The sequence below is a fragment of the Tamandua tetradactyla genome, chromosome Y (assembly GCF_023851605.1).
Source record: "Tamandua tetradactyla isolate mTamTet1 chromosome Y, mTamTet1.pri, whole genome shotgun sequence".
Taxonomy (NCBI): Eukaryota; Metazoa; Chordata; class Mammalia; order Pilosa; family Myrmecophagidae; genus Tamandua; species Tamandua tetradactyla.
In genome coordinates, this window is record NC_135354.1 from 14,277,856 (window position 1) to 14,566,213 (window position 288,358).

A 288,358-nucleotide genomic window follows, 5' to 3' on the forward strand; every position below is an offset into this window, starting at 1 on the left:
GGCCTTAGTCTCTCTAAGCTCAACTCTGCAAATGAAATCATTGCCCTCCACCCAACATGGGACATGACATCCAAGGGTGAAATTGGCGACATGCAAGATGACTTCCAGGGATAACTCCAGACCTGGCATCATGGGGTCAACAATTACACCCTGACCAAAGAGGGAAAAGAAGTGTAATTAATAATGTATCAGTGGAAGACAGAGTTAAAAAAGAGCTGAGAGTCTACTCTGGAGGTTGCTCTTATGCAAGCTTCAGGTAGACTTTGCTACCTGTCATAACCTGCCAACCCCCAACCAGGACCCCTTCAGCCAATCCTAAAGAACACCTAGGGCAATTTATAAGATTTCACAAGGGTTCTACAGCAACTTGCCAGAAACCAACAACCTCCAGATGGGTCCCTGGTCTAGATAAGTCCTTAAACATAGCCCAGCCTCTCTAGAACATCAGATATTTCCATCTCCCTACCCCATATTAGTGACAGACCCTTCCAATATCAAAAATTTAGAATTGTTACAGCCCAAACAACCCTGAAGAGAGGTATGGAAAGATCAAAGATAATGGTGGAATTATACATAGAAGATAGGACTCAACAAATGAATATGAATGCTGAATCATTATATTGATATGTCTTTTAGTCTTCAGTATTTTACAGCAGCTAGAAGGAAAAACCTAAAATTGTAAATCATGTGAAAGTCTGAAATGTTCTTCAATTAATTGTAGTGCTATTCTTTGAAGTTTATAGCTTTTCTTTATATATGTTATTGTTCACCAAAAAAGGGAAAAAGTCAAAAAAAAAAACTTAAGGAAATACAAGCACATACAAATATAGAAAAAGTACAAATAGCAGCCACAGAGCTGTGAGCAGATACACTTTTTTGCGTTAACATACTGCTTGAAACCAGGACAAAATTTCAGCCAAGGTTCTCTTTCATAAGAATAAAAAAAAATTAAAGCTATATTTTTATTTATCTTCTCAAACAGTAATGGGAGATTACTGAGGTTAATCTATAAAGCAACTAACATTTCAAATTAATTACCATCTACAAAAGTACACTTTGAATAGATATAAAATATACGCATACATGCACTTACTTATCTTAACTGTAGTAATATTATTTTACTTATAGTTCTTTATTGCTACCTTTTGCTTTTCATTCTTTGGATATATTTAAAAATACTTTGTTTTCTTTTAAAACCTAATTTTACTTCATGATTAGTTATCAGATAATTAACAAATATGCCAAATAAAATTATACACAATTATGTCAATTGTGATTGTGAAAATGTTTTGAATATCATGTTCAAATCATGATAAACAGATACTATTCACATAAAATACACATTTAAGACAAATTTTTTAATCTGAACTGAAATACTGAAACTGTATGAGGGAGAAAATTACTTTTATTTCATGAACCGAAGAGACATACAGATGCAGAAAGATCTATTTACTTATTTCTGCAAAATCACATTATGTAAAGTAATCCACCCATATTTTACTTTAACTGGATTAATTTCATCAAGAGGGAATGTTACACATAATTGCTAGGAGACCAGAGTCACCTTGTGATGTCACTGCTGTGTAAATTGAGAAGTATTGTGATGGCACAGAATTAGATCTGTGCAGCCTTAACAAAAGCAGCATTTGAAGCTGCAGTGTTCAAAACCATGCAAGTGAGAAGAGCAGCTGAGGAAAAAACTATTTAAGATGGAACATGTTTCTGCAGAAACTCAAGATATTTCTTCTGAAGATGGACCAACTGGTTCAGAGGCCTCCATTAGATCTCCTTTGAGTGATCACACTTGTACGCGAGACTCAGACTTGAGGTCTATGATCGAAGAAAGTGCTTTTCAGGCTTTGTTGGAAGTTTCCTTAATAAAAAGACCACGTTACACCTTTTGTGTTTCCAAATCAGATGAAGACAATGATTTCCTTTCTTTGACCTTCCCCAGAAAACTCTGGAAAATAGTTGAAAGTGACCAGTTTAAGTCAATTTGGTGGGATGAAAATGGAACTTCTATAGTAATTAATGAAGAACTCTTTAAGAAAGAAGTTTTGGGAAGACAGGTGCCTTTCAGAATATTTGAAACTGACAGTATGAAAAGCTTAATTCGACAGCTTAATCTCTATGGATTTAGCAAAATGCGGCAGAATTTTCAGAGATCTGCTTCTCTAGCTGACTTTCTGGCAGAAGAAAAAGAAGTCTCTGTTTTAAGCAAGGTATTCAAACATTGTCACTTACTGCCTCATTAAGGAATAAATGAGATTTTATTTCATACATCAGTTAAGTATATAATAGATGTGAACTAAAACTAGATTTAAACAATTATGTGAAATAAGGTTAAAACTGATTAAAATGTTTTGCAAGAAATGAGGAAGGCTGTGTAAATGCACATAGGATATGAGAAAATTTATTAATAACTGAATTTTATTGAATTATAAATGAACCCACAACCTATTTACAGAAGTGGCATTCATTATTATTATAAACAAACAACATATTTTCACTTAGAGACTGTATTTAAATATTTAATTCCCAAAAAGTAAATTCTGAAAACTTGTCCACAAGGTACATACATTATCTGACAACTTTAAGTGATACAAAGGAAATCTAAGTTTTATAAGTAAGGTGTGTTATTCTATCATAACACTTGGCTTAAAATATGACTAATTTTCCCTCTGGTTTCAGTTACAGCTCTACCATAATCCAAATTTTAAACGTGGCTGTCCCCAACTTTTAGTAAGATTGAAAAGAAGAGTCGGGATTAAAAATGCTTCTCCAGTGTCTGCTTCATTACCTCAACATCTCAACAAGAAGCACATTAAAGCAGAGGGTGATAATAATGCAGAGAGTCAGATTTCTGATTTAGTGGCTGAAACTAGCAGAGAAAGTTTATTTTCAACCTCTACAAATTCAAATGTATCTTTAACAAGGAAGCCTTTAATCAGCCAGACAGTTGCTAATACAACTGTCCCAATTAGAAATGAATTTTGTCCTCCATCATCAACTTCAATTAGCCAATCAGAACAAACCAAACCAGATCAACAAGCTGTTTTAAACCAGATGACCACCTATCATATGCATTCACATAGCAGCTACACTGAAGCAAACGGTAACATTGTAAATTATGTCACAACTACAAGGTCTACTTCTCAATACATCGTATCTCCTATACAGAACAGTTATTTTGGACTGTTGGAACCTTCTACTTTTCCACTTGGGAATCCTGATGTATCAGCCAATGAGGCTACTTTTTCTAACTTGCTACAATCAGGCAACCCATGGTTTCCAATGCCTATGACATCTGATGCATCTGCCACCTCTCTTTCAAGGTCAGTTCAGGAATTGTCTTCACCATACCAGCACCATCCTAATGATAACTGACCTTCTACCAAAGGAGTAGATTACACAGATTGTGCAGGTCAATGAAGATTTAAATTTTATATTGACAAATATCAACAAAATATTTGCAATTCTCTCATTTGAACAATAAACTTACATGTTTACTTCAATGTTTCCTCTCTTATTTTAAAAAATGGTTGATGTTAATGGCATTTTATTTCAATGGAGGGCTGTTGTACCATTGAAAAAAATATATACTTGGTCATTTGACAGGACTGTTTGTTATCCTTCCTTGTAAGTAATGATTTTTCAATTAAGATATAATGAGTTTTCAACTGAGATATAATCACCTAAAGTGTACAGTAAGTAATTCAGTTAACATCATCAAGCAGAGCAATTCATCATTACAACTGATTTTTGCATATTTTCCTTTGTCAAAAGAATCATTAAAATGAGAATAAAAATAAAAAGTTAAAAACAATATCCAAAACATCACATAACCTCCATATCCCCCTATTATTTATTTTGCCTTTCTTTTTCTTACTCATCTATAGTGCAATAGATAAAGGGAGTGTCAAGTCACATGGTTTTCACAAACATGTTTATACCTTAAAAGCTCTAATTGTTCAATTATCAAGAATTAAGTCTGATGGATTATAGTTTAATAGTTTCAGATATCTATTCTAGCTACTCCCATCCATCGAAATCTGAAAAGGGATGTTACATAAAAAGAATAACCTCCAGAAAGGCCTCTCAACTCTATCTGAAATCTCTCAGCCCTGAAACTATTTTGTTTGATTTCTCTTCTTCCTTTTGGTCTAGAAGTCTTCCTCAATCACAAGATGCCAGGCCTAGGTTCATCCCCAAAAGTCATGTCCCATGTTGCCAGGTAGACTTATACCCTTGGGAATCATGTCCCACACAAGATGGAGGGCAGTGAGCTCACAGGCAGAGTTGGCTTAGGACGTGAGATCGCATCTGATCAGCAAATGAGATTCTCTAGGGATTACTCTCAGGCATAATCTTAAGTAGGCTTAGCTTCTCCTTTGCAAGCTTAGCTTCTCCTTTATCAAGATCTAGGGTCCATTAAATTGGCAGTCCCAATGACTGCAAGAATATCAGGTCTTCCCAAGGTGCAGAAGTTTAATATTTCCACTTTTTTCCCTTGTCCTTCGTGGGTGACTTTGCAAATACTTTTTAATCTTCTGCCCCGATTACTCTGGGATATACTGGGACATCATACCTGTAAAAGCCAAAAACCTCTCATTCCATTTTCGTGGTGAGGAAGCTATGTCTAATTGATTGTCTGAGAAAGAATAATGGGAGTGATTGGAAAAAGAAATTAGATTAAGGGGAAACCAAGAACTGATTTCTGAAAATCTAAGATAAACTGAATAGGGGCCTAAATAAGCATAGCTGGAGGAGGTAAATAAAAACCTAGAAAAGGCAAATACACAATGCTTTAGCATTTCATCAATTAAATTGATTAGCACAATTTTCAGGTCAGAAACTTGGATTTTATTTGGTAAAGAAGACTACATTTCATATGTGAAAGTACAGTGTTCTAGTTTGCTAGCTGCTAGAACGCAATATACCAGAATCCAAATGGCTTTTAAAAAGGGGAATTTAATGAGTTGCTAGTTTACAGTTCTAAGGCCAAGAAATTATCCCAGTCAACACAACTCTATAGAAATGTCCAATCAAAGGTATCCAGGGAAAGATATTTTGGTTCAAGAAGGCTGATGAAGTTCAGGGTTTCTCTCTTGGCTGAGAGGGCACATGGCAAGCAAGGCGTCATCTGCTAACTTTCTCTCCTGGATTCCGGTTTCATAAGGCTCCCCAAGAGGCATTTTATCTCTTCATCTCCAAAGATCATTGGCTTGTGGGCTCTTGATCCTCATGGCTATGCTATTCCTCTCTGCTCTCTCTGAATCACTTGTTCTCCAAAATGTTTCCTCTTTTATAGGACTTCAGAAACTAATCAAGACCCACCAAATGGGTGGAGACATGCCATCACTTAATCCAATTTAATAACCATTTTGATCACATCACATCTCCAGGGAGATGATCTAATTACGGTTTCAAACATACAATGCTGAATAGGGATTAGAAGAAATGGCTGCCTTTGCAAAATGGGATTAGGATTAAAACTTGGTTTTTCTTTATTTTTTACATGGGCAGGTGCCGGGAACAAAACCCAGGTCTCCAGTATGGCAGGCGAGAACTCTGCCTGATGAGCCACTGTGGTCTGTTTGGCTACCGCTTATAATTTTTACTGTGTTAGAGACCAACATCTCATAATCCAGAGATAGCAGGTAAAAAACCAGATTTCCAGTTTCTTTTGTAAATGTAGAAGATCTGGCACTTGATCTACAGTTCTACATGGCAAAAATAGCATCTGATTCATTTTCACATAGAGAAGGTATTCTGCTTGTCACTTTATCCAGTGCTGTCTCTACAATATGAAGACCAAGTGGCATCACCATTTATTTTTGTGCTTGCACCACTGCTGCTTCCTATACCTAGAAATTTGGCATTACCTGCTTGGCCTTCGTAGATATTTGAAGTTGCCTCCTCTCATGGAGACCAAAGGATGTCTCCATTTTCTGCCTGTTCGAACTTTATTACCCTTTTGTATTCTGTAGCTGTTGGAGTTGGTCATAATAGAAGGGATTGGGAGCTACTGAAACAGTAACATTTTTTGTTTAAAGCCCTAAAATGCCATCTTAAAGGCTATCAAGAAGTACTGTGCATGCATTTTTAAACAAAGAATATACATACTCCTATAACATGCTTTGCCAAAACATATTTCCCCATTCCTCAAATGGGAATTTTAAAAATGCAAGCAAAAGTGTTTAATATTTTATTTTCTGCCTTGGAGAGTCTGAAATATTTTCTGGGAGTGAACAGCTATAGTCTTGACATCTTCAGTGGTTGAAGATAAATGTGAACCATCTGACCTATAAGAGATCTGTCATCTATGAATGTATCCATAAACTTGAACCTGTTTATGTTTTTAGTCCCAACTGTCTCTTAAAAGATTTCCTTGTATTCATCTTAGAACTTCAGGTGGGTTGGGGGTAGCTTTCTTTAAGAAGGATTTAATAAACAAATTTTGTTCTCATGCTAAAAAAAAAAAAAAAGGATTTTCTAGAGGGCATACATCCTTTGAAACCAGCACATACAGTGTACTTTCTCAGCCCTGTAAATGTGTCTCCATTATAAATACATCACAAAATAATTATATAATTATAAAATAATGTCAATCATTCACTGACAAACCACATGATGTTGTTCTAGATTGCATCACCCTCAGGATATGAAAGAATTTTACAATCCTTCCTTTCTGTAGGGGCTGTTTTGCTCTATTATCAAATAATTACAGTTGGTTTGTGCCTTTAATTATTCCCCTGAGAAGTCCAGTATTTATATATATATTTTTTTTAATTTATTTTTTTTAAAGGAAGGAAAGACAGAGAAGGAAGGAAGGATGGAAGGAAGGAAAGGAGGAAGAAAGGGAAACATTTTTAAACATTTTCTTGTTTTATTATATTTTGTTTGTTTGTTTGTTTTTTACATGGGCTGGGGCCGGGAATCGAACCGGGGTCCTCCGGCACGGCAGGCAAGCACTCTTGCCCGCTGAGCCACCGCGGCCCGCCCCAGTATTTATATTTTTAATGCACACAAATATCATGTTCATTTCCTGCTTCATCCGAAGACAAACCTATTACCTATTGCTACTACCCTACCAAAAAGACATCTTTTGAAAATGCATCTAAATAGGATGAATTAAGAATTACCTATACATAGAGAAGCCTGTGCGTCCATGATAGAATACAATGGCCACTCTATTTTTGCCTACATACCACTTACCATATTAGTATTTTTGGCCCCATAAGTCTATCTGCAAAGTAAAGGCTCAATAAACAAAGACAGATATTGCGTAAGAACAAATGAAGTGAAATAAACCAGACACACGGATAGATAACACATGATTTTGCTTTATGACCTCTGAAAAGAACAGCTCAGAGCTTATAATATGGAATACAGGGGACTCAGAGATTTATGGAAGCTAGAGATGTCTGAACAGTCACCTAATGAGGCTGAATTTAAATGTAAGGGAATGGAAGGAGGAAAGGCAATTCATTAGTGGGTCTATAAGTAATATCGCCATATTGAGGGTGAAAAAGATTGAAAAGAGCTGAATACAGCCAAGCATCCTACCAATTAATACTACAAATAAAAATAAGATCTTACATGAACTACTTAAAAGGTATGAATCTTGTACAGTGTTTATATTATTGAGATATAGGGACAAAATGACTATTGCATCCTAAGGGTTATGTTTAACATCAAGACATCAATACCCACACCAGTACCAGGGGTAAAAACTGGGGGAGAAGGACAAAAGTGAAGGGAAGATTTGGAATTTCTATTTGGTGAGGTGCATTTATTTACCAATTATTCTTCTCTTGAGGGCAATGAAAATACTTTAAAATTAAGAGTGCTAACAATTATACCATTAAAAAGGATGTGATACATGGACTGTTAACTCTGGACATTATACATGATAATACATGACACTTCATTTATCTAATGCATGGACAAATGAATAATAAAAAAAGACAAAATCTATATAAATAATGTGGGGTGAGATATTTTTCTTCTCTCTTTTTCAGTTTTTGTTTTTATTTTTATGGGTATAGTCACAACTACCTGAAAGCCATCTAATCAAAAGTTGCCTCCACAGTTGGGTGGGTCACATCTCCATAGCAACAATCAAAAAGCTCCTAGCCAGCACTACTGAATGAGAATTAGAGGACATTTTCTGGAGTACACCACAGATTAAAACCAGCACAACTATCAATGCGAAAATTATTTTTAAACACAACATCTAGCAGAGAGCCATCAGTTTTTCATTTGGTTGTTACTGTTTGCCCATCACCAGGGAATGGGATAAGGATCAGAAATGGGGAGTTAAGGGTTAAAGTGCACAACATTCCTATTTGGAATAGGAACAACAGGGCAAAGACAATTACTATCATGGAAATATACATATGAATGTGATAAGAAAGGGGAATTTTAGATTGTATATATAATAACATTTTTAAAGATATATGAAACTACACAGTGAACCCTAATTTAAATCATGGACTATTGTTAATAACACAATTATAAATGCGGTACTATCGATTGTAACAGGTGTTCTGCATATGCAAGGTTTTAATTATAGGTTGGATAATAATAGGTTGGTCTCTGGGAATCCTGTATTATATTTGTGATTGTTCTCTCAACCCACAACTTCTCTAATAAAGATAAAAATAGTAAATGTTAGTTAACAAGTAAAAATATTAAGGGTAAACAAGGAAAGTACTCATCTGTTCATAAGATAGTACCTTTGTATGTTTGTTAATCTTACTAATTTGTTTCACAAAAATTGATCTATTAAATCCAATGGACCAATGTATAAACTCAATATATGCTAATATTTTAAGTCTTCCTGTTGACATGCAGTTGTTCTCCTACACTGCTATCACTTTTACTAGTATTTTATTTAGTTATTTTTGGGTCTCTTGTCATGGAGGGATATTTTGTTTAGCTTTGGTATTTGGTAATGCTTTCCAAAGGTATCCAGTTTTAAATTTCAAACTAGAAAAGTTCAAATTATTGAAACTGAATTATGCTACTTAAATAAAACCTACTAAAGTTAAAAAAAATCATCCATCAAATATGGATAACCCCTATTACATTCCAAAAATCTGGACAAAAAAAAGGGGTGGGATACCAAGTAAAATGTACTATGAAGGGCACAGAACACCTTGTTGATGAAGGAATAAATGTTTCATTTAGAATAAGCATACTTTAAGAAAAACAGCTTTCCAAATTGTTTCCAATAAACACTAAAACCACCAAACAATTAAAAATCTTTGTTAAGAGATGTCACAAAGTAAGAGAATAAAAGCAAGCCATAAATTAAGACAATTACACTAAAACACTCTCAGCAGTAGATGAATGCAGTTAAGACAGAAGGAATAAGTACATAAAAATCCTGCTTAGAAGCAAAAGACAGGGTTTGATCGACTTAATAACCATAATCTCTCTCCCCTTTGCCTTTATTTAAAGACAACTGAAACTTCAAAATTTCCAATCTGGATTAGGTGAATAAATGTCAATTCAAGTTGGTTCTCAGCTCCTTGTAGAAAAGATTTGAATGCACTGCAGGTATTGATTTTCTTTAGCTGCACAAGAAAGAAGAACACGTCATAGTGCCTATGGCTAATTAAAAGATGTAAAGAAGCAGTGTGCTTCCTTTACAGAAATGTTTACATGGAACTTCATGGACTTCAGAATTAGTAGAAAGAAGCAGAATTAAACCACGCAAAAGTAAATTCAAACTTATGAGAGGTCCTGAACTTCATTAAACTATACTACTTGTAGGAGGCACTGTAAGTTACAAGAATTACTGCTTTCATAATTCAAGTAAGAAAGCCCAGTTCTTATGCTCGACTATAAAACACTTCTCAGGAAAACAAAAGGTATTTTCAGTGCTCTCCGTGGTGACAAGAAATCCACCACAGGGCTTTCCCCTCAACAAGACCTAACAGGGCACTGTTAGAAGTCAACCCTGTAAATGCTGATCTGCAAAAGGGCTTTGCTAAATGAATCAGATATCTTTTTGGACCATTTACATCCCACTAACCAGAAAATCCTTTCTCTTAGACCAAACATAGTAAAAACAAAACAGATCACCCATTCAGCAACAGAATATAAGCAGAGCCAATACAAAGTTAAACATTTCCCAGCCTCCAAATTCCAGTAATAGTGGGAGAAAGTGAATTCTGCTTTTAAAAAGAACCACAGGGCTGTGTGACGGTAGTTCAGTGGCAGAATTTTCACCTGCCATGCCAGAGACCCAGGTTCGATTTCTGGTGCCTGCCCATGCAAAAAACAAACAAACAAGGAACAAACTAAAAACAACGATAAGCACTGCCTAAGAATATTTCTTGAAAATCTCAAGGGATCTAGGAATAAGACAGCAAGGGATTTCCAGACCCGAAACAAGGGGAAAACACAAGAGTATGGAAATTAATTTTGCCTTTTGTCCTGAGAGCACCTGATTTCCTTCTGAAGGTCTTTCAGAGACAACAGAGTAGAAACGATTCACTCTCAGGAAGGCAGATTAATATGAGACTCTTAACCATAGTTAGCTGCACCTCAAAGACAGGCACTCTCCGGAGATGTAAGGTATGAATAATCCTATCTTCCTGTTAACTTACCACCTGAAATTCACATTGCTTCAGAAGCTTTAGAAAATTTCTAAGCCTTGAACTATGATCAAGGTAATACCAGGCTGATAGCCCAGAAACCAGTCAGATGAAAATGTACATTATCTGGGAAAGGCAGAATCTTCTTAGACCTCCTATTTTACTTATTATTATTATTTCATATGCAGAGTACAGCATAGAGGGAACTAAGAAACCACGAAAAAGAAACACCACCCATAACAAAGCTTGCTCAAACAGACTTAAGAATTTATAGCCTGAAGGGCTACAGATCTGTAGGGATAAGAAAGCTTTGCAAAGTAAACAGGTAGATTTGAAAAAAACATTAGATCTCTTATGAACAAAAAAATAGAATAACTGGGGTGGGCCATGGTGGCTCAGCAGCTCAGCAGCTCACCTGCCATGCCAGACACCCGGGTTCGATTTCCAGTGTCAGTCCATGCCAAAAAAATAAAAAATAAAAAAAAAAATACAGTAACTGAAATTAAGACTAAAGGTAACATGTACAATAACCATATTTACACTTAAAAAGGAAATTAGAAAAACTGGAGGGTGCTAAAAAAGAAATTATTCACTCCAACTTGCTGTCTAAATGTATTCTATCACCCAATCATCTTGTGCAATTCTTGGGTGTTCTGAACCATCTTGTTAATCCTTTTCTGTTGCTTTTAAAATGCTTACAGTTAATGCTGCTTCTACAATGCTTATCAACTCCAAAGAGACCAGGAGATACTACTGGAGATACACATGTCCAGCAAGATACTACTCGTGTGCACTCAGGTAGACTGTCTCTACACACTGTGATCCTATCTACTGCTCTCTACTTTTCCAACACATACACCTTCAGGATGTACTCTCTCAGTTGAGGCAAGAACAATTTAGTTAACACGACTGCTAAAAGTCACAAAGGGATAGAAAGCAAAAAACCAAATAATCAGTGAAATTTCCTTCAAACAAAACTTCTTTGGGTTACGTCACTGTCTGAATCAATCCCTTTTGGACTGAGCTCCATTTACCTTGAAAATATATCAGCAGGGGAATTCTGGCCATCCTGATGGCAGAGTAACCTTCTCCCGAGCTCTGTCATCCAAAGAAGCTGTCACCCACAGAAGAGCTGATGGAACCATCTTTCTTAAAACACCAAAAAATAGTTTTGAAGGATGGTAGTCAAAGGGCAAATCATAAAAAGGCAATAGCAGGTAAACCTAACAGTGCCATGGCTGGCTCCTCCCATTCACTCACCCACTCAGTACAAACTTGTACTGTAAAGGGCCAGTCCCTGGTTCCATTTCTGGAGGTGAATAACCCTTGTGCAAATACTGGGAGCATGTATGTCTGTGCCAGGGAAGCTCAAAGGAATGAGCCCAGATATTCAGCTTAGACTTGTGGTCTAGGCTTGCCCTGAATATAGAGGGATGCTTGCAGATTTCTCTTTCAGAATGCTGTAGAACAGTCAAATCTCAGCTCCCTGGGGCAAAGGTTCCTCATTCTCAGGCAAACATGCAGTACTCAGAGCACTGAGAAAACATGATTTCTTATGGCAAAGGAGGTGTTCTCTTATGTGCAAACAGGGAAATTCCTAAGACCACATACTAATGCCCAGAACAAAGACAAATGCACAGAAAAGACAGGGGAAAACCCTATACTTTCGTTTCAGGCTAGAAATTTATTGTCAAGATACCTTAGTTGTGAAACAGAATACTCTCACAAAACAATCTATATAACCGAAAGTGCTTTGTTTGTTTTTTCTTATTTGTTAGCTTCTAGCATTCAAGGAAATCTGTTTCTAAGATTTACTAAAACAAACTGCAGTGTCTAAATTTCTGAGAAAATATGTATAAATTAAAGAATGTCCAGGATGTAAAAGACTGCAAAACATACAAAGTAACTGGAAACAACAGCAAAGGATCAGAAACCATCCAAGCAGATCATAAAAAGACTTTTTAAAAATGGTCCTAAGTATAAGAGCTAAAAGAAAGCATGGACAAGGAACATCAAGACAATGACAGACACACAGAGAATGTCAAAAAAAAAAAAAAAGAGACAGAAATCTCGGAACGAAACAAATGGAAACTGAGGATCACAGCATTAAAAATTAAAACTGAAGAAAGAATCAGTAAATACAATGTAAAACAATTAAAATGTTTTCCTCTCATACAAAGAAAAAACAATCACTCTGAGGAGCAAAAAGATTAAGAAAATTAGATGAAAGACTTGTGAGATACCACCAAGTATAACATGTGCGCATTATGAAAGACCCAGGAGAAGAGAAATGGAAGAGGAGGGATACTTAAAATATTTAAAGTTCCAAACTTTAACAAAAGACATGAACATGCACATCCATGAATCTCAACAAATTCCAAACAGGACAAACTCAAGAAAACTGTTGAATGTCAAAGATAAACAGAGAATTCTGAAAACAACAAGGGATGCAACAAACTACAATGACAAATTTCTCATCATTAACCAGAGGCAAGAAAGCAGCGGGATGACATATTTAAAGCACCAAAAGCAAAAATAGCCAGTCAAAACTGTCTTTCAAAAATAATCGAAAAATTAAGACATTCCCAGATAAAGAAATGCTGAGGGAGTTTATCACCATTAAAATGGCCCTATAAAAAACGCTAAAGTGTGTGCTTCTTATGAAGGTCCTCAACAAACTCCAGGAGAGGCTAGCTAGGCAACCGTGGGAACGTAAGGGTTCAAGGTCTACAGGGCAGGCCATAAGCTGGGAATTCCAATGAAGAGTCTGGACGAACTCTACAGAAGAGGCTCGCTGCTGAAGCAGGAAGAGTGTCTCTTCTGAATCTTCCTTAAAAGCCTTTGGAGATTAGATTAAGTGTCTCTCATTGCAGAAGACATTCAGCTGATTATAAATGCAATCAGCTGTGGATTCAGCCAACAGAATGATGATTTAAGTCCAAGAAATGTCCTTAAAGCAACAGACAGGCCAGTGCTTGCCCAACCAGACAACCAGGCACCACCAATTGGCCAGCTGACGCATGAACCTGATCAGGACAACATTTTACCACAAATAGGTAACAATGGATATTAACAGTGTAAATGTGATTTTGCCTGGAGCATCTGGGAGTCCAACACCTCTTAAGGCTCCACAACCCTGATAAACATCCAGCTTTCCAGAAAACATGAGGCTAAAAAGCTGCTGAACTGCACTCGATTTGTCACTATGGAAAGAAAGGGTGGACAAAACACAATGGTAGAATTCTTCACACCCTCAACAGTTCACTTTCTTCCAAGACTGGGTGACACTCCCTCAGCTTGTGGGGACTGGTCAGTGGCTAAGGTGCCAGTAAAAGAAAAACAGAGGTAGTCAACTTGAAGTCTTGAGGTCCATTACTTACCCAGATTTGGCAGGTCATTTGACTTCGTGCAGCAGAAGTTGAACCTGAACTCAACTTGTAGGGAAGAAGAATACAATCAATTTAGAGGGGCCTGTTTTGTTTGGAAGGTCCAGAACCATCAGCTCTGGAAATGCTGGCATTCCCCCTTCCCCAGCCAATTCCATCACACAACACACCTCTCCATTTTACGCTGTTCCAAGGACCACTGCCTTGCCAAGACCTTGCCAGTCTCTTCCTTGAGTACGCACCTTGGTGTGGCTTATGCTACATTCATAGCTTTCTGCAGTATCCTAGTACTCCTTACCATTCCAGTCCTCAAAGTCTTCATACAAGCCCCAACATCTTCAGTGGAACTTTGCTGGAGCCCCCCAACCCACCATACTTCACACTTCTTCCTTTCTTACCCACTTGCCACAAGGTATGGTCAGTTCACACTGCCAACTAATCCCATTCTATTATGATCTCTGAGAAAAACAGCCCTTTGGGGTGCCTGCTTCCCCAAATCCTCCGCTATGCAAGGCATGGGACTGAACTGTCACAAACTCCAAGAAAACTAAGGCATGGTCATGGGAGGAGGGGTTTCTGAAACCTGTTCTTAAGCTTCTTTTACATATTCCTTCTTTAGCTTTTTCTTTATTCTGCTTTGAAGAACTCATGTCATCAACCATACTTTTCTAAATCCTCATGGGGAAAGGCAATGAAGTCCCTGTGACTGCTGAATGTACTAGCACAAAGAAGTTTGATTCCTCGTTCTTACTTAGTAAATTAAAATAAATTTTAATTTATTGTTAAAAAGCCTCCCTCTTCAGCCTTTAACCACTGAGGAAAGGAGTACCAATTATCCAAGAAGTGCCACCAAGCACCAAATAACCCACCCAGGTAACCACCAACTGCCTGTCATGTAGGCTCTCTAGGCTGAAAAACTCTTACAATACCTCACACTTAGTCCTGCTTATAGTCCCTGGCATTTTAAACACCTGAGTTCTCACAAAGTTTCTTCCTCTTTACACTGGCTCCCTCATGGTCTCTCCCAGAAAATCAGGCCTTTCTTAGCCTCACTACACCACAAATGCTGAACCATACCAGGAAGGCATCGCCAGTCTTTTTCTTGTTAGATTCCTGCCACTCAGGAAACTTCCAGCCCAAAACTTTGGCGGGATTCCTGCAGAATGATGCCTCTAGGCAGATTGTTCTCATCTTCAAATCCTTCCTCAGCTTCAAGGTTCAGTTCCAGTGCTTGACTCCTACCTCTGAGATTCCTCCCCTAAAACTCATCTGTTTTTTTGGACACTCATAGCCTTCCATATTAAACCAGTAACTCGGGTTCAGAGAGCATGGCAGTTACGTAATACCTCTAAAATAGTTAATTTAAGATAACTGTTTAACCACAGAAGGTCTGATACATGTTACAGCATGGGTGGACCTTGAAAACCTTCTGCTAGGTGAAATAAGTGAGACACAAAGGACCGGTATCGTACGATTCCACCTTATGAAATATCTAGCACAAGCAACATTTACAGAGAAAGAGAGTGAGTAGAAGTTACCAAGGGCTAGGGGAAGGGCACAGCTTAAGAGATAAAGACTTTCTGCTTGAGGTGATGAAAATTTTTAGTAGTGAAAGTAGTGATGGCAGCACAACACTGAAAAAACAACCTAGGCCACAGAATTGTGTACAGAAAAGTGGTTAAAATGGCAAATGTGTCATATGTTACCACAAAGAAAAAAGTAACATTAAATGGTTTAATTTCTCTTCTTTTTCAATGCAAAAACTTGCCACACTGGATAACACCCCTTGACCTACCAAAAGACACATGTAAGCCCACCCCAAAGTGAGGTTTACAAAAGCAAAGGAGACCCTTCTCAGCATCCTCTGAGCCTGCACAGGATGCGGCGTGCCAGGCTTCTTTCATCAGTGACTTCTTCCTGCATCTAAACAACTTATGCCAAACACAAGGAACAGAGCTCATGAGCCATCCAAGAGAAGGATTTATGATACAACTCCCTGAATTCCCTGATCTCCCTGATTCCAGCAGCTGAACAGATCCTTTGGAAACACCGACCAGCCCTGAATGTCTACAATCGTTTCTTCCCTTTGCCCTTTTCTCTTCTTCGTTCACATATTAACTTCTCAAGAGGTCTGCCAGCTTCACCTTCTTTAAAACTGCAATCCATACCTCCTAATTCCATTCCTCTGCTCTCTTTCTGCCACAGCATTTGGTTACCATCTGTGGCTGAACCATATAACCTTCCCTTGTCTCTTGTGCTAAGGATGTAGTATCAACTAGACAGGGGTATTTTGTGGTAGTGTTTCAGGAAGGCAGTTTGTAGCTTGGACGTATCCGAGGGCCTACAACAAGGCCCGGCAGCCTTCCGGCCTAGGCAGTTACTAAATGAGGCTGAGCAGCGTTTCTCAGTGACATTATGGACCACATATCCATCTTCAAAGCTGAATGATCCCAGAGCAGTTCTATGGCACATAGTATCTCAACAAAACAGCAGGACTTTTTTTCTTCGTTTTTTAAGGTAGTGCTTGAAACACAGTACAAGCTCAGTGCAAATCTTTATCTATCTACTGAGCACCGTGCCTCCTGGTACTGGGCTGCGCTCACATTGTTTTCAGAGTTTAAGGAATTTAGTACGAAACAGTAGGTAGCAGCATTCACTTAAGAGCACAGAACAAAAAAAATCATACTCACAAAAACACCTGTTAGTTTGTCGAGCATCCAGTGCTTCAGTGCTGCAACGTGCTCCAAGTCCCTCTTAGGGCCCGAGCCTGGAAAAGACAGCAAAGACTTTCACGTGAATTTTACTCCACTGACACTAGGAACCACTGTACCCGACAGCTGGTACGAACTGCAAGAGTTAATGCCTGATTCTGAGGAGAAAGAATTCTTCAATGTGTTTCCTCTCGAGCCCATTTTGGGAAAATATTAACTCCTGCCGGACCCAGCAGAAGGGAGACCCCGCAGAAGTCACAAATCCCTCTAAACCTCTGCGACTCCTCAGCGTCCTCGGTAACTGTCCTAGCCACCTAAATTCCTTAAACCGTTCGAAAACAACTAATACGAGTGCAGGCCGGTACCAGGAGGCGAGGTGCTCAGCAGGCTCCTGCGCCAAGGGCAGCGCGTTATACAGGGAAAAACCCGCGCCAGCTCTAACCCGGCCGCACTGTTCCCAGACCTCGGCTCTCCACATCCGGTTTCTCTGAGCTGCACAAGAAGCATTCCCTCCATCCCGCACGGACGCCAGAAAACTCAAGGAGCAGGAAGGAGGTGCGCGGCTGCTCGAAGGATGGAGGAGGTGAGACCCGGAGCTGGAAAATAGGCCCCTTACCATCGTGGGACGGTGGGAAGGAAGAGAATCTCTCTCTTTCGGGTGCTACGGGCTCTCGTGTGCGGCAGCAGACGGCAAGCGAGCGACGCTTTCGGTTGCGTGCTTTGAATTTGTGGGAGGTGAAAGTTCCTTTTTCTTCGTTGCTGGAGATCGAAGCACCGAGCTACAATTGTCACCTTTACCGGTATTTCCCTGTTAATTCACAAGTGGCAGTTATGCCGCCCGGCTTTGTTTTTAATTCTCCCTTCGGATCTACAGACCTCACTGAACGCCGTCTACTCATTCAGCCCCGTCTTTCCCCAATACTCGACATACTCAGTGAAGGTCTTAAAAAAATCAGACTATGACCTTTATTTCGCACAGTCGACTGGGCGAAATGGCCGAATATGGCCCGTCGTAAGGGTGCTCTGCAATGACGGCAAAACCACGCTTTAGTGTAAAAACAAATCATTCCTTGGGAATTATAGTGGTGATGCTACTCTTAAAAATGGTGGATTTTATGGTTATCTGAATTATGTCTCAGCTTTTTAGAACCATTCCTTTTGCAGGATTACTGCTGACGGTTCACAGCTGTGTGAGGGAACTAAAATCCGAAGCTTCAAAGGCTGAATTATTCTATGTAAAGTGTGTCTCCGTTTTAAAAAGACCATTTGTGCCTCTAGTTACGTTCTGGTGACGCATCTACAACTTTATTCTAAAGCCCACTTTAAAAACGTGACCTGCACATAACGAATTCATATCTCAGTTGAAAAAAGAAAGAAAGAAAGAAAATCGCCCGTTTCCTGCCGGTATAGGACCACAGGCAGTGTGCCAGCAGGTTGGAATAAAATGTAGACCCTGCAATTCATGCTGTTGACACTGTAGGAGTACTACGTTCTCCTACCCGTGGCCGGTAGGGGCTTTTCTAGGCCTCCCTCCCCCATTTCTCAGGCTCTTTGCTGATTTCAGGTCTATAGTCCAGAAACAACTCTCAGACAGCTGCTGACACCTAGTAATTTGTGTTCGTTCCTCAACCCTGCCCTCATCTCCCACATTCACTTTTCTCATGTTTTGTTTGTTTATTTGCTTTTTAATGATCATTGATTTTCTTTGCTTCCCCGAAGAAATGTGCATCCACTCCTGATCCCCAGAATGGAGCAGTACAGAATACTGTTTTCTGACTGAAAATTCTTCCCCAGCTGGATCGTGTGCATAACACTGTTTGGTCAAACCCATACATGGACAGGAGGAAATCTGAAAAGTCAGAAAGCTAAGCTGCAAGGTGAAGGACAAAACTAAACTTGAAAATGTATTTTCACTTCTTCTCTCACTGGATGTAAATCACACTCTGTTGTGATAAGGTGTTTGTTCACAGATTTCTCAATGGAAAAGTTTTCCAATGGGCACTTTTCCAACCATTTCCCAGAGCTTGTGAGCAAAGGAAAATTTAGAAATAAGTTGGGTGGATATCTTTAAAAAAAAAAAAAACAACACGCTTTTTATTGTTAAATATAACATATATCCAAGGAAAACAAAGAAAAAGGAATGATTTTCAGAGTACACCTCAACAGGTAGATACAGAACAGATTTCAGGGTTTGTTATGGATTACCATTCCACTATTTCAGATTTTTTCCTCTCTGTCCTCCAGAACACTGCTGGATAGAAGAAATATATTTTTTTCTCTTTTTTTTTGTGTGTGTGTGTGTGAAAAATAACACACAAAAAAGCAGTAAATTTCAAAGCACATCCCAACAATTAGTTGTAGAACAGATTGCAGAGTTGATTTGGGTCACAATTCACCATTTCAGGTTTTTTACCTCTAGCGCCTCTAGGGCACGAAAGAAAAGAAACAACACTATAATGATTCAGCACTCATATTCATTTGTTAAAACAGACCTTCTTTGTATAAATTCACCATCACCTTTGATCTTTCTCCCACTCTTTCGGGATATCTAGGATATGCCCGATCTAAGTTTTTCATGTTGGAAAGCACTGTCAATAATATGGGATAGTGGGATGGAACAAGTTGATGTTCTGGAGAGGCTGGACCCTGGACATATCTGGTCCAGGGACCCATCTGGAGGTTGTAACTTTCAGAAAAGTTATCCTAGTGTATGGAACCTTTGTAGAATCATATATAACACCCTCGGTGTTCTTTCGGATTGGCTGAAATGGTTTTGGTTGGGATTTGGCGAGTTATGATGAGCAGCAATGCTTAACTGAAACTTGCATGACAGTAACCTCCAGAGTTGCTTCTCAACTCTATTTGAACTCTCTCGGCTACTGATATTTTATTTGTTATACTTCTTTTCATGTTTTGGTCAGGAAGGCATCGTTGATCCCATAGTGCTAGGGCTGAACTCATCCCTGGGAGTCATCTCCCACCCTGCCAGGGAGACTTTCACCCCTGGATGTCATGCCCCACATAGGGGGAGAGTAATGATTTCACTTGCATAGTTGGGCTTAGAGAGAGAGAAACCACATCTGAGCAACAAGAGAGGTCCCCTGGGGATTACTCTTAGGCATATCTGTAAGTAGGCTAAGCTTCTGTGCTACATACGTAAGTTTCACATTAGCAAGGCTCAAGATCAAGGGCCTGGCATATGGATTTAGGTGTCCCTGATGTTTGACACAGTATCACAGGATTCCCTGACTGTAAAGTCTAATAGTTCCATATTTTCTCTCCCATCCCTCAATGGACATTGCCAATACTTTTTGGTTATCTGCATAATATATTCTATGATGTATCCACGCGTTACATTAAGCTACACAGGATTTAAGGCATGCATTTTTTTTTCTGGACTCCCTGTGTTTCAGTTGTTCAAATGAACTATCCAGACAGGTTGAGTTGGATTATATGCTACAGAAATTTCGGTTCCAGACAAAATAAATCTTTCTTCCCAGACAAAATAAATCTTTCTTCCTTTGGTCTCAAAGAGTAGATGCAGATCTAAAATAGAGACAACGTCTTCCTAACCCCTGTATTCTGAATTACCTTAATCCCAACCTGACCAGCTTAATTATTACCTCTAAATACCAGCTTATAGATATATAATACAGCCTGTCAAATTCCAGGAATAATAATTATCATTTTGGATTAAATCAACCTGTCAAAATCCAGAAATAATAATTATCATTCTGGACTAAATGTGTCTGCTATAAAAGCTTACAATCTAGGCCCCTGTTTTCTTATAAACATTTTGTGAAGGAGACCATATAATAATTATTCTTTCATTTCTGGCTTATTTTGCTTACCAAATGTCCCACAGGTTCATTCACATTGTTGCATGCCTCATAACTTCATTTCTTTTTGTAGCAGCACAATATTTGATCATATATGTAAACCAGCATTTGACAATCTATTTCTCTGTCAGTGCCTCATTCAGCCACCTGCATTCATTAGGCATCATGTAAAATGCGCAAAGTTCACAGTCATCACACTCTCAATCTTACATAATTTCATTGTTCCCAAGAGAAAGATAGCCAATAAACACACCCTCACCAAATAGGAAATCTAAACCTCTCTTAACTGTTGTCCCTCCCTCCATTATTTAATTCTGCTGTTGCTGTGGTTTTCTTGTTAAACTTAGCCCACAGCATGCAATAGCACCTTCTATATCCCAAACTTCTACACTCTTTGTACAAGATTCATACCTTTGAAGTAGTTCTTGCAAGGACTAATTTATATTCCTAATGTTAATCAGTGAGATACATAGGTCTATACAACCCCTTTCAATCTTACTCATTTTCAGTATAATATAAATGATAGACTCACTATCGAACACCTTAACTTCTGACTATTCCCTTACAATGTAGTTCAACCACATTAGCTAACTGCACACCCATTTCTAACTTCTATGTACCACTAAGTCCCCTATATTTTATAAGCCTCTGATTTTACCTTTACCATGGTCATAAAAGTGGAGTCATACATTCTCTTTCCTTTTGTGTCTGACTTATTTCACTCAGCATTATGTCCTCAAGGCTTATCCATCTTGTTGTGTGCTTCAGGGTATCATTTTGCCTTACTGCTGCATAATATTCCATTTTGTGTGTGTGTGTGTGTGTGTGTGTGTGTGTGTGTGTGTATATATATATATACACATACAAATATATACACACACATAGATATGTATATATATATACACACACGTTTATATGATATATATATATACACTATGTTTTGTTAATCCACTCATCTGTTGATGGGCACTGGTTCCCAATTTTTGGCAGTTATGAATAATGCTATGAATGTTGGTGTGCAATGGTCTGTGTGTGTCACTGCTTTCAACACTTCTGAGTATATAACAAGTAGTGGTATTGCTAGGTCATTGGGCAACTCGATATTTAGTTTCCTATGGAACTGCCAAACTATCTTCCATAGTGGCTGCACCATTATACATTCCCACGAGCGGCGCATAAGTGTCCCAATTTCTCCATCTCTTCTCCATCATTTGTAGTTTCCTGTTATTTAATAGCAGCCATTCTTATAGGTGTGGGGTGACATCTCATTGTAGTCTTCATCTGCATTTTCCTTATAGCTAATGCGAATGAGCATCTCTTTATGTGCTTCGTAGCCATCTGTATTTGCTCTTCAGAAAAATGCCTATTCATATCTTTAGCTCACTTTATAATTGGGTTGTTTGTTCTTTTGTCATTGAGTTGTTTGATTTCTTTATGCACCCAGAATATCAAACCTTTATCTGATGTGTAGTTTCCGAATATTTTCTTTTTTTGAGTTTTTTGAGGTGAAAAAGCATTTAATTTTGAGGAGTTACCATTTATCTATCTTTTCTTTTTTGCTTGTGCTTTGGATATAAAGTTTAGAAAGCTATTCCCTATTACTAGGTCTTGAAGATGTTTCCCTACATTTTCTTCTAGGAGGTTTGTGGTACTGGTCCTGATATTTAGGTATTTGACTACTTTGAGTTAATTTTTTTTTGCTTGGGCAGGCACCAGGAACTGAAGTCAGGTCCCCGGCATGGCAGGCAATAACTCTGCCTGCTAAGCCACTGTGGCCCACCCTCAGTTAATTTGTGTATAGGATATAATGTAAGGGTCATTGTTCATTCTTTTGCCTATTGACATCCAGTTTTCCCATGCCCATTTATTGAAAAATGGTTTTGTTCCAGTTCAGTGGATTTGGAGGTCTTGTTGAAGATCAGTTGACAATTGATTCAGTGATCTCTATCTGCACTCTTGATTCAATTGCATTAGTCAATACTTCTAAATTTGTGACAGTGCTATGCTGGGTTTGTTTGTTTGTTTGTTTGTTTGCATGGGCAGACACCAGAATTCGAACCCAGGTCTCATGCGTGGCAGACGAGAAATCTGCCACTGAGCCACTGTGGCACCATCCAGTACCATGCTGATTTGAGCACTGTGGTTTTATAAGTGTCAGTAAGTGTTTATCCTCCCACTTCATTCTTCTTTTTAGGATGTGTTTTGGTATTCAAGATCTCTTTCCCTTCCGTATGAATTTGATAACTAACTTTTCCAAGTCTTCAAAGTAGGTTGTGAAAATTTTGATTGTTACTGAGTTGAATCTGTAGAAAAATTTGGGCAGAATTGACATCTTAACTATATTTAACATTCAATTCTGTTGGTCAGTAATTTTATCTTTGGACCAGTACCATGTTGTTTTGATCACTGGGGCTTTATAAGGAGTTTTAAAATCAAGAAGTATTAATCCTTACACTTCATTCTTCTATTTTAGTATGCATTTAGCTGTTCAGGGTCTGTTTCCCTTCTAGATGAATTTGGTAACTAGCTTTTCCAAGTCTTCAAAGTAAATTGTTGGAATTTTGATTGCTACTACATTGAATATGTAAATCAATATGGGTAGAATTGACATCTTAACTATATTTAACCTAACTATTCATGTGCAGAGAATGCCTTCCCACCTATTTCAATCTTCTTTTAGCATGCTATGTAGTTGTTTGTGTACAAGTCCTTTACATCCCTAGATAAGTTCATTCCTTGCTATTTGATTATTTTAGTTGCTGTTTTGAATGGAATTTTTTCCTTAGTCAACTCTTCATTGCTTGTGTATGGAAATGTTACTTATTTTTGCACTTTAATTTTATATCCTGCCACATTGCTGAATTTGTTTATTAGCTCAAATAATTTTGTTGTAGATTCCCCACGATTTTCCTAGTATCATGTCCTCTGCAAATAGTGAAAGTTTTACTTCTTCCTTTCCATTTAGGATGGCTTTTATTTCTTTTTCCAGGCTGATTGCTCTAGCTAGAACTTCTAGAATAATGTTGAATAATAATGGTGACAGAGGGTATCCTTGTCTCGTTCCTGATCTTTTGGGGAAAGATTTCAGTCTCCCTCCATTGAATCTGATGCTGGCTGTGGGTGTTTATAAATGTCGTTTATCACACTGAGCAAGCTACCTTTGATTTCTATCTTTTGAAGTGTTTTTATCAAAAAAGAATGTTGAATTTTATGGAATGCTTTTTCAGCATCAGCTGAGATGGTCATGTGATTTCTTTCCCTTTTGTTTTGTTAATATGCTGTATTACATCCTTGATTTTCTTGTGATGGACCATCCTTGCATTCCTGCTATAAGCCCCACTTGTGTTGTATAATTCTTATAATGTGTTGTTGGATTCAATTGCAAGTATTTTGTTGAGAATTTTTGCATCTATATTCATTAAGGAGGCTGGCCTGTAGTTTTGCTTTCTTACAGCATCTTTACCCATGTTTGTTATTAAAGTGATGTTAGCATCATAAAATGAGTTAGATAATGTTCTTTCTTCCTCAATGTCTTGGAAGCTTGAGCAGGATTCGTGTTAGTTGCTTTTTCTTTCTTTTTTTTTTTTTTTGGCATGTTTGATAAAATTCCTCTGTGAAGCTATCTGACGCGGGGCTTTTCTTTGTTAGAAAAATTTTGAAGTCTGATTGAATCTCTTTACTTGTGATTGGCTTGTTGAGATCTATTTCTTCTTGACTCAGTGTAGTTAGTTCCTGTGTTCTCCAGGAATTTATACATTTCATGTAAGTTGTCTAGTTTGTCAGGGTATAGTTGTTCATTTCATCCTTTTATGACTTATTTTTTGTTTCTTCAGTGTCCATGTATGACCCTCTTCTCATTTTTATTTTGTTTATTTGCATCCTTTCTCTCTCTCTCTTTTGTCTGACTTGCTAGTGTCCCATTGACTTAATTGATTTTCTCAATGGACCAAATTTTGGTTTTATTGATTCTCTCTATTGCTCTTTTAAATTCCCATTCATTTAACTCTGCTTAGTCTTTTTTATTCACCTTCTACTGTTTGCTTTGGAGTTAGTTTGCTATTCTTTCCTGGCTTCCTACAGGTAAGTAGTTAAGTCCTTGATTATTCAGTCTTTCCTCTTTTTTAATATGGGCATTTAGGGCAATAAATTTCCCCTCGGCACATCCTTTGCTGCCTCCCAGAAGTTCTGATATGAAGTCTCATTTTCATTCATCTCCAGATACCTACCAGTTCTTCTAGCAATTTCTTTTTTGACTGATTGGTTGTTCAATAGTGTTTTATTTAATATCCACATATCTGTGAAAGTTTATTTTTTTTGGCGGTTATTGATTTCTAGCTTTATTCCTCTGTGAGCAGAGAAAATGCTTTGAGTAATTTCCGTGTTTTTAAATTTACAAAGACCGGTTTTTTTGTCTCAGCATATGATCTACCCTGGAGAATGTTCCCTGAAAACTAGAGAAGAATGTGTGTCCTAGTGTTTTTGGAGTGAAACGACCTAAATACATCTATTGGATGTAATTCATTTATCAATTACTGAAGTTTTCTGTTTTCTTGCTTATCTCTGTCTGCCCCTTCTACCTGTAAAGGAGAGTGGTATATGGATGTCTCCTAGTATTGGGACATCACACTAACCTGGACAAACCAGCGAAATCCATGTACTATTCAAGGTTCTGTGTACTTACAGTGTTTAATTAAACTGAACATAGAAGTTAAATTATGAAATGCATGAGTCAAAATATAAATTTTGCATCAAATGAATATTTCTCCCTTGAGTCTTAGGCAGAAATTGAAGTTTTAAAATATGAATGAGGGATCAGGCCAAGATCGGGCTTAGTGTGATGTAGAATTTAGTTCCTCCTCCAGAGCAGCTAGTAAATAGCCAGGACAAGTACAGAACAACTGCTGGGGCCACATCAGTGACCAGACACATAGCATACTCCAGTCAGGGCCAGCTGGAATGGCTGCAAGCCCATGCAGAACTGGGAGTTCCCCAAACCATGGGGGCTGGCACCCCTCCCCCCAGGCTGCTTCCCAGAGGGGAAAGGAAAGACTTTACCAGGAACAGGGGCTGAGCACAATCTAGCTCCAGTTGTGTAATTAATTAGCAAATTCTGACTGCTAAAAATAAGTCCTCAGCTCAGCTGAACCTTGAGCCAAAGCGGAGGTTGCTGGTTTCTTACCGGCGCAGAGGGGTCAGAGTTGATGGAAAAAGAAAAAAGAAATAAAGAAGCAGAGATTTTTTGGAATGGATAGCACAAAATCCTTGAAAGGGTCTGGACCCTAAAGGAAAGGAGGGGGGGCACATAGGACCTGAAGATACACAAAACAGCTTACCAACTTAAGTTCGTAGGCAAACCCAAGGAATTGGGGTCCTGCTCTGAAACGGATTTTTCTTTTTCTTTTTTGTGGCTGTGCTTCTACAGCTTATCTACTCTTTAGATACAGCTGCAAGTCTCCTCAGGCTCCAGATGCCCCAAGCATAGGCAGAATTAAGCTTGTTTGAGTGTTTGTCTGGAGACTGTGCCTTCCATGGGAGAGGGGTGGGGCCCAGCACATGTGGATCCTCTCCCTCAAGGAATTCATACACCAGGGTCTGGAAAAGTAAAGTGATTGAAGCCAGCCTACAACCTCTCCTCTATCTCAACCACGCCCCCAGCAGGGAGAGTCTGCTGAAGATAAAGATATCACATCACCTTATACTGGTAGGGCCCACAGGCAGAAAAGTGCCACATAATGGGCAGAATAGGAAAAACACAGAGACTAGAGGCTTCACGGGAAAGTCTTCCAATCTGCTGGGTCTCACCCTCCGGTAAAACTGATGCAGGTGAATCTTTCCTTCTGACAGGAGGCCAGTTTGGACTGGGAAAATCTGACTGGGTCCATACTATCTAAGTAGACACTCCTAAGGGTGGTGGGGAGGGGTAGGCATTGTACAGGCAAAGCAAGAACAAGAAAACACGGACTTAAAATTTCTGATCTGTCAAATAAAACCTAAGCTAGAGGTCCAGAATAAGTTGAACTGAGTATCAAAGAACAGATACACAACAAAGTCAACCAGCAAGAAAGTCTTACTTAAAAAAAAAAAAATGAAAACAATCTCCAGAATAAACTAATTAAGGTAACTAAATGCCTAGATGCCAGCAAAAAATAACAAATCATACTAGGAAAATTGAAGATATGGACCAAAGGAACAAACCAACCACTCAAGTGAGATACAGGGGATGAAACGATTAATTCAGAATGTTTGAATTGGCATGGAAAATCACATCAAAAACCAAATCAACGAATTGAGGGAAGATATAAAGAAAGCAAGGAATGAAAAGAAGAAGAAATTGAAAGTCTGAAAAAACAAATCACATAACTTATGGGAATGACAGAAAAAGTGGAAGAGATGGAAAAAACAATGGAAGTCTAAATGTCAGACTTCAAGAGGCAGAAGATAGGGTTAGTGAACTGGAGGATGGGACATCTGAAATCTGACAAGCAAAAGAAAATATTGGGAAAAGAATGGAAAAATATGTGCAGGGACTCAGGGAATTGAATGAGCACATGATTATACATATTGTGTGTGTGCCAGGAGGAGAAGAGATGGGAAAAGGAGGAGAAAATGAATGGAGGAAATTATCATTGAAATTTTCCCAACTCTTATGAAAAGTTTAAAATTACAGACCTAAGAAGTGTAGCATACCCCAAACAGAATAGATCCAAATTGATGTACTCCAAGACACTTACTAATCAGAATGTCAGATGTTGAGCAGAGAGGGAGTCTTGAAAGCAGCAAGAGAAATGCAACCCATCATATATAAGGGAATCCCAATAACACTATACGTAGATTTCTTAGCAGAAAACCTAAGTGGAAGCAAGAAGATAGTTACGAAAAAAGAAAAACTGCCAACCCAGAGTTCTGTATCCCACAAAATTGGCCTTCAAAAATAAGGGAGAAATTAAAATATTTTCAAATGAAAAATGACTGAGAATTTGTGCCCAAGAGACTGGCTCTGCAAGAAATACTAAAGGGAGCATGAAAGACAGGTAGGAAGAGACAGGAGAGAGAGGTGTGGAGAAGAGTGTAGAAATGATATCAGTAAAGGTAAAAAGAAGAAAATTAGATATAACGTATGAAAACCAAAAGGCAAAATGGTAGAAGAAAGCACTGCCTATACAGTAATAACACTAAATGTTGATGGAAAAACTGCCCAATCAAAAGACATAGAATGGCAGAATGGATTAAAAAAATAGGTCCCATCTATATCCTGCCTATAGGAAATGCATCTTGGACCCAAGGATAAATATAGGTTAAAAGTGACAGGTTGGAAAAAGATATTTCATTCAGAAAATGATCAAAAAAGAACAGAAGTAGCTACGCTAATACCCAACAAATTAGACTTCAAATGTAAAACACTTAAAAGAGACAAAGAAGGACACTGCGTGTTAATAAACAAAGCAATTTGTATTGGTTTGAAATCATGGATGTACCCTAAAAAAGCCATGTTATAATCCTAATCCCATTTTGCAGGGTAGTCATTTCTTCTAATCCCTACGCAGTACTGTATGTTTAAATCTGAATCAGATCATCTCCCTGGAGATGTGACTCAATCAAGAGTGGTTGTTAAACTGGATTATGGGGAGATGTGGGTGGGTCTTGATTAGTTTATTACAATCCTATAAAAGAGAAAATATTTTGGAGAAAGTGGGAGATTCAGAGAGAGCAGAGAATGCTGCAGCACCATGAAGCAGAAAGTCCACCAGCCAGCGCTCTGGAGATGATGAAGGAAAACACCTCTCAGGTAGTTCAATATAAAAGGAAGCCAGGAGAGAAAGCTACCAGATGATGTCGTGCTCACCACATCCCTTTCCAGAGGAGAGAGAAACCCTGACTGTGTTCACATGTGCCTTCTCACTTGAGAGAGAAACCCTGAACTTCATTGGCCTTCTTGAATTAAGCTATCTTTCCATGGATGCCTTAGATTGGACATTTTAATAGATTTGCTTTAACTGGAACATTTTCTTGGCCTTAGAACTGTAAACTTGCAACTTATTAAGTTCCCCTTTTAAAAAAGTCATTCTGTTTCTCATCTATCGCATTCCATCACTAGCAAAGTAGAATGCAATTCAACAAGAAGACATAACAATCATAAATATTTATGCACCAAACCAGAATACCCCAAAATACATGAGGCAAACACTGAAAAGAGAAATAGACACATCTACCATAATAGTTGGAGACTTCAAGTCCCACTCTCATCAATGAACAGGATATCTAGACAGAGGATCAAGAAAGAGACTCAGAATTGGAATAATACAATAAATGAGCAAGACTTAACAGACATTTATAGAACATTATACCCCACAGCAGCAGGATACACATTTTTCTCAAGTGCTCATGGATCATTCTCAAAGATAGACCATATACTGGGTCACAAAAAAGTCTCAATAAATTTAAAAAGATTGAAATCATACAAAACGCTTTCTCACATCTTAAAGGAACAAAGTTGAGTCAATAATAGGCTGAGTGCCAGAAAATTCATAACTATATGGAGGCTCAATGACACACTCTAAACAACCAGTGGGTCAAGGAAGAAGTTACAAGAGAAACCAGTAAATATCTCAAGGCAAATGAAAATGAAAACACAACATATCAAAATTTATGGGATGCAGCAAAGACAGTGCTAAAAGGGAAATTTATTGCCCTAGATGCTTACATGAAAACAGAAGAAAGAGAAAATTCGGGGAATTAACAGTCCACTTGGAAGAACAAGAGGAAGAACAGCAAACTAATCCCAAAGCAAGCAAAAGGAAAGAAATAATGAAGATTAGAGCAGAAATAAATGAAATTGAGAACATGTGAACAATTGAGAAAATCGACACAACCAGAAGTTGGTTCTGTGAGAAAATCAATAAGATTGATGGACCCTGAGCAAGATTGACAAAAAGAAGAGAGAGGATGCAGATAAATAAAATCAGAAGTGGAAGAGGAGACATAACCACCGACATCACAGAAATAAAAGCGATGAGAGGATATCATAAACAACTTTATGCTAGTAAACTCCATAATGTAGATGAAATGGACAACTTGCTAGAAAGGCATGAACAGCCAACATTGACTCGAGAAGAAATACAAGACCTCAACAAACCAATCAAAAGTAAAGAAATTAAATCACTCAGTGAGAAGCTCCCCCCCACCCCCCACCCCCCCAAAAAAAGTCCAGGACCAGATAGCTTTACATGTGAATTCCACCAAACATTCAAGAAAAAATTAGCACCAATCCTGAGCAAATACTCCAAAAAAATTGAAAAGGAGGGTCACCTACCTAACTCATTCAGTGAAGCCAACCTGACCCTCATACCAAAATCAAAAAAAAAGAAAACTACTGGCCAATCTCTCTAATGAATATAGATGCAAAAATCCTCAACAAAATTCTTGCAAATCGAATCCAACAGCACATTAAAAGAATTATACACCATGACCAATAGGATTCATCCCAGGTATGCAAGGATGTTTCAACAAAAGAAAATCAATCAATATAATACACTGTCATGGTTAGGGACAGGTGTCAACTTGGCCAAGTTGTGGTACCTGTTCATCTGATTGGGCAAGCGCTGGCCTGTCTGTTGCAATGAGGACATTTCATAGGATTAGGTCATGATCACGTCAGCTACATCCACAGCTGATTCCATTTGTAATCAGCCAAAGGGGAGTGTCTTCTGCAATTAGTGATGCTAAATCCAATCATGGGAAGCCTTTTAAGGAGGACTCAGAGGAGACAGGTTGCATTCCTGCTTTGGCTGGTGAGCCTCTCCTGTGGAGTTCGTCCCGGCCATCCATTGGAGTCATCGGCTTCGCAGCCTGCCCTGTGGATTTTGGACTCTGCGTTCCTACGGTCACGTGAGACACTTTCATAAATTTTATATTTGCAAGTGTTCCCTGTTGGTTCTGTTTCTCTAGAGAACCCTAACTAATACATACACCGTATCAACAAATCAAGCAGAAAAACCACATGATCATCTTGATTGATGCAGAAAGGGCATTTGACAAAATTCAACATCCTTTCTTGTTGAAAACACTTCAAAGCACAAGAATAGAAGGGAACTTCCTCAACATGATAAAGGGAATATATGAAAACCCCCCATCTAACATCATTCTCAATGGGAAAAAACTGAAAACTTTCCTCCTAAGTTCAGGAGCAAGACAAAAATGTCCACTATCACCATTGTTATTCAACATTGTGTTGGAAGATCTAGCCAGAGCAATTAGACAAGAGAAAGAAATACAAGACATCAAAATTGGAAAGGAGGAAGGGAAACTCTCACTGTTTGAAGATGATATGATACTGTATTTTGAAAACCCCAATACATCCACAACAAAACTACTAGAGCTAATAAATAAGTATAGCAAAGTGGCAGGTTACAAGATCAATACTCAAAAATCTGTAGTGTTTCCATACATTATTAATAAACAATCTGATGGGGAGATCAAGAAAAAATTCCATTTACAATTGCAACCAAAAGACTTAAATATTTAGGAATAAATTTAACTAAAGAGATGAAAGACCTATACAATGAAAACTACAAGAATTTGTTAAAAGTAATCACTGAAGACCTAATAAATGGAAGGGCATGCGGTGTTCATGGCTTTGACTAATTATACCTAAGATGTCAATTCTACCTAAATGATTCACAGATTCAATGCAATACCAGTTCTAATCCCAAAACCTTACTTTAGAAATAAAAAAAAAAAAACATTAAAATTTATCTGGGGCGGGCCATGGTGGTTCAGCAGGCAGGGTTCTCACCTGCCATGCCATAGACCCAGGTTTGATTCCTGGTGCCTGCCCATGCAAAAAAAAAAAAAATTGTCTAGAAGGGAAGTGTGCCCTAAATAGCTAAATGTGTTTTGGGAAAGAAAAATGAAGTTAGAGGTCTCATGCTACCTGGTTTTAAGGCATATTACTAAGCTACAGTGGTCAAAACAGCATGGTACTGACATAAAGATAGATGTATTGACCAATGAAATCAGATAGAGTGTTCAGATGTAGGCCCTCTCATCTATGGACAGTTGATCTTTGATAAGGCAGTCAAGCCAGCTCTACTTGGACAGAACAGTCTCTTCAATAAATGATGCCCAGAGAACTAGATATCCACATACAAAAGAATGAGACAGGATCCATATCTCACACCCTATACAAAAATTAACTCAAAATGGATCAAAGACCTAAACATTAGATCTAAAACTGTTAGAAGAAAATGTAAGGAAATATCTTATAAATTTTATAATGGGAGGCAGTTTCCTAGTCCTTGCACCCAAAGCACGAGCATTGAGGAAAGAAGGAAATACATGGGAACTCCTTAAAATCAAGCCCTTTTGTGCATCAGAGAACTTTTGTCAAGAAAGAAAGAAAAAAAAAAACAGCCTACGTGATGGGAGACAATACTTGGAAATGATATTTTAGATAAAGGTTTAGTACCCAGAATATATAAAGAGATTGTTCAACTCAACAATGAAAAGACAGACAGCCCAATTACAAAATGGACAAAAGACTTGAATTGTGACTTCTCAGAAGAGGAAATACAAATGGCCGAAAGGCACATGAAAAGATGCTCAACTTCTCTAGCTATTAGGGAAATGCAAATCAAAACCACAATGAGTTATCATCTCACACCCACCAGAATGGCCAATATCACTAGAACAGAAAATGACATGTGCTGGAAAGGAAGTCGAGAAAGAGGCACAATTATTCACAGCTGGTGGGAATGTCAAATGGTACAACTGCTGTGGAAGGCAGTTTGGCGATTCCTTAGGAAGCTGACCCGGCAATACCATTGCTAGGTATCTACTCAGAGGACATGGGGGCAAGGACACAAACAGACATTTGCACACCAGTGTTTACAGCAGCATTATTTACAATTGCCAAGAGACTAAAACAGCCTAAATATCCATCAACAGACAAGTGGCTAAACAAACTGTGATATATACATATGATGGAGTGTTTTGCAGTGTAAAACAGAATAAAGTTAAGAAGTATATAACAACATGGATGGACCTTAAGGACATTATACTGAGTGAGATTAGCCAGAAACAAGAGGACAAGTACTGTATGGTCTCACTGATATGAATTAACATTAGTGAATGAACTTGGAAAACTTCAATTGGTAACAGAGACTATCAGGAGATAGAAATAAGGTAGATACTGGGGAATTGGAGCTAAAGAGATGCAGATTGTGCCACATGTCTGATTGTAAAATTCAGAAATGGATAGCACAATACTACCTAACTGTAATACAATAATGTTAGAACATTGAATGAAGCTGAGATGGAGGAGGTGAGAATGATAGAGGGAGGAGGCCTGGGGGGCACAAATGTAATCAGAAGGGAAGATAGATGATAAAAAGTGAGATGGTATAATCTAGGAGAGCCTAGAATGTGTAATGTTAGTGACTAAATGTACAAATTTAAAAATGTTTTTGCATGAGGAAGAACAAAGGAATGTCAATACTGCCGGGTGTTGAAAACAGAAGGTAAGTAATATATTAAAACTTTAACTTATGTGTGAGAATAAAGCAAAAAAGGTTTATTTGGTACAAAATTTATATTTTAACTAGTGCATTTCCTAATATAAGTCATGTGGACAGCTTAATTGAACATCATAGTACATGGAACTTTGTGTAGGGCAGGAGTTGTTTTTAGGTTTGTCCAGATGCCCTGATAAATCCCACAGTAATTTGAACAGCAAATAAAAAAGTATTTGCAAAGTCCCCTTTGGGGAATGGTGAGAAAGGGGGAGAATTCAACTGCCCCATGTGGAGAATTCTTGATATTCTCACAAGCAGTGTGAACAACAAAGCAATAGACTGAGCCCCCAATCTTGAGATTTGTTCATAGGAAACTTAACCACACAAAGGACAGGCTAAGCCTACCTAAAAATTAGGCCTAAACGTCACCCCCAAGAGAACCTCTTTTTTTGCTCTCCCTCTCGGCCAGCACAACAAGCAAACTCACTGCCATGCCCCTCTCTAAATGGGACATGACTCCCAGACCTGTGGACCTTCCTGGAAAAATGTAACAAAACCCTAGGATGATCTGGGACTCAGCATCAAGAGATTGAGAAAGCCTTCTCAACCAAAATGGGGAAGAGCAAAATGTGACAAAATAAAGTGTCAATGGCTGAAAGATTCCAAACAGAGTCAAGAGGTTATCCTGGAGATTATTCTTATGCATAATGTAGATATCACCTTTTTAATTAAGGTGTAATGGAGAGGCTGGAGGGAACTGCCTGGAAATGTAGACCTGTGTCCCAGTAGCCGTGTTTCTTGAGGATGATTGTATACTGATATAGCTTTTGCAATGTGACTGTGTGATTGTGAAAACCTATGTCTGATGCTGCTTTTATGTATGGTACAGACAGATGAGTAAAACATATGGATTAAAAAGAAATAATTAATAGGGGGAACAAATGTTAAAATAAATTTAGTAGATTGAAATGTTGGTGATCAATGAAAGGGAGGGGTAAGGGGTATGGTATGTATGAATTTTTTTCTGTTTTCTTTTTATTTCATTTTCTGAATTGAGGCAAATGTTCTAAGAAATGATCATGATAATAATATGCAACTATGTGATGATATTGTGAATTGCGGATTATATATGTAGAATTGAATGATCGTATGGTAAGAATGTTCATGTTTGTATGGTGGTGTGTTTGAAAAATAAAATAAAAGCAAATAAGAAAATAAACAATAAAAATATGAATGACCATCTATTTTCAACACCCTGATACCAACTTCTTTTGTTCTTCCTCATGCAAAAACATTTTTTAATTTGTATATTTATTCACTATCATTGTACACACCAGGCATTCCTAGATCATACCATCTCAGTCTTTATCGTCTACCTTTCTTTCTGCTTTCATATGTGCCCCCAGCCCTCTGCCCTCTATCGTTCTCACATACAGCTTCATTAAGTGTAACTATATTATTGTGCTACAATCAGGTAGTATTGTGCAATTCAATTCTGAATTTTTACAATCATTCCTACTACATAATCTGTATCCCATTAAATGAAAGCTTATTATGGTTTTGATTTGCATTTCCTTGAATCCACAATCTTTACCCTGTTTCTATTTCCTGATAATCTGTGTTCTTAAATGAAGTTCCCTAAGTTCATTCATTAATGTTAGCTCACAGCAGTGAGACGATACAGTATTTGTCCTTTTGTTTCTGGCTAATTTCACTCAGCATAAGGTCTTCAAAATCCACCTATGTTTCTACATGCCTCTTGACTTTATTCTACCTTATAGCTGCATAATATTCCATTATATGTATATATCACAGCTTTTTTAGCCAATCCTCTGTTGATGGGCATTTTGGCTGTTTCCAGCTTTTGGCAATTGTAAATAATGCTGCTATAAGCATTGGTGTACAAATGTCCATTTGTGCCCCTACCTGCATGTCCTCTGAATAGATAACTAACAATGGGATTGCTGGATCATGTGGCAATTCTATACTTAGGTTCCTGAAGAACCACCAAGTTGCTTTTCACAGTGGTTGCACCATTTTACATTCCCACCAACAATGGAAAAGTGTGCCTCTTTCTACACATCCTCTCCAACACTTATCATTTTCTGTTTTTTTTGATAATGGCCTTTCTGGTGGGTGTGAGATGAAATCTTATTATGGTTTTGATTTCCATTTCCTTCAATCCACCATCTTATCCTTTGTATTTTATTTGTCAGATCAATATATTCCTTTCCCTCTTTCTCTTTTTATCCTTTCAGTTACCCTTACTTGTGCTCATCAATTTTGTACCTTCCTCCCAACTTCCTTCTCCTGTCTTTTTTTTTCCCAACTGACAGAACTCCCTTTAGTATTTCTTGTAGGGCTGGCCTCTTGTTGATACATTCTTTCAGGATTTGTTTGTCTGTGAAAATTTAATCTCTCCCTCAGTTTTGAAGGCCAATTTGGCTGCATACAGTATTCTTGGCTATAAATCTTTCTCTTTCAGAATTTTAAGTATATCACACCACTGCCTTCTCATCTGCATAGTGTCATTTGAGTAGTCGGACCTCAGTCTTATGTGGTTTACTTTATATGTAGTAAATTGTTTTTCTCTTGCAGCTTTCAGGATTTTCTCCTTCTCTTTAACATTTGACAGGCTCATTAGTATATGTCTTGGGGAAGGCCTATTTGGATTTATTGTATCTGAGGTTCACTGGGATTCTTTAATTTGCATACTTATGTCCTTTGTGAGGGTTGGGAAGTCTTCATCCATTATATCCTCAATTAAACTTCCTAGCCCTTCACTCTTCTTTTCTTCTTCTGGGAAACCAATGATTCTTATAATTGTGCACTTTGTTTTGTCCATCATTCCCCTGAGATACAATTCAATGTTTTCCAACATTTTTGCCATTTTCTCTTTTCTGTGTTCAAAATCAGTTGTCCTGTCTTCTAGTTCTCTTTTTCTTTATTCTGCCTCTTCAAATCTGCTGTTGTGTGTTTCTAGCATATTTTTTATTTGATCTACAGCATCTCTAATCTCTGTGATATATGCTATTTTCTATTTGTTCTTTCAAACTCTTCTTCATGAGTTTCTTTAGTAAACTTAATTGAATATTTTGATTAGTTGTCCCAAAGTCTGTATCTCCCCTGGTATTTCAATTTGGTCATTAGGCTGGGCTCTATCTGTCTGCATCTCAGTTTTGAGATGTGCTTAGTGGTCTTCTATTGTCTTCAAGGCATGTAATGTCTTGATAGAGTCACCTTGGAAATTTATTTCCTTCAGTAATCTAAAGCGTTGTATTTGTAGGATAGATGTGAGGAGGGTGAGGGGCATAGCAGTGCAGTGACAGGTTGCAACGTGGGTTTAGGAATGGGTTGGAGATACTGAGCTAGTGCCTGTGAGCCAGGAGTGCAGGACGTGAGTTTGTGGAAGTGCAATTGAGGCCTGAGTGGCAGGTTGCAGCTTGGGCCAGACTTGGAGCATGAGCAGGGTGCAGTGTGGTGAAAACAGAGGTAGAGCATGGCAGGAGGCAGATGGGGGTGCTGAGCAGATGCACAGGGACTGGTGTGCAGGTAGGATGTGATTGGGCACATAGGACATGGGGGTCATGGTCATCAGTATGTTGGGTAGGTAGCACAGAGGTTGAGGTACAGAGAAGGCAATGTGTTTGTGTCTGTGTCCTTGTGCAAGGGTGTGAGTGCACAGGTCCTGGGATATGAATGTGTGCATGTGTAGGGATGGGGCACAAATTGTGGGTGTTGCAGGATGAGGGTCAGAGACAGGTAATGTTGGGTACACAGGTGCAGGGGATAATTGGGGCAAGCATCCATATGTGTGCAGGATTGGGGCTGTGTAGCACAGATGCACATGTGGGCATCTGCCAGGTGTTGAAGCAAGGCACTATTGCCAGAGGATGTGCACATGTGCAAGGTAGTGTGTTGGGGTGCAGGGATCAAGAGGTCAGTGAATGGATCTGTGGGAACCTGACAAGGAAGGTGTGATGGTTATCATGCATGGGTGTGTGAGCTGGTGCTTGGTGTGTGTGGATCAGTTGGCAGGGTCTTGATGTGCACCAGTCTGGAGTGCAGAATCCTACAGTGTGTGGGTCTTGGGTCGGGGTCCTGTGTGCATGATTCTAGAGGGTGTGGAGCCCTGGCATGCATGGGCCTGGGCTAAAAGCCCTGGTGTGCATGGTTCGGGGGGCAGAGCCCCGGTATGTGCATCTCATGGGGGGCTCTGGTGTGTGAGTGCGCAGAGCTCAGGGTCAGTGGGCTGGGGTTAGGTGTGGCCTGGGTGCACAAGTCAGCATTTTCCCAAAGCTGAGTGATTGGTGGGGTGTGCATGACCACATGCATGGACCTGGGAGGTCCTTACACTGATTTACACTTGTGCAGAGCTGAGGGAGCAGGGCAGTACTGCGTGACTGTATGAACTGGGGGCAGTTGTGTCCTAGGTATGAAAGTGAGTTCCAGCAGCCTGGATGCCCTGGAACCCTCCTGAAGATGGGTAGGGAGGAGGGGGAGTTGAGGGGCTGGGTGCAGGTATGTGAGTCTAGGGAGGGGTGGGGCAAGACTGTGCTCATGTAGGAGAGGTGGGTCAGGCTGGGGCAGTCATTTGCATGCATGTAGAGTAGGGTGTGAGGCAGGGGCATGCAGGGTGGGGTCTGGAAGGAGCACTTTGAGCACAGTAGGAGGGCAGTAGGAGGGACAGGGTTCATATGCATGGGATGTGGGAGGAGTCCCAGGTCGTGGAGCAGGAGCACTGTGCATCAGCAAAGCACATTCAAAGACTGTGACTTGGCTTTCTTCCTACTCCCTATCTCCTTGTCTGTGCACTCCTGAAGTCTCTGGGCCTCCATTTGGATAGGGGTACACTAGGCTGTTTGCATTAGTTGGACAGTGTCTGGTTCTCTGCATCTAAATTCTTCAGCTTTTGCAACTAGGTTCCCCTTGTGGTGTAGAAGACCCTCCCAGGTCACTTTCACCATGGAATTACCATCACAGTCACCCTTCATCCCTTCTCTAGCTGGTTGTGGAACAGGGGTGAACTTCACCTAACCTATTCCATCATCTTCCTGGTACTCTGTCTCAGATATTTCTTCAAAAGAAAAAAGAAAAAAATGCCAACCCTTTTTATTGTAAAATATAATGTATATTCAAAACAAAGACTGAAAAAGCCATAATTTTCAACGCATACTGCAGTAAATAGTTACCAAAAAAGTTCCATGGTCTGTCATGGGCTACCATTTCATCATCGCAAATTTTTCCTTCTAACTCTTCCTAGACATCGGAGGTTAGAAGGGATATTAATGTGGTGATTCAGCAGCCATACTGCCTTGTTAAATCCCATTTTCTCTGTTCTAACTCCTTTCTCCCCTGATCATTCTCCCAATCTATAGGGATCTTTGGGCAGTGCCTGTTCTGACTTCTTCATGTTGACAAGGTGTGCCCACACTAAAGGATATGGCAAAGAAAATAATTGACAATCTTGGAGAGACTGGTCTATCTGAGCTTCAGGATCTATCTGATCTATGAATTTTACAGGAATTATAAGTTGCAGAAAGGAAAACCTAGTGTTTGATGGTTAATAATTCATTTCAAGCCCTATGTGTTCTTTTTTTTGTGGTTGCTGAGATATTTCTGCACAAGTAAAGTCCATCCAAAGTACAAATTCTGTGGCTCACAATATCATCACATAGCTGTGTACCTTATCACCATGATCAGTTTCAGAGCATTTGCATCAGTCCAGAAAAAGAAATGAAAAAAAGAAAAAACTCATGACACCCATACTCAATATCCATCCCTCTCCTTGACCACCAGCATTTCATTTGCTCCATTTTTTTTTACTTTCTCCTCCACTATTTATTCATTTACTGTTCTTGATTTTTTACTATCTGTCCATATCCTGGATAAAAGGAACACCAGCACAAAGTTTTCACGATCACATGGTCACATTGTAAAAGCTATATAGTTTCACAACTCTCTTCAAATCACGGCTATTGGAATACAGTTGAACAGTTTCAGGTACTTCCCTCCAGTCACTTCATTACACCATAAACTAGAAAGGGATATCTATGTAATGCATAAGAATAACCTCCTGGCTCTGCTTGCAATCTCTCAACTACTGAAACTTTATTTTGTCTCACTTATCTCTTCTCCTTTTGGTCGATACAGCTTTCTCAATCCCTTGATTCTGGGTCCTGGTGAATCCTGGGAATTCTGTCCCATGTCCCCACTGCTTGTGAGAATATCACAATTCCCCAGATGAGAGAGTTTAAATATATTCCTCCTTTCTTCCCAGCCCCTCAAGGGGACTTTTCAAATACTTTTTTTTTTTTTTTTTTTTTTTTTTTTTTTTAAAGGAAAGACAGAGAAAAGGAAGGAAGGATAGAAGGAAGGAAGGAAGGAAGAAAGGGAAACATTTTTAAACATTTTCTTGTTTTATTGTATTCTGTTTCTCCGTTTTTTGTTACATGGGCTGGGGCCGGGAATCGAACCGAGGTCCTCCGGCATAGCAGGCAAGCACTTTGCCCGCTGAGCCACCGCGGCCCGCCCTCAAATACTTTTTTTATTCTCTGCCCAAATTACTCTGGGATTTATTGTGGCATCACCCTAACCTGGACATATCATCAAGATCTCACACCTTATTCAAGAGTACATGCAATTATGGTCAAATAAATTGACCATCAAGTTAATTAGATAACGCTCTACCCAAAGTATATATTTAGCACCAAATAAACACCTCTTCCTTTGGTGTCACATGGAAGTTAACATTTTAAAGCATGATCCATATCATCCTTTATTTTGATTTCTGATTTACCTTAGTCCTATCCAGATTGGCCTCATTCACATCTCTAGTCAAAGATTGATCACTTTTTCAAACTTTTGAACAGTTGCTGTATGGGTACTGCTGACTTCATAGTTTCAGAGCTATAATTCTGAATCACAGATGTCACATAAATCTGAAGTGTGACATTTGAAGTTTCAGGGAAAGCTCAGCTACAGCACCTCAGTATCACAGAATTTAGAAATAACAGTTACGACCCCTGAATTTATATGACTGCTGTAAGTGCTTACAGTCTTACAACCTGTACAATAGACCTCAACTTAATAACATATGCTCTCAATTTCAATTCTCTGAGTTTGAATATTATAGCTAGTCCTTATGAGTGAGGCATGATATTTGTCTTTTTGTTTCTGACATTTCATTCAACATAAAGTCCTTGAAGTTGATTCACCTAGTTGCACGCCTCATAACATCATTCCTCCTTGCAGCCACTCAGTAATTCATATGTAAACACCACAGTTCCCCCATCCATTCCTCATTTGTTATACCCTTAGGTTACCTCCATCCATTGTGAATCATGAACACTGCCACCATGAACAACAGTGTGCAAATGTCCATTTGTGTTTATATGGACATTTAAGCACAATATACTGAGCAATGGGCTTTCAGGATTGTCTGGCAATGCCACACCTAACCTCCTGTGTAACTACCAAACTGTCCTCCAAGTGGTTACACTTCTCAGTAATGAGTTAGTAGGTACGGAAGTGAAATGAGTAAGTAGGTACATCACTTTCTCCACATTTTCTCTAGCACTTGTTTCTCTCTCTGTTCATTTTGAACAATATTATTTGCACATCATACTGTCCAACCTAATTAAAAGGCACTGGTTCCTGGTATAATCTAATAGCCATGCCTTTGTGAACACATACTGTGAACACACAATATGGAGACAATTCCTCTTCTTCTGAAAAGAATCCATGCCCTTCTCCCATATCCCCCTTCTTGATGTTTAGTTTTGGCATAATGCCTTTTTTACATCCAGTGGGGGCATATTACAGTTACTGATGACTTTCTATGCCTGCACTTCTTCATATATGCCATCTCATTTTCAATCCTTGAAATGCTGATATTCATTTGTTCTCCCCCATGCAAAAACTATTTTATGTTTGTACATTTTATCACCATCATTGTTCACTCTAGGCATTTCTGAATTATACCATCTCATTCACTATCAACTCTATCTTTCTTTTTTCTCATATGAGCCCTGAACCCTTCTCCCTTAACCATACTCACATTCAGGTTCATTCTGTGTACTTATATTATCATGTAACAATCAGGGAGTATCATGCTACCCATTTCTGAATGTTTGCACTCAGTCCTATTGTACAATCTGTATTCCTTCAAAACCTGTTTCTATCTACTCTGTTTCTATCTCCTGATAACATGTGATCTTAACTTCAACTCTCAAAGTTTGTGCATTATGCTATTTCATTTTGGTGCGACCGTACACTATTTGCCCTTTTGTTTTTGGCTAATTTTACTCAGCATAATATCCTCAAGATTCATATACATTGATACAGACTTCATGACTTTATTCTGTCTTATGGCTGCATAATATTTCATTGTACATTTATACCACTGCTTCTGTAGCCATTCATCTGTTGAGGATATTTGAGCTGTTTCCATCTCTGGCAATCTTGAATAATGCTGGTATAAACATCAGTGTGATAATGTCTACTTTGTTCTTGCCTTCAGTAATAGGATTGCCAGATCGTGTTGTAATTCTATGCTTAGCTTCTTGTGGAGCCACCAAACTTTCTTCCAGAACAGTTGCAGCATTTTATATTCCCACCAGCAATGGTTCAGTATGCCTCTTTCTCCACATCCTCTCGAGATATGTGGATTTCTTTTCAATAATGGCCATGCTAGTGTGTGTGAGATGATATGTCATTTTGGTTTTGATTTCAACTTCCCTAACAGCCAGTGAAGTTGAGCATTTTTCCATGTGCCTTAAGCCATTTGTGTTTCATCTTCTGAAAATGTCTGTTCTTGACTTTTGCTTGTTTTTTTTTTTAATGGTTTGTCTTTTTGTTGCTAGGTATAGAATCTCTTTATATAACCTGGATATTAAACCCACATGTATGTGGTTTACTAATATTGTTTCCCATTGAATAGGCCACTTTTTGCTTCCCTAACAATATACTTTGTCAAGAGATCCCATTTATTTAATTTTCAGGAGATCCCATTTATCTATTTCTTTTTTCATTGCTCATGCTTTGGCTTAAAGTCTAGGAAACCATCCCATTTCATAAGATGTTTAAGATACTTCCCTACATTTTCTTCTAAAAGTTTATGGTGTTAACACCAATGTTAAGTCTTTGATCCACTCTGAGTTCATTTTTATATAGTTTGTGAGACATGGATCCTCTTTCATTCTTTTGCATCTGGATATTCAGCTCTCCAAACACCAGTTATTGAAGAGGCTGCTCTGTCCTAGTTGGGGTTGGCTTGACTGCCTTATTAAAGGTCAATTGTCCCTAGATGAGAGGGTCAGTTTCTGAACACTCAATTCAATTCTGTTTGTTCTGATATCTATTTTTATGCCACTACCGTGCTATTTTGACCGCTGGAGCTTTGTAATGTGCTTTATAGTCAAATTGTGTGTGACCTCCTACTACCTTTTTCTTTCTCAAGATATTTATAGCTGTTCAGGGCATGCTGCCCTTCCAAATAAATTTGCTTATTAGCTTTTCGAATGCTCCTAAGTAAGTTTTTGGGATGTAATTGTTATTGGATTGAGTGTGTAAATCAATTTGGATAGAATTGACATCTTAACCATATCTAGTCTTCCAATCCATGAATATGGAATGCCCTTCCATTTATTTAGGTCTTCCTTGGTTTCTTTTAGCAATTTCTCATAATTTTCTGTGTATAGGTATTTTGTAGGCTTAGAATTATTCCTAAATATCTGATTCTTTTGGTTGATATTGTAAATAGATTTTTTTCTTTATTCCCTCCCCAAATTATTCATTCCTAGTGTTTAGAAACACTACTGATTTTTGGATGTTGGTTTGCATGCTGCCACTTTCCTATACTTGTTTGTTAGCTCTAGTAGCTTTGCTGTAGTTTTTTCAGGATTTTTGACATACAGTATCATATCATCTGCAAACACAGAGTTTTACTTTTTCCTTCCAATTTGGATGCCCTTTTTTTCCTTTTTTTTTTTTTGTCTAGTTTTCTGGCAAGCTTTTTCTGCAGAATGATGAATAACAATGCTGAAAGTGAAGATCCTTGTCTTACTCCTGACCTTAGAGGAAAAGCTTTCAGTCTTTCCCCATTGGGAATGATGATAGCTGTGGGTTTTTCAAATATTTCCCTTATCATGTTGAGGAAGTTTTCCTCTATTCTTCACTTTAGCAATGTTTTCATCAAGAAAGCAGGTTGAAATTTATCAAATGCCTTTTGGTATTAGTCAAAATGATCCTATGTTTTTCCCGTTTTAACTTATGATATGGTGTATTACATTAATTTTCTTGTGTTGAATGAATCTTGCATACCTGAAATAAATCCCACTTGGCCATGTTGTACAATTCTTTTAATGTGCTGCTGGATTCGATTTGTGAACGTTTTGTTGAAGATTTCATTTTAGTGAATCTATATTCGTTAAAGAGATTGGTCTGTAGTTTTCTTTCCTTTTAACATATTTGTCTGGCTTTGATATTAGGGGAATTTTGGCTTCATAGAATGAGTTAGGTAGCTTTTCCTCCTCATCAGATTTTTTGAAGAGTTTAAGCAGATTGGTACTAATTATTTCTTGAATGCATGGTAGAATTTACATGTGAAGCCATCTTCTGGACTTTTATTTTGGGGGAGCTTCTTGATGACTGATTTAGTTTTTTTCTTGTGCTTAGTTTGTGGAGGTAATTCTTCCTAGGTCAATTCTGTTTGTTCATGCCTTTCTAGGAACTTGTCCATTTTCATCTACATTACCTATTTATTAGCATATAGTTGCTTACAGTATCCACTCAGTATCTCCTTTGTTTCTGCAGGGTCAGCAGTTGTGTCCTATCTTCCATTTCTAATTTTATTTATTTGCATCCTCTCTCCCTCTGTCTCTCTCTCTGTCTCTGATTCTCTGTCTCTCCCTCTCTCGCTTTGCCAGCCTAGCTAAAGGTCTTTAGATTTTATCGATTCTCTCAAAGAACCAACTTTTTGCATTGTTGATTTACTTTTTTGTTTAAATTTCTTATTTTCATTTATTTCTAATCTTTGTTATTTCTTTCCTTTCTGTTTGCTTTGGAGTTAATTTGTTGTTTTTTTCTCTAGTTCATCCAGGTGAACAGTTAATTCCTCATTGTTTGCTCTTTCTTCTTTTCTAATATAGGCATTTAAGGCAATGCATTTCCCTTTCAGCACCACCTTTGCTGCCTCTGATAAATTTTTATATGTCATGTTTTTATTTTATTTGCCTTGAAATACTTACTGATTTCTCTTGTAATTTCATCGTTGATCGACTGGTTGTTTAAGAGACTGCTGTTTAGCCTTCATATATTTGTAAATTTTCCGGCCCTCTGCCTGTATTGATTTCCAACTTCATTCCTTTATGACCCAATAAAGTGATTTGTGTAATTTCAATCTTTTTAAATTTGAGACTTGCTTTGTGACCCAGAATATGGTATCCTTGGCAATGAGCCATAAACACTGGAGAAAAATGTGTATCCTACTGTTGTGATGTGTAATGTTCTGTAAATGTTTTTAAGTCTAGTTCATTTATATATTATTCAAAACCTCTGTTTCCTTTCTGAACCCCTGTCTAGATATTCTATCCATTGATGAGAGTGGTTGTCATGGTCAGGTTCATGTGTCAACTTGGCCAAGTGGTGGTTGGGCAAGTGCTGGCTTGTCTGTTGCGATGAGGACATTTCATAGAATTAAATCATGATCATGTCAGCTGCATCCACAGCTGATTCCATTTGTAATCAGCCAAAGTGGCGTGTCTTCTGCAATGAGTAATGCTTAATCTAATCACTGAAATCCTTATAAGGAGGATTCAGAAGAGACTGGCTCTTCCTGTTTCGTCTGATGAGCCCCTCCTGTGGAGTTCGTCCAGGCCCTCCATCAGAATCATAGATGTCACAGCCTACTCTGCAGATTTTGGACTCTGCATTCCCGCGGTCACATGAGACACTTTTATAAATTTTATATTTGCGAGTGTTCCCTGTTGATTCTCTTTCTCTAGAGAACCCTAACTAACACATCTTGGTACCAGGAAGTGGCATTTAAGAAACAGAATCTAAAAATGGGTTTTTATGAATGGTTTTCTACTCTGAGTGGACTCAAAGACACTAAGGACTCTGATTCCCATAATCAGAATGACACTCCCAATCCATGGAGTGAGTTGGTAAAAGAGATAGTCAAAATATCACCATTCAATTCTCCTAATGCTTTGCTTGTAAGAAGCCAGACTCTGGGGGATAATGTTTTTGACACCTTTGCCAAGTTTTGTAGAAATAAGAGTTATAGAGATGTTAGTTATTTGTTCTTAGATACACTGGCTACATTAAGGGGTGAAAGGAATGGGCTTAAGCCTTTAAATGAGAAGCTTAAGTACTGTCTGACAGACGTAGATCTTTCTATGAGTATTCTGAATGAAAATCTTATTTCCTATAGCTGTAGACTTGGGATCTCTGAAAATCAGATTCAGAATCTTGTTGTTAGGGTAGCAACTTCGTAACATAAACTGAAATCTCAATCTTGCATGGTGTCTGCTGTTAAAGTGAGGTTATTGATTGGAAAGGAGTGGGACCCTGAAAAATGGGATGGTGACATATGAATTGATAATGATGTTGGGGGTGAAGTTGAAAACATAGATCATGCTGAGTCTTCTCTAGATAACCTTGTAATAGTTTGTCCTGAAGACATAACTGCCCCACCTCCAGCCTGCCTTTAGGAATTGGCCACACATCCTCCTCCTGAAAGGATTATACCTAGAGTGATTCATCCTGTTTCACCAGATGAAACTGCAAAAGAAGGCCCTGAAGCAAATGGCTTGGAAGATATTTCTAATTCTTTTCATGACCTACCCCCACCACCCATCATTTCTTCCAGTCTATAACTAGACTAAAGCCCCAACAAGCCCCTAAAGGTGAGGTACAAAGTATCACACGTGAGGAGGCAGTTTATACTGCAAAAGAAATGTGTGAGTTTTCCAATTAATATAGACAGAAATCAGGTGAACATGGGTGGTAATGGATTTTAAGGGTGTGGGATAATGGTGGGAGAAATATAAGGCTGGATCAGGTTGAATTTATTAATATGGGCCCACTAAGCAGAGATTCTGCGTTCAATGTAATAGCTCAAGCAGTTAGAAAAGGTTTTAACAGTTTGTTTGGATGGTTGGTTGAAACATGGATCAAAGGTGGCTGATGTTACCTGAGGTTGAAATGCCAGAACTGCCCTGGTATAATGTAGATGAGGGGATCCAGAGGAATAGAGAGATTGGAATCTTACAGTGAATTTATCATGCAAAGCCTGCTGCTACACTTCAGAAATGTCCAGAGGATGCACTTTTATCAGAACAGCAAGAAACAAATTTGTGAGACTAGCACCATCATCCCTAAACAGCTTGGTGGTTGCACTTCTCTGTAAGTCGGATATTACTGTAGGAACTGCTGTTACTGAGCTGGAATCCTTAAACACAATGGGGATGACAGGATCCCAAGTTGGCAGAATCCAGGTGGCAGCACTTAATCTACCAAAGGCAGGGTAGACTTGGCTATTATAATTGACTGCAAACTCAAAGCAGGCATCAAAATCATATCACACAGGACTTCCAGGTCAAGATGGTGGCTTAACAATGTGAGCATTTTAGTTTGACCTCCAGAACAACTACTAAATAACCAGAAACAGTACAGAACAGCTCCTGGGGCCATGTCAGTGAATGGACACACAGCATACTCCAGTCTGGACCAGCTGTGAGCACCCCCCAGAACCGTGAGTTCCCAAAGCTGCAGTGGCCAGTGCCCCTCCCCCACAAGCCACTTCCCAGAGGGGAAAGAAAAGGACTTTACAAGCATCAGGGACTGGGCACAATCAAATTCCAATTGTGGAAATAATTTAAAAATTCTGACTACTAAAAATATGCCCCCAGCTTAGGTGAATCTGATCAAAGTGGAGGTTGCTCATTTTTGCCCCAGTGCCAAGGGGGCAGGACTGACAGAAAAAGGGGGAAAAAAAGAAGGAAACAAAGGTTTTGGTGGCTGCATATCTACAGAGGCTTGACTGCCTTTGGATACAGTGGCAGGACTTTTCAGGCTGCAGCTGCACCAGGCATAGGCAGAAGTGAGTTCTCTTGGGAGTTTATCTGGAGCCTGTGCAATCCCCAGGGGAGAGGTGAAGCCCCACCCAGGTAGAATCCCTCCATCAAGGAATTCAGACACCAGGGCTTGGTAATTTGAAGCCATTAAAACCAGCCTACAAACCCTCCTCTGTCTCCACCCCACCCCCCACCCCCAGCTGGTAGAGTCTGCCAAAGTTGAGGTACCACATCATCTTATGCTGGTGGGACCTGCAGTCAGACAAGCAGCACATACTTGGCAGGATAAGAAAAACAGAGTCCAGAGACTTCACAGGAAAGCCTTTCAATCTGTTGGGTCTCACCCTCTAGGAAATCTGACACAGGTGACTCTTTCCTCCTGATAGGAGGCCAGTCTGGTCTGGGGAAATCTGGCTGGGGTCTATAATATGTAAGCAGACCCTCCTAAGTGTGTGTGGGAAAGGCACCAAACAAGCAGGGCAAGAAACAAGAAAACAAGAACTGAAAAATTCTCCTCTGTCAAACAAAACTTGAGCTAAAGGTCCAGATAAAGCTGAACGGAATGTCAAAGAACAGATAGACAACAAATTCATCCAGCAAGAAAACCCTAGGTAAAAGAAGTGAAAGCAATCTCCAGAATAAACTAATTAAGGTAATTAAATGCCTAGATGCCAGCAAAAAATAACAAATCACACTAGGAAAATTGAAGATATGGCCCAGACAAAGAAGCAAACCAACAATTCAAATGACATACAGGAGCTGAAACAATTAATTCAGAATGTACGAACAGACATGGAAAACCTCATCAAACACCAAATCAATGAATTGAGGGAGGGTATAAATAAGGCAAGGAAAGAACAAAAAGAAGAAACTGAAAGTCTGAGAAAACAAATCACAGAACTTATGGGAATGAAAGACGCAGTAGAAGAGATGAAAAAAACAATGGAAACCTACAATGGTAGATTTCGAGAGTCAGAACATAGGATTTCTGAACTGGAGGATGGAACATCTGAAATCTGACAAAAAACAAACTTTAGGGAAAAAATAGAAAAATATGAGCAGGTACTCAGGGAACTGAAAGACAATATGAAGCACATGAATATACATGTTGTGGGTGTCCCAGAAAGAGAACAGAAGGGAAAAGGAGGAGAAAAACTAATAGAGGAAATTATCACAGAAAATTTCCCATCTCTTATGAAAGACTTAAAATTACAGATCCAAGAAGTGCAGCATACTCCAAAGAGAATAGATCTAAATAGACATACTCCAGGACATTTAATAATCAGAATGTCAGAGGTCAAAGAGAAAGAGAGGATCTTGAAAGCAGCAAGAGAAAAGCAATCCATCACATACAAGGGAAGCCCAATAAGACTATGTGCAGATCTCTCAGCAGAAACCATGGAGGCAAGAAGAGAGTGGGATAATATATTTAAATTATTAAAAGAGAAAAACTGCCAACCAAGAATTCTATATGCAGCAAAGTTGTCCTTCAAAAATGAGGGAGAAATTAAAACATTTTCAGACAAAAAATCACTGAGAGAATTTGTGACCAAGAGACCAGCTCTGCAAGAAATACTAAAGGGAGCACTAGAGACAGATACGAAGACAGAAGAGAGAGGTGTGGAGAAGAGTGTAGAAAGGAAGACTATGAGTAAACGTAAAAAGAAGGAAATTTAGATATGACATATAAAACCCAGAAGGCAAAATAGTAGAAGAAAGTACTACCCATGCAGTAATAATACTGAATGTTAATGGATTAACTCTCCAATCAAAAGACATAGTCTGGCAGAATGGATTAAAAAACAGGACCCATCTATATGCTGTCTCTACTCAAAGGAAACGAGGCCAAGGACACAAATGGACATTTACACACCAATGTTTATAGCAGCATTATTAACAATTACCAAGAGATGGAAACAGCCAAAATGTCCATCAACAGACAGTTGGCTAAACAAACTGTGACATTTAAATAACATGGAATATTATGCAGCTGTAAGACAGAATAAAGTTATGAAGTATATAACAACATGAATGGATCTTAAGGACATTATGCTGAGTGTGATTAGCCAGAAACAAAAGGACAAATACTGTATGGTCTCAATGATATGAACTGACATTAGTGAATAAACTTGGAATATTAACTTGGTAACAGAGCCCATCAGGAGATAGAAGTAGGGTAAGATATTGGGTAATTGAAACTGAAGGGATACAGATTGTGCAACAGGACTGAATATAAAAACTCAAAACTGGACATCACAATATTACCTAACTGTAATACTAACTGTTATGTTAAAACACTGAACGAAGCTGCATATGAGAATGATAGAGAGAGGAGGGCTGGGGCATAAATGAAATCACAAAGAAAGATAGACAATAAAGATTGAGATGGTGTAATCTAGGAATGCCTGGAGTGTATAGGGATAGTGACTAAATGTACAAATTTAAAAAACGTTTTTGCATGAGGGAGAACAAAAGAATGTCATTACTGCAGTGTTCTGAAAATAGATGGTAATTAATAGTTTAAAATTTCAACTAATGTGTGAGACTAAAGCGAAAAGTGTTTATTTGGTACAAATCTATACTTTGACTAGTGCATCTCCTAATATAGTTTATGTAGATAGTTGATTGAACACCTTAAGAACATGGAACTTTGTATAGGACATGAGATTTTGTTGGTTTGTCTAGGTGATGCCCTGATGAATACCAATGTGATTTGATCAGTGAGTGGAAAAGTATTTGCAAAGTCCCCTTTGGGGAATGGTGAGAACAGGGGAAAACTCAACTTCCCCAAGTTGAATTCTTGATATTCTCATAAGCAGTGTGGACAACCAAAGCTATAGTCTGAGCCACCAGTCTTGGGGTTTGTTCATAAGAAACTTAACCCCACAGGGGATAGGTCAAGCCTACTTAAAATTAAGCCTAAGGGTCATCCCCAAGAGAACCTCTTTTGTTGCTCAGATGTGGCCTCTCTCTCCAGCCAACACAGCAAGCAAACTCACCAACCTCCCCCTGTCTACATGGGACATGACTACCAGGGGTGTGGATCTTCCTGACAGTGTGGGACAGAAATCCCAGAATGAGCTGAGATTCAGTATCAAGGGATTGAGAAAAACTCTAGAATGAGCTGAGACCCAGCATCAAGGGATTGAGAAAACCTTCTTGACCAAAAGGGGGAAGAGTGAAATGAGACAAAGTGTCAATGGCTGAGAGATTCCAAACAGAGTTGAGAGATTATCCTGGAGGTTATTCTTATGCATTAAGTAGATATCACCTTGTTGTCCAAGATGTAATGGAGAGGATGGAGGGAACTTCCTGAAAATGTAGCGCTGTGTTCCAGTAGCAATGTTTCTTGATGATGATTGTATAATGACATAGCTTTCACAATGTGACTGTGTGATTGTGAAAACCTTGTGTCTGATGCTCCTTTTATCTACCTTGTCAACAGATGAGAGGAACATGTGGAATAAAAATGAATAATAGGGGGAGCAAATGTTAAAATAGATTTAGTTTGAAATGCTAGTGATCAATGAAAGGGATCAGTAAGGGGTGCGTCATGTAAACATTTTTTTTCCTGTTTGTTATATTTTTCTGTTGTATTTTTATTTCTTTTTCTGAATTGAGGCTAATGTTCTGGGAAATGATCTTGATGATGAATATGCAACTATGTGGTGATATTGTGAACTGCTGAGTGTATGTGTTGGGAATGTTTGTGTTTCTTGTAATTTTTTTTAATCACTAAAAAATTTTTTAAAAGATTCAGGTAGGAAAATAATTTAATTCAAATTGAAAACAGAAATCAATTGGGGAAAAAATCATATGACATGCAGAGATTTGTGGCATTGGCTAGTAAATCATGTGGTGCCTAGAAATACAATAGAAGGGCAGTCTATGAAATTATTGTTTGAGCTGTATAAACAAAAGAGTTCTAGGTCAAGTGAACAGAAGTCTAACCTGAATTACAAAAGCACAGAGTCATGGCCCCATAATAAATTTACAGACTTGAAATAGTTTACAGACTCAGAGCCCCTTGAATGAAGGGGAGGCCAGGTCCCTTTGGGGGAGAACCCTGTTACACTGCCACAAATTTATACTGTTAATCTTCCTCCAAGTTTTCCCCAAGGAGATTGATGGCCTTTTACCAGGGTAACTGTGCACTGGGGAAAAGAAAAGATAATATATTTGGGGGATTATTAGACACTGGTTCAGAATTGACATTAATTCCAGGGGACCCAACGTGTCATTCTGGACCACCAGTCAGAGTGGGGGCTTATGGAAGCCAGGTGATCAATGGAGTTTTAGCTCAGGTCCATCTCACAGTGGGTCCAGTGTGCCCCCGGACCCATTCTGCAGTTATTTCCCCAGTTCTGGAATGTGTAATTGGTATTGACATACTGAGTACCTGGAAGAATCCCCACTTTTGCTCTATAACTTGGGCAGAGAGGACTATTTTGGTGGGAAGGGCCAAGTGGAAGCCACTAGAACCTCCCCTACTGAGCAAAATAGTAAATCAGAAGCAATACAGGATTCCTGGAGGGAGTGCAGAGATTACTGCCACTCTCAAGGACTTGAAGGATGCAAGTGTGTTGATTCCCACCACATCATCATTCAACTCTCCTATTTGGCCTGTGCAAAAAACAGATGGGTCTTGAGGATGACAGTGGATTATAGTAAACTCAACCAGGTGGTAATTCCAATTGCAGCTACTGTTCCAGATGTGGTGTCACTGCTTGAGGAAATCAATAGATTCCCTATTACTTGGTATGCAGCTGTTGATCTGGTAAATGCTTTTTTCTCAATAGCTATTAGTAAGGACCACCAGAAACAGTTTGCTTTTAGCTGGCAAGGTCAGCAATATACTTTCACTATCCTACATCAGGGGCATATAAAATCTCCAGCCCCACGTCATGATCTTGTCTGCAGGGTGCTTGATCATTTCTTCCTCCCATGAGGCATCACACTGGTCCATTCTATTGATGATATCATGTTGATTGGACCTAGTGTGCAAGAAGTAGCAACTAGTCTAGATTTACTGGTAAGGCATTTGCATGTCAGAGGATGGGAGATAAATCCAACAAAAATACAGGGGACTTCCACCTCAGTGAAATTTCTAGGTGTCCAGTGGAGTGGGGCATGTTGAGATATAACTTCTAAGGTGAAGGATAAGTTGCTGCATCTGGCCCCTCCTATGACCAAAAAAGAGGCACAACCCTTAGTTGGCCTTTTTGGGTTTGGGCAACAATATATTCCTCATTTGGGTGTGCTACTCCAGCCCATTTATTGAGTGATCAGTAAAGCTGCTAATTTTGAGTGGGAACCTGAACAAAAGGAGGCTCTGCAACAGGTTCGGGCTGTTGTACAAGCTGCTCTGCCACTCGAGCCGTATGATCCAGCAGATCAAATGGTTCTGGAAATGTCATTGGCAAATAGAGAGGCTATCTGGAGCCTTTGGCAGGCCTCTATAGGAGAATCACAACGCAGACCCTTAGGATTTTGGAGCAAAGCCTTACCATGTGCTGCAAATAAGTGCTGTCCTTTCGAGAAACAGCTTTTAGCCTGTTAGTGGGCCTTAGTAGAGATTGAATGCTTAACCATGGGCCACCAAGTTACCAAGAGACCTGAGTTGCCTCTCATGAACTGGATGTTATCTGACCCACCAGGCCATAAAGTTGGGCTTGCACAGCAGCACTCTATTGTAAAATGGAAATGGTATATACAAGATAGAATGAGAGCAGGTCCTGATGGTACAAGTAAGTTACATGAAGATATGGCCCAAAAGCCCATGGTTTCCACTCCTGCCACATTCCCTTATCATTCCCAGACTGGAACTATGGCCTCTTGGGGAGTTCCTTACATTGAATTGACTGAGGAAAAGAAAACTCATGCCTGGTTTACAGATGGTTCAGCACGATATGCAGGTTCCACCCGAAAGTGGACAGCCTTACAACCCCTTTCTGGGGTGTCCTTGAAGGACAGTGGTGAGAGGAAATCCTCCCAGTGGGAAGAGCTTTGAGCAGTACACCTGGTTGTTCATTTTTCTTGGAAGGAAAACTGGCCAGAGGTGGATTTATATACTGGCTCATGGGCTGTTCCTAATAGTTTGACTGGATGGTCAGGGACTTGGAAAAACCATAATCAGAAAATTGGTGACAGAGAGGTCTGGGGAAGAATTATGTGGATAGACCTTTCTGAGTGGGCTAAAAACATGAAGATATTTGTGTGCCATGTGAATGTGCACCAGAGGGTGACTTCAGCAGAGGAAGATTTTAATAATCAAGTGGATAAGATGACGCGTTCTGTGGATACCACTCAGTCTCTTTCCCCAGCAACTCCTGTCATTGCCCAACGGGCTCATGAACAAAGTGGTCATGGTGGTAGGGATGGAGGTTATGCATGGGCTCAGCAACATGGACTTCCACTTACTAAGTCTGACTTGGCCACAGCCACTGCTGAGTGCCCCATCTGCCAGCAGCAGAGACCCAGACTCAGCCCCTGATATGACACCATTCCCTGAGATGACCAGCCAGCTACGTGGTGGCAGGTTGATTACATTGGACCACTCCCTTCATGGAAGGGGCAGAGATTTGTTCTAACTGGAATAGACACATACTCTGGATATGGGTTTGCTTTCCCTGCACACAATTCTTCTGCCAAAACTACCATCCATGGCAGAATGCCTTATCCATCATCAAGGTATTCCACATAGCATTGCTTCTGATCAAGGAACACCCTTCACAGCAAACAAAGTGCAGGAATGGGCACATGCACTTGGATTCCTCTGGTCATACCATGTTCCTGATCATCCATAAGCAGCTGGATTGATAGAATGGTGGAGTGGCCTTTTGAAAACTCAATTATGGTGACAATACCTTGAAAAGCTGGGGTAATGTTTCCAGGAAGCTGTATGTGCTCTGAATCAGCATTTGCTGTATGGTGCTGTTTTCTCCCATAGCCAGGTTCAATGGGTCCAGGAACCAAAGGGTGGAAATGGGAGTGGCACCACTCACTATTACCCTTAGTGATCCACTAAGAAAATTTTTCTTCCTGTCCCTGAGACCCTGATCTCTGCTGGTCTACAGGTTTTAGTTCCAAAAATGGGAGTGCTTCCTCCAGGAGAAACAACAAAGTTTCCACTGAACTGGAAGTTAAGACTGCCACCTGGTCACTTTGGGCTACCTGTGCCACTGGATCAACAAGCTTTTCTCGTTTGCTAGCTGCTGGAATGCAATATACCAAAAACAGAACGGCTTTTAACAAGGGGAATTTAATGAGTTGCTAGTTTACAGTTCTAAGGCCAAGAAAATGTCCCAGTTAAAACAAGTCTATAGAAATGTCCAATCAAAGGCATCCAGGGAAAGATACCTTGGTTCAAGAAGGCCGATGAAGTTCAGGGTTTCTCTCTGAAGTGAGAAGGCACATGACGGTCACAGTCAGGGCTTCTCTCTTGGCTGGAAGGGCACATGGCAAATATGGCAGCATCTGCTAGCTTCCTCTCCTGGCTTCCTATTTCATGAAGCTCCCCGGGAGGCATTTTCCTTCATCTCCAAAGGTCACTGACTGGTGGACTCTCTGCTTCATAGTGCTGCAACATTCTCTGCTCTGAGTCTCTTTCTCCAAAATGTTTCCTCTTTTATAGGACTCCAGTAAACCAATCAAAACCCACTCAAATGGGTGGAGACATGTCATCCCCTAATCCATTTTAACAACCATTCTTGACTAAATCACATCAACCAGGGAGGTGATCTCATTAGTTTCAAATATACAGTACTGAATAAGGATTATTCTGCCTTTAAAAAATGAGATTTATATCAAAACATGGCTTTTCTTAGGGGGCATACTGCCTTTCAAAGCAGCACACAAGCCAAGAAGGGGATTACATTATTGTCTGGAGTAATTGACCCTGACTATCAGGAGGAAGTAGGACTGCAACTACACAATGGAGGTAAAGAAGAGTTTTCTTGGAATATAGAAGATCCCCTAGGGCGTCGTTTAGTACTACTATGCCCTGTGATTAAAATCAATGGAAAACTGCAACAACGTGATCCAGGCAGGACTATCAATGATACTTAAACATCAAGAAGTAAGGTTTGGGTCACCCCACCAGGCAAAGAACCGTAGCCAGCTGACATGCTTGCTGAGGGTAAAGGGAACATGGAATGGGTAGTGGAAGAAGTGATAAATATGAACTTCAACCACGTGATCAGTTACAGAAACGAGGAATATAATGCTGTTTTCTTCATGTTATACTATTTATGTTGCAATATATCAAGTTTAAGAATGAATATTACCCAAGGATTTGCATCCTATTCTGGAGAGATTTAATGTGTTTCGAGTTATATGTGGGACAGTTGAGTATTGTTAGGTGCAAGGAAAAAACGTGTGTTTTATTGTTTTTTATTTGGAAATTACGTATGGTTTAAGGTGGTATGTATAGTTGCCAAGTTGACAAGGTTTGGGCTGTCATGGTCAGGTTCAGGTGTCAACTTGGCCAAGTGGTGGTTATGCAAGTGCTACTTGGCTTGTCTGTTGTGATGAGTAAATTTCATAGAATTAAATCTTGATCATGCCAGCTTCATCCATAACTGATTCTAGTTGTAATCAGCCAAAGGGGTGTGTTTTCTGGAATGAGTGATCCTTAATCTAATCACTGAAAGCCTTATAAGGAGCATTCAGAACAGACAGCCTCTTCCTGTTTTGGCTGGTGAGCCTCTCCTCTGGAGTTCATCCAGACCCTCCATCAGAATTGTCAGCTTCACAGCCTACTCAGCAGATTTTGGACTCTGCATTCCCACGGTCACATGAGACACTTTAAAAATTTTATATTTGTGAGTGTTCCCTGTTGATTCTGTTTCTCTAGAGAACCCTAACTAATACAGTGGGGAGTTGAAGTGTCCAACTATTATGGTAGAAGTTTCTACTTCTCCCTTCAGTGTTGCCAGTGTTTACCTCCTATATTTTGGAGCACTTTTGGTGCATAAATATTTATGATTGCTATTTTTTCTTGTTGAATTGTTCCTTTTATAATACAGAGTGTCCTTCTATTGCTGATATCAATCTCTTTCATTATTTTACATTTGAAATCTAGTTTGTCAGATATTAGCATAGCTTCCCTTGTCCTTTTCATTTCCATGGAATATCTTTTCAAACTCTTCACTTTTGTTCTTGTATCTAAAGTGAGTCTCCTGAAGACAGCATATAGATAGATTCTGTTTTATAATCCTTTCTGCCAGTTTGGGTTTTGATTGGGATGCTTAATCCATTAACATTTAACATTATTATTGGAAAAGCAGTATTTTCTTCCACTTCTCTTATCTTTTGGATATTATATGTCATGTCTATTTTTTTCTCTTTTGAAATTTACTGATAGTCTTCATTTCTACACTCTTCTCCTGACTTCTCTATCCTGTGTTTTCCTGTCTACCTATAGTATATCTTGTAAAGCTGGTCCTTTAGTCACAAATCCTCAGTGTCTTTTTTTCTGTAAATATTTTGATCTCCTCCTCATTTTTGATGGACAGTTTTGCTGGGTATAGAATTCTTGGGTGCAGTTTGTCTCTTTCAATATCTTAAATGTATTATACCACTGCCTTCCCACCTTCATGGTTACTGCTGTGAAATCTACACATAATCTTATTGAACTTACCTTGTATGTGATAGATTCCTTTTCTCTTGCTGCTTTCAAATATCTCTCATTGACATCTGACAGTCTGATTAGTAAGTGTTTTGGGGAAGGTCTATTTGGATCTATTCTGCTTTGGCTACACTGTGCTTCTTGGATCTGCAATTTCACGTCTATAATAAGAGATGGGAAATTTTCCCTGAATATTTTCTCCTTCAATTTTCTGCTTCTTTCCCATTGTCTTCTTCTTGTGGGACACCCACAACATGTATATTCATGCACATGATGTTTTCATTCAGTTCACTGAAACCCTGCTCATATTTTCCCATTCTGTTTCCTATATTTCCTTTTGCATGTTGTATTTCATGTGTGCTTTCCTGTAGCTTACCAATCCTTTCTTCGCCCTCTTCAGATCTGTTTTTATAGATCTCCACAGTTTTTTTCATCCCTTCTGTTGTGACTTTCATTCCCATAAGTTTTACCATCTGTGTTTTCAGACTTTTTCATTCTTTTATGTGCTCAGCCAACATCTTCTGTATATGCCCCTTCAACTCATTGATTTGATTTTTGATGAAATTTGACATGTGTTCACATATTCTGAATTAGTTGTTTCAACTCCTGTATCTCATTTGAAATGTTCATTTTTTCCTTTGAGTGAGCTATATCTTCAATTTTCCTGGTATGACATGATTTTTTGCAGACATCTAGGCATTTGACTTCCTTAATTAGTTTATTTTGGAGGTTTTCTTTTGTCTATGGTTTTCTTGGATTATTTTGCCCCATATCTGTTCTTTGGTATTCAGTTCAACTTATTGCAGACCTCTAGCATAGGTTCTGTTGAACCCATCAGAAATTTTTAGTTCTTCTTTTTCTGCTTCTTGCCCTACCTATATGGACCCTCTTTAGATAACATTGCTTCTTCAGATAATATTGACTCCAGTCAGATTTTCCGAGGCCAGACAGGCCCATATCTCAGGAGGAGAGAGTAGGCAGTGTCATAAAATTTTCAGACTTTCCTATGAAACCTCCAGATTTTGGGCTTTTCCTAGACTTCCCAACATATGCTGCTTGTGTGCTGCACTTCTTAGCAGTGTAAGTGATGTGATACCTTTACATTTAGCAGCTTTCCCTACCAATTGTGTGTTTGAAACAGTAGAGAGTTGGCTTAGGTTGCTTTTATTTTTTTCAGCTCCCAGGGCCTCAATTCACAAAAGAAGGGCCTCTAATTGTGCCAACCCCCATTCCCCCTTTCCCTTTAGGGAACTTGTCCCCATCCACATATTTGCTTTCTCTTTCAGACATGCCTTAATTCTGCCCTTGTTTGAAGAAGTGTTGATACCTGAGAGTGTTGGTAGTTCTGTCTAATGAACTCTTAAGAAAAAAAGAGAAAGGCCTACAGAGTCTATGTTAGTCAGGGTTCCTCAGAGGAATAATATGAACAGATGAGAACTGTAAATGTGAGATTTATAAAGGTGTCTCAACCAACCGTGGTAATGGAGGATTCCAGAATCCATAGACCAGGCTGTGAAGCTAGCAGCTCTGATGAAGGTTCTGGATGAACTCTCCAAGACAGGCTCTCTGGCTCAAGAAGGACTGAAAGACTGTCTCTTTCTTAAAATTATTCAACTGATTGGTTATCTCATTTTAAGAGACAAGCCTTTGTTGATTGCAGATGTAATTAGCTGCAGATGCAGTCAACTGACTGATAATTAAATATACCAGCCTTCCAGTTTATTGACCAGCCATGAAGTATCCTAATAGTGTTGGTCAGGCCAGTACTGGCCTGATAAGATAACTGGGCATAATCACTTGGCCAACTTGACACCAGAACCTAAACATCACAGTCCATTCCTTGTCAACATGGAAGCTTTATACATAACCTTGAAACACTCTTAATTCCCAAATAGAACACAATAATGATATATGTTTTGCCTAACAATACTCAACCATCCTGTGTACAACCAGAAATGGATGACATCACTCTTAAACTTCATATCCAATGACTTATATGCCATAGAATATATATAACTTACATATATATAACTTAAATATAACATGAACAACACAATTTATGTCCTATGATAAGAGGAAAACAAGATATTTGCTTATGTACAAAAACAAACATACTCATAACAAAACAGGGAGATATATTAATACAATTACACTCCTTATTTTTGTAAATGGTCATAGGGTAGTCATTCATATTTATCATTACCTTCTTCTACCCATCTCCTCTTTCCCTCAGTGTTAGCAAGCTCTTCAGTGGTCATTGTTGTTTCCCAGGTGCAGTGACCCAGACCTTCATTCTTGAAGTTTCTGGACCATTAGTGTTCCTGCCTAGAAAGGGTTGTTACAGTTTTCCTTCGACTTTAATACAAGGTTAAAACCAATACAAAATCTCAAATTTAATTGCAAGCATCGTCTGCTCTAAGGCAAAATTATCCTCTGGCTTTGGACCTTTGAAAACTCATAACAAGTTATTTGTTGCCAAACTACAAAGGAGGAACAGTCATGGGATACACACACACACTTCCTTAGAGAATAGGGAACACAGGAGTCACTGGACCCATGCAGTTTCAAAAACCTGCAGGGCAAAGACCATTAGATTTCAAAGTACGAGAGTCATTTGTCCTTGGGGCTTTTGAAAGTGGCTGTCCCACCCTTTCCAAGAGCCTATGCAGAGGCCTGCCTCTCTCTGAATGCAACCTTGGGGGACACTGGGGAGACCACCTTTTTCTCAGCTCCACCCTCTTGAAGCATTGGTGCTGTACCCAGAATCTCTGCCATCTCTGGTGTCCACACTTAACCCCTTCATGTGGTGGCAGCCAGGCTCTCCCCAAACCCCAAGGAATGTACTTCACCCTCACCAAGGCCTGAGATGTCATGATCCTTCCACTGCAAAGAGGTGGAAGGCCCATCCTCTGCCTTCGGAGTAAACTCATCCTCTCCATGGGCTTGGGTGGGTCTGCTCTTCTGGCCTGAGGCTTCTTGACTCCAGACCTCAGCCTCCATGACTTTGCCTCTGAAGTTATTTTTCCTCCAATGTATTCCTTCTCTGTTCATCTCAATCCCAACTGGCAGTGGTTCTTTTTAAGCAGATCCCATAACACTCTCATTGGCTTTCTATGCAGTTGGCTTGGATCATGTCCATCAAACATAAGGAGCTTCCACAAATCCTTTCAGGATAACTCCATAACCAAGCCTGGTTTTCTCTGAAATGGCTGGCTGTTTCCACTCTTGGCTAATTCCTCACATGAGGTACTTTTCTCTGGATCTTCCTTTTTGGAAGCCCAGAATTTTCCAGAACTTCAGTTTCTGGTTTCTTTGTACCCAAGAATTCGGTTTTCAGCCTATCTCTTTCCTGTCACATTTCACTATAAGCTCTGAGGAGGAACCTGGCTGCATTTTCCACATTTAATTTGGAGATCTCTTCTGCTAAATACCCAAGTTCATGGCTTTTGAAATCTCCCTGCAGCTACAGCCACTAGCCAACTTTGCCAGATTATCTGCAATTTTAAAACAAGTCCTGCTTTCCTTCCAATCTATAATAACATGTACCTCATTTCTGCCAAAGGCCTAGGCCTTGTCAGAAATGTCCTTAGAGTCCACCTTTCTACCAAGAGTCTCTTCAAAGCATTCTAGGCCTTCTCTATCAAGCTTCTCACAACTCTTCCAGAATCTTCCCCATATCCACTTAAAAAGCCATTCCAACATGTTTGGTATTTGCAAACCACAGCAGTTCCCAACTCTCCAGTACCAAAATCTGTTCTAGTTTGATAGCTGCCAGAATGCAATATACCAGAAATGGAACGGCTTTTAAAAGGGAAAGTTTAATGAATTGCTAGTTTATAGTTCTAAGACCAAGAAAATGTCCCAATAAAACAATTGAACATCTTTTAGTAATATCATGTCTTGTGTGCTGGTTTGACATTTCATAATCTATAGAAATGCCCAACCAGAGACATCCAGGGAAAGATACCTTGGTTCAAGAAGGCTGATGAAGTTCACGGTTTCTCTCTGAAGTGGAAGGGCACATGGTAAACACAGCCAGAGTTTCTCTCTCATCTGGAAAGGCACACGATGAACATGGTCAGGGTTTCTCTCTCATCTGCAAGGGCACATGGCATCATCTGCTAGCTTTCTCTCCTGGCTTCCTGTTTCATGCAGCTCCCCAGTAGGCATTTTCTTCCTTCATCTCCAAGGGTCGCTGGCTGGTGGATTCTGTTTTGGGGTGCTATAGCATTCTCTGCTCTCTCTGAATCTTCCATTCTCCAAAATGTTTCCCCTTTTATAGGACTTCAGAAACCAACCAAGACCCACCCAAATGGGTGGTGACAATGCCTCTACCTAATCCAGTTTAACAACCTCTCTTGATTAAATCACTTCTCCAGGGAGATGATCTAATTACAGTTTCAAGCTTACAGTGCTGAATAGGGATTAGAAGAAGTGGCTACCTTTACAAAATGGGGTTAGGATTAAAACATGCCTTTTCTAGGGTACATACATCATGTCAAACCAGCATACATGACATGATATTACTAAAAGATGCCCTAGGGGGTCTATGTATTCCAGAAAAAACTCTTCTTTACCTCCATTGTTTGTTACATTCCTATTTCCCCTTGATAGTCAGGATCAATCAGCACAGACAGAACAATAATCCTCTTTCAGGCCTGTTGGTTCACTGTCAAGAGAAGATCAAAATGGCCAGTAAAAATAGTCATAATTTCCAGTTGAATGGAATCATTGTTGGGTAGTGGCACTCTTCCTTTTGAAACTAACACATGTAAAGCAGCAAAGCTTAAGGTTTCAGGGACAGGAAGCAGAAATTTCCCTAGTGGGTCCGTAGTGGGAGGGAAGTGTTGCTACTCCTTGATTCTTGGACCCGTGAATCCTGGCTATGAGAGAAACAGCATCATACAGTGGATACTGATTTGGACCACACAGAGCTTCCTGGAGACCACTGTCCCAGCCCTGCAAAGTATTTCCATATAGTTGGCACCACAATTGGGTCTTCAAAAGGCCATTTCAGTGTTCTATCAACTCAGCTGTCTCTGGAAGATAGAGAACACAGTAAGACCAGATAATTTCATGAGCATGTGACCATTCACACACTTCATTTGTTGTGAAGTGGGTTCCTTCATGAAAAGCAGTGCTGTATGGAATACCATGACATGTAAGTTAATGTATGGTAGTTTCTGTGGAAGCATTGCATGCCCAAAATGCAAACCCATATCCAGAATGTGTGTTTATTCCAGTTAGTAGAAATTACTGCCCCTTCCATGATGGAAGTGGTCACATGCAATCAACCTGCAGGCTGAGCACCTCAGGGAATCATACCACTTCAGGAACTGAGTGTGGGTCTTTGCTGCTGGCAGATTGGGCTCTCAGTGGTGGCTGTAGCCAGATGGGCCTTGGTGAGGGGAAGTCCATGTTTCTGAGTCTGTGCATAACCTCCAACCCTACCACCGTTCCCACTTTGTTCACGAGTGCATTGGGCAATGAGAGGAATGGCTGAAGTAAGTCTATGACTCATATCTACAGGATTTGTATCATATGCAGATGTTTAATAAAGCCTTCCTCTGCTGAAGTCACCGTCTGGTGAGCATTCACATGGGACACAGGTATCTTCAAGTTCTTTGCCTATTCAGAAATGTCTATCCACATACCTCCTTCCTCCAGATCCTTAAGGTCTGCATTCTGGTTCTCCTACAGGAACCTGCCAAAGGCTCTAGAAAGCATCCCTACTTGCCACTGACACTTCCAGCACAATTAAATCTGCTGGTTCATACGGCCCAAGTGGCAGAGCAGCTTGCACAGCTTGGACCTGTTGCATAGCCTCCTCTTGTCCTCGTGCCCACGGAAAACTACCAACTCTTCTGGTCCCTCAGTAAATGAGCCAGAATAGAGCACCCAAGTGAGGAATATGTTGTCTCCATAATCCTAGGGGGCTAACTGTGTATCATACCTGTTTTTTGATTGTAGGAGAGACATGATACAACAGCTTATCATTCACCTTAGAAGGGATTTCTTGACATGCCCCACACCACTAGACACCTAGAAATTTCACTGAGGTGGAAATCCCCTGAATTTTTTGTTGGATTTACATCCCATCCTCTAACCTGCAAATGCTTACCAATAAGTCTAGAATGGTTGCTACTTCTTGCTTACCTAGTCCAGTAAGTATGATGTCATCAAGGTAATAGGTCAATGTGATGTGTTGGGGAATGGAGAAATGAACAAGGTCCCTGCAGACAAGATTGTGTCTTAGGGATGGAGAAATGATATACCATGAGGCACGGCAGTGAAAATACACTTCTGGCCTTGCCAGCTGAATGCAACTGTGTCTTGTGGTCCTTACTAACAGCTATTGAGAAAAATACACATTTGTCATATCAATGGCTACATGTCAGTTTCCAGGCACAGTGTTGATTTGCTCAAGCAATGATACCACATCTGGAACAGCAGCTGCAGTTGGAGTTATACTCCAAGTTCCATCTGTTTTCTGATAGGCCAAATAGGAGAGTTGAATTGCAATGTTGTGGGAATCACCACCCCTGCATCATTCTGGTCCCTTAAGAGTGGCATTAATCTCTGCAATCCTTCCAGGATTATAGCATTGGCTCTGATTTACTATCTTGTCAGGTAGCTCTGCTGCCTTCGATTTGACCTCTCCTACCATAATAGTCCTCACTCCACAAGTCAGAGAACCAATGTGAAGACTCTATCAGTTGTTGAGTGTGTCAATTCCAACTATTATAATTGGAATTATGTGGTGATTGGGGAAATCACCACAGAATGGGTCCAGGAACCCAGTGGACCCACTATGAGATGGACCCATGCTAAAAACCCCATTGATCACATGACCTCCATAAGATGCTACACTGACTGGTGGATCAGACAGATATTTTAGGCCTCCTCGAATTAGTTTCACTTTTTTCACTATTTATTTATTTAATGTATTTTTACTTGTTTTAATATTTTTATTGGTAAAACAACTTGCAACGTAAACATTCTTGACAAACAAACATCCCATACATGGTCTACAATCAATGGCTCACAATATTATCACATAGTTTTGTACTCATCACAGTGATAATTTTCTAGAACATTTACATCACTCCAGCAAAAGAAATAAAAAGAAAATAAAATTCATACATACCATATCCCTTATCCTCTCTCTCATTGGACACCAGTATTTCCATCTACCCAATTTATTTTACCTCTGTTCCCTCTATTTGTTTATTTTTATCCATTTAGTTTACTCGTCTGTTCATATCCTAGAAAAAGGGAGCATCAGATACAAGGTTTTCACAATCACACAGTCACATAGTAAAAACTATATTATTATGCAATCATCTTCAAGAAACAAGGCTACTGGAACACAGTGCCACAGTTTCAAGTACTTCCCTTTAGCCACCCACATACACCATAAACTGAAAAGGGATATCTATGTAATGCCTAAGAATAACATTCATGATAACCTCTTGACTGTTGAAATCCCTCAGCCACTGACACTTTAGTTTGCCTCATTTCTCTCTTCCCCTTTTTGATCAAGAAGCTTTCCTCAATCCCTTGATGCCTGGTCCCTGCTCATCCTGGGATTTCTGATACATTTTTTTCAAGGAGTTTTAACCCCCAGGGAGTCATGTCTCCTGTAGCGGGGGAGGGCAGTGAGTTCACTTGCCATATCAGCTTAAACAGAGAGGTCCCATCCGAGCAATTAAAGAGGTTCTCTGGGGATGACTCTTAGGCCTAATTTTAAGTAGGCTTAGCTTAACCTTTCCAGAAAAAAGTTTCATATGGGTGAACACCAAGGTTGAGGGCTCAGCCTATTGATTTGGTTGTTTCCACTGCTTGCAAGAGTATCAGAAATTCTCTAAATGGGGAAGTTGATTCTTTACCCCTTCTCCCCATTCTGGTGAGGGAACTTTGCAAGTACTTCTTTATTCACTGTCCAAATCACTCTGGGATGTTGGGGCATCACAGTAACATGGGAAAACCAACAAAATGGCATGCCCTATTCAAGACTTCTTGCATTATAGTATTCCACTAAACAGACCATACAACTTAAATTAACAAGTGCACTACGCCAAATGTAAATTTTGCACCAAAAAAACCCCTCTCCCTTCAGTCTCACACTGAATTTGGAGTTTTAAGATATGGGCAATATTTGATATGCCTTTGTCATATCCAGATCAGCTTCATTCATATCTCTACTCAATGTCTGATCACTTTTACAAATTTTTAAACAGTTTCTACATGGGGTAACACTGATCTTCATAGCTTCAGATCTCTGACTTTGAATCTCAGGTGTCGCATAAATATCTAGTTTCTAGAAAAGACCTCATTACATATAAACGACTCTGTATCTCAGAATTGAGAATTAACTGTTACATCTCCTAAATATATGCAACTTCTGTAAGAGCTTACAGTCTAGGACCCTTTACACTAAATGCCAATCTGACAACCCATGCTTTCAACCTTAGTTCACCAAATTTTTATATTGTGGATAGACCATGTAATTGAGGTGTGATAATAGTTGTCTTTTTGTTTCTGGAATTTCATTCAGCACACCTCCTTAAGCTTTATTCACCTAGTTCCATGCCTCCCAACTTCATTCCTTCTTGTGGCCACTCAGTAGTCCATTGTTTGTATACACCATAGTTCTCCCTGTCTTTCCTCAGTCATTGTACCCTTAAGCCACCTCCATTCATTGTGGGTCACAAACACTGACACCCAACACCAGTTTGCAAATGTCCATTCATGTACCCTATGCTCAATTCCTCCAGGCACCACAGAGCAATGGGTTCCAGGATCATTTGACAAGCCTATGACAAGCATCTTGTGGAATCACCACACTGCCTTCCATGCAGATACACCTTTCATTTATCTACAGATATTCAATCATTCAATAAATAAATCTCTTTCTCTGCATTTTCTTCAGAACTTGTTTCTCTCTGGTCATTTTTAAATAGTTTTATTTCACATATCATACAATCCAACCTAAGTATATAGACAACGCCTTACCTTGAAACCCCATCTGAAGATATTTCCTTTTCTTCCACAAAGGGTCCATACTAATTTCCCAGTCCCTCTCTCTGCTGACGTTTAGTTTTGGCATAATGATTTTGTTGTATTCAGTGAAACATATTACAGTGTTACTATTGACTACAGACCCTGACTTACATTGATTGTACTTTTTCCCATATGCCATCTACTTTCAACACCCTGCAATAATTATATTCATTTGTTCTTCCTTCTGCAAAACCATCTTTTAATTTGTATATTTAATCATCATCTGCTTCATTAAGAAATGTGGATGAGGCCTCAATCTGAACAAGGTCAGATTTGTGAGTAACACACCTCTCTCAAATTCCAGCAAATTTTTTTTATTACTCTAAGAAAGACATGGAAATAAAGTAAGTTACATCACCATGCAGAGGATTCATCAACACTCAAAGACATATGCTGGAGATTTCTGGGGACAGCATTTTTGTGGCCCAACTGAGAAAGTCCTGAGCAGAGCATCCTCCTTACAAATGAGACTCCAAAGTCTACCTGTACTGTGGGCAGTTTATGTGATGCTATTTTATACAATAGTGGCCAAATTCTAATTAGCTTACATGACCTGGATCAAGTGTTTCTCATGAGAGTGACTAGGTACCATGATGAACTTTCTTGAGCATGAACAACTTTATGAAAGCCTATTTCCTTCTGGAAGCGTAGCCCATCCTCCTAATTGGATTGCATATATTTGTGGTTAGTATAAATAGTTACAGAACAGTCAGTGTGTTCCTGGGCAGGGGTGCAGATCCTTACACCTAATTGTCAGAGTCACACTTCATTCCTCATGCCCAGCAGTCACAGTAACATTGATTCAGCCCTAGGATCTGACCTTGCTCCAGATATACACTATCATTTTTCTTAGAAATTGTGTAAAGAATATATTTATTCATGCATTAATAATCAGTGGATTAGACAAAGTAGCTAGAGTGATATCTACATGGTGTGTGGATAAGTGAGAAACATCACCCAACCAGTGTTAACTTTTCTACATGGTATGGGATAAATGAGGAGCATCACTCAACCAGTACAGTCTTCCTGGATACTGCAGTTGTCCAGAAATGGGCTCAATTGATTAAGCAGTGTATTTGGGACTCAGTGTAGTGGCCCACACTTTGTAGTTTCCCATCTAATGTTTGCCAAAGGGTGCAGCAACAGGAGAGCAAGCAACAGAGTATAATTAAAGAAGCTATTATAACAATGAATGCTATTAACACCAAATGTGAGGTACCAGTGAGACAGGTCCACTATGACTGTAAAGTATCTTGGGAAAATGTGTATATGGTTCTTACTTCCTCTTTATTTCTTGGAAAGCATTTTCCACAGAAACTTGATAATCAGGAATATATACTCAATATTCTACTTGCATATTAGCACAAGTCCCTCCTTAAGAAGCTGTTATAGTATCTAAAGCCATTCTGTTTTGTAGAACCACTTTTCTTATTTGAGTAATTTCATACATTATTAAGGTTAAGTCTTGTCTAGTGTAAGGGCATGAGCAATATGATCAGCTAGGGTTTCAACATCTAATTCTAATTTAATAGTCCCAGCTTCTGGAAGGAAGATAGCTTCAGCATAAAACCACCAAGCAACCCATTTTTCATGGTGACAGTAGTGGTAGAGAATATTCTAATTATGTGGAACCTCTAACAAGGAAATGAGGATTCTCCCTTCCATATATGGTCATCCCCATGTACACTGACCAGTTCAATTGGTGGGCAAATAAGGATATCCATGTCACCAACTGTCCTTTTTGCAAGCTGTTGAAAGGAAATTTTATTCCAGAAATGGAATGGCTTTTTAAAAGGGGAATTTAATATATTGCTAGTTCATAGTTCTAAGACTGAGAAAATGTCCCAATTAAAACAAGTCTATAGAAATGTCCAATCTAAGGCAACCAGGGAAAAGATACTTTGGCTCAATAAGGCTGATGAGTTTCAGGGTTTTTCTCTCTCTAGTGGAAAGTCACATGGCAAACATATTCAGGGTTTCACCTCATCTAGAAAGGCACCTGGTGAACACAGCGTCATCTGCTAGCTTCCTCTCCAGAATTCTTGCTTCTTGAATGCCCCCAAGGGCACTCTTCTTCATCTCCAAAGGTCACTGGCTGGTGGCCTCTGCTTCAGGGGTCTTTCATTCTGTTATCCTTCTCTGCTCTCTCAGAATCTTCAAACATCACTGGCTGGTGGACTCTGGTTTTCTCAGCCTTGTGGCTCTGCTTGGCTTTCCTGTGGCATTCTGAAACTTTCTCTAAAAAAACTCTGTCGCGGGATTCCAGTAAACTAATCAAGACCCACATAGAATGGGTGGAGATACATCTCCATCTAATTAAGTTGAATACCCACAATTGATTGAGTTGCATCTTTGTGGAGTTTTAAACTAATCAAGTTTCCAACCTATGTTTCTGAAAAGGGATTAGAAGAAACCATTGCCCTCACAAGATTGATTAGGATTAAAACATGGCCTTTCTAGGGCACATCAGTCCTCTCAAACCAGCACACCCACATATCCCCATATACCCTTGGGGAAGTCAGTCAGCAGGGTTTGTTCCCAAATATTTATGACCACATCACCATTTCTCAGGGGCAGCATATAATATAGTTGTGTAACAAGAAGATTTAGGAGTCTACCCTGCCACCTGTTAGGGATATCCCCAATATTATTCAATATACCATGGGGCTTTTTCTCTTAAATTTACATATTCAGCCATTAGTCATCCCCATCCATTGAATAGCACATACAAAAAGAGGGGGTGTATTATTCATGTCATGGTGAGACAAAGCTTCAGTGACTCACTGTAATTCTTCCCAGGCTGGGGAACTGCAACTGGTATGTTACAACCAAATCCAGTTCTGTTCAGCAGTGGGTGCTATCTCCCATGGAAGTCCTTCAGCTGTGTTGGTTGAGAGTCCAGTACACATCCAGCACTGGGAGATGTTATGAACTCAAAAGTGTGGGCCCACAGTGCCAGACTATTAGTCATTCCTCTGACAATCATCCAATTGATGATGATGGATACTGTACCGTACTTATTCAAGAAGAAAAAGTTGATTAGTAGGTAACATTTCTAATTCATTCTTTCCAGCATAGATCACTACTATTGTATTATTCTTTCCCTTTGCTATTAGTTCAGCATTCCTTGGTATGTCTTGTGTGTGTTTCTTTACCCAGGCTTTAGATTTAACTTTGATATCAGTGGGGCCAAATCTCCCACATAGGAGCATGATTTAGCTTTTCCCATCTATCCTGTTTATAAGGAAAAACTACAAATTGAGCTATATGATCACTTGGCATCAGATGCACTGGTTGTGAAGAGATATTATACAGTATTACTTTAATTCCCCCCACATAGTCAGAGTCTATGACCCTAGCCATGATCTGAATTCCTTTTACAGCTAAACTAGATCAGGTAAGAATATGTACAAAATACCCAGTAGGTATTTGAATTCCAATTCTAGTTGAAATGGTGTGTATTTGATTTGGGACTATCCATGCTTCTGTTAAAGTATATAAGGTATTTCCTGCAGACCCTAATGTTCCTAAATAAGGAGCTTGGGCATTTGGGTGAAGTGCCATCATTTTAACAGTGGATACTTGTTTCTTATCTGTAAGTTAGGAGTCATCATTTGGGCAAAGGTCTATTGTTAATCTGTTGTAATGCTATAAATCTTTCCAATTTTTATAGGTGTTATGACACATTTCCTTAACTTCTCTTTTAAGAGTCCATTCATTCATTCTATTAGTCCAGCAGCTTGTGGATAATAAGGTATATGATATATCCAAGGATGTTATGCTGGTGACAATATGATTCCATTCCTTTGCCTTAAAATGGAAACAACTGTCATTTTGGATTTGGGAGGGGGCTCCATAACATAAAAAGTTATAATATCTGATATCCTGAAACTATTTTTCTGGGTAGCACATTGTTATGCACAGACCCTAAGACTCCTGAATAAGTAACAACACATGTGCATATAAATTGACACCCATGACTGATTGGAAGCAATCCCACATAATCAATGTGCCAAATATGAGCAGGAAGAATTCCCTTAACTAGTTCTTCTGTAAAAATTCCCATGGGACATCTCATTGTTCCTTTGACATGTGTCACATTCATCTTTTATCCGTTTTGAAATGGACAGAAGTAGAATAATACATTTAGCCAATGCCCACCTGTGCAGAACCTGTGCTCCCAGACGTCCTAATTGTTGATCTACCCGTTTTGCTAATGAATTCTCTTCCTGGGTATGGGTAATAAGAGAAATCGTTGCTGCCACATCCATGATGGAGTTGCAATCCTGTTCCACTGACTTTATAGCAGTATGAGCATCTGTACGAAAATAGAAACATTAGTCTTTTGTACAATTTCCAAAATCCCCTTCTGCAATATTTTCCCACCTAATTCTTGACCAACAAGTTATTTTATTGCCAAATATGCATCCAGGTAGTTAGTCCATTAGCTCCTGCCCATGAGTCAGTGAATATGTGACATTCTTCTCCTCTTACATTATAAAGTAAGAGGAGAAGCACTTATAAAGTGCTTGCAATTCAGCTAATTCACTACTTTCTTGTTTTCCAGCAGTCTTTTACCTAGTTTTTTCTAAGGTAAGTTTTGTTTTGGCATTATAAGAAATTGCTTTCCAATGTTGGTCTTGCCCTATATATTTTGCTGCACCATCAGTAAACCAAGTGTGCATTTTCTGAATATCTGTTAGACAATTACTTTCCTTTATTCCATTGTATTGGAGACATTGGCTTTAATGTGAGTAATACAGTTTGACATGGGGAGTAACTTTCTTGTGCTATTTTTTAAATGTAAATTAGCTGTCCCATTTTCCCCTGGCTTGGTGTGATTCTGTTTAAACTAGACTTTTGTCCATGCCCTATTTTATGAGAGTCAAACATACTAATTATCAAATTCATAATGAGAATTTCAGGTCTCAAAAAACCATCATGACTGATGTTCATTTGTTCAGTTTCTACCAATGCCCAATAGGCAACTAACAGTTGTCGTTCAAAGGGAATATATGATATTCCAGATGAGGGTAGTTTATGAGACTAAAACCACAAAGGAATAAGAAACCCTTTTTGCTGTGTTCTAATAATTGCAAGCTTGATCACCCAGAATAAAATTTTGACACTGCAACAAAGAAAGTTTTCCCTGCAACTCAGCCAATTCTTTTTCTAATAATGACTTATTCTGTGACAGAAGAAGTAACTCCTTTCTCATATGCATTTTTTGATATGCTGTCAAAATTATCCATCCCTCCAATTCTTTTTCCCTTTTCACAGGAGATGCTGGCAAGCATTCTACTAGTTGAGGAGTGTTAGTAGTTTGATTTTTACCCCCATTCTTCATATGGTCCTGGGCTGATACTCTTGAGTGATTTGTGAAAATGGGACTCCTCCAACCCAGGAATATCACAAACTTTATGCATTTAATTTCTGATTTTCTTAAAAAGAAAGCTAGGTTAAACCCCTCAATCCTGCTAACTACACCACTTTGTTTCATTAAGAAATGTGTGAGGTCTCAACCTGAGCATTGTCAGATCTGTGAGTAACACACCTCTCTGAGATTCAAGCTAATAGTTATTTATTGACTAATATAAGAGAGGCAGAGCAATAAAGTAAGTGTGATCATTGGGCAGGAATTCACCAATATCCAAAGAATCCCAGAGACAGCTATTTCAGGGTCCATCTGGGAAAGTCCTGAGTGGGGCATCCTCTTCTCAGATGAGATTCCAAAATCTAGCTGTGCTGTGGGCAGTTTGTAAAATGATTTTTTAAATACGATAATGGTCAAATTCCTATTAGCTTATGTGATCTGGCTCAATTGTTTCTCATGAGATTGGCTAGCTCTCAGGAAGAACTTTTTTGAGTGTGAACAACTTTATGAGAGTACATTTCCTTTTGGGGGAGTAGCCAGTTCTCCCAGTTGGGTTGCACATATTTGTGGTTAGTATAGTGTGTTCCTGCGCAGAGTGCAGATCCTTACACCTACTTGCATTGGTCATACTTTATTCCTCTTGCCAAACAGTCACAGTCACAGTCACATTTCATCATCATTGTATACTCCAAGCATTCCTAAATTATACCATCTCAGCAATTATCCTCTATCTTACCTTCTGATTTCTTATGTGCCCCAGACCTTCTCCCTCAACCTTACTCACATTCAGCTTCATTCAATGTACTTACATTACTGTGCTACAATCAGGGAGTATTCTGCTACCCATATCTGAATCTTTATAATCAGACCAAGATTGTATAATACCCATCTGTATTCCTTCAGTACCAATTGCCCAGTCTCTGCCCTATTTCTCTTTCCTGATAACCTGTGTTCTTAACTGAAATTCTCCAAGTTCACTCATTAATGTTAGTTCATACATGTGAGACCATACTGTATTTGTCCTTTTGTTTCTAGATAATTTCACTTAGTGTAATATCTTCATGGTCCATTCATGTTGTTACATGCCTCATGAGTCTGTTCTGTCTTACAGCTGCATAATATCCCACTGTATGTATGTAACACAGCTTGTTTAGCCACTCCTCCATTGATGGGCATTTGAATATTTTCTATCTCTTGGCAATTGCAAATAATGCTGCTATAAACATTGGTGTGCAAATGTCCATTTGTGTCCTTACTCTCATGTCCTCTGAACAGATACCTAGCAATGGGATTGCTGGATCATATGGCAACTCTATACTTAGCTTTCTGAGGAAGCCCCAAACCCTCTTCCATAATGGTTTCACAACTTTACATTCCTACAGGAATGGATAAGTATGCCTCTTTCTCCACATCCTCTCCAGCACTTATCATATTCTGGTTTTTTGATAATGGCCTTTCTGGTGGGTGTGAGATGATATTTCACTGTGGTTTTGATGTGCATTTCACTGATGGCCAGTAAAGTGGAACATCTTTTCATGTGCTTTTCAACCATTTGTATTTCCTCTTCTGAGAAGTGTCTGTTCATGTCTTTGGACTTTCTTTAAAATTGGGTTGTTTGTCTTTGCATTGTTAAGTTGAAGCATCTCTTTATATATTCTGGATACTAAACCCTTATCTGATATGTGCTTTCCAAGTATCATCTCCTAATGTGTTGTCTGCCTTTTTACTTTCTTGACAAAGTTCTTTGATGCCAAAAAGTGTTTAATTTTAAGAAGTTCCCACTTATCTATTTCTATCTTCAATACTTGTGCTTTGGGTGTTAGGTTTAGGAAACCACCTCCTATTACAAGTTTTAGAAGATATTTCCCTTCATTTCTTCTAAAAGTTTTATGGTCTTAGCTCTAATGCTTAGGTCTTTGAAACATTTTCAGTTAGCTAGTGTATGAAATAGGTGTCCTCCTTCATTATTTTGCATATGGATATCCAATTCTTCAAGCACCACTTATTGAAGAGGTTGCTCTGTCCCAGGTGAGTTGGCTTGACTACCTTGTCAAAGGTTAATTGTCCATAGATGTGAAAATCTACATCTGAACACTATTCAATTCCATTGGCCAGCATGCCTGTCTTTGTGCCAGTACCATGATGTTTTGACCACTGTAGCTTCAAAACATGTACTAAAATCAGGCAGTGTGAAACCTCCCATTTCATTTTTCTTTCTCAAGATATTTTTAGCTCTTTGGGGCACATTCTCCTTCCAAATAAATTTATTTATTGGTTTTTATATTTCTGCAATGTACATTTTGGGATTTTAACTGGTAACAATTAAATCTATAAATCAATTTGGGTAGTATTGATATCTTAGCCATATTTAGCCTCCCATCCATGAACATGGCCTTCCATATATTTAGGTCTTCCCTGATTTTTTTTTTATAGCAATTTTTTGTACTTTTCTGTGTATAGGTCTTTTGTATCCCTTATATATATATATATATATATATATATAGGCTCCAGAAATCAAACCTGGTTCTTTGACATGGTAAGCAAGAATTTTGTCACTGAGTCACCATTACACCACCTTTCCTAAGTACTTTATTCTTTTTGTTGCTATTGTAAATGAATTTATTACTTTCTCCTCAGATTACTCTTTACTATGGTATAGAAACACTACTGATTTTGGGGTGTTGATCTTGTAGCCTGCCACTTTGTGGTACTCATTTATTTGCTGTAGTAGCTTTGCTATGGATTTGGGGGGATTTTTCACGTATCATCCTTTCTAATTTGGTTGCCTTTTATTTCTTTTACTTGTCTAATTACTCTGATTTAAACTTACAGCACAGTGTTGGATAACTGGTAACAGTGGACATTCTTGTCTTCTTCCTGATCTTAGGGAGATAGTTTTCAGTCTTTTCCCATTAAAAGTGATGTTCTTCATATATTCCCTTTATCATGTTGAGGAAGCTCCCTTCTATTCCTATCCTTTGCAGTGCTTTCATCAAGAAAGGATGTTGAATTTTGTCAAATGCCCTTTCTGCATCAATTAAGATGATCATGTGTTTTCCCGGCCTTGATTTGTTGATATGGTGTACTACATTAATTGATTTCTTATGTTGAACCATCCTTGAATATCTGGGATGAATCCCTCTTGGTAATGGTGTCTAATTCTTTTAATGTGTTGCTAAATTCAGTTTGCACAAATTTTGTTGAAGAGTTTTGCATGTATATTCATTTGAGGGATTGGTCTTTAATTTCCTTTTTTGTAGTAACTTTGTGTGGCTTTGGTATGGGGGTGATGTTGGCTCTCGGAATGAATTAGGTAGCCTTCCCTCCTGTGGTAGTTAGGTTCAGGTGTCAACATGGCTAGGTGAAGGTGCCTAGTTCTGTTACCGTGGACAAGAGCCAATGGCATGTGAACCTCATCTGTTGCTGATTACAGTTGTAGTCAGCTAGGAGGCATGCCTGCTGCAAGGAATGATGTTTGATTCAATTGGCTGGTGCTTTAATGAGAGAGCTCAATGTAGCACAGCCAAAGCAGCTCAGCATACCTCATCTCAGTACTTGCAGTTCAGCCCAGACCTTTGGAGATGCAGAAAAGAATCACTCTGGGGAAAGCTGTTGGAACCCAGAGGCCTGAAGAGAAGGCCAGCAGAGATCACCCTGTGCCGTCCTGTGTAAGAAAGAACCTCAGTTGAAAGTTGCCTTTCCTCTGAAGAATTATTCATTTCTAACTAAATAAATCCCCTTTTATTAAAAGCTAATCCATCTCTGGTGTGTTGCATTCTGGCAGCTTTGGCAGACTGAAACATCTCCTCTTCAATTTTTTGAAACATTTGAGTAGGATCGGTATTAATTGTTTCTTGGATTTTTTGTGAAGTTCGCATGTAAAGCCATCTGCACCAGAACTTTCCTTTTTGGGGAGCTTCTTGATGCTAATTCAATCTATTTACTTATGATGGGTTTGGTGAGGTTATCTGTTTCTCCTCCAGTCAATGTTGGTTGTTTATACCTTTCTACAGAGTTGTCCATTTCACCTACATTGTCTAGTTTATTACAATATAGTTGTTCATAGTATCCTCTCATTACCTCCTCTAGTTCTGCAGTGTCAATGGTTTTGTCTCCTTTTCCATTTATGATTGTATTTGTTTGCATCCTCTCTCTTTTTCTCCTTGTTAACCTAGCTAAGGGTCTATCAATTTTCTTGTTTTTTCAAAGAACCAATTTCTGGTTTGGTTGATTTTCTTGATTGTTTTCATGTTCTCAATTTCATTTATTTCTGTTCCATTCTTCATCATTTGTTTCTTTTGCTTGCTTTTGGATTAGTTTCTGTTCCTTCCTTAGTTCTTCCAAGTGAACAGTTAATTCCTCAATGTTTGCTCTTTTTTGTTTTTAGTATAGGCATTTAAGGCCATAAATTTCCCACTTAGCACTGCCTTTGCTGCATCCCATAAATTTTGATATGTTGTGTTTTCATTTGCCTTGAGATATTTACTAATTTCTCTTGTAATTTCTTCCATCACCCACATTGTTTGAGAGTGTGTTGTTTAACCTCCATATATTTGTGAATTTTCTGGCAATCTGCCTGTTATTGATCTCTAACATCATTCCTTTGTGGTCTGAGAAAGCATTTATATGATTTCAATGCTTTTAAATTTGTTGAAACTTGCTTTGTGACTCTGCATTTGGCCTATCCTTGAGAAAGATCCATGAACATTTGAGAAAAAGGTATATTCTGCTGTTGTGGTGTGTAATGTTGTGTAAGTATCCATTAAGTCTAATTTATTTATTGTACCACTCAAATTTTCTTTCTCTTTATTGATCCTCTGTCTAGATGTTCTATCCACTGATGAGAGCAGGGAAGTGAAGTCTCCAACTTTTGTGGTAGTCTCCAACTTCTTTCAGTGTTTGCCTCATGTATTTTGGAGCACTCTGGCTTGGTGCACAAACATTTATCATTGTTATGTCTTCATGTGGAATTGTTCCTTTCATTAATGCATAGTGTCTTTGTCTCTTTTAATTCTTTAACATTTGAAGTCTAATTTGTTGGATATTAGTATAGCTACTCTGGCTGTTTTCTGATTGTTTTGCATAATATATCTTTTGCCAACCTTTCACTTTCAATCTTTTCTTTGTCCTTGAGTCTAAAATGAGTCAGTTATAGGCAGCATATACATGGGTCCTGTTTTTAATACATTCTGCCAGTCTATGTATTTTGATTAGGGAGTTTAATCCATTAATTTTTAGCATTACTATTGTAAAGGCAGTACTTTCTTCTACCATTTTGCCTTTTAGATTTTATGTCATATCTAGTTTTTTTCACTTTTTACCTTTACTAATCATCTTCATTTCTGCACTCTTCTCCACATTTCTCTCTCCTGTATTTTCCTATCTTCATCTAGTGCTCCCTTAGTATTTCTTGCAGAGCTGGTCTCTTGGTTACAAGCTCTCTTGGTGATTATTTGAAAATGTTTTAGTTTCCCCCTCATTTTTGAAGGACAATTTTTCTGGGTATAGAATCCTTGTTTGGTAGTTTTTTTCTCTTTTATAATTTTAAATTTATCATACTACTGCCTTCTTCCCTCCAAGGTTTCTGCTGAGAAATACATACATAGTCTTATGACTTCCCTTGTATGTGATGGATTACTTTTCTCTTGCTGTTCTCAAAATTATCTTTTTCTCTTTGACATCTGACAGTCTGATTAGTAAATGTTTTGGAGTGTGTCTATTAGGATCTATTCTCCTGGGGGCTCACTGCATTTCTTGGATCTTTAATTGTGTTTTTCAGAAGAGGTGGGAAATTCTATTTGGAAATATTTCTCCATTGATCTTTCACCTCTTTTTCCCTTGTCTTTTCCTCTGAGGACACTCACAACATGTATATTTGTGTGCATGATGCTGTCATTCAGTTCCTTGAGACGCTGCTCATATTTTTCCATTCATTTCCCTATATTTTCTTCCATGTGTTGGATTTCAGATGTCCAGTCCTCTAGTTCACTACCTTTCTTCTGCTTCTTCAAATCTATCATTGTAGGTTTCATAGTTTTTTTTTTTATTTCTTCTACTGTGCTCTCATTCTCATAAGTCCTGTAATTTATTTTTCTGAACTTTCATTTTCTTCTTTCTGTTTGCCCAATGCCTCCTTTATACCCTTCCTCAATTTGTTGATTTTATTTTTGATGAGATTTTCCATGTCTGCTTGGCCATTCTGAATCACTTGTTTGACTCCTGTATCTCAGCTGAATTTGTGGTTCATTCCTTTGACTGGGCCATATCTTTGATTTTTCTAGTATGACTCAAGTAGGCATTTGATTTCCTTAATAAATTTATTCTCAAAGCTGTTTTCACCCTTTTACCTAGGACTGTCTTGCTGAATGGCTTTGTTCTCTGTCTGTTCTTTTACATTCAGTTCCACTTATTCTAGACCTCTTGCATAGTGTCTGATTAACTGATCATAAGTTTTCAGTTCTTCTTTTGCTGTTCCTTGCTCTGCCTATATGGAATCTTTTTGGTTTGGATGGTTTCCTCAGACATTAGGGACCCCAGTCAGAGTTTCCCAGATTGTTCTGGCCTCATCTTAGAAGGCAGGAGTAGCCTGCATCAGTTGTCCCTCAGAGTGAGGCCCAGCCAGTTGACAGACTTTCCTGTGAAGACTCTGTGTTTATTTCTGTCATGCCCAATATGTGGTGCTTGTCGGCCCATGGCTTCCCACCAGGGTAATACGCTATGATGCCTATGACTTCAGCAGACTTTTCCTGCTGGAACGTGGTTGGGACAGAGGTGAGGTTGGAGGTTGATACTAGTTGCTTCAGTTTTCCAGTCCTTGGGGCCTGAATTCCTTCAGGGAAGGTTTCCTCTTGAGCTGTGTCCCATCTTTCTACTGGGGAAGGTACAGCCTTAAAAGATTTAACTTCTTTCACCTGATTAGTTATTTTGTCTCTCAGACAAGCTTAATTCCACACTGACCTGTGGTGTGCTGGAGAATGAGAAACCTTGCCATTCTATCTAGTAAGTTGTTAACTAGGAGAGACAAAGCAAGAAATAATAAAAGATCCTTTTCAGAGCAGAACTCCTGCTCCTTGGGTTTTGTCAATCAAGAGCACATGACTCTATCTCCAGAAGCTTTGTGCCCCCCCCTTTTCTAAGGTGCTGCCCTTTTCAAGTATTTTGTGCTGTCTGACTCAAAAGCATCTGCTTATTTTTTTTCCCCATCAGCCCCACCCCCACTCAGCCAGGGCAAAAACTCCTAGTAACTTTGTCTCTTATTCCATGATTATCTGAACTGGGGCCTATTGTCAGTAATCAGGATTTACCAATTAATTCTACAATTGAAGTTTGGTTGAGCTAAACCCTTGCTGCTAATACAGTCTGTTTCCTTTCCCCTGGAGGAACTGGCCTGCCAAGACTGTGGGGGAGGGGCACTGGCCTCTGTGGCTTGGGTCTTACAGTTCTGTGGTGGGTTCTCAGTCACCCCAGCTTGTTTAGATTGGTGTACACTCTGTGTCCAGACACTGATGTCACCCCAGCAGTTGTTCTGTTATATTCCAGCTATTTACAAAGCTGCTCTGGATGATGAACTAAATTTCACCCCTCAGTAAGCTGCCATCTTGCCCCACATCCAGTGTCACTTCTGTGCCAGTGTCTAATAATCCCCTAAACAGCTGATCATTTCCTTCCCCCCAATGCATAGTTCCCCTTGTAAAAGAGCATAGGACTCCTTGGGGAAGGCTGGGAAGAAGGTTAACAGTATAAATTTGGGGCAATGTAAAAGGGCCCCTGCTGGGCCTTGCCTCTTTCTAAGGGCTCTGAGTCTGAAAACTGTCTCAAGTCTGGGAATTAAGGGGCCTTGACTCTCTGTTTTTTTGCAATTCGAGTTAGACTTCTGTTCCCTTGACCTAGTGCTGTGACAAGTGTGGCTCAGTGTGAGGACAAAAGGGAGGGATGGGGAATTGAGAAAGAAACACAAGAGAAAAAGATATAGTTTAGAACTGGGGCCAGGTGGGACTCTGAGCTTGGATGGAGACTCAAAGACCCCAAGAGGTTCAGTACTATTTATTTTATAGGACTGTGAGATTAAAAAAAAAAAAGTAAAGAATGTTACTGAAAAATGGGGAAGGAGGAAGCACTCTTTGCTCTTTATCTTAGTCTGTGTTTTTCATTGTAATCCGAGAGCTGAACCATCTGCTTCTTTGTGGCTGGATGAGTCATAAGTTACATATGTTTCCCAAGGCCTCCTTCTATCCCAGACTCAAGCAGCTTTTTAGTGTTTCAGGACATTAGGTGCCTATTCCCACTGAGACCACTTTGCTATATCTCTTCAGCAACCGTATGACCTCTGTCTCATCCATGTTTGACATCTAATATTCTGTTTATACAGCTCAAACTTTAATTTAGTAGACTGCCCATCTATTTTACTTTTAGGTGTCCCCATGATTTACTAGCCTGCCCATCTATTTTACTTTTAGGTGCCCCCATGATTTACTAGCCAACAACACAAGTCTTTGTGAGTTCAGTTATTTTGACTGCTGCATTGAGTCTTCTGTCTATTATGGTGGCCATGTCCACTTTTCTGTGGTGATTAATTTTCACCACATGGCTTCTAGAAGCCAATGCAGGATCCAATTATCATCATTGTGTTTATGGAGTCCAGCTCAGAAACAGCAGTTTCTGCAGTAATGTCTGACTTTAAAAGAAGGGCAATTACAGAGGTTTTCAAGGATGATGGAGCTAGTCTCATTAATTTATTTCTCAAGCTTCTTCTGAAAGATGTATCCTCTAGACATTCCTGGGGTGTGTGAGTATGTCTTCCATGATAAATCCACTTTAACATTCCCATCTCTCTAAGCCTCTGGATCCTCTCACCAAATTATACAAGATCAGTTCCCGCATTTCAACTTCAGATAATGTAAGCCACCTTTTGATCCATGGTTTAGCTAACCATTCAAACTAACTGTTAATGCCCTTCCTAAAAAATTCTTCAAACTAAAATATTGAATGAGAAACTCTGCTTAGTGGGCCCATATCAATAACTTCAACTTGCTCCAACTCTACATTCCTGCCACCATTAACCCAAACCCTTAATATCCATTCCCACACATACTACCCTGATTTTCTACCCTGATATAGGTGGGAAAACTCATTCAGTTTTTTTGAGTATAGCATAACTCCTCATGGGTCACAATTTGCACTTCACCTTTTGGGGCCTATTAGAATTTTAGTCTAGTTTTAGGTCTTGACAAAAAAGAGGGGTGGCAGGGAGAAGTTATGCATTGTTAGGCTGTTAGCTCTCCTACTAAAGGTATAGTAATAAACTCTTTCTCTCTTTGAAGCCCTGGTGTCTCAGGAATTGGTCGCTGAGTACATTGGATAGAAGAATTCATGGCCTTTGTCTGGTAACCATTTGATGATCCAGATGGGATGAATGCCCAATCTCTGGAACCCAAGCAGAGTAGGTGAGCCAGATAGCCAAGTCCTTTGTGGCCACTGGACTGAATTTAGCCTAGAAGCTTGGCCACCTGGGTTTCTCTATTCTGTTGGCATTCCAGAAACTTTTGGCACTTTAAGAAAGCTCCAAAGAGAGAAACCATTCTCAGTTCTAGGTCAGGAAATCTGACTGGGTGAATGGGTCATCAGGATAAAAGTGGATCAGTGAGTAAGTAGGGGGTTGAGGTCCCATTGACCTGGCATGGGTCATGCTTCCAGAATGATCCCCTTTGCTCTGACCTCTATACATTCTGATTTTGGGTACTGTACTGTACAGGATTTGAAGCCCTAACCTAATCCAATAATTAACTGATGTTTAATGAAATTATGTAGGCCTGTTTATGTGTTAGCCAGTCTGTTACTTTGGTATTTGTTAATTGCTAAATTGTTGGGATGTTTTGTGTCTAATTGTTAACTGATGTATTTGGTGTGTGTTCCATACAGCGTTTGAGGCCCTGGCCTAAATTTGTCTGTTGATTATCTCCTAAAAATGAGTAGTCCCACAATTAATTGGCATTTAATGAAGTTAAGTAAACCTGTTTAAATGATAACCACTGTGCTATCTGGGTATAATAAAAGTTGATGCTTGCTAATTTGTTAATGCTGCTTGGTTAGCTGGTGTGTTCAGTATAGTTATTAATTGGTGTATTCCTGCATTTGCATTGGATTGGTCAAATGTTCATAAAAGTTACTGATTAGAGAAGTCCTTTTAAAAAGGAAGCATCTGGGCTGTATTGAAAATTGAAAAGATTTTGGTTATGAGTTTATAAAAGGTTTTATTTCTGTAATATGAGCGGACCTCAATATGATTTAAAATGAAAATACTAACATTATAGTTAAAGTTAAAGATATTAGTTAAAAGTGTTCCAAAAAATGTTAGAAATGGAATGAGATAATATATTCAATCCTTTATTTGTCCCTCTCAAAAGTAGTTCTATTTCATTTTTTTAAATTTTTATTTGTCTGTATACATTTTCCATAAATTATTCCAGAGGGTTATAGCCAATTAATAAGAAAGTTCTCCAAGACCTCTATTTGAACTGCTTAGAAATAATTGTGTCTGATAAAAATATATAAATTGGCTCTTCTGAAGCAAAAGAGAAAAAACTCTGAACAGCAAAGTTCAAAAATCTTAGTTTTGTAATTACTGTAAACAAATTGGGACATTGAAAGAAACTGACCCTGAAATTTCCTTAAGGTAGTAGAAAACTGCCAAAGGTCTACCTCTGGAAAAAACAAAAAACTTTTTGATGGTCCTGGTCACAGCATTTAATAAAATGAATCTAATATTTGGGAACAGTTAAAAGAAGAACATAGGAACTCTCAAAATCCCATGGCCCTCATCTAAAACTTTCAAACACAGAAGTCTAATATCTTTCTGTCTGTTTAACCTTATCCTACCCAAAAGCCATCACCTAAAGGAGTTATGGGTTAGGGTTAGGCACAGAAAGAAATGACCATGTGTAGTTTAGAATTTCAAATTTTTTTCAGTAGGCCTGGAGATCAGAAATGCTAAGCATAAGGAATGTTACAGAATAGGCTATGATTATTAATATTATTTTTTCCAATAATAGCTTTGCAATGGTAACTGGAATAATCAAGATATCATTAAAATATAAATAGCCTAGGGATAGACCTAACTGAATAAAATCTAGTTATCAAATTTCAGTAAATAAAATGGAAGATCTTTGAGAGTTGTGGAGAAGCATTCTTAGATTTAGACTTGGGACAAATTGAATGATTTCAGTATATTTTCCAGAACTTGATAGACAATGTACTTTTAAAGCAGTTTGTAATTTTAGGATATTATGAACACAATAGAAGGAATCAAATGATGAATTTTTGAATTGAACAAATGCAATTTTATTCTGCTTAGGTATGTTCTCCTTAAATGTATATAAGATTACTAACCAAAAAACCCTAGTATTTTAATACATTCTCAAAATTACTCATAAAGTAGCCTAACTGACAGGTTGCCTAAGCTGGGCAATGTACCTGATGATATTGGCACTTATATAAAATATAATAGAAATAAGGATATAATAATGTCACAAATATGTCTTATTTAAGAAATCAGGTAAGTTTAATAAGAAATATAAATTGATTTTTTAGTAACGTTGGTTACCTGGATTTCAAGGAATCTTGTTTTTTACTTGGCTATTTGTCATCTCAATAGGTATAAAAAAATTAAATTTATAGTTACTGTGTTAATGGAAGTCTGTCATGAATTAAAAAATGAGCCTATATGCTATTTAGAATATATATGCACTAAGGCATAGTATAAGACAGTGGCAACCAAGGAATAAAAGTACTGGAATAATTTTTAAAAACAGACAAATAAAAAAATAACCTGAAGTGTCCTCATAGAAGAGATGATGTGTAAGACCTTTAAATAGGAAATAGCATTTAAAGAAATAAAATTCTGAACAAGTTTTTAGAAACAATATGTTAATTTTATGAGCTAACACATTCCTGCCATTAGTTAGGAGTTGGGAATAATGTTAAGAAAATTTGAAGTTATTTTTCTGGATATATATCCCCTAAATATAACTGATTTTATTTCAAACTTGGGGCTTGTCTGACTTCTGAAGGTAGTGTTAAAATTTGAACTGAAAGATTTAAGGTATATTATAAAGTAATAATTTGTGTGTCCTGAGTATAACGTATATAGAGACCTAGCTATGTTCCAAACCCAAGCATATATTTCTTCCTTTCTCCCATTATTTTTCAGGGTCTCTGCCTCTTTCCCCTTTCATAAATTCTGCTATTGGAAGGAAGTATGCAGGTCCAAAAGCCTATGTTTTTAAGAAACATATATCATGTTTCTTAAAAAAGGAAATATTTTTGTGTTAAGCTGAGCATTCATACAAAACTGAAGTTTAGTTGTCTCCTTGCTAAAATAATATGAACATCAGAATAATATCCTTCCTAATGCTTATGTTGTTATTATCCTTTATTTCAGAAGAAAGTCTTCTCACTATTAAGAGAAAACTGTTTATAAATAATTTGTTCTTTCACCTTGTATAAGTAAGGTGTTGAAAGTGCTTAACCTATTGCATAGGAGTTGTTTGGGAAGCATTGCGGTGGTTAAAGGGATTTTCTATTCTGTTTCTGGTTAAATTTGTATGGTAAAATATTATTCATGTATTTAGAGATTGTATAAATTCCTAATACTTTAATAATGTTTTCACTGCCCATGTCATATCCTGATACTCTTCTGTATGATGTTCAGCAATGGTATGGTGTTCTTAGTCATGGTTTTAATTATTGCAAAAAGGCTACAGATCATAGAAACAACCAAATTTTCAGTTGCACTGCCTTTCTCTAATACTTATCTAAAGGTATAAGTGCTCAGCTTTATTTTTTTCCACTAAGAGTGATGTTACAAGGATGAATTAGATGTGGTCCTAAAAAAGCTGGTATTCATAAGTGCATGGTGTGTGGCTGCTGCGGCTAGGAAAATCCTCTGTTCAATCAGCTATGCATGCATCTGCTATGTTAAGAAAGATGTGCTGGGATTTAGATTGATTGGATCTAAATTTAGATTGATTTAATCTTTAATAAAGACTGAAGCTCAGATTATAAGCATTAACTATTATCATTAAACTCTGAGGTGCTTGACTCTTTATCTAGCCCAATAGTTTCCTGGAGCTTTAAGTATCTGTGTGACACCTGAAACTCAAATTTGTTTCTCCAGCTCCAAAGATTAGCATACATCCATGCAGCAATAGTTAAAAAAAAAAAAACACTGAAAGATATCAAACAACCTAATTCAGTTTACTTGTTATGAAACCTGGAATAAAAGTTCTGTACAAGTTAATGTTATGCAGTGATGCATTTCACAGTATTTTTGGCAGAAAATGAAAAATTGTTTGCAAAGGCCCTTGAGGAACAGAGAAAGCTAGAACTGTTAAGCTTCTCCATCTAGGGAATTCCTAACATTTTTCTTAAGCAAGAGAGGCTCCCAATTTAATAAGCCAAAGCCTCAAGTTTGAGGATTGCCCTTGTAAAGTTATTTCTGTAATACTAAACTGAATCTATTTAGAATAAGTTCCCAAGAGACATTTCCAGAAAATCTCTGCTGTTGCTCAAATGTGGTCTTTCTCTAAGCCAAACTATTAACATGCCCTCAATGTGGGCCATAATTTCAGGGGTGCAAGCCTGACACTGAAATTGTGGAACATAACTGGCCCTGGCACTGTGAGATATAAGTCCCAAGAATGTTCCTGGCCCTGATATTATGGCTGAGCTGACCAAAAGGGGGGAAAGTAATAGAGTTTCAATGGCTAAGAGTTTTCAAATCAAGACAAGACGTCAATCTAGAGGTTTCTTTAGATTAAGCCAGATATTGCAAACTGCCCACAATACAGCAAACCCCAACCAACAGTGTTCCTGGAAATCCTAAAAGATAATCTGTGCTCTATAAAATTTTACTTGTTTTTTTTTTCAGAGACCTGAAACTTCCAGATTGTTCCAATGCCAAAAATCTCTGAAATGCAAAGATGCTAGATTCTCTGAGAATGACATTTATCTCCTTGCCCCTTAATAACAATGCCTGTTTTCATCCTTGAAACAGTTAGAAGAGTTATCACCCAGATATTCCTCAAGATTGAGAGATAATTAACAAATAAGGGAGAGGAATTGTAACCAAGAAATCAGGACTTAAAGGATGATTTTAATTTCTGAATCATTATATAAATGTTCCTTTTGCTTTGGGAGATATTGGAGCAGACAAGGGAGAGTATCTGGAAGCCCTGAAGTATAATTAAGCTGTTTGGACATCTAGAAGGATTATGTTACAAGCCCTTATCTCATATCTGGTGAGTGTGTGATAGTAAGAGCTACTATACCCTTTGTCTGGTTATTTTATTTATTAGGTCCTTTATCTGCTTATTTTATTTTAGGTTCTAATGCTAGAAGGATTATGTTACAAGCCCCTATCTTGTATCGGGTGAGTGTGTGATTGTAAGAGCTATTATACCCCTTGTCTGGTTATTTTATTTATTATGTCCTTCATCTAGTTATTTTATTTTAGGCTCTAATGCTAAGAAAGATAGTCATTGACTAGTTTCAGTTGCTTACATTTGTAAATCATTTCTGCTAGGCTCTGCTACTGAATGACAGATAGCTCTGCTTCCCCTCCTTTCAACTTATGTTAACAGTGTTTCCTTTTCTGCTTTGAACTTATTTTAGCACTGTTTTCTTATCTGCTTTGAATTTACTTTTCAAAATGACTTCATCTCCCCTTGCTACAATCCTTAAAAACCTCAAATCCCCTAAGCTTGGAGAGATGATTTTGACTTGTTAGGCTGTCTGGCCTCCTACTACAAGTGAAGTAATGAACTCTTTCTCTCTTTGAAGCCCTGATGTCTCAGAAATTGGTTATTGGGTTCATTAAGCAGAAGAATCCATGACCTTTGTCCAATAACAATTCAATTCTTTTCCAATTGAAGCCCTTATTTTAACAGCAGATACCCTGCAAGATTGAAATTTTAGTTTATGTTGCAAATTTGATACTCACACAATGAAAGTTTGTGTTTAGTTTTCAGATATCTCAAGTCTGTTACCACAGGAAATATTTTATTTCTGGGAAGAAATGGAAACTCTTACAACATTCATATGGCACTTAAGTGCAAATTTGAAGTCTTCAGCTTATCCCTCTCCTCATCAGTGTATCCAGCATATCTAACAACAACCAGCCAACATCATTATACCTCTTAATTCCATAAAACTCCATGCAGGTGTCACAAACATTATCACCAGAGCTTTTCCTGTTTAAGTGTACAATTAGCCAGATCTAATATTAACATTTTGAGTATTTCATTTGTCACCTCTCCAGATGGACTGTCAGCACCATCTTGACTATTGGAAACAGAGTCATTAGGGCATCTGAATTATGTAAAAGTAGAAAACCAATTGAAAAAATCCATTTTCAAGTTGTCTGTTCTCAGGAACCACTCCTGCTACTAATCTGTGTTAGTCAGGGTTCTCTTAAAGAAACAGAACAGGAAATATTCATAAATATGAGATTTATATAGTGTCCACCCAATCAGGTGAATGGAAGTGTACAAAATCCTTAGGGTAGACCATGAAGTTAGCGGCTTCAATGAAGGGGCTGGATGAATTCCATAGGAGAAACTTTTTGGTTGAAGAAGCTTTGGAAGAGTCTCCTCCCTTAACCACCTCAACTTGATTGGATTATCTCACTGTGGGGGACATGTCTTAGTTGGTTGCAGATGTAATCAGCCACAGATGTAATTAACTAACTAATGATTTAATAAACCATCCTTCTAGTTATCAACCAGCCACAAAATATTCTTGCATCAATGGTCATCCCGTGCTTGCCTGACCAGGCCAAGTTGACACCAGAACCTGAACACCACAGAGACAAATCCCTCCTCCCCTGGTGTGCAAATTAAAAGTACAATCAGGAGTTGATATATGGCTCTTTGCATCCTCAGGGTCTGTATACTCCCTTTGCTTGTGGTCTGGCCATTTTCCAGTGTTTTGTGCTGTCCAACTCAAAGAGCCTCTGGGTTATTGGTTTTGTTTTTTTTTTTTTTCCTTCAGGCCAAACCCCTCTCTGCTGGGGCGAAAACTGTTTCCTTTAATGCTTGATCCAGGTGTATCAGTGCTTGGATCTTCTTTTCAGCACCCCAGATTTGTTCATTAATTCCACAATTGGAGCTTGAGTGAGCTAAGTGTTTGATGCTAGTAAAGCCTGGTTTTTTTCCCCTCAGCAATTCCACCCCATTCAAAACTGATGTACTATGTGTGTCCAGTCACTGATATCTCCACAGCAGTTGTTCCATAAAGTTCCTGCCTATTTACTAGCTGTGCTAGTTTGAAAGGAAGTATTCCCCTAGTAAAGCCATAGTTTTAATCAAAATCCCATTTTATAAAGGTAGAATAATCCCTATTCCATACTGTATATGTTTGAAATTGTAATTGGATCATCTCCCTGGAGATATGATTTAATTAAGGGCATCTGCTAAACTGGATTAGCTGGAGGCATGCCTCCACTAATTCAGGTGGGTCTTGATTAGTTTCTGAAGTCCTATAAAAGTGGAAACATTTTGGGGAATGAGGAGATTCAGAGAGAGATTTCTGAGAGAGCTGAACAACATAGTTATGAGACGCAGAGAGCTTACTAGCCAGCAACCTTTGGAAACAAAGAAGTAAAATGCCTCCTGGGGAGTTTCATGAAAGGAATCAAGAGAGAAAACTTGCAGATGATGCTGTATTTGCCACATGCATTTCCAGATGAGTGAGAAACCCTGACCCTGTTCACCATGTGCCTTCTCACTTGAGAGAGAGATCCTAACTTCAGTGGCCTTCTTGAACCAAGGTATTTTCCATGGATGCCTTTGATTGGACATTTTATAGACTTGCTTTAATTGGGACATTTTCTCAGCCTTAGAACTGTAAACTAACAACTTACTAAATTCCCCTTTTTAAAATCCATTCCATTTCTGGTATACTGCATTCCAGCCATTACCAAACTAGAACAGTAGCTGACCTGGAGGATGAACTAAATTTCACACCTCGCAATGCCACCATTTTGCCTTGCTTCCTTGAGATTTGAATTTATATAAAATGCAGGCTCTGGAAATCCTCCAGCTGAGGAATCAATGTAAAAATTTGTTGTAATCCAGGGACTATCCTGGGTCCTTTGAAAGATATACTATAAATCCCTAGTTGTTCTTAAGAGTCAACATGAGAGATGTTGGTTAGAGTTTACCAAATGGTGGCAATCAGCACAATCTAACTGAAGACTGCATAAGAGTAGCCTCCAGAATAGCCTCTTGACTTTATTTGATCTCTTTTAGCCACTGGTACCTTATTTTTTTACATATATTTTCTCCCTTTTGGTCCAGAAGGCATTGTTGATCCTACAGCCAGGAGTAGAATCATCCCAGGGAGTCACGCCTCATATTGTCAGGGAGAATTTCACCCCTGAATATTATGTACCATGTAGGGGGGAGGGTAATAATTTTCCTTGCAGAGTTGAACTTAGAGAACAGACCAGATCTGAGCTTCTTAGAAGTAAATCTTGTGCCTCATAATAAGTAGTTTTACTTTCTCCACTAGAAAAATAAGTTTCTGTTCTAGTTTGCTAGCTGCCAGAATGCAATATACCAGAAATGGAATGGCTTTTAAACAGGGAAATTTAATAAGTTGCTAGTTTATAGTTCTAAGGCCAAGAAAATGTCCCAATTAAAACAAATCTATAGAAATGTCCAATTTAAGGCATCTGGGGAAAGATACGTTTGTTCAAAGACCTATGGAGTTCAACGTTTCTCTCTCAGCTTCAAGGGCCCATGGTGAACATGGCGGCATCTGCTGGCTTTTTCGGGGCTCTACCAAAAGGGAATCTCTCCAAAATGTTTTCTCTTTTAAAGGATTCCAGTAAGCAACTCCACCTTCAGTGGGTGGAGACACACCTCCATGGAAATCATCTAATCAAATGTTACTACCCACAATTGGGTGGGTTACATCTTCATGTAAAGAATAAAAATGTTCCCACCCAGCAATATTGAATGAGGGTTAAAGGGCATGGTTTTTCTGAGGTCCATCACAGATTCAAACCAGCACAGTTCCATAAGGGCAAGTCTCAAAACCCCAGGGCTTTTTGTATATGTTTTTGCAGTTCCAGTGGTTGAGAGGGACCTAGGATTTCCTAGATGGGAAACTTTAGTAGGATTTTCTTTGGATTCTTAAGAGCTCTATAAAGACTATTTGATTATCAAACCACCATTACCTGGGATATATCTAAGTATTACATTAAACTACAGAATTCCAAGGCTTCATTCCTGTTCTAGGCTCCAGGAGTTTGGGTTGTTTAACTGAGCCATCCAGACAGGTTGATTTAGATTGTCTGTTAAAGAAAACTTAGATTCTATACATAATAAATCTCTGCCTTTGGCTTATACAGTAGGTGAAGGTCAAAAGTAAGGACACTCATCTTTTACCCTGTATTCTGATTTACCTTAATCCCAGCCAGATTGGCTTCATTTTAGCTCTAATAAAAGGACTGGTCTCTTTTTAGTTACTTTTGCTGATTATTGCATATAGCTATAATAAGTGTTTCAGGGCCTCAGCACTCCGTTTCTGGGTCTGAGGTGTCACAGAGATACTAAAATTTCCAGATACATACCAGCTGATACACATACACCTCTGTTTCCAAATCTAGAAATACATTTACAATTTCAGACTAAATGTAACCTGTTATAAGGACTCCCTTTTTCTTACAAGTATTTTCTCAGATGCACTGTATTTGTAGCCACAACGTATTTCATGTTAATGTACCACCACTCACCGTTGTGCTACTTAGTCATTGTATCCTCCAGCTCCATCCATCTTTTGGGCATCATAAATAATGCCAAACATAAACAATGATATATAGTATCCTTATTTGATTATACAATCACATCACTCTCAATTTTAGACTATTTTATTAGTCCTTAATAACAATGATGGCAACAATGTCACCAACCATCAAATCAAAACCATCTTGTATCACATGGTTGATTAGTGTGCCCTTAGTGCTTTGGTACTGTTGATGTCTTCCTTTTAATTATTGGGCATAGCATGCATTTTTACTCTAAACCCTATAGCCCTCTGCTATTATCTTTGTCCATTATTAAACCCTTGAAATTGGTCATGCATTACTTATTTATAATTGTAGATTTACTCAGTGTGATACATGGTACTACACATCAACTTTGAATCATATTCACCTTCAATATGGCAATGTTGCTCATAATCTGCCATTTAGTTACCATCACTTCTATTTGTTACATTTAGCGTCAATCTCTTTTGATAGCCTGCCCTTCATCTTGAGCTTTGTGTCCTTGTTGGTCTGCTATATCCTACTGTATAACCACTGAGATTGGTTTTACCAGAGTCACAATTAAAAAATCATACAGTATCTGTCTTTTTGTGCCTGACTTATTTCACTCAGTGTTATGTCTTAAAGGTTTATCTATATGATATGCTTCAGGACCTCATTTCACCTTACTGCTGCATAATATGCCATCATATGCAGATACCACATTCTGTTTATCCACTTATCTGTTAATGGCACTTGGATTGTTTCCATCTCTTGGCTATCGTGACTTTCACCACTATAACATCAATGTGCAAATGCCTCTTCTCATTACTGCCCTCAGCCCTTCTGCATATATACTGATTATTGATCATTGCCATGCTATAGGGCAAGTCAATATTTAGTTTTCTGAGAATTCATAAAAATGTCTTTCACAGCAGCTGCACCATTATACATTCCCATTAACAGGGAATGCATGTTCCAATTTCTCCACATACTGTTGAAATGTAGCATGAAAACCAGGAACAAGGCCAAAGGCCTCCAGGAACATTCTGCAAAGTTACAGCAGGCTGAGACTAAGGATCCATAGTTTCAGGAAGCAGGTTTTATTTTCTGAAGCCCTAGGGCTCAGCCAAGTAGCCTCTGAAAGTCTGAGCCCCCAAAAAAAGGCAACCTTAGCTTTTCTAGACTGTATGACATGTTAAAGACAAGGCAAACAATTGGCTGACTTGAGAATGGCCCAAAGCTGAACCATTAAGGGCCCCCCAAGAATGTCTTATCTTGCCTACGTGCATCATCACCAATTCCTGAAGGCTAGGGGAGGGGTTTTCTATCCCAAGAATGTGTCTTATCTTGCTTGCCTGAAAGGAGAGGGGGTTTGGGGATTTTCCACAGACAGCACAGCTTGAACCAGAAAGAGGGGGAAGCCTGCCTGCTACATTTACCCCCTTTGATGCTTACCCCAAATTTTAGGGAGGGGTTATAGCATCTTTTATATTTCTTTCTTTCTTTTTTTTCTGCTGCAGGTGTTGGTATGTCCCAATCTGAGCTGGGCATGGAAAAAAATGTAGCCATGCAGGGGTTAGGCCCCCATGAAGTTGGGGTAAGTGAAGGTCTGTGCCCTCCCTCTGTTGGTTTTCTCCTGATGGCCCCTTTGTGACTGTGCCTGTCTTAGGCTGTTCCTCCTCTGAGGAATCTTACCCATCTTTGGCTAACCAGCCATTTTCCAGAGCCAAGTAGGGTGATGTGAGGTGTGCAAGCGAGGGAGCAGTAACAACTCCTTAGAGGGTGTGATCTATTTCTTTGACAGCCTATGCCCCCTGGCCTCTATGCCCAGTACCTACTTTTGGGTTCTTTCTCCTGCTGGTGGGGCATTAGCTTTGGTTACATGCTTTTGGGAGCCCATGTTTTTCTTCAGTGAGGGCTTAGCTCATAACTTCGGGCAAGAGATAAAGTTAACAGCAGCTCCCAGGAGGCCTTTTTAGTTTTGCCATCCTAGAATAATGAAAACAGCATTATTGGGCCTGGTGAGGTGGGGTTATAGTATACTGGGGCATCTTTATTTGGGGTGCATACAGAATAATTTAAGTTTGAGAACAGCCCTGGCATGAATATTGGTTATAGTTTTTACCTTTTTCCAACATGCCTGGCATGCAGTATTTCCCTTGGAAGGGCTTATGACTACACCAAGCAGAAATAGAGGAGTGAGGTGCATGGTGCTAGCTATGGGGAGTGCTACAACACAAATGTACAATCCACCTTATAGAGGGAATGGAGACACACACTCTGAGCAGCAGCTAGGAAGGGGGAAGTTATCCAGGTAAGAGGGATTCCATCAAATTAGAGTAAAGTTGGTTTTTCAGAAAGAACTCCAGGAGACCTATTTCCAGGAGGGCTGAAACTGCTAAATGGAAGACAAATACAAAGACCAAGAAAAGACAGTCCACAGATCCAGCAGTTTGGGATGTCCATGTGTTGATTTTTCTAATTTTCAGCCACACATCAGTCAGCTTTCAGGGTGACTGAGGCAGGGTTCAGAGGTCTCCCCAGGCTTTGGCCATGCATTGACTAACAGCTTCCAGTGAGCTAGAGCAGAGCAATGACACTCCAACCTCAGTCACGGGCTGCTCAGCTCATCTCAGCTGTGATGTAGAAGGGTGCAGTGGCTCCTGGAGGATGGGGCATCTCAGATTTTCGAGATCAGGGGTGCATTCCCAGGGGTGGTCTGCAGTGGCCCTTTTGACCTGAGAGTGGTGAATTACATAGGATGATCTTCACAGCTTTGACAGCTGTTGGGATTACTAAAACAACATGGTAAGGACTTTTCTATTTAGACTTCAGGGAGCCTATTTTTCCCCCCTTCAGCTTTTACGCATACCATGTTTCCTGGTTTCAATACCCAAAACACTCCAGTTAATGCACACCCAAAATTCCAACATACAAATTTATTTGTTGTTGTTTGTTTTGGCTTTTCCTTTCCCTGTATTCCACCCTCTCATGTTTTCCAGCTTCACTATTTAATGAAGTGCACCAGAGTCAATTATTTTGTGGCCACATAATGTGAGCAGGGCATTGCTTGTTACGTTTTGTGTGCCAATGCCAGCAAGATAGGACTTTTTCCAGTTTGCTTATTAAACTTTTAAAAAGCAGTCTATATGAAGTGGTTGGTGCTAATTCTTATAAATTTTATGCAATCTGCACAGTCCAGCACCACTCCTTCAGTCCATGCATCAACAATTTTAGCCATCTAGATAATTAATGTTTTTTTCTGACAAACTTTTTTATTTAAAATATTTCCATTTTCCCCCATTATCTGCTTTATTCTATACATTATCATCCCACTTAACAGAGTTCTAACCACAGTGGCAGTGGCTAATACCATAGGTAATTTTCCTTTATTTTACCTTATCTTTCTAATATTTATATTGGGATATATAGACTGATGGCCCTCTCAGTTATTGATTGATAATTAAAACAATTTCTTCAAAACAAAGTTTGATTCTGCAGTATGGACAGCTTTTCCTGTAATTCTGCCAATTTCTTATCATAATTCATTTTCCTTTTTTCAGCGATTGCTTGAGTTTTCTGTTCATATACATTACTATATTGTATCAACACAGGTTATCCGTTTTTTATACATTACAGTCATTTTTTAAAAGTTTTTCTAATCTATGCTTTCTAGACACAGAACAAACCAAATAGGATTTTCCAATTTAATTTTATTTTCCCAATTTTTACAGGCCCTGTGCATTTTTCTTATTCCTCTGCAAGTGAGGGGTAAGGTAAATTATCCCATCCTGGGATTTCTTGGTTCTTTAGTTTGAGCTTAGAGAATATTTTCTCCTGAAAAAAAAAAAGACATTATTTCCTAATCTATGTTAAAAGCTTATGACTAGATACAAAAACTCAAAAATGGACAGCACAGTACTACCTAATTGTAATGTAATTTTGTTAAAACACTGAATGAAGCTGCATCTGAGCTATAGTTTTTTTGTTTGTTTGTGTTTTTTTAGTATATATATATGTTTTTTATTATTATTATTTTTATTTTTTTCTCTATTATCATTCTATATATTTTTCTGTTGTTTTGCTAGTTCTTTTCCTTAATCGATGCAAATGTACTAAGAAATGATGATCATACATCTATGTGATGATATTAAGAATTACTGATTGCATATGTAAAATGAAATGATTTCTAAATGTTGTGTTAATTTTTTTAATTAATTAAAAAATAAAATAAATAAATGATAAGGGGAGCAAATGTTAAAAATTAATTTAGTTTGAAGTGCTAGTGGTAAATGAAAGTGAGGGGTAAGGGGTATGGCATGTATAATCTTTTTTTTCTGTTGTTGTTTTATTTCTTTTTCTGTTGTCTTTTTTATTTTTTTCTAAATCGATGCAAATGTTCTAAAAATGATGAATATGCAACTATGTGATGATATTAAGAATTATTGATTGTATATGTAGAATGGAATGATATCTTAATGTTTTGTCTAATTTTTTTAATTAATAAAAGAATTTTTAAAAAAGCTTATGGCTTATTGTTAAATTACTTTAAGTAAATTTTGAAGAGGGCCTACTGACTGAAAAATTCCCAAATGTGTTAAAGCATTAGAAAGTATAACCTGGGGAGACAAAATATTTAAATTCAAAACAATTTTGCATACAAAATTGTAAGCATACAATTTTGCATACAAAAAAATTTTGCATACAAAAAGATAAGAAAGCAGCAACTGTCAATTTATTCAAGAATGGTCCTAATAAAGAATTACTATATTTAGAAGAACATACTCCAAATTTTTAAAGCTTGTCTTATTGACCTTTACTACTATGAAGCCATGCTGAAATATGAATCCTGTTCCCAGTGCCAGTTTTGTGCATAAAAGACAACATGATATTTGAGGCCATTTAATTTACAGGTTTGGATTTGTAGACAACACTGACTTCAGTGATAGAAAAGCAGATTTTATCAGGAAAGTAAGTGAAGAAAATAATTAAAAGATATCAACTCAAAGAGTCTTCAAAAATAGAGCACAGTTACATCACCAGATAAGATGGCATTACCACCTCAAGAGAAGTGGTGCAGACTTCCAGAAGCAGCATTATAACTCTCATTAGTAAAAATCCATAGCAATTTTGGGGACAGCATTCAAAGTCTCCTTGGTTAAGATACATGGCAAAGCATAAGGTTTTGATGAGCTGCTGTCTTTCTCATAAGATTTATTTCTCTTTCCTCTTCCTATGATATCTTCACATAATAGTGGCCAAATTCCAATTAGCTTGTATGACTGGGCACAGTTTGGTCTTCTGGGAACTGGCTAGGGACCAAGGGGAGCTTCCTGGGACATAGATATTTTTATTAAAGTACACCTCCTTCTGAGAAGATAGCCAGTCCTCCCAGCTAGAGTGCACATTTTGACTGTTTTTTTTTGTTTGTACCAAGGTCACACAGTGGCAATATTAATTGTACAGAACAGATTTTTTTCATGAGATCAGTTTTAAAACCATTACATAGATGTTTTCCTTTTACTCTGAAATGTGTAAAATTTAATTTATAAGACAGAGTAATGATAAACTATACTACAAGAAAAAAATTTCTTTTTTTTATTCCTCCTAAAAGTGGTCCACTTTAATTCATACATTTTCCTAAGTCAGTCAGGGGTCAGATTGATTCCCCAATCATTAGTAAAAACTTAATTAAAATTAGAAATCATGCACTTCAACGGTGTCTTACTGACTTCCCCTCTCACCTCTGTGGCACTAATGATTAGTGGGAGGGCTTACAATCAAACAGCAATGGGTTTTGAATAAACTGTCACTTCCTTTGGCCTGGCTGCTTCCCCGTGGGGACATTGGACACCTAACTCCCCCTCTTTCAGGGTTGCTCACCCTGAGCCATATGAGGATTGCCACAAACTTGCAGAATCCGAATTCACTCACGGTCTGGTGCACAACCCAGGACGTCCTTTCATTCATACAATTCCACACACACACTCCCACACCCCTCCTGCACTGCCCTTCCCAGAACCAAACCTGAAGACTTCCATTTCCCCAGGTCCTCCAACTGGAGACTGGTACTCAGATAGTCTGTGGGAGTTGATCAGGCTCCCCTTCCACTCAGGCCCCCCTACCTATTATGAGTGGACTGAAACTGATGCACCCGGGTGCTAACCAGACAGATGGGCAGTGGCCCCAGAAACCTCCTTCCAGAAACTGTCCCAGATCCAACGCCACTCTAGCAGTGACAGGTGCCCCATCCAGGGAGTTCAGGAATCCAAGAGATGGGGAAATGCCACGCTGCCGGCACTAGATTCTGTCAGGTCTTCAGTCAGGGCACTGCCACCGCTGTGGGCGAGGGAGGTGAAAGTACACCCGCCTCATATCCTGGACAAGCCCCCAGAAATGTAGCGTGAAAACCAGGAATGAGGTCGCAGACCTCCAGGAATGTTTCATGAAGTTAGAACAGGCTGACATTAAGTATCTGTAGTTTTGGGAAGCAGGTTTTATTTTCTATGGCCAGAGGGCTCAGCCAAGTAGCCTCTGGAAGTCTGAACCCCAAACAAAAGGCAACCTTAGCTTCTATAGACTGTATGGCATGTTAAAGAGAAGGCAAACAATTGGTTGATTTATGTTGAGAATGGCCCAAAGCTGACCCATTGAGGGGCCCCAATGAATGTCTTATCTTGCCTACATGCATTTTCACCAGTACCTGAAGGCTAGGGGAGGGGGTTTCTATTCCAAGAATGTGTCTTATCTCACTTGCCAGCAAGGAGAGGGGGTTTGGGGATTTTCCACCGAGATCATAGCTGAACCAGAAGGAGGGGAGGCCTGCCTGGTACACAATATTTATAGTGTTCTGCTTGTTTAATAGCATCCATTCTTATGAGGGTGGGGTGATATCTCATCGCCATCTTAATTTGCATTACCCTTAGAGCTAATGAAAATGAATTCGGCTTCATGTGATTTTAAGTCATTTGTAATTGCTATTAAGAAAAAATATCTATTCATATCCTCTGCCTATTTTATAATTGTGTTTACTCTTTTGTTGTTGAGCTGTATAATTTCTTCATGCACACAAGATATCGAGCCTTTATCTGATATGTGGTTTCCTAATATTTTCTCCAGTGGAGTTGGCTGCCTCTTCACATTTTAAAAAAAGTCCTTTTTCCCCCTTCCAAACAAGTTTCATAACCACCTTTTCCAAGCCTTCAAAGTAGGTTGTGGGTTTTTTATTAGTATTGCATTGAATTTATACATCAGTTTGGGCAGAATTAATATTTCAGCCATATTCAAATTACTTATTCATGAGCATGGAATGTGGTTCCATCTTTTTGGGTAATTCTAAATTTCTTTGAGCATTTTTTTGTAATTCTCTGTAAACAAGTTTTTGTCATCCCTAGTTAGGCCAATTCCTAATCTGATTCTTTAGGTTGCAATTTTGAATGGAATTTTTTCTTAATTTTCTCCTAGATAGGCTTTTGCTTATATATAGAAGCATTGTTGATTTAAAAAAATTTTGTATAGTTATATATTTGTATACCTTGTAAGCATTCAAAGAGTACAACCAATGGTTCACAATTTCATCATATAACATTGCATTTACCATCACAATTGATGATTTTTTCTTTTTTGAGTGTAAAACAACCATATACGGAAGAGCAATATGTTTCAAAACATATCACAACAATTTGTTTTAGAAAAGATTTCAGCATTTGGTACAGATTACAGTTACACAACTTTAGGTTTTTACTTTTAGCTGCTGTAAGGTACTGAAGACTAAAAGAAATAACATAGTGATTCAGTAGTTATACACATTTGTGAAACCCTACATTCTCTGTATAACTCCACTATCACCTTTGATCTTTCTCCCTCCCTTAAGAGGTATTTGGGCTATGCCCATTTCAGCTTTTTTATGTTGGGAGGGGCTGTCAATAATATGGGGTAGGGAAATGGAACTAGTTGATGTTTTGAAGAGGATGGCCCCTTGCCTTTCAGAACTTATCTGATCCAGAGACAAATCTTGAGGTCATAGCTTTCTGGAAAGTTACCATAGTGCATGGAATCTTTGTGGACTCTTATGTAATGCCCTAGGTGTTCTTTAGGAATGATAGGAATGGCTTTGGGGGAGGGGGTCTGCAAGTTCTGATAGATACTAATGTCTAACTGAAGCCTACATAAGAGTGACCTCCAGAGAAGACTGTCAACGCATTGATTTCTGCCCATTAAACTTCTACTCTACCATTTTCCTGAATTTATTAGCTCAGGTAGCTTTATAGTAGATTCTCAGGTTTTTTTTTCTTTAGATTAGGTTCATGTCATCTGCAAATAATGAAAACTTTACTTCTTCCTTTCATAGTTGCATGTCTGTTGTTTCTTTCTGCTGCCTAATCACTCCAGCTAGGACTTAAAATTCAATGTTGAATAGTAGTGGTTAAAAAAAAAAAGACATCACTGTCTCATTCCCTATCTTAGGGGGAATTCTTTCAGCCTCTCACCAAATAAATATGATGCTTGCTGTGGGTTTTTCACGTATTCCTTCTTTGTGTGTGTGTTGGGGGGTGCATGGTCTGGGGGAATCATGTATTCCCATTTTTATATTAATAAAATTTCCTTCAATTCCACATTTTGAATTTTTTTAATCATGAAAGGATGCTGGATTTTGTCAAATGTTTTTCAGCATCAATTGGTATGATCATGTGATTTTTCCCTTTCAATTCATTAACTTGCTGTATTACATTGACTGATTTTCTTGTGTTGCACCCCTCTTGCATCACTGGTATAAACGTCTTTGGTTATAATGTATACTTCCTTTAATATGTTACTGGATTTGATTTACTAATAGTTTGCTGAGAAGTTTTGCATTTATGCTCATTAGGAAATTGGTGTGCAGTTTTCCTTTCTGGTAGAGTATTTTTCTGGTTTTGGTGTTAGAGTGATGATAACTTCTTCTTCTTTTTATTTTATTTTATTTTTTGCATTGGTAAGCACTGGGAAGATGATAGCTTTTTAAAGTGAATTAGGAGGCATTTCTTTTTCCTCATTTTTTGGAAAGATTTTGAGCAGTTGGTGTTCTTTCATTTTTAAACTTTTTATTGTATAGTATAACATATATACAAAGCAAAGAAATAAAAAAAAAGCAATAGTATTCAAAGAACTCTTCAACAAGTATTTACAGGTCAGATACCAGAGTTTCTGTCATGGTCTACCATACAATCCTCTCAGCTATTTCCTTCTAGCTACTCCAAAATATAGGAGGCTGAAGGCATAGATTTTTTTTATCACCACAATTAACTTTTTTTCTTTCTTTTTTTGTGAAAAATAACATATATACAAAAAAGAATATATTTCAAAGCACAGTACCACAATTAATTGTAGGACATATTTCAGAGTTTGATATGGGTTATGATTCCATACTTTTAGGTTTTTACTTTTAGCTGCTCTAAAATACTGGGGACTAAAACAGATATCAATTTAATGATTCAACATTCATATTCATTAATGATTCAACATTCATATTCAAATCCTATCTTCTCTGTATAACCCCACCATCAACTTTTATCCTTCTGTCCCTCTTTTTATAAGTTTTGGGTATATGGCCATACTAATTTTTTCATTTTGGAGGGATCTGTTACTAATAGGAGGAAGACAGATGAAACTATCTGCTGTTCTGGAGAAGCTGGACACTCAAGGTTTCAGGACTTAACTGGATCAGGGTCCCATCTGGAAGTTGTAGATTTCTGGACAGTTGCACTAGTGCATGTAACCCTTGTGGAATCCTAAATATTGTCATGGGTGTTTTTAGGATTTTAGGATGGGTGTTTTTAAGATTGGTCCTGGTTGGAGTTTGGCAGGTTATGGTAGGTAGCAATATCTAACTGAGTCTTGTGTAAGAACAACCTCCAGAGTATCCCCTTGACTCTATGTGAATACTCTCTGCCACTGATACTTTATGAATTATATTTCTCTTACCCTTTTTGGTTATGGTGGAATTGTTGATCATAGTGCCAGGACCAGTGAGTTTTAATCTTTCTTTCAGAGCTCTTATGATTCTATCTTTATCCTGAGTATTCTGAAATTTCATGATGATGCATTTTTTTCATTCATTTGAGCCACCTCCTACAGAAAGTCTTTCTCAATTTATAAATTCAAATTTGATTCTGAAAAATTTACTTTATTTCTTTCTTTATTTGATAATTCCATACTTCTCTACTCTCTATTTCCATTATTGTTTGCTTCTATCAAAGATAGCCTCCTGTTCTGAACTTATTTTTTCTCAACTTTTTTGCTTGTATCTAAAAAGGAAAAGATGAATTATAATATTTGTGTCTTGATAATATGTCAATTAATATAATGAAACAGGAGGCTAGAAAGTAATATACTGAAAAATAAAAATCAGTTCTTGAAAAGTAAAAATGTTAACTGAAATTACAAAATTTTAGAAAAAATGTGGAAAGAAAAGGAAACTGGGATGCAGGAGAAGAATAGAGTTAGCTGTATTTAGAGATGACATGATTTAAATAATGGAATGGAAAATGACCCCTAGAATAATCCTGTTTATTCTTAAATTTCTTAGAATTTTGCTGTTTATCACCTACATTCTTTTAAATGAATTCAGGAAAAGTGTGAACTGCTCATGTCCTCAAAACATATTTCTGATATTTTGTCAAGAGTATACTGAATTTACAAATTAAATGGGGGAGAACTGATTTTTTATCATTAGGAATAATAAAAGGCCATCCTTTCCTTTCTGAAACTGATGAAATGTGATGCAGGCCTTACAAATCTTGCAGTATTTACCTCTGAAACAACATGGGATAAATCACTTAGGAGAGCAATTCTGGGGAACTAATAAGTTTTGCTTTATGCATACAGTTTTATTTGGTTTAGATTTTCATGATCCATCCATGTTGTATGATGCAGTCTTTCTTCATTTATTTTAAGGCATTTACATGAGTGTTCTAGTTTGCAAGCTGCCAAAATGTGATATACAAGAAATGGAATGGCTTTTTAAAAGTGGAGTTTTTTTCTACACTCCAAGTTTAGAGTTTTAAAGCTGGGAAAATGTCCAAATTACAGCAAGAATATTGAAATATCCAATCTAAGGCTTCCAGGGGAAGATGTCTTGGTTCAAGAAGGCTGATGATGTTCAGGATTTCTCTTAGCTGGAAGGGCACATGGTGAACATGACAACATCTGCTGGCTTTCTGTCCAGGCTTCCTGCTTCATGAAGCTCCCTGGAGGTCTTTTCCTTCTTTATCTCCAAAGTTTTCTGGCTGCATGGGCTTTCATGGTTTTCATTGCTTTCTGGTAGCTCTCAAAAAGGACTCTCTCTGAAATGCTTCCTCTTTAAGGGGAGTCCACTCACATGGGTGGCACATCTTCCTCTAATCCAAGGTTAATACCCACAAGTGGGTGAGTCACATTTCCGTGGAGGTAATCTAATCAAGTTTCCAACCTAGAGTACTGAAGAGGAATTGAAAGAGAATGGCTGCTTCCACAAGATTGGGTCAGGATTATACCATGGCTTTTCTGGAGTACATAATCCCTTCAAACCACACAGTGAGCATATGAAATATATTCAAATATGCTTTGTCAAAGATTTATGTAATACAAACTTCACATATAGTTCTGCAAACATTTTGCTTTCAACTTTATGTAGTATATTTCTACATAGATTTAACTCATTCTTTCTGATTGCTATAACATGGTCATGTCTTCATTAATTTCACAATGCCATACTATGTAGCTATACATATAATTTATGCAGCTCTGTTCAAGAAAATAATTTATATGAATATAAGCTATAATAATATATTCTATTATACTATATAAATAATGTGCAATATTATATAGGTATGTTAAATAAATACCATTTTTAACAGTCTTTCTAGTTGCACATATTTAGGTTCTTTCCACTGTTTTTTAATAAAAACAATACATTAAAATATACCCATTTTTGACATGGGGAAGGATTGTGGGGAGATGGTGGAATAGGGGTTGCAGGATTAGAGTTTTCCCAACAGAACAACTATTCACAGGCGGGAACCAAGACAGTTATTTTGAAACCCCAGGGACCTGAAGAAAACTGAAAAACATCAAGGATAGTGTGAAGGGAAAATACTTGCAAGTTACTACCTAAAGAATAGTAAATTGCTCTCTCTGCATGGCAGCTCCTGGCTCATTCCACACTCTCACAACAGGCTGCCACTGATTTTGCCATATGACTAGCTTGCTGGTGTAAAATACAGAATTGAAAACCTTATTCTCCAAGACTAGGAGTGGGCATAGCTGATTACTGCCTAGGGCTTCGGTTAATGACTTCATCTCACTGGCGGCACAGCTCCGAGGGCACCCATTGCTTCATTCCACTCTGGACAACTTCCACACAGAGTACATTTAAAGATGTTATGTTTCCTCAAGTCTTCAGTAGACAGATGAAGGGTTCAGCTTTGGGGAGCCATGGAAAGAAGCTCTTGGTGCCCTTCCTGATCCCATTCCTAGAGCATTTTATAGCTGGTCCTCATCTTGGTGTGTCCTTGGTTGTTCTGACTGGGAAAGTTCTCTTATACCCTTCTTCTCAGAATTTTCTCTCCAGGCAAAAGCTGGAGACATGAAAACACCATAGGGGCAGACAACCTGTGGCAAAGGCTTGCCCACCTCAAATATTTGGCAGACTGAGGTTTGCTTTCTGGGAACCAATAGGGACAACCAAACTTCTATGAACAGGTGAATTCTAATAAGACTAATAAACAAGTGCCCAGGACAAGATTGAGGCCCAGAAAGACAGCAAAAACCCTGCAGACTGCATTTGCTTTAGGCAGACCTTCCTGATAGGAGGGCTGCAGCTCAGGAAAATATGTCTTACCACCAGCTGATTACAAATCCAAAACCAGACATATCAGGAATAAATTTCAGAGTTAACTTTTTTAAATATTAAATTACAGGGTGCAAGAAAAGAGTGCTAGTCAATCAGAGAAACAGGAAACGATGTTTTTCTTTTGAAAAGAAGTAGATAAAAATCCAGAAAACACCAATGAATAACAGGAGAATGTGGGCATAAAGAAAACAACCTTTACAAGAAAGATCCTAAAAATTCTCAAAGACATGAAGGAAAATACTAATAGAAATTTAGAAAACAAATAATAAGCATTTTGAGAATACCAGTAAAGAGTTAGAAATTGAAAGAGGGAACCAAAGAGAATGATTGGTGTTGACTGAAATTAAAATCCCACAAGTGGGTTTCAAGAGCAAATTGACAGCAGTATCAGTCAACTCAAAGATAAGACCCTTGTAATTAACCAGGCAGGCTGAGGACCAGCATAATGAGAGAATTATAAAATGCAAAAATATACTGACACCTCTAAGACTCCATCAAGTCTACCAACTTATGCATTATGGGAGTTTCAGAAGGAGAAGAAAGAGAGAAGGGAGACAACAGGGAAACCATTAAGAAGAACTTCCCAGGCTCAGTGAAAGTATATATATATATATATATATATATATATATATATATATATATATATATATATATGTGCATCCAAGAAGTCCAGAGAGTGCAAAACACTATAAGCATGAAGAAACATATACCCCATCATATAATGATGACACTACCAAATGCAAAGACCAAAAGAAAGCTCTGAAAGCTCCAAGGGAAAAACAACATGGTATGTACAAGTGAATCTCAATAATCTCAATTTCTCCTTAGGAATCAGGGAGGAAAGAAGGCTGAATTCTTAAAAGTGGTAAAAGAAACACTGCCAACCAATAATTTTACATCTGTTGGGACCTTCTTTCAAAAACGAGGAAGATAATAGAACATTTACAGATTAAAAAAAAAGCTGAGGGAATTCATTACCACTGACCTTCCCTTCAAGCAATGCTAAAAGAAAGCTCTTTAGCATGAAGGAGAAGCTACTATAGATTGGTTTAAAGTGCCATAAAGAAATAAAACCTGTGGAAAAGGTAGTCATATGGGTAAATATATTGCAGTGTATTATTATTGTGCAGTTTCTGGTATGTAACTTCTTCTACCCTACAGCTGCAAAAATGTAAATGTATAAAAGGAAATGATGTCTATGGCATGGACATATAAGTGGGAACAAATACAGAATAAAGGTGGGAAGGCAGAGGGACAAAGGAAAAAGTACACGTTTAGGGTACCAAAGTTATGATAATATCACAGCAAATATGATGGTTATATATTTAGGATATTAAACTTTAACCCCACCTTAATTAGAAGATAAAGAGATGGGAAATATATCCAGATAGAAAAGAGAAGTCACTATAAATGTTACAACACAAAACAATCAAGTAAATAAACAGGTCAGCATTAATGGAAGAATTGAGAGGCAAAAAAGCAAAATGGCAAAAGAGTCCTATATTACCAATAGTGACACTAAGTATAAATGGGTCAAATGGAAATGGATTAAAATCCCTAGTCAAATGGCATGTATTGGCAGAATGAATAAAAGAGCATGGCCCAATTATACTGTCTATAAGAGACTCATCTTCAATTCAAAGATAAAAATAGGTTGAAACAGAAAGGATGGAAAAAACACACCATGCAACCAAAAGAGAGCTTGGGTATCTATACAATATCTGATAAAATAGACTTTAAGTCAAAACAGTTACAAGGGACAAAGAAGATAATTATATACAAATAGAGAAGACAATGCCACAAGAATATGAAACAGTTATAAATATCTATGTACCTAAGGGTGGAGCCCCAAATATCAAGCAAAACTGACAAATTTGCAGGGAGAAATTGAAAGTTCAACATAAATAGAAGATCTGAATATACCACCTTTGACAGTGAACAGAACACCTCATCAGAAGTCAATAAGGAAGTTCAAGAATTGAATGATACACTAAATTGAGTAGACTTAATAGATATTTACTGAAGCATGCACAAACAGAAACAGAATACATATTCTTTCCAAGTGCACAAGATCATTCTCCAGTACAGAGCATACATATGGTCACAAAACAAGTCTCAATAATTCAAAAGCACAGAAGTCATACAATATATATTCTTTGAAAACAACTGAATGACTGTAAAACAATAACAGAAAGAGAAATAGAAAGTTTACAAGTGTGTGGAATTAACATATTCTTAAGTAACCAATAGGTTAAAATGGATATGTCAAGTGAAATTAGGAAATAAATTGAGGCAAACAAAAATGAAAATACAGCACACCAAAACATATAGGGTGCAACAAAGGTAGTGCTAACAGGGAGATTTACAGTTGTAAATGCTTTCAGGAAAAAAAAAAAAAAACAAAACTTCAAATCAAGGGCCTAACCTCCAAACTCGAAGAACTATTAAGAGTAGAAACTAAAGCAAAAGTGAGAAGGGAGGAAATAACAAAGATTAGACTATAGATAAATGAAATGAAAAAAAAACACAGCAAAAAACAATAGAGTCAATAACACAAAAGTTGCTCCTTTGGAAAATTTAGCTAGATCAACTGAGAAAGAATACAGAAGATAGCAATAACAAACATCAGAAATGAAAACAGCAGTATTACAAACACTGCTGAAATAAAGATGAATCTAGGAGGTTAATTTAAACTGTATGCCTATAAACTAGACAACATAGATGAATTCAGAAAATTCTTATAAGCACACAAAGTAGTCATATTGACTAAAGAAAACAGATCTGAACCAACCAGTTAGTAATATAGAGATTGAATCCAGAATAAAACCTCCAAACAAAGAAATCCCAGGACAGATGAATTCACAAGGGAATTCTACAAATTAGGTCCAATTCTGTCTGAACTGTTTCCAAAAAAAACTGAAGATGAGTGAACACTCCCTGATTTATTCCACCTGATCACATCACCTTCAAACCAAATCCAGAAGCTGACCCCCAAAAAAGAAGACTAGAGACATCTATCTCTTATGACTATAGAAGCAAAATTCCTCAACGAAACACTTTAGTCATCATTGTTTTGGGGTGGTGGTGGTTAACAATAGAAATGTATTAACATAAAAGTTTACAATTCTGAGGCTGTGAAATCTCCAAATCAAGTCATCATCAAGATGTTATCTTCTTCCCAAGGATCAGCTTCCAGGACTCCTCTGTTCCATGGGAAGGCACATGGGAGCATCAGCTAGTCTCCTTTCTCTTCTAGATTTCATGGCTTCAAGCTTCTTGCTTCCATGCCTTTCTCCCTCTTCGTGTGAATTTCATTCTTTTATAAAGCACTCCAGCAAAAGGATTAAGACCCACCCTGAATGAGGTCATCATATTTTTTTTAGTTTTTTTAAATTGAGAAATATTCACACATGTTCAAACCATATTAATGGCTCACAATGTCATCACATAATTGTGTATTCATCACAATGTTATTTTTAGGACTTTGTATTGCTCCAGAGAAAGAAATAAAAATTAAAAATATAAAAACTCATGCATCCCAAACTCCTTACTCCTCCATCTCATCGATCCACTGTATTTCGGTCTACCCAATTTTTACTTTTTATGTCCTCCTATAATTTATTAACTTTTAAATTATTATTATTTTTTACTCACCTGTCCATGCTCTGTATAAAAGGAGCATCAGACACAAGGTTTACACACAAGGTTTTACATGGTCACATTGAGAAAGCAATAGAGTTACACTGCCTTCTTCAAGAAACTGGAACACAGCTCAATAGTTTCAGGTACTTCCCTCCCGCCGTTCCAATCATCATAAACTAAAAAAGGATATATACATAATGCATAATATAACCTCCAGAATAAACTCTTGACTGTGTAATCTCCCAGCCACCAAGACTTTATTCTATTTCATTTCTCTCTTCCCCCTTTTGGTTAAGAAGGTTTCTGATTCCTATGATACTAGGTCTCGGTTCATTACCAGGAGTCAGTTTCCCACATTTTCAGAGAGATTTACACCTCTGGGAGTCATGTCGCTTGTAAAGGGGAGGGCAATGAGTTCATCTGCTGAAAGCTGTGGGATTTATGCCTGATATGCAAGGTTGGTTGAAAACAAGAAAATCAATTAATTTAATACTCTACATTAATATGATGAAAGATAAAAAACATAATATCATATCAATAGATGCAGAAAAGGCATTTGGCAAAATCTATCACTCCTTCTCTTTAAAATGTAGAAAACTAGGGCTAGAGGAAATTTCCTAAACATGGAAAAGAGAATATATGGAAAGCTCAAAATTGACACTCTAAGATCAGAAACCAAATGTGGAGGCCCATTGTCATCACTGTTAGTAAACAGGGTAGTGAAAATTCATACCATATATAGTTGGTATATACTATGGTATGGTAGTGAAAAAGAAATAAAATTGCAAAGGAAGACATAAATACTACTTTGCTAGCACATGACACAATCCTATATGTAGAAAATCCTGAAAAATACATGACAAAAAACTACTTAAGTTAATAAATGAAACCAGCTAAAGGGTGGGAACAAGATCAACACTCCCAAATCAGTTTATATGTAGAAGCAATGAATCAGGAATAAATGAAGAAAAAAGGTCATTCCCAATAGCAACTAACAGAATCAGACATCTACTCTGGAAGACAGTTTAGGGGTTCCTCAGAAAGCTGAATCTAAAACTACTATATGACTTGGCAATCCACTTACTAGGTATATTTACAGAAATATTGAAAGCAAGGACTCATACTGGTATGAAAACATTGCATACAGATGTTTATAGCAGCAGTATTCACTACTCCCAAAGATGGAAACACCCAAGTGTCCATCAACAATGAATGGCTGTATAAAACCTATATACATATGATGGGATATTACTGAGCTCAAAAAAGAAATGAAATCCTGATGAATGCAAGAACATGTTTGTTGAGGACATCATGTTTAATGAACTAAGCCAAAACACAAAATCACAAATGCTGTATGATCTCACTGATTTAAGAGAATCGGAATATTCAACCTCATGCTGTCAGAATATACAATAGAGGTTATATGGGCATAGGGTGGGATATGCAATGGGAACTTAAGGCTTAAAGCATTCATGGCTTAACTTGGAAAGATGGAAATGTTTTGGTAATGGATGGTAGTGATGGTAGCATATTACTTTGAATGAAATGAACAACAATGAAATATACATATATATAGGAATACAATTAAAAGCAAAAGATAGATTATAGATATAGTAATGGAATAAAGTCAACAAACCAAGCATGTACCCATTTGTTTAGATTCATACCCATTTACTTGGAAAGATTCTGCTGCATGAAAGTTGATTAAACAAGTCATATGCACATAGACTTAATTTATTTTTTTTTAACTTTTTTATTGTATAATATAACATATGTACAAAGGAAAGAAATAAAAAAGCCGTAGTTTTCAAAGCACTCTTCACGAAATACTGGACAGATCCTAGAAGTTGTCATTTCATTCAAAATGACATACCATCATCACTACCATCCATTACCAAAACATTTCCATCATTCCAAATAAAATCCATGAATACTTTAAATCTTAAATTCCCATTGCATATCACCACCCTATACCCATGAAACCTCTAGTCTATATTCTGACAGTATGAGTTTGACTATTACAATTCTTTTAAATCTGAGAGGATTTCTTCTTCTAGCTGCTCCAGAATTTAGAAGACTGGAAGGTTTAAATATATTTTTTATAATCACTATCAACTCTTTTTTCTTTTTTGTGAAAGAAAGAAATTGCATATATGCAAGAAAGCAATTTCAAAGCCACCCTCGCAATTAGTTGTAGAATATATTTCAGAGTTTGGCAAGGTTTACAAATCCACAGTTTTAGGTTTTTACTTCAAACTTCTGTAAGATACTGAAGACTAAAATAGAAAACTATTGCTTTTTTTATTTCTTTGCTTTGTAATAGATTATGATTTCTTTATGTATACAGGATATCAAACCTTATCGATGTGTGATTTCCAAATATTTTCTCACATTGAGTTGGCTCCCTCTTCACCTTTTTGATGAAGTCTTTTGATATAAAGAAGCATTTGATTTTGAGGAGTTATAATTTATCTATTCTTTCTTTTCTTGTTTGTGCTTTGGGCGTAAAGTTTAGGACACTACCTCATATTATTATGTCCTGAAGACATTTTCTTCTAAATGCTTTATGGTGCCTGTTCTCATATTTAGGTGTTTGATTCACTCTGAGTTAATTTTTGTATGGGATGTAAGGTAGGGGTTCTTTTTCATTCTTTTGGCTAATAATATCCAATTCTCCAATGCTCATTTATTGAAAAGACTATTTTGTTCCAGTTCAGAAGATTTGTGGGCCTTGTTAAAAATCAGCTGACTATAGACTTGGTGGTCTATTTCTGCACTCTTGATTAATTCCATAGGTCCCAGCTGCTCCAATACTGTGCTATTTTGACCACTGTGGCCTAAGAAAAGATTCTGAAGTCAGGGAGTGTTAAGCCTCCCTCTCAATTCATTCATTCACTCTTTCTTTTTTCAGATGCTTTTGGCTTTTTGAGGTCTCTTTAACTAGCTTTCCCAAGTCTTCAAAGTAAGTTGTTGGAATTTTTATCGGTACTGTGTTGAATCTGTGGATCAGCTGGGGTAGAATTGACATATTAACCTTACTATCCATGAGTAGAGAATGTCTTTCTAATTATTCAGAACATCTCTGACATATTTTAGCAATGTTGTGTAGTTTTATATGTTCAGCTCCTTTATTTCCTTAGTTAAGTTCATTTCTGTACCTGATTTGTTTAGGTACCATTTTGAATGTAATGTTTTTCTTAACTAATTCCTCAGTTAAGTCATTGCTTGTGTACGGAAATGGTACTGACTTTTGCACATTGATTTTATATCCTGCCATCTTTCTGAATTTATCAACTCAGGTAACTTTGCTGTAGATTTCTCAGGATTTTCCAAGTATATTGTCAATTATCCAAAAATAATGAAAGTTTCCAATTTCCTTTCCAATTTGGATGTCTTTTAGTTCTTGGTCCTGCCTGACTGCTCTAGCTAGGACTTCTAGCACAATGTTGAATTATAGTGGTGACAGTGGGCATCCTTGTCTCCTTTCTGATCTTAGGGGAAAAACTTTCAGTTTCTCTCCACTGAGTATGATGCTGCTATCAGTTTTTCAATATATCCCCTTTATCATATTGAGGTAGTTACCTTTGATTCCTGTCTCTTGAAGTGTTTTCATCAGAAAAGGATGTTAAATTTTGTTGCGTGCTTTTTCAGCATCAATTGAGATGATCATGTGATTTTTTTCTTTCAATTTATTAACATGCTGTATTACATTAATTGTTTTTCTTGTCTTGGGCTGTCCTTGCATTCCTGTTATAAACTCCACTTGGTCATGGTGTATAGTTCTTTTAGTGGGCTGTTGGATTCGATTTGCTAGTATTTTTTGAGAACTTTGGTATCTATGTGCATTAAGGAGATTAGCCTGTAGTTTCCCTTTCTTATAGTATGCTTTATCTGGTTTGGGTATTAAAATGATATAAGCTTCATAAAATGAGTTAGGTCAAGTTCCTTTTTCCTCAATTTTTTTGAAAAGTTTGAGCAGAATTGGTATTAGTTCTTTTTGGAATGTTTGATAAAATTCCCCTGTGAAGCCATCTGGGCCTGAGCTTTATTTTTTAGGAAGATATTTGATCGGTGATTGGATCTCTTTACTTGTGATTAATTTGTTGAGATTTTCTGTTTCTTCCTGAGTTAGTGTAGCTTGTTTGTGTGTTTCCAGGAATTTGTCCATTTCACTTAAGTTGTCTAGTTTGTTGGCATATTGTTGTTCAATTTATGAAATCTTTCATTCTTCAGGGTCTGTGGTTATGCACTCCTTCTCATTTCTGATTTTGTTTATTCACATTCTCTCCCTTTTTTTCTTTGTCAATCTTGAGAGTGGCCTAGGAATTTTATTGCTTTTCTCAAAGAACCAAATTTTGGTTTTATTGATTCTTTCTATTGTTATTTTGTTCTCCCATTCATTTAACTCTTCTTTAATCTCTGTTACTTCTCTTTCTGTATTTGCTTTGAGGTTAGTTTGCTGTTCTTTCTGAAATTCCTCCAGGTGAACAGTTAAGTCCTTGATTTTTGCTCTTTCTTGTTTGTAAATATAGGCATTTAGGACAATAAATTTCCCTCTCAGGACAGCCTTTGCCACATCCCATAAACTCTAATATGCTGTATTCTCCTTTTTGTTCTCCAGATAGCTATGAATTTCTCTAGCAATTTCTTCTTTGACCCGCTGTTTAAAAGTATGTTATTTGGTCTTTATACATTTATGTATGTTATTGTTCTTTGGTGGTTATTGAGATCCAACTTCATGCAATTGTGATCAGAGAAAGTGCTTTGAATAATTTCAATATTTCAAATTTATAAAGACCTGTTTTGTGCCCCAGCATATGATCTGTCCTGGGGAATGTTCCATGACCACTAGAGAAGAATGTATATCTTGCTGTTTTGCAGTACATTTCATTCTTTCATTTTCAATCTATTTGTATCATTGTGTCTAAATGAGTTTCTGGTAAGCAGCATATAGCTGGATTACATTTCTTAATCCATTCTTTCAATCTGTACCTTTTAATTGGTAGATTTAGTCCATTAATATTCAAAATATTACTGAAAAGATATTTCTTGAATTCACCATCTTTTCTTTTGGATTTTAATTTTCCACATCTATATATTCTTTTCCTTCTTTCTCTTTTCCTCATTTATGCTAGCTTATGACTACTTCCTGACTTCCCTGTCCTCTCTTTATTTTTTTCAACTGGCAGAACTCCCTGTAATATTTCCTGTAAGGCATGTCTCTTGTTGTCAGATTCTTTCAGGATTTGTTTGTCCGTGATTATTTTAATCTCTCTCTCTCTGTTTTAAAGGACAATTTGGCTGGGTACAGAATTCTTGGTTAGAAGTCTTTCTCTTTCAGATTCTGAAATATATTATACCTCTATCTCTTCACCTCCATGGTGCCAGTTGGGTAGTGAAATTAGTCTTATGTGGCTTCCCTTGTGTGTAATAGATTGTTTTCTTTTGCTGCTGTCAGAATTTTCTACTTTTCTTCAACATTAGACAGACTAATTAGTATATGTCTGGGGAAGGCCTTATTTTGATTAGTTTAACTTTTTAATTAGATAAATAATGCTTTTAAAAAAGCATACATTCATAAAATAGTAAAAGTAGTCCTATGCAATTAACCCCAAATCCCTTCCCCACCAACTATATCAACTATTATCAAAACATGAGATATTGCAAAATTATAAATTATTTCATGTTTCCCTTTCCAATTATATTACAATTAATGCTCACTCTTTAATATCACCTAGTTATTAGACTTTTTTCCTTGGAGAAGTCTGGGATATTAAGAATCACATCATGGAGTTATTTTAAATGGTTTGTTCATATTCTAATTTTAGAAGTAATCATAATAAATCCTCAAGGGAACTAAAAAATCTGTGGAGTGATATGTCCACTGTTTATCTCTGAAAAAAAATCTCAATACCTAAGTATGTGTGCCAGTTTGAATCTGCTGTGGATACCAGAAAAGCCATGTCCTTTAATCCTCATTCAATATTGCTGGATGAGAGCATTTTGATTTTTCCATGGAGATGTGACCTACCCAATTGTGGGTGGCAACTTTTGATTAGATGATTTCCATGGAGCTGTGTGTCCACCCATTGAAGGTGGAGTTGCTTACCAGAATCCTTTAAAGAGGAAGCATTTTGGAGAGAGTCCCTTTTTTGTAGAGAAAGCCAGCAGACACCACCATGTTTTCCATGTGACCTTCCAGCTAAGTAAGAAACCCTCAACTTCATCGGCCTTCTTGAACCAAGGTATCTCTCTCTGGATACCTTTGATTGGACATTTCTATAGATTTGCTTTAATTGGGACATTTTCTTGGCCTTAGAAGTGTAAATTAGCAACTTATTAAATTCCCCTTTTAAAGCCATTCTGTTTCTGGCATTTTTCATTCTGGCAGCTAGCAAACTAGAACAGTATGTGTTGTTCTCACTATGAGAGAAAATAACTTGGATTATTCACAAAGACTTTGGAACTGAATGACTTGAGAACAAACAAATTAATTTTTAAATGCACCTTGTACTGTTTCACTTACTATAGCATGGATTGTATTTGTGTCGTGTGTAAGAGCTTGGTAAAATCATATTCATATATACAAATATGAAAAAATGAGCTAATTTTCACACTTTGCTCACAATATCATTACATCGTTGTGCATTCTTCACCATGGTCATTTTTAGAACATTTGCATCACAACAGAAAAAGAAATAAAAATAAAAAACCCATCCATACCACATCCCTAAACCCTTCCTCGCATTGACAACTAGTATTTCAATTTGGCCAATTTATTTCAACTTTTGGCCCCACTTTTATTTGTTCATTCTCCATTCATATTTTTTACTTATCGGCCCATACCCTAAATAAAAGAAGGGCCAGAAACAAGGTTTTCACAATCACCCAGAAACATTTTAAAAGCAATATCACTGCACATTTTCAAGAATCAAGGGTCCTGTAACACAGCTCAATAGTTTCATTAATATGTCCTTCTAGCCATTTTAATTTACCATAATCCAAAAAGGAATATCTATAAAATGCATAAGAATAACTTCCACTGTAAACTCTAGACTTTGTTTTAAATCTGTCACCCACTGAAACTGTATTTTGTCTCATTTCTCTCTTCCCCCTTTGGTCAAGAAGTCTCTCTCAATCATTTGATGCCAGATCCTGGCTCATTCCTGGGTTTCTGTTCCACGTTGCTGGGAGATTTACACCCCTGGGAGTCATAACCCATGTAGGGAATGGGGAAAGCGATGAATTCACCTGCCTTGTTGATGTAAAGAAAGGTCACTTCTGAGCAACAAAATAAGTTCTCTGGGGGTGCCTCTAAGGCCCAACTTTAAATAGCCTGAGCCTGCCTATACAGGAATAAGTCCCACGGGGCAAACCCCAAGGTCAAGTGCTCAGCCCACAGATTTGGTTGTCCCTACTGCTTGGGATAATATCAGAAATTCTCCAAGTGGGAAAGTTGAATCTTTCCTCCTTTCTAACAGCCCCCTCCCCAAGGGGACCTTGCAAATTCTTATTCACTGCCCAAATTACTCTGGGATATATTAGGCCATCATGCTAACCTGGACAAATCAACAAGTCTCACACCCTACTCAAGAGCCCATGTACTTAAGTTCAACTAAACTGATCGTACAAGTAAATTAGGGATTGCCCTACCCAACATATAAATTTTGCACCAAATGAACATCTCTCCCTTTGGTCTCCCACAGAAGTTGAAGTTTTTAAATATGGACCATATCATCCTTTAGCCCATATTCTGATATACCATAGTCCTATTCAGATCTACTTCATTCATACCTTCACTCAAAGTCAGATCCTTTTTTCAACTTTTTTAAAAACAGGTTCTGTATGGAGTATTGCTAACTTTCATTACTTTAGAGCTTTAACTCTGAGTCTCAGGTATCAAATAAATACCCAAAGTTTCTGGGATCGACCAGGTAATATACAAACAGCTCAATTAGTGATGAGTTTTGAAGCATATAGCAAATCTCAGGGATTTACCTCCCAGTGCTTCTACAGATCCTGGGAGAAAGGCCAATTACTTACAAAGCAACCTGATAATGAGGTTTTAGTTTTAGTCAAGTTTTAGTTTTCACTGACATCAAGTTATGAGATTGGTAGGAAAATAGGGAACGTTGAATTGGAGATTTATAGGCAGATACTGAACAAAACTGCAAGAATTTGAAATTTGGTAAGAATTACCAAATTACCAGGTGTGAAAAGTGACAGGATCCATTCAATTTACTGATAGGTCACAAAGCACACCCTTAATTGCAGTTTACAAAGTGATGAATAGCTCAAGGACAATGAATAGGCCAGGAATCTGATAACCCATGGGGTTATATCTTTCTACAGAAACTGAATATCTCTCTAGAATCCTCATACTTTTTTACATTTTTTAATTTTAGTAACATATGTACAATGCAAAATTTTCCATTTTTGTCACTTGCAGGTGTAAAAGTCAGAGATATTCATTACGTTTTCTCAACCCCTATTATCATACCGCTTTCATTGCAGAAAATCTGCACCCATTTATGAATAACTCTTTTTTCCCCTCATCTCATGACCTCTAATAAATATAATCTCATTCCAGGCTCTATGAATTTACTTTTCCTATACATTTCGTAGATGAGATCATATAAATTTTGTCTCTTGTTGCCTGCCTATACACTCAAGATAATATCTCAAGACTTCTCAATCTTTTAAGGTATATTAGAATGTCATAAGGTTGAGAGCTGAATAATATTCCACTTTTTGTATAAGCCACATTTTGTTTACCCATCTATCTAGTGGTGGAGGTTTGGTTTGCTTTAATCTTTTTTAATGAAATTTTATTGAGACATATTCACATATCCTATAATCATCCAAAGCTTATGATCAAACTTTCACAGTATCATCATAGAGTTGTATATTCATCACCACAATTGATTTTTGAACATTTTCATTACTCCAAAAGTGATAAACATAAGAATAAAAATTAAAATGTAAAAGAATACTTAAGACAACCATGCCCCTTGTCTCACCCTATTATGTATCTATTTGTTGTCCCTTTTAAAAACTCATCTGTTAATTCACTGCCTGGAGGGAATATCAGCCACAGGTTTTCACAACCACATGGTCCCAATGTAAAAGCAATATAGCTTTTCAATCATATTCAAGTATCAATGCTACTGGGATACAGTTCAACAGCTTCAGGTATTTCCTCCCAACCATTCTTATGCATATATATGTATATGCATAAGAATAACCTCCAGAATGACATCTCAACTCTGTTTGAAATACCTCAACCAATGAAAATTTATTTAGTTCATTTATCATTCCCCTTTTGGTTAGGAGACTTTCTCAATCTCATGATGCCAGGGTCAGGCTCATCCATGAGAGTCATGCCTGTCATGGACAGGGAGACTTATACCCCTGGGAGCCATTCTTCACTTAGAGGGAAAGCCAGTGGTTTGCCTGCAAGTTGGCTTAGAGAGAGAGGCCACAATTGAGCAATACAAGAGGATCTTTGAGGGTGACCCTTAGGAACCATTATAGGTAGGCTTAGTTTCTCCTTTGTACAAATAAGTTTCTACAAGACCCAAGATCAAGGGCTTGACTTTTAAAATAAAGTCCCCAGGGCCTGTGAGAATATCTGGAGTGCACCAGCTCAGGAAATTTAATATATCCACATTTTCCCCAGTCCCCCAAAGACCCTTTGCAAACATATATTTTTTATTCTCTATCCAGGGATGTATTGGTATGCATCCCATGAACCTGTACAAACCCACAAGAGCTCATTCCTAATCCAAGATCCCATGTAATTACAGTGTTTAAATAAACTGACCATACAAGTTAAATTAATTTGCAACAGAAAATAAAAAATTTGCAACAAATAAACATGACTTCCTTTGGTTTCACACAGAAGTTTGAGTTTTAAAATGAAGTCAATATCATCTTCTACCATGTATTCTGATTGACCTTATTTCTAACCAGATCTACTTCTTTCATATCCCTAATTGAAGTCTGATCTCTGTTTCACCTTTTAAAACAATTTCTGTAGGCTGGCTTTCATAGTTGCAGAGCTCTGGTTCTGAGCAGCATTACCTCCAAATGGGCTGCTTCCTTCTATTTCTCTACCGAAATTGAAAAGGGAGCACTATTCCATCCACATTTTCCCCAGCACTTTTATTTTTCCATTTATTTTTAAAACCATTTTTATTTAAAGACCATATAATCCATTTTAAGTAAACAATCAATGGTCCCCCATATAATCACTTTCTTAGGCATTCACCAACACACTCTCTATGAGAATATTTTATTTCTTCCACAAAGAAAGAAGAGGAAGTTTAAGAAAATTGAATGATAGAAAATTTTAAAAACATTTTAAAATAAGATAAAAAGAAAAACACTAAGAATCCCATATTCCTCCCTAATGTCCCCCTCTTAATGACATATAGCTTTGGTAGATTGCCTTTGTTACATTTGCTGAAAGAACATTACAATGTTACTGTCAACTATAGACTCTAGTTCATATTGATTGCAATTTTTCCATATACTATCTCATTTTGACCACCTTGCAATATTAAAATTCATTTGTTCTCCCAGACATAAAAGCATTATTATATTTGTACACTTTATCCCCATTGGTGACCACTTTATGCCTTGCTGAGCTATACAGTCACAATCTTTCTCTTCTATCCTTTCTCCTGGCATCTTATATGCCCCTAGCCTTATGCTTTCAACAATACTCACACTCAGCTTTGATTAGTGTACATACAATTGTGTGCTATCATTAGATAGCATTGTGCTATCCATTTCTGGACCTATACAATCAATCCTGTTGCACATTCTGTACTCCAGCATCAAATGTCCAATCTCTAACTTCTTTCTCTCCAGATCACCTACATTCTCAACTTTAACTCCCCAATTTCCTCATTACTGTTTGTACATGTAAGCAATTATGGTGTTCAACTAAACAGTTTAATGTCTTCAAAGTTCATCCAAACTTCACATGCCTCATGACTTTATTCTGCCTTATAGCTGCATAATATTCCATATACCATAGTTTACTTAACCACTTGTTCATTGATGGGCAATTGAGTTGTTCCTATCTCTTTGCAATTCTGAATAACGCCACCACAAACATTGGTATGCCAATGTCTGCTCGTGTCCCTGCCTTCAGTTCCTCGAAAAATTCCCAGTAATGGAATTGCTGAATCATACACATTTCTATATTTAGCTTCATGAAAAACAGCAAAATGAACTTCTAAAGTGGTTGTACTGGCCTACATTGCAAAAAAGTAATTGTGCCTTTTTCTCCACATCCTGTCTATCATTTGTAATGTACTTTTTATTTTGATACTGGTCATTTTAGTAGATGTGAGATGATATCTCATTGTGTTTTGATAGCATTTCCCTAATAGCTAGTGAAGTTGAGCATCTTTTCATACATTTTTGAGCCATTTGTATTTCCTCTTCAGAAAAATGTCTGTCCATATCTCCTACCCAGTTTTAAATTGGGTTGTTTGTGTTTTGCCCATTGAGTTGTAGGATCTCTTGATGTATTTTGGATTTTCAATTCTTACCTGACATGTGGTTTCCATATATGGTTTCTCTTTGCATTAGTTGCAATTTAACTTTCTGGAAAAGTTCTTTGGTGGAAGAGTGTATAATTTTGAGGATATTCTATGTATCTATATATTTTTCCTTTGGTCATGCTTTGCTTGTAAGGTCTAGAAAGCCACCTCCTAACACTAAATGTTTAAATTATTTCCCTAAATTTTCTTCTAAAATCTGTTATAATCTCTAATGTTTAGGTCTCTGACCCACTTTGAGTTAATTTTTGTATAGAATATGAGATATGGATCCTCTTTCATTCTTTTGCATATGGATATCCCATTCTCCCAACATCATTATTGAAGTGGTTGTACTGTCTCAGTTGGGTTGGCTTGACCACTTTATCAAAGTTCAATTGTCTGTATGAGAGGGTCTATTTCTGGATACTTAAATTGATTAATTGGGCAGTGTATCTATCTTTATACCAGTAACATGCTGCTTTGACAGCTGTAACTGTGTAATTTGTTTTAATATCAGGTGGAGACCTCACACTTCATTCCTCTTTCTGATATTTACAGCGATCTGATATTTACCAGGCACACTGCCATTTCAAGTAAAATGACTTACTATTTCTTCTATTTTTGCAATGTATTTGTGGAGATTTTAATTGGAGTTGCATAGAATCTAGAAATCAATTTGGGTAGAATTTAAATCTTAACTATATTACTTCTCCAACCCATGAACATATTTCCTTCCACTTGTTTAGATTTTCGTTGATTTATTTTAGTAGTTCCTTGTAGTTTTCTGTGTATATGTCTTCTGTGACCTTACTTGAATTTATTCCTAAATATTTTATTCTTTTGTTTTTTTTGCTATTGTAAAGGGAATTTTTTTCTTTATCTCCTCCTCAGATTGCTTATTGCTAGTGTATAGACACATTACGGACTTCTGAGTGTTGATCATTTACCCTGCCACTTTGCTGTACTCACATGCTGTAGTAGCTTTGCTGTATGTTTTTCAGTATTTTCTACTGCAGGATCAAGTCATCCACAAAGAGTGAAAGTTTCTCTTCTTCCATTCCAAGTTGGATGCTTTTATTTTTATTTTTTTCTGATTGCTGTAGCTAGGACTTTGAGCACAATGTAGAATAACAACAGTGATGTGGGCATCCTTGTCTTATACCTGATCTTAGAGGGAAAACTTGCAGTCTTTCCCTTTTGAGTAGGATGTTAGCTGTGGGTTTTTTATATATATATCCTTTATAATATTGAGGAAGTCTCTTCTATTCCAATGCTTAGAAAAGTTTTCATCAAGAAAGGATGTTGAATTTTGTCAAAGACCTTCTCTGCATAAACTGAAGTTATTTCACTTCAAGTGATTATCTTTCCACTTTGATTTAGAGGTGTGGTGCATCACATACATTGATTTTCTTGTGTTGAAACAGACTTACATAACTGGGATAAACCCCACTTGGTCATGGTAAATAATGCTTTTAATGTGCTGCTGGATTCGGTTTGCAAGTACTTTGTTGAGAATTTTTGCATCTATATTTATTAAAAGGATTGGTCTGTAATTTTCTTTTCTTCTATTATTGTTGATTTGCTATTAGAGTGATTCTGGCTACTTAGAATGAGTTAGGTATCTTTTTGTCTTCTTTAATTTAAAAAGAAGAGTTTGGGCAGGATTTAGTACTAATTCTTGAATGCTTGTGGAATTCATATGTGAAGTTATTGGTTCTGGATTTTCCTTTTTGGGGAGATTCTTGATGACTAATTCAATTTCTTTACTTGTTTTAGATTTTTAAATTTCATATATTTCTTCTGTAGTCAATGCTTGTGTGGTAGAGAGATTCAGTTGTCAACTTGACCAGGTGAAGGTATCTAGTTCTGTTGCTGTGGATATGAGCCAATGGTATGTTAACCTCATCTTTGCTCATCACATCTGCAGTCAGCTAAGAGGCATGCCTACTGTAATGAATGATGTTTGATTTAACTGGCTAGTGCTTACATGAGAGAGTTCAACATAGCACAGCCAAAGCAGCTCAGCATACCTCATCTCAGCACTTGCAGTTCAGCCCAGGCATTTGGAGATGCACAAAGAAATCACCCTGGGGAAAGTCGTTGGAACCCAGAGACCTGAAGAGAAGGCCAGCAGAGACCATCCTGTGCCTTCTCATATAAGAAAGAACCTCAGTTGAAAGTTAGCTGCCTTTGAACTAACTAAATAAATCTTCTTTTGTTAAAAGCCAATCCATATCTGGTGTGTTGCATTCCAGCAGCTAGCAAACTAGAATAGCTTGTCATTCATGCTTTTCTAAAGTCTTCCATTTCATCTACCTTGTCTAGTTTTTTTTTTTAAGTATATAGTGGCTCATAATATCCTCTCCTTTCATTCTCTTCTTCATTTCTGTGGGTCAGTAGTTGTTCCCACTGTCTCATTTTTTACTTTATTTATATAAATTAATGTCTTTTTCTTTTAGCATGGGCAGGCTCTGGAAATTGAACCTGGCTTTCCAGCATGGTGGGTGACTGAGCCACTGTTGCACTGCCTGCTCTCTCTCTCTCTCTCTTCTTCTTTGTCAATCTAGCTAGGGATGCATCCATTCTATTGATTTTTTTACATAATCTACTCTTAATTCTTTTTTCTTATTTTCAGGTCCTCAATTTCATTTATACCTGTTCTAATCTTTGCTATATCTTTCCATCTCCTTGATTTCATATTAGTTCATTGTTCTTTCTCTGGTTTCTCCAGATGAACAGTTAGGGCCTCAATTTTTTTCTCTTACTCCCTTCTCCTCCTTATTTTTTTGTGTGCTGTATGGTGGAGGTCACATTTCATTCTTTTTCCATATGACAATCCCCTTATTGCAGCATCATTTGTTGAAAAGAGTTTCATGGGGGTAGGTGTATGGAAATTGAACCCTGATCCCCTGTATGGCAGGCAAGAATTCTAAAACTGAAGTACATTTGCACCCCTCCTCACTCTTTTTTCAATATAAGCATTTAAGGCAATAAACTTCCCTCTCATTTCCACCTTTGCTGCATCCCATAGGCTTTGATATGCTGTGTTTTCATTTTTATTTGCCTCAGAATATTTACTGACTTCTCTTGTAAATGTGTAAAGCCCACTGTTCTTTAAGAATGTTTTGTTTAACTTCAAAGAATTTTTGAATTTTCTGGACTTCCACCTGTTATTGATTTCCAATTTCATCCCATTATGACCTAATATGTTGTTTATGTAATTAAAATTTTTTAAATTTTATTGAGACTTGCTTTGTAATCCAACTGTTGTATATCTCAGAGAATGATCCATAGCATTTAAGAAAAATGTGTATCTTGCTTGGTGTGAAATGGAATGCTCTATAAACATCTGTTAAGTCCAGTGTATTTGCCATAACTATTCAACATCTCTGTTTCTTTATTAATCCTCTGTCTAGATGTTCTGTTCATTGATGTGAGAGGTATATTGAAGCTTCCAACTATTATGGTAGAGTTGTCTACTTATTCCTTCAGTGTTGTTAGTGTGTGCCTCATATATTTTGTGGCATTCTGGATTGTTCATAAATATTTGATTCTTATGTTTCCTGAAGAATTGACCCTTTCATTAATATATTGTGTCCTTCTCTGTCTCTTTTAATTGTTTTATATTTGAAGTTGTATTGTCTAATATTAGTATAGCAGCCCTTGCTCTTTTCTGGTTGTCGTTTGCATGAAATCTCATTTTCCATCCTTTTTCTTTAGATCTATTTTTGTCCTTGGGTCTAAAGTGAGTATTTTGTAGACAGCATATAGACAGGTCCTGTTTTTTTTTATTATTGTTTGTTTGTTTGTTTTTAATCCATTATGTGAGTCTATATTTTTTGACTGGGGAGCTTAATACATTAACATTGAATGTTACTGTAAATGCAATACCTCTACCATTTTGTATTTTGTATTTTATGTCTTATCTTATTTTCTCTAACTCTCTTTTTACCTTCCCAATAGGTAAAATCAATGAGGGGAAGGAAAATATTGCTAAAAAGATGAATGATATAAAGATACCCAAACCTCTTTCTTCTGTGCTTTCCTATCTGCCTATAGTGTTCCCTCCAGTATTTTTTGTAGAGTAGGTCTCTTATTCAAAAATTCTCTCAGGGACAGTTTTATATAAATATTTAAAACTCTCCTTGAAGGATAATTTAACCAGGTATAGTATTCTGAGTTGGCAGTTTTCCTCTTTCAGTGTCTTAAATATATCATACCAGTCTTCTTGCCTTCATGGTTTCAGCTGAAAAATCTATGCTTAGTCTTATAGAATTTCCTTTGTGTATGGTGGATTGATTTTTCCCATTGCTTTCAGCATTCTCTTTGTCTTTGACCTTTGACAATCTGATCAGTAATTGTCTTGGAAAAGGTTTATTTGGATCTATTCAGTTTGGGGTAGGCTGTACTCCTTAAAGAGCTATAATTGAATGTCTTGAATTAAAGCTGGGATATTTTCAGTGACTATTTCCTCTATTATTCTTTCTACCCCTATTTTCTTCTCTTCTCCTTCTGGGACTCCATAACAGGAACATTCACATGCTTCAGGAGTCATTTGACTCAATAGATACTGTTCATATTCTCCTATTCTTTTCCTTATCTGTCCTTTGCATTAGGAATTTCAGATATTCTATCCTTTAGTTCACTAATCTTTTCTTCTGCCTCTTCAAATCTACCACTACATGTCTCTGTGGTGATTTTTATCTCTTCTATTGTGATTTTCATCTCATATGTTCTGCCATTTGTTTTCCCAATTTTAAAATTTTTTCTTTATGATTGCCAAGTGTCTTACTTATATCTTTCATCTATTTAGCCATATCTTTCTTCCTCTCATTGATTTGATTTTTTACTTTATGTTGCATGTCTGTTAGAACATCCTTAATTACTTGTTCAACTCCTGCATCTCCTCTGAAATGTTAGTTTATTCCTTTGGGCCATATATTTGATTTCCCTACTATGACAGGTGATTTTTTTTGCTAGTGTCTAGACATCTGATTTCTTTGAAGTTTATTTTGGAGGTCATTTCCACTCTTTAACTAGGGATTTCTTGTTGGTTGGCTTTGTTCTCTAGATGTCCTTTAGCATTCACTTCAACATATTTTAGGCCTCTAGCATAGCTTCAGCTTAACCTATAAGAATTTTTCACTTGGCATCTTTCTGGTTCTTGCTATGCTTCCATGAAACATTTTATGTGAGGAAAGTGTCCTCAGATATAACTGGTCCCAGTCAGAATTTCCCAAACCAGACAGGCTGAGATCTAAGGAGGAAGTTGTAATCTGTATCTAGTTTCCCTGAGGGTGATGTCCAGTTTATCAGACCTCCCCATAAAGCCTCTTGACTCTGTGCTTTTCCCATCTTGCTGAATAGGTGGCACTTTTCAACCTGCTTCTTCTCACTGGCATCAAGTGATGTCGTGCCTTTAATTCTCAACAGACCCTCTCTTCCAGGAGTGTGGTTGAGACATATGCTGAAGTTGATATCAGGCTTGGGTTTCTTCTGTTTTCCAGCCCCTAGTGCCTAAATTCTCTGAAGGAGGTCTGCCACTTGGGCTGAGTCCTGCCCTTCCCTTCCTTGGGGGAAGATACAACTTTTAGGTAAAGTTCTTCCCCTTTGATAGTTTAAGGCTTATCTTAACTCAGCCCTTGCCTGGATCCTGCTGACAAATAATAAATTCCTAAGGCTTTCTCTAATGAGCTATTTAAAGTGATTTTGAAAAAAAGAAAATAAATACAAATCTTTTCAGAGCCAGTCCCCATATCCCTAACACAACAGTCAAGAGCCAAAGCTCAAACCAGGCTCTATGGGCCTCCCTTATCAGTACTCTGAATCCAGCAATCTCCAAAGTCCTCTGTCTTCTTCTTTTTTATTTTATTTCCTTTTATTATTTTTATTTTTGTCTCTCAGCCTAATGTCTTCACTGTTGGGATTAAAATTTCAATTAGAGCTTACCTGAATTACTCTGTTTTGAGTCTTGAAATAGTTTCAACTCCCAGTACAGACTACTTAAAGTTATGCAATTAGGGTATTTTCTCTTTCATCTGATCAGTTACTTTGTCTCTTGGGTATACCTGAATTCCACCCAATACCTTGTTGAAGGATAGGAGCTTGTATTCTGAGTCCAATTTTGTAATTAATTCTGGAATAAGGCTTGGTTGCATTTCCCTCCTTGCTCATAGTAAAGGGGCTTCTTTTCCATCAGGGAAGCAATTCTCTAAAAGCCTGCAATGCTAGTGGGAAACAGACACCACCACTATGACTGGGAGACATAAAATTCTGTGCAGGATCTCAACCATTTCACTCGTTTATAGTATTTTATATGTCTGGTCACTGAAGCCTTCCAAACAGTTGTTTTCAATAGCTCCTGACTGTTTACTAGTTTCCCTTGGCAACTAACTAAACTCAATACCTCACTATTCTGTCATCTTACCCCAAACCCCTTGACCACCTTGTCTCACTTCTGCTTTTATCTTTTGGCTGTTGTGGATAATGCGACTATGAACATTGATGTATGAATATGTGCTTTGGGTTATTTCGGATATACCAAGAAGTGGGATCACCAGTCATACTTTAGTTCTATTTGCAATTTCCTGAAGAACTTTCAAACTGATTTCCACAGTTTGGAAATGTAATGTGACTGAAGCATATTACATTCCCTGTAACAATGTATGAGGGTTGCAATTTCTCTGCATCCTTACCAACTCTTGTAATTTCTGTTATTTTTCTTTGCTTTAAAAATAATAGTCATTTCACTGGATGATACCACCCCTCCAACATAATAATGGCCACTGTTGTAGATTTGAAATGGTATTTCTGAGTAGTTTTGATTTGAATTTCACTGATACCCATTGGTATTGAGCATCTTTTCATGTGGGTTTTTTTTTTTTTTTTGGTCATTTATACATTTTCGTTGGGGTAATATCTACTCAAATGCTTTTCCCATTCTATGTTGGCTATTTGCCTTTTAATGTGCTGAAGCACTTCTTTATTTATTCAGTAAAGTTACCCGTATCTGAATATGGTTGGCAGTTATTTTCTTCCTTTTTATTTATTTAAGAAAATTTCAGATACTGTCCTTTGATGTAGAAATTATTTTAACTTTAATGATGTCCATATTATTTGTTTTCTTTTGTTGTCATAGACAAAGAATCCCACTAAATTCAACAGTATAAAGGTTTCCTCCTATGCTTTATTCTAAGTGATTCATGGTTTTTAGCCTTATGATTTTGTTTTTCATCTATTTTGTGTTTATAGTTTATACATGGTGGAACAGAGCCATCCAACTTCTATATTTTGCACAAATATTCTATTTTTCCAACACCATTGGTTGAAGGCCCACTATTTTCTCCTTTTATTTTGTGTAGTCTCCCTTGTTGAAAATCACACAGGTATAGCAGTATTTTGGATTTACTTCTGAACTTCAAATTCCATTTCATTTGTTTTGTCAATCTTTATGTCAGTACCATACTGTTTTCATTAATGTGTCTTCATAGTAGGTTTTGAAATTGGAAAATGTAGGACCTCCAAACTTGTCCTTTTTTCTCAATATTTAGTCAGCTAAACAGGATTCCATGTGATTCCACTTTCTGTGAGGAAAGACTGCTGAGATTTTTACAAGTTTTGTATTCAAAATGTTGGTTGCTTTGGGAAGTATTAACATCTTAAAAATTTGTCTTCCTATCCATGAACATAAGATGTGTTGTCCTTTACCTAGGTCTTTAATTTCATTCTGCAGTGTATTGTAGTTTTTAATGAAAAAAATCTCCCCTTTTGGGTAAATTTATTCCTAGATATTTTATTTTAAATTCTTTTGTAAATAGACATTTATTCCTTTCTATTTAGGTTTGTTCTTTGATGAGGTGTAGAATAAACACAACTGATTTTTAATGTTAATTTTGTAATCTATAGTTCTGCTGAATTTGTTTATTAGCTCTTGCAGTTTTCTTGTGGGTTCTTTGGGATTTCCCATACTATTAATCATATCCACAACTAGATATACTTATCCCTTTCCAATATGAATGCTTTTTGTGTTTTTTACTTGCCCAATTGCTCTGGTTAGAACTACCAGGATGATAAAGTAGTAATGAAAGTAAACCTGCGTTCTTTTTGTCACTTGTCTCAGGTGTTCAATGAGCCAATTATTAACTGTAGGTTTTTTAGATTTAGTTTAATTAATTTTTTAAAAAATGCAACAACAAACTAACAAGAACATTCTTAACATATGATTATTCTGTTCTACATATATAATCAATAATTCATAATAGCATCACATAGTTGCATATTCATTATCATGATCATTTCTAAGAACATTTGCATCAATTCAGACAAAGAAATAAAAAGACAACAGAAAAAAATTCATACGTACCATGCTCATTACCCCTCCCTTTCATTGATCACTAGCATTTCAACCTACTAAATTTAGTTTAACATTTGTTCCCCCTATTTATTTTTATTCCATATGATTTACTAATCTGTTCTTAAGGTAGATAAAAGGAGCATCAGACACAAGATTTTCACACTCATAACAGTCACATTGTGACTGTTTCACAATCATAACAGTCACATAACAGCCATATCATTCACTATACATGGTTTCAAGAAACATGGCTACTGGAACACAGCTCTATATTTTCAGGAAGTTTCTTCTAGCCTCTCCATTACATTTTGGCTCACAAGGTGATATCTATTTAATGTGTAAGAATAACCTCCAGGATAATCTCTCAATTTTGTCTGAGCTCTCTCAGCCATTAAAACTTTATTTTGTCTCATTTCACTCTTCTCTCTTTTGGTTGAGGTTTTCTCAATCCTTTAATGCTGAGTCTCAGCTCATTCTAGGATTTCTGTCCCATGTTACCAGGAAGGTCCACACACCTGGGAGTCATGTCCCATGTAGACAGGGAGAGGGCAGTGCGTTTTCTTGTTGTTTTGGCTGGAGAGAGAGGCCACATCTGAGCAAAAAGAGAGGTTCTCTTGTGGGGGGTGATTCATAAGCCTAATTTTAAGTAGACTTGAGATATCCTTTGTGGGGTTAACTTTCATATGAACAAATCTCAAGATCGGAGGTTCAGTCTATTGCTTTGATTATCCCTACTGCTTGTCAGAATAACAAGAATTCTACACTTGGGGAAGATGAATTTTCCCCCATTCTCAACATTCCACAAAGGGGACTTTGCAAATACTATTTTGCTCACTGTTCAAATTGCTCTGGGATTAATTGGGGTATCACTCTGGACAAACATACAAAATTTTATGCCCTACTCAAGGCTTCATGTATTCATGGTGTCCAATTAAGCTATCTACATAAATTATATTAGGAACTGCACTAGTTAAAACATAAATTTTGTACCAAATAAATATTTTTGCTTTAATCTCACACATAAATTAAAATTTTAAAATGTTAACTACCATCTATTTTCAGCACCATGCAGAAATGACATTCCTTTGTTTTTCCTCATGTAAAAACATTTTTAAATTAGTACATTTAGTCACTATCATCATATACTCTAGGCTTTCCTAGATACACCATCTCAGTCTTTATCATCTTTTCTTTCTGATTTCATTTTGCCCTCAGCCCTCCTTCCTCTATCATTCTCACATTCAGCTTCATTCAGTGTTCTAATATAATTGTATTACAGTTAGGAAGTATCTTGTCCATTTCTGAGTTTTTACAATAATTCCTGTTGTGCAATCTGTATCTTTTCAGCTTCAATTACCCAATATCTTACCCTATTTCTATCTCCTGATGGTCTCTGTTACCAATGAAATTCTCCAAGTTTATTCACTAATGTCAGTTCATATTAGTGAGACTATACAGTATTTGTTCCTTTGTCTCTGGTTAAGCTCACTCAGCATAATGTCCTCAAGGTCCATCCATGTTGTTATATACTTCATAACTTTATTCTGTCTTACAGCTGCATAATATTCCATCATGTGTGTATACCACAATTTGTTTAGCCACTCATCTATTGATGGACATGTTTCCTTCTCTTCACAACTGTAAATAATGCTGCTGTAAACATTGGTATGCAAATGTCTAATTGTGTCCTTGCCCTTGTGTCCTCTGAGTAGATACCTAGCAATGGTATTGCTGGACTTTATGGCAATTCTATACTTAGCTTCCTGAGGAACAGCTGAAATGCTTTCCACAGCAGCTGTACCATTTGACATTCCCACCAACAGTGGATAAGTGTGCCTCTTTTTCCACATCCTCTCCAGCACTTTTCGTTTTCTGTTTTATTAATAATTGCCACTCTGTAGGTGTGAGATGATATCTAATTGTGGTTTTGATTTGCATTTCCTAATGTCCAGGGGAATGAAAATCACTTGAGCATCTTTTCATGTGCCTTTTGGCCATTTGCATTTCCTCTTCTGAGAAGTGTTTGCTCAAATCTTTGTCCATTTTGTAACTGGATTGTCTGCATTTTTGTTGTTGAGTTGAACAATTTCTTTATATGTTCTGGATACTGGACCTTTATCTGATATATCATTTCCAAACATTGTCTCCCCTTGTGTAGGCTGTCTTTTCACTGTCTTGATAAGGTTCTTTGATGAACAAAAGTGTTTAATTTTGAGGTGTTCCCATGTATTTATTTCTTTCTTGAATGCTCCTGCTCTGGGTGTAAGGTCTAGGAAACTGCCTCCTATTATAAGATTTATGAGATATTTCCCTACATTTTCTTCTAATAGCTTTATGGGCTTAGATCTAATGTTTAGGACTTTGGTCCATTTTGAGTTTATTTTTGTTAGGATGTGAGATATGGATCCTCTTTCAGTCTTTTGCATGTGGATATCCAGTAGTCTAGGCAGCATTTATTGAAGAGACTGTTCTGTCCCAGGTGAGTTGGCTTGACTGCCTTATCAAAGATCAATTGTTAATAGAAGAGAGGGTCTGTATCTGAACACTCTATTTGATTCCATTGTTCAGTATATCTATCTTTATGCCAGTACCATGCTGTTTTGACCACTGTTCCCTCAGAATATGCCTTTAAGTCAGGTAGCATGAGATCTCTGTCTTCATTTTTCCCTCTCAGGATACCTTTAGCTATTCAGGGCACCCTGCCCTTCCAGATAAATTTGGGCATTGATTTTCTATTTCTGTAAAGTAAGTTTTGGAGATTTTAATTGATATTGCATTGAATCTGTAAATAAATTTAAGTAGAATTGACATCTTAACTATATTTAGACTTCCAATCTATGAACACAGTATGCCCTTCCATTTATTTAGGTCTTCTGTGATTTCTTCTAACAATTTCTTGTAGTTTTCTCCGTAGAGGTCTTTTGTCTCTTTGGTTAAATTCATTCCTAAATATTTTATTCTTTTGGTCATAATTTTAAATGTTTTTTTCCTTGATTTCCCCCTCAGGTTGTTCATTACTTGTGTATAGAAGCACTACAGATTTTTGAGTGTTGATCTTGTAACCCGCCACTTTGCTGTACTCACTTATTAGCTGTAGTAGTTTTACTGTGTATGTTTCAGGGTTTTTGCTATATAGTATCATATAATCTGCAAACAGTGAGAGTTTTACTTCATCCTTTTCAATTTTGATGACTTGTATTTTTTTTTTCTGGTGTAATTCCTCTGTCTAGAACTTCCAACACAATGTTGAATAACAGTGGTGCCAATGACATCCTTGTCTTGTTCCTGATCTTAAAGGGAAAGTTCTAAGCTTTTTCCCATTGAACATGCTGTTAGCTATGGGTTTTTCATATATTCTCTTTATCATTTTGAGGAAGTTCCCTTCTATTCCTATCCTTTGAAGTGTTTTCAACAAGAAAGGATGTTGAATTTTGTCAAATGACTTTTCTGCATCAGTTGAGATCATCATGTGGTTTTTCTGCTTTGATTTGCTGATATGGTATATTATGCTAATTGATTTTCTTATGTTGAACCATCCTTGTATTATTGGGATGAATCCTACTTGGTCATGATGTATAAATCTTTTAATGTGCCACAGGATTCAATTTGTTAGAATTTTGTTGAGGATTTTTGCATCTATATTCATTAGAGAGATTGGCCTGTAGTTTTCTTTTTTTGCAATATCTTTGCCTGGTTTTTTTATCAGGGTGATGTTGGCTTTGTAGAATGAGTTAGGTAGATTTCCCTCCTCTTCAATTTTTTTGAAGAGTTTGAGCAGGATTGGTACTAATTCTTTCTGGAATATTTGGTAGAATTCACATGTGAAGCCATCTGATCCCGGATTTTTCTTTTGGGGGAGTTTCTTAATGACTGATTCAATTTCATTACTTATGATAGGTGTGTGTGGTCATCTATTTCTTCTTGAGTCAATGTTGGTTGTTCATACCTTCCTAGAAAGTTGTCCATTTCATCTATATTGTCGAATTTATTAGCATAAAGTTTTTCATAGTATCCTCTCATTAATTCCTTTATTTCTGTGTGGTCATTCATTATGTCTCCTCTTCCCTTTCTGATTTTATTTATTGGTATCCTCTCTCTTCTTCTTTTTGTCAATGTTGCTAAGGGTCCATCAATCATATTGATTTTCTCATAGAGCCAACTTCTGGCTTTGTTGATTTTCTCAATTGTTTTCATGTTCTCAATTTCATTTATTTCTGCAATCTTCATTATTTCTTTCCTTTTTGCTTGCTTTGGGGTTAGTTTGCTGTTCTTTCTCTAGTTCTTACAAGTGGACAGTTAATTTCTCAATCTTTGCCCTTTCTTCTTTTTTGATATAAGCATTTAGGGCAATAAATTCCCTCTTAGCACTACCTTTGCTGCATCACATAAATTTTGATATGTTGTGGTTTTATTTTCATTTGCCTTAAGATATTTACTGATTTCTCTAGTAAGTTCTTCTTTGACCCGCTGGTTGTTTAAGAGTGTGTGTGTGTGTGTTCGGTTTTATTTTTTGAGCTTCCACATATTTGTGAGTTTTCTGGCACTGTGAACATTATCGATTTCTAGCTTTATTCCTTTATGATCTGAGAAAGTGTTTTACAGTATTTCAGTCTTTCTAAATTTCTTGAGACTAGCTTTGTGACGCAGCATATGATCTATCCTCGGAAATGATCCATGAGTACTTGAGAAAAAGGCATATCCTGTTGTTCTAAGGTGTAATGTTCTATAAATGTCTGTCAAATATTGCTCATTTATTGTATTATTCAAATTCTCTGTTTCTTTATTCATGCTCTGCCTGGATGTTCTGCCCATTGGTGAGAGTGGGGAATTGAAGTCTCCAATTATTTTGTTAGATGTGTCTATTTCTCTTTTCAGTGTTTTCCTGATGTATTTTGGAGTATTTTGGCTTGGTGCATAAATATTTATGATTGTTATGTTTCTTGTTGAATTGTTCTTTTCATTAATACACAGTGTCCTTCTCTGTCTTTTTTAACTGTTTTACATTTCAAGTCTAATTTGTTAGATATTAGGACAACAAATGCCTGCTCTTTTATGATTGTTGTTTGCATGAAATATCTTTTCTGAACCTTCCATTTCCAACCTATGTTTATCCTTGGGTCTAAGATGCATTTTCTGTAGACAGCATATACATAGGTCCTGTTTTCTCAATCCATTCTGCCAGTCTATGTCTTTTGATTGGGGAGTTTAATCTATTAACATTTAGTATTATTACTGTATTAGTAGTACTTTCTTCTATCATTTTGCCTTTTGGATTTTATGCGTCATATCTAATTCTCTTCTTTTTCCTTTCTGACAGCATTCATTTCTGCATTCTTCTCCATACCTCTCTCTCCTGTCTTTTTGTAACTGCCTCTAGTTCTCCCTTTAGTATTTCTTGGAGAGCCAGTCTCTTCGTCACAAATTCTTTCAGTGCTTTTTTTTTGTCTGAAAATGTTCTATTTTTCCCTTCATTTATCAAGTCCAATTTTGCAGGATATAGAATTCTTGGTTGGTAGTTTTTGTTGTTTAGTAATTTAAATATATCATCCCACTGTCTTCTCACCTCTATGGTTTCTGTTGAGAAATCTGCACATTGTCTTACTGGGCTTCCCTTGGGTGTGTTGGATTGCTTTTCTCTTGCTGCTTTCAAGATTCTTTGAGATCTGACATTCTGATTAGTAAGTGACTTGGAGTATTTTTTTGGATCTATTCTGTTTGGGATATGTTGCACTTCTTGTATCTGTAATTTTAAGTGTTTCATAAGATTTGGGAAGTTTTCAGTGATAATTTCCTCATTAGTTTTTATCCTCCTTTTCCTTTCTCTTCTTCTTCTGGACACCCACAATATGTATATTCGTGTGCTTCATGTTGTCACTCAATTCCTTGAGTCCCTGCTTATATTTTCCCATTTTTTCCCCAATATTTTCATTTCCTTGTCAGATTTCAGATGTTCTGCCTCCAGTTCACTAATCCTATCTTCTGCCTCTTGAAATCTGACATTGTAGGTTTCCATTGTTTTTTTTTCATCTTTTCTACTGTGCCTTTCATTCCCATAAGTTCTGTGATTTGTTTTTCCATACTTTGAATTTCTTTTTTTTTGTTCATTCCTTGCCTTCATTATATCCTCCCTCAATTCATTGATTTGATTTTTGATGAGGTTTTCCATGTCTATTCAAAGATTCTGAAGTAATTGCTTCAACTTCTGCATCTCCTTTGAATTGGTGTTTTGTTCCTTTGACTGGGCCATATCTTCCATTTTCCTAGTGTGATTTTTTATTTTTGCTGGCATCTAGACATTTATTTACCTTAATTAGTTTATTCTGGAGGTTGTTTTAACTTCTTTTAGCTAGGATTTTCTTGCTGGATGGCTTTGTTATCTATTTGTTCTTTGGCATTCCGTTCAGCTTATTCTGGACCACTAGCTTAGATTTCGTTTTACAGATCAGAATTTTTCCATTCTTGTTTTGTTGTTTTTTGCCCTACCTGTATGGTGACTTTCCCACCCTGGGGCCTACTAAGGTATTATAGGCCCCAACCAGATTTTCACAGACCAAACTGGCCTCCTCTCAGGAAATAAGAGTCATCTGTGTCAGTTTTCCCTGAGGGTGAGGCACAGCAGGTTGAAAGTCTTTCCTATGAATTGTCTGGACTGTGTTTTTCCTGTTCTGCCCAGTATGTGGTGTTTCTCTGCCTGCAGGTCCAACCAGCATAAGTTGGTGCATTACGTGTAACTTCAGCCAGCTCTCCCTATTGGGAGTGTGGTAGAGACAGAGGAAAGGTTATAGGCTGGATTTAATCTCTTCAATTTCCCAAGGCCTGGGGTCTGAATTCCTTGAGGGAGGGGATCCACCTGAGCTGGATACCACCCCTCTCCTGGGGAAGGCACAGGCTCCAAACAGACTCTCAAACAAGCTTGTTTCTGCCTATGCCTGGGGCAGTTGCAGCATGAGAAGCCCTGCCACTGCATGCAAAGGTATTCATGCCATAGAAACACAGTCATAAAAAAGAAAGAGAAAAATCCTTCGCAGATCAGGAACCCCATTCCTTGGGTCTGCCAGTCAAGAGTATAAATTGGTATGTTGCTTTGTGTATCTTCAGATTCTATGTGCCCCTCCTTTCCTTCAGGGCCCAGAACCTTATCAAGTACTACATGCTATCTGATCCAAAAAACTTCTGTTTCTTTTTTCTTTTTCCACCAGCCTTGACCCCTCAGTGCCAGGGCAAAAATCAGCAACTTCTGCTTTGACTCAAGGTTCAACTGAGCTGGGGGCCTATTTTCAGTAGTCAGAATTTGTGAATTATTTCCACAATTGGACCTAAGTTGTGCTTTGCCCTGATGTTGGTAAATTCCCTTTCCTTTCCTCTCTGAGAAGCAGCCCATTGGAGAGGGGCACTGGCTACAGCAGCTTGGGGGCACTCACAGTTCTAGGTGGGCTCACAGCTGGTGCAGCTGATCCAGACGTGAGTACACTGTGTGTCTGGTCACTTATGTGACCACAGCAGGTGTTCTGAACTGTTCCTGGTTATTTAGTAGCTGTTCCGGAGGATGAACTAAATCCCACAATTCACAAACCCACCATCTTGGCACCCTGTCTAACTGTTTTAGGCTTGGAATACTTGCTTTTTGCAATATTGAGAAACTTCCCTTCTATTCCTAATATTCTGAGTGGGCATTTTTTTTTATTCATCAAGAGCACTGGATTTTTGTCAAATATTATTTCTGTATTAACTGAAATGATCTTGTGGTCTCCCCGATTCTATTAATGTGATGCCTTACTTTCATTGTCTTCCCTATCTTGTCCCCCCTTGAATCCCTGGGAAAAACATGACTTGATCATGGTATATAATCCTTTAATATGCTGGTGGATTCCATTCACAAGTACTTCATTCAGGATTTTTGCATTTGTTTACACAACTGAAATTGAGTTACTGTTTTCTTTCTTGAGATATATTATGTGGCTTTGGAATCAGTGTGATGTTAACCTCATAGAATTAGTTAGTTAGAAAGAGTTTCCTCCTATTGAATTTTTTAGAAGAGTTTGAGAAGGATCTGAGAAAATTATTTTTTCACATCTGGGAGAATTCAAGTTGAAGCCATCTTGTCCTGGGCTTTCCTTCATTGGCAAGCTTTGATTACCAATTCATTTCTTAATTTATAGAACTATTAAGAAATTATGCTTCTACATTGGTCAGATTAGGTAATGGCTGTGTGTCTAGCAATGTGTCCAATTTTCCTAGATCTTCTAATTATTTGGTATTACTGTCTTATAATCATTTAATTTGCCACAATGTTCCTCCTTCATTTTGGAATTTCATTACTTGTATTTTCTTTGTCAGCGAAGCAAAACTATTATCCATTTTATTTTTCTTTTCAAAGAAACAATTTTTTGTTTCATTGAATTTCTCTTGTTTTAATACTCTATTTCATTTATCAGCTGTCTAATCTTTTCTTTACTCTTTTTCTTAGTTTATTATTGGCTTAGTTTATTATTTTTTTTGTGGTCCCTCCATGTATGATTTCTTATACATATTTAGATGTTTGATCCACTTTCAGTTAGTTTTAATTTAGGGTGTAAGTTAAAGGTTCTCTTTCATTCTTTTGACTATTGATATCCAGTTCTTCCATGCCCGCCTATTGAAAGACTATTTCGTCCTATTTCAGTGGATTTGGAGGTATTATAAAAAAATCAGTTGATCATAGATTTGATAGTCTCTTTTTGCACTCTCAATTCAATTCCATTGGTCAATATTTCTATCTCTGTTGCAGTACCATGTTGTTTTGACCCCTATGGTTTTATGAAAAAGTTTTAAAATCAGGAACTATTAATCCTTACACTTCATTCTTCTTTTTCACGATACCTTTAACTATTTGGGGTGTCTTTCCCTTCCAAATAATTTTGGCAACTGTGTTAGTTAAATTCTGTTGTCAACTTGGCCAGGTGAGCATACCTAGTCTTGTTGCTGTGGACATAAGCCAATGGTACGTGAACCTCACCTGTTGCTAATTACATCTGCAGTCAACTAGGAGGCATGTCTGCTGCAATGAGTGACATTTGAGTTAACTGGTTGGTGCTTAAATGAGAGATTGCAATGTAGCACAGCCTAAGCAGCTTGGTATTCCTCATCTCAGCACTTGCAACTCAGCCCAGGCCTTTGGAGATGCAGAAAGAAGTCACCCCGGGGAAAGTTGTTGGAACCCAGGGACCTGGAGAGAAGACCAGCAGAGACCATCCTGTGCCTTCCATGTAAGAAAGAACCTCTGTGGAAAGTTAGTTGCCTTTCTTCCGAAGAACTAACCAAATAAATCCCCTTTTATTAAAAGCCAATCCATCTCTGGTGTGTTGCATTCCAGCAGCTAGCAAACTAGAACAGTAACTAACTTCCAAGTCTCCAAAATAGGTTGTTGGGATTTTGATTGGTACCATGTTGAGGCTGTTGATCAATTTGGGTAGAATTGATATATTAACTTAACTATCCATGTGCAGAGAATGTCTTTCCACCTATTTAGATATTCTTTGGTTTCCTTCAGCAATGTGCTCAAGTCCTTTACATCCCTAGTTAAGTTCATTCCCAAGTACTTTATTTTTTCAGTCGCTATTTTGAATGGAACTTTTTCCTTAACTGACTCCTCAGATATTTGCTTGTGGATGAAAATGGTACTGACTTTTGCAAATCAGTTTCATATCCTGCCACCTTGATGAATTTATTTATTACTGCAAGTAACTTTCCTGCAGATTTCTCAGGTATTTCCAAGCATAGTGTCATGTCAGCTGCAAATAATGAAAATTTTACTTCTTTCTTTCCAATGTGGATGCCTTTTATTTCTTTGTCCTGCTTGATTGTCCTGTACAATATTGAATAATAATGGCTACAGTGGGCATCCTTCTCTTGTATTTAACTGAGGGAGAAAGCTTTCAGTCACTGTCCATTGATTATGATGCTGGTTATTGATTTTTCATACATTTCCTTTATGATATTAAGGTAGTTACATTTTATTCCAATTTTTGAAGTGTTTTTATCAGAAAAGGATGTTGAATTTTGCCAAGTATTTTCTGCATCAATCAAAAGGATAATATGATTTTTTTTCCTTTAAATTTGTTAATAGCTGTATTATATTAATTGATTTTCTTGGGTTGAACCATCCTTGCATTCCTGGCATAAATCCCACTGGGTTGTGGTGTATAATTCTTTTAATGAGTTCCTGGATTCGATTTGCTAATATTTTGCTGAGAATTTTTGCATCAATATCCATTAGGGAGATTGTCCTGTAGTTCTTCTTTCTTGTAGCATCTTTACTCAGTTTTGGTGTTCCCATGTTATTAGCTTCATAAAATGAGATAGGTAGAGTTCCTTTTTCCTCAATTTTTTTGGAGAAGTTTGATCAGAATTGGTGTTAGTTCTTTTTGGAACGTTTCATAAAATTCTACTGGGAAGACATCTGGTCCTGGGCTTTTCTTTGTAGGAATATTTTTGATGGCTCAATGAATCTCTTTAATTTGATTGGTTTGTTGAGATCTTCTATTTATTGCTGAGTTGCAGTAGCTTGTTTGTGTGCCTTCAGGAACTTTGCCATATCACCTAAGCTGTGTAGTTTGTTCATTTGCAGTTGCTCAACTTATCCTCTTATGATTTGTTTTATTTCTTAAGGGCCTGTGATTATACACCTCTTCTCATTTCTGATTTTGTTTATTAGCATTCTGTCTCTTTTTTCTTTTTCAATCTTGCTAGTGGTGCATAAATTTTATTGATTTCTTAAAATCAACTTTTTGTTTTATTGATTCTTTCTGTTGTTCTTTACTTCTCCCATTCATTTAATCTTTGTTATTTCTCTTCTTCTATTTGCACTGGAGCTAGTTTGCAGTTCTTCTTAAGTTCCTACAGGTGAGTCGCGAAATGCTTGATTTTTGCTCTTCTTCTTCTTTTTTTCCCCACCTGCCATAAAGGCTTACAAACTAGGTAAGGTAAAATAAGCCAGAAGCAAAAGAACAACAATGGTATGGTCTCCTTTAGAAAATGTTTATAAGAAATAGAGACCTAGATTGTAATCTCTTTCTTGTTTCTTAATACAGACAGTTATGGCAATAAATTTCCCTCTCTGCACAGATGTTACCACATCCTGTAAGTTCTGATAAGTTGTATTCTCATATTCTTTCATCTCCAGATAGCTATGATTTCTCTAGCAATTACTTCTTTTAAACAACTTACTGGTTGTTTAAAAATGCTTAAATCTCTATATATTTGTAAAAATATCAAACTTTGGTAGTTATTGATAGCCAGTTTCATTCCATTGTGATCAGAGGGAGTGCTTTTAATAATTTCAATGTTTTTAAGTTTATAAAGACATTTTTGCACCACCCCATATGATCTACTCCAGAGTATGTTCCATGGACCCAAGAGAAGAGTGTGTTCCCTGGTTTGGGGGTGTAATGACCTATATATGTCTGCTAGGTCTAATTCATTTCTCAAGTGTTTACCTTCTCTATTTCCTTGTTCATATTCTTTGTGGTTGTCCTATCGCTATAGGAGAGTGATGTATTGAAGTCCCTTGCTAATACTGTTGAAACGTCTGTTGCTCCCTTCAGTTTTGCCAATGTCAGACTCATGTACTTTGGGGAACGCTGATTTGATGCATAAACATTTATGATTGTTATTTCTTTTTAGTGAATTTCATATACAATGTCGTTTTATTGATATACAGTGTCCTTCTTTCTCTCATGATGTCTTTACATTTAAAGTCTATTTTGTTTGATATTAAGATAACTATTCCTGTTTTCATTTTATTTCAACTTGCATGGAACATATTTTTCCATCTCTTCACTTTTTCAATCTATTTGTATCCTTGTGTCTAAGATAAATCTCTTGCAAGCAACATATCGCTGGATTATATTTCTTAATCCTTTCTGCCAATCTGCATCTTTTAATTGCTAAGTTCAGTCTGTTAACATTCAAAGTTATTGAAAATGCATTTTAAATCCACAACCTTATCTTTCAGATTTCATTTGTCAGATCTTTATTTTCTTTTCCCTATTTCTCTTTCTATCATTTAAGTTACCCTTATAATACTTCCACGGACATCCTTCTCTTGTCTTTTTTTTATCCCAACTGGCAGAACTCCCTTTAGTATTTGTTATAGTGTCAGTCTTTTGTTGACCAATTCTTTCAGGATAGTTTTGGCTGTAAAAATTTTAATCTCTCAGTTTGAAGGACAATTTAGCTTGGTAAACAATTCTTGGCTAGAAGTATTTTTCTTTCAGGTCTTAAATTATCATATGACTTCCTTCTCCCCTCCACAGTCCCAGTTGAATAGTGTAAACTCAGTCTTGGTTTCCTTTTTATGTGGTAGATTGCTTTCTTCTTGCTGTTTTTGGGAATTTTGCTTCTCTTCAGTATTTGACAGAATGATTTAGTATGTGACTTGGGAAGGCTTATTTAGATTTATACTCATTGGACTTCTTTGATTTGCTTATTTACATCTTTTATAAGGACTAGGAAGCTTTCCCCCATTATATCCTCAACTAATCTTCCTAGCCCTTTCTCTTCTCATTCTGGGATGTGAGTGATTCTTATATTTGCATGCTTTCTTTTGTCCATCATTTCCCTGAGATCCAATTCAAATTTTTCCATTTTTTTTTTTTTTTTTTTTTACCATTTTCTCTTTTGGCTGTCCTCTAATTCACTTATTCTTTCTTCTGCCTCTTCAAATCTGCAGCTGTGTTTCTGTAGTATGTTTTTTATTCGGTCAACAGCATCTTTAATCTCTGTGATGTCTGACATTCTTCTACTTATTCTTTCAAATTCCTTTTTATGCTCTTCTAGTACCTTTTTAAATCTCCTTTATGTCATCAGCCATTTGTGGTACTTAGATTCACTTGTGAACTTGACCAAGTGAATGCACCTAGTTCTGTTGCTGTGGATATGAGCCAATGGTACATGAAACTCATCTGTTGCTGATTACATCTGCAGTCAGCTAAGAGCCATGCCTCTGCAATGAATGATGTTTGACTTAATTGTCTGATGCTCAAATGAGAGAGTACAATGTAGCACATCCCAAACAGCTCAGCATGCATCATCTCATGGTACTCACATTTCAGCCCAGGCTTTTGGAGATACAGAAAGGAATCATCCCAGGGAAAGCTGGTGGAACTCAGAGGCCTGGAGAGAAGGACAGCAGAAATCACCCTGTGCCCTCTCATATAAAAGAAAACCTCAGTTGAAAGTTAGCTTCCTTTCCTCTGAAGAACTAATTAAATAAATCCCCCTTCATTAAAAACCAATCTATCTCTGGTGTGTTGCATTCTGGCAGCTGACAAACTAAAACACCGTCCAATTTATTTTATTTAGTGGAGTTATAGGAACATCTTTGGTTACTTGTTCCAATGTCTGTCTCCTTTGGTGCTGTGATTTCTTAGACTGGCTATATCTGTCTGCATCATGATATGCTTAGTGATCTTCTGTCTTTGTGGGATGTAAATATCTTGATTGATTTTCTTTGGAAGTTGATTTTTCTTCAAAGCTAAAGTCCCCTATTTGAGGAATGGATGTGGAGCAGGATTCAGGGCAAAGGGAGTGGCACAATGGTGCAGGAATGCATTGAAGTGCAACTGTAGGTACAGACACTGGTGCCTGTGGGTGTGGGTATCCAGTGGCAGCAAGGATGTGGCTGTGAGCTTGCATGGAGTTGGGTACTAGGGCCTTGGTGTGTACTGGTCTAGGGCACAGGGCCCTTTATGCACATGCATGCAGCTCAGTGCAGTGGACTGGCATTGCATCTGAATGGGTTGGCATTGGATGTGGCCTGGCTGCTCTAGTCAGTGCTTACCCAGAGAAGTGGGGCATGACTTTGTCCTGGGTACATTTGCATATCTGGGAGTGCTGTCAACTGAAGTAAATGTGTGCAGAGCTAAGAAGGAGTGGGGTAGAGTGGCATGACTGTATGAGATGGTGGCAGGTGTAGCCTGGGTATGGAGGTAAGCATTGCCCACCACTCTATGTTCTGGTGACGACCTGTAGGGGGCAGGGACTGGGAGGTAGGACTCTGAAGGGGCAGGTAAGACTGCACTTTTGATGGAGAGGTGGGTTGGGCTGTGGCAGACATGTGAATGCTTGTGATGAATTTGTGGGGCAGTTATGTGCATGAGGGGCTGGTGGAGTGGGGGAACTTGGAGCACAGTGGATGCATGTGGCTGTGTTGGGGAGTGCATTCAAGAAACAAGGCTTACTTCATAGTTCCTTAGTTTACCTGTCTGTGCACTCCCGAGGGTTCTGGGCTTCTGCATTAGCCTGTTTGCACCCGTGAGACAGTCTCCTGTTCTCTGCTTCTTAGTTCCTCATCTTTTGTTACCAGAGCTGCCCTATATAGTACAGTACTCTTTCAGGTCACTTAAGCCCTGGAATTGCCATCTCAGTCACCTGCCATCCCCATCCATTATCTAGATTTTCCTTGGAGAAGGGTTGAACTCAGCCTATCCTATTCCACCGTCTTCCAAGAACAGACCCCTGAAGGTTTGATTTTAATATGTCTTAGTAGGCACTCTTTAAATTAATCTGTCTGGGGTTTGGGATTCCTGAGTGTGTATTTCATGCTGTAAATTTAAATTTGGGGGATATTCTTCTGTTATTTCTTTGAATAAACCTTCTGGCCCTATTTTCCTTTTTTTTTTTCCTTCTGGGACTACCACAATATATAGATCAATATCCTTGATGGTCTCTTAGGCTCTCTTTATTTTTTTTTCCATTTGTTTCTCAGCATGAATAATGTCAGTTGTTTTATCTTTGAGTTCACTGATTCTTTCTTCTGCCAGCTCCAATCTGCTATAGTGATCCTCCAGGATATTTTTCATTAAATTTATTGTGGTTTTTCAACTCCATTATTTCTGTTTAGTTCCTTTTTATAATTTGCATGTCTTTATTGAGAGTCTTATATTGTTTACCTTACATATTTTAGTTCATTTCAATGTTCTCCTTTATTTCTGAAAATACAGAGTATTTTTTTTCCTCCTTGTCTGACATGTGCAAAATCTGATCCTGTTTTTAGTGATTTCTGGAATTTTATCTTATTCCTTTGGTGGGACCATCATTACATTTTTCTGTGTTTGGCTTACAACAAATTTGTGTGTGCAATATTTTAATATATTACGGCATTAACTTTGGCATTTAGTCCCTGAGCAGTCTGTTCTTTAGGTTTGTGTCCAGTTTGTAAAATGATAAAGAATTCCTTTAGTATCAATAGTTAAAAAACAAATTCCTCAGGGCAAAAAAAAATGCTTTCAAAGTCCTAGATTATTAGCTACTTGTTCACTAGTGCCCTTATTCAGTATTGAGCCATCCTACCAAGAATATTATCCAAAGTCAAATGCATGGTTCTCTGTTTTCTGAGCAAGTCTCTTCTTATTTGCTGCTTTTAGTTTCCTTTCTTTGTCTTTGGTCTTCAACACTTCAGTTACTCTGAGCCTTAGATATATTTCTTTTTTTGAAGTTCCTTACGAATTTTGGTTGTATATTTTTATGTTTTACATCAATTTGGGAAGTTATCTGATAATATTTCTTAAAATATTAATTCTTGCCCTTTTTCTTTCTCTTCTGCTTCTGTGACTCCTGTAATCATATGTTGGTATGCTTCATGTTATTCATCACGGAGAATATGGAAAAAATAGATTCTTACCCAGTTTTTCTTCGGGCTTTTATACAGAATAGTTACAATTATCTTATCCTCTAATGCTCTTTCTTCTGCATTCTTTAAATATATTCTTGAATCTTTGTAATATATCCTTAAATTTTCATTATTTCTTCTTTCATTCCAAGAGCTTCTTTGTTGTTGACTTTTGAGTGGTCAAATTTCTACTGTAATTTAATTTAGTTCTATACCCATATTTTCCTTTCATTCATTGAAAGTATTTGAGTTGACTTAACATCTCTGATTAAGTTTATCAATTTCTGCACTTCCTCCATTGTTGTATTTTTTGTTTTTCTTAATTACATTTTGTTTCTTTTATTTATATTCTTAGTGCACTTTAAATACACTTGAGAATATAAACAAACTGCCAAAATTTGTTGGTTAAATGGCTTTATGGAACTGACAGGGAAGAAGAATCCCAGGCAAGAAAATTGATCCTAAAAATTTTAGGGTTTCTATTCTCTGACTTAGTGTTTTTTACATGTTTTTTTTGCTTTTTTTGCATGGGCAGGTACTGGGAATCAAACCCAGGTCTCCAGAATGGCAGGTGAAAACTCTGCATGCTGAGCTGCTGTGGCCCATCCTACTGTTATCTTTTTAGTTGGTGTTCATGATTTGGGGAAATGTGATTCTGAGAAATTTTGCCAGTTTTTTTCCTACTGCTTAAAAGAAGAGTTCTTAGGGAACACCTTATAACACTATCTCACTAACTTCATATATCCCCCTTGTTTTAATGAAAGATAATGTCCTATATAACTCTACTCTTTAATTCCTATAATTGCTATATCACCATTATATAACTATGCCCTCTAATTTCTATTTAAAAAAGCAGAAAATAGGTTTGATGCTTAGTTCCCATCTTTTCAAATTAGTAGGTTATAATTGTAGGTGTAATATAAGTCCCAGAAAAACCATGAAAAATATTTTTAAAAATAAGGAACTGAAATGAGAAGGTGATTAGGTATATCACAGAAGACACAATAGAAAAGCATGTTGCAACAAAAGGAAATGGAATTTTTTTGTAATGACATATAAATACCAAAGGACAAAAATGGCTGAAGTAAATACATTTATAGTAGAAACACAGAATTTTAATGGGTTTGCTTCCCAATAAAAAGCATAGATTGGATGAAAAAGTGATTTAATGGTATACTGTTTACAAGAAACTTATCTCTTGGTGCCCAAGATGAGTTTCATCTCTTGTCCAAAATAAAAAAGGCAAACATTGGTAATATTTAAGTCAAAATTATACATATTGCTATGATAATAGTTGGAGATTTTAGTATACCATTCCCATCAAAAGATGTTAAGCCCAATAAGAAATGCAAACTTTGAAATATGATAAATGAACTAGATTTACACATATATGGAAAATTACACCCAAAAACTGTATGGTGGACATTCTTCTGTGCATATGAATCATCATACAGTATAGACTATATGTTGGCTCACAAAACAACCTCAAAAATTGACAAAGAATCAAATCATATAAAGCATATTCTCTGACCATAATGGAAATCAATGACAGAGTACTGGAAAATTTACAAATAGGAAGTTGAATAACACCATCTTAAACAATTAGTGTGTTAAAGAAGAAATTGCAAGGAAATCAGTAATTGTTTCATCTTGAGATAAATGAAAACATAAACACAACACATCAAAACTTAAGGATGCAGTGCTTAGAAGGAAGTATATAGCCATAAATGCTTACACAAAAAAGAAAATAGAGCTACCTGCAAGAACTTATAAAAGAAAGGTGAACAAACTACAAAGAAGCATAAGGAAATAAATTTCAAGGGTTAAAGCAGAAAGAAATGAATTTGGAAAAAATATAGAGAGAATTAGCAAAAGCAAAACTAGATTCTTTGAGAGATCAGTAAAATTGACAAGAACTTAATCGCACAAAGAAAAACAAAAGACAGTAGTTGAAAATAAGCAAAACCAATAAGGAGAGGGAAAACATTACTACTGAACTAACAGAAATAAAAAGGAACATATGAGGATAGCATGCCAACAAGTCTGACAACCTAGATGTATTGGACAATTTTCTAAACATTTAGAAATTATACGCTCACTCTACAATCAATAGATGACCTCAATGGACCACATTAAGATTGAATCTACCATCAGACCTCTTCCAGCACAATAAAGTAAAAAAGCATGTAACTTCACAGGTGAATGCTATCAGCCATTCTAAGAAGAATTAATACCAATCCTGATCAAACACTTTCAAAAAAATTAAAGAACAGGAAACACTACCATAATTTATTCTAAGAGACCAACATCACACTAATAACAAAGCCAGATAAAAATACTACAAGAAAATTATACACCATATTCTATTATAAATATAGAGGTAAAGTCCTCAACATAATATTTGCAAATCAAATCCAACACCACATCAAAAGAATTATACACCATGATCCAGTGTGTTTATTCTAGTTATGCAAGGATGATGCAACATAAACAATCAACTAATGCAATTCATTATAACAACTTCCCCATGTTGAATTCTTGATATTCTAACAAGCAGTGTGGATAACCAAAGCTATATGCTGAGCCCCCAATGTTGGAGTTTGTTCAGATGAAACTTAACCCCACAAAGGATAGGTCAAGCCTACTTAAAATTAGGCCTAACAGCCACCACCCATAGAATCTCATTGGTTGCTCAGATGTGGCCTCTCTCTTTCTTCAGCCAGTACAACAAGCAAACTCACTGCCCTCCCCCTATGTGGGACATGACTTCCAGGGGTTTGGACCTTCCTGGCAACATGGGACAGAAATACTAGAGTGAGCTGAGATTCTGCATCAAGGGATAGAGAAAACCTTCTCAACCAAAAGGGGGAAGAGTGAAATGAGATAAAATAAAATGTCAATGGCTGAGAGATTCCAAACAGTCCAAAGGTTATCCTGGAGGTTGCTCTTAGACATTAAATAGATATCACCTTGTTAGTCAAGATGTAATGGAGAGGCTAGAAGAAACAGCCTGAAAATGTAGAACTGTGTTTCAATAGCCATGTTTCTTGAGGATGATTGTGTAATGATATAGGTTTCTCAATGTGGCAGTGTGATTGTGAAAACCTTGAGTCTGATGCTCCTTTTATCTGCCTTATCAACAGATGAGTAAAACATATGGAATAAAAATAAATAATAGGGGAACAAATGTTAAAATATTAGTTTGAAATGGTAGTGATGAATGAAAGGGAGGCATAAGGGGTATGGTATGTATGAATTTTTTCTGTTGTCTTTTTATTTCTTTTTCTGAATTGATGCAAATGTTCTAAGAAATGATCATGATGATGAATATGCCACTATGTGATGCTATTGTGAATTACTAATTACATATGTAGAACTGAATGATCAAAAGTTAAGAATGTTTGCGTTTGTTTGTTGTTATATTTCTTTTAAAAATTTAAAAATTAATAATAGAAAAACAACTTAAGATGAAAATGGTATTGTAATGGCAGAGTATAAACAAAGAGAACATATGTCTAAAGAAAGATGGATGGAGTACACAGAAAAAATATGAACAAATGGACCCAAATGGATCCAAGAGGACTATTCAAATAGGAGTTTTAGATGCAAATAATCCATGAGTCAGTCAACTTGGAAGCAAGACATGAGAAATGTCAACATTGGGGGCCGCTGGCCACAGAGACCATGTAGAGATTCTTCTCAGAGTACAGATGCCTCACATCCCACTTGGCATGAAAATACCTTTCACCTTCAAAATAAAACCATTTCTGGATATTTAAATTTCTCAGCAAGTATTTATAAATCACAGAGACATATTTTTGTCATAATTTGCTTATGGCATTGAAACCTATATTTAGTTGTGGTCAACTTAATGCCACTCTCTCAAAAGTACAATTATTAAACTCATTAATTATGGTATTGAGGGAAAATGTGATTGCAATTAAATATATGAACACATAAATGTATTAATATTTTACTAACTACTACTAAAATATTCTGGAGCAGTTTATATTATACCAAATATAACTAGAATCTTTGATGCATTCAAAAAGTCTTCAGTACTTTGCCTGTTAGATATTGAAGCCCTATCTCTCTCAGCACTGTGCTCCCACCTCCCCACAAAACCTTTCCCCCACCCCTCAAGAACAGCACAACTGGATTAAGAGGATATGTCTTGACAGATAGCTCATTGAGAGATACAACCATGCCTAACAGCAACACACCAGTTGCCCCAGCAATGGAGCAAATGACTCACCAAAGTCTATGGGATTTGTCTCACCCTTTTGCTAGACTAGCTTTTGTGACCCTGGTGGAATCCAAGTCATATATCAAGAAAAAAAAATGCATATAATATACATAAGGATAGGATTCAGAAGTCAGAATGAGATTGAGAAAGAAATAGCCCAATTTTGAGACTTGATTGATAAAAATTACCAATGAAAATGATTAATAGGAAGCTCTGATTCAGAAAAACTACTTCTGTCATCCCACTATTATGCTTGGACATGGACTACAGAGCGTCTCATTTTGAGATAATGGAAGAGAAAGCCTTATAGTAGAAGGGAAAGACAAAGACAAGGGAATTCTTTTTCAGATGCCCACAGAATAGTAAGCAGGAGAACTATTAATCAAGGAAAGTGGAAAAACACCAATTGACAGGATCAAAGCAGAGTAACAGAGAATAAAATCTAAAATTTCATTATTGACTAACTTTATATACTCAGCCTGTGTTAAGAAGAGGTTGAATAACATGACTTCCATGCCCTCACCAAAACCTCCCCTGTAAAAAATAAAACAAAACAAACAAAAACAAAATGAAATTAAAAAACACCATGTGCTCATCTCAGTTGATACAGAAATGGCATTTGACAAAATTCAGCTTTCTTTTTTAATAAAAATACTTATTCAAAAATGAATAGAAAGAAACTAACTGAATGCGAGCTAACATAATACTCAATAGCAAAAACTGAAAGTCTTCCTCCACCGTCTGGAAAAAGACATGGATGCTTTTGTTGTATCCAGAGAAATTAGGTGATAAAAACAAATAAAACGCCTCAAAATAGGAAAGGAAGAATTACTATTTTTTCTACTTGCAAATGGCATAAGCCTAAATAAATATAGTCCAGAAAACTTCAAAAAAGTTACTAGAGCTAAAAATGACCTTAACAAAGTTATGGAATTCAAGATCAAGACACAAAAATCAGTAGTTTTCTTGTATATAAGTAAAGAGCAAACAGAGGAAGAAATCAAGAGCAAAATTCCATTTTCAATAGCAACTGAAGCATCAAATATCTAGGAAAAAAATTAACCAAAAAATGTAACAGGTTCATTAAAAACTACAAACTATTCATAAAATAAATAAAAGGAAACCTAAATAAATGGAGGGATATTCTATATTAATGGATTGGAAGACCAAATATCATTAAGATGTCCATTCAGCTCCAAACAATTTACAAATTCAATACAAATTCAATTCATCTCAGAATTCCAATGTCTTATTTGCAGAAATGGAAAAGCCAATTATCAAATTTATTTTGAAGCATAAGGAAAAAAAGATTCAAGTTGGAGGACTTTCTGACTTTAAAGCTTATTACAAAACTATGGTGGCCAAAACAGAATGATAATGGCACAATGATAGATATATTGACCAACAGAATCAAATTGAAAGTTCAGAGGTTGACCGTCACATCTGTAGCAAATTGATTTTTGACAAGACTGCCAAATCCACTCAATTGGGAAAGATTAAGCAGTTCAAGAAGCAGTGCTATGAGAATTGGACATCCATATGCAAAAAATGAAAGAGGACCCCTTTTTCACAGCATGTTCAAAAATTCAAAATTGATCAAAGATCTTATAAAGAACTAGAACAATAAATATACTAGAAGAAAACATAGAGAAGCATCCTTAGGGTCTTTACTTTAGACAATGGTTTCTTACACATTCCATCCAATGTACCAATCAATGAAAATAAACCATCAGCCATGGAATGAATAAATAGAATGTGGCATATTCATAATAATGGAATATTATTAAGCCATAAAAAGTAATGAGGTGTCCTATGTATGTGACAACATGGATGGACCTTGAGCACATTATGCTGAGTGAAATTTGTTTCACATAAAAGGACAAATATTGTATGGTCTCATTGATATGAACTAGTTATAATAAGTGAACTTATAGAGTTAGTATCAAGCATATATGTTACAAGGATGATAGACTGAGGTTAGAGAATGGGTAGTTTATGTATAATTTGTGCAGAATTTCTAAGCAGCTTGATTGTAAAGGATTGGAAATGAATGGTGGTATGGTAGTACATCATTGTCAGGGTAACTGACCACACTGACTATATGGATGAATGCAATTTAAAGGGGAAACTTTAGGTCTATTTGTTACTACAATAAAAATTTAAACAAAGGACTGTATAAAGTAATGAACCCTACTGTAGATGATGTACTATAGTTTATAGTACAAGTACATGAATGTTCTTTTGTGAATGATAACAAATGGATGACTGTAATACAGGGTGATAAAAATAGGGTGGTATGGAAGATAAATACACTTAATGCAAACAATTGATGATAGTTAATGGAACTATTTTAATAATCTTTCATCATATATAACAATGGTAATTAATGGTAAAAAATGGTACAATATCACAAGTAAGTGCTTGCGATCATTAATTTTAGCAAATGTTTGTACCAATGTGAGGTGTAGTGATACATGGGAATCACATATTTTATGGGTGAATGTTCTGTGAACTTCACACAACTTCACCAATAACATTTTTTATTTGAGAATTATAGTCTAAAAAGAAGCCAAGCACTTGCCAATTTCCACTTACATCTGGATAGAAGTTAAGCTTACTAATAGATCCCCGAACAATCAGTCAGAAATGAAGAGAAAGGTTACACTGATTTTCACTTGGGGTCCTGACTGAGAGGTCCATAGGTACAGTGAGCATGCCAAACATCTCTGAGTCATGGCACCAGAGCTGTTAATGAAAGACAAATGCTATGAATAATGTTAAGTGGGCAAGAATGAATTTATTTGTTGACTATGGCATATGAAAGAGAAGCTAGAATTCAACTCTAGTGAGATAAGGGATAGTGGCATTTTTAAAACTGCAGTGGACTAGTGTAAAAAAGTACTAGCAATTGAATATGGGGATGGGTGAATGACTTAGTCATTTTACCAGGAAGGCCATTTGACTTTGGACTGTTTTATTTTGCTGTGTTTATACCACCTGCTTGCTGTAGGGGCTGGTGGAGAAAAAAAAGATGAAGATTAGGTAGGTGAGAGTATTCAACTTTTTTTGTTTGTCTTCTTAAAGTCTTTATTTAATTTAAAAAACAGGGAACACATCCACATAAGAAAGAAATGCAAAAAAAAATCATGTTCCAGTTGTTTCATATGTGCCATTCCCAGACCCTCAAAGCTTATCAATTTTATGAGTTGCCTGATTATATTTTCAGTGGTATTTTTAAATTTTAATTTTTTCATTGCATAGTGTAATATTTATAAAAGCAAAGAAATAAAAAGCAATAGTTTTCAGAGCACTCTTAAACAAGTAGTTACAGGACAGATCCCAGATTTTGTCATGAGCTACCATGTCCTTTATGAGGGTTGGTCAGTTTTCTTCCAATATATTTTCAATCACTCTTCCTAGGCCTTTACTCTTCTCTTCTTCTTCTAGGACACCAGGGATTCTTATATTTGATGTACTTTGTTTTGTCTATCATTTCCCTGAGATCTAGTTCAAAATTTTCCATCTTTTTTTGCCATTTACTATTTTGAGTCTTTGAAACCAATTATCCTTTCCTCTGTATCACTTATTCTTTTTTCTGCATCTTCAAATCTAGTGTTGTGTGCCTCTAATATGTTTTTATTTGGTCAACAGGGTCCTTAATTTCTGTGATATCTGCGATTTTTCTATTTATTCTTTCAACTTCCTCTTTATGCTCTTCTACTTTCTTCTTTATCACCTTTATGTCATTTGTTATCCCACTTATTTTATTAAGTAGAGTTGTATGAACTTCTTTGATCAGTTATTCCAATGCCTGTGTCTCCTCCAGTGTTCTAATTTGGTCATTAGGTAGGGTTATCTCTGTCTGCATCATGATATGCTTAGTGATCATCTGCTGTCTTTGTGGCATGTAAATATCCTGATTGGTTCACTTTGGGAGTTGATTTCTTTCAGCAGCCTGATGCCTTGTTTTTGTGGGATGGTTGTACATCAGGGAACAGGGTATGGGGTGGGGTACTCTATGCAGTGATTTCTTTTAGAGCATGTAGAAGTACAGGACAATAAGGAAGTGAATGATGACAATTCTGTGCTACCACATATCAACAAGATGTTTCAGTTACTGATTGATCTTTAAAAACAGCATGAGAAAGTGGAAATTAAAAATACTGGTCAAAAAGGAGTTGAAGGACTTCTGACAAGTTGTTATACTGATGCCTGTGGGCACTGGTGCCCAGAGGTCAGGGAGTATGTAGCTGTGTGGGTGCACTGGTCTGGGGGGTATAACCCTGGCGGGCACTGGTCTAAGGCATGGGGCCCCTTGTGCATATGCATAGAGCTGTGACAGCAGGTCAGTGTTATGCCTTAATGGATTGGGGCCAGCACTTTCTCATACTTGGGAAGTGTGGTGGAGGAGCACACACATGTGCAGTTCTAGGACTGTTGTAAACTGAGGTCCCCAAAGCTGAATGATGTGATTGGGAGCCTGTGCACATACCTGGGTCTAGGAGTGCTAGAAAGAATTTTCCAGAGCTGAATGGGCCTGTGTACATGTGTGGGTCTGGGAGTGCTATAAAATTATACCCAGAGCTCAGGGGGATAGGGTAAGTCTGTACAACACTATAGATGGGTGTAGTCTGGGTATAGAGATTAGTACCCATAGCCTTTATGTGCTGGCAATAGCCTGCAGTGAACTCAGGAGGGGTGCAGGAGAGGTGGATTGGACTGCATTTGGGGTAGGGGTGTATGGCAGGTAGGTGCACTGGGGGCTGGCTGGGCAGGGGCACCTGGAGCATGGGGAATGGGAATGGATGATGAGGCTCATGTGCATTGGGTGTGAGGTGAGTCACTGGTCACAGGGCTGTGTTGGTGAAGGTAGAGGCCCAAAGAATGTGGCCTCTTCCTAGTCCCTTGCTCCTATCCTTCACTCCCACAGGTTCCATACCTCAGCACCAGGCTCCAGCTTTCTGCCTCTGTGTTCCTTGGTCTCTGCAACTAGGGCTGCCCTATGTCACGCAAAAGTCTCCCCCAGGTCAGACACACTCAGTCACCACCCAGAGTCCCTTCTCTAACTTTTCCAGGGCTAATTTTGTGCTATTTATTTGGCCATCTTCCTGGAAGTTCTTCAACTGTTTTTTTTTAACCTGTGTTTTTGATTTCCACTTTCTTCATCCTCTTTTAAAGATCAATCAGTAACTCAAACACCTTGATGATATGTGGTAGCCCAAAATTGTTATCTTTCACTTCCATATTGGCCTCTTCTTGATGTCTTTGCAAACCAGCAAATAGAGCCAGAGAAAGATGCTTTGGGACATAGGGGGAAGAGAAGAATAGAATTCTATCTCATAAATATACTTAAGCAAATTCTCCATAAATGTGACATAAAATACAAGTATTATCAAATAACAAGGAAAATTATAAATGACTGAATAATTTCTGAGGCCAATAAAACCTTTTTTTGCCAAAAAAACTTTATAAAAAGAGAATCATGAGTAGAAATAAAATATATAAAAATAAAAAGTCAAAAAATTCATTAGAAAAATAAAATGCATTATTTTGAAAAATGTTACTCTAATATATAATTTATGCAAATTGAATATGAATGATAATGTGAAAAGAACACTAATATAAAACATTATTAATATTATAAATACAAATAATAGTAATTATCTATAAAAAGTTTATATAATGTTCATTAAGCAATGCAATTAAATAATGAAAAATATTTATTTCCCAACAAGAAGAACTTTTTACTTGAATATTCTCACATACAGTATCTCTTGAAAGATTAGTTGAGGTGGGAACTCAAGTTAAAGTCAAGTATACCTGAATGTCACTAGAATGGCAGAACAAAACTTTTCAAAATCCAATCCCTCAAAGAAACACTGAAACACAATCATGATCTTCTCAAAACTCTGGATAAAAGTTAAAGCTTTACAGCAACTAAGCAAATGTTGTGAAGTAAGGGGAAAAAACTTAAGTATGGTAGGACTACCAAAGTATTTTATAGATTTAAGAAATTTATCAAAATTTCAATATTCTTGGATTAAATGGAAAAGCTAATCATTTGGCTGTTGGGCAAAGACATGAAGAGCCAAAACCATCAAGGAAAATGAACAAATTCAGAGGACTCACACTTCCTGAATTCAAAATTTGTTAAAAAGGTAGGGCCATCAAAACACTAAAGTAGAGCACAAGGACAGATGTATTTACAGATGGAATAGGGTAAATTCAATACAGATGCACTTATAAATGGAAAAGAGTAAACTCAGCACAAATGGGAAAGGGTAAACTCAATTACAGAGTTGAACTACAGTATCTATAGCAATAGAAGTTTGACAAGGCATTCGAGTGCCACAGATTCTTCAAGAAAATGTGGTGTAAAATCCCTATACAAAAGTATGATACTGGATTGCTGTTGCAAAACATATATAAAAATTGACATTAACTAGGCCAACAATCTAAAATATAGAAGGTAAAAGCATAAAATCCTTAGAGGAAAACAGGGGAATATCTTCAGAACTTTATCACAGGCAATAGGTTCTCAAATTTTCCACTTAAAGCACAAGTAGCAAAATAAAAATAAAATGCACTTCACTAAAATTAAAAACCTCTATGCATATAAGATCATCACAAAGAAAGTTAAAAGGTAGCCAACAGAATGGGAGAAAATAATTGCTGACCACATACATTATGAGGGCTTGATATCCAAAATATATAAAGAAGTTACCAAAAAAAGAAAACAAACCAATTTGAAAATTGGAAAAAAATTTCTCAAATAGGCATTTCTCCAAAGACAATATACAAATACCACTGACCCCCCATGAAAAGATGCTCAAAATCTTTGCTATAGAGAAATGCAAATAAAACCACAAAGAGATACCACTTCACATGCACCAGAATGACTTTTATTTTAAGAGAAACAATGGCAAAAACCAAGCATAAGAAGCCCAAGGCAAAATGTTGGCTGCTGTTATGACCCTAAGGAGGGTTAAAGTAACAATGAGAGAGAGAGAAAGGGATCAGGGGGTCTGAAGCTTTAGCAGTAAAGACAACAGACAACTATTCTTAACTAGTTCCTGCTTATATACTCCAGGGTTTATGTGACTAAAAGCATGCATACATTTCATGATAAAACAGAGTGCCTACTGTTAGGACTTTTCAGGATATTACTCCCTACATACAGGAGATAGCTAGCAAGACCTTTGGGTTTAAGAAAAAACAAACATTCTGTTTCTCTCAGACTGTCCTCCAAGTAAGCAGATAACAGTCTCCACAGTTTACTGCTGATGCCACTTTGAAGCCAGTCACTCCCAATAAATTCTGAAGGTTTTCTATTAACCCTTGGCTCCTACAGCAAAACAGAAACTCTTGAACATTTTTTGGGGGGACATAAAATGGCGCATCTGCTTTGGAAAACAGTTTGGTAGTTCCACAAAAAGTACCCTCTGGCATAGCAATTTCTGCTTTGGGTATATACCCAAAGGAGCCAAGGCGGGGGCCTGGATATATTTTCATGTTCTGTTGATCTTAACAGCATTATTCACAATATCCAATAGGTGGAAGCAGCCCCAATGTCCAGGAGATGAGTGTAAACAAAATTTCATGCAAGTGTGTAATCGAATATTACTCAGCCTTAAAAAAGGAATGAGATTCTAATACGTGCCACTACATAACAAAATTTGATAACATAATTTGAGTGAAATAAGCCGGACCCATAGGGACAAATGTTACATTATTCTACTTATATTACTTATATAAAATAACTAGTTATGGAAAATTATATTGACAGGAATTAGAGAGTAAGTTACTAGGGTTGGAGGCAGGTGGGTGGTTACTTAATATACAAAGGGTGTAGATCTTCTTTTAGAGATGACAAAACACTTGGGTAATGGATGATAGGGATAGTTCAATTTATGAATGTAACTTATTCTACTGAACTGTACATTTGAAAGCAGTGGGAAAGAGCAACCTTGAAATATACATAGGTTACCATAATTAAAAGTCCCTCCAAGATATGTACTGTGTTTTATGGCAAAGAAAGGTGACACCTAGCAATGCAAAGCTGTCTCAATAGAAGAAAATTAACCAATTTAATGTACTATAATCATGGAAATGAAATAAGGAAATCATGCAATTATCTCCATTAAGTGAAAGGCATTTGTAAAAATCCAACACCATTTCTTGAAAATATAAGAAAATTTGAAGAAGGGAATTCTTCAGTATGATAAAAGGAATATATATAAAATAACCCACAGTTAACTGTTTGAGGAAATACAGCACATGCTCATTGCGATTGGCACAGAAAAGGCATTTAACAAAATCCACTAAACATTTCTTGCTAAGAATAGTCAGACAAAAAGTAATAAAATGTAACTTTTAAAATAAAGGTCTAAAAATGAAGAACATTAGACAGCTAATGATGAACTCAATGGTGAAAGAGTGAAAACCTTTCCTTTGAGGTAACGAACAAGACAAGGATGTCTCCACACATCACTGTTATTCTACATTGTACTGGTACTTCCTGTCAGAGTGATTATGGCAGAAAAAGAGAGAAAAGAATCCAAATTAGAAAAGTAGAAATAAAGCTCTATTTATTCAGATGCTATGATCCTCTACATAGATAATCCCAAAGAATCCACAGAAAGATATCAAAACAATTAAAGCAAGGTCATGTGATATATAAAGACTATTAAAAAAATCAATTGTGTTTCTAAATATCAGCAATGAAACAGGAAATCAATTCAATTTACAAGAGCATCTTAAGAAATAAGATAGCTAGGAATATATTTAACTGAGTATGAGGAAGACATGAGTAAAAAAAAAACCACAAAACATCACTGAAAGAATTAAATACCCAAATAAATGGAAAATCATTTTTTATTTATGAGTAGGAAAAATTAATATAGTTAAGATGGCAATATTTCACAAAGCGATCTACATATTCAGTGAAATCATAGCCAAAATTCCAGCAGTTATTTTTTAGAAATGGAAAGACTAAACCTGAAACTCATTTGAAATTGTAGGAACCCCCAAAAGCTAAAATACTATGAAAAAATAAATTTAGAGAACTAATATTGCTCTATATCAAATCTTACCAGTGAGCTACAGTCATGGAAATTGTAGCATTTATAAAGGTAGATATTTTGACCAAAGTGATAAAACTGAGATTTTAGAAATAATTCCTAACATCCACACTCAACTGATTTTTTAAAAAACAGTTTTTGTTATGAAATATAACATAAATACAAAAAAGCAGTAAGTTTCAAAGCACCTCATAACAAGTATTTATAGAATAGGTTTCAGAATTTGGTAGAAGTTCCTAAATTACAAGTTCAGGTTTTTCCTTCGAGGCGTACCAGTGCACTAGGTGTATCAGAAGATTAAAAGAAATATCAGTATAATGATTCAGCAGTCAACTCATTTGTTAAATCCTATCTTCTCTGTTTTAACTCCTCCTTCTCCTCAACCCTTCACCCAATCTTTACTGATATTTTGTCTATCTGTATTCTAAGTTTCATGCTGGAAATGATTGTTGATAATATGTGATAGGGCAATGGAACTGGTTGATGTCCTTGGAGGTTGGCCCTTCTGGGTTTCAGGACTTCTCTGGCTTAGGAAAACATAAGGATTTCAGGTTCCTGAAAAGTAATCTTAGCATATGAAACTTTTGTAGACTCTCAGACAGGGCCCTGGGTATTTTTTAGGGTTAACAGAAATGATTTTGATTGGGTTTGATAAAGGACGGTAATTAGCAATATGTAACTAAATCTTTTTCTGGAGTAGCCTCCAGAATAGCCCCTTGACTCTATTTGAACACTCATATTCCGTATTTTGTTATATTTCTTCCCCCTCTTTTGGTTAGGAAGGTGTTTTGAATTCCACAGTGCCAGGGCCATGCTTGTTGCTGGGAGTCATGTCCCACATGTCCAGGGAAACTTTCATCCTGGATGTTATGCCCCATATAGGGAGTGGGTGGTGGTGGTAATTGTTTTCCTGACATAATTGGGCTTAGAAAGAGAGAGAGGGCACATTTAAGCAACAAAAGAGGTTTTCTGGAAACAACTCATGCAAAACTATATAGGGGTAGGCTCTTTGTTTCAGAAGTAAGCTTTACAAAGCAAGCCTCAAGATCAAGGGGTTGGCCTATTGACTTAGGATCTCTAATATTTGAGACAATATCAGTATTTCTCAGGTGGTAAAGCTTAATAGTTCCATATTTTCTCCCATCCCTGAAGGAACTTTGCCAATACTTTTTAATTAACTGTCCAACCAACTCTGGGCTGTGTCCAGTATTTTCTTAAACTATACAGAATTACCAGCCCCCATTCCAATTCTGGGCTCCATATGTTTGGGTTGTTTAAATGAACTATTGAGACATTTTGAGTTATATTATGTTGCTACAGAAAATTTAGGTTTGGGACAAAATAAGCTTTTCTTCCTTTGTCCTTATATAGTAGGTGAAGCTCTAAAAATACAAACATTATTTTCCTTACCCCTGTATTCTGATTTACCCTAGTCCTGACCTGAACAGCATTGTTCTTTTCTGTCATTGAAGTCTTATCTCTTTTTTGATTTAGCAGTTGTTGTATATAGAAATGTTGACTTTCAGAGCTGCAAAACTCCAGTTTGCAGTTGCAAAACTCCAGCTCTGAGTTTTAGGTATCACACAATGAAATTTCCACGTGGATACCAGGTTACACATATATATCAATAGCATCTCAAAATCTAGAAATAACAATAACTGCTCTGTACTACATGTAACTGCTATAAGAGCATACAATCTAGGTCTCAATTTCCTATAGGTGTTTTCTAGAAAAGGCCATAAAATATTTGTTCCCTTGTTCACAAGTTATTTGGCAACACATATTGTCCCACAGGTTTGTTGTATTCCTAATGACTTCATTCCTTTCTGTCACCATACAATATCCAATTATATGTATACAACATGGTTTATCATTCTACTTCTCAGTCAATGTATACTTTATCCACCTTCATCCTTTGGGAATCATGTATGAGGTCCAAAGTCAACAATCCATGTCTCACATTATTCTCTGTAATGGCTAGGTTCTGCTTCAACTTGGGCAATAAGGAGGCTCAAATGACTGGTCATGAAAGCACTGGCCTGACCATTGCTGCAAGGGCATTTCATGGCTATTTGATAGGCTAGTGTATTAAATCATCATTCAGCTGATTGCATCATGACCAATAACATCTGCAATCAACTAAGGCATGTGCTCCACTGTGGGATAATACAACCAGTTGAGGGCTTTTTAGGAACATGAGAGATTCTTTTTCTGCTTTTTCAGCCAGCATGCCTTTTCTGTGGAATTCATCCAGACCCTTCACCAAAGTCACAAGCTTTATAGCCTGTCCAGTGGATTTTGGGCTGTTCCTTTCCCATGGTTGTATGAGACACCTTCATAAATCTCATATTTATAGATCATTCCTGCTGTTTATGTTTCTCAAGAGAAGGCTGATTAACACCGCTTGGTACTGGGAGTGGTTTTTGAGTAACAGAATTTTAAAAATGGATTTTTAACATTGGTTTTACACCCTGATTAGACTCAGAGACACTAAGGACCCATTTCCAATAATCAAGATGACCCTGACAGTCAATGGGGGTAGCTGTCAAAAGAGATATTCAAGATATCAGCATCAGATTCTGATGATTATATTCTTATACAAGGCAAGGCTCTGGGTGATAAAATTTTTGAACACCTTTATGGAGTTTTGTGGAATTAAGAGGTATGATAATGCTGACTGGTTGTTGTTAGATATGCTGGTACAGTAATGACAGAAAGTGATGAACTGAGAGACTGAGAATTGTATCCTAAGTGCTCTGTGAATGATGTAAAATTTTCCTGATGTGCCTTGAGGTGGCTGCAGACTTGAGATCTCTGAAAACCAGACACAGGCTTCATTGTGTGAGTAGCAGATTTAAAACATAAACTAAAATCTCAACATTGCAGAGTGAATGCTATTAACACAAGGACTTTGATTGGAAAAGCATAAGCTCTGAAACATGTGATGGTGATATATGGCTGGAAAATGATGGTGTTGTAGAGACTGGATCCCTGGAACCTGCTGAGCTTTAGCTAGATATACCTTCATTTGACTTGCCCTAAGGAAAGGGCTTCCAGGCCTCCCATAGCCCAGAAGAGTCTTCCATTCAACCTCCATATAATGAGATTAGCATTTCAGTGCCTGCTAACCCTGTATCCATTTTCCCTGCAGAAACAAGTCTCACTTCTGTCTGGAGGAACTAATCCTATTTCATCAGATGAAACTGCACTGAAATACTCTGAGGTAGGTTAACCTGAATTTCTTTTCAGGACTCACTCCCACTACCCCTCCTTTCTTGAAGATCTAGACAAAAGTCTCAACAGGACCTGAAAGATGAGGTACAAATTGTGACCATGAAAAGGTATAATATATTCTAAAAGAACTGCCTGAGTTTTCCAATTTATATAGACAGAAATCAGGGGGATATTCATGGGAATGGATATTAAGGTAATGGGTAATAATGGGAGGAATACAGAGTTGTATTAAGCCGAATTTATTGATACAGACTGTGCTGGTTTGAAATTATGTACGTACCCTAGAAAAGTCATGTTTTAATCCTAATCCCATTTTGTAAATCAGTCATTTCTTCTAACTGCAATTCAGTAGTGTATATTGGAAACTGTCATTAGATCATTTTCCCAGAGAAATGATTTAATCAAGAGAGGTTGTTAAACTGGATTAGGTAGAGGCATGTCTCTACCCATATGGGTGGGCCTTGATTAGTTTCTGAAGTCCTAAAAAAGAGGAAACATTTTGGAGAATGGGACATTCAGAGAGAGCAGAGAATGCTACAGCACCATGAAGCAGACAGTCCATCAGCCAGCACTTTGGAGATGAAGAAGGAAGATGCCTCCCGGGGAGTTTCATGAAACGGGAAGCCAGAAGAGAAAGCAAGCAGAGGACCCCGTGCTCACCAGGTGCCCTTCCAGCTGAGTGAGAAATCATGACTGTGTTTTCCAGGGCCTTCTCAGATGAGAGACAGACCCTGAACTTCATCGGCCTTCTTGAACCAAGGTATCTTTTCCTGGATACCTTTGACTGGACATTTCTATAGGCTTGTTTTGATTAGGACATTTTCTCAGCCTTAGAACTATAAACTAGTGACTCATTAAACTCCTCTTTTTGAAAGCCGTTCCATTTCTGGTATGTTCCATTCTGGCAGCTAGCAAACTAGAACATAGGCCCACTAAGCAGAGATTCTATATTTAGTGTTTTAGTTTGAGTAGGTAGAAAGGGAATTAATAATTTGTATGGATGGTTGGCTGAAACATGGATCAAAATGTGACCAACATTATCTGAGGTAAAAATGCCAGAACTGCCCTAGTATAATGCAGATGAGGGGACCCAGAGGTTTAGCGAGATGGGGATGTTAGAGTGCATTTTTCATGGAAGATCTACCCACACATCTCAGGAATGTCCAGAGGACACATCGTCCACCAAAACCTTGAGAAATAAATTTGTGAGACTAACTACATCATCTCTAAAGAAATCTTTAGGTCAGATATTCTGTGGAAACTGCTGTTACTGAGCTGAGATCATTAAATACAATGAGGATAATTGGATCTCATGTTGGCAGAAGCCATGAGGCTACCATAGACAAGGTCAGTGTGGCCTCCATAAAGTATAGTATATTCAAAGTAGCAGTCAGATAATCTGACATGCAGAGACTTGTGACATTATCTAGTAGATCATAGGGTAAACTAGAAATAAAATAGATGGGTAGTGTGCTAAATTATTGTATGAGTATATAAGCAAAATAATTCTAGGACAAGTGAACAGAATTCTACCTCTAACTACAAAAAAAGTGTTGGCCCCTTAATCAGTTCCCAGACTTGAAAAAGTTTGCAGACTCAGGGCCCCTCAAATGAGGGGAGGGCTAGGTATCCTTGGAGAAGGACCCTTTTACATCACCAAAAATTTGCACTATAAACCTTTCTCCTAGCCTACATCAAGGAGACCTACAATCTTTTGCCAGGGTGACTGTGCAGTGGGGAAAAGGAAATGATCAGATTTCGTGAGATTATTAGACACAGGCTCAGAAGTGACACTAATTCCAGGAGATCCAAAATGTCATTTTCGTCCACCAGTTAGAGTGGAGACTTATGGAGGTGAGGTGATAATGGAATTTTAGCTTAGGTTCATCTCACAATGGGTCCAAAGGGTCCCTGAACTCACTCTGTGATCATTTCTCCAGTTCCAGAATGTATAATTGAAATAAATATGCTCAACAACTGCCAGAATACCAACTGTTCTTTGATTCATGGAGTGAGGGCTATTATGGTAGGAAATACCAAATGGAAGCCACTAGAATTGCCCCTACCTGACACAAAATAGTGGGTCAGAAGCACTCACTCCAGGCTTTCCTGGAGGGACTGCAGAGATTAGTGCCATTCATAAGGACTTGAATGATGCAGGGGTAGTGATACCCACCAATTACCCATTCAACTTCCTATTTGGCCTGTGCAGAGAACAGATGGGAGTAGGAGGATGACAGTGGATTATTGTAAACTTAAGCACATGGTAACACCAATTGCAGCTGCTGTTCCAGATGTGGTATTATTGCTTAAGCAAATCAATATAGCATTGTAGCTTGTATGTAGCTGATGATCTGGCAACTGCTTTTTTCTCAGTAGCTGTTAGTAATGACCAATTGAAACACTCTGCATTCAGTTGGCAAAGCTAGCAGTGTACCTTCACTGTCCTGCCTCAGCACATTGTCCAGTCCTATTTCACAATCCTGTCTACAGGATCTTGATTATTTCCCCCTCCCACAATGTCACACTGGTCTGTTATATTGATGATATCATGCTGATTGGATCTAGTGAACAGGAAATGGCAAATATTCTAGACTTATTGGTAAGGCATTCATGTGTCAGGGAATGGAAGATAAATTCAACAAAAATACAGTGGACTTGTACCTCAGTGAAGTTTCTAGGTGTACAGTGGTGTGGAACATGCCAAGTTATCCCTTCTAAGTTAGAGGATAAGCTGTTGCATCTGGCCCCTCCTATGACCAATAAAAGAGGCACAATACCTACTTGGCCTCTTCGGATTTTCGACAACATACTCCTCATTTGGGTGTGCTATTCCAGAACATTCACTGAGTGACCAGAAAATCTGCTAGTTTGAGTGAGACTGGAACAAGGGGAGGCTCTGAAAAATGTCCAGATTGTTGTGCAAGCTGCTCTGCCACTTGGGCCATATAATCTGTTGGATTATATGGTGTTGAAGTGTTAGTGGCAAATGATGTTGGAAATGTCAGTGGCAAACAGGGATGCTGTCTGGGGCTTTTGGCAATTCCCTATAGGACAATCACAATGCAGACTGATAGGATTTTGGAGCAAAGCCTAACAATCTGCTGCAGGTGACTATATTCCTTTTGAGAAACAACATTTAGCCTGCTACTCAGTCTTTGCAGAGACTGAATACTTAACCATGAGCCACCAAGTTACTATGAGACCTGACTTTCCTATCATGACCTGGTGTTGCCTGACCCACCGAACCATGAAGTTGGGCATGCAACACCCCATCATAAAATTGAAATGGTTTATTAGAGGTTGGACTTGAGAAGTCCCAAGACAAGTAAGTTACATGAAGAAGTGGCCCAAATGCCCACAGCTCCCAGTCCTACCACATTACCTCTTCTTTCTCAGACCAGAGCTGTGGCATTTGGGGAAGTAAGGGGAAATTCCCCCAGTGGAAGACTTTGAGGAATACACCTGGTTGTTCATTTTGCTTGGAAAAAGAGAACTGGCCAGTGGTGTGTTTGTGTACTGACTCAAGCTGTTGGTAAGGGTTTGGCTGGGTGGACAGGGACTTGGAAAGAGCATGACTGGAAAATTGGTGACAAAGAGGTCTGGGGACGGCCATATGGATAGACTTTTCTGAGTGGGCAAAGAACAGAAGGTATATGCATCCCATCTGAATGCTTACCAGAGGGTGACTTCAGCAGATGAACATTTTAGTAATCAAGTGGTCAAGATGACCCATCCTGTGGACACTAGTCATCCTCTTTCTTCAGCCACTCCTGGCACTGTCCTTGGGCTAATGAACAAAATGGGCATGAACGTAGGGATGGAGGTTATGCATGGGCTCAGCAGCTTATACTTCCACTCACCAAAGCCAACCAGGCTTTGGCCACTGCTGACTGCCCAATATGCCAGCAGCAGAGACCCATACTCGGTCCTGGATATATCACTATTCCCTGAGGTGAACAGTTTGCTACCTGAAGGCAGGTTGGTTACATTGGACCACTTTCATTGTGGTAGAGGCAGCAATATATTCTAGCTGTGATGGACAAAAACTCCAGATACAGGTTTGCATTCCCAAACCCACAATTATGTAAAGCTACCATATGTGGATTTAAAGAATGTCTTATTCACCATCATAGTATTTCACACAGCATTGTTTCTGATCAATGAAGTAGTACAGGAATGGTAGCACTAAGAGATGTTCAAGGAGATCTCCTGTTTTCCAGAAAAATCATTACTCACCTCCATGTTGTAGTTACAGTTCTATTTTCCCCCTGAGAGACAAGATCAATTAACCCAGTTGGAACAGTAATACCCATTGGTGTCTGTTGATTCAATGGCATGAGAAGCCCAAAGTGGCCAGGTGGTGGTTTTAACTACCAAATCAATGGAATCATTATTGTGTCTCCTGGTAGAAGCACTCCTCCTTCTGGAACTACCACACAGACCAGCAAAAATGAGCTGGGAGAGGAGCAAAAAGTTTCCGAGTGAATCACTAAGGGTGGTAGTGAGTGGTGCCATTCCCATTTCTACCCCTTCATTCCTTGAGCCATAAATCCTGACTATTGGAGAGACAGCACCATACAGTGGATGTTGATTCAGAGCATATACAGCTGATTCAGAGCATAATGGCCCAGACTTGCAGTGTATTGCTACATAGTTGGCACTTTAATTGGGTCTTCAAAAGGCCATTCCACCATTCTATCAACCCACTGCCTCTGGATGATAAGGAACATGGTAAGACCAGAGAATTCCATGCACCATTGCATCCCATTTGGTCATGGTGAACAATTCTGTTGATGTGCTCTTAGATTGGATTTACTAGAATTTTTTGTGGAATTTTGCATTTATGTTCATTAGTTTCCCTTTCTTGTGGCATCTTTACCCAATTTTGGTATTAGAGTGATGTTAGCTTCGTACAATGAGTTAGGTAATGTTCCTTTTTCCTCAACTTTTTGGAAGAGTTTGAGGAGGACTGATGTTGGCTCTTCCCTGAATGTCTGCTTAAATTTTCCTGTGAAACCATCTGACTCCGGTTTTCTCTTTGTCAGAAGATTTTTGATGACTGAATCTTTTCACTTATGATTGGCTTATTCAGATCTTCTATTCTTGAGTCAGTGTTAGTTGTTCAAGTGTTTATAGAAATTTGTCCATTTCCATAAACCTAACTTTATTACCTAAATTACCTAATATGTTGGTGTATAGCTCTTCATATTATTTTCTTATGATCTTTCAAATGTTAAGGGTGCATGGTATTAACCCTATCTCTCATTTCTGATTTTATTTATTTATTTATCGATGTCTTTTGTTTTTGTCAGACTAGCCAGAGGTCCATCATTTTTACTGATTTTCTAAGAGAACTAACATTTGTTTTTATTAATTCCTTCTATTTTTTAATCATCTAATTCATTTTTTTCTGATTCCATCTTGGCTATGTATCTTCTGCTATTTTCCTGGAGGTTAGTTTACTGGTCTGTCTCTAGTTTCTCCAGGTGAGCAATTAAATTCTCAAGTTTTAAATCTTCTTTTTTGATGTAGGAATGTAGGGCAATAAATTTCTCTCTCAGCACTGACTCTGCCACATCCCATAAGCTTTCTTTTGGTTACAGTTTGCATGGAACATCTTTTTCTGTCCTTTCAATTTTAATCTATTTGCATCCCTAGATGAATCCCATGCAAGCAGCATAATCGTAGATCATATTTCTTAATCCATTCTGCCAATCTGGATTTTTAATTGGTGAGTTTAGTCTACTAACACACAAAGTTATTACTGTAAAAGCATTTCTTGAAAGCACAATCTTCTCCTGTGATTTCTATTTGTCAGATCTACATATTCTTTTCCTTCTCTCTCTTTTTATGCTTTAAGTTACCCTTATGGGTAGTTTCAACTTTCAATTCAATTTTCCAGATAACCCTCCTGTCTTTTCATTCAGGGGACAAAATTCCCTTTAGTATTTCCCATACTGCCCATCTCTTGTTGACAAATTCTCTTAGGCTTTGTCTGTGAAAATTTTAAGCTCTCACTTTTGAAGGCCAGCTTGGCTGGATGAAGAATTCTTGACTGGAAGTCTTTCTGTTTTGTGTCCTTAAATATATGAGATCACTGCCTTCTCAGCTCCATGGTACCTATTGAGTAGTCTGATCTCAGTCTTATATAGTTCCCTTTTAATCACTTTTCTCTTGCTGCTTTCAGGACTTTCTACTTCTCTTAAAACTTGAAAGACTGATTATTGTGTGTCTCATAGTATGCTCATTCAGATTTATTCTATTTGGTGTTCACTGGGCTTCTTTGATTTGCATATTTATATAAGGGTTAGGAAGTTTTCCCCATTATTTCCTCAACTAATTTTCTTAGTCTTTTACTTTTTTCTTATCCTTCTGGGACACTGATGATTCTTATATTGGTGCACTTCATGTTTTCCATCATTCCTCTGAGAACCAAATTCAAAATTGTCTGTCTTTTTGACATGTCTTCTTTTGCACATGGAAATTCAATTGCTCTGTCCTCTAGTTTTTCTTATTTTTTCTTCTGTATCTTCAAACTGCTGTTGTGTATCTCCAGTACATTTTAAATTTGGTCTATAGTATTTTTCATCTGTGAAATCTGCTCTTTTTCTACTAATCATTAAAATTGTTCTTTATGCTCTTCTTATGTCTTCTTGATTCTTTATGTCATTCAGCCTGCCCATTGATTTTATTTGGGAGAGTTGTAGAACATCTTTGACTGGTTGTTCCAAAGTCTGTATCTACTTTAATATTTAACTTGGTCATTTGGCTGTGCTATATCTGCCTATATATTCATTTTTTGTGTGATTTCCTGTTGGTGTTGAGATGTTGATTCTCTTGATGGGGTTATTTTGAAAGTTGATTCTCTTCAGTTGTCTAGGCTTTTGCATTTTCTTGGATTTGCATTAAAAGTCTCCTTTTGCATTTGGTCTGTCAGCAAATTTCCCACCAAATGAAGGCCAGACAGCATACAGTGGATGTAGCTCTACTTGAGGATCTGTTAAAAGCTAGGAAGATAGACAATATATCAGGTGAATTTTCTGTTTCTTCCCAGAAGATGGCATCCTTGGGTCTCCTCTTCCACTGCAGCTTGCTTCTTCCCTACTGTAGCAGTTTGGTGAGCCGGGTGGAAACCAGGCACTGGTGTGTGCTGAAAGCTGCCATTCCAGGATGGGAGTTGAGAAATGTGCACCTCAGTGAAGATTCTTCTTGTGGACCCCATGGGTTTTGTGGCCCCCAGACTCCTATTTAGAATGATCTTAGGCTGTGGGATTGGATATGTTAGCTGCCCCTGCATGCAATCTTCAAATGCTGGCTGACTAGGCACAGTGGGGGATATGGCCTGGAGGTGTGGCACAGGATGCAAGGATGTGGGGTATGTGGAGCAGGTGTATGGAGAGGTGCATCACAGGTGTGTACATGTTGGGCAATACATGGATGTGCAGCATGCAGGTACAGTGTGTTTGCATGGTGTAGGGTACACCACAGATGTGATCTGTAGGTTTACAGCATGAGATGGTAGGAAATGGGTGTGTAGTGTGTGGGTGCCTGGGGTGTGGGTATGAGTGGAGTGCAGCTGTCCTGGTGTGTGGGAGCAGGGAGTGGCAGGGTGCCAGTGTACTCATTAAACAGTCCATGGGGGTCCAGTTTGATTGGGTGCTGGCTCATGAGGTCAGGTGCAAGGTCTGTGGTGCAGCATGGCTTGCTTCTTTGTCTCCGTCTCCCTACGTGTGCACCTCTAGGACTCTGGGCCTCTGTATGGAAAGGGGAATGGTAAACCCTATATAATCACTGGATGGTTTTTATAATAAGTTTCTATGAAGCAAATTTGCCAGCTTCTCAGTTCCCTACAAGAGATCTAGACTGTAGAGCTGAAGGGTTGATATACCAAGTTAACTGCAGAGACAGGCACTTTCGTGGGCATGACCTCTTGCCTCCGATGGACTCCAAATGGAGCCTATGCACCCTGTTTTCTGCATCCCAGTGTCTCATATTTTTCATCCAGTGACACTACCAGGTCTCTTCCACCATGGAACTACTGTCCCAGTTGCTTTTCTTTCACTTTTCTAATTGTTCCTTGGACCAGAGGTGAACTCAGTTTATTCTATTCTGCCATCTTCCCAGAAATCTTTCCGGCCAATTTACTTAGTATATTTTTATTGAAAAATCTTCACACACACATGATCCATACATGGTATACAATCAATTGCTCACAATATCATCATGTGGTTTTGTATACATCACCATGTTCATTTTAAGAACATTTACCTCAAAAAGAAAAAGAAAAAGAAAATTGTCCTTATCCCACACCCTTTATTCCTCCTTTGCATTGACCACTAGCATTTCAATCTACCCAATTTATTTCACCCCTTATCCCCTGATTGTTTGTTTTATTTTTTATGCATCTTTTTCCTCATCTGTCCATGGAGATGATTTTTAGCCCTGGAGAAAAAGACCATCAGACACAAGGTTTTCACAATCATAGTTACACTGTAAAAGCTATGTCATTATACAACTGTCTTCAAGAATCAAGGGTACCAGAATATAGTACTACAGTTTCAGGCACTTCATTTTTCTCACTCAAATACACCATAGACTAAAATGGGATATCTATATAACGTATAAGGACAACCTCCAGGATAATGTCTCAACTGTTTCAAGTCTCTCAGCCACTGAGACTTTATTTTGTCTAATTTCTCTCTTTCCCATTTTGGTCAGGAAGGCTTTCTCAGACCCATGACACTGAATGCTGGCTAATTCTGGGAGTACTGTCCTAAATTTCCAGGGATATTTACACCTCTAGGAGTCATGTCTCACATAGGGGGAGGACAAGTTGGCTTAGACAGAGACCATATTTAAGTAATGAAAGAGGTCCTCTGTGGGTAACTATTAGGCATAATAATTAGTAGGCTTAGACTATCATTTGCAGGAATAAGTTTTATGGGGGCAGATGTCAAGTTTGAGAACTCATCTATCAAATTGTTGTCACCATGGCTTGCAAGAATATCAAGAATTCTAGAAATGCAAATGTTTAACATTTCCTCCTTTCTCTCCCATCCCCCAAGGGTATTTGCAAATACTTCGTCATTCACTGCCCAAATTATTCTGGGACATATTGAGGCATCACACTAATTCTCTATAAACCAACAAGATAACAACAAGATCTCAAGATTCCATGTACTTAGGTGTTCAACTAAGCTGACCACACAAATTAAATTAGGTATGTGCTACTGAAAATATAAATTTTGCACCAAATAAACATCTCTCCATGTGGCCTCACACAAACTAAAGTTTTAAAATATGAATGATAATCATGGAGTTCTGGAAAGATGGCCAAATAGGGGAAAAGTTAGAGAAGGAATGGAAAGGTGACTGAGATAGCAAGTCAAAAATACAACTGACCAGGGAGAGCCTTCTGCAACACATAGGGTAGTCCTAGTTGCAAAAGTTAAGAAATGGGGAGCAAAAAACTGGAGCCTGATGTGGCCCAGAGCCCACAAGAGTGCATGGATGGGAAGACGGGTACAAGGAAGTAAGTCAAGCTGTGTTCCTTGAATGTGCTACCCTCACCACTGCAGTCCCACAACCCATGATTAAACTCACAGCCCATGCACCTAAACTCTGTCACTCACCACCACTCTCCACACTCTAAGCCCCTTGCTCTACCAACCCACAATGCATGTACCCACCCCACACACTCCCAAGCACAGTCCAACCAACTTTTTTTACACTCCTCCTGAGCACTCTCCTGACCCTGCTCTCTGCAGGCTGTCACCAGCACATAAAGCCTGCTGGCACTAATCTCCATACATAGGCTACATTCGCATCCATTCACAGTGTCACACAGTCTCACTCTGCCTGCCCCTGAGCTCTGTGCATTAATTTATGGCACTCCTAGATGTGTGCTTGTGCACAGCCCCCATTCTCATCATTCAGTTCTGGGAATATCTGTTTATGGCACTCCTAGACCCATGCATCTTCATGAATCTCAGCCATGCTCCCAGGTCTGAGAGAGCACTGATCTGTGCAGCTGGGTCACATCAACCACCAATCCATGAAAGTATAACACTGAACCCTGCCATAGCTCTACACATGTCTACCTATGCCCTATACCAGTGCATACCAGGGTTATGCCCACCAGACATGTACATCCACACAGCTACATTCTTCCTGACCACCTGGCATCAACATTTATAAGCACCAGGATAACACAGCCAATCTGTACCTAAACCTGTACTGCAGTGCATCACTGCACTATTGTGCACAATAGGGATCCTGTACCCTGCATCCTGCTACACATCCAACCCACAAACACAAAGCTTCAGAGCACTGAAGGAAATCAACTCCCAAAGAAAATCAATCAGGACATTTACATGCAATGAAAACAACAGAAGATCACTAAGCATATTACATTGCAGACAGATATAGCCCTGTCTAATGATCAAATTAAAACACTGGAGAAGACACAGACTTTGGAACAACTAATCAAAGATGTTCATATAACTCTTCTTAATAAAATAAATGGGATAACTAATGACATAAAGGAGGTCAAGAAGAAGGGAGAAGAGCATAAAGAGGATTTGAAATAATAGGTAAATGTTGAATTTTTTTGATTAAAGACTGTTTGGCCAAATAAAAAACATACTAGAGACACACAACACCAGATTTGAAAAGATAGAAGAAAGAATAAGCGATAGATAGGACAAGGTAACTGATTTGAAACACTCAAAACAGCAAATGGCAAAAAAGATGGAATCATTAGAATTGGATCTCGGGGACATGGTAGACAAAAAAAAAAAAAAAAAACACAAATATAAGAATCTTTGGTGTGCCAGAAGGAGAAGAGAGGAGTAAAGGGCTAGGAAGAGTAGTTGAGGATATAATGGGGGAAAACTTCCCAACCCTCATAAAGGACATAAATATGCAGTCAAGGAAGCCCCATGAAAGCCAAAGAGAACAAATCCAAATAGACCTTCCCCAAGACACATACTAATTAGACTGCCAAATGTTGAAAAGAAGCAGAAAATTCTGAAAATGGCAACAAAAAAAATCTGCTAGATACAAGGGAAACCACATATGACTGAGTTCAGATTACTCAGATGGCACCATGGAGGCAAGAAGGCCTTTAAGATCCTAAAAGTCAAAGATTTCCAGTCAAGAATTCTGTACTCAGGCCAGTTGTCCTTCAGAACTGAGAGACAAATTAAAATTTTCACAGACAAACAAATCCGGAAAGAATTTGTCAACCAGAGACCTGCCCTATAAGAAATACTACAGAGAGTTCAGCTTGCTGAAAAACAGAAAGAAAAGACAGAAGAGGGAGGTTTGGAGGAGGGCACAAAATTGAAGAGTACCAGTAAGGGTAACTTAAAAGATAAAAAGGGAAAAGGGGGACAGAATATATAGATCTGAAAAATAAAATTCAAAAGATAAGATTCAAGAAACATCTTTTCAGCAATAACTTTGAATGTTAACAGACTACATTTACCATTTAAAAGATACAGATTCGCAGATTGGGTAAGAAATATAATTTAGCCATATGCTGTTTACAAGAGACTCATCTTAGACGTAAGATACAAATAGACTGGAAGTGAAACAATGGAAAAAGATTTTCCATGAAAGTTGCAACCAAAAGAAAGCAGAAGTAACTATACTAATATTGGACAAAATAGACTTTAAACGTAAAGACATTATAAGAGACAAAGGACACTATATATTAATTAAGGGGTAATTCACCTAAGAAGATATAACAATCATAAATATTTTTGCTCCCAATCAAAAAGCTCCAAAGTACATGAAACAGAAACTGGCAAAACTGAAGGGAGCAATATATGTTTCAACAATTATCAAAGGAGAGTTCAATACAACATTCTCCTCTATAGATAGGACAAGCAAGGAAACAGAGAACTTAAACAACTTGATAAATGAATTAGACCCAATAGACATATATGTCATTACATTCCAGAACACCAGGATACACATTTTTCTCTAGTGCTCATGGAACATTCTCCAGAATAGATCATATGCTGGGGCACAAAACAGGTCTTTATATATTTAAAAATACTGAAATTATTCAAAGCACTTTCTCTGATCACAATGGAATGAAGCTGGGTCTCAATAATTAACAAAGGATGAGAACATTCACAAATAAATGGAGAGTAAATAACACACTCTTAAACAAACACTGGGGCAAAGAAGAAATTGCTAGAGAAATCAGTAGCTATCTGGAGATGAATGAGAATGAGAATACAACATATCAGAACTTATGGGATGTGGCAAAGGCTGTGCTGAGAGGGAGATTTATTGCCCTAAATGCCTATATTAAAAAACACAAAAAAGTAAAAATCAAGGACATAACTGCTCACCTGCAGGAGCATCGAGAACAAACAGCAAACTGACCTGAAAGTAAACAGAAGATGAGAAATAACAGTGAACAAAAAGAGTAAAATTAAAGGGAGAACAAAAGAACAACAGAATCAATAAAACCAAAAGTGGATTCTTTGAAAAAAATCGATACAATTTATGGGCCACTAGAGAGACTGAAAAGAAAAGAGAGGATGAAGACAAACAAAATCAGAAATGTGAAGGGTTATATTACCACAGACCCTGAAGAAACAGAAGATCCCAACAAGCAAAAGGAAGGCAACTCAATCAGTCATCAAAAATATTCCTACAAAGAAAATCCCAGGGCCAGATGTCTTCACAAGGGAATTTTATCAAACATTGCAAAAAGAACTAACACCGATTCTGCTCAAACTTTTTCAAAAAATTGAGGAAAAAGGAACTCTACCTAACCCATATTATGAAGTTAATATCATGTTAACACCCAAACCAGGTTATATATACCATAAGACAGAAAAACTATAGGCCGATCTCCCTAATGAACATAAATGCAAAACTCTCCATGAATTATTAGGAAATCGAATCCAACAACACATTAAAAAAATTATATACCATGACCAAGTGGGCTTTATACCAGGAAGTCAAGAATGGTTAAACACAGGAAAATTAATGTAATAAAGCACGTTAACAAATCAAAAGGGAAAAATCACATGATCAACCGGATTGATGTTGAAAAAAGCATTCAATAAAATTCAACATCCTTTTCTGATAAAAGCACCTCAAGAGATAAGAATCAAAGGTAACTACCTCAATATGATAAAGGGAATATATGAAAAACTGATAGCCAGCATCATATTCAATGGAGAGAGACTGAAAACTTTCCTAAGATCAGGAATGAGACAAGGATGCCCACTGTTAACACTATTATTCAACATTATGCTAGACGTTAGAAGTTCTTGCTTGAGCAATCAAGCAGGACAAAGAAAAAAAAAAGCATCCAAATTAGAAAGAAAGAAGTAAAACTTTCATTTTTGCAGACGACATGAGAAATCTACAGCAGAGTTACTTGAGCTAATAAACAAATTCAGCAAGTTGTCAGAATATAAAATTAATGTGCAAAAGTCAGTACCATTTTCATCCACAAGCAATGACCTAACTGAGGAGTCAGTTAAGAAAAAAATTCCATTCAAAATAACAACTAAAAGAGTCAGGTACTTAGAAATGAACTTAAGTAAGGACGTAAAGGACTGTACACCTAAAACTAGATAATACTGCTAAGAGAAATCAAAGAAGATTTCAACAGGTGAAATGATAGTCCCTGCTCATGGAAAGGGAGCCTAGATATATTTAAGATGTCAATTCTACACAAATTGATCTACAGATTCAGTAGAGTACCAATCAAAATTCCAATAACCTACTTTGAAGACTTGGAAAAGCTAGTTACCAAACTCATCTGGGAGGGAAAGAGAACTTGAATAGCTGAAAGCATCTAAAAAAAAAAAGAGGAACAAAGTGAGAGGATTAACACTTCCTGACTTAAACCTATCATAAAGCCACAGTGGCCAAAACAGCAGGGTTCTGGCACAGAGACAGACGTGTTGACCAATGGAATCAAATCAACAGTGCAGGGATAGAACCAAATCTATGTCAGCTGATTTTTGACAAGGCCCCCAAATCCTCTGAACTAGGACAAAATAGTCTTTTCAATAAACGGGCATGGAAGAACTGGATGTCAATAGCCAAAAGAATGTAAGACGACCCCTATCTTACACCCTATCCAAAAATTAACTCAAAGTGTATCAAACTGCTACATACGAGAACCAGCACCATAAAGCTTCTAGAAGAAAAGGTAGGAAAATATCTGCAAGACTTAGTAAGAGGTGGTAGCTTACTGAATTTTACACCAAAAGCACAAGCAACAAAAGGAAAAATACATAAATAGGAACTCCTCAAAATCAATGCATCTGCATCTCAAAAGAGTTTCTGAAAAAGTTGAAGAGGCAGCCAACTCAATGGGAGAAATATTTGGAAATCACACATTAGACAAAGGTTTGATATCCTGATACACAAAGAAATCATACAGTTCAACAACAAAAGAACAAGCACCCCAATTGTAAAATGTGTTAAAGATATGAATAGGTGTTTTTCTGAAGAGCAAATGCAGATAGTTCAAAAGAACATGAAGAGATGTTCATTTTCACTGACCATAAGGGAAATGCAGATCAAGACTATAATAAGATATCACCTCACACCTATAAGAATAGCTGCTATTAAACAAACAGGAACTTATAAATATTGGAGAGGATGTGGAGAAACTGGACACTTATGCACTGCTGGTGAGTATGTATAATGGTGCAACCACTATGGAAAGAAGACTGTTTGGTGGATCCTTAGGAAACTAAGTATCAAGTTGCTTTATGACTCAGCAATAGCACTGCTTGGTATATACTGAGAAGAGCTGAAAGCAATGACACAGACGTTTGCACACCAATGTTCACATCCGCATTATTCATAATTGCCAAAAGATAGAAACAAACCAAATGCCCACCAAGAGATGAGCATTAACAAAATGTGGTGCATACATATGATAGAATATTATGCATCAGTAAGACAAAATGATGTCCTGAAGCACATGACAAGACAGATGAGCCCTGAGGTCATAATATTGAGTGAAATAAGCCAGACGCAAAAGGATACTGTATGACTCCATTTTTATGACCAGCATAAATGTATAATCAGAGGCTTCTAATATAGAATATAGGGTACTTAAAGTTTCACAGAAGCTAGAGAAGGATGAGCAGTTAGTTGACAAGGTTGAACTCCAAAGTAAGAAAATAGAAGTGAAGGTGGTTCTTTAAGTAATATTATCATACTGAAGATGAACAAGATTGAAAGGGGTTATAGATCTATGCTTCCCACAGAATAACACTAGTAATATAAACTAGTTATTTCAAGAACTACTTCAAAGGTATGATTCATTCTGATATTTAGAAATAAGAATGAAGCTGAACAGTTTGGGGTTAAAGTAATTGAGAACAGCAAGGCAAGAAAGACAATGTCTACAGTTCAGAACCACACATACTCTTTGAGACCGAAGGAAGAAAGGTTTATTTGGTGTAGGACTGAAATTTTCTATAGCACATAATCTAACTCAATTTATCTATATGGTTCATTTGAACAATTGAAGCACAGGGATCCCAGAGTCAGAAAGAGGCCCCTAATCCTGCATAGATTATTGTAATACCTGAATACATCCTAGAGTATATTAAGCAGATGAATAAAAAACTATTGGCAAAGGCCCTTGATGGATAGGGGAAAGAATATGGGGCTATTAACTTTTACCATCAGGAAATCCCCTAATACTGTGTCAAACTTTAGGGACCCCAAAATCAATGGTCCAGGCCCTTGATTTTGAGGCTTACTCTTGTGAAGCTTACGTAGGGTAGCACCGAAGCCTAGCTTACCTATAGGTATGCCTAAGAGTTACTTCTGGAGAACCAGATGTGGCCTTGGTCTCTCTAAGCCCAACTCAAAGTGAAATCATTGCCCTCCCCCTATGTGGGACACGACATCCTGGGGTGAAAATCTCCCTGGAGGCATGGGAGATGACTCCTAGGGATGAATCTGGCCCTAGCTCTGTGTCATCAACAATGCCATTCTGACCAAAAGAGGGGAAAGAAGAATAACTAATAAAAGTGTCAGTGGCAGAGAGGGTTTAAATAGAGTCAAGAGGCTACTCTGGAGGTTGTTTTTATGCAGGCTTCATTTAGATTTTGCTACCTATCTTAACCTGCCAAACCCAACCAGAACCGTTCAGGCCAATCTGAAAGAACACCTAGGGCAATATATATAAGTTTCTACAAGGGTCCCATTCATAGGGTAACTTTCCAGGAATCTACAACCTTCAGATGGGTCCCTGGATCAGATAAGTCCTGAAACCTAGAAGGTCCAGCCTCTCCAGAACATCAGCTAGTTTCATCTCACTACCCCCATACTAGTGACAGACCCTTTCAACACGAAAAATTGAGAACTGCCATACCCCAAACATCCCTAAAGAGAGGGATAGAAAGGTCAAAGGTGATGGTGGAGTTTTACAGAGAAAGTAGGGTTTAATAAATGAATATGATTGCTGAATCATTAGATTGGTATTTCTTTTGGTCTTCAGTATCTTAGAGCAGCTACAAGTAAAAACCTAAAATTATGGAATTGTAACCTGTGTCAAACTCTGAAATATGTTCTACAACTAGTTATGGTTCTGTGCTTTGAAATTTGTTGCTTTTTTTGTATTTATGTTATTTTTCACAAAAAGAAGGAAAAAAAAGTCGATTGTGGTGATTAAAAAAATATCTAAACCTTCTAGCCTCCTCTATTCTGGATCAGCTAGAGGGGCATATCTGAGAGGATTGTATAGTTGCTCATGACAAACTCTGGGATGTCCTGAAACTGCTTGCTGAAAAATGCTTTGAAAACCATTGCTTTTTTATTTCTTCATAAAAGTATTCATGTTATACTATACAATAAAAAAAGTTAAAAAAAAAAAAAAAAGTGGATGGAAGTGTGGCCAAAAACAGAGCAGCCATTATTGATCCATTTTGAAGCTGGATTCATTAAAGGACTATAGGGCTTCAATGCACCAATCCAGCTTTATACATTTAAAATTCCCCATCACTTAATTAAAAAAATAAAAAGAAAACTACCATGCTTTCACTTTTGTTCTTAAGTCAGGTTAGTTTAAATTTACAGATAAAGGACTTTCAAGCAAAAAAAAGGATAAAATCAGAGAAGGGTTACAAAAACCAAGAAACAAACTGATTTTAATTTTAGAATTTATTTCAGAGGTTATCGACCAAAGCTTGACAATTCATGATTATAGGAAATGAAAACCAAATCTCTTCCATTTGTAATAATGTTTTTAAAGAAGCTTGGTGGCAGATTTCTGATGATTCCTTGATCCACACTAGCAATCTCAATTTTGACCCCCTTGATTAGAACTGCTGATGGATAGAAGTTTCTTTCCTCAGAAAGCACAGTATATGAAAAATAACTCAAATATATCGTGCACCAATTAGGTTAAAGATTTATTTTATCAATAATGATGATAATAAAATAAACACTAACTAAATACTTATTTTATTAGGAAATGAATGAATAAATGAAAAATACATAAATGACTGGATTCCAAATTCTAATTGAAGGATGGTAAAGTATCCAATGTTATTTTTTCCTGGTGACTTAAAAATTAAGTATACCAAAGAGTAAACATAAATGTACAACTGGGAATCAGGTCAAGTGATGGATTGAACACATCATGTTTTCATTTCAGATGTCAGAAACACCAGCCTCACAATTATTTTCTATTGCATGACTAATCTGGAAAACATTTCACTCTTAAAATACATATTATAGACTGAACTACACCTATCTGGCCATGATGGATATTCTCTGGAAACTGGCAGTCTTATCTAGCAGAAACTGCAAAACAAAGTCAAGAAGGAGAAGTAAGTCATTGTACCATCCACCTGATCTGCCCCAATTTTAAAACTGCCCATCTGTCCTTTTCAGCATACAGCAAAGCAGTGAGGATGGGCTCTCCGTGGGCATCCAAAAACATATCACCTCTCTCTCATTTATTTGTCTTAATTTGATTTTGTAACTTGTCTTAAAATAATTGTATTCACTGCAAAATCAAACTAGCAGAGTAGGAGAAATAAAACAGAAAGGTGACAAACACATCACATAGCATACACACAGAAGTAGGTACTGCATTTGTTTTTTATAAGAACAAGGTAGGATGCTAAAAACAATCAAAATAAATCCTGGGTGTGGAGGAAGAGTCCACATAGAAATCTGTATAACTAGAGCAATGAAATTTATTTAAAAACACTTCTTTAGGGTTTTTAGTATTGGCATAGTTGGTTCTCTACCATTCTACTTAATACGGGGTGAAAGAAAAATTGCCTCAACCCATGCTGAGATAACAGCTGCAAAGGAGCACACTGGCATTGCATCCAAGGAACTGTCCATTCATCAGCAAGCCATGTGCCTGAGACATATAAGTCCTTTAATTATACCCTAGAATCCTATTCTATACCCTAGAATCCAGAGATATATATTTCTTTGTTGATATTTGATGTTTCAGTGGCTTGGTTTAGAGAGAGCATCTGCTATTGCCTTTACTTGCCCAGCAATGCTGTCAACTGACTAGCAGTTTCGGTGATGACAGAAACTTGATGAGTTTGTCTCTACCTCAGTTGTGGATATGCAAACAAAGAAATCTGCCAAGAAATAAACCCAAAAAGAGTAAAACTAGCACCAAAAACAAATGGAAAAGATGAACTAGTTTGAGAAACATAAAATTTTCAGTTTTACTACTACAGACAAATTCTAATGTCTTTGATAGGTCATGTGTCAATGAAATGTTCTTCCAAGATTTACGAGACTTAGAAAAGTAAAAAGAAGGCTGAAAACACGGAGTGGGGGAGGGGGTGTTGTTGAGCTGATGAAAATAAGGATTTTTCTGTTTTAATGGGACATTTCCAAGGAAGGGAAGAAAGGTACATGAAGAGGAATTTATGTTCTTACATTCCTTATGATTCATCTTGATTTCTCATCATAGAGCTCATGAAGAAGAATGCCTTTTACATGTAATAAATACAAATTAGGCAAAAATACATTATTAGGTATCGAAAAGAATAATGTTTTATTTTTATCACATAAGAAATGTCTTCCTTATGAACTAATTTTAAGATTTCTTGAGATATATTGGGTAAATTCCCGTATGGGGGAGGGGGGCCATTCTGATTTAAATCAAAATATTCTCCTATAGATTACGAATAGGGCAATTCTATTTATCCACATATTCTTTCCCCCCATGCACACAAAAGCATTTTTCAAAGGTTTTCATGTCAATGTTTTAACTACTATTTCATCAGAGATGTGCATCCCTGTTCCTTTACATTTTCCTTCATGAAAAAATAATATAGAAGGAATTCCACCATAATCTTCCATTACGAGATGGGACAGACTCACAAGTCAGGGCTTGGGTGTTCATAGTCTGATGAAGATGTACAATGTGGACAGCAGACATGGACAATGAATGCTAAGTACCAGGATACTTAAGGATCTACGGCTTGCTTCAGACTCATACCAAGCCTGGGAAAGATGTGTTCTAACACAACAGAGAAATGAAACGTCCTTATTTCACATACAAATACAAGACTGAGCTCTAAAATATATACATGGTATACGAATTGTGACTATAACACTGCAGCTAATATTTTTAATAACCCAAAAGGCATGAAGATGTACAATATATATATGATAAATACACAATCTAGGAAACAGATCAAGTGATGGATTAAGTACATTATCTTTTCATTTCAGATGTCAGAAACACCAGAGTCAAAACTATTTTCTATCGCATGACATATACCGAAGAACATTTCAATCTTAAAATACATATTACAGGCACTATTTTAAAAAAAAGACAGTAAGTAAATGATAATATAGTGAATTTGCCTGAATTCACTGTTCTTGACTTCCAGATTTTAGTTACAATAACAAAAAAGAACATAAAAACTCTATACTTGTAACATGATAGGTGATCTTCTGTAATATAATTTGTCTTCAAACACATCAGTTTCACAAGGGAAAAACCACATCCCTTGGCTTGGTCTTTATTACTGCTAAATTATTATAAAAATATATGCATAGACATGCTTTTATAAAATATATCTATTAATATGTTTGCACAAACATTTTAAGGATAAATTTATCTACTCTAAGAAATTCATGAGAGTAAAACAGGCAGATAAAAACTTCATTTGTACAATTCATTGCATCAAACATTGTCAGCCAACACTGGAGGTAAATTAATCCTTGGTCTTGTGAAAAAGGCCATCTTTGTCCTGCGACTGGGAAGACAATTAAAGCTGGCATGAGCACCTCTTAGCTGTGGTAGCTTTTCTTTTCCAGAAAACAAATTGAATTTACAGTGGCATAATATATTCTTTGTATGTGGATCCTCAAAATTTTAATATAAGTTTAAAGCCCAAAAATGCAGGGATTTGTTTATCTCTAGTATCTAGAACAGGATTCAGTTAATAGACACGTGTAGTATTTGATATATAATAAGGGCTCAATAAATATTTGTTTGATTAGCAAGGGAATGAATGAATGAAAAAGTATATAAATGAATGGGTTGTAAACCAAAGCAAAGTGAGAACAATTATCGCATTTTATGATAGAGACACAAAAATTAAGGGTATACAAAAAATAAAGCTACAAATGTCAGGCACAACAGAAAATAGGTATGATTATGCAATTCCCTTATATTAAAAAAACAAAAACAGGCAAAAGTGATATATGCTGTTAGGATTCAACACAGTGGTTAATATCTGATAAGGAATATCAGGTGCTGATAATGTTCTATTCTTGTGATAATTCACCAAATTATATGCATAAGACATGCACTTTTCTGTATGTAAATTTGTTTCCATCTAAAGTTAAACAAATAGGATGCACTTGTTTTACATATATTTATATATGTAAATCATTGTTATTTACAATGCAAATATCTGGAAAGGTGTCACATTTGCTCACATTTATTTATATATGTAAATCATTGTGATATTCATAATACCAAACATCTGGAAAGAAGTGACATGTTATAAAATAGGGTAGAGTTAAGTAAACTGTATCAATCATATGAAATACTATAGACATAAAAACGTTATGTACCAACACAATGTATTTTAATTTAAAAAAGCTAAATGCAAAATTAAGCATGTAATTATAAGTAGCAGAAAGCAATAGCACATAGCAAAAAGACCAGAATATAAAAATGCTTTGCTGTTGTGTGGTTCATAGGTTATAGTTTTTTTCTCGACTTAGCATTTAAAAAAAAAGTCTTACTTGATGATTCATAATAATAAAGATATAAAAGTAAAATAAAATAAATAAGTAAGGCCAAGCACAGGCCTCTGCTTTTTCCCTACCTTAAGGTCTGCATTTCAATGGGCTCCTAGATATGACTTTGCCCATGTAGCTGGTAGCTGTCTTCAGAGGCATTCTTCAGCATCTTCTCAGCTGCCTGTTCTTGATGATGTTCAAGTTTGGTCTGTCTTGTGTGGAATGGCAACATGTGATTAAGAAAATTTTTAATTTTTTTTTTTAAGGAAAAATTATTCTTCTCTCATCTTTGGAGACCAGGAAGGAATGACAGAGTTAGTGGAGACACAGAAGAGAGAAAGGCCAGAACTCCCTCAGGGTATTTCAAAGGAGGCTTAGTGGTTACTTGAGTCATGCCTAAACTACAGGGGCCCAAAATATTCCTGTGATGAGAAATGGATGTGGGACTTTTAAAAGAGGGTCCAAAGTTGGGTTGTGCTGGCTTTTGTTGGCTCTGGTTCCCTTGCCCTTTGGATCTTTCCCCCTTCAGCTGCCACCACAGTAACTTTAAAGGCTTGGGTTATGTTGTGCCATCACATAGCACCTTCCCCAGGCCTCTTGGGCCACAGAGGGAGAGAACCAAGCTTCTCGAGATCAACTCAAATGGAGTAAAAAACAAAGTTATCTGAGATGCTCACTTCAGAATCTGAATACACCTGGAGAAGGGGGTTTTGACCCTTCTCAGGCCAGGACGGCACTGGAAACCTGGGGCAGCCAACCCCCTCTCGCTTGCCTCTCTGCTTCCTTTAGCAGATTTTGGCATCGCCTGTCCCAAAGCACCCAGTGCAGGAGGTCGGTCTGGTCTTGGAGCTGGGTGGGTGTCTTCTAACCACTGCCTGCGTTCTTGGAGGGTGCACATCTCCTCGTTTACCTTCCTCTGCCGTGTCCTAGATGCCTCGGGATCCAACTCCAGAATGAAGGACGTGCGGGCCATGAGCTTGGCCAGAGAAGACCTACCAGACTGCAGGAGACGCAGCTGTGAGCACACATGCCTGCCTTAGCCAAGCTCATGGGTGTGACTGCCTGTAGTTGGCACATCTATCTGTGGTTGTGTCTTTCTGATGCAATTCAATACTGAGATTCCAGAGCCAAGAAAAAAAAGTGCATGTGTTTAGGTCTTTAATAGTATTGTCATATACCACCTAGGAAAGAATATATCTATTTTTGGTTCTGCCAGCCCTATACAGGAAGGCCTGTTTCTCCACACCTTTGCAAACATGTAGGTCTTTTCTTTTCCTTAAGAAAATAATTTGCTGTCACTCACCTTGATATTGAGGTAAGTATTTAAATTGTTCCTACCAAAATCTGTAATTTTTAATGCTGGAGCATTCTAAAGAGATACCACTGCAATAACTGTGTTTCTCTTGGCTCTGTCAATTGTGGAAGAACCTTCTAGAAAGTTATCCAGGAAGGAATTATGGAAATTCTGTCTGATGGGCATGATCTCAGGATACCGCAATCAAAATCAAGAGTGCTGAGTGTGGGATCTGTATAAATGGAACCACTACCAGTCTGAACTGAAATGGACAGAAAAAGGACAGGTTGAAGGAGAAATAACTTCAGAGGCAGAAACATGGGAGCTAAGATCTGGAGTCAGGAAACTTCAGACCAGGAGGAGAGAGTGTGTTTGCCCTGAAAGGAGAGGATGGGTCTTCTACCTCACTTTGCAGGAGTTGTGCCCCATGCCTTGGAGAGGGTGGAGCACACTCCTTGGGACTGGAGAGAGCCTGGCTGTCACCGCATGGAAGGGTTGAGTGTGTGTCCCAGAGATAGCAGAGTGCAGCCCTGATGCCTGGAGAGGGTGGAGCCCAGAAAAATTGATCTTGCCAGTCTCCTCCAAGGCTGTATTCAGAGAGAACCGTGCTGCTGCATTGGACTTTGGAAAGGGCAGGACTGCCATTTTCTAGAGCTCCAAAGATGAATGCCTTAGACTTTAAAATATAATGGAGTTTGCCCTGAAGGTTTTCAAAAGTGTTTGGGTTCAGTGAAATGGGAATATGTATCCTATGATTGTTTCTCCTTTGTATATTGGCAGGAAATAATTTGTTATGAGTTTTACAAGTCCAGAGCGAGAGCAGAATTTTTTGTTTTGCCCTGAATTACCATGCCTGTAAAAGACTTTAATGGGATTTTATACTGGTTTTTAACTTTGCATTTTATTTATATCATTATTGAAATGGCTTAAATTTTTTTGGGATATTGTATTAGAATGAACGTATTTTGTATATGGAGAAAAACATCTTTTGGGGGGGGGTCCAGAGGGTGGAATGTGCCTGTATGAAAGTACTATGTACCCTAGAAAAGCCATGTTTTAATCCTAATCCAATCTTGTGGGAGCAGTCATTTCTTTTAATGTGATTCAATTCTGTAGGTTGGAAACTTTTTATTAGATTATCTCCTAGGAGAAGTGACATACCAGAATTGTAAGGATGACTGTCTTATTAGATGGAGATGTGACTCCACCCATTCTAGGTGGATCTTAATTAGTTCACTGGAATCCTTTAAAAGAGGAAACATTTTGAAGAAATGATAGAAACAAAAAAGCCAAGAGAAACTTCACAGTTAAGTTGACACAGATGTTGATACTTGGAGAAGAGAGACACAGGTGTTTGGAGATGGTCGAAGCTGAGCAGCCAACATTATGAGATGTTAAGCAAGCCAGAACCTGGAGAGAGCTGAGGGAATCTAAGAAATGAAAGCCATCCCTGGAGAAGTAAAGTGAGGAACCCCCACAGGAACAGAGGCTGAAAGCAACAGAGCCTAGGAGCCAGGAGCCAGCAGATGTCGCCACGTGACTTCAGCTGACAGAGCTCTTCCTGAAACATCAGCCTTTCTTGAGGTATCTTTCCCTGGATGCCTTAGCCTGGATATCTTTTATAGCCTTAAAACTGTGAACTTGTACCTTATAAATTCTCTTTGTAAAAACCACCATTCCATTCTGATATACTGGATTCTAACAACATTTAAGAAATTAATACAACAGTTAAAGTTTTCTAATTAAGCTTTATGTCTTTTAAAAATTAAATACTCAGGTAAAGGAAGTTGATGAAATAAATTAAAAGAAGGCCACCATAAAACGTAGCCACAGGACTGGAGCAGGTGTAGACCCCTGCAAGGAAACCTGCCTCTGATTTGGGTGAGAAACACACAACCCAACTGTTCAAGCAGTGCCCTAAAGCAAACCCAGGTCTTGTAGGGCAGTGAAACACCACTGGAGGGCAGAAGACTTGTTTACCCACAAACAGGCCCTGCTCTGGTGTCCAGTGCCTACCTCCACCTTGAGACAGGGTGCTGTAAGTACTTGGTTTGGGGCAGAGAATAGAGGGACCTCTGTTCAGGACAAGAGGGGCACAAAGGAAAGTGGAGCAGATATAATGTTTAGAAGGAGAGAGAGACACTCTGTGGTCCACTGCCTGTATCCTTTCTCCACAGAATCCCACTGTGTTTAGAATATGTAGGGGCAGAGAGGCAAGGATAAAGAAGACAGGCACCTGGAAGCATCAAGAGCTCCTTCCCCACCCAGACTCCCATATACACAGCAGACAGGGATCTTTTAGGCTGATGAATACCTGGCTGAGACTTGGGGTAGATGAAACTCTCTGCCTCACAGCCCGAAGTTATTCTACATGGGAGCCTAGGAATTATCACCTATAGTGCCCTGAGGAGAATTCTCACTCATGTGCACAGTCCCCACCCTCTGCACCCAGGGCAGAGGTCCCCAGCACACACAGAAACCTGCTGCATTATTGGTCTTTCACCTGATTTGGATCCAGTCCAGTACCTGCTGCAGTCAAGGAAAAGCTAGCCCGAGGAGAAGAGATGGCCCAAGACCACTACCTGCTGGGAAGAAGGGCAAATGCACTCTAGCAAACAGCTGTTTGCCTACAGATCCCAAGCAGACTCCCACCTCCCACAAAATTCCTGGGCCCTGGTCTGACTGGGAATCGCTGTTAAACCAACTGCTTTAGGAGACCTTCAATGTAAACCTGTTATATAAAAGTCTTAGGTAAGTGAAGGAAGTTAACTTTCAAAATAAACTTTTCAAGATAACCAAGTGCCAAGAAATCAACAGGAAATCATAAAGCACATGAAGGTGCAAGAAGATATGGCCAAGCTAAATGACCAGATTGAAAAGCAAGAGGATAAATAAAATTTAAAGCAACTAATCCAAGAAAGAAGTACATACAAAGCTCTAAAACAAGTTCGATGGGTTGGTTAAAGACACAAAGGAGATCAAAAGACATAAAAGATCTTAAAGACCAAATAGATAACAACAGAAAAAGAGCAGATACTATAAAACAAAAAAGCACCATAGGTCAAATTAAAATATACTAGAGACACACAAAAGCATATTTGAAAGACAGGGGAAAGAAAAAGTGAACAAAATGACAGAGCAATTGAATGCAAATACACAAAAGAACAAATAGGGGGAAAAGATACAGAAATTTGAATTGGATCTCAGTGAAATGATGGACAATATGAAGCTCACAAGTATAAGGATCACTGGTGTCCCAGAAGGAAAAGAGAAAAGGGCTAGGAAGAGTATTTGTGGAGATAAATGTGGAAAACTTTCCAAATATATAAAAGACATACGTATGCAAATCGAAGCCAAATAAACTCCAAATAGAATAAATCCAAATAGACACACTTCAAGACACATATTAACCAGAGTGTCAAATGGTGAAGAGAAGGAGAAAATCCTGAAAGCAGCAAGAGAAGAGCAATCCACCTGGTTTGGATCCTGCCTAGTGGGAACATACAAGGGAAGCCATATAAGACTAAGCTCTGACTATTCAATGGGCACCATAGACACAATAAGGCAATGGCATGATATATTTAAGATTAGGAAAGAGAAAAACTGCCAGAAAAGAACTCTTTATCCAGCAAAGCTGTACTTCAAGACTCACGGAGTGTTTAAAATTTTCACAGATATATGCTGAGAGAATTTATTAACTAAAGGCCTACCCTGAAAAAAAAATACTAAAGGAACTTTTGTTGACTGAAAAATAAAAGTAAAGACAGGAGAGAGAGTTCTGAAGAAGGTAAGAGTTGTAAAGTATTTAGAAAGGAAACTTAAAGGATAAAAAGAGCGAGAAGGGAAAAAACAGATCTGAAAAATAAAATCCAGTTGGTGCATTCAAGAAATGCCTTTAGAGTACAAACTTTGAATGTTAACAGGCTAAATTTACCAATTGGAAGATACAAATTGGTAGAATGGATTAAGCAATATAGTCCAGCTATATGCTGCTTATAAGAGACTCACCTTAGATACGTGGATACAAATAGATTTAAAGTGAAAGGATGGAAAACAGATGTGTTATGTTATGCAAGCTATAACCAAAAGATAGCAGTGATAGCAATATTAATATCAGACAAAACTAGACTTTAAATGAAAAGATGTCATAAGTGACAAAGGACGTTACATATTAACAAAAGGGGCAATTCAAAAAGACATTATGTATAATAAAAGGGGAATGAAATACAATTATAAATGTTTATGTGCTTGATCAAGGAGCTCCAAAGAAGAAGAGGCAAACACTGGTGAAACTGAAGGGAGCAACAGACATTTCAACAATAATAGCAGAGACTTCAATACACCACTCTCCTCTATAGACAGAACCACCAGAGGATCAAAAAAGGAATAAAGAAACTAAACAATGTGAGAAATGAATGAGACCTAATGGACATATATAGATTGCTGCATCACCAAACACCAAGATATACCTTCTTCTCTAGTGCTTGTGGGATGTTCTCCAGGACAGATACATGCAGAAAACAGGACTCAATAAATTTGGAAAGATCGAAATTATTCATGCACTTTCTCTGGTCAAATGGAATGAAAATGGACAGATACATGCAGAAAACAGGACTCAATAAATTTGGAGAGATTGAAATTATTCATGCACTTTCTCTGGTCAAATGGAATGAAAATGGAAATCAATAACTATCAAAGAAACAAAACCTCCACAAATATATGGAGGTTAAACATATTTAAGTGGATCAAAGAGAAAAACTGCAAGAGAAATTGGTAAATATCAGGAGATGAATGGTATCAAGCACACAACATATCAAAACATAAAGGATGCAGCAAAAGCAGTTTGGAGAGGGAAAGTTGTAGCTCTAAATATATACATCAAAAAGGAACTAGGACCTAAAATCAAAGACTTAACTGAGTGACTGAAGAAGCTAGAGAAGGAACAGCAAACTAACCCTAAAGCAAATAGTAAAAAAAGAAATAACAAAGATTTAAGCAGAAATAAATGAACTGGAGAACAACAACAATGACAAAAAAAATACAGATCAATAAAACCAGAAGTTAGTTTCTTTAAGAAAAGTAACATAACTGAAAAACTCTTAGCTAGACTGATAAAGTTATCAGAAAAAGTAGATGCAAATAAACAAGATCAGAAATTAAAGAGGGACATTACCATGGATTGTGAAGAAATAAAAGCAATCATAAGAGGATACTATGTATGCCATCAATCTAGACAACCTACAGGAAATGGACACATTTCCTAATGTACAAACTACACTGGTTGAAAGAGATTCAACCAGTTATCAGAAATCTGACAAAGAAAAGTCCAGGGCCTGATGGCTCCATGTGAGAACTTCACCAAATATTCCAAAAAGTACTAATACCATGCCTGCTCAAACTCTTCCAAAACACTGAAAAAGAAAGGAACACTACCTAGCTCATTTTATGAAGCTAACAACACTCTAAGACCAAAACCAGAAAAGGATATAAGAAAGTAAAATTACAGGCTAATCTCCCTAGTGAACACAGATGCAAAAATTCTTTAAAAATACCAGCAAATTGAATACCACAACAAAGTGGGATTTATACCAGAAATGCAAGGATGGCTAAACATAAGAAAATCAATCATGGATTACATCACATTAACAAACTGAGAGGGAGGAATCACATGATCATCTAGATTGATGCTGAAAAGATATCTGATAAAATCCAGCATCCTTCCTTGCTAAAAATACTTCCAACGATAGAAAAAGAAGAAACTATGAAAACATGATAAAGTGCCTACAAGAAAACCCCACAACCAGCATCTTGTTCTACGTGACAGATTGAAAGTATTCTCCCTAAGATCAGGAATGAGACCAGGATATCCACTGTTACCACTACAACTCAACATTGTATTAAAAGTCCTAGCTGGAACAATCACAAAAGAAAAATAAATAAAAGGCATGCAAATTGGAAAGGAAGTAATAAAACTTTTATTATTTGCATAACATGATCCTATATTTGGAAAATCTTGAGAAATCTAGAACAAAGCTACTTAAGCTGATAATCAAATTCAGCAAACTTGTGGACTATGAGATTAATGCGTAAAAAGTCAGTAATGATTCTATGAGTAGTAATGACCTAACTGAGGAGGCAATGAAGAAAACAATGACATTTGTGACAGCAAAAAAGTATCAGACTTCTATGAGTAAAATTTAACCAAGGATGTAAAGGCACTCTATACAGAAAACTACAAAACTTCACTAAATGAAATCAAAGACCTAAGTAAAAGGAAAGACATTCCAAGTTCATGCACAGAAAGGCTAATTGTTGTTAAGGTGTCAACTCCACTGAAACTGATCCACATATTCAATTCAGTACCAATCAAAATTCCAACACTTTACATTGCAGACTTGGAAAATCTAATTATTAAATTTATTTGGAAGGGAAAGGGGACTTCAATTCCTAAAAACATATTTAAGGGGAAGAACACAGGGGAGAACTTATGCATCCTGACTTTAAAGCTTACTATAAAGCCAGACAGGTCAAAACAACATGGTTTTGGCACATAGATATACATATTGATGAATACGATCAAATTGAGAGTTCAGAAATTGATCCCCCAGATCTATGGTCATCTGATTTTCTTTAAGACCCCAAATCCACTGAACTGAGACAAGATGGTCTTTTCAATAAACGGACATGGGAGAACTGGGTACCATCTCCAGAAGAATGAAAGAAGACCCTACCTCACATCCCATATAAAAATTAACACAAAATGTATTAAAGACATAAATACAGGAGCCTTAGATATATAACTCCTAGAAGAAAAAATAGGGAAACACCTCTACGAACTTGTGATAGGAGGCAGTTTCTTAGACCTTATGGCCAAAGTACAAGCAGCAAAAGAAAAAATAGATAAATGGGAATTCATCAAAATTAAATGCTTTTGTGCCTCAAAGGACTTTGTCAAAAAGGTGAAGATGCAGCCAATTCAATAAGAGGAATTAGTTGGAAACCATTGGCATCCAATATATATAAAGAAATTGTACAATTCAACAACAAAAGAAAAAAGAACTCAATTTTAAAATAGGCAAAGGATATGAATAGACATCTTTTTCAAGGAGGAAATGCAGGTGACTCAAAAACATATGAAAAGAGACTCAACCTCACTGGCTATTAGGTAAATGCAAATCAAAAGCATACAAGATACCATTTTTTACCTAAGAATGGCTGCTACTAAACAAACAGGAAATTGCAAGTGTTGGAGAAGATGTACAGAAAGAGGCACACTTATCCACGGTTGGTGGAAAATGTAAAATGGTACAGTACTGTGGAAGACATTCTGGTGGTTCCCCTGAAAACTAAATATTGAGTTGCCCTGAAACTGATATTCAGCTATCAGTATATAGCCAGAAGAATTAAAAGTAGAATCATGAACAGACATTTGCCACACTGATGCTCATAGTGGCATTATTCACAGTTTCTAAAACACACAAGTAACCCAAGTGTCCATCAAAAGCAAATTAGATAAATAAAATGTGGGATGTACATACAATGAGTTATTACGCAGTACTAAGAAGGAATGGAGTCCTGAAGCAATGAGGAAAAGGAAGAACTTCGAAGACATAATGCTGAGTGAAATAAGCAAGACACAGTAGAATAGATTCTATTAATGATTTTACTAATATGAACCTCCAAGAAAATGTAAATTCAGAGTTTAGTATGTAGAATACAAGGGACATAGAGATAGATAGAAGCTAGAGAAGGTGGAGTGGTAGCTAATACGTACAGACTTGTTAACAAGGTTGAACTTAAATGTCTGGAAATGGATAGAGGAGATGGCAGTTTGTGGAACTGCTAGGAATAATGTCATACTGAAGGTGAACATGGTTGAAAGGGGTTGTTTAAAGTCATGTATCTCACCAATTAGCATGACAATATAAATTTTTTGCATGAAATACTTCAAAGGTATGACACACGTACAAAGAGTTAATAATTGAGTGGTATAACTGCATGCTATAGACTATATTTAATAGGTATAACCATTGGTACCACAAGTACACTAGGGGTAAACAACTGAGAGGAAGGATAAGAGTTATAGGGTATTTGGGATTTTCTCTTTGGTATACATGTGTCTGTTGAAAATTATAAAAATCTGAGAGTGATGGTGATTGTACAACTAAGTGGAGACACCATGAGATGTTTATTTTGGATAGAATATATGCTGTGTGAATAGATATCAGCAAAATCTGCAGACAAAATAAATAAATAAACAAACAAAGGGATAACTTAAAATATTTACAAAAAAACTGAGGCTGAATGAGTTTGTTAACCAGAGACCTTCCCTGCAAGAAATACTAAAAGGTAGTCTGCAGGCTACAGGCTAAAAAGAGAAGAAAGGAGAGAGAGAGGCATGAAGAGAGTGTAGAAATGAAGATTATCAATAAAGGTGGCTAAAAGGTAAAAGGAGAAACAAAAACAGTATAACACATAAAAGTCAAAGAATGGAATGAATGAAGTGGTGCCCTAAAATTAATAACAATGAATGTTAATGGAATAAATATTCCTATTAAGACTCAGAATGGTAGAATAGAATAAAAAAATATATGATACATCCATACGCTGACTACGAGACAGTCAGCTTAGATCAAAGGATACAAATAGTTTCAAAGTGAAAGGTTGGAAAAAATACCTTACACAAAACAGCACAGGGGCATTCTATATCAAATCAGACAAAATAGGCATTAAATTTGAAATGATTAGACTTCTATCCTTCCTTCCTTCTCTCTGTCTTTCCTTTAAAAAAAAAAAAAAAATTTGAAATGATTAGAAAAGACAAAGAGGGACACTATATATTAACAAAAGGGACACTCCACCAAGAAGTAACAATCATAAAAATTTATGCACATAGACAGTTGGCCCAAAATATGAGGCACATAAGGTTAAAACTAAAGAAAGAAATCAACATTTGAAAATAATAGTGGAAGACTTCAGTATACCACTTTACCAATGGATAGAACTTAGTGACAGAGGATCAATAAGGAAACAGAGACTTGAATAACATGATAAATTAACTAAACCTAAACGATACATATTAAACATTGCAATCCCAAACAGCTGGGTATGCATTATTCTCAAGTGCACATGGATTATTCTCCAAGACAGACTACATGATGGGTCACAAAACAAATCTCAATAAAATTTAAGAAGTTGAAATTACAAAGCACATTCTCTGATCATATTGGAATGAAACTGGAAATCAATAACAATAAGAGAACTGAAAAATTCACCAGAAAATATACGAGGCTTAAAACAACACACTTAAGCAAAGAGTGGGCCAAAGAAGAAATTATAAGAGAAATCAGCATTTCTTAAGATGAGTGTAAACAAAAATACATGTATGTAAATTAATGGGATGTAGTGAAAGCAGTTCTGAGAGGGAAATTTACAGCTCTGAACACTTTCAAAAAAAAAGAAAGAAAAAGCTAAAGTCAAAGACTAAGTGATACCTGAAAGAACAGAAATTTAATAGCAAACTAATACCAGAACAGGCAGAAGGAAAGAAATAATGAAAATGAGAGCAGAAATAAAGGAAATTGAGTATTAAAAAAAATAGAGAGAAAAAATCAACAAAGCCAAAAGTTAGTTCTCTGAGATCAATAAAATGAAAAACCCTGAGCTAGAATGACAAAGAAAAAGAAAAGGATGGAAATAAATAAAATCAGAAATGAGAGGGGACATTACTATTTATACCACAAAAATAAAACAGATTATAAGAGGGTACTATGAACAATTATATGCCAACAAACTGGTCACCTTATATGAAATGGAATTTTCCTAGAAACCCACAACCTCCTCTGTATCTACAAGAAACCGAAGATCTCAACAAACCAATCACATGTAAAGAGATTAAATCAGTCACCAAAATTTTCATAGAGCCAATCTATGAAAGTCAGCAGTACCCCATACAGGAAGTGTTTATAAAGTTGAAAAGTGATCAGACATCGAGTAGGGATATGAATGAAGCTGATCTGGATAGGCCTAAGGTATATCAGGTGACTGAGTAAAGGATGATATTGTTCATATTCTAAAATTTCAATTTCTATGTGAGACTAAAGGGAGAGGTGTTTATTTGGTGCAAAATTTATATTAAGGGTAGTGCATTTCCTAATTTCGCTTGTGTGGCCAGTTTAGTTGAAGACCATAAGTACAGGGAATCATGAATAGGGCATGTGATTTTTGGTTTGTCCAGATTTTGTTGGAGATGCCCCAATAAATCCCAGAGTGATTTTCAGGGAATAAGGAAGTATTTACAGTGTCCCTTTTGGGGGATACGGAGAACAAGGGAAAGACTCAACTTCCCCATTTGGAGAATTTCTGATATTCTCACAAGCAGCATGGACAACCAGATCAATAGGCTGAGCCCCCAATCTTGGGGTTTGTGCCTATAAAACTTATTCCTGCAAAGGATAGGCTAACCCTACTTTAAATTAGACCTAAGAGTCACCTCCAGATAACCTCTTTGGTTGCTCCAACGTGGTCTCTCTCTAAGCCAACATGGCAAGTGAGCTCACTGCCCTCCCTCACCGGCCCATGCAAAACATTACTCCCAGAGGTGTGAATCTCCCTGGCAATGTGAGGCAGAAATCCCATGTTGAGCTGGGACTCAGCATCAAGAGATTGAAAAACTTTCTTGACCAAAAAGAGAAAGAGAGAAATGAGAATAAATAAAGTTTCAGCAGCTGAGAGATTTCAAATAGGGTTGAGAGGCTCTCCTGGAGGTTATTCTTATGCATTATATAGCTATCCTTTTTTAGTTTATGGAATATAAGAGAGGAAATATGGAAGTGCCTGAAACTATAGAACTGTGCTCCAGTTGCTTCTTGGAGATGACTGTATAAAGATATACATTTTATAATGTGACTGTGTGATTGTGAAAACCTTGTGTCTGCTACTCCCTTGATCTCAGGTATGGACAAACAAATTAAAAAAATGGATAAAAAATAAATAATGGGGGAACAAAGGTTAAAATACATTGGGGAAGACAGAAATACTAGTTGCCAATGAGAGGGAGGGGCAAGGGATATAGTATGTATAAGTTTTTCTCATTCTTTCTTTTTCTGGAGTGATGCAAATGTTCTAAAAATGATCATGGTAATGAATATACAACTATGTGTTGAAACTGTGAATAATTGATTGTATACCATGTATGGAATGTTTGTATGTTAAGAATGTTTCTTTGAGTAAAAAAGTATTTGAAAAGTCCCCTTGGGGGAGTGGTGAGAAAGGGGAAATTCAACTTCCCCAAGTGGAGAATTCTTGATATTTTCACAAGCAGTGTGAAAACTAAAGCAATAGGCTGAGTGCCCAATCTTGGGGTTTGTTCATATGAAACTTAACCCCACAAAGGGTAGGTCAAGCCTACTTAAAATCAGACCTAAGCATCACCCCCGAAACAATCTCTTTTGTTGCTCAGAACAACAAGCAAACTCACTGACCTCCTCCTGGCTACCTGGGACATGACTCCCAGGGCTGTGGACCTTCCTGGCCACATGGGACAGAAGTCCTAGAATGAGTTGGGACTCAGAATCAAGGGATTGAGAAAACCTTATCGACCAAAAGGGGGAAGAGTGAAATGAGACAAAATAAAGTATCAATGCCTGAGATTCAAACAGAGTTGAGAGGTTATCCTATAGGTTATTCTTACACATTAAATGGGTTTCACCTTGTTAGTCAAGATCCAGTGGAGAGGATGGAGGAAACTGCCTGAAAATGTAGAACTAGTAGCCATGTTTCTTGAAGATTACTGAAGAATGATATAGCTTTCACAATGTGAGTATGTGATTGTGAAAACCTTGTGTCTGATGCTCCTTTTATCTACCTTATCAACAGATAAGTATAAACATATGGAATAAAAATAAATAATGAGGGGAACAAATGTCAAAATAAATAGAGTGAAATGCTAGTGAGGAATGAAAGCGGGGGTGAGGGGTATGGTATGTATGAATTTTTTTCTGTTGTCTTTTTATTTCTTTTTATGAATTGATGCAAATGTTCTAAGAAATAATCATGATGATGACTATGCAACTATGTGATGATAAATTGCGAATTACTGATCATATATGTAGAATGGAATGATCACTTAAAAAAAAAAGAGCAAAGAAACCAGTCCCAGAAACATCCTGCTCTAACACTGCATTTATTAGCACATTCGCAACCTGAATAAAACGGTGGTCCATTGGAGAATTTTAAAAAAATGATGTTTCTGTCTGTATGTCATTTTGTCAATAAGAATATTTTTTAAAAAGTTGAGTCAACCATTCCAAGAAGAATTAATAACACTCCTATTCACTCTTCCAAAAAACTGCAGAACAGGGATCATTATCTAACTCATTCAATGAAGCTAATATTACCCTAATCCCTGGCCCTAAAGCCAGAAAGAGATATTACAAGAAAGGAAAATTGCAGAGTAACCTCTCTAATGAATATCAGTGCAAAACCTTCAGCAAAATACTTGCAAATACAGTTCCACAGCAAAGTAAAATTTATACACTGTTTCAGTTTGAAAGCCGCCAGAATGTGATATACTGGAACTTTTTTTTAAAGGAGAATTTAGTGTTACAAATTTTCAGTTCTAAGACTATAAATGTGTCCAATCTAAGATATCCAGAGAAAGAATTCTTAATTCAAAGAAGGCTGATGGGTCAGGAACACCTCTGCCAGCTGGGGAGCCACATGGATGGCATCTGTTGGTCTGTTACTCCTGGGCTCCAAATCTTTCAGCCCCAGTTCCTGTGGGGGTAACTCACTTTGCTTCTCCAAGGCTGGCTTTCATCCCTTGGTTGTCTATAGGTTCTGGCTTACTCAACATCTCATCGCATCATCTGATGGACTCCAGGCTCTCCAAACATCCATATCTCTGTTACCTGAAGCAACTGTTCTTCAAGCTTAGAACAAGTAGCTCTGTGTGTCAGCTCTCCTCTGTCAGCCCCGTTCTGAAGTTTCTGTCAGCATTGTCATTTCTGATGTTTCTCCAAAGTGTTTCCCCTTTTAAGAATTCCAGCAAACTATTCAAGACCCACCAGGAATGGATTGAGTCACATCTCCATCCAATCAAAAGGTCACACCCATGATTGGGCATGCCAAATCTCCATAGGGATAATCTAATCAAATTATGCCAACCTACAGTATTGAATCAGGATTAAAAGAAGCTGCTACCCCCACAAGCTTGAATTGGGATGAAAACACAGCTCTTCTAGGGTATATGATAGTTTCAAAAATGCAAATACAGCATGGCCAGTGGGGATGTTTTTGATCTTTAAAAGGGGAAATTTATTAAGTTGCAAGTTTACAGTTCTAAAGCTGTGAAAATGTCCCAATTGAAGTAAGTCTATAAAAATGTCCAAATTAAAGCACCAACAAGAGGTTAATTTCACTCAGGAAAGGCTGATGAAGTTCAGGGTTTCTCTCTCAACTGCAAAGGCACATGGTGAACATGGTGATATCTGCTGGCTTTTACTCCAGGCTTCTTGTCTCATGAAGAACCCGCAGGGAAGTATTCCTTCTACATCTCCAAAGGTCTCTGGCTGTGGGGACTCCGTGGTTCTCTCTCTCCAAAATGTTTCCTCTTTTAAAGGATTCCAGTAAACTAATCAAGACTCACCTAGAATGGGTGGAGTCACATCTCCCTCTAATCAAAGGTTGATACCCACAACTGGGCAGATCACATCTCTGTGGAGATAACCTAATCAATATCCCAACCTATTGTGCCAAAGAGGGATTAGAAGAAATAGCTGCATCCACAAGATGGATCAAGATTAAAATATGGCTTATCTAGGGTATACAATCCTTTCAAACTGACACAGTAGCTAAAATGATATGCTCTGAAATTCAAACACTCTTTTTACAATTATTTGTTTCCTAATTATGTAAAGTAGCACATGTGTTTTCTAGGCAACTTGAAAAACACAAAAAAGAAACAAAGTTCACCCCAAGATAACCACTGTTAAGGATTTTCTCACACATTCTTGATATGCTTCTCTCCTGATATGAATATAAATGCATAATTATATGTTCTATCAATATAGATATATATTTTCAGAAAACAAGGTCATACTGTATGCATGGTCCCATAACATGCTTTTTCTATTTAGCGATTCTATTAGCCCATTTTAAATACTAAAAATCCTTCTGAAATATAATTTTAAATGGTACATGTTATGTCATCATTGGAAATTATTATTTTATTTAGATAGTAGCCTTTAGTAGGATCTTTAGAATTACATATAATTTTTCACTGTCATGAAAAGTGAAGCACAGATATGCCTACAAATAAATGTTAGTGGGCATTCCAGTTTCACTAGGAAAATTTTCTAGATGAGGAATTAGCAAACCAAATAATTGAGTTTTCTTGTTCAATGTGTCATGAGTAGCAGGATTTTTCTCAATAGACCCATTTAACCTACTTGTTCCCTAATTCCCTATGTCGAGGGTGCTGACTAATACACGTGGGCATCCTCGACACCCTTGGAGACCCATGCCTGCCTCTAGCACTGGTTCAGTTGGGTGCTTAGCAAGAACCAGTAGTATTTGCCCCCAAACCTGTTTATGTCCTTTGCATTCATAACTGTCAAGACCCAACAAAAACAAAAGCTGTCAGCAAGAGGGAATAGATTGTATTGGAAAGATGTGAGGTAGACAAATTAATCTTTTTTCATTTTTTACTGTTACACACTAAATGTGTACAAGAAAACTGTAAAAATTGGAGGAAGAAATAAAAACCAAAAGGATTCTGTGCCCAAACTGCTATGTGAGTGTCTAGTTCTTGCCTCAGTTTAAAGTGATAAAACATGAAATCACAAGTGGTGTATTCTAAAAAATGTCTATTTTTTTCCTGAAAGAGAAATTCAATGAAACATTAGTCCTATATCAAAAGATGGTGACACATTCATATTCATTTATTCTTAAGTAAAAATGAAAAGTTTGAGAATTATATGTATCATTTTAATGATTCCTTGCTTTAACTGCTTTTTTCATTTATCTGACCAAATATTTCTATGAATAAAAGTGTTTCTAAGGGTACAATCTATGTTCCTTCACTTATTCATATATTTTATTAATTTCTCTTGAAAGAGTTTTCTGGTTTTCATCTTTTTCTGACTTTTTCATTCTTTTTTGTGAAAAATAACATATACACATGTATATAGTATATATATATAAATAACATATATATCATGCAACCTGTATATACATATCATATAACATATGTATAAATTTCAAGGCATAACACCACAATTAATTGTAGAACATGTTCAGAATTTGGCATGAATTATAATTCCACAAATTTAGGTTTTTACTTCAAGCCACTCTAAGATACAGGGGACTAAAAGAGATATATACATTCATCAGGCATCATGTACTATGCCCAAAATACATAGGTCGTCACCATTCTCAATTTTAGACAATTTCATTGTTCCCAGGAGAAAGAAAACAACAAACACCCTCACCAAATGGGAAATCTAAACCTCCTCTTAACTCTTGTCCCTCACCCCATTATTTACCTCTGCTGTTGCTGTGGCAGTGCTGATGGTTTCATTTTGATCATAGCATATAGCATGCAATAGCAGTTTTCCCTCTGTTCCCTGGATTTAAACACTCTCTGCACAAGAATCATATCTTTGAAGTAATGCTTTCAAGAGATAATTCATATTTCTAGTGTTAAAAAGTGGGACACTTAGTTCTATACAAAGCTTTTAAATCTTTTTCATCCTCAAAATGGTAATATTATTTATAGACCCATTAGAAAACTACCTTCACTTCTATCTATTCCATTACATTGGAGTTCAACCTTATAAGCTAACTGGGCACCCATCTCTAGTTTCTATGTCCCCTATATTCTACATTATAAATATTATATATCTCTAAGTCCCCTATATTCTACATTATAAGCCTCTGATTATACATTTATGCTGGTCACAAAAGGGGAAATCATACAGTACCTATCATTTTGTGTCTGACTAATTTCACTGAGCATTAGGTCTCCAAGGATCATCCATCTTGTCATGTGCTTCAGGATATCATTAAGCCTTACTGCTGCATAATATTCCAACATATGTATATACCACATTTTGTTAATCCATTCATATGCTGATGAGTATTTGGACTGTTTCCATCTTTTAGGGATTGCGAATAATGCTGCTATGAACATCGTGTGCAAATGTATGTTGTGTCATTGCTTTCAGCTCTTCTGGGTATACATCAAATGGTAATGTTGCTGGGTCATTGGGCAACTGGCTGTTTAATTTCCTAAGGAACCACCAAACAGTCTTCCATAGTGGCTGTACCATTATACATTCCTACCAGCAGTGCATCCCAATTTTGTCACATCCTCTCAAGTATTTATCCAAAACAGCAACCATTCTTACGGTGTCAGGCAGTATCCAATTATAGTCTTGATCTGCATTTCCCATATAGACAATGAAAATGAACACCTTTTCATCTGCTTTTGCGCCATCTGCATTTGCTCTTCAGAAAAATGTCTATCCATATCTTTAGCCCATTTTATACATGGGGTGTTTTTTCTTTTGTTGTTGAGTTGTATGATTTCTTTCTATACACAATATCAAGACTTTCTCTGATATGTGATTTCCTAATATTTTCTCCCATTGCATGGGCTGCCTCTTCACCTTTTTGACAGTCTTTTGAGATGTAGAGCATTTGATTTTGAGGTGTTGCCATTTATCGGTTTTTTCTTTTGTTGCTTGTGCTTTGGGTGTAAAGTTTAGGAAACTACCTCCTACTACTAGGTCTTGAGGTTTCCCTACATTTTCTTCACGAAGTTTTATGATGCTAGTTCTTATATTTAGGTATTTGATCCATTTTGAGTTAATTTTTGTGTAGGATGTATGATAGGGGCCCTCTTTCATTCTCTTGGCTATTGATATCCAGTTCTTCCATGCCCATTTATTGAAAAGACTATTTTGTCCCAGTTCAGAGGATTTGGGGGTCTGGTCAAAATTTAGTTGGCCATACGTTTGGTTTCTGCACTCTTGATTTGATTCCAATGGTTACTGCTTCTGTCTTCATGCCAGTACCATACTCTTTGACCACTGTGGCTTTATAATAGATTTTAAAGTTAGGGACTGTTGATCCTCCCACTTTGTTCTTCTCTTCTAGGATGCTTTCAGCTATTCGATGTCTCTTTCCTTTCTAGATGAATCCGGTATTTAGCTTTCCTTCAAAGTCTGTTGGATTTTTTATTGGTACTGCACTGAATCTGTAGATTAATTTGGGGAGAACTGACATCTTAATGCTAGCCTTCCTATCCATGAGCGGGGAACATCTTTCCACCTATTTAATCTCCTTTGATTTCTTTTAGCAATGTTATGTAGGTTTCTGTGCACAAGTCCTTTTCATCCCTAGTTAAGTTCATTCCTAAGTACTTGATTCTTTTATTGCTATTTTGAATGGAATTTTTTCCTTAACTGACTCTTCAGCTAGTTCACTGCTTGTGTGTAGATATGTTACTGATTTTTGCACATTAATTTTATATCCCTTCACCTTGTTGAAATTGTTTTTTAGCTGAGTAACTTTGCTGCAGATTTCTCAGGATTGTCCAAGTATAGTATCATACCAGCTGTAAATAATGAGAGTTTTATTTCTTCCTTTCCAATTTGGATGCCTTTTATTTCTTTGTCCTGCCTGACTGCTCTAGCTAGAACTACTAGGACAATATTGAATCATAGTGGTGACAGTGGCATTCTTGTCTCAATCTTGACCTTGGGGGGAAAGCTTTCAGTCTCTCTCCATTGAACAAAATGAAAAATTATTTTTCATTTATTTCCTTTATCACGTTGAGGTAGTTACCTTTGATTCCTATCAAAGTAAGTTTATCAGAGAGAATGTTGAATTTTATGGAATGGTTTTCAACATCAATTGAGTGGATCATATGATTTTTCCTTTCAATTCATTAATGTGCTGCATTACATTAACTGATTATCTTGGGTTGAACCATTCCTGCATTCCTGGTATAAATCCCACTGGGTTGTGGTGTATAATTCTTTTAATGTTATTGTATTTGATCTGCTAATATTTTATTGAGAACATTTTCATGTTCATTAGGGTGATTGGCCTATAGTTTTCCTTTCTTATAGGATCTCTATCTGTTTTTGGTATTAACATATTAGCTTCATAAAATGAGTTAGGTAGAGCTCCTTTTTCCTCAATGTTTTGGAAAAGTTTGTGCAAGACTGATGTTAGTTCTTTTTGGAATGTTTGATAAAATTCTCCTGTGAAGCCATCTGGCTCTGGGCTTTTCTTTGTAGGTCTATTTTTGATGACTAATTGAATCTCTTTACTTGTGATTGGCTTGTTGAGATCTTCTATTTCTTCCTCAGTCAGTGTAGCTTGTTTGTGTGTTTCTAGGAATTTGTCCACTTCATCTAAGTTGTCTAGTTTCTTCACATATAGTTGTTCATTGTATTCTCTTATGATTTCTTTTATTTCTTTAGGGTCTGAGGTTACACATGCATTCTTATTTCTGACTTTCTTTACATCCTGTTTCTTTTTTTCTTTGTCAGTCCTACTAGTGACCCATCAATTTTATTGATTTTCTCAAAGAAGTAACTTTTGCTTTTGCTGATTTTTTCTATTGTTCCTCCACTAATTTATCTCTCCACTGATCTTTGTTATTTCTCTTCTTCTATTAGCTTTTGGGTTAGTCTACTGTCCTTTCCCAAGTTCCTCCAGGTGAGCTGTTAAATCCTTGATTTTTGCTCTTTCTTATTTTTTAACATGGGCTTTTAGGGCAATAAATTTCCTGCTCAGCACAGCTTTTGCTAAATCTCATAAGTTCTGATATGTTGTATTCTCATTTTCATTCATCTCCAGATAGCTATTGATTTCTCTAATAATTTCTTCTTTAACCCACTGGTCACTTAACAGTGTACTTTTTAGTGTTCATATATTTGTGAATGTTTTCATTCTTTGGTGGCTACTGAGATCCAGCTTTGTTCTGTTGTGATTAGAGAAAGTGCTTAATAATTTCAATGTTTTTAAATTGGTAAAGACCTGTTCTGTGCCCTAGTATACCATTTATCCATGAACACTAGAGCAGAAAGCATATCCTGGTGTTTTGCTGTGCAATGACCATATATATCTGTTAGATCTAATGCATTTATCATGTCTTTCAGTTTCTCTGTTTCCCTGTTGATCTTCTCTTATTATTCTATCTATAGAGGACAGTGGGACATTGAAGTCTCCTTCTTCATATATATTCAATACACTCAAATGATATTGTTTAAAAATCTATCATTCCCTTCAGTTTTACCACTTCTCTCTCACCTACTTTGGAGCTCCTTGACTGGAGTATTCTTATATTTGTGCGGTTTGTTTTGTCCATCATTCCCCTGGGATACAATTCAAATCTTTCCTCTTTTTTTTGCCATTTGCTGTTTTGAGAATTCGAAGTCAGTTATCCTGTCCTCTATATCACTTATTCTTTCTTCTGTCTCTTCAAATCCGCTGTTGTGTGCCTCTCATATGTTTTTATTTGTTCCAGAGTTTTTTATTCCTATGATATCTGCTATTTTTCTAATTATTCTTTCAAATTCCTCTTTATGCTCTTCTACTTTCTTTTTGCTCTCCTTTATGTCACTTGCCATCCCACTTATTTTATCAAGTGGAGTTACATGGACATCTCTGATTAGTTGTTCCAACGTCTGTATCTTTCTGGTCTTTTAATTTGGTCAAACAACAGGGCTATATATGTCTGCATTGTGAAATGATTAGTGATCTTCTGTTATTTTCATCATATATAAATACTTTAATTTATTTTGGGAGTTTATTTCTTTATGTAGGCTAAGGTCTGTGTTTGTGACATGGATGTGAAGCAAGGAACAGGTTATGGGGGGGGCACAACAGTGTGGTGATTCGTTTCAGGGCTGGTATAGGTGCAGGTTGGGAATATTATGCTGGTGTTTGTGAATATGGACGCCTCGCCTCAGGGAGGATGTAGTTGCGCAGGTGTGCTAGCCTTTAGGCATTAACCCCAATGTGCACTGGTCTAAGGTGCTGGACTCTTCGTGTTCCTGCACGGAGCAGTGGCAGAGGGTGAGCACTATGTCTTCACATGTTGGGGGCAGATGTGAACGGACTATGCAGGTCAGCACTTTCTCAGAGCTGGAAAGCATGACTGAGGGCTATGAGCATGTGCAGCTCTAGGACTGTTGTAAACTGACATTACCAGAGTGGAAGGACTTGATTGGAGGCACTACACATGCACTGGTCTAGGAGTGCCATAAACTGACATACAGAACTCAGGAGGGCAGGGAGAAACTGTGCAAAACTATGGGCAGGGGTCAGGTATAATCTGGTATGCAGGTTAGTGCCTGCAGCCTTTATGCACTGACAATAGCCTGCAGGGAACAATGCAGAGAGGAATGTGGGGCAGGTACTCCTGCTGGGGGCTGCTGGGGTGGGGGCACTTGGAGTGGAGGGAATGGGGGTAGGTGACAGGGTTCGGGAGAATGTGGTGTGCGGTGAGTCACAGGTCACAGGGCTGCACTGGTGAGTGTAACACATTCAAGGAACATGTCCTGGATTAATTTCTAGTTCCTGGCTCTTGTCTGTGCACTCTAGTAGACTCCATGCTTCAGCACCTGGGTCCAGCTTCCTGCTTCTCAGTTCCTCAGACTCTGCAACAATGGCCACTCTACATTGTGCAGAAGGCTCTCCCAGGTCAACTGCACTCCTGGATCACTGTCTTGGTTGTCCTCTCATCCCTTCTCTAGCTTTTCCATGGAGCAAGGCTGAACTCAAGCTAATCCCTTTGGCCATCTTCCTGGAAGTCCCCTGAGTAGTGGGTTTTATTCCAAGTATACAAGGATGGGTCAACACAGGAAAATCAATTAACATAATATATCTGTTCTAGTTTGCTAGCTGCTGGAATGCAACACACCAGAGATGGTTTGGCTTTTAATACAGGAGGATTTATTTCATTAAAACCATATAGTTCTTCAGAAGAAAACAGCTAACTTTCAACTGAGATTCCTTTTTACATGAGAAGGCACAGAGTGATCTCTGCTGGCCTTCTCTCCAGGCCTCTGGGTTTCAACAACTATCCCTGATTCTTGTCTGCATTTCCAAAGGCTTGGGCTGAGCCACAAGTGCTGAAATGAAGTATGCTGAGCTGCCTGGGTGGTGCTATGTTAACCTCTCTCATTTAAGCTTCCAGCCAATTAAATCAAACATCATTCATTGCAGCAGGCATGCCTCCTAACAGATGTAATCAGGGACAGTCGAGCTTGCTATGTCATTGGTCCACGTCCACAGCAAAAGAAGTAGGCACCTTCACCTGGCTAAGTTGACACTTGAACCTAACTACCACAATATCACATTAACAAACTGAAGAAGAAAATCCACATGATCAACCCAAGTGAGGCAGAAAATGCATCTGACAAAATCCAGCACCCCTTCTTGACAAAAAAGTTCTGAACAACAAGAAGGAAACTTTGTCAAAATGATTTCAGGCATATATGAAAACCCACAGTTAGCACTGTACTCAATCTTGAAAGACTGAAAGCTTTCCCTCTAAAATTGGGAACAGGACAAGAATGCCCATTACCACCACTATTATTCAACACAATGCTACTCTAGGTAGAGCAATTAGGCAAGAAAATAAAAAAGGGCATTTAAATTAGAAAGGAAGAAGTAAAACTCTAACTATATGAAGTTGACATAATCTTACACTTGGAAAATTCCCCTGAAATCTAGGACAAATATACAAGAGCCAAAAAATGAATTCAGCAAAATGGCAAGATAGAAGTTCAATATGATAAAAATAAATGTTTCCATATATAGTAAGCATCAATCTCAGGAGAAAAATAACTTTCAAAATTCTATTGACAAAAGCAACTAAAGGAATCAAATATCTAGGGTTAAATTTGACCACAATATAAAGAACCTATATTCAGAAAATCAGACACATTCCTAAAAGCAAGAAAAGATCTAAGTAAATGGATGAGCATTCCGTGTTCATGAATTGCAAACTTAAATATTGTTATAATGTCAATTCGAACCAAACTGATTTACAGATCAACTATTCCAATCAAAATTCCAAAAGCGTATTTTGAAGAAATGAAAAAACATATGAAAGTTACTGAATGGAAGTGCCCCTGAATAGCTAAAGTATCTTAAGGAAAAAAAATGAACAAAGTTGTTAGACTTTCACTACATGACTTTAAATCACATTATAAAGTTACAGCAGTCAAAAGGGTATGGTTTGGACTTAAAGATTGACATTGATCAGTGGAACCAAATTGAGAGTTCAAAAATTGACTTTACAATCATGGTCAACTGATTTTTGACAAGACTGTCAAAAATTTACACTACTAGCACAAAACAGTGTCTTCAACAAATGGTGCTGGGAGTAATGGAAATACATAAGCAAAAGAATGAAAAAGGACCCCTATTGCACATCTTACACAAAAATGAACTCAAAATGGGAGAAGAACCTAAATATAGGAGCCAACACATAGACTCCTAGAAACAAAATGTAGGGAAGCATCTTCAAGATCTTGTGGCAAGCAGTGGTTTTAGATTTGAAAGACAAAGCACAAGAAAGAAAAGAAAAGGCACATAAATGGACCACCTAAAAACTGAAAATTTTGCTTCACAAAGGACTTTGTCAAAATGGTGAAAAGGCAGTGTACTCAATGAGAGAAAATATTTGGAAGGTACATAATCCAATAAGGATTTGATATTGAAATATACAAAGAAATTCATCAACTTAACAAGACAAAAAAAAAAAAATAGAAACAGCCCAATTGAAAAATGGGTGAAAGGCTTGAAAGGACATTTTTCCAAAGAGGAAATACAAAGTATAAAAAGCATAACAATGACATTCAATGTCATTAGCTATTAGGGAAATATAAATCAGAATCACAACGAGATACCATTTCATACATTCTACAATGGCTACTATGAAACAGAAAACTGTAAGTGTTGGAGAAGAGACATAAAAGTCAAAACATTTATTCATGCTGATGGGGTCGAAAACAGTATAGCTATTGTTGGAGACAGTCTGGTGATTCTTTAGGAAATTAAGTTAGGAATTTCAATATGATACAGAAACCCCATTACTAGGTATATACTCAGAAGAACCGAAAGCAGGGTCAGGAAGAGCCACTTGGACACGGATATTCATAGTAGTATTACTCTAAATTGTCAAAAATGGAAACAACCCAAGTGTCCATCAACCAATAAATGGATTGGTTGAACAGACATTACACAATGTGGTATTTACATATAATAGAATATTATTCAACTCTAAGAAGGAATGAGTGCCTGATGTAAGCGACAACACAGATGAAACTTGAGGACATTATGATGAGTTTCGAAATCAGTCAAACAGAAAAGGCCAAATATTGCATGATTTTACTAATATGAACTAACGATATAAGTAAACTTATAGAATTCAAATCTAGAATATAAGTTATGAGGAGATGAGAGTAGAGGATGGGGAATGGGCAGAATTTTTAATTAGGGTGAATGTCAATGTTCGAATGGATGGAGGTGACAGTAGCACATTATTGTAAGTGTAAATAAGAGCACAAAATTTTGTGTGTGACTATGGTTAAAAGGGAAAATGTAGGATTGTGAATATCCCTAGAAGAAAAGCTGGAGGATAAAACCATGGGATTACACCACTACTGAATCCTGTTATGGATGATGACAGTGATTTATATTGCAAATATTAAAATATTCTTCCATGAACTAGAAAAAATGTCACTATCACAATGATTTAACATTAGGGTGATATATGCACCTAATGCAACTATGGACTACAGTTAATAGTAATATTTTAATAGTCTTTCAACAACTGTAACAAATATACTACACCAGTGCTAAGGGTCCATAATAGCGGTGGATAATGGCCACAGGGGTTGTATTTTTAGAGTAATGAAAACGTTCTAAAATTGATTATGTTGGTGAATGCACAACTCTATTATTATTCTGTGGGCCAATGACTGTATACTTTGGATGGACTGCATGAATATATCAATAATACTGTTTAAAAATATATATATATATATATAAGCAACTAGAAATATATGAAGCAAATACAGATTTGAAGGAAGAAATAGACCATTCTACAAAAAAGTAAGATATTTCAATATACTACTTTAAAACACAGATAGGAAATCTGGAAAGAATATTGGTAAGGAAACAGAAGATGTGAGTGTACACTAAGCCAGCTAGACCTAATAGACATCTCTAGGACACTTCACCCAATAAAAGAACATACATTCTTCTCTCTGTACACTATCATTTCCCAAAGTAGTCCATGTAGTAGGTCATAAAACACTTCCCAAAACTCATACAATGTATTTTTTCTGATAACAGCGGAATGAAGCCAGAAATCAATGACAGAGAGATGGAAATCCTCTACTATGAGAAAAATAAGCAATGTACTCTTTAAAAATATATAATTTTACTGAGAAACCTTCAAAAACATACAGTCCATCCATGGTATACAATCAATGGCTTACAATATCATTGCACAATTGTGTATGCATTGTCATGGTCATTTTAGAACATTTGCATGAGTCCAGAAAAAGAAATGAAACAAAAAAAGAAAAACTCATGCATCCCATACCCCATACCCTCACTCTCATTGACCACTAATATTTCAAACTACTCAATTTTTTACTTTTTATTCCCCCTACTATTTATTGATTTTTATCCTTAATTTTTTTTAACTTATCTGTCCATACCTGGATAAAAGGAGCATCAGACACAAGGTTTTCACAATCATACAGTCATATTGTTAAAGCTATATAGTTAGTTATAAAATCCTTTTCAAGAATCAAGGCTACTGGAACACAGCTCTACAGTTTCAGATATTTCCATCCACCCACTCCAATAAACTATAAACTATAAACTAAAAAGCAATACCTATATACTGCATAAGAATAATTTCCAGGATAACTTCTTGACTCTTTTTGAAATTTCACAGCTACTGACAACATTTTGTCTCATTACTGTCTCCACCTTTTTGATTAAGAAGCTTTTCTCAATCCCATGATGCAGAGTCCTGGCTCATCCCTGGAGACCTGTCCCACAGTGGCAGGGAAATTTGCCTGTCCCACAATGGGAAGCATGTCCCATATAGCAGGGAGAGTAGTAAGTTCAGCTGCCAAGTTGGCTTAGAAAGAGAGTTACACCTAAGTTACAAAAGGGTTTTCTTGAGGTGACTTTTAGGCATAATTAGAAGTAGGCTTAGCTTATCCTTTGCAGGAATAAGTTTCATAAGGACGAACTTTAAGAACAAGGGCTCAACCTGTTGAATTGGGTTTCCCCACTGTTTCTGAGGAAGTTTAATATTTTTCTCCTTTCTCCCCAGCTCCCCAAGAGGGCTTTGCAAATACTTTTTATTTCTGCCCAAATTACTCTAGGATATATTGGCTCATCACATTAAACAGTACAAACCAACAAGATCTCACTCCCTATTTAAGATTCCATGTAATTATGGTGTTCAAATAAATTGAACATACAAGTTAAAATAGATAATGTGCCATCCAAAATATAAATTTTGCACCATATAAACATCTCTCCTTTTGGTTTCACATGGAAGTAGAAGTTTAAAAATATGGACCAGCTTCCCCACTGATGCTCCTGCCGCCATCTAGCCCTCCTCTTCCTCTTTCTCTGCCGGAGGTGCTCCTGCCACCATCTAGCCCTCCTCTTCCTCTTTCTCCACTGGAGGCGCTCCCACCGCCATCTAGCCCTCCTATTCCCCCTTCTCTGCCGACGCTCACGCCACCATCTAGCCCTCCTATACCCCTTCTCTGCCGATGCTCCCACTGCCATCTAGCCCTCCTCTTCCCCCTTCTCTGCCGGTGCGCCCACCACCATCTTGCCCTTCTCTTTCCCCTTCTGCTCCGGCGGCTCTCCATCCGCCATCTTATCCTTCCCTTTCTCCTCCTACTCCAGTGGCTCTCCAACCACCACCGTGCCCTCTTCCACCTTCACTGGCTCCTTCACCACTGTCCTCGACAGCCTTGCCATCCTCACCATTCCTCCTCCAGAACAGTTACTAGGGGAGTACAAATGATACAGAACAGCTCCTGGAGCCATGACAGAGATGAAAAAGACAGCGTACCCCATCCTGGAACGGCTGACTGGCTGAGAGAACCTGCTCCGGTGAGATAGCTGAGGGGTGCGGGCTTCCCCAGGTGGGGTGGCAAGCTGCCGGAGTCCCTCCCCTCCTCCTTCCCAGGACGACTGGCAGAATTGGGCAGGTGGTCCCCTCAAGCTGTGGCAGTTGGTGCCCACACCACACACAGCCCCTTGGACCAACTGAGAGAATTGAATCGGAAATCCCCAGGCCGCGGAGAACAGTGACCAGGGGGTTCCCTTCCAAACACATGACTCCCCTGTCCGGCTGGGAATGGTGCACACTCCCAGGCCACGGCAGCTGGCACCCTCCCACCATGCTTGGATCCCCGGGCCACCTAGGAAATTCGGATGGGCGCTCTCCGGGGCTGTAGTGGCCAGCGATACTCCCCGTGTTTGGACCCCCGAGCCGGCTGGCACTCTTCCAAGCCAAATTGGTTGGCGAATCTCCCCCAAGGTGAAAGATTTCCAAAGTTAAAGAACCCAAAGCACCTTTTACTGTTGTGACCCGCAGACTAACGTGTGCCATGAGCGCCACCTACTGGGCAGGATAAGAAAAACAGAACCTAGAGATTTCACAGAAAATACTTTCAATCTGTTGGGCCCAACACCCAGGGAAATCTGACTAAATGCCCAGACACCAGCAGAGGATAATGGATCACGCTCAGGAAATTGAAAATATGGCCCAGTCAAAGGAAAAAACCAATAGTTCAAATGAGATACAGGAGTTGAGAAAACTAATGCTGAATATACAAATAGAAATGGAAAACCTCTTCAAAAATGAAATCGATAAATTGAGGGAGGACATGAAGAAGACATGGGCTGAACAAAAGAAGAAATAGAACACTGAAAAAGCAAATCACAGAACTTATGGAAGTGAAGGATAAAGTAGAAAAGATGGAAAAAACAATGGATACCTACAATGATAGTTTTAAAGAGACAGAAGATAGAATTAGTGATTTGGAGGATGGCACATCTGAATTCCAAAAAGAAACAGAAACTATTGGGAAAAGAATGGAAAAATTTGAACAGGGTATCAGGGAACTCAAGGACAATATGAAGCGCACAAATATACATGTTGTGGGTGTCCCAGAAGGAGAAGAGAAGGGAAAAGGAGGAGAAAAACTAATGGAAAAAATTATCACTGAAAATTTCCCAACTCTTATGAAAGACCTAAAATTGCAGATCCAAGAAGTGCAGTGCACTCCAAAGATATAAGACCTAAATAGGCGTTCTCAAAGACACTTACAAGTTAGAATGTCAGAGGTCAAAGAGAAAGAGATGATCTTGAAAGCAGCAAGAGAAAAACAAGGCATCACATACAAGGGAAACCCAATAAGACTATGTGTAGATTTCTCAGCAGAAACCATGGAAGCTAGAAGACAGTGGGATGATATATTTAATTTACTAAAAGAGAAAAACTGCCAACCAAGCTCCTATATCCAGTAAAATTGTCCTTCAAAAATGAGTGAGAAATCAAAACACTTTCAGACAAAAAGTCACTGAGAGAATTTGTGACCAAGAGACCAGCTCTGCAAGAAATACTAAAGGGAGCACTAGAGTCAGGTACAAAAAGGCAGAAGAGAGAGGTATGGACAAGAGTGTAGAAAGAAGGAAAGTCAGATATGATATATATAACACCAAAGGCAAAATGGTGGAGGAAAATATTATCCAAGTAGTAATAACCCTAAATGTTAATGGAATAAATTCCACAATTAAAAGACATAGACTGGCATAATGGATTAAAAAACAGGATCCTTCTATATGCTGTCTACAGGAAACACATCTTAGACACAAAGATAAACATAGGTTGAAAGTGAAAGGTTGGGAAAAGATATTTCATGCAAATAACAACCAGAAAAGAGCAGGAGTAGCTATACTAATATCCAACAAATTAGACTTCAAATGTAAAACAGTTAAAAGAGACAAAGAAGGACACTATATACTAATAAAAGGAACAATTAAACAAGAAGACATAACAATCATAAATATTTATGCACTGAACCAGAATGCCACAAAATACATGAGGAATACACTGCAAACACTGAAAAGGGAAATAGACACATCTACCATAATAGTTACAGACTTCAATTCACCACTCTCATCAATGGATGAAACATCTAGACAGAGGATCAATACAGAAATAGAGAATCTGAATGTTACTATGAATGAGCTAGACTTAACAGACATTTATAGGACATTACACCCCACAACAGCAGGATACACCTTTTTCTCAAGTCCTCATGGATCATTCTCAAAGATAGACCATATGCTGGGTCACAAAACAAGTCTTAACAAATTTAAAAACATTGAAATCATACACAACACTTTCTCGGATCATAAAGGAATGAAGTTGGAAATCAATAATAGGTGGAGTGCAAGAAAATTCACAAATACGTGGAGGCTCAACAACATACTCTTAAACAACAAGTGGGTCAAAGAAGAAATTATAAGAGAAATTAGTAAATACCTCGAGGCAAATGAAAATGAAAACACAACATATCAAAATTTATGGGACGCAGCAAAGGCAGTGCTAAGAGGGAAATTTATTGCCCTAAATACCTATATCAGAAAAGAAAAAAAGGCAAAAATTCAGGAATTAACTGTCCACTTGGAAGAACTGGAGAAAGAATGGCAAACTAATCCCAAAGCAAACAAAAGGAAAGAAATAACAAAGATTAGAGCAGAAATAAATGAAATTCAAAACATGAAAACAATAGAGAAAATCAATAAGAACAGAAGTTGGTTCTATGAGAAAATCAATAAGATTGATGGGCCCTTAGCAAGACAGACAAAAAGAAGAAGAGAGAGGATGCAAATAAATAAGATCAGAAATGGAAGAGGAGACATAACTACTGACCTCACAGAAATAAAGGAGGTCATAACAGGATACTATGAACAACTTTATGCTAATAAATACAACAATTTAGATGAAATGGACAAGTTCCTAGAAAGGCATGAAGAACCTACTTTGACTCAAGAAGAAATAGATGACCTCAACAAACCAATCACAAGTAAAGAAATTGAATTAGTCATTCAAAAGCTTCCTAAAAAGAAAAGTCCAGGACCAGACGGCTTCACATCTGAATTCTATCAAACATTCCAGAAAGAATTAGTACCAACTCTCCTCAAACTCATCAAAAATATCAAAGTGGAGGGAAAACTACCTAATTCATTCTATGAAGCCAACATCACCCTCCTACCAAAACCAGGCAAAGATATTACAAAAAAAGAAAACTACAGACCAATCTCTCTAATGAATATAGATGCAAAAATCCTCAGCAAAATTCTAGCAAATCGTATCCAACAACACATTAAAAGAATTATACATCATGACCAAGTAGGATTCATCCCAGGTATGCAAGGATGGTTCAACATAAGAAAATCAATTAATGTAATACACCATATCAACAAATCAAAGCAGAAAAATCACATGATCATCTCAATTGATGCAGAGAAGGCATTTGACAAGATTCAACATCCTTTCCTGTTGAAAACACTTCAAAAGATAGGAATACAAGGGAACTTCCTTAAAATGATAAAAGGAATATATCAAAAACCCACAGCTAATATCATCCTCAATGGGGAAAAATTGAAAACTTTCTCCCTAAGATCAGGAACAAGACAAGGATGCCCACTAACACCACTATTATTCAACATTGTGTTGCAGGTTCTAGCCAGAGCAATTAGACAAGAAAAAGAAATACAAGGCATCAAAATTGGAAAGGATGAAGTAAAACTATCACTGTTTGCAGATGATATGATACTATACATCAAAAACCTGGAAAAATCCACAACAACACAACTAGAGCTAATTAATGAGTACAGCAAAGTAGCAGGCTACAAGATCAACATTCAAAAATCTGTAGCATTTCTATACACTAGTAATGAACAAGATAAGGGGGAAATCAAGAAACGAATCCCATTTACAATTGCAACTAAAAGAATAAAATACCTAGGAATAAATTTAACTAAAGAGACAAAAAACCTATATAAAGAAAACTACAAAAAACTGTTCAAAGAAATCACAGAAGACCTAAATAGATGGAAGGACATACCGTGTTCATGGATTGGAAGACTAAATATAGTTAAGATGTCAATCCTACCTAAATTGATTTAAGATTCAATGCAATACCAATCAAGATCCCAACAACTTATTTTTCAGAAATAGAAAAACCAATAAGCAAATTTATCTGGAAGGGCAGGGTGCCCCGAATTGCTAAAAACATCTTGAGGGAAAAAAACAAAGCTGGAGGTCTCGCGCTGCCTAACTTTAAGGCATATTATGAAGCCACAGTGGTCAAAGCAGCATGGTATTGGCATAAAGATAGATATATCAACCAATGGAATCGAATAGAGTGCTCAGATATAGACCCTCTCATCTATGGATATTTGATCTTTGATAAGGCAGTCAAGCCAACTCACCTGGGACAGAACAGTCTCTTCAATAAATGGTGCCTAGAGAACTGGATATCCATATGCAAAAGAATGAAAGAAGACCCATCTCTCACACCCTATACGAAAGTTAACTCAAAATGGATCAAAGATCTAAACATTAGGTCTAAGACCATAAAACAGTTAGAGGAAAATGTAGGGAGATATCTTATGAAACTTACAACTGGAGGCGGTTTTATGGACCTTAAACCTAAAGCAAGAGCACTGAAGAAGGAAATAAATAAATGGGAACTCCTCAAAATTAAACACTTTTGTGCATCAAAGAACTTCATCAAGAAAGTAGAAAGACAGCCTACACAATGGGAGATAATATTTGGAAATGACATATCAGATAAAGGTCTAGTATCCAGAATTTATAAAGACATTGTCCAACTGAACAACAAAAAGACAGCCAACCCAATTACAAAATGGGAAAAAGACTTGAACAGACACCTCTCAGAAGAGGAAATACAAATGGCCAAAAGGCACATGAAGAGATGCTCAATGTCCCTGGCCATTAGAGAAATGCAAATGAAAACCACAATGAGATATCATCTCACACCCACCAGAATGGCCATTATCAACAAAACAGAAAATGACAAGTGCTGGAGAGGATGCGGAGAAAGAGGCACACTTATCCAGTGTTGGTGGGAATATCAAATGGTGCAACCACTGTGGAAGGCAGTTTGGCAGTTCCTCAAAAAGCTGAATATAGAATTGCCATATGACCCAGCAATACCTTTGCTGGGTATCTACTCAAAGGACTTAAGGGCAAAGACACAAATGGACATTTGCACACCAATGTCTATAGTAGCGTTATTTACAATTGCAAAGAGATGGAAACAGCCAAAATCTCCATCAACAGAAGAGTGGCTAAACAAACTGTGGTATATACATACGATGGAATATTATGCAGCTTTAAGACAGAATAAACTTATGAAGCATGTAATAACATGGATGGACCTAGAGAACATTATGCTGAGTGAGTCTAGCCAAAAACTAAAGGACAAATACTGTTGATCCCACTGATATGAACTGAAATTCGAGAATAAACTTGGAATATGTCATTGGTAACAGAGTCCAGCAGGAGTTAGAAACAGGGTAAGATAATGGGTAATTGGAGCTGAAGGGATACAGGCTGTGCAACAGGACTTGATACAAAAACTCAAAAATGGACAGCACAATAATACCTAATTGTAAAGTAATCATGTTAAAACACTGAATGAAGCTGCATCTGAGCTATAGGGTTTTTTTTTCTATTATTATTACTTTTACCTTTTTCTCTATATTAACATTCTATATCTCTTTCTGTTGTGTTGCTAACTCTTCTAAACCGAAGCAAATGTACTAAGGAACAATGATCATGCATCTATGTGATGATGTTAAGAATTACTGATTGCATATGTAGAATGGTATGATTTCCAAAAGTTGGGTTAATTTCTTTTTCCATTAATTAATAAAAAAAAATGGACCATGTTTTAAAATTGTATTCTATACCTAAGTCCTATTCAGAGTAGTGTCATAATATGTCTACTCAATGTCTGATCACTCTTTTTGTGTGTGGGGTGGGGTGGGGGGGAGATCTAAAAAGGGAAATGTGCCAGCCTGAAGCTGATGTGTAACTGAGAAAAGTTATGTTCTTTAATCTGTATTCAATATTGCTGGGTAGGGTCTTTTTTTATTGTTTCCATGGAGATGTGACCCACCTAATTGTGGATGGTATCTTTTGATTAGATGGTTTACAGACAGATGTGTCTCCACCCATTCAAGAGTTGCTTACTGGAGTCCTTTGAGAGGGAACGATTTTGGAGAAAGATTTACAGCCCACACAGCCAGAGATTTTTGGAGATGCAAAAGGAAAATGCCCCTGAGGAAACTTTATGAAATGAGGAGAGAAAGTGAACAGACATCATGTGCCATGCCAGCTGAAAGAGAAACCCTGAACTTCATCAGCCCTTTCTTTGGAGTTTAGGTATATTTCCCCAGATGCTTTAATCTGGATGGTTTCACAGTCCTGGAACTATAACTTGCAACCCAGTGAATTCCCTTTTAAAAATGCATTCCCCATTTCTGGTATAATACATTTCAGCAGTTTACAAACTAAAGTACTTTCCTCTATACAGAGGATGTAGTAAAAAAAAAAAAAAGAGCAAATTAAATTCAAAATTAGCAGAAAAGAAGATGTAACAAAGATTAGAGCAGAAGTAAAAAGACAGAAAGAGAGAAAACAAACCAAAGAATCAATAACTAAATTCAGTTCCTTGAAATGACCCATAATACTACTAAACCTTTAGCTAGACTGATTACAAAAAAAAAAAGAAAGAAAAAGGGTGAAAATTAAAAAAGAATCATGAATGATCTTGGGAAAACTGAGCAACCATATGCAAAGAATAAAGGTGGGCTCCTAGTCACATATCATACACAAAAATCATCTCAAAATTGATAAATGACCTAATTATAAGAGGCAGAACTATCAAATGCCTAGAAGAAAACAGAAAGAAGCATTTTCAGTAACTTATGCTAAGTAAATTTCTTACATTTTATACCCTGTATTACCTAGGGTTCTCTAGAGAAACAGAATCAGCCGGAGATATCAGTAAATATAAAATTTATAAAGTGGAGGGGCCAAGATGGCTGCTTAGCAATGTGCATGTTTTAGTTTGTCCTCCACAACAACTACTACATAACCAGAAACAGTACAGAACAGCTCCCAGAGCCACGATAGTGACCAGACACACCGCGTACCCCAGTCTGGACCAGCTGGACTGGCCACAAGTCTCCAGAACCATGAGTTACCCAAGCCGCAGTGGCTGATGCCTGGTGCCCCTCCCGCACAGGCGACTTCCCCGAGGGAAATGAAAGACACTCTAACAGTAGCAAGGACTGAGTCCAACCAAACACCAATTGTGTCATTAATAAACAAATTCTGACTACTAAAACTAGGCCCCCAGCTCAGGCGACACTGGTCAAGGTGGAAGTCACTTGTTGGGCTAACTGAAAATGAGGAAAGAGGATGAAACAGAAGATTTTGTGGCTGTTTCTATGGAGGCTTGGCTGCCTCTGGATTCAGTGGTGGGATTACTTGGGCTGTAACTGCCGCAGGCATAGGCAGAAACAGACTGCATTCAGGACTGTCTCCCACTTGTTCCCCAGGGAAGGGGTGAAGCTCAACTAAGGTGGAAGCCCTCTGTCAAGGAATTCAGACCCCAGGGCTTCACAATTTGAAGCTGTTAAAACCAGCCTACAACTTCTCCTCTGTATCCACCACACCCCCAGCAGAAAGAGCCTTCCAAAGTTAAAGGAGCCACAATATCTTTTGCTGGTAGGACCCGCACGCAGACAAGTGCCACATACTGGGGCAGGATAAGAAAAACAGAGCCCAGAGATTTCACAGGAAAGTCTTCCAATCTGCTGGGTCTCACCCTCAGGGAAAACTGACGCAGGTGACTCCTACCCCTGATAGGTGGCCAGTTCAGTCCGGGAAAACCCGGCTAGAGTCTGTAATACCTATGTAGACCCTCCGAAGGGTGGGGAGGGAAAAGGCACCTTACAAGTAGGGCAAGAAACAAGAAAACAAGAACTGAAAAATTACCCTCTGTTAAACAAAACTTGAGCTAGAGGCCCAGAAAAGGCTCAACTGAAGGTCAAAGAACAGATAGACAACAAATTCATCTAGCAAGAAAATCCGAGGTAAGATAAGTGAAAGCAATCTCCAGAATAAACTAATTAAGGTAATTAAAAGTTCAAATGCCAGCAAAAATAACAAATCACACCAGGAAAATTGAAAATATGGTCCAGTCAAAGGAGCAAACCAATAGTTCAAAAGAGATACAGGTGCTGAAACAATTAATTCAGAATATACAAAGAGAAATGGGAAACCTCATCAAAAACTAAATCAATGGATTGACGGAGGACATGAAGAAGGCAAGGAATGAACAGAAAGAAGAAATGGAAAGTCTGAAAGAACAAATCACAAAACTTATGGGAAGGAAAGATACAGCAGAAGAGATGAGAAAAAGAGTGAAAACCTACAATGGTAGATTTCAAGAGACAGAGGTTAGAATTAGTGAACTGGAGGGTGGAACATCTGAAATCCAAAAAGAAAGAAAAACTATAGGGAAAAGAATGGAAAAATATGAGCAGGGACTCAGGGAACTGACTGATAACATGAAGCACACAAATATACGTGTTGTGGGTGTCCCAGAAGGAGAAGAGAAGGGAAAAGGAGCAGAAAAAATAATGGAAGAAATTATCACTGAAAATTCCCCAACCATTATGAAAGACCTAGAATTACAGATCCCAGAAGTGCAGCTCACCCCAAAGAGATCCAAACAGATGTTCTCCAAGACACTTACTAGTCAGAAGGTCAGAGGTTAAAAAGAAAGAGGATCTTGAAAGCAGCAAAAGAAAAGCAATCCATCACATACAAGGGAAACCCAATAAGACTATGTGTAGACTTCTCAGCAGAAACTATGGAGGCAAGAAGACAGTGGGATGATATATTTAAATCACTAAAAGAGAAAAACTGCCAACCAAGAATTCTATACTCAGCAAAATTGTCCTTCAAAAATGAGTGAGAAATCAAAACACTTTCAGACAAAAAGTCACTGAGAGAATTTGTGACCAAGAGACCAGCTCTGTAAGAAATACTAAAGGGAGCACTAGAGAACAGACACGAAAAAACAGAAGAGAGAAGTGTGGAGAAGAGTGTAGAAAGAAGGAAAATTAGATATGACATATAAAATACAAAAGGCAAACTGGTAGAGGAAAGTACTACACAAACAGTAATAACACTACATGTTAATGGATTGAACTCCCCAATCAAAAGACACAGACTGGCAGAATGGATTAAAAAACAGGATCCTTCTATATGCTGTCTACAGGAAACACATCTTAGACGCACAGATAAACATAGGTTGAAAGTGAAAGGTTGGGAAAAGATATTTCACGCAATTTAACAACCAGAAAAGAGCAGGAGTAGCTATGCTAATATCCAACAAATTAGACTTCAAATGTAAAACAGTTAAAAGAGACAAAGAAGGATACTATCTACTAATAAAAGGAACAATTCAACAAGAAGACTTAACAATCATAAATATTTATGCACCGAACCAGAATGCCCCAAAATACGTTAGGCAAACACTGCAAACACTTAAAAGGGAAATAGACTCATCTACCATAATAGTTGGAGACTTCAATTCCCCACTCTCATCAATAGACAGAACATGTAGACAAAGGATCAATAAAGAAACAGAGAATTTGAATATATAAATAAATAAGATAGACTTAACAGACATTTATAGGACATTACACCCCAAAAGAGCAGGATGCACCTTTTTCTCAAGTGCTCATGGATCATTCTCAAAGATAGACCATATGCTGGGTCACAAAGCAAGTCTCAACAAATTTAAGAAGATTGAAACCACACACAACACTTTCTCAGATCATAAAGGAATGAAGTTGGAAATTACTAATAGACAGAGTGCCAGAAAATTCACAAATATATACTGGCTCAACAACACACTCTTAAACAACCAGTGGGTCAAGGAAGAAATTACAAGAGAAATCAGTAAATATCTCGAGGTGAATGAAAATGAAAGCACAACATATCAAAACTTATGGGATGCAGCAAAGGCAGTGCTAAGAGGGAAATTTATTGTCCTAAATGCCTATATCAAAAAAGAAGAAAGGGCAAAAATTCAGGAATTAACTGTCCACTTGGAAGAACTGGAGAAAGAACAGCAAACTAACCCCAAAGCAAGCAAAAGGAAAGAAATAACAAAGATTAGAGCAGAAATAAATGAAATTGAGAACATGAAAACAATTGAGAAAATCAGTAAAACCAGAAGTTGGTTCTATGGGAAAATCAATAAGATTGATGGGCCCTGAGCAAGATTGACAAAAAGAAGAGAAAGGATGTAAATAAATAAGATCAGAAATGGAAGAAGTGACATAATCACTGACCTCACAGAAATAAAGGAAGTAATAACAGGGTACTTTGAACAACTTTATGCTAATAAATACAACAATGTAGATGAAATGGTCAAGGAAGAAATTGCAAGAGAAATCAGTAAATATCTCGAGGTAAATGAAAACACAACATATCAAATCTTATGGGATGCCGCAAAGGCAGGGCTAAGAGGGAAATTTATTGCCCTAAATGCCTATATCAAAAAAAGAAGAAAGGGAAAAAATTGGGGAATTAACTGTCCACTTGGAAGAACTGGAGAAAGAACAGCAAACTAACCCAAAGCAAGCAAAAGGAAAGAAAAGCATCTCACATAATTGTGGGGATGTAAGAGTCCAAGGTCTGTAGGGCAGGTCATGAGCCAGCAGTTTCAATGAAGGTCCTCAATGAACTCTCAAAAGAGAGTTCATTGGCTGGGCAACCATGTGGATGTAGCAATCCAAGATCTGCAGGGCAGACCAAAAGCTGGCATCTCCAATAAAGTCCTCAGCAAATTCTGAGGAGACACTGTCCCATGTACAAAGAGAAACACATTAAATCTCTCCAGAATAAGGTGCAAGTCCTTGGGTAATATTCACTCTTAAACTTCATGTCTTACAATTTAAATACTATAAGATGAACAAAACAGCTTACGTCATATAACAAATTTACAAATTTCCTTGTAAAATAAAGAGGAAAACAAAGATAAACGATTTGTGTGAAGTACATAGATACTAATTACAAAGCAAGGAAGAAATATTCATGCCATTACAGTCCTCATTTCTGTAACTGACCATGTGGTCATAGTTAATATTTATAACTAATTTCTTCCACTACCCAACTTATGTTCCCTTTACCCTCAGTAAGCACTTCAGCGGCCATGGTTTTTACCTGGTGTGGTGACCCAAATCTTCATTCTTGAAGTTTCAGAACTATTGGTAGTCCTGCCTGGATTAGGCTGTTGCAGTTTCCATTGATTTTAATATTTTATTCGGTGCATGGGCAGGTGAGAATTCTGCCTGCTGAGCTACAATGGCCCACCCTTTACATTGATTTTAATCATAGGACATGGTAGTACTAAGAGACATCCCAGGAAAACCCTCATTACCTCCATTATTTGCTTGCAGTCCTATTTCCCCTGATAGTCAGGATCAATCAACCCAGATAGAATAGTAATCCTCTTCTTGGCTTTTTGATCCAGGGATATAAAAAGCTCAAAGTGACCAGGTGGCAGACTTAGATTAAAGTTCAAAGGAATCACTGTTGTTTCTGCAGGTGAAAGTACTCCTTCTTTAGGAGACCTGTAGACCAGCAGAGTTCAAAGTCGCAGGGAAAGGAAGCAAAAATTTTCCTAGTGGGTCACTAGGGATAATAATCAGTGGTGCCACTCATATTTCCACCCCTTGGTTCCTGGACCCATGGGTCCTGGTTACGGGAGAAACAGTACCATAAAGTGCATGCTGATTCAGAGCATACACAGCCTCCTGGAAAACATTACCGCACCCCTGCAAGCTATTGTCATCTAGTACACATGGTGACTGAGTTTTCAAAAAGCTATTCCACCGTTCAATCAATCCAGCTGCCTCTGGATGATGGAGGACATGGTAAGACCAGAGAATTCCATAAGCATGTGCCCATTCCCGCACTTAATCTGCTGTGAAATGGATTCCATAATCAGAAGAAATGCTGTGTAGAATACCATGACAATGGATAAAGCACTCTGTAAGTCCCTACATGGTAGTTTTGGTGAAAGCACTGCATACAAGGAAAGCAAACCCATATCCAGAGTATGTATCTATTCCAGTTAGAACGAACTGCTGCCCCTTCCATAAAGGGAGTGGTCCAATGTAATCAACTGCCACCAGCTGATCACCTTGGGGAATGGTGCCATATTGGGGGCTGAGTGTGGGTCTCTGCTGATGGCAGATAGGGCGCTCAGCAGTGGCTGTAGCCAAGTCAGCCTTGGTGAGTGGAAGTTCATGTTGCTGAGCCCATGCATAAACTTCATCCCTACCACCGTGACCATTTATTTCATGAATACAAAGGGCAATGACAGGAGTCACTGGGGAAAGAAGCTGGTATCCAAAAAACAGCTCCTCTTATACACACTCGATTATTAAAATCTTCCTCTGCTGAAGACACCCTCTAGAGTGCATTCACACAGGACACAAATTACTTCATGATTTTAGTCCGCTCAAATACGCGTATCCACATAACTCTTCCTAAGACCTCTTTGTCACCTATTTTGCAATCATGCCCCTTCCACATCCCTGACCATCCAGCCAATTCATCAGCAACAGCCAAAGAGTAAGTGTGCAAATTCACCTCTGGCTACTTCTCCCCCAAGCAAAAACAACAACCAGTATACTGCTCAAAGTTCTGCCCATTGGGAGGATTTCCCCTTGCCACTGTCTTTAATGTACATCCCAGAAATGGGTTATAGTGCTACAGCTGTCCACTTTCAGGTGGTACCTGCATGACATGCAGAAATGTGTAAACCAGGCCCAAGTTTTATTCCTCAGTTAATTCACTGTAATGAATTCCCAAAAGGCCATTACTCTGGTCTGGGAAGGAGAAGGTAGTGTCGCAAGAGTGCAGACCATGGGCATTTGGTCCACTTCTTCATGTAACTTACCTGTGCCTTCAGGACCTGCTCTGGCCCTATCTCATATATACCATTTACATTTTATGACAGAGCACTGCTGTGCATGTCCAACATTATGGCTAGGTCAGTCAGACAACACCCAGCTCATGACAGGCAACTCAAGCCATGGTATCTTGTTGGCCCATGTTTAAGTGTTCAGTCTCTGCTAAGACCCAGTAGCAGGCCAAATGCTTTTATCAAAAGGAGAGAAGGTATCTGCAGCAGATGGTAACATTTTGCTCCCAAATCCTAAGGGTCTGCATTGTGATTCTACTATAGAGTTCTGCCAAAGGCTCCAGACAGCATTGTTATTTGCCACTGATTCTTGGATCTGCTGGATCACACGGTGCAAGTGGCAGAGCAGTTTGAGCAGCAGCTTGGACCTGCCACAGAGCCTCCTCTTGTTTGGGACTCCACGGCAAATTAGCTGCTTTTCTGGTCACCTGATAAATGGGCCAGAGTAAAACACTCAAATGAAGAATATGTTATCACCAAAATTCAAAGGAACCAACTAGGTTGCTGTGCCTCTTTATTGGCCATAGGAGCAGTCAGATGCAGCAATTTATCCTTCACCTTAGAAGGGATATCATGACATGTCCCATACCACTGGATACCTAGAAATTTCTCTGAGGGAGAAGGCCCTTGTATTTTTGTTGGATTTATCTCCCATTCTATGAACCATGATGTCTTACCAATAAGTCTAGAATAATTGCAACTTCTTGCTCACTAGGTCCAAACAACATGATGCCATCAATATAATGCATCAGTGGGATGTCTTGCAGGAGGGAAAAATGATCAAGGTCTCTGCAGACAAGATTATGACATAGGGCTAGAGAGTTGATACACCCCTGAGGTAGGACAGTGAAGGTATATTGCTAGCTTTGCCAGTTGAAAGCAAACTGTTCCTGGTGGTCCTTACTAATAGCTACTGAGAAAAAAGTGTTTGCCAGATCAGTAGCTGCAAATCAGGTTCAAGGGGATGTACTGATTTGTTCAAGCAATGATACCACAACTTAAACAGCAGCTGCAATTGGAGTCACCACCTGGTTAGTCTACAATAATCCACGGTCATTCTCCAACCCATCTATTTTCTCCACAGGCCAAGTAAAAGAGTTTAATGGGAATGTGGTGGGAATCACAATCCCTGCATCCTTCAAGTCCATAAAAGTAGCAGTAATCTCTGAAATCCCTCCAGAAATCTGGTATTGCTTTTGATTTGCTATTTTCCTAGGGAGGAACAGTTCTAGTTGCTTCCACTTGGCTTCTCCTACCATAATAGCCTTACTCCATGAGTCACAGAGCCATGTGGGAATTCTGCCACTTGCTGAGTATACTGATTTCAATTTTGCATTCTGGAACTAGGGGAATAGCTACTGGACCCACTGTGAGACGGACTTGAGCTAAAACTCCCCTGATCACCTGACCTCCATAAACCCCCACTCTGCCTGATGGACCAGATGGATGTTAATGTCACTTCTGAACCTGTGAGTAATAATTCCCCAAATACCAGATCATTTTCTATTCCCCAGTGCACAGTTACCCTGGTAAAAGGCTATAGGTCTCCTTGGGGAAGGTTTGGAGGAAGATTAATGGTACAAATTGGTGGCAGTGTAACAGGATCCTCCCCCAAAGGAAACTGGCCTCCCCCTCATTCAAGGGGCTTTGGGTCTGTAAACTATCTCAAGTCTGGAAATTGATTAAGGGGCTGTGACTCTCTGTTTTTGTAATTCATGTTAGATTTCTGTTCACTTGACCTAGAACTCTTTTGCTTACCCAGCTCAAACAAGAATTTAGTAGAACGCCCATCTTTTGTACTTCTAGGTACCCATTGATCTACAAGCCACCATCACTATCTCTGTGAGTAAGATTATTTTTGACTCCTGCTTTAAGTCTGCCATCCATTAAGATAGCCACATCCACCTTGTCTGTGGTGATTAAGTGCTGTCACCTGGCTTCTTTGAACTCAGGATCTGATCATCCCCATTGTGTTTAAGGATTCCAGCTCAGTAACAGCAGTTCCCTCAGTAACACCTGGCCTACAAATAAGGGGACTACAGAGCTGTTCAGTGATGATAGAGCCAGTTTCATAAATTTATTTGTCCCAGTTCTGGTAAAAGGTGCATTGTTCAGACATTCTTGGGGTGTATGAGCAGTTTCTCCATGATAAATCCACTCTAACATTCCAATCTCTCTAAACCCCTCATCTACCGTATACCAGGGCAGTTTTACCAAACATTCCATAAACAGCAAATACCAATCCTTCTCAAGCTTTTCCAAAAAAACTGAGGAAAAAGGAAATCTACCTAACTCATTTTATGAAGCTAATACACATGTGAATACTAAAACCCCAGTACAGATGCTACAAGAAAGGAAAACTACAGATTAATCTCCCTAAAAGACATAAATGCAAAAATTCTCAATAAAATACAAGCAAATTGAATCCAACAACACATTAAAAGAATTACATACAATGACCAAGTGGGGTTTATACCAGGAATGTAAGGATGGTTCAGCCCAAGAAAATCAATTTATTTCATACAGTGCATTAACAAATCAAAAGGAAAAATCATTTGATCCTTTTAATTGATGATAAAAAATCATCCAACAAAATTCAAGGTCCTTTTCTGAAAAAATACTCCAAGTGATAGGAATCAAACATAATTACCACAATATGAGAAAGGAAATATATGTAAAACCAGTAGCTAGCATTGTACTAAATGGAAAGGGACTTAAGGGGAAAGAAAGCTTTACCCCTATGATGGAACAAGACAAGGATACTGTGCTGGTTTGAAAAGATGTATGTCCCCTAGAAAAGTATGCTTCAATCTAAATTCCATTTTATAAAGGCTGAATAATCCCTATTCAAATTGTATGCTTGAAACTGTAATCAGATCATCTCCCAGGATGATGTGATTTAATCAAGAGTGGTTGTTAAAACTGGATTAGGTGATGACATGTCTCCACCCATTTGGGTGGGTCTTGATAAGTTCCTGGAGGCCTACAAAAGACAGAACATTTTGGAGAATAATTGTGATTCAGAGAGAGCCAGAGAAGAATGACATAACCACGAGATCCCACAAGCCAGTGACCTTTGGAGATGAAGAGGGAAAATGTCTCCTGGGGAGCTTCATGAAACAGGAAGCCAGGAGAGAAAGCTAACAGATGATGCCTTGCTTGACATGTGCCCTCCCATCCAAGACAGAAACCCTGAACTTCACTGGCCTTCTTGAACTGAGATATCTTTCCTTGAATGCCTTTTATTGGACATTTCTTTATACTTGTTTTGATTGGAACATTTCATTGGTCTTAGAACTGTAAACTAGCAATTCATTAAATTCCCCCTTTTAAAAGCCATTCCATTTCTGGTATATTATATTGGGACAGCTAGCAAATTTGATCTGCTTTTGGTACCAGAGAGTGGGGTGCTGCTGCTGTGGCTTGCAAATACCAACCATGTTGGAACAGCTTTTTAAATGGATAAGGGGAAATCTCTGGAACAGTTGTGAGGAGCTTGATAGAGAAGGCGTAGAGTGTTTTGAAGAGAATCTTGGTAGAAATGTGGACTCTAAAGACACTTTTGATAAGACCTTAGATATAAATGAGGCATGTGTTATTACAGACTGGAAGGAATGCAATCCTTGTTTTAAAATGGCAGATAATCTAGCCAAGTGGCTTTGGCTGGAAGGCTGATTTTAAAAGGTATGAACTTGGATATTTAGCAGAAGAGATCTCCAACTTAAATGTCAAAAGTGTAGCCTGGTTTCTCCTTACAGCTTATAGTGAAATGTGACAGGAAAGAGATAAGCTGAAAACTGAACGCTTGAGTACAAAGAAACCAGAAATTGATGTCCATGAAAATTCTGGGCTTCCAGGAAGGGAAATCCCAGAGAACAGTATCCCACATGAGGATTTAGCCAAATGTGGAACCAGTCAGCCATTTCAGAGAAAGCCAGGCTTGGGCATGGAGTTATCCAGGATGGATTTGTGGAAACTCCTTATGTCTGATGGGCATGATCCAATGCTACTTCCAGTGTGCAGAAGAAAAATAACTTCAGAGGCAAAACCATGGAGGCTGAGGTCCAAAGTCAAGAAGCTTCAGGCCAGGAGAGCAGACCCAACAAGCGCGTGAAGAGGGTGAGTTTGCCCAGAAGGCAGAGGATGGGCCTTCCACCTTCTTGGAGTGGAAGAGTCATGCTGCCTCAGGCCTTGGAGAGGGTGAAGCACATTTCTTGGGGTTTGGGGAGAGCCTGGCTGCCACCACATGGAGGGGTTGAGCATGTGCCACGGAGATGGCAGAGTATTTGAGCATCACTCCAAAGCTGGGAGAGGGTGGGGGTAAGAAAAAGATGGTCACCTCAATGTCCCCCAAGGTTGTATGTGGAGAGGGGAAGGCCTCTTCCTAGGCCCTTGGAAAGGGTGGGACTGCCGCTTTCAAAAGCCCCAAAGATAAATGACTCTCAGATTTTGAAATCCAGTGGATTTTGCCCTGAGGGCTTTCAAAACTGTATGGGTCCAGTGACCACTGTGTTGTTTCCTCTGAATGGAAATGCATATATGTATTCCATGACTGTTTCTCCGTTGTATGTTGGCAGCAAATAACTTGCTATGAGTTTTCAAAGGTCCAAAGAGCCACAGGATAATTTTGGTTTAGAACAGACCATGCCTGTAACTAAGTTTGATAGGAGTTTGCATGTTTCTTTGTATTTTCTGTATATTGCTATTGAAATGGTATAAGGTTCTCTGATATTGTTATGAAATTAAAATATTTTGTATGTGGGTAAAACAAATGTCTTTTTTTAGGGTCCAGAGGGTGGAATGTGCTGGTTTGAAAGATGTATGTCCCCTAGAAAAGCCATGTTTTAATCTAAAAAAATCCCATTTCATAAAGGCAGAATAATCCCTATTCAATATTGTATGTTTGAAACTGTAATCAGATCATCTCCCTGGATGATGTGATTTTGTCAAGAGTAGTTGTTAAACTAGATTAAGTGATGACATGTCTCCAACCATTTGGGTGGGTCTTCGTAAGTTTCTGGAGTCCTATAAAAGAGAGAATATTTTGGAGAGTGAGTGTGATTCAGAGAGAGCCAGAGAACGATGACATAACCCATGAGGGCCCACAATCCAATGACATTTGGAGATGAAGAAGGAAAACATCTCCCAGGGAGCTTTATGAAACAGGAAGCCAGGAGAGAAAACTAGCAGATAATGCCTTGTTCACCCTAGCCCTTCCAGCTGAGAGAGAAACTGTGAATGTGTTCACTATGTACCTTCTCAGATGAGAGAGAGACCCTGAACTTCATCAACGTTCTTGAACCTATCCCTGGATCCTTCCCTGGATGCCTTTGATTGGACATTTCTATAGACTATGGACATTTTCTCAGCCTTACAACTGTAAACTACCAACTTATTAAATTCCCCTGTTTAAAAGCCATTCTGTTTCTGGTATATTGCATTCTGACAGCTAGCAAACTAGAACAGATGCCCTCTGTCAGCACTATTATTCAACAATGTGGTAGAACTTTTAGCTACAGCAATCAGGCAGGACAAAGAAATAAAAAGCATCCAAATTGGAAAGGAAGAAGTAAAACTTTCATTATTTGCAGATGACAGGATACTATATTTGGAAAATGCTAAGAAATCTACAAGTTACTTCAGCTAATAGACAAATTCAGCAAGGTGGCAGGATATACAAGTGATGTGCAAAAGTCAGTAACGTTTCTATACACAAACAATGACCTCACCAAGGAGACAATTAAGGAAAAATTTCCACTCAAAATCACAACTGATAAAATCATGTACCTAGGAATAAATTTAACTAGGGATGTGAAGGACTTGTACACAGAAAACTACATAACATTGCTAAAAGAAATCAAAGAAGAGCTAAATAGGTTGAAAGACATTCTCTGCTCATGGGAAGTAAGGCTAAATATAATTAAGATGTCAATTCTACACAAATTAATCTACAGAGTCAATGCGGGAGCATCAAAATTCTAACAAACCTACTTTGAATACAGAGAAAAACTAGTTACCAAATTCATCTGGAAAGGAAAGAGACCCCCAAATAGCTAAAAGCATTCATAAAAAAAGAACGAAGTGGGAGGATTAACACTTTCTGACTTTAAAACTTATTATAAAGCCACAGTGGTCAAAATAGCATGGTACTGGTACAAAAATAGAAGTACTGACCAATGGAATTGAATCAAGAGTGCAGAAATAGAACACAAAATCAATAGTCAACTGAATTTTGACAAGGATCTCAAATTCACTGGACGGGGACAAAATAGTCTTTTCAAAAAATGGGCATGGGAGAAAGGATATCAATAGCCAAAATAAGGAAAGAGGACCCCTATCTTACACCCATACTAAAATTAACTAAATGTGGATCAAATACCTAAATATAGGAACAAGCTTCATAAAGCTTCTAGAAGACAATGTAGAAGGGAAACATCTTGAAGACCTAGTAATAGGAGGTAGCTTCCTATACTTTACACCCAAAGCACAAGCAACAAAAGAAAAAATAAACGAATGGGAATTCTTCAAAATCAAATGCTTCTGCCCCTCAAAAGACTTTTTCAAAAGGTAAAGAGGTAGCCAACTCAATGGGAGAAAATATTTGGAAATCACACATTAGACAAAGGTTTGATATCCTGTATACACGAAGAAAGCATACAACTTAACAACAAAAGAACAAACAACCCAATTGAAAAATGCACTGAAGATATGAATAGGCATTTTTGTGAAGAGCAAGTACAGATGCCTCAAAAGCACATGGAGAGATGCTCAGTTTCACTAGCTATAAAGGAAGTGCAGATCAAGACTACAATGAGATACCAATTTACATGAATAAGAATGGCTGCTATTAAACAAACAGGAAACTACAAATGTTGGAGAGGATGTGGAGAACTTGGGATGCTTACACACTACTGGTGATTAAGAATATTTGGCTGTTCCTTAAGAAACCAAGCATCAAGTTGCTCTTTGACCTAGGAACAGCACTGCTTACTATATACCGAGAAGAAATGAAAGGAGTGACACAGACATTTGCATATCAATGTTCACAGCAGTATTATCCACAATTACCAAATGATGGAAACAATCCATATGCCCATCAAAAGATGAGTGGATTAATAAAATGTGGTATATACATACAATGAATATTATGCAGCAGTAAGATGAAATGACATCCTGAAGTACATGTATAGAAGGATGAATCTCGAGGACATAAAGCTGAGTGAAATAAGCCAGACACAAAAGGAAAGAAATTATATGATTCCACTTTTATGACATTGGTAAAGGTAAAATCAGAGGCTTATAACACAGTATATAGTGGACTTAGAGATGCATAGAATTCTAGGGATGGGTGAATTGCTAATGAGGTTGAACTGATGTGTAAGGGAATAGATAGAAGTGAAGGCATTTCACTAGTGGGTCTATAAGTAACATTGAAGATGAACAAGATTGAAAGGGGTTGTGGGCAGGCCACAGTGGCTCAGTAGGCAAGAATGCTTGCCTGCCATGCCCAAGGACCTGGGTTCAATTCCCGGTGCCTGCCCGTGTAAAAAAAAAAAAGAAAGGGGTTGTATAGACATATCTTTCCCACTGATTCATCCTAGAAATATAAATAAGTTGTTGGAAGCACTACTTCAATGGTATGATTCATGAACAAAGAATGTTATGGGGGAAACTGCTATTGCATGCTATAGGCTATGTTTAGAAGGAAACCATCAGCACTACCCTAGCAACAGTAAAGGGAGAGGGATAAGACTGAAGAGGAGGTTCAGATTTCCTATTTGGGGAGGGTGTGTTTATTGGTTTTCTTTCTCTTGGGAAATTATCTCAAATAGGCAGGTGGACTGTGGACTTTGGGCATTATGCATGATGCCTGATGAATGCAGGTGCCTAAAGAATGCACTGGCTGAGAAGTAGATTGGAGAATGATGGTGTATGCATATAATCAAAAGCTGTGCTGCTACAAAAAGGCTGATGTCCTGAGGCATGCAATGATGTGAGTGAACATGTGGGACTTTTGACAAGGTAAAATAAGGCAGAACTGAAAACAGCTATTGTAAGGTCGCCTTCAGAAAATGCTTATAAGAAAACAGGGGCCTAGATTGTAAGCTCTTATAGCAGACACATTTAGTCCAGAATGGTAATTATTATTCCTGGATTTTGAAAGGCTGCTTTATGCTTCTATAATTTGACATTTAGAGATAAGAATGAAATCGATCATTTTGGATAAAGGTTATTCAGAACACAAGGGTAAGGAAGACATTGTCTATGTTTTAGAACTGCACCTACTCACTAAAGAAAGAAAGGATTACTTTGTTAGAACCGAAATTTTCTTAGCACATAATCTAACTCAATCTATGTGGAAAACTCAGTTGAACAACTGAAACACAGGAATTACAGAATAAGAATGAGGTACCTTAATCCTATATCACTTAATGTAATGCCTGGAAACATCCTACAGTACATTACGCAGATCAAAAGTATTGGCAAAATCCCTTGAGGAATGGGAGTAAAAATCTGAAATTTTTAAACCAAAATGTTTACACTTTACCATGAGGGAATCATCTGATTAAAACAAACAAACAACAATAACAACTACAAAAAAACTTCACAGGAGCAAACACAGTTTGTTTTCTTTGGCAGTGTCTGACTTTAGTAGAGTCATGTAAATCCTCACCTTGGTGTCTCTATTTTCATGTCAATTAATGCCACATACTCAGGAAATGCATTGGTGGAGCAGGTTAGAGATCCTGAGATCACCTCAAGCACATGGGAAAACGAAGAGGCCTCTAAAGCATCACAGATGGATGTATACTGGAGACCAGAGCATGCCACAGGAATTGCGACCCTTTCTATAAGGTAAGGAAAGGATTTTCTCCCTACTCACTCTAGTGGTTTGGCAATGGTCTAGAATAAGGAGGGGTGAGGGGGTTCTTTGCTCAGTGCAGGGTGCTACCCTGGCCTTGACCTCCATAGGGTTGCTCCTGAGTCATCCTTAGCTCTAGTTGTCTGGCCAAGCTAGACAGGACGGCCACCATCTTGGACAGTAAGTTTTGTGGGGAGCACATGGCCAGCTCTCCACCGTGGGAGGGGGAGTAGACTAGGCAGCCCAGCTAAAATCCATTGCTGCTCACTCTCAATGTGTCCTGCAAGGATCTGAAGCCTGACTTCACTCATGTGCTCTATGTCTCCTTCAAGTGAAGGTGCTCCATACACTGTATCAATTCAGAGGACCAGGAAGGGTCAAAGCTCTCCTCCATCCAAAACGCCCACTCTGGGCCACCATAAATGGTCATTTACTGCTATTCTGGATAGACACCAAAGGAATGCCCACTTACTCTGCAGACATACTGGCTTCATGCTCCAGACGAGAAGGTCTGCGATAGAATGATTATGCTACTCCAGATGAAGGGGGACTGTGGGGCCGGGAGCTGCCCCTCTCCTTCAGAAGACTTGTGACTTCATCTGGGAAGAGCTCTTCTATGTTGGTCTCCTTATCCACCTAGATATTGGTTCACTGTTTGCCATTATTTTTTCTATAACACAAGCCATTAATTAACAGAGTCACCAATTGCCTATCTTCTGTCCAGCTCCCCTTTGACAGCTGGCAGGGTTCTCATACTCAACGTGTCCAAAACATAATTTCTGTGACTCCACCCAAGTCTCTTATTCTCACAATCTCCAGTTTCCATTTGTTCATGCCAAATATTTCAGTCCTCCTAGACTTTCACATCCCACTGGGCTTGATAGTGACTATTCTGGCTCTATGTTCTAAATTAGGTTTCATCAACTCTTCATCTGTGGCACCATCATCTGCTCAGAATGGTGCAACAGCCTCCTCACTGCTCTCCTTGGGCCCATTCTTAGTTTCCCTTCAATCTGTTCTTGACACAGCACCTATGTAGGTCCTGGTTAAAATGAAGTGATGTCATTGCATCATTGGGCTCAAAACCAACCATGAGCTTTCCATCCCACTCCAGGAAAAAGATAGTATCCTGCATGTGCCCTATATACCATGGTCCCTGCCCTCCATCTGTCTTCAGCACCCAGAATGTCCCTGTTCACCTCATTAATGACTCAGGCCTCCTTTTGCCCCCTCATCCCTATACGACTCTCTGTTCGGTCCCCTAGAAGGCTCTTCACTCAAAATGTGACTTCTTCACAAGGTCTCCTAAGACAAATCTTAATAGAAATGCAAACCCCACTGACTACCAACCTTATTCTCCACTGGGCATTGACTATCCAAACCACTTATATTATATTGATTTATGTTGTCATGTTCTCTTCCTCTTCATGGTGGCAAGGTTTTCTTTTTGTTTTATTTATTGTTGCATATGTAATGCTTAGCACATGACAGGGGCTCACTAAATACTTGTTGAATAACTTATGAGAAACAGATATAGGCCTTTACTACAAATAAAGGGGAAGAAGAATTTCTCTTCTATCAATACACATATGCCAACACTAAGCAGAACCCTTGTATACCAAAAGAAAAAAAAATTTTTAAGTACATAAAAACAAAATGATATTGACTATAATACATAAACATGTAACAACATATTGGTTAAAATATGTGTATGGATTGGAGCCATGTAAATCAGGAAAAAACTGTTCTTACATGTAATCCACTCCTTTGAATGTGAAACCTTGTAAATAGGAACTTTTGATAAGGTCACTTTAGTTAAGTTGTGGCTCATCTATATCAGGATAGGTCTTAGTCCAATTACTGAAGACCTTATAGGGAAGAAAACAGAAAAAGAAACAGTCACAAGAAACCAGAAGCTGAGGGTCAAAAAAACCTGGAAGAGGATGGAGAGGACAGGAGAGGTCACCACATGCATGCCATGTGACAGAGGAGCCCAGGAATAAGGATCACTGGCAGCCAGCCCCAGAACACCAGGCTTCAGGCATAAAGCATCACCTTGATGATACATCAGATTTCTCCTAACCTCAAAACAATGGGGCAGTATTGTTTAAGCCACTTCAATGCATTTTATTTGTTTTAGAAGCCTGGAAACAGAAACAGCAAGTACTCAGGGATCTCAGGGGGAAATAAGAAAGCAGTTAATTATATAGAAGATGTGTATCATTTTGGAATTAAAAGGAGAAGAATGACATATGAAAGCTGAACCAGAATCGCAAGAAACTTAAGAGTGGTAAAGATGAAACTAAATCTGTGATATAGAACCATGTGTCAAAAGTCATGGTAAAGTATCCACATATGAACTCCACCTAATTCAGCTGAACAACCACTCTTGATTGAGCTACAGAATCCACAAGGCAGTGACCCAAAGAATGTTTATTGTCAGAAGATCAAACTGGTAGTGAAATGAAAAATGGCATAAGGCAGGTGGAGACAAAAGGCAATTTACCACACAGAAATCTCTGAGCATAAACCAATGTGAAATTCTTTAAAGATCTAATGAGCCATATGGATTCTCTCCTCAGAAAAGGTGCTCAAAGAATTTGGCAATATTGACAAATTAAGGACTCTAGCCTTAGGTTAAGATGGCTGGGAAAACATAATAATTGGATTCAATCTAAGAGTTCTTGATAGTGTAACAGATTAAAACTGTAAATCAGAACTTTAACTGGTTCCATTCAAAAAAATTAAGCAGCAGTTCTAAAAAAGAACCAATAATATTTTAATTTAAAGAATGTATAAATCATTCCCCATTTAGAAACCTAGTTTATTAGGGGTGCTTTATGATTTTTAGTGAGCAGTTAAATTCACAATTTCATATTTTCTTTTTAAAGCATAAAATTAGCACCAAAATTAATAATGAAAGTATTGTGATATAAGACAGGGCAGTGAAAGAGAAAGGATGGAAAAATGAATCCAAACTGAAAGCGGAAAGTTGAAGTGAATAAATAAAGAACATCCAGAAGATGTTCATTAATTACAAAAGGAAAAATATTAACTTGACTGTGAAGCAACCTAGCAAACACAATCTTAACTATGTGAATAGAGTTAATGTTAAGTAACAGGGTACATCAATATGTCTCCTGATATTCAGAAATTTCTATCACTTCTGGATGTATCCGGAAAAATGTAACCTCTAATCTAGTCATGAAGAAACATCACAGAATCCCAAATGAAGGAATTTTCTACTCAATAATAAGTATGTATTTGTCAAAAAAAGTAAAACAAAAAAAAATTACAATGACAGAAGAACTATCCCCTACTTACGAAGATAAAGGAACAAGGACCTAAACAGTAGCATATGATCCTTGAATGAATTCCGGACAAGATTTTTTTTTCTTTTTCCATAGAGGACATTGGTAGTGTAATCGGTATAATTAAGGTCTCTTAGATTAAAAAATAGTAATGAACCAATTTTAATTTCATGATTTTGGTTACTGTGCTCATAAAAGAATGTCATTTTTAAAAAATACATACATCAGCATATTTAGAGGTAAGAACACAGGATGTCTGCCACAAAATCTCAGAGTTCAGGGATAAAAAGAAAGCCATAGAAAGGAAGAACAACAAAGATAACTGTTTTAGTTTACTAGCTACCAGAATGCAATATACCAGAAATGGAATGGCTTTAAAAAAGGGGAATTTAATAAGTTGCAAGTTTTTAGTTCTAAAGCTGAGAAGATGTCCCAATTAAAGCAAGTCTACAGAAATGTCTTATCTAAGGCATCCGGAAAGATACCTTGATTCAGGAAGGCCGATGAAGCTCAGGGTTTCTCTCGCAAGCGGAAAGGCACATGGCAAACCCAATCAGGGTTTCTCTCTCATATGGAAAGGCACATGGTGAACACAGCATCATCTGCTAGCTTTCTCTCCTGGCTTCCTGTTTCATGAAGCTCCCTGGGAAGCATTTTCCTTCTTCATCTCCAAAGGCCTCTGGCTGGTGGACACGCTTCTTCTCATGGCTATATCATTGTCTGCTCTCTCAGAATTTCTCACATTCTACAAAATGTTTCCTCTTTTATAGGATTGTAATAAACTAATTTAGATCCACCCGAATGGTGACACAGCTCCACCTAATTCAGTTGAACAACCACTCTTGATTGAGTCACATCTCCAGGGAGATGATCTAATTACAGTTTATAATATTCGGTACTGAATAGGAATTAGAAGAAATGGCTGCCTTTACTAAATGGGATTTAAAGATTAAAACATGGCTTTTCTAGGGAACATACATCCTTTCAAACCAGCACAGTATTATTATTCTCTGCTATGCTTTGGGGAATCTGGGTGAAAGATTTTGGGAATTCTATGTACTATTTTAACAAATTTTCTCTGAAACTGAAATCATTTCAAAAGTTAAATGTCAAAAAAAAGACTAGGAGAAAGGAATGAATTTTTTTATATGATAAGTATAAATGTAGGGAGAGAAACAAACAGCAAGTTCCAATTATACTACCACCATGGTGATAACAGATGTATGTAGAAACTCTATTGATGCTTAAAATCATTGGGTGGAAGATTATTGGGATGCAAAACATATAGAAATAGTTGGTAATCATGATGAAATGATTAAACTTATCAACATTGACAACATGTGCTTCCTGATATGAGGTACTTTCAAACAGTACCTAATTTGTACATTTACCCAAAGTGTTTAACCTGACTCTACTTATTAGGAACAAATGAAGTGAGATTCTGACAAACCACTGGCTTGGAATCTTCAAAAATATCTATGTAAGATGCTCCTCCCCAAAAGACTGCAACTCTTCTTAAAATTAAAACTAAAGTGAGACATTAAATGGATATTGTCAGGAAAATGAAATGTGTGATCACTAATTGGTTTCTAAATATACATTAAACAAAACAACTATGAGAAAACAAATAAACAAACAAAACCTCCGAGTAAATATTCAAACTCTTTTCCCACCCCCAATGCACACACAAAAAGTAGTCTTGAGTCAAGAGTGAAATTTTGTATTTGGACTGTTATATTAGAGATTACTATCAAATTTCTTAAGTAAGAAACCTTTTTGTTGCTAAGTAGAAGAATGTGCTTGTTCTTAAGAAAACTGTGCTAAAAAATTTAGGAGGAACATGTTATGATCTGCAATAACTCTCCAAAGTTTCAGGAGGAAGAATGAAAAAGAGAAAAAACTTGTGCATTTGCAAGTACACACACAAAAAAGAGGATGCAAATGTGGTCAAGCATAAGTATTAAAAGTATTAACAATAGCGGTGATGGCTATTGTTGTATTATTCAACAACATAATGATGGGTGGTGGTGTATTATTCTAGCAAATTTACTGTAGGTTTGAAATGTTTAGAAATTAAAAGTTGGGGAGAGGGCAGGCCATGGTGGTTCAGTTTGATTCCCAGTGCCTGCCCATGTGAAAAAAAAAGTTGGGGAGAAAGGGAAACACCAAACAAGCCTTCCATAGCCACTCAATGTGGTTTGGGCTGATGCTTTTAAAAGTCTTAGAAAATATAATGAAAACAAATACTGGCAGCCTAATTAGATGCTAATTATTCATAGTTTGGCATTTAACCCACAGTTAAAGGGAATCTCGTAGGCCATTCAGAGTGTGGCTTCTACCTATCTTAATATTTGGGCTTCAGGGTGAGGTCAGGCAGCATGATGATAAAACGCTTTTAAAAGTTTAATGGCTTGGGAAACAAAGTTTCAATACAGTACTGAAATGGTGTTACCATTTGCTTCAAATATTTGTCATTGTGAACCCAAGAAGATTCATCACTGGAGACACCTTCATGAGCACAACTAAGATGAGGTGAACAGAGAGGAAAACTGATGTTCACTGTTCTAAACATCACAAAGTAATGTAAATAATTTGCATCCCAAACCTGTAAGAACCATGAAACATTGTAACCATTACTTGTCCCAAGGACTGGAATAGATCATCATAAAGTGGCTGATGAAGGGGTACAAAGTGACGTTTTGTCCATCTTTCAAAGCTAAGCACCTCCATTGTAGTTGCTGTGCCCATTTTAAGCATTTAGCATATATTAAGCAAGTCATTCATTTTTTCTAAGCTCTCAGTCAAATGCCATCTTATCTGTCATCCCTTAATTGAATAACACTGTTCGTTTTATACAACAACTTACCTACAACCACTGTCATTGAGTATGTTTGCAAGTATGTCGTATTTTTCTACTTCTTTCTACATACATGTCAGCTTCAGCTTCCTTTGGCTTACCTCAGCCATCAAATCCCTAATGTTTCACAATGAAGGATTTGTGGACACACACATTGTTCTTCAACACCAGTGCCAAGTATTGTATCATAAAATGTCAAGATTCATCATAAAATCTCTTGATGCTTTCTTCTTACCTTAAGAGATGGGGACCGAAGTTGCTTATGGTTGTGAGCATCAGTGAGGCCAACAAACATGTGTCCATGGATGGATTCAACACCAAAACAATAGGACTCAACATATCGGGGGCTGGTCTGGGTGCAGTTGCTACATTCATTATCTGCTTGCCAAGTCCTACAGGTGGGATTATTTTAAAAATTCAAAAAACATTAATTGAAAGGATAGTTCATCTTATCATTTCACTCAGAGCTTCATAGTAGGGATATACCAAAGAATATTAATTTGTTTCTATTCATAGAAGATAGCTGCTTTTCTCATAAAATAAAAGGACATTGAGGTTTTCTAGGGAAGACAGTAGAGAAGTTTGTGGATTAAAAGGATACATCTTTCTTTATCAATCAACTTTGCTGAAATTGCCAGAATCCTGGAAATGCCTCCTTCCTACTCCTCCACCAAATGTTCACCGCATCCAGCCATTCCTGCACAAAACATGCCCTATACCTTTCTAAAATAATCCCCCTCCAAAAGAAATTCATGTAAGAATTATTAGGAAGAAGCAGGAAGCTTCAAAAATATAACACTCTGCAAGGAAGAGAGTGAAAATAAAGTAACATGAAAGTGAACATTAGCCATGCTTATTCATCAGAATCATTCACCCACATCACATAGCTCCATCCTGAGTTAATGATTCATGAATAGGCTGCTTACTTTAAGGTAAAATTTAGGAGGATCCTATTTTATTCACTCGACAAAAGACAGCTACTAACTATTGCCATGCTTTATGAGAAATTCTGGGACAGAAGGAAAATTTGAAAAATAAATTTTGAGAGTTTTGGGAAAGAGTTTGAAATACTACCCTCATCTAAATCAGGATTATTTTTTTCCCCAAAGAATCCCAACTTCTGAGTAATGGTATGAAAGTATTACCCAGCATATACTACAGACACTGGGAGAAGTCACCATGTTTTCTAGGAAAGCATTTTGTCTTTTAGGAAAAAACAAAATTTCTCAGAATCAGACCCACATCTGATTAAGAATCTGGGCTCCATCTCCAATTTTGATGTGACCCCAAGAAAAAAGATTTCACTGAAAAACATATCCTCAGCCACTTAAAAAAAAAACTTTTTATCAAAGGGGCAATCATATATCTTGCTTTAGGTATAAGTATGCCAATAATTAGCAGACTGATATTTACCTCTTGGATTCAGACTCTGTATGGTCTTCTTTCTGCTCCAGCTCAACGATATCTTCTTCAGTATGCTCCAACATCACCTTCTCCTTTATCAACTCTTGCTCCACTACCTGCAGCTGAGCTGTGGTTCTAGCCGACAGTAAAGTCACTGCCTTCTGGAGAAGAAAATGGAAATATCTGGGAATCAACTAAAACCAAACATATTGTAAAAAAAAAAAAAAAAGAAGAAGCTTATTGTAACAAAGTCGAAAACAGGTGCTATGCACACAACACAGTAAATATTACAATTCATACAGCTGATGGCCTTCTCCCTTATTTAGTAGTTACTGTTAATAACAAGGCAGTACGTTGACCTTTTCTTAGGCTCACATTAAAAATAACCAACAACAAAGCCCTCATAATAATGAACAGATCAGCATTTTAAAAATTATTATCATAGTTAATTGTGACATTAAAAAAGTGGCAGAAAAACACCCACAGGGGCTTTGAACAACCAAGAAGAACCAGCAGAAACATCTTTCTCAAAGTTCAGAAAACAGTTGAAGGAGTGCTATAAAACAGCAAACTGTCAAATGTCAAAGACAAAGAGAATACTGGAAGCAGCAAGAGAAAAGCAATCCATCACACACTAGGAAAGCTTGATAAGACCAAGTGTGGATTTCTCAGCTGAAACCATGGAGGCAAGAATGCAGTAGTATGATATATTTAAGATATTAAGAGAGAAAAATAGCTAATCCAGAATTCTATATCCCAAAAAGCTTTCCTTCAAAAATAAGGGAGAATTTAAAATATTTTCAGATTAAGAATCACTGGGATGGGTGGGCCACAGTGGCTTAGCAGGCAAGAATGCTTACCTGCCATGCCAGGGGACCCAGGTTCAATTCCCGGCACCTGCCCATGTTAAAAAAGAAAAAAGAAAAAAGAATCACTGAAACAATTTGTGACTAAGAGACCTGCTCCACAAGAAATACTAACAGGAACACTACAGGCAGACAGGAAAGGGCAGGAAAGAGAAGTCTAAAGAAAAGTGTAGAAATGAAGATTATCAGATGAGAAGGGTTAGAGAGTGAGAGAGAAAAACTAAGATATGACCTATAAAATCCAAAAGACATAATCGTAGAAGAAAGTACTGCCTTTACAGTAATAACAATAAATGTTAATGGATTAAATTCCCCAATCAAAAGATACGGACTGGAAAAATGGATTAAAAAATAGGACCCATCTATATGCTGCCTATAAGAAACTCACTTTAAATCCATTAAAAAACAGGTTAAAAGTGAAAGGTTGGGAAAAGATATTTCATGAAAACTACAACCAGAAAAGAGCAGAAGAAGGTATACTAACATCCAACAAATTACACTTCAAATGTAAAACAATTAAAAGAGACAAAGAAGGACACCATGTGTTAATAAAAGGGACAATTCAATAAGAAGAAATAACTGTCATAAATATGTATGCACTGAGCCAGAGTCCTCCAAAATACATGAAGTGAACACTGAAAAGAGAAATAGACACACCTACCATAATAGTTGGAGACTTCAATTCCCTGCTCTCATCAATGGATAGAACATCTAAATAGAGGATCAAGAAAGAAATGGAGAATCTGAATAATATAATGCATGAACTAGACTTAACAGACATTTATAGAACATTACACCCCACACAGCAAGACACACTGTTTTCTAAAATGCTCATCATTCTCAAGGATAGACCATATATGTTGGGGCACAAAGCAAGTCTCAATACATTGTAAAAGACTAAAATCATACAAAATGCTTTCTCAGATCATAAAAGAAAGAAGTTGGAAATCAATAACAGGCAGAGGGCCAGAAAGTTCACAAATATATGGATCTAAACAACACTCTTAAACAACCAGTGGGTCAAGGAAGAAATTACAAGAGAAATCAATTAATATCTTGAGGCAAATGAAAATGAAAACAACATATCAAAATTTATGGAATGCAGCAAAGAGGTAAGTTTATTGCCTGAAATGCCTATATAAAAAAGAAGAGCAAAAATCAAAGAATTAACTGTTCACTTGGAAGAACTAGAGAAAGAATAGCAAACTAACCCCAGAGCAAACAAAAGTAAAGGAATAATGAAGATTAGAGCAGAAATAATGAAATTGAGACCATGAAAATAATTGAGAAAATCAACAAAACAAAGAAGTTGTTCCTTTGAGAAAATCAATAAATGGATCCTTGGCTAGGCTGACAAAAAAAAAAAAAAAGAAATGGAGGATACAAATAAATAAATCAGAAATGGAAGGGGAGACATAATCTCCAACCCCACAGAAATAAGGGAGGTAATGAGAGGATACTATGAGCAACTATATATTAATAAACCAGACAATATAGATGAAATGGACAACTTCCTAGAAAGTCATGAACAACCAACACTGACATAAGAAATGGACAACCTCAACAAACCAATTACAAATAAAGAGACAAAATCAGTCATCAAGAAGTTCCCAAAAAAGAAAAGTCCAGGACCAGATGGCCTAATGGGTGAAGTTTACTAAGCACTGAAGAAAGAATCAGTACCAATCCTGTTCAAACTCTTCAAAAAAATTGAAGAAGAGGGAAAGCTACCTAACTCACTCTATGAAGCCAATATCACCCTCATACCAAGGCCAGAAGGGGATACTACAGTAAAAGAAAATTACAGACCAATCTCTTAAGTAACATAGATGCAAAAATTTTCATAAATATACTTCAAATCTAATCCAGCAGCACATTGAAAGAATTATACACCCTGAACAACAGGGATTTATTCCAGTATATGAGGATGGTTCAATATAAGAAAATCAATTAATGTAATAAACCACTTCAACAAATGAAAGCAGAAAAAACACAATTATCTCAATTGACTCAGAAAAGGTATTTGACAAAAATCAACATCCTTTCTTGAAGAAACCAGATCAAAGGACAGGAATAGGGTGTGCAAGTTTGTAACTGTTGCATATCCCAGAAAATCCATGTCCTTTATTCATGATTCAGTATTGTTTAGTGTGGAAATATTTTACTAGACTGCTTCTATGGAGTTTGACCCACTCAACTATGGATGTGATCTTTTGCTTAGATTTTTGCCTAGTGATGTGGCACTTTGAACTGTGGGTTTGGTCTTCTGATTAGACAGAGAGGTGACTCCACTTATTCCAGTTGTGTCTTAATTAGTTTACTGGAGTCTTTTAAAAGGGGGGACATTTTGGAGAAACATCAGCAGACATTTAGAAATGCAGAGCACAGCTGATATCATCATGTATCTTCCCCTGAGAAACTCATAAAGAAAGCCAGAATCTAGACTTGTGTCCCAGAGGAGATAAATCAAGGTCCAGACATGTTTAGAGAGGAAACCACGGGCATCAGAAGCTGGAAGCAATGGAAATAGGAACAAGGACCAGTAGATGCCAGCCACATTCCCTCCTAGCTGAGAGACACTGGCTTTCTTGAATGAATGTATTTTCATTTGGACACCTTAATGTGAACATTTTTATGATCTTAGAACTGCAAACTTGGAACTTAATAAATTCCCTTTTTGAAAGCCATTTCATTAATGATATAGTGAATTCTGGCAGCTTAAACAAACCAAAACAAAAGAGAATTTCCTCAGCAAGGTAATCAGAATATATGAAAAACTCCACAGCTACCATCATCGTCAATGGGGAAAGACTGAAAGCTTTCCCTCTGAGATCAGAAACAAGACAAGGATGCCCTGTGTCACCACTGCTATTCAACATAGTGGTGGAAGTTCTAGACAGAACAATAAACACAAGAGATAAAAGGCATCCAAATTGGAAAAGAAGTAAAACTTTCAATGTTTGCAAATGACATGATGTTATGTGTAGAAAATCATGAAAAATCCACAGCAAAACTGCCAGACAATATAAATGAGAACAGCAAAGTGGCTGGGTACAAAATCAACAGCCAAAAAATCAGTAGTGTTTCTAGACACTTGTAAAGGGCAACCTGAGGAGGAAATCAAGAACAAAATTCCATTTGCAATAACATCAAAAGAATCAAAATAAATTTAACCAAGGTGTGTTAGTCATGGTTCTCTAGAGAAACAGAACTAACAGGAGAGATCTGAAAATATGAGATATATAAACTGTCTCATGCAACTGTGGGAATGAAAAAGTCCAAAATCCATAGGGCAGGCTGTGATGCTGAAGACTCAATGAAGAAACATCACAGTGAAAGAATCTCTCTCCTTCCTAAAAAGCCCCAACTGATTGGATTATCTTGTTGCAGGAGATGTGCTGTAGTTGATCACAAATGTGATCAGTCACAGATGCAGTCAACCGACTTGGTAATTTAATACACCAGCCTTCTAGTTTATCAACCAGCAAAGAAATATCCTTGCAAGAAAGCTTAGGCCAGTGCTTTCCTGACCAGACAACTGGGCATAATAATCACTTGGCCAAGGTGACACCAAAACCTAGCCATCATGCAAGACCACAAAAGACCTACAGGCAGAAAACTATTTAAAAAAAACCACAAAAACAAATCAAAGAAGGCAAAAAAGGGAAGAGCACACTGTGTTCACGGATTGGATAACTAAATATAGTTAGGATGTCGATTCTACCCAAATTGATTTTTAGGATTCAAAGAAACTCAAATTATAATCCCAACAACTTAATTCCAGAAATAGAGAAAGCAATAACCAAAACTATTTCAAAGAACAGGGTGCCCTGATTAGCTAAAAGTATTTGAGAAAGGAAAATGAAGTGGGAGGTCTTACACTACCTGACTTTAAAGCATACCACAAAGCTACAATGGTCAAAAAAGCATGGTGCTGGCATAAAGACAGATATACTGACCAATGCAATGGAACTAAGTTTTCAGAAATAGACCCTCTCATCTATGGAGAACTGATCTTTGACAAGGTGGCCAGCCAATCCATGTGGAACAAAGCAGCCTCTTCAATAAATGGTGCTTAGAGAACTGTATGTCCGTATCCTAAATAAAGAAAGAGAATGCTTAACTCAAAATGGGTCAAAGATCTAAATGTTAGAGAAAAGACCATAAAACATTTAGAAGAAAATATAAGTAAATATCTTATTGATCTTAAGATAGGAGGTAGTTTCCTAGACCTTAGACCCAAAGCACAAGCAATGAAAGAAGAAATAGATAAATGGGATCTCCACAAAATGGAATACTTTTCATCATCACAGGATCTTGTCTGTAAAGGCAACCTATGCAATGGGAGCCAAAATCAGGAAAACACATTTCATATAGGATTTAATATCCAGGTTATAAAAAGAGATCCCATAACTCAACAACAAAAAGACAACCCAATTTAAAAACAAGCAAAAAACACAGACACCTTTCTGAAGAGAAAATACAAATAGTTTAAGAACATAAGAAAATGGGGTCATGAGTAGCTCAAAGGTAGAATTCTTGCCTGCCATGCAAGGAGACCCAGGTTACTAGCCTGGGCACCTCCCAAAAAAGTAATAAATTGAAAAAACTCAACAAATGGTACAACAGTAATGGGATACTCATATGGAAAAAGAATGAAATGTGACCCCCACCATACATCATGCAGGAAAAAGAAAAGATGCTCAATTTTATTTGTGATTATGGAAATCCAGAATGAGGTATCATCTGTTCTAGTTTGTTAGCTGCCAGAATGCAAGATAAAAGCAATGGAATAACTCTTAGAAAGGGGAATTACTCAGTTTCATGTTTACAGTTCTAAGGCCATGAAAATGTCCAAACTAAAGCAAGACTATAGAAATATTCAATCTAAGGCATCCAGGGAAAGATATCTTGGTTCGAGAATGTCTTGGTTCAAAATATTTAGGGTTTCTCACTCAACTAGAAATGTACATGGTGAACATGGCAATGTTTAACAGCTTTCCCTTCAGGCTTCTTGTTTCATGAAGCTTCTCTAGAGGTGTTTTCCTTCTTTAACTCCAAAGGTTGCTGGCTGTATGGGTTCTAAGGCTTTTTCCAAAAATGGTTCATTCTTAAAGGGGACCAGTAAACAACCCACATTGAATGGGTGGATACAGATTTTCTAGGAAGTCACCTAATCAAAATTTACCACCCACAACCCCATGGAAACAATAAAAAATACCTCAGCCAGCAATAACTGCATGAGGATTTATGGACAAGGCTTTTCTGGGGTCCAAAGCAGATTCAAACGGGCACATTCTGCCCTTTGGACCCCCAAAAGACATGTTCTTTCCAAATGCAAACTACAGTTCTGTAGCTATGAAAGTAAGCAGTAACCCATACAGCAATTATGCAGGATGAAAGGAAAGGGCAATAGATAGTGGATCAAAATGGCATGAGGAAATAAACAGTTTTTGATAATAATTACATGAATAAATATAAATACCAATACTATTGTACATTTGAATATTAACTCTTTAATTCCTATTTTATCTAAAAGGCAAATTCGTACAGAGTAATAATACCAGTGTTTTTTACTCATAATGTATAAACATATAATTTGTGATGAGAACATATAAAAGAGGTGGAATGAAGTAGTACACTATTGTCTTTGGTATAGATTTTTATTTTTTTAATACATGGGCAGGAACTGCAAATCAAACCTGAGTTGCTGGCATGGCAGGCAAGAATTCTGCTGCTAAGCCACCATTGCACCACCCTGGTATAGATATATATTAATATACTATAGATTTAGGATGTTAAATTTAAGTCCCAAGGTAACTACAAAGAAATTATCAGAGAATGTGCAAGTTCCTTGAGAAGAAAGTAGAGTGCATGTTGTGATGGGGTTGGGGGTCAGGTAGAGAAGGCAGAGGAAATGGGGATTTAATGGCACAGGGTTTCTGTGTCAGGAGATGGGGAAATGTTTACTAATGGATGGTGGTGATAGTACAGCAACATAGAGAATGTTGTCAATCCCACAGAACAGTATGCTTGTAAGTGGATGACATGGGAATGTTTATGTTGGTATGCTCCCATAACTTTAAAAAAAAGAAAAAGAGCAATTAAACAGACAATGAATGGAATTCAAGGGAAGATGGCAGAGTTGGTAGCTCCAGGACTAAGACCTTCCACCAAAACAATTATTGAATAGGAAGGCAATGTCTGAAACAACTGTTTTGGAATTTTATAAGCCAGAAGAGCACTCATTCAGGGAAGAGTGTAAGGAAAAGGTAGATAAATTATAGTAAATTGCTATCTGTCCATAGTGGCTACTGAAGCCCTTCCCCACTCAGGCAGCAGGCCACCAAGATATCCATGCCCTGCCTAGCTGCTTAAAGGTGATTGAAATGGACTTAAAAATGTCCTTTTCCAAGCACAGGGATGGCCAGGACCAATTATTGATCACGGTTTTTGTTAGAAATTTTGGATTGCTCATTCCTAGCTCTGAGACTGCTATACCATAAAAAGATAGTAGCAGCCATTATTTCAAATCTCCTTACAAGAAAGGATATTTAAAGATGCCACAGTCACTCAATGCTACAGTTAGTGGAAAGTCAGCATTTGCTGACTTTGAACCCCTTACTAATCCCATCTCACACCATATATAAAAATCAACTCGAAATATATCAAAGGTCTTAGTATAAGAGCCAGAACTATCAAACCTCTGGAAGAAAACAAGGAAGCCTCAAAGGACCTTGGTTAAGCAAATGTTTCTTAGACTTTACACCCAAAGCACAAGCAACAAAAGAAGAACTAGATAAATGTGAACACATCAAAATTTAAACTTTAGCACCTCAAAAAACTTTATTATGAAATTCTACACAATAGGAGAAAATATTTAGAAACATGTCTGCTAAAGGATAAATATCCAGAATATAAAAAGAAACCCTTCAACTTAGGGAAAAAAAATAAATCACTCAATTAAAAAATAGGTAAAATATTTGAACAGACCACTCTCCAAAAAAGATATACAAATGGCCATATAGCACATGAAAAATGCTCAATATCATTAGCCATCAGAGAAATGCAAATCACAATCACAATGAGATACCATTTCACACTTATTAGAAAGCTACTATTTAAAAAATAGAAAATAAGTGTTGAAGAGGTGGTGGAGAAATAGGAAGACTCATCTTGCTGGTGGCAAGGTAAAATGGTGCAGCTCCTGCAGTAGACAGTTTATTGGTTTCTCGGAGCTATGTATAGAACTACAATATGATCCTGCAATCCTACTATGAGTTATGTACCCAAAAGAACTGAAAGGAAGGACTCAATTGCCGAAAGATGGAAGCAACCCAAGTGTCCTCCAACCATTGAATGGATTTAAAAAAATGTGGAATATAGGTATGATGGAATATTATGCAGCTATACTAGGAATGAAGTTCTGATACATGTGTTATCATGGATGAATTGTGAATAGAGCATGTTAAGAAATAAGCTAAATACCAAATATTGTATCATTTTACTAATATGAACTAACAAATAAAAAATCTAGAATGTGACTTAGCAGAGATGGGCAGAGGATAAGGAATGGGAAGTTTAGGTTAAAATGTACAAGGTTTCTTTCTGGAATGGTAGAAATGTTTTGGTAATGGTTAGCGGTGATGGTAGTACAATGTTGTGAATGTAATTAATAGCACTGAAAATTTATCTAAATATGATTAAAAGGGGAAATATTAGATTATATATATGGTAATAGAATAAAGATTTAAAGAAATTCCATGGAACTACACCATGGACTATGAATCCCAAGTTAAACCAATGACTTTAGTTAATAGTAGAATTATAAAAGTGGACTATGATAGATTGTAAAAATTTTCCATACCAATGCTAGGTAATGAAAGTGGGGTAGTACATAAGAATACTGTGCTTTATTCATGATCATTGTATGAAACCACAACTTCTTTAAAGAAAAAGAGAGTGACAATGACAATTAACTCAAACTTAAACCTGGATTGGATCTGAAAAGGGAGGAGAAAAGGGTTGAAAGGACATTATTTGGATATATGAAAAGGTAATATATAGACTGTGAGTTTTTTATCAATGGATTGAACTGGACTGCAAATAAGGAGATTACAAAAGTTTTTGCTTTCTCTTGTTACTCGGAAATGTATATGGTAGTATTAAGTGGTCAAGAAATTATATACAACCTACCCCAAATATTCAGATATTGGAATAATGATAGATTGCAAATGGATTCATTAAAAACATATAGCAAACATGGCAAAATGTTAATATCAGTGGTTTGGTATCTTGCAGGGATAGAAGTTAGAGTTCCTCTATGGAGTTTATATTATTTTTATAACTGACCCATGTATTTGAAAGTATTTCAAAATAGAAAGTTAAAAATATTATTATGAAACTGCCATACAGAGTATGTTCCATTTTGATTATCTCCCCTGAAACTCCAGTTCTTCATCTTCCTTATTTTAAGTCTAACTAAATGTATCTTGGAAATAACTTCCCCAACTAAGTGGCAGCCATAAAGTCTTAAAAGCAACAGTAATATGCTTCTAAATTCACAATGTCATACCATTTTCCCAGAGAGTAAGCATGCTGGAACAAGTGAGGAGTAGCATTCTTCTGCATGCTCTCTCCCCCTTATTCTCTGAAGTTCCAAGCTGGAGAAGATCTGCACAGAATATCAGCACAGCTACATTTCACTGGAACGTTCATAGTCAGCTAAACTAATCTGAGCAATGCCCTGAATGGGGGTAAAATAAATACAAATGAACAATGAATGATTTCATCTTAACATTTAAAAACTTCACAAATATCAAATTCACCTTTAGATGTTAACCAAAAGACTTAAGTATTTAATCCAACTAAAAGGTTGCAGTAAATGGAAAATGATTTTAGAGGAGTAAATAAAGGTGGCTCTAGCTTATTCTGTTCAGCCCAATCTTTGCTGAGAGTAGAAAAAGACAGAAAATGGGGAGAGTATGATGCTGTGTCTACCACTTATATAACTGAACATTCTTTTTGGAATTTTTAAAATAAGAGAGGATCAGCTAAACCCTACACTCCCTATTCTGCTTCTGAGATGTCATGACTCTGGAAAAAATCTCAGTCTCAGAAAGAAACATTCCGCTTTCAAATTATGAGGTGGGACTTCCTGGAAGATGGCGGCTTAGTAAGACGCACGGATCTTAGTTTCTTCTCCAGGACACCTACTAGGGGAGTAGAAACGATACAGAAAGTGCCCAAAGCCACAACAGAGATAAAAAAGACAGCGTACCCCATCCTGGAACGGCTGGCTGGCTGAGAGAAGCAGCTCGGGTGAGATCGCCGAGGCGCGCGGGCCTTACCGGGCGGGGTGGCAAGCGGCCGGAGTTACTCCCTTCCCCGTTCCCGGGCCGGCTGGGAGAATTGGAGAGGCGGTCCCCTGAAACAAAGACGGCTGGCGCCCACACCACGCGCAGCCCCCGGACCAACTGAGAGAATTGGATCGGAAACCCCCAGGCCGCGGAGAACGGTGACGGGTGGGGGAGGCCCCTTCCAAACCCGTGACTCCCGGGGAACGTGCACTCTCTCGGGCGGGCCACTGCCGCTGGCGCCCTCCCGCCACGCTTGTTGCCCAGGGCCGACTAGGAAATTCGGACGGGCTCTTTCCCTGGCTGCGGCGACCAGCAACCCTCCCTGCGTTCGGACCCCGGGCCGGCTCAAGCCGTTTCGGCTAGCGAACCCCCCGGACGGCGAGAGTTTTCCAAAGTTTAAGGTCCCGCAGCACCTTTTACTGGTGGGACCCGCAGACAAACGTGTGCCACGAGCGCCACCTACTGGGCAGGATAAGAAAAACAGAACCCAGAGATTTCACAGAAAAATATTACAACCTTGCTGGGTCCAACACCAAGAGAAATCTGAATAAATGCCCAGACGCCAGCAGCAGAAGATAACTGTCCACGCTCAAAAGATTGAGAATATGGCCCAGTCAAAGGAACAAACCAATAGCTCAAATGAGACACAAGAGCTGAGACAACTAATCCTGAATATACGAACAGAAATGGAAAACCTCTTCAAAAATGAAATCGATAAATTGAGGGAGGACATGAAGAGGACATGGGCTGAACATAAAGAAGAAATAGAAAAACTGAAAAAACAAATCGCAGAACTTATGGAAGTGAAGGATAAAGTAGCAAACATAGAAAAAATAATGGATAGCTACAATGATAGATTTAAAGAGACAGAAGATAGAATTAGTGATTTGGAGGATGGAACATCTGAATCCCAAAAAGAAACAGAAACTATCGGGAAAAGAATGGAAAAATTTGAACAGGGTATCAGGGAACTCAAGGACAATATGAACCGCACAAATATACGTGTTGTGGGTGTCCCAGAAGGAGAAGAGAAGGAAAAAGGAGGAGAAAAACTAATGGAAGAAATTTTCACTGAAAATTTCCCAACTCTTATGAAAGACCTAAAATTACAGATCCAAGAAGTGCAGCACACCCCAAAGAGATTAGACCCAAATAGGCGTTCTCCAAGACACTTACTAGTTAGAATGTCAGAGGTCAAAGAGAAAGAGAAGATCTTGAAAGCAGCAAGAGAAAAACAATCCATTACATACAAGGGAAACCCAATAAGACTTTGTGTGGATTTCTCAGCAGAAACCATGGAAGCTAGAAGAGAGTGGGATGATACATTTAAATTACTAAAAGAGAAAAACTGCCAACCAAGACTCCTATATCCAGCAAAATTGTCCTTCAAAAATGAGGGAGAAATTAAAACATTCTCAGACAAAAAGTCACTGAAAGAATTTGTGACCAAGAGACCAGCTCTGCAAGAAATACTAAAGGGAGCACTAGAGTCAGATACAAAAAGACAGAAGAGAGAGATATGGAAAAGAGTGTAGAAAGAAGGAAAATCAGATATGATATATATAATACAAAAGGCAAAATGTTAGAGGAAAATATTATCCAAACAGTAATAACACTAAATGTCAATGGACTGAATTCCCCAATCAAAAGACATAGATTGGCAGAATGGATTAAAAAACAGGATCCTTCTATATGCTGTCTACAGGAAACACATCTTAGACCCAAAGATAAACATAGGTTGAAAGTGAAAGGTTGGGAAAAGATATTTCATGCAAATAACAACCAGAAAAGAGCAGGAGTGGCTATACTAATATCCAACAAATTAGACTTCAAATGTAAAACAGTTAAAAGAGACAAAGAAGGACACTATATACTAATAAAAGGAACAATTAAACAAGAAGACATAACAATCATAAATATTTACGCACCGAATCAGAATGCCCCAAAATACATGAGGAATATACTGCAAACACTGAAAAGGGAAATAGACTCATATACCATAATAGTTGGAGACTTCAACTCACCACTCTCATCAAGGGACAGAACATCTAGACAGAGGATCAACAAAGAAATAGAGAATCTGAATATTACTATAAATGAACTAGACTTAATAGACATTTATAGGACATTACATCCCACAACAGCAGGATACAGCTTTTTCTCAAGTGCTCATGGATCATTCTCAAAGATAGACCATATGCTGGGTCACAAAGCAAGTCTTAACAAATTTAAAAAGATTGAAATCTTACACAACACTTTCTCGGACCATAAAGGAATGATGTTGGAAATCAATAATAGGCAGAGTGCCAGAAAATTCACAAATACGTGGAGGCTCAACAACACACTCCTAAACAACGACTGGGTCAAAGAAGAAATTGCAAGAGAAATTAGCAAATACCTCGAGGCGAATGAAAATGAAAACACAACATATCAAAACTTATGGGACGCAGCAAAGGCAGTGCTAAGAGGGAAATTTATTGCTCTAAATGCCTATATCAGAAAAGAAGAAAAGGCAAAAATTCAGGAATTAACTATCCATTTGGAAGAACTGGAGAAAGAACAGCAAGCTAACCCCAAAGCAAGCAAAAGGAAAGAAATAACAAAGATTAGAGCACAAATAAATGAAATTGAAAACATGAAAACAATAGAGAAAATCAATAAGGCCAGAAGTTGGTTCTATGAGAAAATCAATAAGATTGATGGGCCCTTAGCAAGATTGACAAAAAGAAGAAGAGAGAGGATGCAAATAAATAAGATCAGAAATGGAAGAGGAGACATAACTACTGACCTCACAGAAATAAAGGAGGTAATAACAGGATACTATGAACAACTTTACGCTAATAAATACAACAATTTAGAGGAAATGGACGGGTTCCTGGAAAGACATGAACAACCAACTTTGACTCAAGAAGACATAGATGACCTCAACAAACCAATCACAAGTAAAGAAATTGAATTAGTCATTCAAAAGCTTCCTAAAAAGAAAAGTCCAGGACCAGATGGCTTCACATGTGAATTCTACCAAACGTTCCAGAAAGAATTAGTACCAATTCTCTTCAAACTCTTCAAAAAAATCAAGGTGGAGGGAAAACTACCTAATTCATTCTATGAAGCCAACATCACCCTCATACCAAAACCAGGCAAAGATATTACAAAAAAAGAAAACTACAGACCAATCTCTCTAATGAATACAGATGCAAAAATCCTCAATAAAATTCTAGCAAATCGTATCCAACAACACATTAAAAGAATTATACATCATGACCAAGTAGGATTCATCCCAGGTATGCAAGGATGGTTCAACATAAGAAAATCAATTAATGTAATACACCATATCAACAAATCAAAGCAGAAAAATCACATGATCATCTCAATTGATGCAGAGAAGGCATTCGACAAGATTCAACATCCTTTCCTGTTGAAAACACTTCAAAGGATAGGAATACAAGGGAACTTCCTTAAAATGATAGAGGGAATATATGAAAAACCCACAGCTAATATCATCCTCAATGGGGAAAAATTGAAAACTTTCCCCCTAAGATCAGGAACAAGACAAGGATGTCCACTATCACCACTATTATTCAACATTGTGTTGGAGGTTCTAGCCAGAGCAATTAGACAAGAAAAAGAAATACAAGGCATCAAAATTGGAAAGGAAGAAGTAAAACTATCACTGTTTGCAGACGATATGATACTATACGTCAAAAACCCGGAAAAATCCACAACAAAACTACTAGAGCTAATAAATGAGTACAGCAAAGTAGCAGGTTACAAGATCAACATTCAAAAATCTGTAGCATTTCTATACACTAGTAAGGAACAAGCTGAGGGGGAAATCAAGAAACGAATCCCATTCACAATTGCAACTAAAAGAATAAAATACCTAGGAATAAATTTAACTAAAGAGACAAAAAACCTATATAAAGAAAACTACAAAAAACTGCTAAAAGAAATCACAGAAGACCTAAATAGATGGAAGGGCATACCGTGTTCATGGATTGGAAGACTAAATATAGTTAAGATGTCAGTCCTACCTAAATTGATTTACAGATTCAATGCAATACCAATCAAAATCCCAACAACTTATTTTTCAGAAATAGAAAAACCAATAAGCAAATTTATCTGGAAGGGCAGGGTGCCCCGAATTGCTAAAAACATCTTGAGGAAAAAAAACGAAGCTGGAGGTCTCGCGCTGCCTGACTTTAAGGCATATTATGAAGCCACAGTGGTCAAAACAGCATGGTATTGGCATAAAGATAGATATATCGACCAATGGAATCGAATAGAGTGCTCAGATATAGACCCTCTCATCTATGGACATTCGATCTTTGATAAGGCAGTCAAGCCAACTCACCTGGGACAGAACAGTCTCTTCAATAAATGGTGCCTAGAGAACTGGATATCCATATGCAAAAGAATGAAAGAAGACCCATCTCTCACACCCTATACAAAAGTTAACTCAAAATGGATCAAAGATCTAAACATTAGGTCTAAGACCATAAAACACTTAGAGGAAAATGTAGGGAGATATCTTATGGATCTTACAACTGGAGGCGGTTTTATGGACCTTAAACCTAAAGCAAGAGCACTGAAGAAGGAAATAAATAAATGGGAACTCCTCAAAATTAAACACTTTTGTGCACCAAAGAACTTCATCAAGAAAGTAGAAAGACAGCCTTCACAATGGGAGACAATATTTGGAAATGATATATCAGATAAAGGTCTAGTATCCAGAATTTATAAAGAGATTGTTCATCTCAACAACAAAAAGACAGCCAACCCAATTACAAAATGGGAAAAAGACTTGAACAGACACCTACCAGAAGAGGAAATACGGATGGCCAAGAGGCACATGAAGAGATGCTCAATGTCCCTGGCCATTAGAGAAATGCAAATCAAAACCACAATGAGATATCACCTCACACCCACCAGAATGGCCATTATCAACAAAACAGAAAATGACAAGTGCTGGAGAGGATGCGGAGAAAGAGGCACACTTATCCACTGTTGGTGGGAATGTCAAAGGGTGCAACCACTGTGGAAGGCAGTTTGGCGGTTCCTCAAAAAGCTGAATATAGAATTGCCATACGACCCAGCAATACCATTGCTAGGTATCTACTCAAAGGACTTAAGGGCAAAGACACAAACGGACATTTGCACACCAATGTTTATAGCAGCATTATTTACAATTGCAAAGAGATGGAAACAACCAAAATCTCCATCAACAGAAGAGTGGCTAAACAAACTGTGGTATATACATACGATGGAATATTATGCAGCTTTAAGACAAGATAAACTTATGAACCATGTAATAACATGGATGGACCTAGAGAATATTATGCTGAGTGAATCCAGCCAAAAACTAAAGGACAAATACTGTATGGTCCCACTGATGTGAACGGACATTCGAGAATAAACTTGGAATATGTCATTGGTAACAGAGTTCAGCAGGAGTTAGAAACAGGGTAAGACAATGGGTAATTGAAGCTGAAGGGATACAGACTGTGCAACAGGACTAGATACAAAAACTCAAAAATGGACAGCACAATAATACCTAATTGTAAAGTAATCATGTTAAAACACTGAATGAAGCTGCATCTGAGCTATAGGTTTTTGTTTTGTTTTGTGTTGTTTTGTTTTGATTTTACTATTATTACTTTTATTTTTTTCTCTATATTAACATTCTATATCTTTTTCGGTTATGTTGCTAGTTCTTCTAAACCAATGCAAATATACTAAGAAATGATGATCATGCAGCTATGTGATGATGTTAAGAATTAATGATTGCATGTGTAGAATGGTATGATCTCTAAATGTTGGGTTAATTTCTTTTTTTCTGTTAATTAAAAAAAAAAAGAGAAGGGATAATTGGAGATGAAGGGATACAGACTGTACAACGGGACTGGATATAAAAACTCAGAAATGGACAGCACAATACTACCCAATTGTAATGCAATTATGTTAAAACACTGAATGAAGCTGCATGTGAGGTATAGGTTTTTTGTTTTTGTTTTTTTTGTTTTTTTTTTTTCTTTATTATTGTTTTAATTCTTATTCTGTTGTCTTTTTATTTCTTTTTCTAAATCGATGCAAATGTACTAAGAAATGATGAATATGCAACTATGTGATGTTATTAAGAATTACTGATTGTACATGTACATTGAAATGATTTCTAATTGTTTTGTTAATTCTTTTTTTAATTAATAAAAAAAAATTAAATTAAAAAAAAAATTATGAGGTGGGCTCTTACTGGCTATTTGGAACTGAAGACAAGCTGCTAAATCTTTTGGTACCCTGGTTGTAGGGTAGTCAGTAAAATACTAGATAGCCAATTAAGTTTCTGTTTCAAATAATTAAATAATTAATATGAGTATATGCCAAATACTAACACTTGAGATAGTAAAATATCCACTATTCATTTTAAATTCAAATATAATTTGATGTCTTGTATTAATATTTACTATATCTGTCATTTCTATTTATTCCAACTGAAAATAGGTAAATTATTAAAGCTATTTTATGGATTTTTACCTTTTGGAAAGGGTAAGGCATTATGTAAAATAATAGATTTTAAATGCAAAACACTTGGCTACATAAATATCTCCTTTTGAGACCACAATAACAGAGATCATTTAATGTTATTATTTCTAAACAATCCACCAAAGAATAAACAAAAAAGGGAAAGGGAAAGAGAGAGGGAAGGAAGAAAGAATGGAATGGAGGAATTGAGAGAGTAAGAGTGTAAGGTAGAAATACAAAGAGAGAGAAAAAAGACAAGAGAAAAACACAGACAAACCTATCAAGAAAGAGAAACTTGAAAATAAAGAAAAAGAAGGAATGAAAAATAAGGAAGAAAGCAAGGCAGAAAGGAAATAAGAAAGACAGAAAGACAAGAAACTAAGTCCAAGCACAAGACAAATAAGAGTGAAGGGAAGAGAGAAATGAAGGGAGGGAGAGAGATACACCAGTAACCTTCTTGCAGGTGATGATTCATTGAACAAATGTATAACTGAAGCAACTTCAATGTCAACCTTCTTGAAAGCAAGGGATTCTAAAGACTTCATTAAATACCAATGGGAGTTGAAATTCTGGAGACTTAGAGCAGTAAGAGTTTGGTGTGCTAAAACCCAATGGTGACAAATAGGTGTGCTGGTCTCTGGAGATAGAGTAGGAAGAGCATCAAGTCATGTTTACTGATACAGCAATACAATAAAATACATGACCTTTATAAATATAAACACATATATCCCTTTTTGGGTGCCCAGGATCATAATTTCCAAATCCTATGCAAAAGACCTTCTCACAATCAAGAGAAAATCTGAAGCACTCATGTGTCCCTGGAGATTAGCAGAAATAAAAATCACTTACTATGACAAAGATGTAAAAGACAGTAAATAAGGCTTTAGAACAGATTCTAACATTTTCCTTGTGGAAAAATGCATGAGTTATTAAAACAAATTATTTAATTTCCTGACCTCTGGACTCCCATCTTCACATCTTCACAATCCCACAGTCTTCTGAGGGATTCAACACCTTCTGAGAGACAAGTTTAGCTTGCTCTCTGTTCTGGTCAGTTACCCAACTAGGGTGATGATGGTGCTGTGGGCCCTACCATTTATTTCCCACCAGAAGTCAGGACTCTGGAGAGGCTCAGACACTTGAGAATGCTGGGTGGGTGTATCATGGAGAACAAAGTGCCAGGGTGAATCCTTAACCTAATCTGGGCTGCCATCAAGGCCTTCAAGACACAAATTTATAAAGAAGCCTCATGCAGCAAGGTCCCTTTGAGCTTGAATGGGGCCATTACAGGTGAGATCAACAACCTGGGCACAGGGCCTCTCTCCTCATATATCCAAAGCAAATGCAGAGCTCAGTGTCAAAGCTCTCATATTAAGACAAAGACACAGGATTCATCCATTTCTCCTCCCTTTAGACAAAGCCACCCTAATCCCTGTCAGTGGCCTTTGACATACATCATCTGAACATAAAGTCAGATCATGATGCCATCAGCAACAATCATTCCCAATGATAAGCTATTCATTGCACTCACTCCAGCACATAACTAGCCTGGCTTCAACCTTGCCTGCCTCAAATAATACATTTAATTCTTTTACAAATTTCTAAGCCTTTATATTTCAGCCATTTCCTGGTATTTTATTGTAAATTCAATGTCCAAATTTTTTGCTTCCCAAACTGCCAAGAGCTCTGTTATGTACAGTAAAGTCTGAGGAAAGACATCATTAGCCATATATGACTCCTATTTTCTAGAAGATCAAATGCTTGACTCTTACCAGACAGAAGCTTACATTTTGCAGTCTTAGCTTACATTTTGCAGTCTTTCTTCACAGTCAATCCAGTAAAATTCTCTAGTTGGAGCACATTCACTAGTAGACTTTCATTGTCACTATTTTGCCTAGAAAAGAATACACCAATTCATGAATGAAATTTTCAGTGGCTGATAAGACCTTCTAATTTAACTGAACAAATGGCCCTTAAGTTGGGTTATATTTTCCCCTAGGAGTCAAAATTGCAATGTTGGAGATATTTTTGGTTGTCATAATTGGGGTGAATTCCAGTGCAGAGAGGCTACTGAAAATCCCAAAATGAAGAATTATTAGCCCAAAATGCCAGATTTGAGGTTTAGAAACTTTGGGTTAGAATAACAAGAGTAGGCAAAAGAAAATAGCATGGATGTGTACATCCTGTCCTGCTAATGTGAACTTTACTGGCTATAGTTATTGTTCTAGTCTGCCAAAGCTGCGAGAATACAACACACCAGAGATGGATTGGCTTTTAATAAAAAGGGATTTATTTAGTTAAAAATGCATAGTTCTTCAGAAGAAAGGCAGCTAACTTTCAACAGATGTTCTTTTCTTACAGGAGAAGGCACAGAACAATCTCTGCTGGCTTTCTCTCCAGGCCTCCCCGGGTGATTCCTTTCTGAATCTCCAAAGGCCTTGACTGAACTGCAAGTGCTGTGATGAGGTATGCAGAGCTGCTTGGGCTGTGCTAAGTTGAGCTCTCTCATTTAAGCACCAGTCAATTAAGTCAAACATCATTCATTACAGCAAGCATGCCTCCTAGCCAACTGCAGATGTAATCAGCAACAGATGAGATTCATATGTCATTGGCTTATGTCCACAGCAATAGAACTAGGCATCTTCACCTGAACCTAACTACTACAGTCTTTATCAAAATCATAATTGAAGCAAATTAGAGATATTAATGAAATGGGCCTGGTTAGACGTAGGATAATTCAGAATACAGAGTAAAAGATGATACTGTCTTATTTTAAAACTTCAATTTCTGTGGGAAATCAAGAGACATTTTTGTGTGTGCAAAATTTAAATTTTGCAGCACACTATTTCATTTAACCTATTTGGTCAGTTTATTTAAACAACTTAATTATATGTAACCTACAATAGGGAATAAAATCTAATTATCCTGAACATCTTAATGTAATACCTGAATATATTCCAGAGTATTGGGGGAAGAAAATAAAAAAGCATTTCAAAGTCTCCTTGAAGGATTGGGGGAAAAGGTGGAACTATTAAACTTCCCACCTGAGGAATAACTGACACTGCATTAGACACTAACGATTTAGTAAGGCAAGACCTCAATCGTGTGGTTTGCCCTTATGAAGCTTATTTTTGTAATGGAGAAGCTGGGCCTACATGTAATTATGTTGAAGAATCACCCCCCCAACCCCAGAGATTCTTTTGTTTCTCAGATGCTGCCTCTCTTTCTAAGCCAAATAAACTCAATGCCCTCTGCCTTACATTGGATATGACTTCAAGGAGTGCAAAGAGGGGAAGGAGGAGAAGGAGGAGGAGAGGGAGGATGGTGAAGAGGAAGGAAAGGAGGGGCTAAGGAGGAAGTGAGGAAGAGGAGAAGAAGAAAAATAGCAATGTAGTTGCTTTGCCATCATGACTCCTTACTTTCACCAGTGATACCCCCAATTAAGTCCAGCTAAAGAAGTACTGAGGGTATCAAGAGAGTGAGGGGAGAGATCCTGGAATTCCCCTTTCCCTGTGTGTGTGCAGCCATAAATCACAGGATGGCCCCAATATTCACATTATCTTTGTCTGCCATACTCACAGAAATTCTAAGTGAATTTGCAGATCTTCATTACTGCATGGGTCTCTGTACACAGACTCTTCAATATCTTTATTCCTGACACAATTAGAAACCACTCCATTCATTGCAAAGGGCAGTGATTAATTTAGGTTTTGCAGAGGTATGACTGGTCCCAGGATCCATCTCCATAGCATACCTTATTCAGGAAAATGCCTACAGATTGCTTTTTGTTTGTTTTGAATCACTTCATTACAAAAACAAATAAATAAATAAAAATAACTTCATTCCTTTCAAAACAAATGTAATTATTTGAAAAGTTCAAAAATTAACTTTAAAACAATGAACAATAAATGAATGTCTTACAGAAAACTGAAATTTACAAATATCCAAAGAAACAATAGATATTAAAAATATGAAATAAAAAATAAAGCATAGGGTGATGCAATGGTGGCTCAGTGGCAGAATTTTTACCTGCCATGCCAGAGACCCAGCTTCGGTTCCTGGAGCCTGCCCATGCCAATCAATAAAACAAATAAAACACAAAATCTCAAAAAGTGATTGTCATTGCAAAATGATTCCTAGAGCTCAAGAAGGAAGAGAAGGAGGGAGAAAATTACTTGCCAAATAATGTTCTCCTTTCTAGAATAGCAAGTCTTTTTTGCATATTGATTTTACTTTTTCAGGTATATTAACCTAGAGCTTAAACCTAACAGGGCATAGAGAAACAGAAATTTTCCTAAAATCCCAGAAGTAGAGCAAGTCTATAAATAGTATATAGAATAAGAGTTTTCTATGCAGATTTTTAGAGCCCAATCTTCCACTATTGACCTGGTAGACAACTAGTCTGCCCCTGACTCTATGAACAAGTTTTAATATATGCTCGATACTTAATAGTAATGAAATATAAGTCTGCTCACTCAAAAAGACTTAACAATTCAATAAACTTCTAACCTTTTGGGTAGAGGTTCAAATACTCCATTGACATTGACCAATGAACTGTTCAACGGACATGTGAAATTGCACTGTCTTCTCCTATTCACCCTCCTAGCACTGTCTTTGTGAGTAGTCAATACTACAAATGAGGGGCATACCCAGGGGTAGGAAATGAAAACAAATGAGGGTGTTTTTACTACACTATGAAGTTAGAGTACAAAATAAGTCATTATGTGTACCCCAGATATGACATCATATGTAAGGACATCTAGCAACTTCTTGAAACTGTTTAGAAACACATTTGGAATCATAAATATATTTTCACTGAAAATACAGCACATAAGATGATAATAGGAAGCCCTTTTTCAAAAAGTTTGAAAATTAACTTTGAAACAATGTACAATAAATGAATGTCTTATAGAAAACTGAAATTTACATCACACTTGTGCATCACACTTTTTGGATCACACTTTAGGAAGATGGAAGGAAGTATCCCAAATTGTAAACTACTTTTGTTCTGCTAGGGTGGTGGAATATGGATTTTTTTTTCATGTATACATTCCCATGGTTGTGTGATACTGTTTTATAAATTTTAAATTCATGAATATTTCCTGTTGATTCTGTTTCTCTAAAGAACCCTGACTAACACAAATATGTGGGAATGAACTTAACTGAGGATGTAAAGTACTTGTACACATAAAACATAATATTGCTAAAAGAAATAAAAAAAGATTTAAATGTATGAACTCCATAGGAGAGAATCACCAGCCAAAGCAGGAAAAGAACGTGTCTCTTATAAATGCTCCTTAAAAGGCTTCCAGTGGATTTGTATTCAGAGGGTAATTTAAAAATCAGGTTCCGCTCCTTCCCGGGCCAGCTGAGAGTCTCGGAGAGGCAAGTTAAAAGCCGAGGCGGCCGGCGCACCTCTTTTGTGGGCGGCGTCGAGTCTCGGCTTTGAGTCAGTGGCTACGAGTCTCGGAACAGAGGGCTATCCAAAGTCTGGACTGGCTAGTCTGACTGCGAAACTCAGAAGCGGTAAGACCCCCGAGCGGCGCATGATTTCCCGAGCAGCGGCAGCTGCGGCAGTTGGAGCTACTCCCTCCCTCCTTCCAGGGCTGGCTGAGAGTCTCAGAGAGGCAAGTTTCCCAAGTCGAGGTGGCTGGTGCCCCTCTTTTGCAGGCGGCTTCGAGTCTCGGCTTCGAGTCTGTGGCTATGAGTCTCGGGTCAGAGGGCTATCCAAGGCGCGGTGCCCCCCCCCGCCTGCAGAAGACTTCCTGGTCTGGTGGGGAATTCCCCAGGCCCGCTGCAGCCGGTGACCAGCCACAGAGTCCCCTCAAGCCGCAGCAGCTGACGCCCCCACCACGCGCGGCCCCTGAACCAAAGGAGAGAATTGGATCGGAAATCCACAGGCCACGGAGATTGGTGACCAGGGGGACCCATTCCAAATACTTGAGACAAACGTCTGCCACGTGTGCCACCTACTGGGCAAGATAAGAAAAACAGTTCCCAGAGATTTCACAGAAAAATCTTACAACCTTGCTGGGCCCGACACCCAGAAAAACCTGAATAAATGCCCAGACACCAGCAGCAGAAGATAACGGTCCACACTCAAAAGATTGAGAATATGGCCCAGTCAAAGGAACAAACCAATAGCTAAAATGAGATACAAGAGCTGAGACAACTAATGCTGAATATACGAACAGAAATGGAAAACCTCTTCAAAAATGAAATCGATAAATTGAGGAAGGACATGAAGAGGACATGGGCTGAACAAAAGGAAGAAATAGAAAAACTGAAAAAACAAATCACAGAACTTATGGAAGTGAAGGCTAAAGTAGCAAAGATGGAAAAAATAATGGATACGTACAATGATAGATTTAAAGAGACAGAAGGTAGAATTAGTGATTTGGAGGATGGAACATCTGAATTCCAAAATGAAACAGAAACTATCGGGAAAAGAATGGAAAAATTTGAACAGGGTATCAGGGAACTCAAGGACAATATGAACCGCACAAATATACATGTTGTGGGTGTCCCAGAAGGAGAAGAGAAGGGAAAACAAAGAGAAAAACTAATGGAAGAAATTATCACTGAAAATTTCCCAACTCTTATGAAAGACCTAAAATTACAGATCCAAGAACTGCAGCGAACCCCAAAGAGATTAGACCCAAAAAGGCATTCTCCAAGACACTTACTAGTTAGAATGTCAGAGGTCAAAGAGAAAGAGAGGATCTTGAAAGCAGCAAGAGAAAAACAATCCATACATACAAGGGAAACCCAATAAGACTATGTGTAGATTTCTCAGCAGAAACCATGAAAGCTAGAAGACAGTGGGATGATATATTTAAATTACTAAAAGAGAAAAACTGCAAAACAAGACTCCTATATCCAGCAAAATTATCCTTCAAAAATGAGGGAGAAATTAAAACATTCTCAGACAAAAAGTCACTGAGAGAATTTGTGACAAAGAGAACAGCTCTGCAAGAAATACTAAAGGGAGCACTAGAGTCAGATACAAAAAGACAGAAGAGAGAGGTATGCAGAAGAGCGTAGAAAGAAGGAAAATCAGATATGATATATGTAATACAAAAGGCAAAATGATAGAGGAAAATATTATCAAAACAGTAATAACACTAAATTTCAATGGACTGAATTCCCCAATCAAAAGATATATATTGGCAGATTGGATTAAAAAACAGGATCCTTCTATATGCTGTCTACAGGAAATGCATCTTAGACCCAAAGATAAACATAGTTTGAAAGTGAAAGGTTGGGAAAAGATATTTCATGCAAATAACAACCAGAAAAGAGTAGGAGTGGCTATACTAATATCCAACAAATTAGACTTCAAATGTAAAACAGTTAAAAGAGACAAAGAAGGACATTATATACTAATAAAAGGAACAATTAAACAAGAAGACATAACAATCATAAATATTTACGCACCGAACCAGAATGCCCCAAAATATGTGAGGAATACATTACAAACACTGAAAAGGGAAATAGACTCATATACCATAATAGTTGGAGACTTCAATTCACCACTCTCATCAATGGACAGAACATCTAGACGGAGGATCAATAAAGAAATAGAGAATCTGAATATTACTATAAATGAGCTGGACTTAACAGACATTTATAGGACATTATATCCCACAACAGCAGGATACACCTTTTTCTCAAGTGGTCATGGATCATTCTCAAAGATAGACCATATCCTGGGTCACAAAGCAAGTCTTAACAAATTTAAAAAGATTGAAATCATACACAACACTTTCTCAGATCATAAAGGAATCAAGTTGGAAATAAATAATAGGCAGAGTGCCAGAAAATTCACAAATAGGTGGAGGCTCAACAACACACTCATAAACAACGAGTGGGTCAAAGAAGAAATTGCTAGAGAAATTAGCAAATACCTCAAGGCGAATAAAAATGAAAGCACAACATATCAAAACTTATGGGACACAGCAAAGGCAGTGCTAAGAGGGAAATTTATTGCTCTAAATGCCTTTATCAGAAAAGAAGAAAAGGCAAAAATTCAGGAATTAACTATCCATTTGGAAGAACTGGAGAAAGAACAGCAAGCTAACCCCAAAGCAAGCAAAGGAAAGAAATAACAAAGATTAGAGCAGAAATAAATGAAATTCAAAACATGAAAACAATAGAGAAAATCAATAAGACCAGAAGTTGGTTCTATGAGAAAATCAATAAGATTGGTGGGCCCTTAGCAAGATTGACAAACAGAAGAAGAGAGAGGATGCAAATAAATAAGATCAGAAATGGAAGAGGGGACATAACCACTGACCTCACAGAAATAAAGGAGGTAATAACAGGATACCATGAAAAACTTTACGCTAATAAATACAACAATTTAGAGGAAATGGACGGGTTCCTGGAAAGACATGAACAACCAACTTTGACTCAAGAAGAAATAGATGACCTCAACAAACCAATCACAAGTAAAGAAATTGAATCAGTCATTCAAAAGATTCCTAAAAAGAAAATTCCAGGACCAGACAGCTTCACATCTGAATTCTACCAAACATTCCAGAAAGAATTAGTACCAACTCTCCTCAAACTCTTCAAAAAAATCGAAGTGGAGGGAAAACTACCTAATTCATTCTATGAAGCCAACATTACCCTCATACCAAAACCAGGCAAAGATAGTACAAGAAAAGAAAACTACAGGCCAATCTCTCTAATGAATGTAGATGCAAAAATCCTCAATAAAATTCTAGCAAATCAAATCCAGCAACACATTAAAAGAATTATACATCATGACCTAGTAGGATTCATCCCAGGTATGCAAGGATGGTTCAACATAAGAAAATCAATTAATGTAATACACCATATCAACAAATCAAAGCAGAAAAATCACATTATCATCTCAATTGATGTGGAGAAGGCATTTGACAAGATTCAACATCCTTTCCTGTTGAAAACACTTCAAAGGATAGGAATACAAGGGAACTTCCTTAAAATGATAGAGGGAATATATGAAAAACCCACAGCTAATATCATCCTCAATGGGGAAAAATTGAAAGCTTTCCCCCTAAGATCAGGAACAAGAAAAGGATGTCCACTAACACCACTATTATTCAACATTGTGTTGGAGGTTCTAGCCAGAGCAATTAGACAAGAAAAAGAAATACAAGGCATCAAAATTGGAAAGGAAGAAGTAAAACTATCACTGTTTGCAGACGATATGATACTGTACATCGAAAACCTGGAAAAATCCACAACAAAACTACTAGAGCTAATAAATGAGTACAGCAAAGTAGCAGGTTACAAGATCAACATTCAAAAAATCTGCAGCATTTCTATACACTAGCAATGAACAAGCGGAGGGGGAAATAAAGAAACGAATTCCATTTACAATTGTAACTAAAAGAATAAAATACCTAGGAATAAATTTAACTAAAGAGACAAAAAACCTATATAAAGAAAACTACAAAAAACTGCTAAAAGAAATCACAGAAGACCTAAATAGATGGAAGGGCATACCATGTTCATGGATTGGAAGACTAAATATAGTTAAGATGTCAATCCTACCTAAATTGATTTACAGATTCAATGCAATACCAATCAAAATCCCAACAACTTATTTTTCAGAAATAGAAAAATCAATAAGCAAATTTATCTGGAAGGGCAGGGTGCCCCGAATTGCTAAAAACCTCTTGAGGAAAAAAAACGAAGCTGGAGGTCTTGCACTGCCTGACTTTAAGGCATATTATGAAGCCACAGTGGTCAAAACAGCATGGTATTGGCATAAAGATAGATATATCGACCAATGGAATCGAATAGAATGCTCAGATATAGACCCTCTCATCTATGGACATTTGATCTTTGATAAGGCAGTCAAGCCAACTCACCTGGGACAGAACAGTCTCTTCAACAAATGGTGCCTAGAGAGCTGGATATCGATATGCAAAAGAATGAAAGAAGACCCATATCTCACACCCTACACAAAAGTTAACTCAAAATGGATCAAAGATCTAAACATTAGGTCTAAGACCATAAAACACTTAGAGGAAAATGTAGGGAGATATCTTATGAATCTTACAATTGGAGGCAGTTTTATGGACCTTAAACCTAAAGCAAGAGCACTGAAGAAGGAAATAAATAAATGGGAACTCCTCAAAATTAAACACTTTTGTGCATCAAAGAACTTCATCAAGAAAGTAGAAAGACAGCCTACACAATGGGAATCAATATTTGGAAACGACATATCAGATAAAGGTCTAGTATCAGAATTTATAATGAAATTGTTCAACTCAACAATAAAAAGACAGCAAACCCAATTACAAAATGGGAAAAAGACTTGAATAGACACCTCTCAGAGGAGGAAATACAAATGGCCAAAAGGCACATGAAGAGATGCTCAATGTCCCTGGCCATTAGAGAAATGCAAATGAAAACCACAATGAGATATCATCTCACACCCACCAGAATGGCCATTATCAACAAAACAGAAAATGACAAGTGCTGGAGAGGATGCGGTGAAAGAGGCACACTTATCCACTGTTGGTGGGAATGTCAAATGGTGCAACCACTGTGGAAGGCAGTTTGGCGGCTCCTCAAAAAGCTGAATATAGAATTGCCATACGACCCAGCAATACCATTGCTGGGAATCTACTCAAAGGAATTAAGGGCAAAAACTCAAATGGACATTTGCACACCAATGTTTATAGCAGAGTTATTTACAATTGCAAAGAGATGGAAACAGCCAAAATGTCCATCAACAGACAAGTGGCTAAACAAACTGTGGTATATACATACGATGGAATATTATGCAGCTTTAAGGCAGGATAAACTTATGAAGCATGTGATAACATGGATGGACCTAGAGAACATTATGCTGACTGAGTCTAGCCAAAAACAAAAAAAGACAAATACTGTATGGTCCCAATGATGTGAATCGACACTCGAGCATAAACTTGGAATGTCATTGGTAACAGAGTTCAGCAGGAGTTAGAAACAGGGTAAGATAATGGGTAATTGGAGCTGATGGGATACAGACTGTGCAATAGGACTAGATACAAAAACTCAAAAATGGACAGCACAATAATACCTAATTGTAAAGTAATCATGTTAAAACACTGAATGAAGCTGCATCCGAGCTATAGGTTTTTGTTTTGTTTTGTTTTGTTTTGTTCTTACGATTATTACTTTTATTTTTTTTCTCTATATTAACATTCTATATCTTTTTCGGTTGTATTGCTAGTTCTTCTAAACTGATGCAAATGTACTAAGAAACGATGATCATGCATCTATGTGATGATGTTAAGAATTACTGATTGCATATGTAGAATGGTACGATTTCTAAAAAAAAAAAAGAAAATGGTCAGCACAATACTACCTAATTGTAATTGTAATCATGTTAAAACACTGAATGAAGCTGCATCTGAGCTATTTTTTTTTCTTATATATTTTTGTACTTTTTATTTTTATTTTTATTTTCTCTCTATATTATCATTTTATTTCTTTTTCTGTTGTCTTGCTATTACTTTCTCTAAATCGATGCATATGTACTAAGAAATGATGACCACACACCTATGTGATGATATTAAGAATTACTGATTGCATATGTAGAATCGAATGATTTCTAAGTGTTGTGTTAGTTAATTTTTTTTAATTAATAAAGAAAAAAGGCTTCCAGTGATTAGATTAAGCATCATTCATTAAAGAAGACACTCCCCTTTGTTGATTACAAATGGAATTAGCTGTGGATGTAGCCAATGTGATCATTTTCATCTTTACGGTATTTGGTACTGTCCATATTTTATGCAATAAAATATGCTGCTTTTACAATAAAAAAAAATTTAATGATCCAAATAAGTGCTAACAAAATTTAGTGGACCTCAAGTTATAGAACACAGTTGAATAGCTTATTCTTTGTAAGCAACTCCTCAAAAACCAGTTCAGCAATGAAGAGCCCAACCCCGAAATCTCTCTAAATGCCATATACTCCCCAGGAGTGCTGGGGCCAGATTTGTTCCCACAATCGCTTTCCTGAGGTTTCAATGTATCACATGATTTATTTTTTTAATTTTTATTAATAAAACCAATTAACATACAATATGAATATTCTTTTTTCATCATACAGTTGTATATTCATCATGATCATTTCTTAGAACATTTGCATCAATTCAGAAAAAGAAATAAAAAGAAAACAGAAAAAATTCATACATACCATACTCCTTATTCCTCCCTTTCATTGATCACTAGCATTTCAATCTACTAAATTTATTTAAACATTTGTTCCCCTATTATTTATTTATTTTAATCCATACATTTTACTCATCTATCCAAAAGGTAGATAAAAGAAGCATCAGAAACAAGGTTTCACACTCACACAGTCACATCATGAAAGCTATAACATTATACAATCTATTTAAGAAACATAGATACTGGAACACAGCTCTGCATTTTTCAGGCAATTCCCTCCAGCCTCTCTGTTATGCCTTAACTAAAAAGGTGATACCTATTTAATGCCTAAGAATAACCTCCAGAATAACTTCTTGACTCTCTTTGGAATCTCTCAGCCATTGACAATTTATTTTGTCTCATTTCTCTCTTCCCCCTTTTGATCGAGAAGATTTTCTCACTGTCTTGGTGCTGAGTCCCAGCTCATTCTAGGATTTCTGTCCCACATTGCCAAGGGATCTACAAACCTGGGAGTCATGTCCCACATAGAGAGGGAAACGGAAGTGAGTTTGCTTCAAGTTGGCAAGAAAGGGAGAGGTCTCCACATCTCAGCAACAAAAGAGGTTCTCATGGGGTGACCCATAGGCCTAATTTTAAGTAGGCTTCTTCTCTCCTTAGTGGGGCAAAGTTTCAGATGAATAAACAACAACACTGGGGGCTCAGCCTATTGCTTTTGTTGTCCCCACTGGTTGTGAGAATATCAAGAATTCTCCACTTGGAGAACTTGGAATTTCCCCCTTTCTCACCATTTCCCAAAGGGGACTTTGCAATTACTTTTCCATTCACTGATCAAATTATTAATGTTATTAATATCAATCACCAAGTACCAGTGAGAGAGGTCCACAGTAACTGCAAAGTGACCTGGGAAAGCTTGTGCATTACTTTCTGGTTTTTTTTTTTATAAATTAAAAAAAATTAACTAACACAACATTTAGAAATCATTCCATTCTACATATAACCAGTAATTCTTAATATCATCACATAGATGTATGAGCATCATTTCTTAGTACATTTGCATCGATTTAGAAAAAGAAATAGCAAGACAACAGAAAAAGAAATAAAATGATAATATAGAGAAAAAATAAAAATACAAAATACAAAATATATATATATGAAAACAAGCAAACAAAAAAACTATAGCTCAGATGCAGCTTCATTCAGTGTTTTAACATAATTACATTACAATTAGGTAGTATTGTGCTATTCATTTTTGAGTTTTTGTATCTAGTCCTGTTGCACAGTCTGTATCCCTTCAGCTCTGATGACCCATTATCTTACCCTGTTTCTAACTCCTGATGGTCTCTGTTACCAATGACATATTCCAAGTTTATTCTCTAATGTCAGTTCACATCAGTGGGACCATACAGTATTTGTCCTTTAGTTTTTGGCTAGTCTCACTCAGCATAATGTTCTGTAGGTCCATCCATGTTATTATATGCTTCATAAGTTTATTCTGTCTTAAAGCTGCATAATATTCCATCTTATGTATATATCACAATTTGTTTAGCCACTCGTCTGTTGATGGACATTTTGGTTGTTTCCATCTCTTTGCAATTATAAATAATGCTGCTATAAACATTGGTGTGCAAATGTCCCTTTGTGTCTGTGCCCTTAAGTCCTTTGAGTAGATACCTAGCAATGGTATTGCTGGGTCATATGGCAATTCTATATTCAGTTTTTTGAGGAACCACCAAACTGCCTTCCACAGTGGTTACACCATTTGACATTCCACCAACAGTGGATAAGTGTGCCTCTTTCTCCACATCCTCTCCAGCACTTGTCATTTTCTGTTTTGTTGATAATGGCCATTCTGGTGGGTGTGAGATGATATCTCATTGTGGTTTTCATTTGCATTTCTCTAATGGCCAGGGACATTGAGCATCTCTTCATGTGCCTTTTGGCCATTTGTATTTCCTCTTCTGAGAGGTGTCTGTTCAAGTCTTTTTCCCATTTTGTAATTGGGTTGGCTGTCTTTTTGTTGTTCAGTTGGACAATGTCTTTATAAATTCTGGATACTAGACCTTTATCTGATATGTCATTTCCAAATATTATCTCCCATTGTGTAGGCTGTCTTTCTACTTTCTTGATGAAGTTCTTTGATGCACAAAAGTGTTTAATTTTGAGGAGTTCCCATTTATTTATTTCCTTCTTCAGTGCTCTTGCTTTAGGTTTAAGGTCCATAAAACCGCCTCCAGTTGTAAGTTTCATAAGATATCTCCCAACATTTTCCTCTAACTGTTTTATGGTCTTAGACCTAATGTTTAGATCTTTGATCCATTTTGAGTTAACTTTTGTGTAGGGTGTGAGATACGGGTCTTCTTTCATTCTTTTGCATATCGATATCCAGCTCTCTAGGCACCATTTGTTGAAGAGACTGTTCTGTCCCAGGTGAGTTGGCTTGACTGCCTTATCAAAGATCAAATGTCCATAGATGAGAGGGTCTATATCTGAGCACTCTATTCGATTCTGTTGGTTGATATATCTATCTTTATGCCAATACCATGCTGTTTTGACCACTGTGGCTTCATAATATGCCTTAAAGTCTGGCAACTTGAGACCTCCAGGTTCGTTTTTTTTCTCAAGATAATTGTAGCAATTCAGGGCACTCTGCCCTTCCAGATAAATTTGCTTATTGGTTTTTCTATTCCCTAAAAATAAGTTGTTGGGATTTTGATTGGTATTGCATTGAATCTGTAAATCAATTTAGGTAGGATTGACATCTTAACTATATTTAGTCTTCCAATCCATGAACATAGTATGCCCTTCCATCTATTTAGGTCTTCTGTGATTTATTTTAACAGTTTTTTTGTAGTTTTTTTTGTATAAGTCTTTTGTCTTTTTAGTTAAATTTATTCCTAAGTACTTTATTCTTTTAGTTGCAATTGTAAATGGAATTTGTTTCTTGATTTCCCCCTCAGCTTGTTCATTGCTAGTGTATAGAAACGCTACAGAGTTTTGAATGTGATCTTGTACCCTGCTACTTTGCTGTACTCATTTATTAGCTCTAGTAGTTTTTTGTGGATTTTTCTGGGTTTTTGACATATAGTATCATATCATCTGCAAACAATGACAGTTTTACTTCTTCCTTTCCAATTTTGATGCCATGTATTTCTTTTTCTTGTCTATTTGCTCTGGCTAGAACCTCCAACATGATGTTGAATAATAGTGGTGGTAATGGACATTCTTGTCTTGTTTCTGATCTTAGGGAGAAAGTTTTCAATTTTTCCCCATTGAGGATGATATTAGCTGTGGGTTTTTCATATATTCCCTCTATCACTTTAAGGAAGTTCCCTTGCATTCCTATCCTTTGAAGTGTTTTCAACAGGAAAGGATGTTGAATCTTGTCAAATGCCTTCTCTGCATCAATTGAGATGATCATGGGATTTTTCTGCTTTGATTTGTTGATATGGTGTATTACATTAATTGATTTTCTTATGTTGAACCATCCTTGCATACCTGGGATGAATCCTACTTGGTCATGATGTATAATTCTTTTAATGTGTTGCTGGATTTGATTTGCTAGAATTTTGTTGAGGATTTTTGCATCTATATTCATTAGAGAGATTGGCCTGCAGTTTTCTTTTCTTGTACTATCTTTGCCTGGTTTTGGTATGAGGGTAATGTTGGTTTCATAGAATGAATTAGGTAGTTTTCCCTCTACTTCGATTTTTTTGAAGAGTTTGAGTAGAGTTGGTACTAATTCTTTCTGGAATGTTTGGTAGAATTCACATGTGAAGCCATCTGGTCCTGGACTTTTCTTTTTTGGGAAGCTTTGGAATGACTGATTCAATTTCTTTACTTGTGATTGGTTTGTTGAGGTCATCTATTTCTTCTTGAGTCAAAGTAGGTTGTTCATGCCTTTCTAGGAACTTGTCCATTTCATCTAAACTGTTGTATTTATTAGCATAATGTTGTTCATAGTATCCTGTTATTACCTCCTTTATTTCTGTGAGGTCAGTGGTTATGTCTCCTCTTCCATTTCTGATCTTATTTATTTGCATCCTCTCTCGTCTTCTTTTTGTCAATCTTGCTAAGGATCCATCAATCTTATTGATTTTCTCATAGAACCAACTTCTGGTCTTATTGATTTTCTCTATTGTTTTCATGTTCTCAATTTCATTTATTTCTGCTCTAATTTTTGTTATTTCTTTCCTTTTTCTTGCTTTCAGGTCAGTTTGCTGTTTTTTCTCCAGTTCTTCCAAGTAGACAGTTAATTCCTGAATTTTTGCCTTTTCTTCTTTTCTGATATAGGCATTTAGGGCAATAAATTTCCCTCTTAGCACTGCCTTTGCTGCATCCCATAGGTTTTGATATGTTGTGATTTCATTTTCATTCACCTCGAGATATTTACTAATTTCTCTTGTAATTTCTTCCTTGACCCACTCGTTGTATAAGAGTGTGTTGTTGAGCCTTCACGTATTTGTGGATTTTCTGGCACTCTGCCTATTATTGATTTCCAACTTCATTCCTTTATGATCCGAGAAAGTGTTGTGTATGATTTCAATCTTTTTAAATTTGTTGAGACTTGCTTTGTGACCCAGCATATGGTCTATCTTTGAGAATGATACATGAGCACTTGAAAAAAGGCTGTATCCTGCTCTTGTGGGATGTAATGTCCTATAAATGTCTATTAAGTCTAGCTCATATATTGTAATATTCAAGTTCTCTGCTTCTTTATTGATCCTCTGTCTAGATGTTCTGTCCATTGATGAGAGTGGCAAATTGAAGTCTCCAACTATTATGGGAGATGTGTCTATTTCCCTTTTCAGTGATTGCAGTGTATTCCTCACGTATTTTGGGGCATCTTGATTCAGTGCATGAATATTTATGATTGTTATGTCTTCTTGTTGAATTGTTCCTTTTATTAGGAGATAGTATCCTTCTTTGTCTCTTTTAACTGTTTTACATTTGAAGTCTAATTTGTTGGATATTAGTATAGCTACTCCTGCTCTTTCTGTTTGTTATTTGCATGGAATATCTTTTCCCAACCTTTCACTTTCAACCTATGTTTATCTTTGGGTCTAAGATGTGTTTCCTGTAGACAGCATATAGAAGGATCCTGTTTTTTAATCCATTCTGCAAGTTTATGTTTTTTGATTGGGGAATTCAGTCCACTAACATTTAGGGTTATTACTGTTTGGATAATATTTTCCTCTACCATTTTGCCTTTTGTATTATATATATCATATCCGATTTTCCTTCTTTCTACACTCTTCTCCATACCTCTCTCTTTTGTCTTTTCGTATCTGACTCTAGTGCTCCCTTTCGTATTTCTTGCAGAGCTGGTCTCTTGGTCACAAATTCTCTCAGTGACTTTTTGTCTGAGAATGTTTTAATTTCTCCCTCATTTTTGAAGGACAATTTTGCTGGATATAGGAGTCTTGGTTGGCAGTTTTTCTCTTTTAGTAATTTAAATATATCATCCCACTGTCTTCTAGCTTCCATGGTTTCTGCTGAGAAATCTACACATAGTCTTATTGGGTTTCCCTTGTATGTATGGATTGTTTTTCTCTTGCTGCTTTCAAGACCCTCTCTTTCTCTTTGACCTCTGACATTCTGACTAGTAAGTGGCTTGGAGAATGCCTGTTTGGGTCTATTCTCTTTGGGATGTGCTACACTTCTTGGATCTGTAATTTTAGGTCTTTCATAAGAGTTGGGAAATTTTTAGTGATAATTTCTTCCATTAGTTTTTCTCTTCGTTTTCCCTTCTCTTCTCCTTCTGGGACACCCACAGCACGTATATTTGTATGCTTCATATTATATTCGATTCCCTGAGCCCCTGCTCAAATTTTTCCATTCTTTTCCATATAATTTCTGTTTCTTTTTTTGATTTCAGATGTTCCATCCTCCAGTTCACTAATTCTATCCTCTGTCTCTTTAAATCTACCATTGTGGGTTTCCATTGTTTTTTCATCTCTTCTACTGTGTTTTTCAATCCCATAAGTTCTGTCATTTGTTTTTTCAGGCTTTCCATTTCTTCTTTTTGTTGATCCCATGTCTTCTTCATGTCCTCCCTCAATTTATCGATTTGGTTTCTGAAAAGGTTTTCCATTTCTGTTGATATATTCAGAATTAGTTTTCTCAGCTCCTGTATCTCATTTGAGCTATTGGTTTGTTCCTTTGACTGGGCCGTATCTTCAATTTTCCTGGTGTGATTTGTTATTTTTTGCTGGCATCTGGGCATTTAATCCGATTTTCCTCAGTGTGGGACCCCGCAGATTGAAAGACTTTCCTGTGAAGTCTCTGGGCTCTGTTTTTCTTATCCAGCCCAGCACATGGTGCTTGTCTGTCTGTGGGTCCCACCAGCAAAAGATGTTGTGGCTCCTTTAACTTTGGAAGACTCTCACTTCTGGGTGTGTGGGGGAGACAGAGGAAAGGTTGTAGGTTGGTTTTAATGGCTTCAAATTGTGAAGTCCTGGGATCTGAATTCCTTGAGAGAGGGATTCCACCTGAGTTGCGTTTCACCCCTCCCGCGGAGAAGGTTCAGGTGGTAGAGAGCCCTAAAAGTAGCCTGTTTCTGCATTTGGAGCAGTTGTAACCTATGTAATCCCAGCACTGAGCCCAGAGGCAATGAAGCCTCCATAGAAACAGCCACAGAAGGCTCTGTTTCACTCCCTTTCCTTTTTTTCAGTTAGCCCAATTGGTGACTTCCGCCCTGATCAGTTTTGCCTGAGCTGAGGGCCTATTTTTAGTAGTCAGAAGTTGTTCCTTAATGCCACTATTGGTGTTAGGTTGGGCTCAGTCTCCACTACTGTTAGAGACTCTTTCTTTTCCCTCTGGGAAATCACCCATGGGGGAGGGTCGCTAGCCACTGTGGCTTGGGGAACCACCGTTCCAATGCTCCCAGCCAGCCCAGGAAGCCACTTGTGTGGAAGGGGCCATGGTCACTGGCCACCATGGCTTGGGGGACTGCTGTTCCAAGGCCACTAGCTGGCCCAGGAAGCCGCGCGTTGGGGAGGGTCGCTGGCTGCTGCAGCTTGGGGAACCGCTGTTCCGATGCTCCCAGCCGGCCTGGGAAGCCATGTGTGTGGAAGGGGCCACAGTCACTGGAAACTGCGGCTTGGGGGATCACTGTTCCGAGGCTACCAGCCAGTCCGGGAAGCCGTGTGTGGGGGAGGGTCACCGGCCGCTGCTGCTTGGGGAACCACCGCTCCAAAGCTCCCAGACGGCCCAGGAAGCTGTGTGTGGGAGGGTCACCGTGGCTTGAGGAACCGTCGATCCAATGTTTCCAGCCGGCCCAGGAAGGAGGGAGGGAGGGACTCTGGTCGCCAGCCGCCTCTGCCCATGGAAGCGTACGCCTCTCAGGGACCTCACCGCAGTGGAGTCTCTCAGTCAGTCCAGCCATTCTAGAAGGGGGTACACTGTGTGTCTGGTCTCTGTTGTGGCTCTGGGAGCTGTTCTGTACTGTTTCCAGTTCTTTAGTCATTGTTCTGGAGGAGGAACTAAGACCCATGTGCCTTACTAAGCTGCCATCTTCTCCAGCAGTCACTTTCTGTTTTTTTTTAAGGCATTTTAAACCAAATTTTGATTATCAGGGATATACACAACATTCTACACATATAACAGCACAAGTTTCTTTTTGAGAAGTTGTTAGATTTAGCCAAGTCCAATTTTGTTCAATAGTTGGCTTTACTCACCAAAGAATTTCTTCAGCTTCATCAGTTGAGAATTTGGTACAGATCCAGCAGTGATAGATGTTATGCACTCAGGTATGGGTATGAGTCCATGATGTTAGACTGTTAGTGATTCTCTGGCAATAATCTTGTTGAAGATGATGAACATCATAATATACTTAGTCACAAACAAAAAAATTGATTAGTGGGCAATATTTCTAATTCATTCTTTCCAGCATGGGCCCACTATATTATTATTTTCCTCTGCTATTATTTTAGCAGCCTTTAGACTTTCTTAATTGTCATACTTTAGAGCTAATTTTGATATCAGTGGAGTCAATCTTCCTACCTGAGTTATCATATTAGTAGTCTGATTTAGCTTTTCCCAGTTTTCCTTTCCATAAGGAACAATTAGTAATTGACCTTAAAATAGGGACCATTGCCACTTTGGATTTGTAAAAGGGACCCATAATACATTGTAATAATATTTAAGGTTTTTTTGAGTATTTCTTTAAATGACATATTGGTATGCACAGGCAATGAGTACTCCATAGTAGAGGTAAAGCATCCTTTTTACAAATTTCACATTGATTTATTATTATTATTTATGAATTTCATATTGATTTTTAATCAGATTTAAATAGAGAAAGGTAAATCAATCCCTCTGACTTGTGCCCACCTGTGCTGGTTTGAAAGGAAATATGCCCCCTAAGAAAAGCCATGTTTTAATATGGATCCCATTTCTTAAAGGTAGAATAGTCTCTATTCAATGCTGTGTATTTGGGACTGTGATGGGATCATCTCCCTGGTTGATGAGATTTAGTTAAGAACGGTTGTTAAACTGGATTAGGGGATGATATGTCTCCACCCATCTGAGTGGGTCTTGATTAGTTTCTGAAGTCCTATAAAAGAGGAAGCATTTTGGAGAATGAGAGACTCAGAGAGAGCAGAGAATGCTGCAGCACCATGATGCAGAGTCCACGAGCCAGCAACCTTTGGAGATGAAGAAGGAAAGTGCCTCCCAGGGAGCTTCATGAAATAGGAAGCCAGGAGAGAAAGCTAGCAGATGATCCTGTATTTGCCATGCGCCCTTCCAGCCAAGAGAGAAACCCTGACTGTGTTCACCATGTGCCGTCTCACTTGAGAGAGAGACCCTGAACTTCATTGGCCTTCTTGAACCAAGGTATCTTTCCCCAGATGCCTTTGATTGGACATTTCTATAGACTTGTTTTAATTGGGACATTTTCTCAGCCTTAGATCTGTAAACTAGCAACTCATTAAATTTCCCTTTTAAAAAGCCATTCCGTTTCTGGTATATTGCATTCCAGCAGCTAGCAAACTCGAACACCACCTGTGCGTTTTGTGCATCTAAATGTCGAGATTGCTGATGCACCCATTGTTCAAGGGCAGAATATTCTTCAGTAATAGTATTTCACAGCAATTTTTGCCATAGCATCTGTGGTAGCATTATGCTCATATTCAGAACACTTTAGGATTGAGTGGGCATCCACAGAAAAAATAGATACATCAGTACATTGAACAATTTCCTATATTTCTTTTCTTTTGTATATTTTTCTCCATAATTTCTTTCCACATATTTCCCAGTTATTCTGTTTCAAGACAGACATCCAAGTAGTTAATCCACTGGCCACTGCCCATGAATCAGTAAATAAATTATATTCATCTACTTTTTCTTCTATTAACACTTGATGCACTGCTTTTAGTTCTGCTAACTGATTATTACCTTTTTGTCTGCTTTTATTTCTGTAAGAAAAAACTGAGAAGGTTTGGTTAAACCAAAAACTATTATTGGCAACATTATATTATTATGTAATATTATGCAGATTAGGTGTTGACCGAACGTTAAAAATGTCATAATTTCTATAACATTGTTTAAACACTTTTATGCAACCTAAAACATATTAAATGAACTTTATTTTTAGCATTTCATTTTTATCAAGTTAAAGAAAAGATGTTGTACAGCTGTTTGGAATAAAAATATATATCCTTTACAGTTTGACTCTGAGAAAGCAAAATGTTAAAAATTGTCAGGTTTGAAGAAATTTTAATTAAATATTGCTTAATATTAACTAAAGCTGAGGAAAAAAACTATCCTTTTCAAAAAGTGAGGTGGGATGCATGGGTGGTTCAATAGTAGTGACTTACATGCACAAGGCCTGGGTTCAATCCTGGACCATGCATCCCTCCAAAATAAAGTGACATGACATTTTTCTAAAACAGCAAAGGACATAATAAAATCAAGCTAAAGTACAAGAAGTTATTTTGATAAAACCCAGACTTCCTGCTTTCTATGATGATTATTTAGAAAAGAATTTTTAACTTTTCACTAAAATAGACTAACAGTCCAAGGAAACTTAGTCACTTTAACAGAGAGAGAACTAGATTTTTGTCTTGGATCAGTATATTATTTGGTACTAAAGTTTTCAAAAAATTTATAGGTAGACCCATCATATATTATCCCAGATTTGACCATAATTTCCTTTTCTCTGAACTTTCAGTAACTTACTATATCTATTTAGGCATTTTCCTCATTTAGTTTCTCTTGGGACAAAACTATTTTCTTTTTCCTTTCAATAAAAACACAACTTTTGTATCCTTCATATTTAAGTTCCCAAAATGATGTTGAAAACTGTTTTTAAGCAAACATTTCACCACATATAATTATTATCAAAATCAAACTTTTTAGAATAATGTTAGATAATTAAAATGCTTTAGTCAATGCATATTTGAAACATTAACATGAAATTTTTAAACAAGAATTAATGACACATATAGATATTACATTTGTTTTCTAAAAATTGTACTTTTTCAAAGTTTTATGATCACCATATAACTCTTTTTAAAAGCTTGAATATAGGGCAGATCATCTCATTTGTGATTTTTCTTACCAAATGAATTTAATTATAAGATGCTATTGAAATTTAAAGTTTCATTCCTAGACTGTTTCTCACCAATGTCCAATTTTTATAAAGATCAGGCAGTATTATAAAAGAAAATCAACTTCTTCTTTTTCAGGAGGGAGATCCTCCAAATTTAGACCAATAATTCAAAGCATAATTCAAATGAGTCATGCTGGCACATCCTGAGGGTTTCCCATGACTAGACAACACCAACAAAAGTTACAAAGACAAAACATCAAGATAGGGTTTTTTTCAAAGTCAACAGATTTTTCAACTTAAAAGTAAAGAAAAACCATGAAGACAAAACATGCAAATAAGGAGCTTCTCAATACTAAATTGCCTTCCCCATTCAAAAGCACAAACTACAAAAACCCAATAGGGAATCAAATCTGGGGTTGTAGAGAGTGACCTTATCACTAGGGATTGGCCTAATCCCTGTCTGAAAGAAAGGGGTTAAATCAGGGTACATAGATACTGAGGGAGCTGGAGGCAGATCTTCTACCACACCAGGAGTAGGAGAATTATCAATATTCACTTTGTGATTGTAACTCAGTTTATATATTTTTTGCACATTCTCCATAACTCAACTGTTGGCAAACCATCAATACTCTTTCATTTAACCCTAGCTTTTTGCAAGGTTTAGAACATGTCTTTTCATGTAAAACTTTCATTGGTATTAGGGGGTGTATTAGTTAGGGTTCTCTAGAGAAACAGAATCAACAGGGAACACTTGCAAATATAAAATTTATGAAAGTGTCTCACGTGACTGTAGGAACGCAGAGTCCAAAATCCACAGAGCAGGCTGCGAAGCCGATGACTCCAATGGATGGCCTGGACGAACTCCACAGGAGAGGCTCACCAGCCAAAGCAGGAATGCAACCTGTCTCCTCTGAGTCCTCCTTAAAAGGCTTCCCATGATTGGATTTAGCATCACTAATTGCAGAAGACACTCCCCTTTGGCTGATTACAAATGGAATCAGCTGTGGATGTAGCTGACGTGATTATGACCTAATCCTATGAAATGTCCTCATTGCAACAGACAGGCCAGCGCTTGCCCAATCAGATGAACAGGTACCACAACTTGGCCAAGTTGACACCTGTCCCTAACCATGACAGGGGGTCAACTCTCATCACATCTTTTGGTCAAATTTTGACACTATTATATGGACAATTTTCTCTGCAATTCTGCCAATTTCTTTTCACAATCTCTTCAGAGATTGCTAGGTTTTTCTAATCACACATTTTTTCTATATGCCATTAATAAAGCCCATCCTCTTCAATACATTCCAATAATTTCTTTCCATTTTTCTTGTGGAATGCCTTTTAGACAAAAAATAACTTGAATAGTCTCTCTCTGTTTAATTCTATTCCTCCAATCTTCACAGGACCCTGTGCATTTTGCCCATTTCCTCACAAGTAAAGGATAAGGTAAATCCCAGTGTGGGATTTCTTGGTTCTTTACCTTGTCTCAGAGCACTTTCAGAAATAACACTGCCTCTAAATTGACTCCCAAAGCTTATGATCCACTATTAATTTCTTAGTGCTACTTGGATGGAGGCTATAAGCCCTTGTGCCAAAAATGCTGCTAAATGCCTCTCCCAACTCCTGAATAGGATTTACACTGATGTCTGAAACAATTAATGCACAAACAAAAAGATAAAGGAGATGACCCCATTTGAGATTTACACAGTTCTTGCCCTCACTGGACTTAAGTCAATTTTGAAAAAGGATTCACAAATTCCTAAATGTTCTATAGCATTAGAAAATACAAACCAGGGAGAAAAAACATTCAAATCTAAAACAACATTCTGCACACACACAAAAACATGAAACCAGCAACTTTAAAGCTACAGAGAATGATTCTGAAAAAGCATTATAATATTCAGAAGAACCCAGTCCATATTTTCACCACAGACTTTCTAAACCTTCACCACTGTGAAGCTGTACTGAAATGCAAATCCTCACAACTGGAGTGTACATTTCAACAATTATTTACCAAGGCCATGCAAATGCAACATCAGTTAAGCATAACAAACTCCATAAACTTAGTTTTCCTTACAGATATGTAGAAGTAAAATATATGGTTAGTCTACTGAATTCTCATTTAAGCTATATAAGCAGAAGAATTCTAGGTCAAACAGAAGTCCAATTTGAAGTACAAAAACACAGTCATAGTCTCTTAATTAAATCCCAGATGTGAGATAGTTTACAGGCTCAGAGCACCTTGAATGAAGGGAGGGCTAGTTACCATTGGGGAAGAACCCTGTTACTATTGCCAAAAATTTGCACTAACATTCCTTCCACCTTTCCGCAGGAAGACCTACTGCATTTTACCAGGATAACAGTGCACTGGGGAAGAAGAAATGATCAGATATTTCATTGATTACTAGACCCTGGCTCAGAAGTGTCATTAATTCCAGGGGACCCAAAATGTCACTCTGGCCCATCAATCAGAGTAGAGGATTATGGAGGTCTAGTGATTCATGGAGTTTTAGTTCAACTCCTTCTCACAGTGGGTCCAGTGTATCACTGGATGCATTCCGGGTTATTCCTCCAGTTCCAGAATGCATAATTGGAATTAATATACTCAGCAACTGACGGAATCTCCACATTGATTTCCTGATTCATGGAGTGAGACCTATTATAGTAGGAAAGGCCAAATAGGAGCCAATAGAATTCCCCTACCTAGAAAGTTGGCAAGCCAGAAGTAACACTGAATTTCTGGAGGGATTGTAGAGATTAATGCCACCCTTAAGAAATTGAAGGATACAGATGTGTAATTCCTACTACATCCCCATTCAACTCTCCTAATTGGCCTGTGCAGAAAAACAATGGTTCTTGGAGGATGATTGTAGATTATTGTAAACTTAACCAGGTGGTGACTGCAATTGCAGCTGCTGTTCTAGATGATGAACAAATCAACAATTCCTTGGTATTTGGTATGCAGCTTTTGATCTGGCAAATGCTTTTCTCTCAATAGCTGTTAGTAAGGACCACCAGAGACAGTTTACATTCAGGTGCCAAGTCCAGCTGATACACTCACTGTCCTACCTCTGGGGCATATCAATTCTCCAGCTCAATGTCATAATATTGTCTATAGAGAACTTAATATTGTTTCCCTCCCACAAGATACTACACTGGTCCATTATATTGATTGGACCTGAATCAATCAATATAATTGATTGATTATAGTGATAATCAACTATTTCTTGGTGTCCAAGAAATAGCAAATACTCTAAACTTATTTGTAAGGCATTTGTGCCATGGAATGGGAAATAAATCCTTCAAAATTATAGGGGCTTTTCACCTAGGTAAAATTTCCACATATCCAGTAGTGTGGGGCATGTGGAGATATCCCTTTTGAGATGAGGGATAAACTCTTGCATCTGGCTCCTGCTATGACCACAAAAATAAATAAGTAAATAAAGAAAGAAAGAAAAGAAAAAGAAAGAGACACAATGCCTAGTTTGGCTCCTTTGGGTTTTGAAGACAACATGAATTCATTTGGGTATGATACTCTAGCGCATTCACCAAGTGACCAGAAAAATTGCTAGTTTTGAGTGGGGACTAGAACAAGAGGTGGCTCTAATAGGTCCAGGCTGCTTTGATAGCTGCTTTACCACTTGTCCATATAGTCTAGCTGATCCAAGGTCCTAGAAGTGTTAGTGGCAAATAGAGATGCTGATTGTTGTCTTTGGCAGGCCTCTATGGGAGAATGGCAACACAAGCACTTAGAAAATTTGGGAGTAAATACTTATCAACCACTGAAAATAACTTTTATGAAACCTGCTACTTTACCCTGCTTTTAATCTGCTACTGGGCCATAGTAGAGACTGAAATCTTAATCATGGACCACAAAGTTACCATGAGTTGCTTATCATGAGCTGAGTGTTGTAAGACCCAGAAAACTATAAAGTTGGGTGTGCACAGCAATACCCCATTATAAAATGTAAATGGTATATAAAAGATAGAGCCAGAGGAGCTCCCGAAGGCACATGTAAATTGCATGAGGAAGTGGCCCAAATGCCCAGGTCCTCTGCTCCTGCAACATTACCTTGTTTTTGCCAGCTAAGAGCTATGGCCTCTTGAGAAGTTCCTTACAGCCAGCTGACTGAGAAAGAGAATACTTGGGCCTGATTTACAGATGGTTCTGTATGATATGCAGTACCACTGAACAGTAGGCAGCCATTACACTACAGCTCTTTCAGGGATGATCATGAAGGACAGTGGTTATGGGAAATCCTTCCACCAGGTGAAACTTTAAGCAATGAATCTGACTGTTTATTTTGCTTTTAAGGAGAACTGCCAGGAGTTTTTTTCTTTCTGTCCCCAAAATCTTAAGCTCTGACATTCTATGTCTTAGTTCTCAAATGAGGAGAAACACAGCAATGTTTCCACTGAATTGTAAATTAGGACTGCCATCTGGCCACCTCAGGCTTCTCATGCTTTTGAATCTACAAGCAGGGAAGGGGATTACTGCCTTCCTGGTGTAATTGAGCATGAGTATCAAGGAGATATATGACTGTAAGTGCAATACAAAGAAAAAGAAATGTTTCCATGAATACAGAAGATCCCTAGGTTATCTCTTCATACTACCATGCCCTGTGATTAAATTCAATGGAGAAATGCAACAGCCTAATTAAGGCCAGATTACCAAGGGCTAGAAGCTTCAGGAATGAGGGTTTGACTTATTCCAGCAAGCAAAAAAACATATCTGACTAAAGTGTTACTGAAGAATAGAGAGAGTGAAATGAGTGGTGGAAAAATGTAGAGATAAATACGAACTACTACCATGTGGCCATTTACATAACTGAGGAGTATGAAAGTGTGAACATTACTCCTTGTTTTGTTATGAGCATTTTCACTTGTACATAAAGCAAATGTCTTGTTTTCTTATAATATGGTATAAGTTGAATTGTTCATGTTTTATTATTTAAGGTCTAGTATATCATTCATGTGTGGATGTTACCTAAGTACTTTTACCATATTATGGAGAGATCTGGTACATTTTGATTGCACACAGGACAGTTGAGTATTGTTAAATGATACATACACCTGTTATTGTGTTCCGTTTAAAGATTAAGTATGATATCAGGTGACATATTTAGTTGCCAAGTTGACAAGGGGTGGTCTGTGATGGTAGGCTCAGGTATCAACTTGGTCAAAGTATGGTTCCCAGTTGTTTAGTTAGAAACACTGGACTGTTACTGCAAGGTTATTTCATGGCTGGTTAGTAAATAAGAAGTCATATTTAAAATCATCAGTTAGTTGATTGTATGTATGACTTTGACATCTATGATCAACTAAGGGCATGTCTTCTGCTCCAAGAGGGTTAATAGGGAAGAGAGAATTTTCATTTCTTTCTTCAGCTGGCCAGACTGTCCTGTAGTGTGCATCCAGGAACTTCTGAGTTGCCAAGACTATAGCCTGCCCTATAAATTTTGGACTCTTGCTTTGCCATAGCTGTATGAGGCACTTCTATATGTCTTATATTTACAGATATCATCTGTTAGTTGTTTCTCTAGAAAACACCAACTAATAAAATCACTCAGTTTTCTGATATTGCAGTTCAGCTGATTGCAATAGTGGGCATGACACAGGGTTCCTAGGCATCAGGGAAGGATGCATTCACTCAACTCCAGAAATCCCTGAGCAGAGCCAAGATATTAACTGACTAGGTTAAAAGTTCAAAAATCTCCTTAGTCTTATCATGGATGTGCAAAATACTCCCAGTTGCCCAGACCTGGTCCATCCTCTCTGGATGACTTGTTAGGGGCCTCATAAAGAGAGGCCCCATCTTCCTCCACTGCCCAAGAATTGCCCCCTCTGACCCAATGGTAAATTCTCCTGGGAACATAGTCACTCCTCATAGGAGTTTCTCAGGGTGGTCTTTGGTATTTAAGCCTGGGCTTTCAGCAGCATTTGCTGCTTTAGCGTGAACTCAGAGGGATGTCTTAAATAAACACACTTTTGTCAAACCAGGAGGAATAGAACCAACTGGGCATCTAGAATTAACTTCCAGAATTCTCTTGAGACCAATATTCTTCATTCCTGCTTGATTCTTACTTGATCAGAGGAGAGCTGTTTTTCCCAACTCAATCATCCCAATATCCCAGTAGATGGGCCTCTCACAACTATGTGTGGGGAATTGGAGGAAAGGACTCTCATCTGGACTGAAGGTTGGGTGTAAATTTGTTTATGATCAATCAACTTGACAACAATCCTTAAAAATATATATAACTAGGTGCCCATAGTGAACAATTAACTAGGAATTATGGAACTTTCTTGCATAATCCTGCATAAATATCTAGAAAAGATGTTATATCCCAATACCAATGTGAATGTGTGAGTATAAAGTAGCACAAAATCCAATGCAATGAAGAATAAAGATTGCATTGATTTTCATAAAGACCATGGCCCATCACCAGCCTTACTGGTTGAGTGTCCTGGGAAGATCATGAACTGGATAAAACTTCTTCTGCAGCTGAGACTGACTGACATGGTCATGTTCATGAGCCAACTTGGCCAAGTGGTGCTTGGACAAGTGCTGGCTTGTCTGTTGTGATGAGGACATTTCATAGAATTAAATCATGGTCATGTCAGCTGCATCCACAGCTGATTCTAAATGTAATCAGCCAAGGGGGAGTTTCCACATGCCAGACAATTATCCATTCTTTAGTTGAAGATGATGAACACTGTAACATACTTATAAAGAAATAGTTTATTAATATGCAATATTTTAAATTTATTCTTTTTCAACATTGTATTCACAGCATTTTTAGCTTAAGCATCTGTGGTAGCATTATACTCATGTTCAGGTGAATACATTAATACATTGAACAACTTCAATATTTCTTTTTCCATAATGTTCTTTCTGTATAATTCCCTTCCATGTATTTCTTAATTATTCTATTTGCAGATAGGCATTCAAATAGCTAACCCATTAACCACCGTTTGTGAATCAGTAAATCTGTTTTAAACTGTGGTTTATTTTTCTTTCATGGCTAAGGGCATGATAAAGTTAACATAAAGTACAAGAAGTTATTCTGATTAAACACAGACTCTTTATTTTTTATATTGGTTATTTAGAAAAGACTTTTATAATTTTACATTAAAACAGGCCAACAGTCTAAGAAAATTTTGTCATTTTAACAGAGAGAAAACTAAATTTTAGTCTTTCATGAGTATATTATTTAATATTAAAGTTTTTAAGAAACTTTATATACAGACCCATTAAATTTTTCCTAACTTTGACCATAATTTCCTTTTCCACAAACTTTTAGCAACTTATTATATCTATACAGGCTTTGTCTTGTATTTCCTCATTTTATAACAGCCAATTATTTTATTTGGGGATAAAATTATTCTTTTTATTTTTAATAAAACCACATCTTTTATGTCCTTCATACTTAAATCATTACTCCAAACAAGCATTTCACCAGATATAATTGCCATCAAAATCAAATTTGTTAGAATAATGTCACATACTTAAAATGTTATCAGTATACAATTTTTAATAAGAACTAATGGCACATATCAAGACTGGAATTTTTTCAAAGTCAATAGATTTTTTAACTTAAAAATAAAGAAAAACTGTAAGGATAAAACTTGCAAGCAAGAAGTTTTTCAATATTAAGCAGCTTCCCCAATACAAAAATATGAAGCTTGATGAAGTAGTTTACAAGTTTAACCTCAGTATTATTGTATAGCTTTATGAATTTATGTGTATCACCTCAGTTTTATTATTGTATACTTTATGAATTTATGTGTATCACTCTATTTGTGTGCTTCACTCTAAACTGATGCATTCATAAAGGTATATAATTGCAGATTTTTTTGAAGTAAGAAAAGCAGAATGTCTGTGGTGCTGTAAATCATATCCAGGCTTACTCAAGCTGGATCTGCCCTTATCTCATACAAAAGAGTTCAGGTAAGGGCCAGATAGTAACTCCCACCCTGCAATTTCTATCTCTGTATTTTTCTGGTATTTACCACCCATTCTTTTAATAAGTCCCACCTTGCTCACTAGCTTATATAATGTAGAAACAAAGAATTTGGGGGACTCAGACTTTGGATTGAGAATCTGCTGGGTTTGCCAGCAATAAAGTTTTGGCCATTTATCGGAGGCTCAGATGCCTTCTTGGGTAAACAGAGTTTTCCCCTACTTCATTTCTGGTTCATCAGTCAGGAAGCTCCACATCTCAAGGAAGATGTGTCCCCTCCCACTTCTGGGGATGCCCGAGCTACAGACCAATCTTGATCATCCTCTGGGTGGCCCTGGAACTTCTTCTTCTGGTTTGGGATCATCTGACTGGAATTGAGCTCTGACTTCCCCCAACTTGGGGGGGACCTCACCTGCCCTGAGAGCTGATCCAGAGATCTGCCCATCAGACTAGTAAGAGCCATTCGTGAGCACCTGCTGAAAAGGTATAGGGACTGCCTTTCACGCAGATGAGGAGAATCTTAAACTGGTCCAAGTAATGTTCAGAGAAGCTTGAGGAGAAACCCCCATTAGTTCAATACACTCTGGTTTTGGGAGGGAGTCATATATAATTTGTCATGTTGCCCAGTGCCTGGTGTGAAAATGCATGAATCAATCGTTGGTCTGTCCAGAAGTTTTGGCACCATATCACCCATGTGACAAAGTGTATGTCTCAATCTGTGGGTTCATAGGATCTCATTACTTCTTACATGGTGGTGCCCTCAATTGAACAAGAGAGTTTGTGAGAGTCCAGAATGGGGGTTTATGTCAACCTGCCTTATGCCAAAAGAACCCTAAATTCTCCCTCAAAAGAAGTGGACAGAGATGAACAAAATGATCATTATTTTGTTTACTTGTTTAATTGTTATCTGATGCCCCAGGAAGATCATTACAGGTGGTACTGAAAGCAAAACCCCTTTAGTGTGCCTCATTAAGAACTTTAGGAAAGGTTTTTTTCTGGAGACTATGGAGTGAAGATCTAACCCCAGGAGAGTCTTTATTCCCAATTGAACTGGCCCTCCTTTTGAGTGGGATGTCAATTCCAGGGATTATTTGACCCCCAACTGATATGAGCCATCTGGCAAGTTGTCATGGGACAGCCTGGACAGCCTGACCAATTTCCGTATATTGACTGCTGGCTCCAAATTGTTCAAAATTCACCAACATGACTAAAAGCTTGCATTGAAAGCCATGTGACAGTCCTAGTGGTCCAAAACTTGGGCATTCCACTCCCCAGAGTGTTTGCCACAAAGAACTTAGTCCACACATACATGAAACTTACAATACCAGAAGGCTATCTACTGCTGATAGAAAAAATGTCAGGATTTCCCTGGGGAACATGGGAGAAAAAGGGGTGCCATGTAGGATTAGGAAATGACAGACACAAGAAGTTAATTAAGTGGGGTCAGGGACTCAATCTCATCAGAAGTGAGAGTGCTGAATAAACTGACATCCACATATTTATTGTGCCATTACACAGGAAGTGCTTTAGGGAGTATAATCAAAGCAAAATTACTGTTGAATATCCGTCATGCTTGCAAAGCTACAAAGTTTGGTTCACAGTTCCTGTCCCAGGAACCATTTATTACTTATCAGAATGTTTTCTATACAGCTCTCTTTGGGCTCCAGAGTCAGTGTCCTTGAGTGCAGAATGAGCATTGACCAACCTGCCTGAAACTGCAGAGGCAGAACTTTCCAACAGTAAGGCCAGATTGGATAAGGTGCATACAGGCTGGACCTCATTGCACAGGAGACCAAGGGGCTGTGCCTCTAGTTATTTTGACATGGCTTTGCCAACAGTCAGAGGCCTGCTTCTGGGCCCCCACAGAAAAACATCCAGAGAAAGCTGCAGAAATTAGAAGGATTTTCTGGAATGAATATATCCCAGCCCCTTGAAGTGGCTACCGAAGTCTACATGAAATGAGACCAAAAGGCATGGAGAGAAGCAGACAACAAACCAAAGAAAAAAACAGAACTGCTTGCTACAGTGCTCACACAAAGAACCAGGAAAGTACCAGGAAGCCCTCATTCTCAAAAACCTTCAAGTGTCCAGGGCCAGAAAATAAAACACTCACTTATTGAGGTCATCCAGAGAATGGAGAAGAGTGCCTCCACTGGGAAGAAACCAGTTTGCTTACTGTAAAGAGAAGGGACACTGGAAAGAAGAATGCCCCAACAAAAAACAGGAAAGGGGAAGCAAGAACCCCACTCACGATGAGGAGCCAGTAGCTACAAAATTCATAGGCCTAGTGGGCCTTAAAGACAGTTTGGACTGAGAAAAGCCAGGCCCCTTCATATTTGGCCCCAGGGAGTCCATGATCATGATGACAGTAGAGGTCTGAAAAATGGACTTTATGATAGACACAAGTGCAGAACATTCTTTTGTCATGCAGAAAATTGGGCCTAACACTAAAAGGCAAACCATCATTATTAGAACTCCTGGTGCTTTGGCTCAACATTCCTTCTTAACAGCCTACAAGTGTCTTCTGGGATCTCATAAAGTTTTACATCAGTTTCTTTACCTTCCTGACTGCCCAGCACCCTTGCTGGGTTGAGATCTCCTGACAAAACTCCAGGTCTAGATAAGTTTCAATGCATAAGAATAATGTTTCCTGACACTAAAAATCCAAGAGAGAAAAATCATCGTGACCCTGATAGCCCCCCAGACAGAAGAGTGGCACCTCTTTTTTGCCAAAGAAAACCAAAACCAGCCTGACCATCCACAAATTCCAGGAGTTGATACTTTCATTTGGACAGAAAACAGTCCACCAGGGCTAACAAAATATACCCCTCTGATCCTCATGGAACTCCATCTGGGAGTAGCCCAGTACATCTTAAACAATATCCAGTCCCCTGAGAAGCCCAGTTGGTAATTCAGGCACACATAAACCACCTGCTTATTCATGGTATACTTGGTGGAAATGCCAGTCCCTATGGAGCACTCCTCTACACCAGTACAAAAACCTGGCACCAAAGATTACTGCTCCTTTCAAGGTTTGTGGGCCATCAACGAAGTGACTGTTACATTACATCCAATAGTACCAAACCTGTATACTCTACTGAGCCTAATTTCTGTAACAGCATCATTTTTCTTCTGCCTTGACCTGAAAGATGCTTTCTTCAGTGCTCATCTTTCACCACTTAGCCAGCCCAGTTTTGCCTTTGAATGGAAACATCCATGCACTAGAAGAAAACAATTCACCGGATGTGCCAGCCCCAAGGATTCAAGAATTCTCCCACAACATTTAGCCAGACCCTAGGAAAGAACTGGCAGCAATTCCACAATAAAAATATAATAGTGTTGTACTTCAATATGTGGATGATCTGCTCTTAGCCAGCATGACCTCACCAGATGTCTAGAAGGTTTTAAAGCACTCCTGACCCACTTATATCAAAGAAGCTACAAGGTCTGTAAGAAAAAGGCCCAGATTTGCAAGAATTAGATGAAATTTCTCAAATTTCACATTGCTCAAGGCACCTGCACCTGGAGGGTGAAAGAAAGCAAACCATCTGTCAAATTCCTACACCCACATCTTTTTGGTGACAAGTATGAGAATTCCTAGGAAGACAGGGTACTGTGGTATCTGGGTTTCTAACTTTGCCTAAGTTGCTAGACTCTTGTATGAAACTATTTGAGGAACAGAAAATTTGCCTTTGCCCTGGGGAGCTAAATAACAAAGAGTCTTTGAAACTTTAAGAAAGGAACTCAACCAAGCACAAGTCATATGGGTCTCTTGGCCATTGACAAACCTTTCACCCTGTACATTCATTAAAGAAAGGTAACAGCCGCAGAGGTTCTTATTCAGAAATTAGGCTCTTGGGACCACCCAGTTGCTTATTATTGAAGCATTTAGACTTAGTGGCCAAAGGATTGCCTCCCTGTCTGCAGGCCATAGCAGCAGCAGACATTCTAACCCATGATAACAAGTTAACTTTTGACCAGTAATTAACCCTCCACATCCTGCACCAAATCAAGGCAGTTCTCCAGCAAAAGAGACACCATTGAATTTCCACTTCCTAGCTGCAAAAATATCAGGCCCTCCTATGTGACAATCCAAATATTCGAGTAAAGGCCTAT

The 288,358-nt window shown here is 37.6% G+C and overlaps 2 protein-coding genes across 6 annotated transcripts; one reads left to right on the forward strand and one right to left on the reverse strand.

Moving 5' to 3' along the window:
• Nucleotides 1-1,588: 1,588 nt before the first annotated feature.
• Nucleotides 1,589-3,515, forward strand: LOC143672640 (heat shock transcription factor, Y-linked-like). Its single transcript, XM_077147234.1, has 2 exons — nt 1,589-2,222; nt 2,692-3,515. Exons 1-2 carry the CDS (start codon nt 1,710-1,712, stop codon nt 3,385-3,387), a joined length of 1,209 nt encoding a protein of 402 aa, XP_077003349.1. The 5' UTR covers nt 1,589-1,709; the 3' UTR covers nt 3,388-3,515.
• A 13,075-nt stretch (nt 3,516-16,590) lies between these two features.
• LOC143672582 (protein WWC3-like) lies at nt 16,591-237,809 on the reverse strand. 5 transcript variants are annotated; one of them, XR_013169904.1, is made up of 5 exons: nt 237,684-237,806; nt 236,833-236,984; nt 235,655-235,811; nt 69,989-70,145; nt 16,591-16,763 (listed from the first exon to the last, which is right to left on the reverse strand). XR_013169904.1 is itself a non-coding variant. In XM_077147177.1 (4 exons), the coding sequence occupies exons 1-4, from the start codon at nt 237,726-237,728 to the stop codon at nt 139,550-139,552; spliced, it is 387 nt and encodes a 128-aa protein (XP_077003292.1). In that variant the 5' UTR covers nt 237,729-237,809; the 3' UTR covers nt 139,100-139,549. The 5 variants fall into 5 exon arrangements, 3 of the variants coding, with proteins under 3 accessions (XP_077003292.1, XP_077003293.1, XP_077003291.1); XR_013169905.1 differs by lacking the exons at nt 16,591-16,763; nt 69,989-70,145 and adding exons at nt 169,475-178,897; nt 179,981-180,106; XM_077147177.1 differs by lacking the exons at nt 16,591-16,763; nt 69,989-70,145 and adding an exon at nt 139,100-139,582 and having other exon boundaries at nt 237,684-237,809.
• Nucleotides 237,810-288,358: the final 50,549 nt, after the last annotated feature.

Bases quoted from the DNA above. Each gene is read 5' to 3' on its own strand.
- LOC143672640 (XM_077147234.1), top strand. From the start codon at position 1,710: ATGGAACATGTTTCTGCAGAAACTCAAGATATTTCTTCTGAAGATGGA. The intron at 2,223-2,691 runs GTATTCAAACAT...CTCTGGTTTCAG, and splicing joins AAGTCTCTGTTTTAAGCAAG to TTACAGCTCTACCATAATCC.
- LOC143672582 (XM_077147176.1), bottom strand. From the start codon at position 237,728: ATGGGCAGGTGCCGGGAATTGAACCTGGGTCCCCTGGCATGGCAG. The intron at 235,812-236,832 runs GTAAATATCAGT...TCCCACCTGTAG, and splicing joins ACAGAGTCTGAATCCAAGAG to GACTTGGCAAGCAGATAATG. The intron at 225,414-235,654 runs GTAAGAAGAAAG...TCTCTTTTATAG, and splicing joins TTCGGTCCCCATCTCTTAAG to GACTCCAGAAACTTACGAAG.